At 47.0% G+C, this 272,986-nt stretch overlaps 2 protein-coding genes and 2 long non-coding RNA genes across 10 annotated transcripts; 3 read left to right on the top strand and 1 right to left on the bottom strand.

The window, feature by feature from the left end:
• Positions 1 to 8,074: 8,074 nt before the first annotated feature.
• On the bottom strand, positions 8,075 to 12,488 carry TEX55 (testis expressed 55). 2 transcript variants are annotated; one of them, XM_037390678.1, is made up of 4 exons: positions 12,415 to 12,488; positions 11,068 to 11,763; positions 10,749 to 10,811; positions 8,075 to 10,027 (listed from the first exon to the last, which is right to left on the bottom strand). In XM_037390678.1, exons 1-4 carry the CDS (start codon positions 12,430 to 12,432, stop codon positions 9,914 to 9,916), a joined length of 891 nt encoding a protein of 296 aa, XP_037246575.1. In that variant the 5' UTR covers positions 12,433 to 12,488; the 3' UTR covers positions 8,075 to 9,913. The 2 variants fall into 2 exon arrangements, with proteins under 2 accessions (XP_037246575.1, XP_037246576.1); XM_037390679.1 differs by lacking the exon at positions 10,749 to 10,811.
• Positions 12,489 to 49,108: 36,620 nt separating this feature from the next.
• IGSF11 (immunoglobulin superfamily member 11) lies at positions 49,109 to 158,240 on the top strand. Of its 2 annotated transcripts, XM_037390364.1 has the most exons (8): positions 49,303 to 49,350; positions 105,792 to 105,867; positions 151,123 to 151,286; positions 152,462 to 152,669; positions 153,466 to 153,621; positions 154,634 to 154,756; positions 154,988 to 155,138; positions 155,833 to 158,240. In XM_037390364.1, the coding sequence occupies exons 2-8, from the start codon at positions 105,825 to 105,827 to the stop codon at positions 156,281 to 156,283; spliced, it is 1,296 nt and encodes a 431-aa protein (XP_037246261.1). In that variant the 5' UTR covers positions 49,303 to 49,350; positions 105,792 to 105,824; the 3' UTR covers positions 156,284 to 158,240. The 2 variants fall into 2 exon arrangements, with proteins under 2 accessions (XP_037246259.1, XP_037246261.1); XM_037390362.1 differs by lacking the exon at positions 105,792 to 105,867 and having other exon boundaries at positions 49,109 to 49,350.
• Positions 158,241 to 158,816: 576 nt separating this feature from the next.
• On the top strand, positions 158,817 to 246,544 carry LOC119148711. 5 transcript variants are annotated; one of them, XR_005104465.1, is made up of 6 exons: positions 158,817 to 158,923; positions 164,495 to 164,608; positions 175,862 to 176,133; positions 176,346 to 178,716; positions 179,175 to 179,373; positions 246,068 to 246,544. It is a non-coding gene; the product is annotated as an uncharacterized LOC119148711 (long non-coding RNA). The 5 variants fall into 5 exon arrangements; XR_005104464.1 differs by lacking the exon at positions 176,346 to 178,716; XR_005104468.1 differs by lacking the exons at positions 175,862 to 176,133; positions 176,346 to 178,716.
• LOC119148712 lies at positions 179,380 to 199,797 on the top strand. The gene is made up of 3 exons (XR_005104469.1): positions 179,380 to 185,462; positions 186,383 to 186,556; positions 199,517 to 199,797. It is a non-coding gene; the product is annotated as an uncharacterized LOC119148712 (long non-coding RNA).
• Positions 246,545 to 272,986: the final 26,442 nt, after the last annotated feature.

Here is a 272,986-nt window from a genome sequence, read left to right as displayed (position 1 = left end):
TACTACCAGCGTGGTGCCTGCAGCTGCTGTAACCTCCCCTGCAGGTCTGCATCTGCGCTAGTTTACCTCAGATGAGCATAGGCCAACACCTCTACAGAGCCAGACCAGACATTTGTGCAAACTCTTGCACTTACAAAAGCTACAGACTCATCAGTGCACACACCTCCTCACAGAGCCATATGCACACATACAAATCCATATGGACATGGATTTTCCTCACGTGTATCCAGACTTAGGTCCACATACGTGCAGACTGCTGTTGTGTGGGGCTTGAAGGCAAAGTGTTGGCTTGGGAGTGAAAACACACTGTAATTTGGGGTTTCACCTGGAGGGACAGTCACATGCTGAGAACACAGCCCGGTCCATTTTCAGATGGAGGTGGAAAATAGAATTTCTCAGAAGACCTGTCACTTGACTATAGCAACGTGCTCTATGGGTGACAGGGCAATGTGAGAACACATCTGTCACAAAGTATGCTGTGTTTTTTCAAAATTGGCATGGTGGAGATGCTGCAGGATGCCCAGAGTGAGCACAAAGATGCTGAAAAGGGCTGATGAGATGCTGTGGGTAATTCCTTGTGGGCTGGCCCTGCTTTTAATCTCTAAGAATACTTTTTCACCTTCCTGCATCCTTTGAATTTCTTTTCTTCATAGCACAGAAATAATGATTTAAGAATGAAAGAACGTGAGAGGGAGGAATTAGGGATGGAGATAGCACACAGGGAGGAAAAGGAGGTTATGGCTAAAGCAGCAGGGTCCCAAGAGTAATTTCTGTGACTGCCTCATGCCAGCATCACAAAGGAGCCACTCCAGTCCATGAACAGGAGACTCGTAACTGCATTTGTGATGTGTTATGGGAAGATCAGAGCTCACGGTGATGAGGGCTTAGGAAATCCCACATCCCTAGCAGTGTGGCTGCAGCACTGGCCAAGGCCATGCACCTGTGCCCAGGTTCAGCTTGACGCACGCCATCTGTCCCAGTGAGGGGCACTTCTTTGGTGGTCGCCTCTCCAGCCCACAGCAGTGGTGGCAGCGCTGCCGGGGGTGAAGCTGAGCATCCCTGCTGCAGCATGCTGCAAAGGTGCCGCCGGGGAGCGGAGGGGCTGCTTCCCGGGAGGGCTGCAAACAGCTGCTTCCCAGCCTGCAGTTCCACCTTCCTTCTCTCGGTCAGATTTGGGTTTGAGGCTCGTGCCTGTCGCCCAAGCCCTCCGTGTGCCGTGGCCGGGAGCCAGGTCCTCCCCAGGGAAGGGAATTCCTCATGGCTGCCTCCTCTCCCTTCTCGGTGCATCTGCGCGGGGCGGGGGGCCAGGATGCAGGCTGTGGGGGACAGATGTCCACTGCCCCCCTTGGGTTTGTAGCCAGCTTGGCCTCACGCCAGCCTTGCCTCCTGCCTCCCCAGCCGGGTCACGGCTTTCGCTACAGCTGCCTCCCCGCTTTGTGCAACATTTTTGCCTTTTTGGTTTTTTTACATTTCTATACCTCTCCACCTCAAGAGAGAGGAATAACTGTTGGGTGCGGAGAATAAATAAATGAACACCACCTAGGGAGATCAGGGGGAGAGCAACTCTGTCCCTGAAATTGTTTACCAAACAGTGCTGAGTGTGGGGAGACAAATGGCATACCATCGGCAGCAACCGTGGGCTAATTATAGTGGGTTAGGATAAACCACCGGGGCTCTGGGCTAGCCACTCCAGCTAAGCCTGCAAACATATAGCCTGAAAAGCAGAACTGTATGTATATATTTAGTATAACGTGGAATGCAGTAAGTAACTTCTTTCTAAAACCTCAGAAATCTTGGTGAAGAGCAATACAGAAAAGCCAGATACAGGCATCTTTGACGCTGGTAATTCTGGTATTTTGCATTTGGCAGTGCACGATCCACCCATGAATATGGCATTGCACTCTTCTTCCCTAAGGAGAGCGCTACTCAGCACACTCTCAGGGATTCGTTTTCTTAATATTTGGGGAAGGAGAGGCATACGCTTTATTTTTCTAATTTTTTAGGGTAGTTTTATTCATGAGTATTATGGCTGTATTATGGTGTTGTTAAGACTTGGAATTTTGCATGTTTGCATAAAGCCCAAGCTACTGGAATCATGTGAATGCACGAAAATCTGTACTTTCAGCCTTTCAGAAACAACTGTTTCTTCTCCTTGTGACAAGCAAGCAAGCAGAACGGACAAACAACTAGGAGGAAGCTGTTCTGCCTGGTGAAGAAGTGGGTTCAGGCAGGGAACTGCTTCTCCAGGGAGATTTGGGCTAGTGCTCATAGTGAAATGTGCACATGCGGGTAGAGGCAGTAACAAATTAAATCTCGGTACCCCACTGCTAACAATTAGACCAGCTGCTGTGGCTCCCTTCCTCAGTGGTCTCAACCCAAAAGCTTATTGGAACAGTGGATGTTTAATCTCCGTTGGCTGCTCCTACTGTTAAAGAAGACCCTCAGGGTGCCTTCTTGTACACATGGAAAGAGATCTGGGCTCTAAATCTCCCCCTAAGGATGCCTCTTTTACTCTGCTGACTGCGAAGGAAACTCATAGGAGAGCCTCATCACAGGTCTGAGGCTAATTTCTGCAAAACAAAACCCAGACCAAACTATCTGCATCTTAGAGCTGCTGATCTCACCCAGATCTTTCAGCAACAGGTCACATTTTTGTAAGCACAGAGACCAGAAGATGCAAGGCGCATGGAGCCTGGGGGAGCCCTGCCCTGGCTCCCCTCCCTCCAGAAGTTCCTCCTGGCAGCCCAGGGAGCCAAGCCCTGCAAGCCTGACGTTCCTCAGCCAACACCCTTGATGGCGTAAAAGGGCCAGTGAATGGGATGTGAACCTCCTCTTCGGATGAAGGCAGGCCAGCTCGCTCTGACCACAGCCCGACCACAGGGCAGGCTCACAGGAGGCTGGAAACTTCCCTGTGCCGGGGCAAACCGGTACCTGGGATCCATTATATGACAGCAGAATAAAAGACTTTTGAGAAGACAGACATTTTCTACTTGTGTTTTTAGATATAAGCTTCTTTAAAAGGCTGTCAGTGTCCAGGTGAAGGTCTGCTAGAAGGTGTTTCTGTTTTGCTCTTGGTTGTGAATTTGAGGGCTTTCTGGTCTCTGAAAGACTGCATTTGTCAGTGGTGATAGAGCTGTTAGGATATGGTCCCAGGTCCCGAATGGCTTTGGCACTGTGATGGTCTTTTGGTGATGGTGGTTCAGTTGAGTTTCATCTAACAGACTGGGAACAAGCTGTTCTGCTTGGACCTAGTGACTGCATTGCTCTCCCTGATGGTTAAAAACCTCCCCTCCAAAATCCCGTGTGGAAGTCCCAAGCCACAACACGCTAAAAAGAAGAGATCTTGTTTGAGGACCTTTACTGCTTCTTTGGGAGGGGACAACAAAATATGTTCATATTGCATGTTCCAGCTCATTATTGAAGGGTGGGGATACCCCACTCCTCCCAAATCCACCCTGTTTGCTGCTCTGGGAGGCTGTGAGGGGCTGGCAGGGGAGCACTGCCATCTACACACAGTTGCCTGTCGCCGTCCAGTTTCCAGCACGCTTGCTGTAAGCCAAGTGCCACAAGCCTGTGTCTCATTTATCTCAGCATCTTCACCATCCACCTTGCCAGAGGGCTGGAGCACCCAAGAGGAAGAGGGAGGACAGTCAAATTAAGGTTGCATGGCAAGAGTCTCGGCTGCAGGAGGAAAGGGGAACAGCAGAGGGGTGTTGACTGGTGCGGTGCTTAGGAGCACTGGGATGGAAATAAATAGCATGAACGCCTTGGGCGCATTTATAGTGCTCCTGGGGTGACAGCCTCTTCCTTGGCAAGGGTGTGGTTGGTGTCTCACACCCACACTCGTTGCTTTGACAGAACTGTAGGCACTGTCCAATATTCTTCCTCTGACACTCTCTTTTGAGGTTTCAGTATAACAGGAAACTTCCCTGTGAAGCCTGTGAGACTCAGGCCGTGCCGTGCACCTGGGGTTTGACCCAATCAACCTGTACCCAGCTCTGGGTTTCAGTTTCAGGGGGTGATGGATGGAGCTGTGCTTTGAGCCATCCAGCCCTTTTACAGGGACCTTTTTTCTACTTGTAGCCACTCCACGGCTGGACATAAACCCTTGGGTTAAAAATCTCGGCGTCTCTTTAACAGTCTTTGGTGGAGGCTCAGCCGGTCTGTGCTGCCCTCTCATGGGTACACGTAGGAAAGGTTGTTTCACCCTTGGTTTTCTTCAAGATGCTTTTTAACCTGCTACTCGGGCGCTGTTTTTCAACACATGCTTTCTGAAAAGCCAGAAAGACTTATGAACAACTTCTAAGAGGTCTGTGAAAGATAGCTAACAAAAGTAATTTTACCTACGGCTGTGCTGGACCCTGCTCAGCTCTTCCCTTTCTAAAGGGCTTTGCTCTTCATTTGGAAATATTTGGGCATCCAATAGGGCAAAAAATAGGGAGCTGCTGCTCCCAACAACAGGCTGAGCTTCTCCCATATGCCATGTCAAACATGTATGAGCATGATGGCATCATACCATGGTCAAGGAGTCTACCATGAGAGCTGTGTTATGCTACCAAGGATTCAAACAGGGCCAAAAGCTGGGCTCTCCAGCGGGCAGTACTCGCTTTCAGCACTGTGGGGTTTCAGCAAACTGGCAACACTGCCCTTCCCTGAATCTCCTTGCGAAGAGGCAGGATATTATGCTAGACCCAAGGGGATGCTTAAACAATAGCGGACAGAGCCGGCATCACTCTGCTCTTCAAAGGGACTCCTGTGGTGTTCATGGAACTTTGAGTCCCTGTGAAAAATCTTTGGCTCTCTGAGCAGTTGCCTGCATTCAATACACACTTCTCCCTCATGTCTGCTCATCTGTCCAAACACGAAAAACTCCTCAAGATGAGAACTGTTTTTCTTCAGGGGCTGGTATGACATGCATTTTTCCCATTAACAAACAATTGTGCTACTCCACATGTCTTTACTCACCTCTGTTTCCTGTTTTATACTAGAAGATAAGCTGAGGGACAGGAAAGAGGAAGGACAGAGGTCACCTCTTGTTCTTACAAACTTCCTAACCCTAATATGGATCCTGCCTCCTAGTCTGTAAGAAAAAAATATAAGTGTTGGACAAGGTGATTCTGAATAAGATGTTTGCCTTAAAGGCGTGTAAATTTAGGGTGAAGTTTTCATGGCCAGTGTAAACTGGGTGTTGCACTTCCTTAGCTACGTCGCCTGCCTTTTTACTTTGCAAACTGTACTAGACAGCTGTGCATCTTCATAAGCCTGGCTCTTTGTGGCTCTGTTTTGGCTCTTTGTGGCTCTGTTTTCCTCCATCTCTTGCCACTTCAATAAGTAACAATGAACAAGAGGCAAATTTTGATCTCGAAGTAACAAGACAAAAAAGCAAGTCTCATAGTTTGTTCCAACTCTGATATTATTTCACTGCAGCTTATTAAACGGCACCAGCAGTTTCTCCTGTATTCTGCACTGGAAAGTAGTAAGTTTACCCCAGATTCCTGGATAAATATGCCATGGAGATGGCCTTCCTAGTGCGTGAAGGCAGCAAGGTCTGTGACAAAGGAGGCTGAGCTCTTCCTACCTTGAGCAGAGTTGCATGGCAAATTGAGGCAATAGCCTTGAGGAAGAAAGGAAGAGCCACTCCTTTCATTCATACCAGGCATTTCTAATACAGACCAACTACCGCAGTGCCTGCAGTCTTGCAGTTTCCAGTCTTGAATGATGTGTACAGAAATCTCTTGGGATTGGTTTGCCTAATTTTATCTGTTCTACAGTGACATTTCAGTCCAGCACCTTTCCTCAGAAGATGGCAAGTTCATCCAACCCGTGTCACCTCAACAACTCAAAGTTCCCCCTTTCATTTGTGTATGTTGAGGCATGGCCATGAACTTTTGGTGATGCTGCTACGCCGGTGTTGCCCATGAAGGCAGTCCCAAAAAGGGAATTCAGGCATGGATATTGATGCCTGACCTTAAGGGAATGTTTCTTCTCTTTCTTCTGCATTTCATCTGGCTAAAAGAATGGTCAAGAGAAGCTTTCCCTTGAATACAACCTCAAGGTGTGTCAGACAGAATTTGATCAATTTGCCCTCATATATTCCCTTTCTAAGCACTCTCACATTCTCCAGTCTTCAACTTGAGCTCTCTCTTGAGCTAAGCTCTTCGTTGGGCTTTACCCAGAAGTTAATTTCTTCCACTGCAGACATGCAAGCCTGAATAATTGCTGCTGCCTACTTCAAGTATCACATGACTGTGAAACTTTGAAATCAATGGCATTAAACCAGCCTAAGGTTGTTGTTACGTGGCAATGATTCATATCCAGTGAGTCACAATGAAATGTCTCATGCTATAAGTAGCTGCCCATTGAGGAGCTATCCTGCTTGTGCCCTCTGTCTAACTAAGCAGCAGAGCAGAGTCCATGTGAACTTTTTGTAGGACCTTTAGCCAGCAGTTACAACTATTTATTTTTTTTTCCATTGGTTGTTTAGAGGCAGTACGCAGGCAACTTTAGTATTGCTTGGGGCATCTGAGTCATTTTAAGTTCCATACACAGATGGCAGAAAAAGAAACTGATCTTTTGATCCAAGACACCTATTTCACAGAGACCACACTTTCCTTCTGGCTGGCCCCTCTGCATCCTGATTCTAGGGGAGTACAAGGTTCACAACAGAAACGGTCTGTACACCATAAGATCATGCTATTTGGCAGCTGAACTGGATGTCAGGCTTCTGTGTCAGTCCATGGATCAGCAAAAAATCTCGTCTGTGAAAATACTACACTTTCTCTCAGCTCAAACTGCAGAGGAAACACCCTTGAGAACTACAAAAGTACCTCCAGCCTCCCCACCTTCCACTCCATGACCTATCCCTGTCCATTAGAAGCACACAGCGATACACGGGTGTGGGTAAAGGGACAAAACACCCTTGTAAGAAGAATGCACTTCAGTGCACAGACATTTCCCTCGTGGAGAGAAGAAAGAACAAACAACAGATGTTAGTTACGTTGCTTAGCACACTACTGGAGGGCATTCAAATATACTGTGACTAGCGTGCTATAAGGACTTATATGGAATAGTTTCAGTTACACACAATGAACTGTTAATTCCTTCACAGCACCCAAGGCAAGAAATTTAATGACAGTTTAATGTCATATTGATAAATGTTCAGTTACGAAGAAGAAACATGGATCCAATGGTTTGGGAAAGAAATTATGTAAAAGGGACAGTCACTCTGGAACTAAGACTACAATAAATGTTTCCATTTAAAATGAATTTTTTCTGCTTTTCTTCACCACAGAAAGCCCTTCACACACACAAACAGCAGTGGCGCACAAGTGCCTTAATGTGAGGTAGAATTTTTCTAGAGCTAACATGTATTTTTCAGCAAAACTCTGAAGAAAATCAAAAGGACAGCTGTGTGGCACTAACTTAAACACAATAACCCGCACACCTTCTGGAAGATGCTTTTTTGTTTCCATAACACTAAGTTCCTGGACTTTTTTTCTTTCAAAATACAACCCAATCATCTGAGAGGCTTGAGGAGAAGAAAGTGACATTTCTTCTCAGCTCATGATGAGTTCCCCAACATTTCTGGTCAAAGCTCTTACTGAGAGCTGATCAACTCCCCCCTAAGTCTGTGAAAGCTGAAGGGTTGTCCTTGGCCTACTGCCTTCCAGAGTCTCTCGCCATCTACACATGCCAAATCCAGGCTCACACAGCTGTCCTGAGTGCAGCCTCATTCATTTCTATACAACTGCTGCTCCTTAAAGGAGAGGGACCTTGGTCCTGAGAAACAGGAAAGACAGCTGCTCTCTCTTATATGCACTGGGAAGGACTCCTTGCTACCACACAGCGTCTTTGTTAGCATGAGATAAGGTGGTTAGGCCACCCAAGGAAAATTTTGGCCCTGAGATTGCTGAGGAATAGTGGGTAGGGCTTCTCTTGCAAAACTTCTGTCATCTGTGAGAAGACTACTTTCCAGCTCACTTCAACTTATTTGGGAGAGAAATTAAGGATCTTTCCTTGCAGAACTCTGTTAATGTTGATGTGAAATTGAGGTCATACACCTATAGTCTGAGAAGGTGTTACAAGTCAGAAGTTTTTAATGAGTAAAAGGTAACAAAAAAATAAAACACACAAATGATAGAAGCACAAAGTTCACAGCTCAGGTGTACCCAAAAGCACCCTAATCCTGTTCTACAACAAAATTCAAAGACATTGCAACTTCTCCATCTCTTGGGAGAACATGCTGATGTGACCATAGTGACGAAAAGGCTTCAGCCGCTATCTTCATCTTCCATGCAATTCCTGTTCCACAGAGGTGCATTAGCACTTCTCTTACATTCACAGGGCGTGTACGTACAGGGCTGCTTATAAATTCTTGATCAACAATATATAAGGCTGAAAAAACATCAGTCACTCTGTTTCATTAAGTGTCCAATTCTTCCAGCTGCTGAAGTAGGGCTTTCAAAAGCATCTCACTGTTTCAGTGGGACCTAGATGTGTAAGACTACACCAAACCTCTTCTAAAACCCATGAAGATTTTATTTAAAACTTGAGCCATCTTTACGCTCACAATAACCTTGAAAACATTCCTGCCCTATGAATGAAAGGGATGCTTACCCACCTTTAACCTGGAAACAGATGAACTAGCTGATCTTTTTTGAGAACCTTAGATTGAAAGGCAATTCTTCTCAGCCACGAAATTTGTATATCAAATACTTGCCTCTGTTTTTCCCAGACTTTTTGGGCTCAAGCTTCGCTGTGGAGTATCACACAACCTAATCATCAGACTTTTAGCTGAAAATAGATAGATGGAATATAAGTTTCTATGGTGCTCTCTTCATAGCCATAGAGACAGTCATTTGGGAATACAGTACCATCCGTCATGAAATTAGAGCACTTGCCTAAAAAAGAGAAAATTCTGTAGTGACAAAAAACTTTCTGGCATCTACTGCACAGACACATTAAATGAAGCCAAAATAACAGTACGCTCTGTTGCATGTTTTCAATAATCTTCAGGCAAGAGAGAGGAAAAAGAAAGACAAAGTTTCTTTATAGGGTGGAAACAGACAGTTGGATGGTATGAAAATGAGAATTGTAAGTGCTTTGAGACTCGAAATCAGTTCAAATGACGTAGAAAGTGTACCTTGCGTCTGAATTTCCTGGGCTGCAAGTGTCTGGTTTTGGTTTGTTTAGTTTTGTTCACCTCCCACATTCCTGAGTGACAATGTCTTCTGAAGCCACAGAGGGTGTGTGCAACTGTTGCTTTACTGTTCTGGTTATCGAAAGATACACTGTACTTGCAATGATGCAGCTGGGCAACCCCAAAAAGCAGAGTGATCGGAACCCAGCAGGGATGGTGAAGGGTGAGACAGCTGTGTCCAGTGCGTGGAAGAGGCAGTGAGACAGCTTCTTGCATCAGAGGAGCTCGGGGGGCAGTGGGAAAGCCACAGACCCAGCTTCTCAAAGTATTAGACGGACACAGGCACTGCTGCATAGCTGGAGACGGTAAGTTACCAATGCAGCATGGAAAAAAAAAAGAGAGGACTATGGGTCATAGAGGGCTGCTTTTTAATTTTACTTGGTTTTGTGCTTGTATTGTCTGAGCTGTGAGGTTTCTCTGTATGGAAAAGCAGAGTCTAGGGGCAGCGTAACTGTAGGATTTATGCATTTGTATGCACAGACTGCACAGGAGTTCAGCAGACCTGCCTTTTCAAGGTGTGCTATATGTGCATGAGGTCTGTGCATGCTTTGATTTCAGTTTGTGCATCCAAACCAATACCTGGTTGCAGGATTTAAACCCAAGGGGAAGCACAAGCACACAGAACAGAAAAATCAGGAAACATACAAGCAGACCTATTCCAAGTTACAAAAGCACGGTGCTGTGAAGGCCCCATGCAATACCACAATAGCAAGGTCAGTAGGGGCCAAAAGGAGTGTACAGGACGTCTTCCAGAAACATCTCTGCATCTTCATTCTCCTCCAATATTCCCTCCATTTCAGCCTGCCTGGCATTTATCATAGACTGCACCTGGGCAAAAGGAAAAGGAAAAGGGTCATTTGGGAGACTGTTTCCTTACCACTAATGCCCAGAACTGACCTTGCCATTCCTCTGCCAGTTTTGCATTCAGTTCGGCATGAACCCAGCAGCAAATCACAAAGGTGGTGCTTCCCCTGACTGACTAGAGGGCAGTGAAGGAAAAGATTCTCGCTCTCTGTCTGCTCTCTTTCCTCTAACCTCCTTTCCCCAAGGAGCTCCCCACACTTCTAACTCACTCCCAAACGATCATCTCATTCCACTGACTTTTAATTTCCTGTGTTTTAATACCCTGCAGGATCAGCAGAGACAGCTCTCCTGAATAGGGGTGTGTGGCAGGAAAATGGTTCCCTCCCAGTATGGGATAGAGGAAGCTGGAGAAGGAGTCACAGGGCCCTATCTCTGTCCCTAAGCTTCCCTTACCTCTCAGGAACAGTCATCGAGGGCTCAACCACCCCATTCTGCTCTCAAACCTGGCTCTTCCACACACCCACCCTCTCACATCTCTCCTTCCCCTCCTTCTAGAGCGCATGTGGTCCCTTGCACCCTGGGCACTCTGCTCCTGTCACATGCTTCTCCTCCTCCCAAGTGAGCAGACAACACAGTGAGAGAAATAGTCATGGGCTGACACTTTTTCTGGTGTGCTCAGTGAAGCTGGCTTTCTGCTGTGGCCCTAACAGGACAGTCACTGTTAAGCCCCAGCAAGACACCATACCTGCAGCAATATGAACTGCAAGGGGTCATCGGGTTTCTGGTACACCAGTTTTTCTGTGATCTCCTGAGACAGACAGAAAAGAAGTATTGATCCTTGGGCAGATGGGTGGTTGCACTTTCTGCTTCAACACTAGCTGCATTTTAGAAAGGAAACATATCTTTCAATCCCCAAAGACGATCAAGGGTCCTTTTCTTAAGTGTAAACTTAAGAAAGCACAGGATAAGGAGGGACCTGGGGAAGGGATAATTTAGTCCAAGCTAACTTTAGCCCACGCTTCTCAAGCAAGCCTTTGGAGGGAGAAAGGAAAGCAAAATTTCACCTGAAATATCTGCAGAATATTGTGTTTCTCCATGTACTTAATGGAGACTTCAAAAGGGTCTTCATACACAATTGGCTGCTCCGTTATTTCATGTGTAGTCTCTGTTGGCTTGGCTACAGTTGCTGATGACTGAGCCCCAGGTGTTTTACCGCCAGTCTGTGCAGAGTCGGACATGTACATCTTGACCTTGAAACCTGGCTGCTTACCCACAGGTGATCTGATCTCATCCAAGTTTTCCCTGGATGTGAGAAATTCCACAACAGGTAACTGGTCCTCAGAACCTGGTGGTTTCTCAATGACCAGCTGGTCTGCAGATGCTGGCAGTTCCACTACAGATGGCTGATCTGCAGATGTGGGTGTTTTAACCCCAGCTAATTCATCCAGTGACAGTGGGCACTCAACTGTAGATGACTGGTCTGCAGATGCTGGTGGTTTAACACCAGTTAATTCATCCAGTGGCAGTGTGGACTCAACTATAGATGACTGGTCTGCAGATGATGATGTTTTAATGCCAGCTAATTCATCCAGTGACAGTGGGGACTCAACTGTAGACAGCTGGTCTGCAGATGATGGTGTTTTAACTCCATCCGGTGACAATGGTGACTGAACTATAGGTGTCTGGTCCTCAGACGATCCAGCAGCTGGCGGTATGCTAGATTCCTCCACTTCAGATTCTAAATGATCGTTAGACTCTTGCTAAGACATTTAACAAATAAAGAACAATTAAAGTTTTTTAACAGGTAGCCCTACAGACCAGATACATCACATTACTGCATCCTTCCGTAAGTGTGTTGCAGCCCCTCTTAGAGCAAGCACCAGTAGGCCTTAATTTCTGTGTCTGCCCCTCCCCCCCACCTGCTCATGGGCTCAGGGGCCCCATTTAAGCTCAAGCCCAAGCCTGCAGGCCTAGTCTGAGTTCTGCAGCGGGTGTACTTCGGCCTGGTCCTGACTTACTGACTGGCTGTCTTAGGGGGACTCTAGTATTATATATAACTCTATATTGTACACCCCCTGGGGCAGAGGAGGCGGGAGCCATGGCAGCCGCCAGCTGGATTTGGGGTTCCCAGTTGCGTGGCCTGAAGCCCGGGGGAGGCCAGGGTGTGTGTGGGGGGGGTGCGGGGTGGGGTGCTGGTGCACAGCCCACACGCTTCCCTGTAATTGGGAAGGGGGTGTTATGCCTGGGGAGCAGGGGGCGCGGTAGGCCGCGGGGATCAAGAGGCCTGGGGGCGCAGGGGGCCGGGACAGGGGCCAGCGAAGCCAGGCGGGGGGGGGGGGGGGCGCCCTCCGGGGCTGGGTGTGCGCGGGGAAGGGGTCTCCGGGCCCGGGGCCGCCACTGCCCGCCCTCACCTGCCCCCGGCTCTCCATGGCAGGGCAGGGCCGCGCTTCGCCTGCCCGCGCCGCCGGGCGCTGGTGCCGCTCGCCGTGCGCGGGGCGGGGCGGGGCGGGGCGGCGCGGGCAGACGCCGGAGCGGTTGCCGGGGAAACCGCCGCCCCCGCTCGCGGTACGCGGAGCCGCCGGGGTCACGTGGGCAGCGGGTGCCGCGCCGCCATCTTGGGTGGGGGCGGGAACGGCGGGCGGGCCGCGGGGAGGGACCCGGTGCTGCCGCGGGGCCTGGGCCGGTCCCGGGGGCCATCCCCTGCCGGCGCGGTGTGACCATCCCCTGCCGGCGCGGTGTGAGCCCGGCCGCAGGCCGCAGGTCGCCCTGGTGCGTGTCGGCAGGCAGCGCGCCGTCCGTGGGGGCCTGCGGCTGCTGTGGCCTGCTGGAAGCGAGGGAACCCTGGGTAGAGTGGAGGGCACGGGGGGCCCCCCAGCCCTGTCTGCCACTGGCCTTCGGCTTTGCAGGGAGCTGAGCCGCCTCACTGTGAACTGCAGCGGTGTTTTGGCCTTCCTGTATTCCTATAAAGAACGCAACAAATCGCCCAGGGTAGCAATTTGCTCTTGTTGGCCCTGCAACAAGTTAGTAACTTCCATGGTAGTGAGGAGGCTTGAGGGAGAAGGGCAGCGAAAAGCTGTACACGGAGGGTCAGGTAGAAAAGGACATGGCAAATAGCTTGTAAAGAAAAGCTGGGAAGCAAGAGGTAGGGTAGCAGCAGTGAGAGAAACGTTCACGCGTGCATTCATGTAAGAGGTACTTTCTCCTCTCAGTTTTACACAGATCCTGATAGTGTGCTGCGTGATGAACTTAATCAGAAAAAGCAAAGAAACAGATTGCCAGTTTTCCCCAAAGAGGACATGAAAGGAATAAAGATAAAAGCTGTGCTGGGTTACCACAGTAACCAGCTTCTCAACTACTCCAGTTCATGCTCCAGTGTGACAAGAGTTGGGATTGAAACGTGAGTGGCTGAAACTGCCAGTGGGCTGGGGTGGGGTGGGGGAGAGGTAAGAGGGAGGGAGATACAGAACTTCAAAACCTGTGCTAAGCTAACATGTCACTTCCATTCAGAGCAGGTCAGTTTGTGTGTGTTCTTCAGCTACGCTATTGACCTTTTAAGATAAACTCCCCCACTGCTCCAGTACCATGTTTATGACAGTGTTGTCCATATCCTCAGTCACACTGACCACACAGATCATCTTGCGCTAGAGCACTGCTTGTGCACTTATGGAATGCCAGGTCATCACCCAACTCCCCTGAGCCCGTCTTGCTTCTCCCACTTTACTATGTGTCTGTGATAGTTCTGGACAGTGTGGGACTGCTGGCTTTTTGAGTGTGGCATTTTTTGGGTCCGTGTTTGCTCGGAAAGATCTTGAAAGATGCTGCATAAAATCTATAAAATTGTTGCTTAGGCAGTTGGTGGGGTGGACTCTCAGGGAGATTTCAGGACCTGACTTCAGCCTCCACTGATGATCCTCATATGATGGAAAAGGGTATAGTATACTGCCTGGTGCTTGGGATTGTCAGTCCTTGATTTGTGGACTGACAGATTACCTCCAGGAGCTGTGGACCAATGAAGCTGCCTTAAGCAGGCTTAAGTAGGCAGGATATTCACTGGTTTGTCTTGTATGTCCCTTAGAAATACTCTGTTCATTCTGCAGTGATCTTTGCATGTTTAAACTCACATTTGCAACCCTTGTAGCTGTGAAGAAGTTTTTGCTGGATGAGGTCTTGCTGCCAGTCAGTCTGGAAACTGAGACAGCAATGTCCAGGAACAGCTGAGGTGGGAGTTAGATCTTCCTTGCCCTGCAGCTAGGTATTTCTGCACAGCTTTAATGCTCAAAGAGCTAGTTTATCAAGAGTCTGAAAGGAAAGCTGTAAATAGTTACATCCCAGTCATACTTCAGGGGGGCAGCGTTTGCTCTAGTAACTGCAGTTACAGTTTTAACTGAAGCAGGCATCTGCTTTTAGTTGTGTGTCTATGGGTAGTTGTGCGCTGAGCCATCTCAGTGCTGTTTCTCTGCAGGCTGACTCCCTGCAGAACTTCTTCCATGGGTTTCTCCTCTCCATCCTTTACAGGACAGGACTAAGCAGTTCTCAGCTGCGTGCTGGCTTCAAATAGCATCCTGCTGTGGGTAAGTCTTGAGCCCCATGTCTTCCTTTCATTGGTGCCTCATTGGTAAACAGCAGATCTCTCCATTTCCAACCCCACTGCCTACTACAGGGATCTGGCTGCTGGACCGGAAAGCTAGAATTTTGTACAAGGAAGTAAGATGAATGACTCCATTAAATAAACATCACTGCTTTGTTTATTCTTTCAAAAGAACAGATTACAAAAAGCAGAAGATGCATTTTAAATGCATTAAAATTTCTGAGCAAAATAATGTCTTAAATACAATGCTCATGTAACATAAATCACACGGCTTTTTTTTATTCAGGCACATGGAAAGCAAAAACGTATTATTATATCATTATTTATATGGCACCATATGCTAAATCTGGAAGTTAAAGACTTTGAAATAAATAAGAAAACACCAGCTGCAGATCAGCAATATGCTCCTTTATTGGGAGTCACTGTGTAACTGTGGCTATCATTCCTGCTGTTAAGTTAAAACTTAAATAAATTGTCAGAGAAATAAGATAGCCATTAGAGATTCAGTGTCTGTCTCCTGGGGACACTTTTTCTAACAGCTGTAACAAAGATCTGCTGCTGGTTTTGTCCTATCTATGTAGTAACTCATTGCATTTGTCCCTGCAGTATCACACAGTTGTTCAGTAGAGATGGTTGAGCTGCTCACTATAAATAATGTTGGTTAACAATGCAGCCCCTTTTGGGTTAATAAATTACGCTGAAACCACTCCTGAGCCTCTTTGATTGGTTTCTTGCAAGTCTGCGGTGAAGAGTTGGAACAAATCACTTTCCACAGTCTGTTTGCTTTGAATATTTCTTCTTATTTTATTGAGCTGTAAATATATATATATCTATAATAGACAAATGCTGAAAATACCCGTCTTAAACTCCTGTCACCTCATCCAGTACTTGCAAATCATGAGATGAAACACATCGCAAAATTAGACATCATTACTTAAAAGGGCAGAGGGCCCCAGTCAGCACCAGGCTGGGGAATTTGTCCCCCTCCTTTGTGCCAGAGATGCTGTCAGGGCTCAGGATTTCTCCCAGGCTGAGGTTGCTGGCCAGAGCCCTGAGCTCGCCTGCTATGCCGTCCACCAGGCTGCTGCAGCCCAGCGGTGGCCTCATGGCTCCCTGTGAGCTGTGGCTCTGAGACTGTCTGAGCTGTGGGTTTGCACAGTTGCAGCCAGATGTAGTTAAAGCCCTCCTGAGGTCTGGTGGGCAAAGAGCAGCTTTGTGGCACGGAGCAAGGATTAAAAAAACAGGCTGTGAGGAAGAGGCTGGGGTCCTTGGAGAGACACCTGCTCACCCACATAGCGACCTGTGACTCTGGGTGGGTCGCGTGGTTGCCCCACATGTTGGTTCCTGGGCTGTGTGGTGGGGTAATAGCTCTGCCCTCCATCCAGAGGGTTTTTGAGAAAGTAACTGCATTACAGGCTGGGAGGAAAGCAGGTGTGAGTGCAACAGAGCAGTGTGGAGAAAGCTAGCTGCTGCGTGAGGTAGAGAGGGGCTGGGATGCGAGGGCAAGGGAGGCAGCTGGGGCTGCTGACCTGCACCCAGACCGCTCCTACACCAGCAGCCTTTGATATGGGCCCGCTTCTGACAGCGATGTTGAGGAGGAGCCTGCACCCAGGTGTCTGCCTTTGCCCAGCCAGCTCTGAGTGTTTGTGTGCAGGGACCAAGCCAAGGGCACGTTGCCAAACCCAGCTCTTCCCCCAGCACGGCCTCTCGCTAGGGCTCTGCCTGCATTTCCCAGCAGAGAGCAGCAGAGCCTCGTAGCTGCTCGCAGGGGCTCCCAGTGCATCCTCCAAGACCTTCTGGCAGCGCTTGCCTCCACAAAACCCAGCGGTAAACCTTCACTGAGCTCGCAGGCACATGTCAGACCTGTCAAGAGCATTGGTGTGGGCAAACAGAAAACATGCTCGCAATCCTGAAGATGCAGTGCTTTCCTGGAAACCAAGGTGTTCACAGAAATCAGTGAGACGTTTATTGAAGGGATGCTCTCCAGGTTGTTTTTGTGCTCAGTGCCAAAAAGGAATGCCTCAAGTCTGGCTTCAGAAAGTGGGGAGGTACCTGTAGCCGGTTAAGCAAACATCTTTCACAGATGATTGGTGTGGACTCAGTATCCCATGAGGTCTCCTTGAGCCCCATCTTTGGCAGTGCAGGAAAGAAGTGTATTAGCTTCCGTGTTTGGAAATATTTGCTCTGGGAACCTGTTTAGCCTACATTGATTTAACGCTTTCTATTAAAAAGAAAGTTTCAGCTGTCTCTTTGTTGTTCCTGCACTTTATAATATTATCACAAATGTTACTGGCGATAAAGATGAATGAAAAATTTGCGATACTGCTTGTTTGCCAAGGTGTCAAAACTAATTAATCTATATCTTAATTTAGACAACATTCTTCAGAAAAACAAGACCTTGTCCCCTGTTTTGAAACTTACCTGATGTTTCCTGGGAGTTTAAATAAGCCAAATTTGGGACTATACTGGAAGCTCCTCAGCAGTATTAACTGGAACAGCCTCTGTCATTCCTTAATTGACCCATTCTAATTCCTGAAACTATTACGGTTTTATACAGTCCCCTGGAAGATAATCCTAGACCTTCTGGGAGGCCTGGTTCTTGTAAGGGAGAAGGCTTCAGTTTGGTCTCACCGTCACATGGCACAGGAGGAAGGGGATGCTCTGTTCTGACTGAGGTCCACAGTCAGCCTTCATCCAGTCCTCTCCCCATCAGCTGTGAAATCCCTGAAAGAGGGAAGAGCCCAGATGTGATGTTTACCTGAGGGAGTGGTGCCTATGGAGGATGCTGGGGATAATAGCAGCAGCTGGGTAGTGGGAAGGCACAGGTTTGCCTCTTCACCCTGCGAACGCTGCCTTATTGCTGTGCTCCCCTCTGCTGTGAACCCATCTTTTACCGTGGGACAGGGAGGCAGGCATGGTATGGGAAAGGCTTTTGGAAGGCAAATGTGTCAAGACCCTGGATAATGCTGTCAGTAGGTCCCTCTTGAAGAAGCTGTAATCCACAGATGGTTGTGAGTAGCTTTCTGCATTCCTCAAAGCCTTGTGGCTGGAGTGCCTCCTCCCTCCTCGCTTCCCGACACCCACTCATTTGGTCTGTCTGCCAAGCTAATTTAAAATGTGATGCAAACCACCTCAGCCCTGGGGTCGCTGAGCTGGTCTCCCCGACCTCCTGCCACTCCTGCTGCATAGGATCTGTCCTTCTTTATCGATGCAAATGATGCTTCATCTGTAAATTGTAGCTGTACATGGGAAAGGTGCAATGAGCTGCTGCAAGGAGCCGGGCCTGCCTGCCTTGCCTTGTTTAACAGAGACTTTAATTAAAGACCCCCTGATGCTAGAAAGCCACATTAATTATTCATCTGAAAACATTTACATAGAGTCCCCCGTTTCCCTTCTTCAATAAATTATCAACTTCACATCTCCATAATTCATCGAAACGACTAAAAATACATTGTCTCAGCCTCCTTCACCTCCCTCCTCACTCTGGCTTTGTCTGTTCCAACTGTGGTGAGTTCAGGATCTTAATGCGAAGGTCTCCTACTGCTCTCAAGTAAAAAAGGGGGATGGAGGGAAAGAGGAAAAGATTTGTCCCTGCACGGGATTCATGCAGATGGCAGTAATTTCTCACTTTTTCTTTCCCACACAACTGGCCCAGTCCTGAGGTTTGAAGAAGGAAGTTGAATATTTCTAATGAGGAAAAATGCTCTGAGGAGAAAAGAAAAGATGTTCCCAGGTGCAAAAGACACTTGGGTTTAGACAATTTCTATACTCAGCTGCAGATATTTTGTGTGACCTAGAGCCCAGCAGTTAATCTCCCTGGATCACCTCCATACCCCACCTGTAGATCAGGCCAGCAGTTCCCTATCTGCCTGGTAGAGGGATGCCGCTTTACTAATTATATCTGTTCCAATATAGATGTTTTAAAGAGGAAAACAGCCGACAAGCTTAGGCAGAGGGAGAAGTTCTTCAGCAATTCACAACAAAGATGTCACTGCAGGCACAACTGAGGGGAAATTCACTGCAAATAGTTTTCTCCAACACGTTTCACTTTGTGATAAAGTGAACTGTCACATGAGAGAGGAAAAAACCTAGTCCTCTGAGGGCTAGTTTACATGGGGAGTTAAGACAAATTAGTGTGGTGTGAGTTAATGCACAGAAGTCAAAGTGCATTAAACCTCACACCACCTCTGTGTGGGTGCTCTGATGCAGGAGGAAAGTGGCCTCAGTTCACTATGGTGACAACTAAACAAAAGCAAAGCAAAGTCGCTTTATCCCTGAATATCCATGCTGGGCTTAGTGTGCTTTAACTCATGTGCATTCATTTCACATCTTTGGCTCATTTACCTTAACTTTTGTGAATGTCTTAACCTGCAGGGCCTGAACAAGTGTGTGCTTCACCTGGCTCTGACTGTTCTCTGCAGAACCAGGAGTGGTCTGGTGCCTGCAGAAATCAGACCCAGTATGCCTTCCTGGGACCAGAGGAAGCCAGGGGCTACGAAGGGGTGATTCTTCTACAATGGTGGGTGGAAGAGGACAGGATGGACACTGGAAAGTTTCTTGGGTCGTGGTCAAAGAGGGCGTTAGAGAATGAACCAGGAAAAGAGAGCACTGACTCCAGAGGAGTTTGCCCACTGACCTTTAAATATGCGGGTTCGGTGTTTTCAGAAGGGCATAAAGAGGTTTCTGTGTTTGGACCTGAGCACATACAGGGCCTAGGTCTAAGACTAAAAATGGGGTTGAACTGATTACAAAGAGAGCGATATATTTACCTGAAGCATTACTCTATTGACTTCTGTGGTTTTTTCCCTTCCTTTGCCCTTGCTACTATTTTAGATGGGCTGTCTTGACTCAGCAGTGAATAGGATGGTGACAACCCTTGTCTGGCTGTGAAGATGTGCCTAAACCTTGGGCACTGCTGTCTTGGATCTGGGAGACTGGAAGCTCTTCCCACATCCAAATCCTGGAAGACAATCCGCTGGTGTCTTTGTAAATAGGAAGGTGCTAGCTCTGGTTCAAGTTGTTTCTTGCAAACTGGTGGAGGCTGGGGGGGGGGACGACGACACATAGGAGGGAAGTACAGTCATACCCTGTGCTTCACCAAATGTGTATTCCTGAAAGGTGTGAACAGTTCTACAGTCCTCACCGTAGAATTAATGTAATGGAGGAGAATGTGTGTGTGAACATATGAAATACACAAATTAAATACACAGGAGACTATTTGTGGCACAGAGGGCAGAGGCGGGGGAATAGAGTTGTCAGCTGAAGGGGCTGACTTTTGGAAAGTGATCACTGTTTGGAAGGTACCATCTGCTTCCCCGTGAATGGCATGGAGTAGTACACTAGTTTGTCAGCCCCAGCTCAGCTCTGGAATGAGTAGATTTTAGCTTGGTATGCTTTTAGCTCTGGGCGTAACCTCTTCCCACTGACCTTTTCCATGGAGACTGGAGGTACCATTTCAGAGGATGAGCTGGAAAAGAACACCAACAGAGGTCATTCTGCTACTCAGGATTATCTCTAGAGGATGCTAGGTAGCACTGAGCTCAGAGCTTTCTAGCATTCAAATGGAGTCATATACTTAGGATTAAATTTACTAAGACACAAATATTATCTAATGCTTATCAATTAAATTATAGTTCAGATTATGTTATTAAGAGGTCTGAATCAACATTGTTCTGCATGTAAGAGAAACACATCTTTGCAGGCATTAGGAAAAAGCTTCCATACTTCTCTTCCATCTGAGCAAATTGGATTAAAATTTTCCAGAGTGAAGTCTTTCAGCACTTTATACTGTCTGTGGAGACCCCTTAAAAATTGTCCAAGCTGTGGCTTCCATCCAGATGTACGTAAGTATCAGTATTTAGATACCTCATTCACAGTCCAGTGTTTACTGTTAAATTTGTATTGGTCTTAACATGTTTTGAAGTAATAATTGGTGCTATGCCTCCTGAGGGATAGGACAACATGTAATTGGCTTAAACAGAAGGAAGATCTGGTTAGACATTAAGAAGCCTTTAGTAATGGTGCAGTAATAAAGCACAGGAATAAATGGCTCGGGGCCTTCTGCCTGTAGAAAAGTTTGGATGAGCCCACTGAAATGATCTTGTCTTCTCCCGGAAGAAGAGCAGAGATCATTCTTTGCATTTTCTTTCAACTTTATTTTCTATGATTTTGCATATGCTGGCAAAGTTTTCTTGCCAGAAGTGGCAATAGCAGCATTTTCATTGCCACTGCATTGTCATTGAAAACACTACCCCATCAGTGCCCCAAAGGAAGAACAGGCTGGAATAACAGAATGCCAATGAGAGCATCCTTTCTTTCCAAGCTGGCAGGAGCAAGCCATTTTGGAAGGTGATGTACATCTCCCATAACCCATGCTCCAGCTTCCTTGGTTGAGCCAAATTGTCTTGCCAGCTTGTCAAATGGGAAAAGTGTTACCACTGTAATTAGAAACATTAAAGCAATCAAAATGAGCATACAAGCATAATTAAGGCGCTATTGGTTTATGTCCCCTGCAGGCATTCTTTTAGAATAAATTACTTTTTGGTTTAATTTAAACCTCTTCCCAAACATCACTAAAACAAAGGGGGAAAGGAATTTCTATCCATATATTCACCAGCAAAACTACTTAGTTTCCAATCTCATAACCTAGTTTGCACTGGTAAAGTTTCCCCACACTGACAAAAATCTGAAGGATATTGCTGAATAAACAGCATAACTTTAAAAGTATAAATTGGATCTGGACAACAAGAATCAAAGAGGAGCAAGAGAGATTTCCCTGGCTCTGGATCAAGCCCTTCATAAAAAAGGAATCAGGACTGCCGTGTCGGGCAAGGTGTTATGAAAGTGCCTTTTTTCCCTGTGAAGGAAAGGTACACAGAGTAATTAACAAGGCTGGAAAAATGTTTTCCAACCTGGGTGGGTGGAAAAAGGGGAGATGAAGATCAGGAACATCTAGTTGAATATGGGGGAGCTACAACTCTCCTGCCCCTCCTGATGACTTCAGTAGGGTTGCACCATGGAAGGCATTGAGCTCCATTTGTAGAGCTGACTGGGTTAAGCCTTGGAGAAGATTTTCAACTCTGAATTCCTGAGGCCGAGCTGTCTGCAGAAGGTAGCCACAGCCTTGTCTGCCTCGGGAAAACTGCTGTCAGCGCTGTGTGTACGTGTGTGGGTGGGTGATTTGGGTGGTGACAAAGCAGCACGCTTGCCACCCATTAGAAAAGTGCTGCTTCTTGGCTCCTCATTCTGCCAGAGGAGTACTTTTTCTGGTGAGCCTTGTAGTTGTGATGGCCAGTTGAACCCACGAAAAGATGCTCAGGGTTATGCATAGGTCAAGGGAGAGTTGCCACACGGTAAGTTAGCAAAGAGTGGGTATATGCACACCCTGAACTTGTGCCTATCTTCTGACCCAGCAGCCTTCAGCTCATGGGAAGGTTGAATGACTGGTGAAATAATAGATGGACCTCATTTGAGGTTAACAACCTCTGCACTGGTGGGAGGTCATGGTGTTGGCTGAATATTCCTAGTGGTCTGGGGAGAAGCCTCAAATTCCACCATCTCTACAGGGATTTGAGGCTACAGTATGTTCTCATATGACTTCCTTATGGCCAGTCTTCCCTTTTTTTAGGGAACTTAGGGTCTTTTCTTTATCCTCTGATGAGATGCCACACAAATCCTTGATCTAACTGGTATAGGTGAGAAACATACGGAGCCAGCTAATGGTGGTGCAGATGGGAGTATTGCCACTGCTTTGGAGAACTTGCCTTTCTAACAGGGCTAACGAGACTCCCGACAGCACTGTAGGGTCACTGGCCCACTCATGGCTATTCCAGATTCAGCTGTTTGCCCACGAGCCAGAAGAATGATAGCTCCACAGTCAGCATCTCCTACAATGGTTGCCCAGGCTTACTCAGCTGCTGTGAACTGCAGGCTGGGCTCATCGCACGTGTTCCTTCCCTCAGATAACACAGCAAGCAACAGGTACTGCTGGGTACTGCTGCAGCTTTCCTGGTCCTAGCACTGTCCTTGTGGGTGGGAAGTGCCGTCCATCAGGATCTGAATGTCCTTGGGCTGGACAGCTGAGAAAAGGTGGGCAGGCTAAGCCACAGGGGTAGATAGCAGACACCGACTCTGAGTTTTCATTGTAGTTCTTCATTCTAAAAGTGAGTCATGGTAAGAGTCAATGGGTGTACCCTTCCGCCCCAAAACTGACTCAGCAAGAGGTCTGGGGATGCAGGGGTAATTTTTTGGCTCGGATTCAAGCATGCACATGAAGGTGAGAACTGTGGAGATCACAGCTGCCTTTGCTGTCTCCAGCTCTGGCTAGGATCTGGAGCCCTAGAGTGACTGGGGGGAGCAGCTCCCTTATCCCAAAGCCTTGCCCTGTTAGTGAGGCTGCTGCTTCCCCCAGTTGCCTGGCTTAGGACTGCTGCAGCTCTTGGGCTGGGAAGGAAGCACAGGAGATGCGCTGTGCCTTATGCTGGAGGATCTCCTGCAGCACCTCTGCAGAGGGGCAGAAACACCACTCCTCTACCTCACTTCTGTTTTTGTCCCCTGTCCCCGTTGAGTGTTGCCACAGCTGATATGCCATCTGTACAGAACAGACTGGCGGCACTTTCCCTCACCCCACATCCTCTGCGGAGGCAAGGGGCTGGCGACTGGCTGCGACAGACGTGCAAAAGGACAAGGTGAACGTCACAGGCAGCACCAAGAAAATCTATCTGAAACCCTGCTCCATATGGGGAAGCACAGTTCCAGCTGTTCAGCCTTTGGAGTAAGCAGGCTCTGAAGCTGCTGCTACGCTGGCTTTAATGCTAGGCAAGCACAGACCCATCAGAGATGGTGGATAGGAGGAAAGCAGCAGGGGTAGCAACATCACGCTGGTGCAAGGAATCTCGTGATGCTATTGCTCCCCATGATTATGCTGTTAACAGCCAAGCAGGGTGGAGTTTAATGAGCAAAGGTAGATGAGAAAAGCAAAACAACTGAGACAAATTATGTTTAAATGTGATGGCTCATTAAACAAAAGCTCTCTGCTATGTTTCTTTCCTTGGTAGCAATGAAGGGGACAATGGACATAAGTAAGAGGCAACCCACTGGCAACAGGAAGGATTTATAGACAGTAACATACTTAATCTAGCAGCTCCAGCACCAACAAGCAGATATTTTGCATCAAGTAACTCAAGTGAAGGGGTTTGCAATATCTTTGCATGAGGCAGAGCTCCTTTCAACCCAAATCCTAGGAGCTTCTCACTGCTTGAATGTCAATGAACAGTCCTGCTTTCCTGCACATCCAGACTCCTGCTGTCTCCAGCAGATGTTTTAGAATGCAGAAGTCAGTGCAGTGGGGGCCGCAGGTCTCATACTAATGCATCCACGATCCTGTCTGGCCTGGCTTACTGATGCTTAATTGTGGGGCTTTGATCTTGACCAGATACTGTAGTTTCTACCCAACTGTAGGCTTTAACAGACTTGAAGAAGTTATCCTAATCAATCCCTCTCCAAAAGGCAGGAGCAGCTTTACCAAGTGTCCTTCCTGCCAACTGTATAACCTGTTCCCAAAGCATCTGAGTGGTAGAAGCTCAGCACCCCCAAACTGAGCAACTTTTCCAGCGTTTCATTGTCATTATCCACCTTCTCAGTATGTTGTCCTATCCAGCCAGGATATGGAGGACGATTCTTTCCTCCCTCTTTGCTGAAGCCTTATTATCGATTTTGTAATGGACTGCCTTTCAGCTTTCCAACAACATGTGAGAAAAGATCTCCATAACATTCATCTGTCTTACCAGGCAAATGGCTACTCTGCATTTGTATAAATCATGAAACTGGGTGTGATCTTCTGCCTGAAAAAAGAGAGGCAATCTATCATATTGAAGTTTCTGTTGTGTTATTTATGAGAATGGTAAAGGCAATAATCTTCAGACATAAAATATCTGATCTCCCAAGGAGATTCCACTGCTATGCTCTTGAGCTGAGGAGGTGGCCCTGCGATCCAGCAAGAGTGGAGGACAGGGCCCTGGATTTTTGCTAATTCAAATTTTGTCAGGAATGAGAAAGATGTTAGGACATCTTAGAAGGCAAGAGAATAATATCTTTACTGCTCTTTTCTTGTTTTCTGCATGGGCAGCCTAGCCTTATCAGAAATTACATTGTCCAGGATTGGAAAGTTTAGTCACTTGGATGCTGTAGAAAGCAAGCTGCTAGCCCTTTCCATAAGAAAAAAAATCTTAGGAGCAGATGCAGAGACATGAGATTTAAACACCCTATTCATTGGCCTTTTTGAAGGTCAGGCGCCAAGTAACTAACCCCGATTCTAGCATTCCTACTGAAATGGTGGTGCACAACAGCAGTGGTACAGGCCCTTTTGTTGGCTGCATTCTGCACGTGACTGCGCTGACTTCGTAAACCACGGTAAAGCGAATCACTTTATTCTAACTGCTGCAACAGAAGGTCTTCTGTCTCCCCAGCATCATTTGACCCAAGAGGGATTGAACTGACTTGAAAGCAGCTTCCATCAACACACTCTCTGTTCCAAGTGAGGAGCTTGCACTGCTGGAACTGCCTATTCACAAAGCTCAGGGGAAGACAGCCAGCAAAATACAGCGTCCATAGGGAAAGTGCTTATTGGTTAAGAGACAGCAACTCTGTGGACAGGAGAAATGCTGCTGAGAAAATTTGTCTACAGTGGGGAGTTTAAACATCCAGCTCCCACTTCTGTACCACTGTATCTCATGTTCAGTAGATGTCAAAACGTTGCAGTTGGGAAACATCTCATTTTGTGCATACAAATCAATGGTCTGATTGATTGCCCTCAGACTGATTTTTGTTCAAAACTGCTGAAGCCCCATTACCTGGATGACATGAGTCAGAGAAATTAAAGTCTCACTGATTATGATGTTATAAAGCAACCTGAGTCTGCAAATGAATAACCTACGTATTTAGTATCAGGGCACGCTGTGTTTGCAATTGACACCTTGAAGGCAGATACATTATGTTAGTCAGAGCGACCTACAAGAAAAAAAGGACACAATGGTAAGGCAAGGCCAACTGGACCTGCGGTGACTGAAGCGTGTTTCACCATGGCCTCTGGCAGTGAGTCAATTTCCAAAACTTCTTATTGACAGCAGGATTTAGCTCCAGCTCCATTGCTTAAATGGAGGTATGTGGAAAGCTGTATGACATTGCAGGCAGCAGAGGTTTGGTCAGTGCAGGTGGTACAGTTGGGAGATTTGTGCTGCTCTTGCTGAAGTAGACTCAGTTCATCGGCTGAATGGCTCTCCAGAGTCTGCAGCCTGCATGGGCTTGGTTTTTGTTGACTGTAAGCAGACATTTGGCCCCTAGTTCACATGTAGGTACCAACAGTCCGGACACTTCCATCTCCCACTGGCTGTAAGTGCACACAGTTTAACTTCACTCCTGAGCTGCAAACCTTGCCTTGGTGTGCGCCTTCGTCGGTCAATAACAGTAGCGAGGTGCTGTAAAAAGCAGTTACCAAAGCATAATCTCTGATTCCTTGGGAATATCAGCTTAGTATTTAAGACCAGTCCTTCCACTTAATTTCACACCATGAGGATGTAGAATGTATCCGGAAACTGAGTCGTGAGCTGGAATATGTTCTGAATGGTGTGTTCACAAAACATTCAGTCCGAGAAGTCAAGAATATATAGACATGTACTTCTCTCAAATCACCTTGCCTATCTTATAAATGAATTTTTCTTCTGTCTTTGCTGTGATGGATTTCCTAGAGCTTTCTTAATTCTTTCCAGGTGGCCTCTCTCCGGTTTCACATCTACTGATGACCACATTTTCTTCCTGTATATACTGAAAGCAGTAACCACTGTATCTGTTCCAAAACACCTCCCCACGGACAGACCCAGGGGGCTTCTGATGACAAACAACAGTTTGATGCTCATTCGCATTATGCTGACATGTAAACCCACCGAGGATGACCAGAACAAATGGGACCTGACTGTCTTCATAAATTTCCTCGAGTGCCTGGTGGGAGGCAGAACATGCTCTTGCCAACGACCTCTGAGACTGCAGTATAAAAATAACCTAAAGCATTTAAAAAGCAACAAGAGGGGAAGGATGCATTTTATGTCAATTCAGTCAAAAAGTCCTCAGAATTAGTTGCCTGAAGTGTTTGGGAAAGCTGACAGAGTATAATAGCACAGAGACTATTTTCTTGCTTCTCAGCAAAGACAGCATTAATCGTCTGGGCTTAATATAGCCTTCCACATGCCAACTGGGTGCAAAATTATGGCTGGTATTAGAAAACCACTTACCATGTGGACAGGCTTAAAGTGCAATAAGCTGTGGGGTGTGGATGCAGATGGAGTATGCCTAAGGACATACGGTGACCTTGAGAATTGTATGCCGTGTCTCTGGAGACGTAGTGCCTCTTCATTATGGAGCCTGACAGAGATGGAGCTCTTCATCAGTGGTGGGGCAAGGAAGGACTTGGATTTGGAATCAGGCTTGAATTTTGCGATCCAGGTATATCTAGAGGTGTCTGAGCACAGGAGATATACTGGAATTGGTTGTAAACATAATTATAATACCTGTATGCATAATACATAGGCTGATATACATCAGGGTTGTGCCAGGGAGAGAATCCATAGTGCTGGGTGTTTGCAAGACTATCATGTATAGTAAAAAACACAGACCTGTAAGCATTCTCCATCCTTTTCTGTACTGAGACTGGCTTGGTTGGGGCAACTTCTGCCAAATAGCTACACTTACTTTGATAGAAAGGGAGCAGAAATATGGCTGGGTATCTCACCTGATACTTTGACTTAGTGCTTGAAGAATGCAGAGTATGACAAATAGGGTCAAACCCTTTAACGCTGTATTGTAGCATCTGTACGACACAGCTTAGAGACTGTTGTTCTAGTATTACTACCTAGTAAAGTGGGCTCAAGTGCTCAGTGCTTATGTAATGCTTTTTTTCTGTACATGAATTGTGTCTCAGTCCTGTTTTTCTCCCAGTAGATTTTCTCAAAAATTATTAATAAGCAGTTTTGACTAACAAGTTACAGGTTTTGCAGTGAATTCTTTGCTGTTCTCTCTGTAGTTGGCCACCTTGGTTATGCAGTGATCTCTCTGTGATCTCTGATGAGAAGATTAATTTTAAGAGTATGATAATAAATATACTGTTGGTGAAGTCTTTTGCACAAATATAAATCTTTACTAAAATTAGAAGACATTCAGGCTCACATTTCCGTGGTTATCCAGATCCTGACATAAAACGACATCATGCAGAGTGAGTCAAGCAAAAGGCTGATTCATGGCTCAGGGTTTTTGATAATTAACCAACACTAGTGTTTAGGTAATTATGTCTGTACAGGATGTTATGACATGTCTATCCTACATGTAGTGCCAGTTACCAAGACAGCTTCTTCTTATTTCTAAAATATACCTTTCCTGCCTTAAAACATTATAACAATTGTGGGAATTTTTCCTATTACCGAGCCACCTGCAGCCCTGATGAAAGCGACAGGGCTCAGCTTCTGTGAATTAATGCTGAACCGGCAGCACGGAGGAGACTACCTATGGCTCCTCGTCTGACTGCTGGAAGGATGAAAGGTTTGGCAGCAGGGCTAGAATTGAGAGAAATAACTAAAAAGAAGAAGGGGAAGTGAGAACATCCTAAGCATTTCTAATGGTTATCTTCTGGTGTTAGTGACCAAGCTGAGTGCCACCAAGACCTGCTAAGCTGAGGGGCTGATCCATGTGTTTCACCTTCCAGCTGGGAAAGGGGCCCCAGGGAAATGGCTGGATCCTGTGCCACCACTTGGCTCTTGCAGCTCTCAGGAGGTATGAGCATCCTTTACTGCCGCACACGATCTTGTGCAAAACCCTCTTCTGGCCACAGTCAGGAGGGGAGAGTTGAATTCATGAAAAGCAGCTGCCATGGACTTAACATCTTGTGTTGTTGTCGCCGGCTGTGTTGGTTGTTAGTAATATTGGGGATCCACTTTCCTTCCCAGCCTGAGACTGGGAAGCATAGCTGTGCTCCTCAGCACTAGGCCTCTGTCTGGGCAGTTCATGGAGGGTCAGCCTCATCTCCAGGGCACAGACGTGGATTGATCTCTGACCCTATCACCGAGAATCTTCCAAGAAACTCTGTCCCGTGTTCAGATTTGGGGAGAATTGGCCTTAATTGCCTACTAGACCTTTAATGCATGCCTTGCGAAAACTACTGGAGCCTATATGAAGGGCTAAGTAGCAAGGTGTGAGACACTTGCTCTCAGGCTGGAGTGCTGTACCTGTGCTGGTGTTCATCTAAACCCTACTAGTTCAAGGCTGCTCACTGTGCTCCTTCCGCTGGAAGATGCCTCGCCGTTCCTGCTTCCTTCTCCCTCTTCCCCTCCTCATGCCAGGAGAAGCTCCTTGGCTTTTAGGTGGGGGCAGATCACGGCAGATGTGTGTTCTCCTTTGAGACTCACCCACTGTTTGGCTTAATTAATCCTGACATGTTGCAGTTGCTGTTATGGAAGAAATGTCAAGAGAAATTAGACCAGCTGGTAGCATGAAAACCAGGGAAGGCAGGACTGCGTGGTGCCTCACTTTCCTGGAGAAGTTTGATTTGCTTTCCTGGCAGGGGCAGTGGGGGACAGGGTGGCTGTGAACAGAAGAAGCTAACCTGTGCCACGTGCTCTTGGCACAGTCCCCTTGCACCAAGGTCTGCTGGGGGGACAGTGAGGAACCATTCCCCAGACAAGCCAGAGGTTTAGCCAGCAGCAACTGGCGTGGCTGGGCTTTCGTGAGAGCTTGGACAGCCCTGGGGTTTGGCTTGGCTTAGGGTCTTGGTTCCCTGAAGTGTAAGGCTGGGAGGAACTCTGGGTTTTAGTTGAGCTCCTTGGGGAGGAGAGAAGCACTGCCGAGTTGCTTGTTTATCTCCTTTTATTCTATGAGCACCTTCAGCTGCTGTTTCTTGCCACTTGCTTCACCTTTGTATCTATTGACTTGAATGATTTCATACACCAATCAATTTTGTTGGATTTATCTGCAGCTTTCATGCTTTTTTTCCTTAAAGCAAACAACTTTCATATTTTGATGTTCCATTAGACCATCACATCTGAGCTCTTCCCTTTCTGCAGTGATCTGATTTTATAAAATGAGAAACTAGTGTAATAATACACAGTGCAGCTGCACAACGTGGATGCATTGTAAATACATATTTCCCTCTATATGAACATCTCCTCTTCTCTGTTCTCCTGTGGGACATCTAGCTTGTAAGTCTGCAGATGCCACAAGCCTGGAATAGAATTGCACTTACAGAGAACTGACTTTGACACTTAAATACCGCCCAAAGTTCAGGAGTGTATTTTTTGCTGTTTATCTTGGGGATGCAAGCAAGTAAAATTTTGCTTCTGCTTGATGCATTGGCAAAAAAGTCTCTTTGTTCTACCGCAGACAGGCACTTACTTGCCAAAGGGGTGTTACTCATATTTAAATATTAAGAACAAGACCTTGCTATGGCATGGTATCTCTGGCTTGTGAAGCTCAGAAGTGAGTTTGGCTTCTAGCAGCATAGAAGGAATATATTTCTCCTGTATTGAACACACAGACAGCACGTTCTGTTGCAGACGTTGGAGGTCTCGCTGCTGATGTCTGCGCTGGGTTCAGTGCAGGAGTGCTTCTCTGGGACTCCTCAAGGGAGCGGACCACGAGCTGCATTGCACCAAGAAGCAGCAAAGAGACCGGGGACTTAAGAGAGGAGCATGGAGAGGAGGAAAAAGAAAGATGGTTTTGTGAGGGCCATGCCACTCCGCAGGGAACAAAGGCCAGTCTGCAGCAGAGGCACTGGCTTTGGTGGCTGTGATAGCAGTAGCTGCTCTGCACTGTCAGGTCTCTGCAGTGCACCATCAAGCTCCAGGGCCTGGGGCTGTTCAGGGTCTTGCTTGGTCTAGGCATGGGGTTACCCAGGGAAGGAGGTTATAGAAGGTAGCAAGATAGTCATGGTCTCTTGCCCACTAAACCTATGTGTGCAGAAGAAAGCTGGGCTATTGCTAGCCAGTGACAGCCCCTCTAATCTGCAGCAGTCGGTGCATCCTGTTCTCTATGTGTCAGCCAAAGCTTAGCCCTGTGGGAGCAGTCCCATGGTCTTGTGCACTGTCTCCCTCATCCCCATCCCACCTCACGTTCCTCCAAAGATCACAGCATCATTTATTCTCCCTCTGTTTTGGTCAAGGCGAAGAGATGCTCTGTTGTGCTGTAGAAGATCTGGTTTGTGGGGACAAACCCTCCTTTTTCACTTTGAGCTTGATATGAACCTTACTGCACACATCCAAGGTGCAAGGTGGCAAAGGGAATGGGATATGGCGGCTATAAGAAACATGTGTCAGATACCAGTTCTTGATCCTACACCCTTTCATTTCCCTCTTCACTCTGCTGAATGTCATCAGGCTGCACAAAATGCTGTCTGTGGTCACAGCAGGTCTGGCTGTTCTCTGGGTGATGAGTTTCCAATGAATTTATAGGAGACCTGAATGTGGTAGGCATCATTGCTCCCTGGATCCTAACACCCATTTCCTTGCCGGGAGCACTTCAGGAGCTGTGAGCGTGGGGAGCAGCCTCATAGCCCTGTGTGAAGGTGGTGTGTGTGTTTATGTGGTACTGATCATGCTGCGTGAGGTGGGGATGCACCTCGCCCATGTATCTCTGTACACATCAGGCCACTGCCCGAGTCTGGGCTTTCTGCTGCTCTGCCTGGGAGAGGTGCACACATCAGGGCTCCCACGCAGCACGGCTGCTTTGCTATTTTTTTGTGCACATCAGGTGTATATCACTGACCAAAACTGCCCACAACTTAGAAAGGAGCTGTGCTAGAGCAGAGCTGCCAATTTAAGGCATTTTAACACAAGTGCACACAGAGCCCCTTGATACTCTTGAACTGGGCTCTGTCTTGTGTATCAGAATATTTTCCATCCAAACAGATGAGATGCAGAAATCCTGGGAGCTTGGGAGCCTTCCTGTGCACTCAGAGCTATCTCAGGGCTTCTCATCCGTGTCTGCTTTGGGGCTGAAGGACTGAGGTTAGACCATGACTTTTGGGAAGAGCTGCCATTGGTGGACCATTAGAAGCGTTCCTCTTCTCATGTCCTGCATGTTTACAAGTCCATGTCTTACAAGTCCTCTGCCTGCTTGAGGACAGCAGTAGCCAGCCTGGCTCAATGGTTTGGCTTAGGTGAAGCGAAGCAGGCAGTGGGGTCACTGTCCCATACTTTGCACCCCTTGGTTTAGCCTACTTTGCTCAAGGCCCAGGCATTGCACCTGATGGAAGCCCTTCCCTTCACTGCGGTTGGGTTGGGCACAGCAGGCCACTGCCGCAAGTGGCGTGGGCTGCATTGGCATCCAAATGGGTTTTGATGGGGGGTGATGCCACTTGCCTGTACCCCAAGCCTCCACCAAAGCACTGTACCAAAGCAGCAGTAGCTGTACTGATGGAGAAGTTGGCTGCCCCAGCTCACTGGCACTGCCGCCTTGTTGGAAGCTGCCAGACCTGCACAATCTCCTGGGGAAACTGCAAATTTTGTTCCCTCATCCAAGTTGTACAAAATCCTCAGGCTTAACTCATGTCAACCATTTTGATGGCTTCAACTAGTCTGTTTGTTTATTCTGTGGCTTAGATTTGGGAAGGTTCCTGTGAACTGGTCTCCCATGGGAAGGTTCCTGTGAACTGGTCTCCCAGCAGTGCTGTGTAGGCTCTCCATCCTTGCAGGGGCAGCGAGAGCAAGCTGAGGTGCATCTGCTCTTCCGCTGGCATGGCTGAACCTGAGAGAAGGCACCTCTCCCATCGCCTGAGGCCTTTTCCATTCACAGCTTTTCCCTGGGTTAGTTAAAGCAGCGCAATCTCCTCCCTGAGCTCTTTCATGTCGGTGTAAAAGTGGCTTACATCTGCTTTTTAATTCATAATTTCCTTACAGACTTAACTTGGATCATCATAAATTGTTTCCAGTCCTACAGAGTGCAAGTGAAAGCGGGGGGCCTTCAACTAAATGCATGTAACACCAGCACAATTTTATGGGTGGGCAAGCTCCGAGGATGTGACTGAAGGCATGTGAATATTCACAGCCATTAAAGTCAAAATAAATACAGTGTGGATGGCCTAATAGGTTCAAACAGTGAACACAGTAGCAGGAACTACTGTCAGTGTCCATGAGCAAAGAGAGGCCAAGTTCATTCCAAGATTTAAAAAACTATATTTGCTTCACATTATTCACCCAACCACAGCTTCTCCTCAGGGAGACCAAGCTGTTAGTGGCTGGAATGGGCAAAGGCAAAGCAAAAAGTGCAATAAAAATGGCAACAGAAACCAAGCATTTTTTCATGTTTCACCTGTTGGGGTTAAACTATGAAATGTGTTTGCTCACGGTGGGAGGATGTGGTCTCTGTGGGACGTGGAGCCCTCAGGCAGGAACAGTGACACACAGCGATACCCTTGAGACTTTCCACATCGGCTCCGAAGGGTGTTCCAAAGACGGATTTTCACTGGACCTCCTCAAGGGCAGGAGAGAGCCCCCCACCCTTCACTGTGGGACTGTAAGGTAGTAGGAATGGAGGGGCTAGGACATTGCTGGGTCAGGAGGGAAGACCTACTGATGGTTCTCCTGTCCTTATACCCACGCTCTTGAATAAAGCACTAGAAGTTAGCTATCATTAGTGTCTCAACAAATTATGATAAGGCTTGGGGACCAGCTCCTCTGGGCGCTTTAGTAAACCTGGACTTTATTAGGCATCTTCCAGAAAGCCAGCAGAGTCTTTGCACATTTACTTCAATGTTATTAATTTACAAGGGTTACTCAATTAGGAGAGTCCGCTAACTTGTAAAACTTTACTTATTTACACTGTTTCTTGGAGAGGGATTTTCTAAAAGCGTGATGATGATAAGCTTAGGCATTACAAATCCTCTTGCTGCTTTTGTCAACAGGCAGCCTGAGAGCATTAATCAGAGACGCGCACGCTTCCCGGCAGTGGCTTTGCTCCAGCTCCCCGCTGCTGGGCATGGCCCTGTGAGGCACCGGCTTCTCCCCAAGTCTGGAGGAGCTCTGCACAGTGGCATTAACTTTTCCCAGAGCTGGAAACCCCATTTGAAAGGCAGCAGCAAATCGGGATGTTTCTCGTGATCCCTTTTTAGGCAACAGGCAAGACAAGGCTGTCTTTGCCTCAAAAGCAAAGCCCTTTCCCCAAAGCGTGCGTTTCAGCTCAAGGCAATTTTCTGGCACCACACATGTCTCTATCGCACGATGCTCCAGGAGGGCAAGATGTGGGGTATGCTTTGGCTTCAAAGCATGCTCCAAAGCACTTTCCAGACAAGTGAAAAATGGCAGTTCAAATTACTCCTGCAGAGAAGGGAAACTGGAGCACGGGGTGAGGACTGAGGGAGCGTTGTGACCTCCAAGCCCTTAAGACTGCCTTGATCACCTTGGGGGGTGTCCCAAATGCTCCTTGTTTGTCTTGAAGCCTCCAAGTGATTTCAATCCAAGGCAGTTCTGCAGCTCTGTGTTATTCACACAGCAAATGTGGTAGGTAAATGATGCTGATCTGCTTCTCCTGGGAGGTGCTGGTATACATTAATGGTACGAGGAACTTGGCGTGGTTTCTGCCCCACCCCAGCCAGGAGTGCTATTTTTCCCTGTGTCACTGCTGCAAGCGAGATTTAACTAAGAGGAGTTTCTCGTTCCTGATAGTTGCTGAGATTTTGCTCTGGGCACCTGGTGAATCCTCATTTCCCTGGTGTGCAGATGCTGTTGGTGCGTGAAACGTGAAGTTTGTACCCACCCAGTGGACTGGGACAAGTGCTTCCTCCATGATGAATTCACTGAGATGGAACTGGGGAAGGTGAACTCATCCACTACCTGGTTTGGGCAAGAAATCATTATCCCGGGCAGTGAGAAATAAGGGCAGCATCCAGCTGCCCGAACAGGTAGATATTAGACACATGCAGGGTTTGACACGGATTGTATAGAGGTGAATTATTGCTCCTTTTGGCCCTTCATCCAGTGTCTGCAGGTCTGGCTACTCAGACTTCTTTTTGCGTTATTCAGATCATTATTCTGTGTATTGACGTTTGCCTTCTTTGAAAGCTGCAGGGAGAGGATAACCCACTGCTTTCTTACATGGGAAATGCCAATAATGAAATCAGATGCAGTGGGTTCTCCCTTCAATAAGAAGAGCTTCATGGTTTCCTGAACGTGTCCTGAGCGTGTTGGTAGCCTTTGCTGCCTCGAAGGGGTTTGCTTCTTGAAGCAAACTGATATCCCCTCAGAGTCAACAGGAAAGCAAAGTTTTTCAACCATGGCTGTTCTACAGGTGCCTGTGCAAGGCCTAGTATGTGCACTAATGTGCATGCAAGGATGTTGCTAGGAAACTTGTGAGAGCTAAATGAGGAAATGCTGTTAATAGAGTGACAGGGCCTCAAAACTCTTCCTTTGCAGTCTTGCTGATGGTCATATTTATATAAACAGGGCCAACTGTGAATCTGGGTTGGGTCATCCCCTGGTGTCAGTGGGGCTGCTTAAGGAGCAGCAAAAAAGGACTTGGCTCAGCTCGGGTCTTGTGGTAGCGCTTTGATGTTGTTCCATCCCAGATAAGCTTCACTACACCATCTGCTTCTGGAAAGGGTGGGTAAATGCTTTCCCTCCGGATTAGCTGATGGGGATTCTGCTCTGCCTTATTTCACTGTACCTATCTGGCACTCACTGGTGACCAGTCTGAACCACCCTGTTGCAGACCCGTCTGAGCCCCAAGCTGGGGCAGTGCTTTCCCCGTCAACATGGAAATGTTTTGTGGTGTCTAGAGCACTTAAGGGAGGTGACTTTTTGCCACTGCCTTTGCCAGTCTCTAGTGGGTTTCTTAGAGTTTAATTCAGCTCAAAGGTGATCCCGAATGAGAGATTTTCCTCCCCTCTTTGTGGTGTAAGAGACCTATAGAGCCCAAGGGATGCAAAGTTGCCAGGGACTGCTAATATCTTACATTTGGAAGAGGCAAAAAGCTTTTGGCTCAGGTTGTCTGTGGGTACGCTTAATACACCATCTTCCCAAGTTAACTCCTCTTGCCTTCTCCTCCTAAAGGCATGTTATTTCTGTGACAAATGTTGCTCTTCCTGCCATTACTGACCCCAAGAAGCAACCCTTCTTGCTTCTCACAAAGGGCTAGGGAGTGCTGAGCTGGCCCTCTTTTGGAGAAGCATTAAATTCTGTATGTTATGTACTTTCCAACTGCTGTAGAAGTTAGGGCTGACAATCCTGGCTTGCTCCCAGCTGAACCTGTGACATTTTGCTACTTTAGCTTCTTTTCTAACTTCTTCAGTGCATAATACTTCCCATCATGTCATCACTTGTTGCATTTTTTTTTTCTTAAGAAAAAGCTAGGAAAAAAAAACCCAAAACCCAAACCCAACCAACCAAATTAACTAAACCCCAGCAGCGAAGGTTTTCTTTGGGTATAAGCATTTGTTTTCTCAGCTAGGAGTGACCTGCAGGTTCCTGCTGTCAGCTGGAGAGGGAGAGTCTTTGCTGTGGTGTGATGTGTGGATGGGAGCAAGTTGTGTGCCAGATGAGCTTTTTTGGAATGAGTTGGGGGTGGAGTTGTTCCTCATGTGTTCTGAAGTACAACTCATTTATGTGGCTCATCCTGAAGGAGCTCTGATAACTTTTTAGCCCATTGCATGCCAACCGCTACTGCAAAAAAAACCCCATTGGAGTAATTTAGTGAGCTTAAAATGTTATTTGGAAGAGTTCTCTCCTCCTTGGCTCCCTAGTGTTGAGATCCAGAGATTTATTTTTTTAATCTTGAAGGCTTTGTGTGCCTAAAAGATTGTCTGATTTTTTTTCCCTGTCTTTTAGCTGATCTAATAAAAATTAATTCCTTTCCCTATAAACTTTGTCTCAGCTACAGCCTAAAGCCTTCACAACTACAACAATACTGCTACTGTGAACAAAGTTGCCTCCATTTCAATGAATCCAACTGTGCAGAACTCAAAGGGAATTAGCTGTGCAACCATTTAAAAATGACTCAAATGCATTTCTATGCACAAAAAGTCATAGCATTAAAATCTTGAGTCTTTTCAGGACACGTGTCCCCTTTGTGCAGCTGGGAATTGCCCTTCCCTAATAGCATGAAGCTCCCATTTCTATCCCTTCATGACCACCGGGCATTAAAGATGAGAGGGTTTTTGTTGTACGGGGGTTTTATGCCTAGAAAAGCATCACTCGCCCAAGGCTGAATCTGAATCTTGTCTGTCCTGAGTGGGGATAGTTTGGGGAGAAATGCCTTTGAAACCGGTGAGTTATTTGTAACACTAGAATACATCTCAGTGAAGATGGATTAATGGGTAGAGTACAGCTGAGCTGGTGAAAGGTACATGATTAATTCAGTTTTGACAGGAATGTATAATTTATAGCCTGGATCACACCTCCAATTAGGCATATCACATTCTTTATTTCTACAGCTGTAGAGTCTAGGAATACCATACCCAAATGTCAGCCATAATGTGCTTGGTGCTGTACAAAGAGAAATAAAGATGCAATGTGAGAGAGCACACCTGGAAAATGTTTTGACAATTTTGGAAGGCAGTGCTGCTCACTAGTGAACTATTGGACTATTGAAGCTTTCATGGCTGATATCCTGACGATTTCCATAAATGTCCCAGTTTCTGTCTTTGCAGCCATTCCCCCGTGGAGGCCAAGTTTGATTCTAAGGAGAAATAAGCTGAGGAAGGCTGTGTAAGGGGGCAGGAGACGCACTGCAAAGGTGGATATCTGGTGACGCTGTAGATGATGTGGGGTTTGGGTTCCAGGGTCACCAAAGGTTGAAGTTTTGCTCATGAGTCATGTGGGGGTTCCTGCCTTCTGGTGGGCTGAAACTGTAACACAGGGCTATAGAAAAGAAAAGGGATTTGCTTGTAAAGGAAGAAATCTCTCCTGGGCAGGAACAGGTCGCTGCGCCTCATTATAGGCATGACCAAAGCGATGAAGAAGGCTAGCTAGGCTGGAGCTCCTGGTTCCTGTAAGGGTGTTAGCTGCCCTTTCTGTGGGCCCATCCCAACCAAGAGCAGCCTAGGGAAAGCAGGCTTAAACTGAACCGCTGCCCCTTTACCCCGTGGGGAAGGACCCCCTGCCAGATTGTGAAGTGGATGTTGGCCAAAACCCCATGTTGCTGTTACTGCACGGAAGACCTTGCTGTTATACCTCTACCTGTAGGACTTGGAAGGCTGTTGTAGGAGCTCTGCCACACACCTCCGTGTCGCACCTTGGGGTGACTGTTCACTGCACAGCTTGTGCCCCCCATGTTAGTCATTTTGGAAGTATTGCTGCTGAAATCGGTATGCAGGGAAATAACTTAGCATCTCTGCCAGGTGTCTGTTTTCCTGTAGCCTTCCGCAGTATTTCAGACTGGATGGGTAATGAGCAGAGAGCTATATTTGTGTGGAAGTGAGTTGCCAGCTCCTTAAGGATTCATTTATTGGGCTGCAGGCCAAGGCATATTCTGGCCCTTGATTTCATGTTACTTGCTGCATTTACTTAACCCAACGGGGAAGGTTTTAAATATTCAGTCCAACAACATGAATGCATCATTGCACAGTCCTCTGGTTTTCTTGCTAGCAACATGTGAGTGATGAGGAATGAATCAACAGTGTTGCTTGTCTGAGAAGGGTCAAGATCTGCTCTATGGTTCTGGGCTCCTGGTACAGGTAAGAGGACATCACAACATCAAGATCCATTTGATGAGATGCTTCTGAAAATTTTTGGTTTGTAGCTGCTTGCCTTTGCCTTCCTAGAGAAAGCCAGCTGCTTTGTTCTCTTTTGGGAGCATTCATCCTTGGAGATGACACCTCCTGGAAACCATTATAGAACATAGTATCCCTGGTAACTGGAGCTGATAGTTCTATACTCAGAAGAAATCTGTGCCATCTTAAACTGGGAGTTGAATGGGTGGGGGAGGATAACTTCAGAAAAAACTGCCCTGCACCACTGGGGGTGGGATGAGGAGTCCATGGGAGATGTCCAAAGGTAACATGCACAGGTATAAGCCCAGCCCCAAATTCAGTAGCACCTGCAACAGCTTTCAAACAGTGATATGTCCAGGGAAGTCACTTAGACTCCTGTCCTACATACATTTTAAATCGTTAGACTATGTTAGTGCAGGTACCACTCTGGGAAAACCGAAGCTGGTTAACATGCCCTGTAATCAGTATGAGCTTGCTGTCATTCTTTACTAATTGGATCGGGATCAGGTACTGTTGCAGTGATGTAGAGGCTTTGGTTTGCTATCACGTATGACGACAAGGAGAAGCTGAGGAAGCTGGTCTTTCTTCAGCCTGGAGAAGAGCAGGGTCGGAGGAACAAACACGTCTTCCAGTGCATATGTGGAAGTTGTCAAGAAGGTGGAGTCAGGCCCTTTGTGCTGAAGATAATTAATCACTGGAACAGGTAGCTCAGAGAAGTTGTAGAGTCTGTGTCCTTGAAGGTTTTGAAGAACTGGCTGATCAAAGCCCCAAGTAACCTAGTCTGAATTGAATGTTGATCTTGTTGAAGTTGTTGATTTGTTGTTTGGTTTTTTTTAAGTAAGAATTTTTTTTTAAATTACTTTTTGCTCAGCTTAGTTGCCTCATAGGCAACTACTTTTAATTCAAAGCTTTAAGAAAAAAACCTTCCAAACCTTTTCTGTGTTTGAGGAGCTCAAACCTGAATCTCTCAACAAAAAGATACAATATGAAGAAAAACACCTTTGATAAAATTTTAGTTGAAAAACTTGGATCTGGTCTATGCTCAGTTTTAGATGTGTCTAGACAGAGTGAATAACATGGAGGGTGGTAACTAGGACTTCTCAGATTTATTTAATATTCATATTCCAGTAGCACCCCAAGGGCCCACTGGTAATGAAGCCCCCCCTAGATTGGTCCAGTGCATGCCTTTGAAGAACATGCAGATGAAGTAAAAAGTGAATGTATTATTAAGGGCTTAATTTAGCTAAATTGAGTTGAATCTGTGCTACTAAACCGAAAACTCCAGTTGTTTTCCTAAATGTCTGCTCCTCCATAGTTCTCTAGCTGGGTTTGAAGAGTTACGTGTTCCCCCAGCAGACCATGCTCTCTCTGGCAAACCAACACCCAACTTCTACTCCTCGTGTCTTTTTGGGGAGCCCCCTGTTTTCAAAAGGACAGCCTCAGCGGAGGTCACATACTCCCTGCTCCTTGTACGGATGCCGTACAGAGGAATGCAGACATGGTGTGATAACAGAGGCCTTGCAAGAGGGGAGGGAGAACGCAGTGCAGGGGAGAACAGGCATGATGTGATGAGAAAAGAAGTGCAGGATACCAGTGTAGACCCCAGCTGTATACACAGCTCACCAGTGATCAGAGAAAGAAATGTGGACATGAGAGCTGGGTAAAAACATTATAAAGAGAAATAAGAACAAAATCTGGTATCTGTAAAAGTTCTCTATATGTAATAAATCTGGGTGCAGCATGGACTTGCAGACCAAGGAAGGAGGAGTGAAATGTAAAATATTGCTAGAAAATGTATAAACCCAGCTCCATGTGGACCTTGGATGGAGGAGGAAGAATACATCAGCATCATGCTCCTCCCTGCAAAGAGAAAGTTGAGGTGCCAGGAAGTGTGGAAAACAATTTCAACTGTATTATTACTCAGACTTTTTCCAGATAATAGTCTGTCTGTCTTTTTTCCTCTAATAATTAGCTCTAGGCAAATAATATTTCTTTGATTAGACTGTTAAGATTTCAATTACACTGACAGTAAATTTTTGGGTTTGCATGCAAGGTCTGTTTCTGTATTGTCTATAGCAAGAATTTGAGTGCAACGGCGGCACTCAGCAAGTGCGTGCTAGCCATGGAAAAATAAAAAAGAAACGATGCCCACAAGAAGTAATACCTTCCTCGGGCTCAGCTTTTTGGCCTCTGGCACAAACCGATCACAGGTCAGATGGCACTGTGGGAATATGTGAGTTGCAGTTTTTCTTCAAGGCTGGGGGCAAGTGGACTTTCAAATTACCGCCTCTGCTAGCCCAGTCCTGAGCTCAGGGCTCTATTTGCTGCATCTTCATTCCCTTTCTCTTAATGTCAGAGGGACCCTGTTAGGATTGCTGGAGACCTGGCTTATGCGTGCGGTGGCCACGCTCAGTCTCAGCTGTGCTGCAGCAACAGCTACAAAACCCAGCAATGCTTCTGTCGGTGTGACCCCTTCTGTCCCAGACGGTTTTGCTGACATCAGCAAAAAGTAAGGCAACTGGTGTAGGGGGGTTTGTAGTGCTGAGCGAGGCACCTTGCTGAGACCACTGCTCTCATTTCTCATACTGTAACCGTATTGTTGTTGAAAGCATTCATTGCCATTCACCTTTAGGAGTTTCATTTGCATAATCATTTTTCTTGCAAGGCTTCAGAACTGGCTGATCTGGACTCTGCACTTGAAAATATCTTAGCTGTGCTTTTCAATATGCACACAATGCTGTGCGCTAGAACAAAACGATCTTGTTGTGTTGCCATAGAGACATCCAGGGTCTAAGAAGGGTTCCTGCTTGAAATTGGACTGTTAAAGGGACAAGGGGCTGTTAAAATTTGATGGAGGGCTTAATCCTTGACCAGGCACTGGTATAAATCAGTGCCATCAGGGTGAAATGAACTGGCAGTCCCAATGTAGTGCTTTACAGACAGCGCTCTTCAGTCCAACTGGCCCAAAGGGGCTGTCGTCTCGGTAGATTCAGCAAAAAAAAGAAGAAAAAGAAAAAGAAAAAAAAAAAAAGAGAAGGGGAAAGGTCCAGGAAATACACTTGTAAATGTTAAATCACTTTACACTTTTCCTTCATTTTCCCCTCTTCTTTGATTTGATTGCTAATTAAGAGGCTTTCCTTTGCACTTAGACAATCCAGCTTTGCTTTTTAAGCATACATTTTTTAAGCGCTACTAAATGAAGGCAGGGGTGAGGGAAGGTGCAAGGCTGACAGCTCTGCTCTGGAGGCTGAAGTTCTGCGTTCACAATGAAAGGCATGTAGTGGGACTACAGCTGCGTTCCTGTGTTGACGTGGAGGAAACATGATTTGGACGGAGAGGACACTACCTTCTATGAGCCTGTTGAGTTTTTAGTCTTGGTGCTGTAATTGCCATCTATAATGACCGTTTTGTGCAACGGAGGGAGAAGAAAATGTCTTGCTATATACATAAAGGGAAGCAAAAATTGGTTGGGAATAGTTTCAGCAGCAAAACCTTCTGGCAGTTAGTATTGTCTTCGCTTGGGACTACAGTGTCTGGGCAACCTACGTGAGCATCAAAAGGGTGTTTACAAGTCCTACTTGCCAGGGTATTTAAAAGCCCTAGGGCAAAGTGGAGCAAGAGGCGGCACTCTGCCCCCTGTTAGTGAATTGTTGGGGACCCTGGGATTATAATCCCTAAATGAGCATTTGAAAGAGCATTAGTGAACACGTTTTGAAAATTCACCTTTTATCATTGCATGACAAGGAGGTACAAACCTGCCATGTGTTATACAGGGTTCCTCACCTCCCCCACAGTGGCTGCTGGACTCTTGAGACCTCCTGGCTCCAGACTCTGGTGAGGGCAGAGATTAATCCTTCCCGCTGTCCTTAAATCAGCCCTGATGACTTCTTCCTCTGGCTAAAATCCTGGCCCTGAGGACCTGGCATCCTCACTGTTCGTTATGTAGCGAGCATGGTAAGATCTCTTAAGAGAAGATAGTTCTGCTCTCTGTCTCTTTGCTGTGGAACAAACGCTTTCTAGCCCAGGCTAATGTGAATTATGCACACCCTGCCCTGCATAGGAAGCCATGGCATATCGTGCCAAAGCAGTATGTTCAGCAGAGCTAAATTTGCGCACGTCCAGGATACTATTAACTCCTAAGGCGCCAAGTACTCCGATAAATACCGTGTGGCCCATGGCTAACACTAAGCAACGGCAGGCAATACTGTCAATAATAGCTTGGAAATTTGCATTCCTGTCAGCGGTGATTTACAGGCTGGTTTAGACTCCTTCCAGAACAGGTGAAAGGAAGATCAGCTGGCATGGGCTCAGGGCAGCTTCCCAGCAGCACAGCAAATGCTGCTGCAAGGAGAGGTTTGAGCCTGAAGTGAAGCATGGACAGCTAGAAATGTTAACCAGCAGGTTGTGTCAAAGTGCAAGCTTATGTTTTGTTCTTATATTACTTTATTCTTATGTTGCTTCTAAATGGAAGACTTGTTGCCCCATGGCTGCCTAGGTTTTGGAGGAGTCACACATGGGATGTGGTTGGGTCCCTGTAATGGAGGATCACGCCAGACCCAGAAGATGCTGAACACTTGTTCCATGAAAGCACTGAAAGACAGGGGTGAGGTGCATACTCTCCAAAATGTGTGTAGCATCATGCCTTGTAGGTGGGAAACCTTGTCCAGATTGATCTTTAGGCCAGTGATACGTAAACCCCCATCACTGCACGGGCCATCTGTCTCATCCAGGGTACATTGCACAGTGGATACCAAAGATCTGAGCTCTCTCCTGCCACAGTCCAACAGAAACGTTTTGCGCAGCTGCACAGTAACATGGACAAGATCGTGGTCCCCAAGCCAGGCAACCCTTCTGAATTGGGAGCAGCCGTGAGGGTGCTACAGAGATACCCGCGTTGCTCTCTGGGCTTGGCAAAGTTGGTGTTTGCTGAATCTGGAAGTGTCTGCCCTGCGCTCTCCAAACTGTCCTGTATATTCCCAGGGTTTTCACCATTACCTGGGATATCTCTGGCTTTTCTAGATGACTTACTGGTTTAAAAGTCATTTTTAGAGGTTATTGATACAGGTAAAATTAGTGACACCAAGGTTGAGCAAAGTGGCCATATGTCCACTGGCAGAAGGATTTTAGCCTCTTGTTTTCCTGGCCTCTATTCATTTGTAATCCTCATAGGAAAAGCAAGTGGCTGAAAAACATTATGTGTGCTTCCTAGTTGCCAATGAACATCAAACAGTTAAGAAATGCAGAAAGCTGCAATATCTTTTATTAGACCAGTGGATGTAATAAGGAAAAAAAGGATGAGTTTTCAAGCATGGAAGCCCTTCTTCAGGTCAATGTGCCCAAAAGCGTGTTGATATTTTTCAGCTGCATCAGCTGGTCTAGTAAAAGTTATTGCTTCTCTGTAGAAGTTATTGCACCTCACATATCTTTAGACCCTCACAGCCATAGCAACACTGCTACTAAACAAGATTCTTGAAGACCCATTTTGTATCGCAGCTGCAGGAATATGTCCACATGACTCTTACCTTTAGTGTATTTCTTCTCAATTTTGTCATCTATTTATTTTCTGTCACGGCTGTGTGTAATAAATTCTTTCAGCAGTTCTGGGAAAAAAATGGAAGAGTGATTGATTTCCATTTTCTGAGCTTTATGGGGTGTGCTACTTAGAAGACTTGTCGTTACCACCATTTGCTGGTGTTTAGTGGAAGATTTAATTCACCTACTGTAATGATTTGGGAAAATCTGTCGATGTACCATTTAGAAAGTTATTATGTAAATGGCAGCATTATGAAATGCTTTTATGTGGTTGCAGCATCCACCGTTGGCTAACGGGGGTGGCAGCGTCCATCTGACAGGGTACAATGGGCAGTTGTTAACCACAGCAAGAACAGCATGTCTGAAGAAAAGATTTAGTTGAAGCCTTGGGGAGCAGTTTGTTCCAAACTTGTCTGCGTGGCCTGGGTTTGGGGGAGTGGGGTGAGAGGGATGAAGGATTTCAAAATATTGAATAAAAAGCTTTGATTTTATGGACATACACTGAAACACAGGGAGTCTCTGGGCAGGAGGAGGGGAGAGGATTTTGTAGCTGAGGAGGCTTGTTTTTACTGTGGGAGCAGTCAAGGAAAAATCAGAAGATGTAGAAAAGATGGAGAGACTTGACAAGATTGTGGATTAGCTCAAAGCGCATTGGGATGCTCCAGGGTGGTCAGAAGTCACAGGGGTGGGGTGCACAGGAACACATTTATTCCTCACGCCACTGAGGAAAGGGGCACCTTGCGGTGCACTAGGTGAAGTTGGTGTGTCACAGCTACTACATACCCGTGATGATGACACCAGACAAACCAGCGTGCCCACAAAGGTAGAAAGGTCTAGGGGAAAGCAGTGCCTCAGCCCAGCTCCTGGGTGCTTGTGAAGCTTGTCTGTGTGGCTCCCTTCCCGTGAAGTGGGGACAGGTGGAGAGAGACCACTTCCAAGGGGTGGGTCAAAGTGGCCTTGGAGAAAGAAACAGCGTGGTGGCCTACTTCAGTGCCGAGAAGTTTGAAAGTACGCCTAATCCACCCGGGTTTCCATGGACACATCCTCTCCTGCCATCTGGCATCGAAGGAGTGCTGAAATTTGCCTGTTCTTTCAAGCACGGGTTTCACTCGGATATTCCTGAGGTCTCGCTACATGGCCAGCATGCAGGCAGAGGCCATTGCTGTGGCAGGGATCAGGATGTCTTGACCGGCATGTGGGCAGCGCTTGCCCGACAGCCTACGTTGTCAGGGCATCGGGCTCATGGTGCAGCGTTGTTGGGCTGCACCTCTGGACGCTGAGGGCAGAGAGCAAACTAGTAAGTACCCACCTCTCCTGGGCCTGAGGCTCCGGTACGCAGACTTCTAAACCCTCAAACCTTTGCACTTGCGACAGTGTTCCCACATAACCGTCACTGTGGCCAGGAGAAAAAAAAAAAAAAATATCTCCTGGGATAGATGAGTTGACAGGAGTGTTGCTGTTTCTTCTTCTGGTTGGTGACATCTGTTTTGTATACACAGGTGTTGAGCAAAACAAATCTAGGGTTTTGTTTAAACTTTTTTTATTGAAAAGGTACAGAGATAGTTAATTGGGTGTATCTCTGAAGGTCTGTCATATTTCTTCTCGGGTAGGATTAAAACAGTTCAATCTGCAGACTCTATTTTCTCTGTCAAAAGGAGATAACCAATTCCACAGACTGAAGTTATTAATGATCAACTGAGTGAATTTTATCCATCTCTTTATATCTTGGAAGGACACTTCACTGAAGCTGATTTTGATCAATTTGTAAGCAATGTCACCTTCAATAAATTCCCATCTGACAATAGATAACCCAGTAACAAGCTGGGAGACAGCAAAGGTGATGTAAGACTTGGCACCTATTGCAGCTTTTGAACCCAACTGCGTCCCCACTGGTGTTTTTTTAGAGCCATGTTAAGGAAAAAGGAGAAGGAAAAAAAAAAAATAAAAAGAAAGAAAGCATTATCCCAGAAAAAAGCCACCTTTTCAAATTTGATTCAGAAAGATGTTTTTCCCTGAGACATGAGAACTGCATTACTTATCATAATTCTTTCAAAAGAAAAAAGCAGGTGGGAGTGGTTTCTTTCTGTCCTTGCCCAGCCTAGTGTGTAAAGCCTTGGCAAATACCTTGGCCATTCAGTTTAAGGATCCCATGTCCGTTCTTGTGAGCGATGTAACACAACTGAGTGCTGCAGTGGTCGCCTGCCAGCATTTGATGCTTGGGATGTTGCAAGCGATTCTCCTCTATCCACAACGTGCTATTCCATCAGTGACAAGGAAGAGGTGTAGACACTCACTGGTGGGAAAATAGACTGCTGGAGGAGCAAATATATGCCTGCTCCTAGCTCTAGCATCCAACCGGCTGGAGTGTGCTGTACTCACTGAATCAAAGGTTGGCATAAGCCTAATATTTTGGGGAAGGCTCAAGGGCAGCTCAAGTAGAAATTCAGAGTTCCAGGAACAATATCTCCTCGTCCACGTCCTTTCTGTACAATCTGAGAGCTATTTTTGGAAGTGGTGGTAAGGCGGAGAGGGAGCCAGGGTGAGAGGACTGACTGGTGCATCTGAAGATTATTATTCCCTGTGGCTGCTCCATCCTTCTGGAGCGTGGCCACAGACTGTTCTTTGCAATTGCTGCAAGAAGCAGCTAAAGTCACTTGCTGTGTCACTGTGGTTTGCAGGTAAGACATAGTATCTGCTGTGGTGACCAGATCCTAAAGGCGATTAAAATGCTCCCTGCTTCTGCCAGCTTGGGTCAGAAAGGAATCTTTTGGGTCTGTTTTGGGGAGGAATGCTTTCTCTGACCAGCAGGCTCTCGATTCACGGTACACTCACTGCGCTCTTTAGGAAGCACTTAATTCAGCCACTGTACAGGGCAAAATGATCTTCGCTGTTTACCTACCAGCTGATGCACAGCAGGATGCAAGGAACAGTCCAAGGCGAGCTGGGATGGCATTTGCAAAATGCAGTGTGTCCTTATACTAAAAATCACGCTTATTTCCATTAGGTCAAAAGAGCTTCCAAGTCTTGGCAGAGCAGGAAAGCAGTGCGGCAGTCCTAGGGAGAATATGCAATTTTTCTTGGTTTTACTTGATTTGTCTTTCCGTCTTTTCATCCCTGGAAGTTACCTGAAGGAGTAAGGGTAGTGGCAGACCACTGTGCCCAACATGCTGTATGCTCTTTGCCCTTGACTTTGGTGAAAGAGGTCATGTTTGGCAAGAAACATTCATGGGCTTTCATTGTGGTTAGGAGCGTGGACATCCCCATTGCATTCCTCTGGGTAGTCACTGTACGTACCCACAAGGACGGGAGCTTCCTGGAGGTGCTTCTGATCAATAAGAACACCACATTCCTCTGTCCTTTTTCTAGATGAAAAACTTCAGTCCCCATATTGCTGGAGAATGAGGGAAACAGCTGGGCTATGACTCTCCCTTCAGTGCTTTTCTGAAGTGTTATGCTTCAGCTGCTTGAGCCTTTGCCAAGAGCTGGCTCCTTAATGGAGCAGAACTGTTTCTTAGCCTGCCTGCCCATGGCAGGGCTGGAGTGGAGGGGGTTTTGCAAGAGTGCTGGGCCTGTAAGGCTGTCCACATTGTCAGGTTTGATGCCTGAGGATATGCAGCAGGCACCTGACAGACCTGGAAAGAGGCTGCGGCTACACCGCTTGACGGAGCCTTCTCACCCCATTGTACCACCAGTCACTAAATGAAACCCCAGCCCACACAGGAGTCAGCAGGAGTTTCACCACCAGATAAGGGCAGATCAACCATTGCTTCTCATAAATCAAGGTTTCTTTCCAGAACCAAGAAAATCAGTAAACCTGGACTGCTGGGGTGACATTTTTACCTAGCCCTCTGGTAGAAGGGTGCGAAAGCTTGATGCTGGGCAAGGCAGAGCTTAGCCTAGGCTGGTCAGATGGGACCTAGTTTCCCACTTACTGTTTCCACAGGCACCAGCTTACCTTTCTCATGTTGCTTTAAGTGATTTCTGTCCTGCTTTCCGCTACCCCAGATGCTTTTCTTGTCATCTTCACTCCCAGGTGCAGCTCTCCGCTTCTCAGCAGGAATGCAGCCACATAAAGGGTCAGTGCAGCTTCAGAGGCAACCCAGGGGGCAGAAACCTGAGAGGTGCTGAGCCACGGGGCAGGCTGGGCCTGGGGATGCTCCCAGGGCCTCTGGCTGGGAAGGAGGTAGCCAGAAGCTTCACAAGGTGGATTGGCTGCCTGCAGGCCAGGCTTTGGCGGGGAGGAAACTGTGTAGGGGAATGGAGCAATCGTACATTTGCAGAATTGTTAGAGGATTTTCCTAGCCACACTGCTTATGTTCACAGAGCAAAACTAACATGGTCAGACTTGGACAGGGAGCTGACCATGTGCAACGAGTTGGCCTGTGCGAGCTCTCTGCTCTGATCCTTTCATCAATCACCACCCTAAATTTGTAAAGGGCTCCTTTCCTCCCTCGGCACCCTTTATGCGCACGCTTGATGCCTAGTGCGCGGGGTTTTGATGGATTGGGTTTTCTGTGTAGCCTTAAGGACTGCGATTACTCAAGCTCATGACACAACTTGTTGGCAATTTTTGTGTTACATAGTACTGCGGGACCCAACTCCACGAGCTGCCTTACTCCCTTCAGAGGTGGCTTGGTCCGATTTCTAGGGATACTGAGCACTTGTGTCTCCTGCCCCAGCTCCACGAGCTGCCTTTACTCCTTGCAGAGGTGGCTTGGTCTGATTTTTAGGGGTATTGAACACTCGTGTCTCCCAGGCTTTTGAAGAGCAGCATTAGGGTGGCTCATACCTTTGACCAGCATTTACACCGTGTGCTGCAGCGGTGCCTGGTCCCATGCAGCACATCCCAAATAATTTGCTGTGTGCTGCCGCTTTTTTCTTCCGTGCAGCAGTAGCCCTGGAGAGAAGAACCCCCCACGCTGCCGCGATGATCCGGAGATGCGGGGGGGGGGGGGGGGGGGGGGGGGGGGGAGGGGGCGATCTCCCACCCGTGCTGGACCACGACTCGTCACCCGGGCCCGTGCAGCATCCCTACGGATGCAGCGGGTTGGCGGGGAAAGGGGGTGGGGGTGGTGTGGGGGGGCACCCCCCGTTCTCGCGGGGAGGGAGGGGGGGTGGGCTGTGCCGCCGGTTGCCGGGACGGGACGCACGGTGCGGTGCGGGGGGGGGGGTGCCAGCCGCAGCCCGGCGGGTTGCGGGGGCGGCTCGGGGCCGCCAGGCTGCGCTCTCGGGCCGGCGGCCGCACCCGCCGCCCTCCCCGGGCTCCCGGGGCTTGGGGCACGGCGGAGCCTCGCCGCGAGCGGGCGGTCCCGGGACGGCGCCGGTCCCACCATCATCATCATCATCACCAGCGGCACCTGCGGCTGCGGGGGGAAGGAAGGGCTCGGTGGCCCGAGCTAAGCCCCTCGCCCCGGCCCGGCATGACGCGGCGGCGCCCCGGAGGAGGCGGGAGGTGGGTGCCGGTAGCCCTGGCCGCTCTCCTGGCCCTGCGAGGTGAGTGCCGCACGGGTGGAGCGGGGACCGGTCCCCACGGACGGGGCATCGGCGTGGGGACGGTAGCGGGGATGGGGCGGGCCCGCCCCATCCCCGCTACCGTCCCCACGCCGATGCCCCGTCCACCGAGCCGGTGGGGAAGTTTTCGTTGCGGTCCCACCGGGGATGCTCGGAAATGCGGCGGCAGGCGAGTGCTTTTGCAGGCAGGCGTGGGGAAGGAGCGCTGCTCCGCTCGGCTCCTCTTGCTGCCTCCCCTGCACCATCCCCCTTACTATTATTATAAATATATATATATATTTATTTATTTGTTTTTCTTATGGTGCTGTCAAACTCGCTTTAAACCGGGCTTCACGTTAGGCTTGGCTGTCTGGGCCTAGCCCCTTGCTAAGCTCACCTGGGTGGAAAACTCTGGGCTATTCTTTAGGCCCTGAGGTAGCAGGGAACTTTCTGCAGAGATGCTGACAGGCTGCTCGGAGCCCTCCGTGTCCCCCTGGCCTCTTCCTCCCAGCCTCACAGCAGGCTCCTTCAGCTCTAAGTGCCTTTCCCTGGGGATATGGAGAGAGCCAAACCTCTCCATCACCTCCTGCCCCCAAAAGCCCTTCTGAAATAAGGTGTGTAGCCTGGCCCTCTCTGCGGAGAGGGAACAAACTGCATGTGACAGATGCTACTCACATCACTTTAGTGCATTGCTGGGGAGCACCAGGAGGTGCTGCGATAAGGGCAACAGAGGAAACTACAAAGTATGAGATGTTCAGACTCATCTGTTGATCAGGGGCTAATTACTTCTTTTAAGTAATGCCAAACTCCAGAGCAGGCCTGCTCAGCTGTGTTTTACTGAGGTCTACAAGGTAATTTTCTGAAGGTCTGCTCGCTTATGCAGAGGTCCACTAAGCAGCTCTGTGGAGGGTCTGCTCTGCAGTGAGCAGGGCACAGCTCTGCTGAGCCAGCTGGGCACTGCTGCGGACCACCTTCACTACTGGGAAGCTGGGAAACCTGCTGGGAATGATCCCCGAGGGAGTGGGAGGACAGTAAGAAATGACGGGATCTCCCACAAGAATACCTGAGATGTCTCAGCAAGGTCTGGATGAAACTTCCTCGCAGTCTGGATCTGGGATGGAGTCAGCTGCTTGGGTGGCTGTGCCTGGCTCTCGCTGTCCTGCCAGACGCAGCAGGCCATCCCCTGCGCCTCAGGACCCACTGAGAAACGAGTCTTGCGATGGACAGGATGAACTTTTCACAAACACTTCAGCCCCAAAAGCACCCTGAGTCCTCCTCTCAGAAAACATTTGGGAGCCTGAGTCGCATGCATTAACTGGAGATTGCACCTGCTGACTTCAGAGGGATGAATTATGGAAAAGAAAAAGAAGTTTATTAGCATTTAATTGAAAGAATTAATCTCAGCTGTTTCACACTTCATGCTGTTTGTTTACCTTTTGTAGTTTTCCTGGTTTGGAAATGAGTTCAATAATTTTCAGGTTCTCGATGCCATAATTTTTTGTCTGCAGGCATTGCAAAGGTGTAACTGCCTAGAAAGTTACTGTGCCTACTGCAGTTAGAGGCATGTAAGTGATGAAGTGTTTCTGTTGATGTGATATCTCTGTGAAAACACATAACAGTAATCAGATCTAAGGTTAAAATTAAAGGGGCATTTAATTATCTCTTTAGGCAAAAAGTTTGACTCCATATTTTCTTTTTTCAGTTGAGGGCATGTGGGGACGATGACAGTGGAGACAACTAGGCACAGAAACACACCTTTCCATGAAATATTTATCTGCTTTTTCTTGAACTTTCCTTTAAAGTTTAAAGATCACCTGTCTCTCAGGCCTGTTTTTGTTTTTGTTTTCTTTTTGCCTTAGGAAGAGTCTTTAGAAGGCGGTGGTAGATGAAAATAGCTGTGGCACATGGTTACTTCTGTGTTACACAGCATGGCCATGTTTTTGGTGGTTCTTGAATTTGAGAAGAAAACCCTGATAAAGTAAGGAACAGACATACCCTCATGAAAGCTGAAATAAAATCGGGAGAGTTTTTTCCTAAACAACATTTGCAGAGGATCACTAAATGTATTTCTGCTCTGGGTTGCCAAGTCTGGTTAGGAAGAGTGATTTTTTTTTTCTTCCTTTTTGAGGCTTTAGGTTTGGTTTAGAGGATAGATGAGAAAAATGATGGGGTCGTATGCAAAGTGATACTTAAATGAAAGGTGAAAGGTTTAAAAATGAAAGGATCAGAAACTGTAAGAGTGTATAATCAGAATAAATACTTAATGCTGAACAAATGAAAAGTGGTGGGGAGTAAATGTCCCTGGAGGTCATTCCATCATTCTCACACTTTATGCCTATGATAAAATACAGTCAGACTTCGTAGTGAGATGTCAATCAAATATTATAGTCACTTTTTCTTATGTTATTTTGAAATCTGTAGAATAGCAATGATTCTTTTTAACTGGAGCTAGATGACCGCTTTCTCTGGGCCTGTAATACCCATGTTTAATGCTGCTGGGGTGGGGGCATCATCTGTGTTTTCCCTCAAAAGTATTATAAACATAATAACTTTTGAGGAAATAATATTTTTCAGGCTCCCTAGAGAAGTTTAGGGAAAGATAGGAGGGAATTCTGTTTAGAGCTTTGAAACCAAACCTGTGATTGCAAACCAATCCTGCTACATAGCCAGAAATAGCATACTGCAAATTGTCAAATGTGTTAGAAATCGCACGTTGGGTATAGCTAAACTGCGGAACCAACTTCTTTTTTTTTTTTTTTTTTTTTTTTTAAACTGGATGGTGTTTGGATCCTGTGACATAGTATCGCAACAAGTGAGATGCTGGTGTGTTACAGTCTGTCGCTGCTGGATCTTGCGAGATCAGGGGAGGGGAGGGGTGTGTGCGTGCCTGGCAGTACTGCATCAATGCAACAGCAGGTCTGCAACTTTTCACACAACTTTTCTGGTCCTCACCCTCCTGCCAGTCTGAGGTTATCGCAGCTGCAACCGAGTGTTTAAGTTGTGGCCTTGCAGCATCCTCGTGCTAGCCCACCTAGCCCACCTGTCCTTCCCAGCCCTGCACCAGCTCTGCAGCCCTAGCAGGAAAGGACTGTGGCTGTCTCTTGCTCTTCCATGATTATGCATTAATTTATTTTTTGGAACAGATTGCCATTTGTGTCAAGCTGTGTGGTTTTGTGACGTGTAGATCATTTTGCTTGTGACCTGACCTTGGTCCCCGTGGTAGGCATGGATGCGTTAATCACTTTTTGCGTCTCTGAAGTGGGTGTGCTTCCCTTATTTTGGAAATGAATTCTTTATCTCTGTTTCTTCAGTGTTCCCCAAACCCCAATTTTTTTGTGTAAGATTCCCTTCTCTAAGGGATCTCAGAGTGCCTCGAGAACAGCTATATTTAGCTGCTCAGTAGTAATATGGATATACCAAGTATGGTATAAACAACTCATTAAGAAACTTCAAAATCATTTTTCCTGCCTTTGCTGGGGAGATGTGTTTTTATTATTATACCAATAGTACAGATGGAGAAAACGAGGCTCAGAGAGGTTTCGTGACCTGCTGAAGGTCAGCAGATGCTGGTAGTAGCCTTGAGTGTCTTGGTCCAAACTGTAACCTCAAGAGAATGCTTAACTTTATGCAGCAGGTTAAGCAATCTTGTAATGGTACTCTTTAGAGATGTTCACTACTAAACTGTGGTGAGTCATCTATATTTAGCAGGATGCTACTATCATTGTGCTTTTTAAGTAAAGTGCTTTTAACACAGTTTATTCTAAGGAGAAGTGCATGCACTGAAAATCTGTTCTTTGTAGTTTTCTCCTTGTGGAGCATTAATGCTGTCTTCCCTTTTGTAAATGTTCAGAGAGAAATTTAGCTCCTGGTTGTTTAACAGACAGTAGTGTAACAAAGACAGTTCCCTGGTTAATACTACCTTGTGTTTGCACAGTCATTTACGAGCATTAACTAATTGAGAGTCTCCAAACTTACTTTGTGAGGGCAGTCAGTTTGATTTATAGCGTGGAAAGCTGAAGTGTACAGAGGTGAAATGCTTTGCTTGCTGTCAGGTAGGGCATCTGCCCAGCCTCTCCTTTAGAGAAGCCACCGTTACAGGGCTCCTAGTCATATGCCACCCCACTTTTCTCTCACAAACATTTCATGTCTTACGCACCAGGGAGAAAGCACATTATTAATTATGCACGGTGAACTGTTGTGAGGGGTTTTTTTCCTTACATGCTTACATCTCTTTGGTTTTGGAGGTCGCTTGTGTCCATTCTGGCTTCTGCCTTTTTTGTTTATTGCTTGAGCTGGGCTGAGGACAAATGCTCTGTTTCATCAGGATTGAGGAATTTGGCTTCATTCTGAGTGGAAATAGAAGTGAAATGCTTTGATGGTTTTAAAAGGAAATTTTTGAGAGAAATTCCATCTTAGGACAACCAATACTTTGTTTCTTTGTGTTATTATAATGCAAGAAAATACCCTAAGCAAAAAGATATTTTCATGTGAAAAGTCAAAACTTTTCATCCCAAAGGTGCTTAAGTTGGATGCTCCTGTATTTCTGACAATTTTACCCTCTTTTTCTTTTGAAACACAGTTATGATCTTACAAAACATCCTGCATTTGATAGGGTTTGTTTTAGTGGATGTATCTACAGTGAAAGCCTTAGTGCTTGCTATTTTCTATTTCTACAGGACGTTTAAGAACAACAGTGATAAAAACCAACTTGCAGCAATTGGTGGTATCTGCGCACAGTCTCTATCTATTATTTTTGCCATCCTGACACATGTATGCAAACACCCTGTACACGTACGTGGCATTGTCTGTGTCCTTGAACGCTGTTTGCACCAACAGAACCAGATACGGCATGCGAACTAAGACAAGTTGCTATTTAAGAAATACAGCCCCTTTGTTAATCTGTGTTTTCCCTTCTGGAGCAGTCACTGGAGAAGTCAGAACAGGACTAGCAGATCGAGCTCTAGCTCTTATTGCTCGTGCATGTGCAGAGCCACAGCTCTCCTCCTGGCAGCACAGCAGTCCTTATGCATTTGCATATCTGCATTAAGTTAATTTGAAGTGTAATTTTGGTATTAGATTGATCAGATTGCTTACTTGAGGATAAAAACTCGTGTGTTTTTTCCTCACATCCTCACGAGTCAGCCTAGTGATGAGAACAGGAGCTAGATTGTGTTTCACAAGCATCAGCAGGAGAAAGCCGATGTCTGAACTCCACTTGGTTACGTCTGGGCTTCAGTTTTACTCAAAGTGCTGAAGGCAGGGCTGTCATTTTGGTGGGGGACATGACACACTGTTTACAACGTGTGTTGCATTTCTGCAGTGGCCAGTCTAAGCAGCGCTGGCTCAGGTCAGGCTGCTGGTCTGCAGTGGTGTGGCCAGCACTGGATGGCTTCAACGGGGGGTGCCAACCCCCCAACCCCCCCCCAGCGAGCAATTGGTACCAAATGTGAGTCTGGTGCCATGTCAGTGCTACAGGTTGCCCTAGGATGAGGTAGGTGTATGTATTGTTCTGGACTTCAAAGCCTCCTCAATCCAATTTTCTCATGATTTCTCTTAATGTCCACATTCCACTTCCTTGCTGTAAAATGAACTAAGTCGTACATACTCCTCCTACCAACGCACAGCAACTAAAATGTCCATTTTGCCCCCTTTCCCCAGGGAAGCCCCCTCCGCGTGCAAAGCAGCAGGCGCAGAACTTCCCCCCTTGCCAGGAGCGGGGTTGAGCTGGGGTAACCGAGCCCCCTTTTGCAGCCTCTTCAGTTATTGGGGGGGCTTGGTGTGAGCCCCGCTGGGCACCCAGACCTCCGCCTCCCAGCTGGCTCGGGCTGCAGGGGGGATGTCCAGGCACAGCTCATCCCCTGCCTGGCGCATTAACGGCATCTGCCAGGAGCAAGGGGGTTGGTATACCCTCTCTGCGTGCCCACTGGGGAGATTACTTCCTAATCCTCATTAATTAGAAGTTGGCTAATGCCTGGAAGCATGAGGGTGTAGTGCTGCTATGCTTTTTTTCTTTCCCTTTTATTATTATTTTTTTTTCATTCTACCTGACATCTCTGTGGATGTTCCCAGTATCCTTACACATGCACAGGCCTCTGATTTCTTCTGAGGTCTTGACTTTACGATAACACGGGCTAATCATTCCTAGCAATTAATTATGGTCTCTGTTTAGAATAAGCAGAAAATGTAAAAGCAGAAATGGAAAGGAAAATCATACTAGTTTCCTTATGTCCGGTCACGTTTCCCACTCTTCAGTTGTATCGAAAAACCTTTTGTCTTTCTCTTAAAAAACCAAACCAGAAACATAGAGACACCTGTTTCACTTCTCCATAGCCATTTGATAATTTCTTCCTACCTAACTCCTCTCCAAATTACATTGTCCCAGCTTTAACTGTGCTTGACCAGTAAGCGTTACAGACTGGTGAATAATGAAACCTTTCTGTGCCTTCTGTATTCTCAGGTGTGCCAGCCAGGAGTAACCACAGCCATTCTAGCTGAGGGTGCACTGTCAGTGTTCACAGTGGCATTTTAATACTTCCAGCATCCTTTTCAGCCTCTGCCTTTAAACATCCTAACAGCTTGCTTGCTTTTTTGACCACCGTTGTACGTTGAACAGATGTTTTCATTGAGCCGTTCACAGTGATACCAAGATATTTTCCTCAAGTGATTGCATTTGAATTAGAGCCCCATGGTATACAAGTGGTTCAGATTATTCTCTCAAGTTCTTATTACTGTACGTTTGGTAATGTTGAATTTCATCTTGCACTGTGCTGCCCACTTGCCGAGCTTTGTCAGATCCCTTGGAAGTCTCTCTCAATCTTCTTTTGTCTCAGCCAGTCCAAATCACTTTGCCAGCTCCCTGTCTCTCTTCCAGATATTAAGGAATAGATTAAACCACCCCAGAGCTGGTATGAAACCTGGGGGTAATCCCTTGTAATCGCGGCCAGAGCAAGAGCAGGGGGAGAGGGACACCCGCGCCTCCAAGCCTGGGCACCGAGTGGTGGGGCAGCAGCTCTGGACTCAGCCTGAACCCGAGTGGCACGAACCCCACGGGGGGGAGGCAAGGGGGGAGGTTTCCCACCCCGAGCAAGCAGGGGACAGGGCTGGCACCAAACTGGCATCCTACCCAGGACGGTTTAGCAGGTGCACTTTGAAGTGACTGAAAATTCATCACTTAATCCTGTCGTTTTCCTTCCAAAATCTGAGTGGATTGAAGGGCCACAGTTCCTCTGAGCAGAGGTTGAGCTGGTTTGTCTCCTGATGCGTGCTTGTAGGGGCTTAGGAAATTTGACCAGTTTAACCGATCCCTGCTGCAGCTTCCAGGTTAGCCTGTACCCTCCCTTCAGGAAAGCATGGCTACCTTCGAGCACCACCTGACTTAGCCAGAGCTTGCTTGTCTTTGCCAGCAAGCGCAGCCACTTGAGAAATGTCATTCTCCTGCTGCTTGGCACTTCTGGACTTGTCTTTTGAACATACTGAAATGATTGGGTTTTGACTTTTGCAATTTGGCCTTCAATTTTGTTCGCAGCCTTCCTAGCTACCATCTGTATGAAGCAACTGCTTAGACTGATTTCTTTTGTTTGACCATACAAAGTACTTTCTTGCTTCTCAGGAGTTTTTTGTTCAGGGGCACCAAGTACCTTTTCAGTGACCATGCTGAGATTGCTTCAACACACCACCATACAGAGTATAACAACTTTAATTCCCCTGACTTTGGAGTTAGGCTGTTTTGACTACTTTTGCTTGCAATTGTCTCTACCATTTAAGAGGCACGGTGCAAAGTTCTGGTGCTGTTTTTCTCACAAGGAAGTTGAATTTCATTATGTAGCGGTCAGCGTTACTTTGTGACTCAGGTTGCTCTTTGCATCAGTTGCAGTGTTTTAGCTTCTGAGTGCCCTGGGACTGGCTGTTCCAAGCCCTACCTACGCTCTTGAAGATGCTGCACATTTGTAACCTGCGGCGACACTTAGCTAATTCCTGCACGTGTTGCTGAAGTCACTACTTTTTGCTGTTTTCTTTGACTTTGTTGTTCCTTTGCTTTCACTCCACGCTGCGCAGTAGGTATTCCATTCCTGATCAGAAGGCCATTGGTAAATCCAGGTTGCTGCTATTAGTGAGATCTGATTTTTCAGTTAATTTTTCTCCCTTTTCAATCTCGGCTGTCTAGATGGGATCTGTGTGTGACTCGTCTTGCAGTCTGATGCCTCTGCCTTTTTGCTCACACTGGATTTCCAGGCAGGGCATTAGTCTGTGATGAGTTCCCATGGACTGTGAGATATGTTGGATGCTTCAGCTGTTGGTTAGCATGGCTATTTCATCCCTTTCCTGCACTATATAAAATGGTTATTGCATCATATTGTAGGAAATGGTTCACTGCAGGCTTCAGCATCAAACCTGAAGTGCTCCTTGGAGCCTTTTGCTCCAGCTTCACACTGCCTGCTCCGACTTGTGTTCCCGTGTCGCCTATCAGCCTCAGCTGCACCCTGCGAGAATTTCGGTTTTGCAGTGATATCTAAGAAAACACAGTCCTGCTTCTTGGTTGAAAGGTCCCTGGGTGCTCTTGCAGGGAAAGCTCTGGGTCCCCCTGGCACCTGGGCATCGCTCCCTCTGCCACCTCTCACTGCCTGTGCCAGGGAGGGAGCACTGAAGCTCCTTGAGACCCTGGGGGGGTGGGGGGCAGACTCTGTTGTTTTGCTGAAGCCCTGTGAGAGAGAGAAGGTCCTGGAGGGCTTCTGCAGGTTGATGCTGGGCTCGTGTGGCCGCTGGGCTGTTTCCATAGCTGACCGTGTGCTTGAACTTTGCTGTCTGATGGGGTTTGATGTCTGAATGCCTCCGTTGGTTGTGGAGCTGCTAGGCTGCAAGCCTGCTTTGGCTTTCTGGCTGTGTGTTGGGAGCTAGTGGCTCGGAGAGGTTGAGAGGACCTTGGCTGCTTGGCAGAGGGACAGAATAGCCTCAGTCTGTCTGCAGAATGGTCATGTCTTTGGCTTGTCAAGGGCAGCCCTTCCTTTTGCCCCTGAAACAGCTGGTGTGCCCTGGGCCCCTGTTCCGGGGCTCATCTGCACTCACCGCCTGCACTCAGCACCTCCCTCTCCTGCGCTGAAAATGCCTTGGACGCAGAGCATAGCCTTGTGTTTCTCAGCTGCATGGAGTTGCAGCAAGGCTGCGTTTTGCTTATTCTTTGGGGAATGATCCATTTTAGTTCTTCAGCAGCTTTTTTTTGCGTATTCTCATCGGTTCTTGCTGCTCTCGTCCCTCTTCCCACTGGCTGATTTTTTTTTTTCCTTTTTTTTTGGTAAAACTGCATTTTGGCTGCCACACTGACAACAGTTGTCTGTTTATCCACAGAATGAATAGGTACAATGCGGGCAGGCTTCCTCCACCCACCCTGGCCCCCCTCCTCCAGCCTTCTTGCACCCCCCACCCCCCACCCCGTCCCCTCATCACCCTCCCTGGGAGCTCCAGCCCTGAGCCAGAGGGCTGGAGGGGAGCGCTGCAGGTAAAGGGGGGGGGGGGGCACTGAAGCATCCCACTGCCACCGGCTTGTGTTGCATCCTAATTGCAAATAGCCTTTCCGGCATCAGCAGTTTGTGGGAATAATTGACAGGAGGTGCCGGCGAGGTGCTGAGTCAGAGCAAGGTGTGCTTGCCAAGTCACTGCAGCAGAAGGAGCCCGCTCGCCTTGCGTGGAGGGAAGCCAATGGACGGTGGGTTTCCCAGCTGCCTTTTGGGCCTCTTTCTTTCCTTCTGAGGCTGCAATTCATCAGCAGTGATGCTATGCATGTAAGGGAGAAACCAGGTGCTGCAGGGTGGGGGGAGTTCTTTTTTTTTTTTTTTTTTTTTTTTTTAAAGACTGTGAGCAGTGGGGATTAGGAGATGTGGGTTCCCTTCCCACCTGCTGCCACTGGGTCTCTGTGCTGCCATTTCCATGCTCTGAGCAGGCAGAAGGGCTAGAAAACACATGTTGGGTGTCAGGGACAAGTGAGTGGCTCTAGTGACAGATTATTGTTCCTTGGTTGGGGAAAAGGAGCACATGACACCACAGCCAGGCAAGGGAGATAGCTTAGCAAGCCAAAAAAGCTGCAAAATAAAATGACTTAAAAGGTGTTTTGTCTTGTCCTTCCTGAGGGTTGCTTCTGCTGCAGTGTCCTACCATTTGTTTAGGGGGTTGAAATGAGTTGTTTGACATGCAGGGAGATGAGTCCTTGTCCTATATGCATCTAAAACCTGATGGACCTCCAGGTCAGCCTTGTGAGAACTTTGCCATTTACTCCTGGCCTTCCTGGGTGTGGCTAGCATCAGTGTTTGTACCACAGCTGAATCTGTCCCAGAGATCTGCATCCTTTCCTTGCACCAGGGTGACTGCATCAGTCTTTGTCTTTCTCCCCCTCTCTAGCACAGGACACCATTTTCCTGCTTTGGACAGAAGTCTGTAATCATTTGCACAGTGATCTAAATATATGTGTGTCTGATGTGTGCTGCATTTTTAGGAAGGGTATATTATTTTTGCTTTGAGTAACCACTGTATAGAAGGAGGTAGGGAGCACAAAGAAGGAGGCCCACATACTTTTTAGAACCTTTCATATCTATGCTGCGCACCACCCCACCCACGTTTTTATGCTAATCTTTGTATAATCTTTCTCTTCACTGACTTAGGTAACAGCCACATTCTCTAGATCATCATGCAGCTGATGGGAAAACTGAGGTGCAGCGATGGGAAGTGCCTTGCTCACAGTCATGCAGGATTCCTGTGGCCAAGATGGGGCTAGAGCCTGCATCTCCAGATTGCCAGCCCGTGCCTCCTCCATGGGAGTGTGCTGCCTGCCCACTGATTTAGTCAGTGGCCTGCTGAATCCTTTCCCTCCTGAGTTTTCATGGCAGTGGCTCCTGGATGGTTATTGATTTTTGAGTCTTTAAAGAAAATCTGCAGTGACTAAATTGAATGTGGTTCTTCTCTCCTCCTTGCCTGGGCCACCTCCACAATGAAAGCCATGAACGGCACCCCCGGAGAGGTGGCCCTGGGGGCACAGGGCAGGGCATTGCGCGCGCACGCGCGTGTGTGTGTGTGTGTGATGTCTGTCCTTCTTGTCTCCAGCTTGCTGCCTGCTCACGTACTGGGTGCAGGCTGTGACGCTGGTGGCAACCTTCAACCATCTGTGGCTTGAGGCTGTGTTGGAGAAAGCCTTGCCCCGCCGGGTTCTGCTGCGAGGTCAGCCAGGGCTAGCTTAGTGCTCAGGCTCGGCTTGAGGGGCCCGCAACAGTCCACTGCATGGCTGCCCTGCCTTCGGTTTGTGTTCAGTTCCCCACATCTGTAAATCAAGGGTCTAGAGAGAAGCAGTGAAAAAAGATGTAGCAACAAAAATGCAAGGTGATTTCATAGTTGCTTCAAGTGTGGGTTTTGCCATGGATGGTGGAAATGTGCGAGCCAGGGCAGTGCTACAGAGAAGAGTGGATCTGGTCCTCCTGCGTTTTGAAGAATTGTCTTCATTGCTCAAGGGAACCTTAGCCTCCATCTGGCTGAGTGCTGCCCTCCCTCCCTGTCCCCTCTACCCTTGCTGCAGCTTCACTCTGGAAATAATAATAAAAAAATAATAGAGCATTGTCTGTTACAATTGGGATTTTATGAGGTACCTATGGGAATTAAACACTCAGTTCCCTCAGGCTTCCTTTAAACAGCCTAGCTGACATGAATTGATGTTGAAAATAAGCAAGGAGAGGAAGCGGTCCTGTCAGCAGTGCCGTAGCTTTCTCGGCGTGTTTGATGTAGCAACCACCGTGGTAAAGCTTATTTAGCTGTTAAGGTTTGTGGGTCAGGAGCTGGGACTGGAGCCTTCAAGAGGTCTCTGATGTGAGTGGACCTTATGCCCTTGCCTCCTCGGGCCCTGGGCTGAGGGTCTCTTAAAGCACTCAGAAGTACTGTGGAAATACCAGTGTGTAAACACTGCGCTGTGCTGGGGCTTGAAAAATGCACCTGATGTCTGCTGGGCCAAGGACTAACCCTGCTATGAGCCAGTCCAGGATGGCAAAGCTCTGCAAAACCAACTTTCCTTTCATTCCCAGAGAGTGAAAATGTGCATTGATGATGAGGTGTAGGATTTAATTGCAACCTGTTGCCAACAGCAGCGATAGCATTTGCTCTGGAGACAGCTGAGATTATTTTGACACATGCAAGAGCCCTTTCTCACTCTTTTCCTCCATCACCAAATAACCACAGTTGGCATCAGTTTTCCACCAAGAAATTCAGTGACAATCATCATCATTTTAATTAAAAGTAAGCAAATATGGTATAAAAAAATAAAACAACTGCTGAGAGACACCAAACAAGTAGCTGAGTATGGCTGTCACTTAGAACAAGCCAAGACACAAGCAAGATGAAAAAGCTGCCTTCATCCTCGATTATGAGTGAGAACCCTTTCTGGGATTTTGTTTTCATGGCTGAAAAGAGTTGTACACTGTATTTTAAGTCTCTTTCTGGAATGTTTTCCTCTGGCCCTATAGCCAGGGCACAGCTGGCAGCTTGTCCTGCAGCTGCAGGAGGGGAAAAGCGACTCAGATGGGGATGTTGCTGACCCTGTGAGCTGGTGCAGAGCCAGTGCATCCCAGAGAGCCACTGCCGTCCCCTGCCTGTGACCCGCTCCTAGCTCCCCCTCACCCCTTGGCTCTGTGGCACATGCCTCCTGCATCTCTCACCTTTATGAAAATGTTCGCTGTGTGGCTTGATGGACACACACACAAAAAAACCCCCAAAAACAAAACAAAAGAAAAGAAAAAAGTGCCTGCTCCTCACTGTGAATTTATGTGAAATGGACCCAAATTGTGGAAATCTCATTAAATTAGCCAACTGTGTAAGATTTCCATTCATTTTCATTTTGCTCAGAGAACAGCTTGGCTTCTTCTCTCTGATTCAAAGAGTTATTCAGCCTTGGAGCTCAAAATCAAATCACAATCTAAAATCAGACCGGGTCTCCTTAGCTCAGCTTTTAAAACAAAAACGTATTACACTCAAAGTACATTAAAGATAAAAGGCTGTCTTAATGCAATAATATAACTGGACAGTCAAAATAAAGCAGCACTGGGAAATGCATAAGTTAATGATGCCTTGTTATGTATCCTGTATCTTTTATGGCATGAATTTTATAGTCTAAGTGGTAGTAAGATTAGAGGTAGGTGAATAATTTATAGCAAATAATTTATTTAATGAATTCCTCTTCCATTTCTATTTGCAAATTGTTTGTGAACATCCTGTGGTTTCTTTGCATTTTACTTATTTGAAATTACTTACTGAATAGCTTCTACAAATAATATTTGACATACCGCATGCTTATGAGCAGGGTGTTTTTTTTCTGTTTCCTTTGCGGGGGAGCAGTATTTCAGCTCCAGGTTTGGTTGCTCGGCTCTGATACACAGCAAAAGTTCACGCCACAGTATTTCAGTGTCCCGACAGCTTAAAGTCATTGTTAGAATTAAACTGTTTCTGAAAGGTCTCAAGAATTAGCTATTACTTTTTTAATGATTATTCAGATTATTTATGTGAATTGGCGAGTTCAAATTTCACTTTTGCGAGCATGTGCTAAAATTGCTTCAAACGTGTTACTTCCTTGTACATTCGCGTCACTAAATTAGAATAGTTGCAGAAGTGAACAGGAAGACGTAAGGTCCGCAGTCAGCAGTGTGCCGGCATATGCTTGACTTCAGGCATATTCTTGAGTAGATGCATAAGTGGTAGAGTGGCAAAAGATGAATTTCAGCATATGTTTAAGTGGTTTGCTGAATTAGGGCCCAAAATATAGAACAAAGCAAAATTATCTTTCATGAAAGTGAACATATGAGATAATTTTGTTTCCTTATCTGTAGTTGTGGGGTAGTGCATTTTGCAGATCGAGGTGGGGGTGATATAAATGCTGCACCAGCCTGCAGTGTTTCTGATTTCATCACATACAAGACAGTTCATCTGAAATTTCCCACACATGTCATTCTCTGCTTTTTCCCCTTAAATATTGGGGGAAATAACATGAAGAACTGGAAAAAATCCCAGCCATTAGTTTTACTTACTACTTTATTTATATCTTAATCTTTCAAGATTTCCTATATTTTGGAATATTTTCCACGTGCTTTTATTGGCTACTCATCTCTCAAAAAAAAAGTTAATTTGGAAATATTAGATAATCCTTGAGAAACGTGACCCTCACAGAAAGGAGGGCTTTCTGTGGTTCTGTGGGGAATAGGTATGAGTTACTTTAGTATCTTAAAGGGCTGTTGTGACAATATCAACTGGGAAAGGTCTACATTGCTCTGTGCATCTTTTGGAGGCTACATGTTGTGGAAAGCAGCTTCTGAAATGATGTGGTGTACCCTTCAGTTCTGTAATGCAGGTGGTGTTGGGTTGGCCTGCCTGAAAACTATGGTTAGGTAATTAGTTTTGTGGGTTTGTGAACAAGTGAGACCTCATCTCCTTCCCATTTGTGCCTTCAGGCTGCCCTGTGCGGAGTCTTTTATGTCTAGTAGAGGGTTGAGCATGGCCTGGTCTTTCCCCCATATCAGTGAGTATCTCACCTGTACCTACCCACCTAACTTCAAGAACCTTATGGGAAGAGAAGTAACATCTTTGAGGACTTTTACTCTTCTGTCAAAGGAGGGATGGGTGCAGGGGCCTCGGGTCCTGGGGAAGCAACTGTTTGTGGGCCACCATGCCCATGGGCATATTGAGTGGAGTAGCCAGCAGAAGTCCACAGATGGCTCAGGCCAGTGTGGTCTGGAAAGAGAAAGAGCCATCTCTGGGTGGTGGGTGATGTGTGGGAGGCAGCTGCAGAAGTAGGCAGTGACTTTTGGGTGAGGAAGTGTGACTGTTCCTGCTGACTTGCAAGAGCTGAAATGACCTCTTTGGAGCAGAGATTCAAAGGAGTAAGATGACGTTTCTTACGCTGCAGTGATCAGAAATGCATCTGAGCCATGCACTGTACCAAACCCCAGACCAGATATATCACAAGGATAAGCCTGCAAAATGTGGTGATAGGTGTCCATCAACACTTTGTATGCAAGCAACTTACACAACGGACATGAGAAGAGGGCTTTTTCTAAAAGGGAAGGGTGTGGGCTTCTGGACGTATTTATTGCCCCTTAAGCGGTGGCCTAGATCCCAGTCTTGCACACATGGAAATCAGCGGGGCAGTTTCAGCTTTGTGGGGTTGGGAAGGTGAGGGAACATTTGTCAGACACAGGAAAGGAGGAATGTAGCCACGCTAGCAGTGTGTGCTGCAGGGGGGATGGGGGAGTCCCTGAACAGGTGTGTTTCCCCATCTATATTCCTATTTATCAATCTGTGCCCCTCACCCACTTCCCCTTCTTCATGTCCTGTCGTGTGATTTCAGCTCCAGGGTTGGAGAAGACCCTGCAAGGAAAAGCTGGCAGTGGAATTACGAATTTTGCACCAGTAGTCTTCTCTCCTCTTTGTAGGGCTTTCAGAACATTAATCGCATAAAATTTATCCAGGCTTACTGCTCATCCCCAGCACCTTTAATGACCCCAGCGATGAACATTGTGAAATTAAAAAGCAATCACCTATACCAAACAAGATAAACAGCAAATGGTCCCAGAAGTCTGCCACGTGTCCTTACACGCTACAGGGGTGCCTTTAGCAGCAAAATAAGTAGCACTGCATTAGGTTTACAGGGGCAATGATGCTATATCCTACAAGGGCTGTGGGCATTCGTATCTATGACAGGAACAGCATCAAGAGACTGCCTGAGGCAATTGCATCCTTGTTATTTTGGGACCAGAGCCTGGCCAGCTCAGGAAGGTGGGAGATCAAAGGCCACTTCTGAATTTAGCTTGGGCTCACTTTCCTAGAGCCTTGGGATGAAAATGGCAGAACAGGTTAGTCTGAAAAGAAGTGTGGCTATGTCTCCATCCAGTGGCTAGTGCCACTGATGACGAGTTGGCATCCCACAGAAATTCAGCTTTCTATGGGGAGATGTCCCAAAAGGAGGATGTGGCAGAGGGGAGGCTGCCTTCCTAAAACTGACTTTTACAGAGATCTAAGATGTGTCTTGTCTTCTGCATTTCGGTGTTGCTCTCTCTTCAGTGCTATAACAGATCTGTTAATAGTAGCAATATAATAATAATAATATAATAATTATTAACTGGTTTACGTTCCCTTGGGAAAGATCCTGGTTGTGCCAACTGGTTCTGCAGGGGCTGCTATGGGGTGGTGCACGGTTTCAGACCTAAATGGCTGTGGCCATACATCAGGCTCTTTGTGTGTCTGTCACAGTCAGCCAGGACAAGTCGAAACAGGCAAAAGGAAAGAAAACAGACAAATTTCTGCATCCACAGCAGCTGGAGTGAACGTCAAACAGATGGGCTCTTCCACCCCGATTATCCTAACCTCCTAAATATAGAAATACGGGCTTTTTTTTTTTTTTTTTTCTCTCCTTCTCCTCTATTTTTTTTTTATAAATTTAAATTACCCGAGGGGGTGGTGTTAGCACACGCTAGGGCAGTGCTAACGAGTGCAAATAGAAGTCATCTGCTGACAGAGTCAGATCACGGCTTGTGCTCATGACTCTTCCCCCCACCCTGCCCACACACCCTTTTTCCATTAGAGGTGTGGGGACTGATAGGGGCTGAAGCAGCCCTGCCTGTGGGGCAGGGGCGTATGTACATGTGCATGAACAGGTTTTTATTTCAGATCTAGTCCATGGTTATGCAGCTATGCAGAGTAAATAAGCACCAAAGAAAAGGGGTAAGAACTGCATGTCCTTGCCTCCTCCTGCAGATGGTTTGGTAAGTAGATGGGGCAGCTGTACTACAAGTCATGGAGGAGCTTGCAGCTCTTCTGGTTATCATTGCACAAGTACGCTGATAGGTGTGGGGTAGAAAGGTGTGGGGTCTGCTTTTATTGTGTCCCCACTCATGTTTTTATACAGTGTGCCTGAACACCCTCGTCCCTTTTGTCTTGCAGTGGCTGACTCTAGTAAGGCAGCATTTTGTGTGATTTTTGGATGACTTTGTACTGAGGACTTGGGTAGGGAGACTGCTGTTGTTTTTATTTTCCAGTGGGGAAACACAGCACCTTGCCAACACTGTGTTTTCCATTCACCTTCCAGATTTCTTTTGCTTTTTCTTGTCCTGGGACTGCATTTTGTAACTGTTCTCAGGCTTTTTCTCCCTGCCCAGCCACGGGAGCAGGAGGTGGGGGGAGGCAGGAGGAGCTGCTGCCTGAAGAACATGGTAGAGTGGAGTAGACACATGTCTCACCCCTGCACTCTTGGTTTCTTGCACCATGGTGGGTGCGTGCTCCTCGGCCTTGCTCTTACCACCTCTAGCAAGGGAATGACAGGGGCTGGTTTCAAAGGTGCTGGCAGAGAAAAACATTATATCGGTGCAATGTTACTATTACCACCATTATCATAACCTAAGACATGTAATGAGGATAAAGGTTTGCAGCAGAACTGCACTGACCTGGGGCCCAGCCAAGCAGAACTGTAATGTTTTTCCCTTGTCAGTAAGTACACGGGTGTGTTGTGCTCTGTGGATGTATCTGTGCTACCATCAGTGCAGATATACAAATAGACCATGAATAAGACTTCAGAGACTCCCTGAAACAGAGATTCTTTATCTTATGGGCTGCTCTCCACCTAAGGGTAGCGCATGGTTCATTAAAGCTCCCAGGGCTCATTTTGCTTGTGTGCTCATGCTCTCCTGCAGAAACTCAAACAGTGGCAACCTTAATCCCAGGTGCCAGAGTGCCATACATACCGTTGCCCTCTATAGGATCTGCATCTTCCTTGGAGGTCTCCTGGGTGCAGGAGGGGTCGGCAGCTGTTGGGAGGAGACTGGCTGGGGAAGGTGTGGGGCTTCCACTGTGGAAGAAGGCCTCGAAGAATAGATTCAGCCAGCAGCTGGCAGGGTGACAGAGCTGTAGGAAATCCTGCCTTGGGGCAGAAGGATGAAGCTGGTGGTTTCCTGAGGGTTGCTGCACAGGGAATTGTTACTCCTGGTCTTTTCAGGGTATGTTTGTTATGCCGAGGTGATGCAGAGTAGTGTTGTCTGGACCGTGAAGCACCCAAATGCTATAGGTACTGGGTAGAAGAGCAAAAGCAGATACATCTGGAAGGTCCCCTGGGAAGCAGCGTGTGCTTGGCATGGCGGGGGTCATTCCAGCAGTAATAAGCCTTACTAGGGCCATGCTCGTGTTTGCACTGTGTCCTCTAAGGGCCTGGGTCAGGAGATGGACTTGCAGCCTGGATGCAGCACCAGACCTGAGCTGGCTTCCATGTGTTTGCTTAGGACTGGGGGTAAGCCCTCCCAGACACCGTCTATAAGGGATGGCAGTGGAGAGACACCCAACCGGCTTTGCAGGAGAGGAGCTTTGGCGCCGTTCATCCACCCTGCTTCACCAGTGGCCGTATCGAACCTGGCTGGCACGGTGCAGGGTCACTCAAGCGTCTCTGTGCACTTGAGTACTCCGGACGGGCAGCAGCTCAGGGGGGCAGGCACACCCGTGTTGGCTCGGTGCGCTGCCTGCTTGGCAGGGATGCCTCTGCTCAGGCGTCGAGCCACTGTGCGCTTGATCTGTCTCTCGCAGCAGCTTCGCCTCATTCATGCTGTGCAGAGCCGGGGCTAGTCGGCCAGCCGGACCTGCCGCAACCCCACCGCCGTATTTCTGCACCAGTGGCACGGTTAAGCTGCAACCTGGTTAGATAGTCTCTGGAGATGATAATAATATTCTTAGGATTTAAAAAGAAATAATATGGCGATCAAGGAGGCTGGTTGTGGTGCTTGTGCTGCTTGTGTTTAAGGATGCCTGGTGTTTTCAGTTATACTACTCACCTTTTCTTGCCTCAGTTTCACTCTGGGTAAATGGGGTTAACAATCCCCTTGATTCCAATTGTTGCTCCCTGAGTAACTGTTATGGTCCTTATTGTTATCCTGTCTTTGCTTTGAGGCGCTTAACTGTCTTGCCATGTTTTAAAAAGATGGGCTGAAACTTTCTCATCCCTGAATTCAAGCTCAGACTGACTTTGCATGGAAAACTGTAGCCACCTGTGTCCTATTTGTGAGAATAAGATTAAGGGGAAAAATGGGTTTCTGTGTCTTTGAAAAGGAAATTTTTTTTCTTTTGGATGTTGCTTTTCCACCGTGTCATGCAGCTAGACCTTGAAACACGGCGGAAGGGTGGCCTGTGTGGCACAGGTGTGCTTTCTGCCACGCTTTAGAAAATCTACCTGAATCTGGCTAGGTAAAGAGCCTTTGGAAAATCAAATCTGTTTGTCCATGCGCTCTGCAGAGGCACTGCAGAATTTAGCAAGGGAAAAGCCCCCGAGTTTTCACCCCTTTGCAGCTGCTCTGGGGGGGGGGGGGGGGGGGGGGGGGCTGTGCCTTGTGCTCCCCCGCAGCATGCAGACCACGCTGAGCAGGAACTGGGACAAACCCAGCCCTCCCCTGCAGATGCCATGAGCTGGGCTAGGGCTGGTCTCCAGCAATGGGAGCGGGGTATGGGTCCATGTCTCCCTTACCTGCCCAGGGGACTATATCACACTTGGAGGTGGTGGAGGAGCAAGCCACTCTGCTGACGTTCAAGGAGAGAGGGAGCTGCTCAGGGAGGTGACCAAGGCGGGGGGTGTCTGTGGACAAAGCTGCATGGTGAGAGTGGGACTGCACTGAGGGATGGGGGAGAAGGGAGGACGTGGGGCCAAATGGGACTGGATGGAGATGGGGACTTGCTGGGGGCGAGTCATATTGATGGGGTGTCCCCCCAGGCCTTCTCTGCTTCAGGCCATCCCACTTCAGCCTCTCCTGTGGGAGGCAATGGTTGCACGGAGGGATTGAGGCTGGGAGTGGGGCTGTGCTTTGCGAGGGACCCTGTGGCCTGATGAGCCTTGGAGGAGAGGGGCAGGGCGAGTCTGGGACCAGCTGGGCAAGCAGACCAACATCCCACTCCAGAGGAACTGAAAAACTAGAAGAATTTACTTGTGAAGGGTGTGGGATGCTACACTGCTGAGCACCTAAAAACTTCCACAGGGACTCGTCAATTCTGTCTTCTGGCTGGGACTTGCACACATTTAAAGTCAGTGAAGCAGAGGATTAAATACGTGCTCGGTTTCTGTCTGTCAGGGAGTTGAAAGAAACAGAAACAAACAAAAGTATGTGATATTTTTGTTTGATTTAGTACATGGTCAGCTATAATGTAGCAGTGCCAGTGGATATGGGGCATGGTGCTGTTGCTTTTCTGGCAGCCTCTGGGCTGAATACCTGAGCTATGTTGGTACTTGAGTGGTTTGATGGTTTGCTTATAAACGGCTTTGGTGAAGCCTAGTCCTTGCACATCGAGGATTAAAAAGGAGGTGAATTATCATAATAATAAGGTAATAACTATTAACAATTGTTATATTAGTAACAATAAGCAACAAACAAATTTTACAAATCCAGAATGTTTAAATTTATCCAAAGTAGATCCCCCCCTTTCATTCTTTCCCTGCAGGTATATTATATTCCTGAAATTTTTTTCTGTCGCTTCTGTGCTGAGAACTCACTGGTGTGGTAGTCATCTGTTTGAGGTTTGCTGCTGTCCCATTTAACAGGAGGAGAGTTCTGGTGCATGGGCCATCCAGCAAAACATGTTGTGGAACTTCTGCAGTACAAGTATTTCATCTTCCGTGTTGGCAGTATGGGTAGAGTCTGTTTCTTCTTTCAGGAAGAAAAATGGAAAGGAAAAAGAGAGATATGACTGTAGTGTAAAGTAAATGGCTTCAGCTGATAATTGAGAATGTGGAGAAGCTGGTGGATGTGAAAGGGACGGGCACTGAATTTCCCCAGGAGCTGCAAGTGGTGTGCAGCATGTTCGTTACCCAAGTGGAGGAATTGCACCTGGGGACTCCAGCAGCAAGGACTGCCAAAAGGGGTGGGTGAGATCACGTGTGCCATGTTACCTGCACAACTACTCTCTCCCCCAGAGTCTCAGCATCTGGGGAGGAGGAGCCATCGAGTGAGGTGGGGATGCCACTTACCCTGGCAGCAGTCGAAAGATGCTCTTAAAGCATCAGTGCTCTTCCCTGCTTTTGTTTTTATTCAGAAGAGTGGAAATCGAGGACAAAACAGTCTCTTGGCTGGATGTGATGTGTGTTTGTGGAGGCTGCCTAACCCAGCCTTTTGCAACGGCAGACAGTGAAACTCCTGCCAGTTCAGTTAGGCCAAATAGACCACGCTTGGGTGCCTGAAGTTGGACACCTACCTTCATACTGAGGCACGGCAGGAACAGTCACCTCTTCTTCAATGTGGTGAGCTGCTTTCTTGGGAGGCTGAGTTTTAGTCCCAAAGCAGGTGCTGAAGATGTTTGGTCCTGCTTAAGACTAGACCTGGGGTCCCTTCCTTCATAACCTCAAAAACACGAAGGGGGTCTGATTCATATGGAAATCACTCCCACTACCTGAGCTGAGGTCCCCGCCATACACTAACTCGGCAGGCTTTTGCTCAGAAGCAAGACTGGTGGTGGGGTTTTTCAGGGCTTGGGCAGAGAGCAATTTGTACAAGGGAGCAAACAGGAGAGAGACCAAAGTTCCTGGAGCACCTTCCTCCTGCCTCACATGGGACCTGGGGCTGCAGCGGGTCAGTTGGAAGCAACAGGGGAAGCTGATCAAACATGGTCTGCTAACAGTTGCTGGCATGCCGTTCTCCCTCCTTCCCTGCTCCTGCTTTTCCATCATGGAGAAAAGGTGCCAAAGCCCGTGAAAATGATGCTGAGATCACCATACCGTATCAGCTGCAATGAGCTGGTCTCCTGCTGTTAAGTGGGGTTTGTAAATACTCCTTGTCGTGGGGGAAGCTGTGGGGTTTGGCTGTCCTCATCTGCTTGCTCCTAAGTCTTTGTGCAGGCAGGTTCAGTTGCAGAAGGGTTTGGAAGATGGCTGTTCGCTGCATGGGCGCTCCTGGGAGCAAGCAAGAAAATTTTCTATTTGGCTTTTCTGGTCCCTGGCTCTCAGATTGTGCCAAGACCCGGCACCCTGTGATCAGGGTTACCAGTCACATGAAGAGATGGTGCGGGCAGGCTCTGTCTCTCAAATGGAAAGGAGTTTGGTTTTTTTTTCCTTAAATCATTCACCAAGTGATTATGAATCTAGAGTGAATCATTTTCAAACTAATTGTGAACCTAGAGTAAGTAAATTTTTAAACCATGTGTTGTGAAGGAATCACAAGTAGTAAGAGGGCTAAAATGGGCAGAAGGCATTACCTGGAGAGTAACTGAGCCACTTTCTCCTACAAAAATCAATGGCAACAGGAGAGCATCCTCCTGGGCCCTCCGGTCTCCAGGTGTTTCAGCTGTGTGAGTCGCTATTGAAAGTATGAGGGGGACTGGTGCTGTGAGAAACCCACAGAGAGTGGCTCTTAATTCCTAGGGGTGATACGCATCTGGAGGGAGGTTTCATTGCTCTGCAGAACACATTAATCTTTCCCAATGTGGAAGTGCAGCTTTTTAATCAAAGCTATCTCCCTCCCACCTCAGTTAGCCTCGAAAAGATGTATTTCTGTTGTGTCTGTCCATGGCACTTTGTGCTTTATCTTAATGGTTTAGAGAAAGGCTTTCTTACCTGCCGGGGGAGTTTGGAGACTGCCAGGTTTCTGGGCAAATGGAGCCTTCCCTGTGTTGCTCCATAGTTTTATTTTCATGTATGTTCCTGTTGTCTATTAGATAGTTAAGAAACAGCAAATGAGGAATGTTGGGAGCAATTAAGAGTGAAGGCAGGTAGGACACGCATGGGTTTAATTTGTTCCTTCGATTCTTGCTTTCTACTCTTCCCTTTTGAATCTTTCCCGTGGATGACATGGGGTTCCTGGCAAGCCCAATTAAAGACCAGAGTTCAGTGTGTTATTTATTTTTTTTTCTTGTGGCCTGTGATCATGTCCTGTAATAGCTGAACTGAATTACTCTGAAACTGCCTCTCTGTTATCCTATTACCAACACCTAAGACAAAAAAAAAACAACAACCAAACGACAAAACCCCACCACCCCAACTTTGGTTTTGCTTCTGCCTGAGAACGTGCAAACCAAAGGTCAGTCTCCTGCCCAGAGAAACCAGGCATGGGAAATTGGTGCCATGGAGACAGGGGGAAGAGATGTTTCTCTGCCTGGTCAAGCTTGATCCAGGATGAAAACTGGGGTGAGGAGAGAGATCTGAACCTCGGTTGTTGGGCTCTGTAGGCAACAATGTCTCCCAGGCTGTAGTTGAGGTGGCTCAGCCTGGAGGAGAGAAGGTTGTGGAGACCTCACAGCAGCCTGCCAGGAGCTAAAGGGGGCCAACGAGAAAGCTGGAGAGGGGCTTCTTGCAAGGGCATGTAGTGATAGGACAAGGGGGATGGCTTTAAGCTGAAAGAGGGTAGATTTAGAGTAGATATTAGGAAGACATTCTTTACTGTGAGGGTGGTGAGGTGCTGGCACAGGTTACCCAGAGCAGCTGTGGATGCCCCATCCCTGGACATGTTCAAGGCCAGGTTGGACGGGGCTTGGAGCAACCTGCTCTAGTGGAAGGTGTCCCTGCCCAGGGCAGGGGGGTGGGACTAGCGGGTCTTTAAGGTCCCTTCCAACCCAAACCATTCTATGATTCTACCTAGAATTAATTTAGACTGATAGCACCACAGGGTAGCACAAGCACAGCTGTGAAATTAAAGCCACAGGTTGGCTTGTAGAATTTCCCGTGATTGAAGTCATAATGTCTCCTCTTAATTAATTTAATTCAGGTTTAATTTATTGAGGGTTTGCCTTGATTTATTCCACTGCTGAATTGCTCGCTCACACGACTAGTGTGAAGAGCTACTGTGTTATCTTGCAGCCTGGGAAGGCGTGTTATCATGTAATGATCCAGCACAAGTTACTGATGATACTACCCCCGTCTTCTCACCTTGTTCCACCCCTCCACCGAAGGGAGGGGGGGGGGAGCGGGGAGTGAGAAGGAAGGGATGGATTCACAGGTTCTGCTGTTTGAAGAAGAGAAATTTCTTGGGAGATGATAACAATTTTTGCACGGGGTTATCGGCACGTCTCTGCACCAGGCCTGCTACAAGTCGGTGGGCATGCAGCCTTATTCCTTGGTGCTGTTATTTCTCCATGTATTATGTGGGTCATTTGTGTTTGAGATGGCCTTTTGGGAGCACGAGCATGTTAGATGCCCAGCTTTACCGAATTTGCCTCTCCTGGGACAAGTGAGCCAAGCAATTCGGTTACACCCAGGGCCACCCTCGCCAGGGAGGCTGGATTCCCTTTATTCCCCCAAAGGCGATTCTTCTCTCCCCTTCCAGCACCCATTTGTGCACTGTGTGTGCCGGGGGGTATCTCCCCCTCCTTCATCCCCTTCCCCCCTATCCCCTCCCCCATCCAGAGTCTCCCAGCGACCTTGTTGTTGTTCGGGAGGAGCCAGCTATCCTCCTCCTCCTCCTGGCTGGGTGCAGAGTCCTGATTTCCATTTCAATAGCAGGCTTTCTGCTGAGGCTTCCCCACCGCCCAGGCGGGTGAACAAGGAGCCCACTGTTCGGGACGGGATGTTCAGCCAGCCCTGACGTCCCTGCTGTCCTCAATGCGGCTTTTCAGCCCCTCTGCTGAAGCCCGGGGCGCCAGGCTGGTGGGGGACAGGCTCCTGGCCCTGGGCAACATGCCATTTATTTTAAGAAGCCCCAGCCTGTCCCCGCTTAGGGCTTTATGGTCTATCAGGGGCTTGTTTGATTCACAGCTGGTTTTCATGTGGCGCCGAGGTAATGATGAAGGGAGGGATAAGTCAAACTGGAGTGGTAGCAAGGGATGGGGGATGAGAAGGGGTCCTTTGCCAAGGGCTTGGATGATGCACAGGGCTGAGCATGCATCACGCCCGGGGCTCCTGTCTCAGGAGTTCATGCTGATGCCTCAGGTCAAAGGCAGACCGGTGCCTCATCCCTGACGTTTTCTTCTTCTAAAAAACACATCCTGAACAGGCAGGTAGCTTTCCGTGTTGACATTTGTTTCCAGACGTGCCACTGTGTACCTACGCATTGCCAGGGTTTCAGGGTAAAGGTAGGACAGAGGAGCAACATCTAAACTCCTGCCTTGGGACCTCTGAGCCTGGGCAACCCAGACCCTCCTGCCCTGTCCCACCATGCTGAGCATGTCGCCAGGTGGGACCTTGCAGTGAGTCTGTTGGGTTTGAAGTACTGGAATCTCATCACTGCAGCCAGATGCAGATGAGGGCTGACTGCCCCATCTGCTAATTTTTTTTTTTTGGAGTTTGCCCTCCAGGTAATGCTGGTGAAGGTATCATGAAGGATTGGTCTCCACCATGGGGAAGCTCCGCTCCCCAGCAAGGTGTGGGATAACTTGGCTACTTCTCCTGCTGCTTTCAGTGTCCAGGATTTCCTGGTGGCATGAGGAGTCCCAGCTGGAAAGCCACGAAGGAGCTCCCGACGTTGTGGTGTGCCAGGGTGACCGCAGGCGCTGCTTTTCTAAAAGTTTTCCTTTTCTTTTTATTTTTTGTTGTTGTTGTTGTTGTGGGTAGAGGTAAGGGACTCCAGGTTTGTTTGCGTTTTTCCCCAAACAGTGTCACACCGATGACATTTAAATTCTGCAGAGCAGGCGCAGAAGGCGCAGCAAGCAGAGCAGGCTTCCCTCTCTGCTGCTGTAGGAAGAGCCAGCTGGAGCGTGGGGACAGTGATGAGGCCAGGCAGACCTCTGCCAAGGCTGGCAGCAAACAAAGCCCACTAAAACCGGTTACAATGTGTTAAATCCCTAGTTCACAGCAGACGAGAGTGAGGAACCTTTCTCTTCTGTCAGTATGGGTAAATTGCTGATAAGGAAAGGTAATGCTTGCTTCTGGTCACTGGAAGTTTTTAATTTAGCTGCACCTCTTTTTTCTCTTTCTTGGTTTTTCCACCGAGCACTTTTCACTTGTCCTCTGCTGACACCCTCTCGTGCACTGGGCTCCTGCAGTCCTGTTTTCCCCGCACTAATGGAGACATTAATTCAAGTGAGCTACACCCTGCCGCAGGATGCAAGTGGTGGAGTGTGTGCAGGGGCCTGGAGGTCGTGCCTTTGCCCCCCCCCCAGCTCTGGCAGCAGGGTAGGACTGCTGGTGTGAGGGGGGCAATGGGTCCTGCAGGCAGTGTGGGGCTCGTTCAGGATGGTGGAGAAGGTTTGGAGCAGATCAGCGGCTGCTTCTTGACTGCCAAGAGATGCACTGGGAATCCAGCACTTCCTATTCCCCAGGCTCTGGGGGTAGGGGCCCTGGGTGATGCTCCTGGGTCACCCCAGTGCTCTGCTGTGGAGCCAGCCCTGTGTGAAGGACAGGCTGCTGGGGCTCCCTGCCTCTACCCATGGGTAAAGGGGCAGAAGGGAGAGTAAGGGACAGACCTACAGAGGCATTGGATGCTCCTAGCTGCTGTCCCAGCATCCACCAACTTCATCAGGAATTGGGCACTGAAATATTCCCGGCACCTGGACATAAACAATTAGCCGAGACTTCAAGCAAATTGGTGGCAGCGCTGGGGACAGGTACCAAGTCACCGTCCCGGCTTGGTGGTATGACTGCGGGATGTTTCCTCCTCCTGCAAGCAGCCCTGCGACTGCCTGTATCAACACTGGAAATGTCATTCCACGCTCAGCTTTCTTACACCCGTGACTAGTAAGAAGGGCTTTCTTTTGGGGTTGAATTCTCCCAGGGCATTTCCAGTTGTTGATGTGAGGATGTTTCACATGTGCGTGTGTCTTTATGATGGAGTTGTTGACGTGGCGACGTTTCACGTGTGTGCGTGTGTCTTTGTGATGGAGTGGTATCGTGATGCTCTGAGAAGAAGGTGCTGTGGAGTTGTGAAGGATGTTGCCTTTATGTTGATCTTTTGGGAGGGGTTATTTGCAATATGAAAGGGTCAAAATCAAAGTATGTAGAAACCCAGTCATGTTTTCTGTATTAGAAGAGCTCTTCTTCCTCCCTGCCATGAGGAAGAAAAAAAAAAAAAAAAAGGAATAGAACACAAACTAAATAAAATTAGCGTCAGTGGCAGCACGTTTCGAGGAAGCTGAGCACTCGGTGCTGTTTGAGGCCATAGGGGCTGGTGCGCTCTTACACTCAGCCCTTCAGCGGAGCTGTGATAGCCCATAGCCCCTGTGGATGTGTCCAGCGAGTGCTGTGGATGCTCAGAGCCCAGCAGGATCAGACCTCTTGTTAACATTACCAACGGATGAAGTGCAAGGGGCCCAGAGGAGAAGAAGTTTCAGAGTCCCACACGAATTCTCGGGCTTCTGTGACAAATTTTGGTACGGAAACTTTAGGCAACTTTTCAACAACCTGTTAGCTGTGTTAAATCTTTGTACTTCCATGGGGTGTATAAACTTTGCAGGAGGGGACCTTCTTACCAGCTTTTTAAATGCTGCACTCCCTTTTACAGAATTTCTGCGGGTGAAGCCTGCAAAACTTGTTTGAGCTGAGCAGCTCTAGTTGTACGTAAGTGGTAATACATAACTGAGCTGATCCTTTTTTTTTTTTTTTTTTTAATAATGGAAGTTGTAGGGAATTCAAGGAGATAAAAATACAGATGCTTATGTTACTGTAACATTAATGCTTTAGATGAATAGGTTTCTAATTTATGATATCTGGGAAATGTTATCTTGTCTGTATTGTACTTGGAGAAGATTGTATTTTCAGTATATTTCTTTCTGTGTTTTTTTCAAAGACTATTTTGCTGGGTGTTCGGTATGTAAAAAGCTGAGATAACGTTACTATGAGAACCATCAGCATTTCATTTCCAGATGAGGAGTATTTAGCTGTGAGATTGTGATGATAGTTCAGCTTGTTGTATTTCAGTTTTATGAACCAGTCTGCACGTGGTTATCACCTGGATGACTCACAATTAAGTAAAAGGAAATGCAGAAGTTACCCCCAAAATACCTCATACCCCAAAGTAACTCTAAATACTCTATAAAACCTCCTAAACACAGCTGTAAATATGGTCCTGGAAACAGCTCGGTGTTCCTTCTGGCAGCTGCGTTCTGAATTCTTAGGACTTTGAATTTGTGCTTCCCTTGCTGGGAAGGGAGCATCCCTTTGCTAGTATCTCTGTGTAATGCAGCAGGACACATGCTAAGAAAGTAACCCCTTCCTGAGAGGAGCAGGCTCTTCAGCTGCCCAGTGGTACTTGGGCACTTGAACTCAGGTTAATTATTTTTCTCCCCTTTTTTCTTTTTTTTTCTTTTTGTTTTTTGGTGGGGTTTTTTTGTGTTTTGTTTTTTTTTTTTTTTACTTTTTGTGACATTTATATCTTACTTACTCTGTTCTTGGTTGGTTGGTTGGTTTGTGGGTTTTTTTGTCCCTTTTGGGCCCATAAAGAAAAAGGGTCCCAGAAACTGTTTGTTTGCCCTCTTTCACTTCCCCACGTGACCCGCAGTGACTACCATTGTGAGCAGGCGGCAAGGGGAGAAGAAACTGCTTACGCTTGTTAGGGCTTCGTGGTTTCGGTAACAGTGTGCCCCTTGTTTTAGACTCGCTGTGTTTGTCTGAACAGCCTGGGAAGGAGCGGTGGGTTCCCACCGGCACAGCAGGTGTATTTCTCCAGCAAACCCAGGACCCTGGCAGCAGATACAGTGGGCTGGCTCCTGGCTCGTGCTGCCTGCCATGCTGGAGGGGGAACCGGGAAGCTCCAGTGGACTGGCATTTCCAAGTATTCATCAGGGAAGTAAATTATTCCACTAGAAGCCATTTCCCTCCCCACGGCACCTTTCTGTCTCTTTTTGCAGACAGGATGCTGTGGCAGCAGCCACTGCTGCATCTCGGCAAGTCTGCGCAGATAACTCGCAGCAAGTCGCAGAGAAAATGTCTTCTTTCTGCAGGGGTTTAATTAGGCTGTGAATCACATTATCAGAGAGGGCATACTTACCGTGCCATACGGTGGACATCACTCAAGCTGGGCGTGAAAGGGCAGGCACCACAGGGTGTGCAGCAGAGACCAAGCCATCCTGAGTCTTCTCCCCGAGACTTGCAAAGGCTGAATAAAGCGCAACGCTCATAGTGGTGCAGTTTGTTTGAGCGTGGTTGCAGGATCCGTCGCCAGAATTGTGCAGGACCTCCAGAGATGTGAGTGCTCTGGCAGAGCATCCCTGCGGAGTGGGCTGTGGTTTGGGCAGTGTGTGTGTGCCTGTGATGCTGTGTGTACGTGTGTTGTGATCCTGCTGTCCTACTAGGTCAGGCAGTGTTTTAATGGTGCGTAAGGAAATGTGGTGTTGGAAAGCTTGCTTTGATGCTGTGAGTGGGCTCCACACTAAGCATTTTGTCATCTGTGCCTTAAACTGGCTCACGGGCAGGGCAATGGGGATGCTGCAGGGCAGAAATGGCGGGCATTGGCCAAGTGGGGTCTCAGGAAATATTTTCCAGTTCTTTCCTTTGTCATTCTTCACATGGACTTAAAATTGGATGATGAAGTAGGAAACAGATGCCCCCAAAACATGCCAGCCTCAAAACCAGTAGTGATTGGAATGAAGAGAGTATGCATAAAGTTAGTGTGTGCAGAGAAGGAAGGGGCTGGGCTGGTTTATTCTGTGCCTGACGCCTGAGGAAGCAGCTGGTGGGTGAAATAATAGAGACATGTGCACATATGTGCACACATACACACACACAAACACAGAGCTCTGCGTTTCTCAGGAACAGTGTAGTAGCATGGCCTCTGTGTGTGAAAGATCATGTCTGTGCTAAAGGGGCATCACCCAGGGAGAGTCATGTTTTCTCAGGGACTGTGAAGGAGAAAATCATTGATATGTATTGCTGAAAGGCCAAAAAGGTCGCAGAAGTAGAACTAACTGTGCTGTTTAGGCTTTTTTTTTTTTTTACATTTTTATTTATTAAAATGCTCTCGATGCAGAGTAGCTCTGCTCATTATTTATAAGTGTTGCTACCGCCTTGAAATGGAATCTTCAGGCACTTTGATAAATGTGGTGAAAGCTTGTCTGGTGTCACTGCCACTTCTCTAAAGTGCCTCCTGCATCCTCTGCTGAATTGCTGTTTCATCAGTTTGGACAGCAGCGCTCCTCAGCGAACTGCAGTGTAAGTCTAGTTCCATCATCCCATGCTAACGCAAACGGAGCAGGGGGGAGTGAGGGCCCTGGGTGTCCCGTGAGAGCCAGGCAGGGGCAGGAGGAAGGAGACAGCCCTGCTGAGCCCCACGCGCTCCTCCATCCTGGTGAGTTCGGTGGGATAAAGGCTTCTGTTCAGTACTGCTGTGAGCATGCTTTGCTTTTGCCCTGTGCTGACACCTTGGTAGGGCATTCTTGTTCTGCCAGAGTGCAGAAATGAAATCGTTCCAGCATCAGCCCCTTCTTTCTGCCATCCCTATGCCCATGGTGGGGACATGCAACTGATGGGCTGTACGTGGGGCTGTCCTGACAGCTGAGGGAGGGAGCTTTTAAAGGGCTTAAAAGAATGCAACTCCCCTGGGATCAGAGAAGACCTAAGTGTTGACTTTGAAAAATCAGGTGACCAAAACCTGGAGGGAGAAAGTTTGTTTCAAAGAAAAAAAACCAAACAACCCAAACCAACCAACCGAACACAAAAAACCCCAACACCAACAAAAAAAACCCACCCAAAAACCTCCAAAAACCAACGCCACAGCACAAACAAACCAACAAAAACCAGTCAACAGTAGCAACAACAACAAAAAAAAACAACCTCCCAAAACCTTGTTTCCTCCCTGGGGCAGAGGGAGGTGTTCTGAGCTGATCTTGCTAAGCAGAAGCTGCACTTGTGCTGAAGCAGATGCCTGTCAGGATGATGAGGCAATGGAAAGCTTGTCCTACTGGGGGAGATGAGGAGAGCTTGGACTGTTTAGCCTGAGGAATTATGGTAGAGGGAGTATGGGAGTGCTCTGTAAATATGTCAGCAGGTAAACAGTGTGATGGGGAAGAGCTTTTAAAGGCTAAGGGAAAGAGCTGGCAACAGTACAGGCTGCTGTAAATCAGTTGTGGTAATCTAGTCTGGGAATTAAAGCGGAATTTTGAACCATTTAGGGCAGGGAAGTTTGGGAAGAAGCTTCCAGGCAGAGTGACAGGAGCAAAACTCCCATACAGTCTCTAAGATGAGTCTTGATCTGTCTGTGAAAGGGATTATGTGCCGGGGGCTGGGCTCTGTGTCCTGATAGATTTTGTCCTGTGCTGCTTCCCATGTTCCTGATCCCACATTAACCACACAGGCTCTGTGTAAGAGAGGTGCTTAAATAGAAATCATAGATGAAAATTCAAGTCATTTGCAACTTTGAACTAATTTCTTGTGGGTTTGGTGGGTTTTTTCTTTTTTTTTCTTTTTTTTTTTTTTTTTACCGGCTCCTTTCAGGGTGTCCTTTTGACCTGAATATGCTGCAGCAGCATTTTACCTGGTGCCCAGGTTTCCCTTTCCCCCTGCTCGAGCCATCTCACTTGTGTGCAAGCTGCCTCCACCAGTGCATAGCGCAGCTCAGCACTTTTGGGGGCTGAAAGCTATTTACTAGTTAAGAGGGCAAGAGTACAAAACTATTTTCAGCGCCGTGACCCACCTCTGCCAATTGGATTGTGTCTGGCAATCCTATTTGGTGGAGATGGGGTCACGTAACCTGAAAGAGTCTCTGCTCTTTGCCTTCACCTCCAGCTCCTGTGCCTACACGGTGCCAGGGTTGCAGTGCCTTTGCTGTAATAGCTGACCTCCGGAGGGGAGAAGGGCAGTGTGGGGTTTGGGGCTGAAGCCCCCACTCCCCATCAGGAGGTTGCCCCTTTCTCCCTGCTGATGCCCCGTGCAGTGGTGTCCTTGTGCTATGGCATGAGGTTGCTTTCTGCCCCCCTGGAGTCAGACGTGGGTATGTCTAGCTCTGGCGTTCAGCTCGCTAAGCCTCTGTCCTTCGGGTTTTAGCCTTGCTGAAAATCAGCGGGGCTTGCAAAGTGCTGGAGTATTGATGAGTGGCTGCTGGGCCGCGTGGAGGGGTGGCGTGAGGCTCCACATGATGGGTTACCAGCCCTCCTGGAGCACTTGGGTGCTTTCCAAGGAATTGCTGATACTTTGATCCTGAATCCCAGCTCATCCTGCGCAGACCCCAGAATTGCAGTGGAAGAAGCTTAAGCATGCATGCTTTGTGTAGCCATCATGGGAGCTGATCCCCGGCTGTATGGTGGCTGCTGGGGTGATCCAGCACAATCCCAGTGTGACTGCGGAGGGGGAATGGGGTGAGGGCCACAGTTAGGAATGAGCCTGGTGGTGTGGGCTTGCTCAACAAAACAGCTGGTACTACAGCCCGAGCACCAGCCTCAGCCTAAACCTGGGCTTGTACCTAAGGTTTTGGTGGGGAGTGGTACCTTGGCACCACAGCGCTTCCAATCTTGCCTGCATTCCCACCTCCTAATGGTCATGTGTGTCTTGGGATGAGCAGGAAGGGCTGAGTTAAGTCAGGTAAAGAAAAGGGACAGCAATAATCTCTTATACAGTTCACTTCAAATGCTTAAGAGTCCTCAAAAATCTATTGCTGAAATGAAGCCAAGAATGGAAAGAACTGTTTAGCCCAAACTGCGTTTCAGACAGGCTTTGAGGCTCTTGAGGGTTTTCCTTGGTGCAGTAACTGAACAGTGCACTTGCAGGATCCATTTTTTGGCCCAGATTTACTGGGAGGGAAGGTCTGTGAAGTTGCACCATCTGCTTCACCCTTACAGCCAGTGAAACTGGTTGGCCAGTTTCAGCCCTGTTTGACAGGAGTCTCCAAAATGCTGCATTTGTCAGGATTCATCACAACATACAACCAGATTGAGAAAGGAAACCAGATTAATAAAGGCACTGAAGGAAAGGAGGTCTTTAATATGAACTTAGGTAGACTGTTAGGCATAAGAAAACCCAAGCCAGCAGACTGCAAGAATCTAAGCTTCAGTCTTGTTACTTGTGGATTCCTTGCGTACTTGGGATGGGTGTGTGTGTGAAGCTTAAGGTCTCTCTCTGAGCTTGTACAAGACTACAAAGCAGGAATGTTGCTGAGTTTTGTAGTTACCAGTTATAGCTCAGCTCAGCTGAGGCACTTTCTGGCCTCGATTACTGCAACTTTCAGTCCTTTGATTGACAGAGGGTGCCCTGTGCGCTGAGCTGGGCTCACATGCCTGCCTTCCGTCTCATCAAAGACGAACAACTGTGGGCTAATCCCCTGGGCAGCCCCCACAGCAATGAGACCCTCTGCCCTCCTTTGAGTGGTAAGATGAGATGCTCCCTCTGGCCCTGGCACAGGTCCTGCAGGTGCTGCTCAGTCCGTGCCACGGGTCAGTGCTGCTTCTGACTTGTGCCTGCGTGCAACGAAGCCATCCCATGTATTTCAAGGCACAAAACTGCATAGCAGATGCACGTTCTCTGGAGGAGTGGGAGGAACAAGAAGGCTGTCTGAGGATAAGGTGCGGTCTGCTATGAAAGATACTTGCGTTTCCCTAGCTAAAGCGTAAACCAGAGTTTGTGCTGTGTCACGAAAACCAGCATCAACTTGGGCACAGGGCTTTTGTTGCCATGGGTGCTGGCCTGGGCTGAGCCTGAGTCTCGCTGCTGTGTGTGCTGAGCCTTTGTCTGCCTTGCGATGCAGCAGAACAGTTGGCAAGTGTTGTCAGAAACTAGTGCATGCAGTACTTTCAGCTGCTTTTGACAGCGCTTTTCATCATGGGCCATTGCAGATGCTGAGTTAAGCCTGGCAAGAAACCCAGGAGGGAGGTCAAATATGCTACAAGCTAGAGCAAGCTGGGGGAGCGTGTGTAGTCACACTTGTGGAGCCATGGGGTGGGCAAAGCAGGGGCAGCCTGCTGGCAGCCTCCCTCTCTTTGCAGCCTTCAGGCTACCAGCTTTTATTGCATGTTGGCTTGGCCCCTCCAAGCTGCAGCTTCCTCCTCACCTGCCCCTCTGGCCCGTGCGGCAGCCGCTGCTTGGGAACAAAGCACTTCTCCTGCTATGCTTATATCCAGCGCTGCAAAATTAGGCTGAAGTTTCTCTCTTTCTCCCTCAACCCAATATCCTTGTTCCTCTGTATCTTCTGCAGGGATGTGGTGAGCTTTCCCAAAGGTATTCAGCAGTGGCACATGATTTATCGTGGTTTCTTTTTCCTCCCTTCTCACAAAGTAAAACCTCTTTCTTGTTTCAGTGTTGGCAAAAGTAGGGGCATTGGATTTGGATCCAGCATGAAGATGAGCAGCCAGCGTAAATCCTGGGTGGGTTTTTGGAGTAAATAATACACCCAATTCATCTCACGGTGTCATTTACACTAGATGTCTTGGAAGTCAAAGCCTCAGTTAGTCAGGAAAGCCTGCACCAACTGGAGTTGAAAGGATCTTTCCAGTCTGGGTGGGCACTGGCATCCCTGGAGGGATTTTCTTCTAGGCTTTCAGTTTACCTGGACCATACTCAGAAACTTTCTTGCAGATGCTTTAAGCTCATGTACCAGAATGTCTGTTGGTCATCTGTAGGGTCGGGAGGGCATTCCTCCCTCTGATCAGCGCAGCAGGATCTGCTGTGATTTGGTTGGGTTTTTTTCTCTTCCTCTGTACATGGGGACATGTGCCACTCTTAAATTTCTGGGCATTTTTGCCCAACAAATTCCTCCCAATGGTGAAGACACATGGCAGAGCCTTGCACGGCATCAGTGGAGCATTTTGTCTGCCCTCCTATTCCTGCTCGCTCTGTACTTACAGCTTTGGGTCTTCTACTATCAGGGACACAGGGCACGAGGAGGAGGGTGAAGTTACTCTGTGTGGGACTCTTCCATATCAAAACGCCTGTTGCCAGACTGCTAGCAACTGCATGGTGCTTCCAGTCCTTCCTCCCTAGTGACTGGGATGCGATTCATCCAAGGACTGGTGGGATGCTTACAGTCTGTGGTGGGGATCACACTTCCTTGGGGACTGCTGCCGTCTTTTCCTGCATCTTGCTCCAAGTGCAGCCTGTGTCCTAGTGCTGGTCAGATCTGAGTCCTGATGTGTTCCCTTTCCTTCCTCCTCTCCCCTCTGAATCTTTTTGGTCACATCATGTAGTTCTGAATTGCAACAGTCAGGGTATTTAAAAAAAAAATATTCTATCAATAATCTGGGTTTACAAACAAGCCTCTGGGGTGTTTAATTAAGCCCAGTGTGATGGAGGCAGCCAAAAGGCATGTATGGGGGTGTGTGTGTGTTTGTGTACAGAGAGCTGGCCGTGGGGGAGCAGCAAGTGTGTCCGTGTGGGTGAGAGAGGGAAGAAAAGATCTGGTTAAATAGATCCTTTCTATCCATGCTCCAAATATAATGTTCTTAAATGTGTAACCCACAAGAAAACAACAATCCCCTTATGAAATATATGGAGAGGCTTGTGCCAGCAAAAGGTCAGCAGCCCAGCTTCGCATGGCTAGCGCGGCCGTGCGCTGGGGTGGCAGAGGGTTTCGGCGGGGAAGAGATGTCCCAGCCAACCCTTTCCTGGCACAGGGGCTGGATTGTCCTGCCGGGATCAAGCTGGAAGGCTGACAACTCTCACCTAGTTTGAAAGAGAGACAAAAGGCAGGCTGGGAAGGGGATGTACGGGCTGTTCCTCTACAGCGAGGAGCGGGTCTGTTGGTTTGCCTGGGCACTGGATGCTGGCAGAGAGGAGTGGAAACAAAGCTCTGAGTTTCAGCTCCTGTTTTGTCCCTGGCATCCATAACCTCTATGCCACTTTCCTTCATGAGCCAGTTACCACCTGGATATCATAAGGAACTGATTCTATTTTCTTCCTGGGTTATTTTGGGGGAGAGGAAGAGGGAAACCTGGGTGTGCCAGGGAGAATAATTTGGTGCTAGTAGATGTGCCTTATCTTTTAATATCAAATTTCCTTCCATTACCTTCATGCTTTCTCTAGTTTTTCTGCTTGTTTTCTCTTTTTGACAAAAATATTTCGCTTCTGCTTCCCCTTCACGGCTGTGCAGAATCCCTCCTCATCTCCCTTCCTCTGCTGCCCCAAAAATGGGGAGGTGTGGGACCCTGGTGCCCAGCAGCTTTCTCCAGTGAGCAGGCAGGGTCCTTTGAGGATATTTTTCCTTTTCTGGGCAGCTGAGCATGTAAATGGGGTGTGTGCCTCCGTAGCTAAGTGCCGGCCACAGTGGGTCCCATGGTGAGCAGTTTTCGGCACGGGGCGCGGATGCTACAGCTGCGTGCAGAGCCAGCATCATTCTCGCGTGCCTGGCGCCCATTTGAAAACAAAGATGGGGGAGGAAAAAAAAAAAGGCTTTTTGTTTCCTTACTGAAACAGCTTCGACAAGTCCCAGACACCATCTTCATAAATACAACTGTTGTGTGTGGCCACGTGATGACCAGCTCTGTTGTGTGTGTCCCCACACGGCTGTCAGGGCCACGGGTTCCTCCGAGCAGGGGGTTGGTGAAAGCCAGAAGATGTGGTGGTGGAGAACAGGCAAAGGATGGTGATCCTTTGCAAATAACCTTGCAGCTGCAAGGATTGCAAAACACGAGGTGTAGTTGCTTCTGCTGAGCTTTTCGGCTGTACAAGAGCAGCAAGCCGTTGTTTTTTCAGCACTTGCTGAAATAAATGGGATATTGCAGAAAGGTGTTACCTGACGACGGTTGCTTTGCAGTTTCTGAAGCCTACAATCCTGTGTCTTCCCTGAAATACAGGATGGTGAAAAGGATTAGGGTGGAAGGGCCCACCTATCCCACCCGCAGGCAGAGTGGTGCAGCATGTACCTTTGCATTAAGGACTTTCAGCTGCTTTTTTGCCATCAGGCTTGGTGACTGCACCACCTTTCTCTTGCTTTCCAGCAGTCTCTTGACTGCCTGAATGCATGCAGAGCCAATACATGTGCTGGGCCATAGGTGGGGGGGGTGGCTGCTCTGTCAAGCTTCTGGTTCGAGCCTTCTACTAAAGTCACTGCTCCTCTGTGATGCCATTTTTGTGCCACAGCAGGTCATGCAGGTTCTCAGTGGCTCTAATTAACGCTCCTGGCAGTGATGACAAGTGGCCACCAGAAGTGTGAATCTAGTTTAGGGAGACTAAGAAGACAAAAAAAAAAAAAAAAAAGCCTTCTAATCTGATCATTATGCTCAGGCCAAGGGATCAGCAAAATGATCAAGCAAGGAAGAGAAACAACTTCTGGCTACTAGATTTTGCATCCCTATCCAGGCCAAGAGCTGAGGGTAACTATTAACGATCGTACCACAGTGAACATCAATCTTGTAACAAGCTTGGATAATACCCTCTGGTGAATTAACAAGGACCGCTGATATCTAAGTGCTTTTCAGCTGTGCATTGCCAGGAATAAGTCTCAGTGCTGGGGGGCCTGAGTCTCTCCTCAATCTGACTTTAATTCCCTCCCATCTGCTGTCTGCGTTTCCTGACGATCCTCGCCCAAGTAGGGCACACGTGTGTGTGTGTTGAGGGGAGCGGGGTTGCTCCGGGCTCTCGGTAGGCTGGAATTTCCCAGGGGGAGGATTTCTGTGGGGTGGGGATAGCCAGGGTCTGTTGTGGTTTTTGTGCCCCTGCATGTACAAACTCAGCATCCCGGGAGCATCCACAAAGGTGGCTTTGCTGGTAGAACAAAACTGCCCGAGCTGGTGCAGTCTGGAGCACAGGACAAAGGCGGTCTCATTCCCACCGTTGCCAGGAATAATGGGAATAATTATCTCATTATTCCTGCAGCCTCCACAGCTCCCAGAGAAAGAGTAACTGGTGTGCAACAATGCCTCTGCTGTAAATAACGCCCTCAGCACATTCCACTGAAGCAGAAGATGGAGGTAGAAAGCCCTGTCTGCCCTCAGACCATGCTCACATTCGCCACTTGGGTTTTGGTTCACTGAGCTTTAGAATTTTTTTTATTTTATTTTATTTAATGGGAGGGGAAGGCAGCACTGTGTGGGCTTTTTAAAGCTTTATTTATTTATTAAATCAAGGGCATGGGTGTATGTTCAATTTGCAACTGCTTGGAAGTGTGCAAGAAGCCTGTGCCAGCCCTGGCCTGGACGTGACTGGCAGCATCACAGAGTGGGCAGAAAGAGGAAACTGTGTCCTGGAGATGCCGGTGTAAAATTAGGGGGTGCCACTTATTCCTCCTGGACCTGTCAACATACATTTTCATCTGTAGGCCTCAAAAATGTCCCTGAGATACTTGTTTGGTGGGAGGCAAGACTAGGGGGTAGGAAAAAGAGAGGTTTTGCCAAGGTTTGTGCAGCCTGGAGGGAGGCAAGAGTAGAATAGAGTGCTATGACTCAGGTTTGTTCACTTTACCTTGTTTTAAAGGTGTCCCATAAAAAGAAAAATATACTGCTATTAGAAGCAGAGATGTTTCATTTGTCAGGCTTCTGCACATTTCACTGATCCATTGCTGGTTTGTGGAGGTTGCTGCAGTGCTGCTGCTGACTGTGCCGTTAGCCATGGGTGTCTGAAATCCCCCGGAGCGTGTTTGGGTTCTTTTCTCTACTTGTTATTCACATGAGAAATACCAGGAAGGTATCTCCCATGTTTTCCCGGAGGGCTTCTGGGAAGATTGGAAAGGTGTATGGTGAAGTTTCGTCATTCTTGTCTGAAAATTGCATTGGCTTTCAGGAAAACCTTTTTCTCACAAGTGTTTATCAGGCAACTGGTTTAAATAAGCGTTAACATAAAGCAGAGGGTAAGTTTTCGATGGTTCTTCCACTTTCCTGGCTCAGGCTTCAGTTCTGTTGCTGGTGATGGGACTATTTCATTAGCTCACTGGAGATGTCTTTGGCAAAAAATCGGAAGCTGAGACCTAATATTTCTAATGTGTCTTAAGAATTATAAAAGCAGATGTAAAAAAAACCCATCCATACATAAATTTTCATCTAAGCCCCAGACTATTGCAAACTCTCAAAACCAAAAAAACGAGGGCCAAAGCATGCTTCCCTTGCAGCCTGCTGGGAGCAAGGCTGGTGCTAAGCTGGCACAGGACCTTTCTTGGTGCCACCGCTGTGCCCAGCTGTGGTCACACGGGTGCAAGGGCTCCTGGAGGGGGGGGCAGAGCTCCAGGGAGCCAGGGCTGCCCCCATCACTTTGTCCCAAGCTTTGCCACTGACCTGCTGCAAAACTTCAGTGCCTTGTTTTCCAGCAGGTAAAACTGGGAAGGGTGATGGCTGTGGTGCGGGGAGGCAGCGTGCAAGTTAACGGGGGTTGTGCTCGTGCCTCTGCAGATTGCTGCATGGATGGAAAATATCCTTATTCCCTGTCTGGTCCCAAACCAAAAGCCCTGTGAGTCTGTGCGGAGGAGGGATCCCTCTTCCTTGCAGCCCATCTGCAAACCTTCCTGCCAGCAGCCTCTGCTCTTCCCACACTGAGCCAGCATCTCACTGGTATGGCGGGGCTGTCCGGTCCTGGGCGAGTGGCAGCTTACATGGAGGGTGGAGCTTTCTGAAATCCTGGCTGTAACCTTGGGAAGTACAGGCTGCAGCCAAGCAATAAGACTTCTCTGTCTTTGCAACACCATCTGTCCCCTCTAACTTTCTGTAATCCTTCAGCTGCTGGATTAGAAGTTATCACTGAGCAGTGCTGGACTGCATCTGAAGTAGGATTCCTCCTTCAAATGACTCTGGAGAGGAAAGCCTTGCTGAAATGTGATAAAACCTGCTCCTCCTCGAGATCCTACAGGGTCACCACCTACCCATCTTGGGGCATCCTGGAGTGGTAGAGTCGGATTCCTGCTTTGCATCTTGGGATCTTCTTCCCATGGCATGTTGAGGTGTAGAGGGGGTGGCACTGGGTGCGGAGCAGGGCCAGTACAGGAAGGGGAGCAAAACCACTTGGTTTTCCTCTGGCCTTGGCTTGCCAAAGAACACACTCGATGTTGGTGTGCATGTAGGAGAAGTTCTGGGTCCTGCACTTGCTAGTTATCAGTCTGACTCCCCAAAATCAAAGGAGAAATTGATCTTTCCAGTGCCTTTTTGCAAGACCAAATATGTTGAAGAGAGAGACAAATTGCTTCCTTCCCATGCACTGTTTCCAACATCCATGTTATCACTGTGGCATGCCTACCATTGTCAGCTGTTTCCTTGCTATGCAAATCATCTTTCCCCTTTTTCCAGCACTGGTGATGGGCTTTCTACAGGGGATGCAAAATGGGGCAGCGAGGCTCAGTGCAGAGCAGTTGGTGCACGGTGCTGCCGGTGTCGCCCAGTTGCCAGAGCAGACATAGTGCCTTTGTGCCACCAGCATGCACAGGTCTCTGAGATGCAAGAAGGGGCTTTTCTTGCTCTCACCTCACCGCTGGTAATGCTGGTTTTAGCAGGGTGAGTGCTGCTAGCTTTTCCTTGACGTTTGTTTCCTAGTTGAGTCTGGAAGTGGGTCTAAGGACCTGTGGCTTAAGTGTCTGCCAGTGGCACTGAGGTTATGACGCTTGCCTGCTCACAGGAGTGCTGCCGTGTCAGGGGGCACGGCACGTCCCTGGGATACCTCAGGCTGGAGAAGTCAGGATGCTGACTGGGATGGTGGGGAAGGAGGTGGTGACCCATCTTTGTTGGACAACCCAATGAGATGCCTGGTTCCTCACACTAAGGCATAACCCAGCAATGTTGTAAGGGGCTGGTGCTGCTGGTTATAGGTGTTATTTTAGGGTGTGTTTTATTAATGTTAAAATTTGAACCAGAAGAGGAACAGCTCAGTTTGTTATGCAGTACCAGCAGGAATAAGGAGCCATTAAAACGTACCTGGGTGAGCAGAGCTGGGCACACAGGCACGCACAGGGGCAGCAGGTCTCAGCAGCAAGAAGGGGTCCTTCAGTAACAGTTATTTTTCTGACAGAAGCTGCGCCTTTGCTGCTCCTGCGAGGTGCAGTGAGGAAAAGATGACTGCCCGGAGGGTGCTCCTGGGAGGTGAAGCCATGTGCAGTTTCCTTAGGGAAGCAGCAGATTCTTTTGTGAACCATCCCTCTTCATATGTGCCCATAGTGGTGGTGAGGTGCCCCTCGGTTGTCATCCACCCCCGCCTCCCAAAAGAACCTGCCCTACAGAAAGGGAACCGAGGGGAGAAGAAGGAAAGATGAGGCGCAGAAGATTCGTAGTCTTGCAGGGAGGTGACATGGGCAATGCCTACATGATACACTGCAGGCAGAAGTAAGCTCCCTTGACCTTCCATCCAAGCTGGTGGATGCAAGCTGGTGTTGGTCTGAAAGCCATGAGACTAATTCAGCACAGCACTCAGCAGGAGCTCATGCACCTTGTATCTCAGCATGCTAACCACAGCTATGCAGCTTTATCCACTCAAAGGATGGTCATGGCTTGCTTCTGCCTCCAAAATACCACATAAATGTACCTGTGGCTTTACTGATGCCATCTGCATATTGTGACACCTGCTTTTCCCAAAGTGCAGCTCACTTCCAAGTGTGTGTTTAAGGGAAGGCTGTCCAGGCTGTCCCCAAAATAAGTAAGATGGCTCTGATGTGCACCAGCTGGTCCCGTCTCCTTCAGGTATAATTAATGCATACGTTGCACGTTAGTCTCAGCTTGGCAACTCAACAGTTATGTTGCGGTTTGATACTGTGATGAGTTCACAGAGGGATCTCAAATACCACAATGCAACTTTGCAACATGACCATTAGTCTTAAACTTTTAAAATTATAGTTAATCTAAAGCTCCCAATTTCTCTGTCCCTGTAAGGTTGAATATTCCCATGCTGTGGATGCCTTTGGTGTCGTAGCAGATGGTCTGCAGAGTGCCAGTGTTTGGGAAGTCACTTGCTATGGTGGTTAGAGGATTAAGTTGGATGGAGCAGTTTTTCCCTGAGAAATGATGCCCAAAATGGGTAGTCTGGAGAGTCCCTTCTATACACTGCAGCTGTGTGCACACAAACCTGTATTCATCTGTTCTCCTGGGACTTGCTGTTTGTGTGGTGGGGAGCAGATGAAGACTCCTCTGCAATTTCAGTGGAAGCAAGGGAGCTCTTAGGCAGGCAGAGCAGTTCCTGACATCCCTGTCTCTCCACTGAAGAAATGGGACAACTGATAATGGAGATGTGATGTGTCACTGTCCCTTTTCATCCAAGGACCAAAAAGCACTTTACAGGCATTTAAGCTTTACAAAATCCCCCTGCAAGGTGTTGAAGGAATTCTTTGCAGATGGAGAAACAGAGACAAAATGCCTTGCTCCTGCTTGATCCATTATTCACTAAAAGAACTGGGAACAGAATTTGGGACACCTATTCCTAGCCCTCTGCACTGACCGCAGGGTCCTCCCTCCCTGTCACCTTGGGAAGGACATAGCCCACGCAGTAGTGCTCCTGGGAGGGCTTTCAGTGTCCGCTTGGGTCAGGAGACTACTTTGCAAATGCTTCTCTTCTGTTCGTGCAATGACACGTTGTGTCTGATCTTTATTTCTTGTGGCTATGTTGTTTAACCACCCCGTTCCAGCTGTGCCAGCCTGCACGACCCATCCCTGTGTGCTGCCCATTCCCCATCCCTCCCTGCTTCCAGTCTGTGCTGGTGCACTGATTACGTGAATCACAAAAAAAAAAACAACAACCACCTTGTCTGGGCTTTTTTTTAATCTCCTGGTGGCTCTGTGCTTCCCTTTACAGCCTGCCTTGCCAGCCATGGGTGCAAAGGAACGCTGTCCGTGGGGGGAGGGAGCAGGCTGGGAATGCCCACCCTCTCGGGGACATGTCTGGTGCTGCGTGTTGTGAATGGGAGCTGCTACGCCATCCTCTCTTCCTCTTCCCTGCAGTGAGCTGACCATCTGCTTACCTTAATGGACTAGAGATTAGCCCGAGGGTTAAGTTATCAACATAATTAACCTAGATTTCTCCTCTACGGCTAAGGCAATTTTTACTTATCTACTGCTCAGGTGATGTTGTGAAATTCGGGCGGCTCTCTAGGAACAACAGAAACTGGAGCAAGTGGAGGGGAAGACTTTCAAGGTTTGAAATTACCCCGAAGCCCCCAAGGCACAGAGAAGAGAGATGATGAAGCTTGCACAGGGTCACGTATGTTCTCAGTTATGAGAACGGTATTGCAGGGAAGTCTGATATATTATTAATACTGCCTGTTCCTTATGTGGAGGGTTTTTCAGCTCTGTGTCTCAAACCAGGCAAGACTCATTAGCTCCGTTTTATGGAAATTTGTTCCTGGAACATTTGCACAAAGCTAACAAATAGAAAATATATGATGTCCCTGCGTTTCTGCCCGGTGGACATAGTGCAGAAGACTACTGTAAGTCTACCTGTAGGATACTTCCCAACCTGTGCTTGGGATACAACCAGTTCAGTGACAGGCTGTCGTTTGGTACTGTGGTCACGTATCACCAGATACTCTTTTCATGCTGGCTTAGTATTCTAGAGCTAATGTGACTCTAAAGCCATGCGTGGGTGGGTGGCTTTTACGCTGCCTTTTCCTTGACAGTTAAAGATTGCAGTTGCCACTCCAGAGCATCCCGAGCTGCCTTTCCTGCCCTGGATTCTGGGTTTGTGGATAGTGCCGTTGGACGCGTGCACAGGCAGTGCTGGCAGGGTTGCGATGGCAAGGCGGTGCCCTATGTTGCGAAGGGCACCAAGTCCCTGTGTGCCACGGGTGTCCAGCCTGTGGCCGCGGCATTCACGCCATGCGTGCTTGCTCTGGGCTCGGCTTGCCAGGGGTGGGGATCGCTTCCAGAGCACTGGCTGACCCGTCCTTGTGGGCACTTCGCACGCCAGAGGACACATGCCACGCAGAACTGGAGGACGCCTGGCGTGCCGTCAGGCTTCAGAGGCGGCACTCAAACGATCATTGTAATTACCGTCCTGAAAGCTTTTAATCCCTTGGTTAAATAAAACCAACAAATGATAGTGGGAGTAGGAAACTGCAGACGGCTGGAGGACAGCCGCGCCAGGAGCAATGAGATGTGCGAATGAACAAACACCCGCGTCCTGCCAGAGACACCTAATTTTGCTAATGATGAAATTAGCATGCAGCTTTGGTCAGATCCCACCCCAACCTTGGTGCTCAGCTCCAGACATCCCATTGTCACAGAGGCAGGCAAGTTAGAAGGAGTTCAGAGTAACAACAACGATTAGGGTGCTGGAAGGGAGCTGAGGTATGAGGGGAGATTAAAGCAACTGAGTGTGTTTATCATGGGTAATTGGTGATTAAGAGGGGAAACCTAGCTGTTTTCCTCTAATTTGAAGGGTGTGAACTTCAGGGAGAGATGCCGCTCAGAAGGGTAGCGGGAGGTAGGTAAGCAGGGGTGATGTGATAAAGCTTGGGGAAAGAAATGTTGGTGGAATTTCAAGAAAAGCTCCTAAGAGATATTTTTTGGGTCTGGCTTGTGAGTGGCAATGTAAGAATGTCACTGGTTGGGGCACATATTATGGACAGGAAAACGCTGGAGGAAAGACCCCGTAGTGGTAAACTTTGCTGCACAGCCAGGGCTGGACTGCCTGGGCCCTCACATGTGTTTTGTGCCCTTCTCCACAATTTTTTTTCTTTTTTTTCATATGAAGACATGAACATCACCAGCGCTTCTTGTGACTTTCAGTGGAGACGTGTTGCAAATGTTACATTCTCCAGTAATGCTTTACCCCACGCTGTCACTGTTAAATCTGTCTGCTGTCAAACTGCAGTGGGGTGTCAATCCTCACATCTTGTTGATAAGGTCTGGGAAGGATTTGGTGGACGTTGGCGGCACCACCCCCTGGACTCTGCTGAGAGCAGCTGTCCTCAGTGAAATGGGGAGAGTCCTGGTGGTGCCGAGTTGCTTGGAGATAGAAAAGCCTCGGAATGTGCCCGTGTTGATTTTGTACATGCTGCTTGGTTTGCGCTGCCGAATCGGTGCACCCGTCGTGCTGCTGGGCTTGCGCTCTGCCTTTCAATAACTCTTACATACTTTTGGAATCCAGTCGTAGTGTAGGGAGGTTCTCCCATATCTTGGGCAGGAGGGATCCGAATTTTCTTATGAGGGATTTGTACACCCAGTCTGTGCTCTTGGGGGCGTTCAGGGGGTCCATAGGAGACAGTGACAGCTGCCTTATGCTTTAGACCTCTGCTGTCCCGCGGTTGTGCCCGTGCAGAAAAGGCAGTGTCACTCTCCTGACAGACAGATGAAGCATTTACTTGGGTGCTTCTAATGATTTCTGTGTCGCAGCCTTCTCACTCATTAAAAATACACCCCACCACCCCTCCCAGTGTTAAGCCTGCCTGTACACTACTGGGAACTGCTTCCCGTATACAGCTGATCCTCTCCATATGCTTTCACGGCTGCCTGCATGTTTTCCATAGAGTTTGCAGAGTTTTTGCTGGCAGAAAGCATTGCCTAGAACAGGTTCCCACTGCAAGCATCTCACCTCATTAATCTCCAAAACATAATGCCTTTACCAAGTTTACAGCTGCCCATGGGAACCTATCTGTAATGCACACAAATTCCTCACCTTGTACCTCATCTGTTCTGCTGCTTTCTGCCTTTCTCCCCAAACCTGCATGATGCTCCCCTGAATGTGTTCTTGTTTTGTGCACCAGCTGCCCGAAGGCCGTGGCACCAGGCACTAGCACGGCAAATGCTGTGATGTGGTGCCCACGCTCTGCCGCAGCTCTTACCTGGGGCGGCTGCTCCCCACCTTCATCATCCTAACACAGAGTGATTTGCCTTGAATGCCCCTGCAGTAACCTGCCTGGCCGTAAATTGGAGACCTTTACAGCTGAAGGTTTGCCTCGAACGTCTTTTTTTAGCTTGCCCAGTATAATTCTCTGCTCTGTGAGTGCTTGCAGATACCGTTGCAGGTTTTATTTCCAAAGCAGACTGCATTGTAATTAAGAGGCCCCAAAATGAACTCAGCCTAGCAATAACAAAACGTAATAAAGTGAGCTCCTAACAAGACTGATAGGAGAGCAGTCAAGCTGCGCTTGCCTGGGATGTTTCAGCATCCACATAGACATTTTCCCTGACGGAATAATGGCAAGTTTCTTTCAGCTGTTATGTTCACCTTCTCTGCTAGGGTCTGACAGCTGCTGCTGCCTCAGAAATCACCAGTGAAGGGGTGCATCCTTGTCTGTCCAGGGAGGTAACGGCACCAGCTAACTGATAGAAGCTTTCATCCTGGAACATTTTCAGACACCTCTAGAGAGGAAAATCCTGCCACTGGCACATGCTGACCATAGAACCAAATAATGCAACCAACATCAACTGCAGGTTCGATCCTTTGCTTCCTTCCCACAGGCAGGCAACTCTGTATAGCTGCAGTCTGTGAGAGAATGCAGAAAATCGGGGTCTGCAGCATGACGTTGATGCAGACATCCAAGTTTTGAGATCTGGTGTCTTGAGGTACTAAAGGCACCTTTCTCTCAAGTAGAAGCTGTTTCGCAGCCAATACCTACTGGCTAGACACTCTAATAGTTTGTTGACTTGCAGCTAGCCTGTTGGGCTGGGAGGCTGCTTCTCTGCATTACGGCCCATCTCTGGTGCAGTCTGGTCTTAGCTTGCTCTGGGATATGCGAGTGAGCTGCTAGCCCTGGCTCCAGCAGTGCTCCAGGAACCTCTTTGAGTGGTTCTTTAGTGTTCTGAATTTAAAATAGAACTTTAATGTTCTAAAGTGTTCAGAGTGGTTCATTACTGCATCTTGCCTTCCTTGTCTGGGAAGGTGTAGTGAAAAGCAGCTTGCTTGTCATCATGTCGTGGTCATCATGCGTCTGTGACAGAAGGTAGATAGTTGTCTAAAGGGCAAAGGATCCTGGCACCCCACAAGAGTCTAAAGTTCTTGTCCAGGCAAAGGTCAAAACCCTTCCTCAAAGGCATCCTAAACCCACAAGGTCTTGTGCGCTGCTTGTTGGCTGACAGATGGTACAGAACAAGAGTAGTCCCCTCTGTGTCCAAGCCCATGTCAACTGAGGGAGCCGTCGGCTGCTGCCTTTGGTGAGGCACGGTGGTGAGGACGTGCATGCTAGCAGGGACCACCCCAGGGCTGCCTCCGCACCTGGGAGCAAACCTGTGCACAGGGGCATCCCGCTCGCCCTTCCACCTGCTCCGTGCCAGGGGATGAGGCAACTCCTTGGCTGGGTCCTTGCAGGCAGCTTCAGTGGGAGGGAGCAGGCGGGTGGCCGGTGTCGTGCCGGAGGGAGGTGGCAGCGCTGGCGGGGGTGTGCGGCCAGGCGGGAGAGTTGTGTTGCAGGACAGTGCAGTTGTGTGAGTGGCTGTCAGTCTCCTGCTATCTCCAGTGGACTTGACAGCTGTGCAAATAGTGCAGGCAAACTTATCCGAGAGGAAGTGACAGTGAGGAAATGGAAAAGTCTGGAAGCGTACCAGGGAGCGAAGTCTCATCATAATATACCCCCAGGCCAGATCAGAATTACTTTAGTGCAATGATACATTTTTTTTTTTTCTTCTGCTTTCCTCTTAGGGAGGAGATGCTACAGATCTTGACTGGTATTGCTGGATATGTAAAATGTCATGTTGCACAGTTGAAAGAGATGCTGGCCAAGGGAAAGACAAGGCCTGCACAAGAGAGCTGGCTTGAATGCGCATTTTCAGGATAGCAGAGCCTTGGCTTTCTGGACTTAGCCTGTTTTAGAATTCTCTTATTTTTGCAAAAGGAGCCCAAGTCCTTCGGGGCTTCTGCTGGCCACCCACAAAGTCCAGGAAGGAGTTTCCCCTACACCCTCATATTCCCATACATATTTACATTCAATACTGGAGGGATGTGCGTTGTATTTTCAACAGGATCAGGTTTATTTTGGTGTAACAGGGCAGGATGTTGACCTCTCTTAATACAGCCCGGATGCTGTGGAGATGTGGTAGATCCTATGGTGACCATCTCTCTCTTCCTCTTAGAATCATAGAATTGTTTCGTTTGGGAAAGACCTTTAAGATTATCAAGTCCATCCATTAACCATTTTACCAGACTGCCAGAAAAACAGCATCTGGTTTTGATTTTCACCCTCCCTGGGAAGGGATGGGAGAAAACAGCACGCTGGGCAGCTGTGGTGGTACCACAACTATCATCAGGAAACCTTTGAGGCTGGTGGGTGTCTCTGGCTGGTGGGTCACGTCATGCTTGGGGACCGACATTTGCCTGCAGTGGGGCTGTGATGACCAAATGCTTTTCAGCTTTTTTTCCCTCTGCATCACGATCTAAATAAATCTCAGAGAGCGAAAGGCAGTTATGATCGTTTATCATTTGATGAGCTTCAGCTTTGTCTCTGGCAGATACTAATAGAGAAAACGTTGTCATCCAAACTGAAGCAGCCTTCAGCTGGAGTTAAATTACAGCACTGTTGAAAAGCGACAGATTTGGGAAGAGAAAATAATAACAGGTGGGCAGATTATTAAAATACAATGCAGACAATACCTGGAGGGTAAATATAATCAGCTTTGGATGGCAGTGAAATCTGAGGAGCGTTTTGAAAGCAGAGAAGGCTGATATACATGTGCCTTCACAGCAAGGACCCCTGGTTACACAGCTGGAGAGTTGATATCTTTATTTTAGCAACTTGTTTTCCATCGTACAGGAATGCTTCTTGTACCTGCTAACTCACAGGCTGCCTGGGTGCATCATACTTCATCATGTTTCACAGTGGGCTTCCCGCAGCATCCCAGAAAGCAGAAATATCTTGCTGCAAAAGGAAATGCTTTGGGAGGCGTTGGGTTCCACGGCTTGCCCTGGGTCCTGTGAACCACTGCACGGCTTTAAGCACAAGCAGCACCAGTGTTGCCCACCCTGATCCCAGAGGAGCAATCCCACAGTTTCTCTGGGTACAGGCGACATCCCTCTTCTGCTCAGGCATCTTCTCCACCTCGTGCACAGGCTCAGCTTCTCTCTCCCAGCCTCCTGCCCCATGTATCAGGTGAGCTTTTTGCTCTGCCTGTCCTGCATGCTTTCAGCTGTTTGTTCTACCATACGTTTACTTCAGAGGGCCGTCTGGGGAAGACATATTCACGCCAATAAAACTGATAAACTGCCAGAGAGTGAGATACAGTTTTAGTAACTGGCATAACAGTGAATTTGCTGACCTGGCACAGGGAGGGGAAAGGGAAAGGCTGGTGAATTAATTACAGTGCTGAAGCAATGCTGAGGAGAGCCTGGCTTATCTTGGAAGTGGTTCAGTTACTCAGATTGAGATATGCGTCCAACTGTTGTACACCTCAGGAGTTAACAAATGCATCAGGGCTGCTTAAGGTGTGGGTCTGGTCGGTGTAAGCTCTTTTGAGACCACGCTGCAACCCTCTGCCTGCCCATCCATGGCTCCCCCCCACCTCCCCTGTCCTCGCATTTGCAATTGCACCCCAGAACTGATTCTGTAGATAGCTGCACAGTCACTGAGGCTGACGTGAAGGATGCCATGGCAAGGTGTGGGCAAAGTCAGGGCGTCAGCAAAGCGTGATTTCAGCATGTTTTGATTCCTGTTCCGAGCTCAAATCCCGGTTCTAGCTCTGCTGCTGACCTGGGTGAAGGCAGGTCACCTTTCCGTGCCTCAGTGTGGTCACCTTGGCCCAGAAGTGCTGCTTTCCTCGTACAGCCATGTGGAGGCACCCAGGGCTGCTTGTGACCATCCTGGGGCAGGGGGAAAAGGTCCCACTGCTGCCGTGGTCAGAGGTGCCTGTCGCAGGTGGTATCCCCGGGTGCTTTCTAGTTGACTGCACAAACCTGGTTCCTGCCTTGTTTTTGCAAAGCTGAAGCTGTCTCTGGAGCACCCCAGCTATGTGTTGGTCCCCTGTCCCACTCGTGGGGCTAGAGGAGGAGCACTCGTCTCAGCACTGGTGCTTCATCTCCTGCGCCTCATCCCAGGCATCAGCTTGGGGAAAACAAATGGGAAGTTAGTATCTCTGGTGGAGCACCGAATGAGGTGGCTCCAGTGCCTCCCAGTTTTCTGAGAAATTTCGGAGTAATGCACAGACTTGCTACCCATAAGAGGCTTGGAGGCTCAGGGGCTTGGCAGTGGGTGCCAGTTAGAAGAGAAAGGCAATGCGTTGGACAAAATCTCCAGAGATTTCAGGTATACCATGACTCTAGAAGGAAGAGTGAAAGGTATATTCTGTCTAAAAGTCAAAAATAATTATTACTGTAGTGGCATGATACCGTTACCTCTCATGTTTACAAATCCTCATTGCCAAAGGAAAAAGAATTGAATACATTTTGAATACAAATGGTCTCCTTAGGGGTCATCTTATTTGTGATGTATGACTGATACCTTGGCCAGACAAAGGTTATTGCAAGAAATAGACTTGACCTTTTAAACATACAACAGAGATTTGCAGCAATAGTGTGCACTGCACTTTCTAAATGAATGTGTTAGCAGACAATGAAAACAGAGGAGTGCATCTAATTAAAAATGTATGTAAAAGAAAATAGATGGAATAAAAAAGGGTAAACAAATATTAGAGATGATAAACGTATTGTCACAACAGAAGTTGGAGCCAGCCAGCACGGAGAGGGAAGGGTCCTACATGGAACAAAAGCAGCCATTTTGAGAGCTGTGCTTAGCCCTAAATTGCAAAGAAATACAAAAATAAAATGCAATTATGACTATACAGCTGGAGGACAAAGCTATTATAATGATGGTGCAGAGCCATCGGTAACTGTATGATGAGAAAATGCAAAAATCTTTCTGCCATCTGGTCAAGTCTAGTATTTACGTAGTTCTCATTGTTAATGGTCCTCACATCAAGTATGTATTGTAAGGCTGCATCCTTAGCAATATTTTAAGGCTGGATCTATAGCAATAGGATGTATGATCAGGCGTGCAATCAAATGCACACAAATCTCTAAATTTCTCATCAGCTTTTTAGGAAAGCATTCTGCCTGGTAGACAGATAAAATACTTTTTTGCTTGTCTGCACTTGTCAAAGTCTCTTTGGCTTCAAATACCTCTGAACAGTCTCCCCTGAGCTTGGCTTCCTGTTTTTGCTGTCCCTCCTCTGTAAAATGAATGTAAGTTATTGAGCAAGTATTGGCTTGCTATTAGTCCATCCAGTCAGACCTGTGGAGGGGTGAGGGGTGATTAAAATAGGGAGCATGTAATCACCTGAGCTGGAATTTAGTCATGACACTGGGCTTATCACATTTAATCTTATAAAAGAAAGGACCACAGGATCTCTGATGGCTAGAAGTGGTCTGGTCCCCAGCTTTACCTCTGGACTGAAAGCTTGGGTGTCCAACAGCATGGCTCTCCTGGCCCGGGCTTGACAGAGAGAACAACCTGCTGTCAACACAACCTTGGGCAGCATTTTATTTTTTGACATTTTGCTATAGGTTTTTGCCTGTTCAGGCTCGGTGAGTGTGGGAGCAGAGCCAGTGGGAGGCCTGGCTGTAGCAGGGCTGTTAAGGAAGGGTGGCTACAGGTTTCTTCTGGGATGATTGCTTTTGAACGTCTCTTGGGGTGCCTCTCTAAGGAGGCCTGAAGGGAGAGGCGATGTCAGAGAAGAGGGGACCAAGTATGGGCTGGAGCGAAGCAGGTCTGTGAACTCGGAGGTGGGATCACCCTTGCTGCTGTCGTTAAGAGCTCTGGGGCAGAGCACGGGAGGATTTCAGCCGCTGCATTGCAGGCGTCTCACAGTGAGATGCCCATTCACAGAGACGCAGTTCCCCAGCCTGGTCTGACCTCTGTGTGCTCCACTGAAGAGGGCTGAGCGTGTGCAGCGGAGGGATGCTCTGGGCTGTGTAAGCACTTTTGATGCAAAGTGATGGATGCCCAGTGGTAGCTAGCACGGATGACTACCTGGCATCAAGCTCCCCGTGGAAAACACTCTCTGGCCACTGTGGGCCCAGCTGTCCCTGGGGGTGCTGTGGAAGCAGGGTGACTGAAGTCGTGCATTCGGTCCATGGGGACCTGCCCTTGGCCTCAGCAGGTGCAGCAGACCCCCAGGTATGGCAGGGGCACAGCCACTCCGAAAGGGTCGCTACCTTCCATCGCTGCACCGGCAGCTCTGCTGGCTGTGCACTGAGGACACAGGAGGAAGAACGAGCTAACAGTTTTCGTTGACAGGGCTGTCTTAATACCTGTGTAGATCTATAGGCAGAGTTGCCTGAGGAAAGATGAAAAATTAATGGGGACATTTTCACCCTGGCTGGCTCACATGCCATTTTAATCCTGCTGCCAACATGATGGGCGTTTCTGCCTGAGAAGAAGTGTTGAGTGAAATCCAAATCGTTTGACAAGGAGCAAAAACAGCTACTGATGGAGCCTGGGGCAATAAATCAGTTTGTAAACATTCTGCATTTTGAGGAAGGTCTGTACACAGATTTTGTTTCTAATGGTGGCTTGGGCAAAGGTCTAAGCACCTCTGAAGCGTAGACTATCTTCAGCAGGAGGCAGTTTCTTCTGCAAATGAGGAGAAATGGGGTGGCAGTGGGGAACAGGCATAGCATAGCAGGGAAGCTGGTTTTATTCTAGATGATGAAGGCTTGGCTTGTGTGTAGAGTAGCACCCATGTATCGCAAGGTAGGATTTGTGCAAAGTGTGCAAATCTTTTGTCAGTTCCTTTGGTGGAAAATTCGCACCTCAGTGCTTAGAAGGTAGGTGGCTTGCACGGTGACAGCTAATGTCAGGGGAAGTTTCGTAAAAGCAAGGGCTGCTGGATTTTGGATGGAAATGCTGAGCCGTGTGGTGAGCTCAAAACCTGGGATGAAATCGAGGATTACTTCTGGGGAGGTGGCAGTGGGATGTATAGGTGCAAGAAAGTTAGGGCAGGAATTGGGAAAAGAGTATTCAAGGTTTGCCCAGCCAAGTGGTTCTGGTTACAGCACCAGCTCCCGGGGACCGCTGCCTGGGAGCTGGGGGCACAGCAACCAGTGAGTGCACCCCAGGGCTCGGGATGAGCAGGGACACGCTGCTCTCCCTGTCAGCCTGCAGCAGCCACTGTGTTACCCCAACTCGTTCTTTGTCAGCCAGGCAAAAGGACTCATCCTCTTTCCAGAGAGATCAAGCCTGAAAAGTAAAAATAGTCCGATTTGGACTGGAGCTTAAACCTAAAGTGATTACATGACTTCTATTAAAGCAAAAAGCAAACAAACCAACCCTGTTTTCCGTTGGTGATTACATAACTCACAAATCAGATGAATGGGCAGTCTTCAAAGCCATTGCCAGGGGAAAGCACCTGGACAGCTCAAACCCAGCGGCCACGTGCTGTGGCAACTGGTGCTCCGGTGGAGGCTGAGCCTTGGAAACACAGCTCTCGCCCTGCCTGTAGTTTGCAGCTTGCTGCTCCTGCTTTGCAAGGGGATGTGTGCCTTTTCCCAGCTTTATTAGATGACCTTGTAACCTGTCCCTCAGCATTGTGCTGCTCTCTCTGTGCTGGAGGGTGTAGAGCAGCTCTGTTGGGCACTTGGGCTTCGGAGGACCGCTAGCCAACTGGTTTTGCCAGTGTCTGTGAAGCAGTGCAGGCAGCAGGGAAGCTGTGTTTTGTACTGGGAGAGAGCCCTGAGAGAACAGTAGAAGAGGTTACATTCCCAGATCCTACCTACATGCACAGTACAATGTAAATAGTCCTGAAGAGCCGCACGGACAGTCGGTGTGAATGGCAGACCAGGATTTCACTGCAAAAAGCTTCTGTGAAAACTTGTGTAAATCAGACCCTGCTGGGGTCCTGCCATGGAGATTTCCCATCGTAGTACAGGGAAGTTTACCTCAGTGAAGCTTACCCCAGGTGATGGTTTTCCTGAATCAACAACAGTTGAGAGATGGCTGCGTGTTGTGGCTCGTGCTCTGGGTGATTTCTCAGGTGCCTTTGTCCTCATTGCAGGTCACCAGTCAGTCTCTCAGCTGGAAGTTGCTGCTGAGTCTGCTACATGGTTTTGTAAACACTGAGGATGGATGAAGGATACGAAGGAAATGATGAAGGATATGATCTCTCATCTTTCTGATACATAGCTTGAGGGCTTTGGATTTTTCCTGGTCTGAAATCCTGCTGGAAACCTGGCTTCCACAAGGTCATCACATAGCAGCAGAGTTGAGTGCAAATCTCTGAACTCAAGGTCCTTTTGGCTGTAGGCTGGGGGTCCAGCAGGTCCCTGGCCCCGACACGTAGTAAGGTGGTGGTGGAAGAAGTGAATGATTCCCCATCACTTGGTTTGCCTGCTGCTCTGGAAGTGAAGTGTTGATGCAAGAGACAGCCAGCATGGCAAAATCTGGTCTTTAAAGGCTGTTCTGGGGAAGATAAGCTTGTAGGGGATAATGGATTTGTTGGGAGCATGTAGGTAAGGCATGAAGGTGTCATCTCAACGGAGTTATGGGCAGGACCAGGAGGACCCCTTGTCCACAGTGATGAGTGGGTAGGGGTTATCTGCAGGAGTGGAGCCAGCACTTGGGTTTTAACCTGCGCATCTAGCAAGGACTGAGCTCACGTGCCAGGTTCCAAACGTGTGTGTGTGGGGGTGAGCCAGGGCAACAGCCATGAAACAACTGAGGATAACCCTGCAGTGAAGGTACTCATCGGGGGGGAAGGAAGGAGCACTGAGCTGGGCTACTGAGCCTGAGGCACTGACAGGGGAAGCTGAGCAGTCCAGCATGTCGCCTTGCACGTTGGTGATGGTAAGAGCTCTTTGCCCTGTGCTGCTGTCCCTTTCTAGGGTCTCTTTCTTGCACTGCAGCCTCCTGGAGTCTTATCCTCGGGCTGTTTGCTTTGCACAATGGTTTCAATATTTCACTCCTGTCCCCTGTCCGGGGAGAGTTCACAGTCAGGACTGGGTAGAAACAGGAGCTTGTGCTCCTTTATGTGAGAGCATTGGCCATCCTGCTTCCAGCAAAACGGCCAGTGCCTGATACTTTGTAGGAAGACCCCACCACCAGCCCCACATGCCTACATGTCATGGGATAGACACAGGAGGGCAAAGCTTTCTTCATCCGCCTAGGAGCGGGTTTTGAAGCAGCCTAAGATAGGCAACAGTAAATTAGTAAGGAATTGCCTCCATATGTTTGTGTGCATGCATATATGTATGTGTTGATTTGTGGATGTCATCTATTTCTCCTCAGTAGTCCTCCCAGTTCGTTGCTGCACCAGTTCCCTGCTGAAGTCGGGTGATTATTCTGTGGCCAGAGTGGGCTGAAGGTGGAAATGATTTTATTTGGAGAAACTCCTTTACCAAATACAGCACTTCTGCACACCTTTTCCAGGAAATGTTTTTTTGTCTTCTTCTGTGAGCGTTCACCATCACCTGTGCAGATGAGATCTGTTACTATATTCTGCTTTGTGCTCTGTTTTGCTCCTCTATCTCCTCTCAGATCAGCTGTCTTCTTCCTTCTTCCCTTCCCATTAGGCTATTACCTGATCTCTCTCCTAGTACTGCTGCCATCCTTGACACTAGCTGCTGCCAGGCTTGCAGAATCCCAGCAATACTGACACATTTCAGCTTTTATTATTTTTTTTCCCTTCCTTTCAAGCACACTTCAGAGGCAGAGCTGGATGTTTGGGGATGGCTGGGGGGTTCCTGAGTTTGCAGCAGGTTTTCTGCAATGAGTTGCAGAAGGCATTTGCAATGGTTGCTCTCCGAGGGGTGAGCAGACCAGTTAGTCCAGAGACAGGTGACCTAAACCCAGAAATGTAACTGCTGGTGTGGTTAACTCCTTAGTCACTGAGCAATAATATCTGGCAAATGTGTGACTACCCAGCTTTTAACTGCCTCCAACATATCGCTGAAGTGCGAAGGGCCCTGTTGTCTCATGTGCAGCTGCTACAGCCTCCTGACAGCTCTTCTGCTTCAGAGACTTCTTGTAGAGTCATTGATAGTTATGGAGGTGGGGGGGAGGAATATAGGAAGGAAGGAGCTGAATTAAAGCACATTTTATGTAAAAGCAGTTAACGTAGATACTGCATCCCCAAGTGTAGGATTCACATTGCATTCAATTTGCTAAAAGCTTGCGTATAGGTGGCCCGGCTGCTGCCCCTGTCAGCATGTCAGTGCCTGGCGCTCAGTTGCTGCAGAGTACGCTGGGTCTGCCTGATCCACTTGGGGAGGGAAGCTGCCTGTGGAAAGCAGCTGTTGAAATACAGACATAATCCTGCTTCCAGTAAACCTATCTGGGAAAACGGCTGTGTTTCTCCAAGGTAAGGCAGTGCCAGCAAACCACGGTGCTCAATCTAGGCACTAAAATTTCTTGTTCCTGACGTATTTAAAGAATCCTGCATTATTGATCACGATATCCGTCAGTATCCGTTTCTCTAGGCAAGTTGATTGCTCCAGCAACCTGTATTGATTGCATTTATTGCCACATTATCGAAGGTTGGTGGCTTTTTTTCCCGAATGGCTCTTCCTAAATGTATACTTTCTTCTACCAAATGATGCATGTCTCATTCTGTGTGTCTCAGAGGTGCACTGCATGAATGGCACCCTTATGGTGGTGTTCCAGTTCACTGGCAGGCTTTGTCCTTCCCCTGTTACCCCGTATTTCTCGATCACTCTGTTACACATGTGAAAGTGCCTTCTGTTACGTTAGACCTGGACTGGCCACTGGGTAGTGAAGCAGATCCATTGCTCTGCTGAGTCTGGTATATCACACACAAATTATATCTAGAGTTACCTCCTTATAGCTTTATAGCTTTTTTTTTTTTTTTTTTTTCTCTGTTCACAGTCTCATCAGGTTTCTGCATCAGTGGTCTGTCCCATGGTAATGCAGAGCAGCTGGATCAAAAGGGCTGCAACCACAGGTGAGCTCTGTCTCTCGCAGAGCAGATGAAGCACAGAATTCTGGTCTGAACCGTGATGGGGCATAGCACCATACTCAGCTCCCTGTGAAAGGTGAAGCACCAAAGCCCAGATATGAGACTGAACTCCCCCAAGGCTCCTGAATTGAGGGGTCCAGCCCACCAAACCAGCCCTTTCACCAGCCCTCCCCAGTGTGTCGAGTCTGATTGATCTCATTGCCTCTGTAGTCCCGGCACCTTAGTGCTACCATCCTGCCCATGCCATGGGCCTTGCTCATCACGGTGCTCCAAGAGATGCACGTAGGGTAGCCCTCCGAGTTGTTCTGGTGTGCTCTGCACTAGAAATGCCTCATCTGCTAAGCGGAGGGTGGGTTTCTTTTTTTTCTAGTACATCATTGGTCTCATAAAAGACTAAGTGACTCAGTTCAGTGGTGCAGAAAAATGGAATCTGTGTTTTCTGTCTAGTGGCTGTTGCTGCTTTTTAGTTTGCTCTGAGACTCATTCCTCCCGTGTCCCCCGCTGTCTCCCAGTTCCTCCCACTCCAAAACGTGTATAGCCAGGGGCTCTTACCCTTGCTCCTATATTTCTCCTACAGCTTCTGTCCCTGCTCCTCTTTGGGCTTATGTGCAGACCTGCTGGTTGCTTGGTCATGGGACTTTGCCCAGTGTCTGGGGCAGGATGCTCGAGGACAATGGCTTCTTTTCCAGCTGTGTCTGAGAAGCCTGGCCATCTCCCAGGCTTCATCACATTCATCCACCAGCCCCGGGCTGCCCTTGCCTCCTCACCCTCTGTGAGCCCTGGACAGCTCTTCCCTCTTAGCAGTGGCTCCAGGGATGCTGTGCAGATACCCAGCCTCTGAGCGCACACAGACCTGGCAGAGCTTGTACACTCCATATCACTTTGCTTGTGATGTGGCACCAGTCTTACCCTTTGGGAGATGTGTTCCAGAAGTAACGCTGACCCTGCTGGCCAGGAACCCGAGAGGAGCCCCTGTGGCAGCTCCAGGCCACCCACCCCATGACCACACAGCAGGCAACACATGCAACGCGTGTGAGCGGTGCTGCCAGCCCTGCTGAAGGGCTCCTGGCATGCTTGGCCTGACTTCCATGTTGTAGTTGAGTCTGTATTTGCTGGGTCTCTTGAAACCTTTCAGGAAGAGCAGAATGAAATTTGTTGGGTTTGGCGGCCAGCTCCCTCAGCCCTTCCTTCTGCTCAGGGCAGGGGTGAAGTCTGTGTATTTTTATCTCCACTTGGGCGTCGAATTCCATGTCTTTATTTGGCTTGCAGCCTTCATCCCTCTGCCGGGATGCCTCTGGCCGTACCTGGTTATATCCAGCCCTTCGGCATGCGTGTGGGGATTCTTGCGAGAGTGGTGGCCACCCCCTCCTTCTCCACCTGTTATGAAGATCTGGGGATAGGGTGGGGATAAGGACTCAGGCGGCAGTTGCGCTTGGTGGATAGAGTTAATCCCCGGAGTCTTGAGCGTCTCCTGTTCTGCTGGCCTGCCAGTTTTCCTGCCTCCAGCCCCTGCCCCGGTGGGGTAGGGTTACTGAAGATGCAGGGGGGTGGGAGCCGTGGGGGGAGCATGGCTATTCTGAGGAGCCGGGTTTGGTTACGGCTCAGAACCCGTGGCGTGCCAGAGACGCTCGGGTATCGCTGGCACGGAGCCATGGGTACCCAAGCAGGGGGGCAGGAGCTACAAGATGGGAGCTTGAGAAGATGCTCAAGGACCTGCAAGACTGCGTGAGCCATTTATTTTTTTTTTTTTACCCAAACAATTACAGAGATAAAATATGCCAGTTCAAGACCAGGAAGTAGTGGCACTGAAAATGCATAGGGCAGTTCATCTAGTAACTTTCAATTATTCCTCCTCCTGAACTCCCCACTGCTGTGCCTCCTTGGCAGTCAGGGAGAGGATACAGATCTGGTTTTTGCGTGGATAGCCATGGTGAAGTGCCTTGTCTCAGGGTGCCAGGGGTTTGTGGAGCAGGGATAGCCAGGTAGACCTGTAATTTATCTGCTAGATGGTAATGCATGTTGCAGAGGTGGCTTGTAGATACTCAGTTGCTCTGAATATCTTTACAGATAATGATCAGGCGTCATTGAGATGCAAAGTGCTGTTCAACATGCTTTATAAGCCCCTGAGCATAGAAGCTTAGTTTGTCTCATAGACAAGAGACTTCATGACCTCAGGGACAGGGCAGGAGGCAGGGATGTGAGGATCAAGTGTGCTCAGCTCGGGCTCGGTTTGATTTCTCTGTGCTTGCTGGCAACGTTTTGGTGAATGAGGACAGTGCTGCACATATGTGTGTAGCTAACATCACTGTGCAGTGTGTGGGCATGCCTAAAATAAGCTTGCTTACATTGATTTGCATCCATACCTGCCTGGTACTTACCCCTCTTTTATGGACCTTTAAAGAAAATGGTATTTTCACCTGCTGACACATAAAGAAAAGCTCATTCGAGAATTTGGCTGCCTGCAGGCTCCTGTCCTACATCCTGAGCACTCCTGCAATGCTATCTTCTTTTGCTGACATCCCCAGGATCAAGCACCACAGCATTTGCAGAGAGTCCATGTGTTTTCAGGCACCCTGTGCCCTACCAAAGCTTTCTACCCTCCCCACCTCATCTAGTAACACTCAGCTCCTTCCTACATCTCTTGTAACCTTTGGAAATATACTTTCTCCTCTCCTTCCTATTTGCTTGGCCAGGTACTGCTTTGGCCAGTACTTGGCTCTGGCATCTATGTGTGCTGATTGACTGCCTGGCAGGCGAAACCAGGCAGCTGTCTGTTGAGTTGTTACAACAGTTTGTCACAACACAAATTTACTCATCCCCTCCATGTCACCAAACTTACAGGAGCCTAAATCTTGGAGGTGTCTACTGATTTGTTATATTTCTGACCAGCAGGTTTGAAAACTGTGTGGGTGACAAAATACTGACGTACACCCACACAAACTCACAGTGTGATCTCAATAAATGACATAAGTGTTGTATATATAGACAGTAATCATAGCTTTTTGGCTTAAAAGCAAGTCCACCTCTCTAACTTAATTACCAATCAAGTTTTCTCTCTCTTTTTTTTTTTTTTTTTTCCTTCTGAATTATCTGTGCAAACTCTCTTGGTCTTTTCTGAGCTTCTCTGTTGTGGGTATTTAGTGGGTGGTTATGCTTGGACCACAGCCCCAGGTCTCAGTGCTGCTGGGTCCTCTGCCTTGGAGAAGACCCCAGGCAGCATGTCTGTAGATAGCTAAAGGCCGCTGCCCATTTCCCAGAAACATACCCTGTGCGTGGATACTCTGAAGCCCATGGCAAAATATCTGTGCCTGCTTTCTTTGTTCCCTGCTTGGCACTGCGTGTGAAATTCCTCTTGGAGAGGGATGTGGGGGAGCCCTATGGGAAAGCATAGCACTGTTTCATGAATAAAAGGGTATTTACAAAACAACAGGGTTTGTTATAGCTACATGCAGACTTTATACCAGACAGCGATGCCAGCATTCCTAAGAATCAGCAAGCAGAAAGACTATTCACAGGCATAGTCAGCTGATTAATTTATTCACTGACAATGATTCTTATGGACAAGCATTCTGGAAAATAGTATTTAGGAAATAAAATCAATAGTCCTTTTTAAGAATTCCAGAGCTATTAGGGAAGTAAAGACACTTCATACTTTTCGTTATGTGATGCTTGATAAAGCACAGAGGAATCATCTTCTCTCAGTTTGAGTGTTTTTGCATATATTGCTACAGTAACCAGAACTACTGCCTGCTGTCTTACAGCTATTAATGATTGTGCTGCTTCAGCGGGTAGGTTCAGCTCTTACTACATCTTTGCCTGCAGTCTATCAGTTTCATATATTTTCCTCCAGATTTTCACCCATAACTCTATGTCTGTATCCTCCCTATAAGCTTTTTTTTCCTGCAGGATGCTCCTCTAGTGTCACCTGTTCTCTCAAACTTCTGTCCTTAGTTCTAAAACTTTCCTACTTTAGCCCCTCATTCATGCTTTTACCTTTTTGTCTTCTTTCCTCCAAGGCCCCCAGCAGCTCTTCACCCAAACAGTTTGTTACAGCCTCAGTCACCAGTTCTGCCCCTATATATCTCCCTTTACAGGTTCTTCTGTGCATGGTGGGTTTTCTTTTTAGTCCTGATAGAGCTGCTTCCTTGCCCTCTTTTTTTTTCCCGGGTCTGTGCTACAGTTTCTCACACCAACTTGTTGTGCCCCATTTTAGCATGTTTAAGACCTCCTTGGAATCATCTTTTACTCTTAACATTACCAAAAACAACAGCTCCCTGGGGTCTCTAAGCACTACTGTAGTACAAATACATATATAAAATTAATCATCTTGCTAGGGCACATTCCTGATGTCCTAACCTAGCAATTTCCTTGCTCTTAGTGTGTGGGTTTTTCAAACGATGTGATAGAGAAGTATATTGTAGTCACTTAGCAACCAGAGCTGCCTTTTGAAAGCAAAAATCCTGGTTTTGTTTCGTAATTTGGGTTTCTAGAACCTTAAAATTAATAATTGTGTGCTCAGGAAATCGATGAAGTGTTTGCAGGGTTGCAGAATTAAGATACCCTGTTGGTTTATTTGCTGGCATGCATGCACGTGTGTGTGCATGCTTGTTTGCTTGCTTGCTCTCCCTAGTCATAGGTGGCACGGAGTATTTTCTTGGCCTCTTCTGCTGCACCTGATTTTCAGGACTGTTGTTCAACTCCACTTAGAGTCAGCGTGAACTTTGGTGCTCGAAAATTTGGAAAAATCAGTTCCTCTGCTGCAGGCTGCCTCCGATGCATCCCCAGCTGTGAAAAGCTCCACCTGCCCTCTATTCAACAGCCAGCGCTTCCAGCTTCGTCCCCGGCAAACTCTGCAATGCAGCTCTGAGTGATCAATGCAAAAGTCTTTGGCATACGAAAACTAAAAGTGTGGGGACAGCACAAAATAAATTGAATTGCAAAAGAAAAGAGCGCAGGCAATTCTCCTGATTGCATTATTCAGCTTCACATTTATTTAATTAAAACCCAGCATTTTCTAATTAAAAAGCAGCCCCTGCAGAATTTCCCGGTTGCTGCCTGCGAGGGGGGATGCGGCAGGCGGGGCTCGCTGCAGCGGCTGGGGCGGGGGGGGTCCCTGGGGCGGAGATAGCTTAGCTATCTCCTAAAGGCTAGGGGATGCTGAGGGACAGCCGGGGGGACGCCTGGGGGGGGGGGGTGCCCGGGGGGGGGTGGGGGCAGGCATCCCGCTTTCAAGGCAGCGCGCTGCCCTCTAATGCTGCTCACCGGTAGCGGCGGGGGGAGCCCGGAGGGTGCCGGCTGGAGGACGGAGCCCCGTGGGCTCCCTGGCGAGGCTCCGGGGAGAAAAAGGGACATTTTCTGTCCCACCGGGGAGGGGGGGGTGTGTGCGTCACTGTCCGAGGGGATGCGGTGAGCCCAGCCCTGGTGCCAGACCCGTAGTTTCGCCTCTCCATCCCCTTGGTGTGCGTGGTGCTGCAGCCGTGGAGAGCCTTATGGAGTGGCTGCTGTGTTGCGTTCTGTACCTTGTGCTTTTCCTTCTGGGAGTAAACTTCTCCCAAAATTTGCGGTGAATGAGCTTCGGGCCAGGAATGTTGCCCCAGGGCTTTCTTTTTAGCTGTGACTTGCCTTAGGTGAGGCAGTGGCTTGAGCTGCTGCAGAGGCGACGCTGCCCTTTGCCAGCGCTGCCCTTTTTCCTTTCCCTGGGCTCCCGAGAGGCTTGGCCCAGCCGCCTATGGCAGCTACGCCAGAGATGTCCAAAATTACCATATCTTGCAGATCTTGGCGGGGGGAACCTCCATCTCCATCGCTTGAGCCTGTGTCGAGCAAGATTTGCTCCTTCTGCTTCCGAGAATTGAATGCCTGGAGCTGGATTAGCCCTCGTGTTCTTCGCCAGGGTGGCACTGGGAAAGCGCTCTGGCAGCCCTGGTGCTGGGATCCCCTTTTTTTAATCATAATTCACCATAAGGCAATCACCAAGCCAGAAAGTGCTGGTGCTTTAGACGCTGGCCTGTGGAAGCGGGGCAGAGGCTCGGTGCAGCCATGGTGCTGGCAAGCGAGGGCTGGAAGAAGGTGGTGGAGGTGGGTGGCTGCCGCATCTCCTGCGTGGGGTGACCTCTCCGTGGCCCAAGGAAGGAGACTGGTGCGGGGCGGAAAGCTTCTGCCCGATAATGGAGTTCACTGTTTTCCTGACCTGAGGGCAATTGGGTAGGAAGCTTGGCTGGGAATGGCTCATCATAAGACTGTCATCAGTTGGTTTAAGTCGATACCAATTACAGGGTTATTAATTAAAAAAATGTGACTGCTGTGAATAATGATTGTAACCCTTTATTTTCCGGGCGGTCACATTGCATACGTCTAGTATGAATTAGAGCTCTTTACATGTGTTAACTGGTGAAGGTTGTGCTCCCTTACACACATCTTTTAAGTGTCATAATAACATCTTTTTAAGTGTTAGGACTGATATTTTTTTCCCCCTCAGACCTGGCTTTCTCCTGCTTCAGGAGTATTCTCTGACCTGAGACTCTCCATTCATTCATCTCCTGCTGTCTGAGAAAACATTCAAAGTCTCAAACACAGCCCATCATGAAAGGGTAGATGTTCAATCAGGCATGGAAACCCGCCTGATGTCAACTCCTGTTCCCAAGAAGGCTTTCTGGCATTCCGCTAAATGTTCCCATGCTTTCATCTGTGGGAAAGAGATACTGGAGTGGTCACCATCCTTTGCTGGCACTGAGATATAAGAGCTTGGTTCTCATATTGTTGCATGTGAGTTGCCTTCTGCGGTTAGCCTCCTGCCGGTCCCGTTGCCATCCGGGAGCAGGGAGCTTGGGGCTGGCTGATCCACATGATGACAGGAGTGTTTGCTCAAGCAATTACTGTGTTAGTCTCGTGGCTCTGGTGGGTTTCCAGGGTGGGCTGGTGGGTCCCTTTCCATGAGCAAAGCAAGGTGGTGACAGGGCTACCTGTACCCTGTGGTTCACCTCGTGAAGCGTGGCTCTAATCTGGTGGTGCCTTTTTTCTGTTCTGCACCTGGGGCACAAAAGCAAAGAGCTGCCTGGCTTTGGTTCATGGTTCCCCAGCCAAACTGAGAGACAGCTCCCAAAGGAGTGTACCCCTCCAAACCTCCTGTTTCCCTATAGCTCTAAGGCAAACTCTAAGCCTTACAGTGCCGTTCAGCTGTGCCCAGAAAAACTGCGGTTCCCTCCTTGCTGACACACAACTCGATCAATCTGGGGGCATGAATCCTCCTCGGGGATGCACGTAGCCCCGGCTCCATCACCGCTGGGCAGGACAGATGTGAATCCACGTGCATCGATGACGCAGGCAAACTGGATTTGGCCAGCTGCCGGGGCTTTGAATGTTCATTTTGGGGGAGGGAGGGAAGGAGGACAGAAGAGGGGAAAACCTGCCCTCTGCCTGCTCCTGGTGCTGCGGTGCCTGGGGAGGTGGGGGGGCTGCCAGCGGAGGAGGAGCCGGGGCAGGGCTTCTGGCTGCTGTGCCAGGAGGTCCCTTCCCCGTTTGATGGCAGAGACATAACACCGTGGGGCCGAGGCACGGGAGCCCAGCTGGACCCGTTTGTCCTTTTGCTGCATCCGGTGGAGTTGCCTGTGCCTGCCTGTGTGTCTGTCGCTTTGTTTTTCCACCCTTTGTTTTTTAGTAATAATCCCCTCCAAGGTTACAGAGATATCGTTTGTCAGGCAAGCCGACAGAGCTCTTTCTTACTATGGGATTACATAAGAGAACACAGGCTTTATTACCATTTTAGGACGTATTAGCATTGTGGATTATTTCCATAGAGACTGAGCACAGCAGCAGCCTTCACTCCGGGCTCCCTTGTCCTTCCTCCCCCCGCCTCTTACTTTTTAAAAATAATATTCATTAGCAAACAAACAAGCAGGAAGCCTCCTGTGAAGCCTAGTCTATGATCAGTGGTGTATGTGGGGGGATGACACGAGTGCCAAGAGTACAGCACAAGACTGCAGACGGAAGGAGGGTTTTGAAAAGATGATGCAGGACACCAAGAAAGCAGGTGTGCCTTCTTTATTTCTACTCATCCATGTGCCTTCTTGGGAGGCTAGGGAGAGCCGCTGCTTCTGCCTTGGTCATTCATTGCCCGTGGGATCATGGCAGGTCAGGTCAATGCCTCATGTTCTCAATTAAACAGTCTGTAAAATGGGGAGTTTAATTATACCGGGGTATCCTCTCGGCCAGAGGAACGCAGGAGTCTGTGATCTATTCACAGCATCTTTTCTGTGACAAAGGCTGATCCTGAACCAGCTGTCTCATGCTGGCTGCGCATCTTTTGAGCTGCCGGTGGAGCTGGAAAGGAGTGTAGAGCATTGCTGTAAATAAAGGGAACTGCACGTGCTTCCCTTGGAAAAGCATCTTGCCATACTTTTACGTTCTGCATTTCTGATGTGCACTGTAAGCAGGCTGTGGAAGTATCTTCTCCCTGGATGGACCAGCAGGGAATATTTGAGGTCTTTCCCCTTTTCCATCAACACTTGCAGAGAGCAGAGATGTTCTTCCTCAGCAGGTCTAAGGGATCACTGAATGTAAAATCTGGAAACTGGTTTCCTCCTCTTGGTTGTGCATCTGCTACAGCACAACGTATTGGCATTTCTCACGGCCTGGTGGAAATGGTACAGGAAATTTTTTGCCTTCATCTGTGCTGTGGGTGTCTGTTATGTGAAATGGTTCATCGTGAGTCTCAAGCTGCATCACACAGAGCTGATAGTGGAGTTGATAGACATGACTGTCAAGGCTGATGCCAGTTCACTGGTCGATGACTCGTCCCCAGGTCTGGAACGGAGTCTTTTGTTTCTCCTCTTGCCTGGTCTTTTCAGGGCTCATAAGTCATCTAATTAGTGTTTCTTCTCCTGATGCTGCTCATATGTCACCTGTAACATGAAAGTTGTACTAGATCCTGAGTAACTCCCAGGTTAGGGAACACCTGCAATGTTTGTGCTGCAGTCATATGTCACAACTATCCCCCAGGGCCAATCTTACAAGAGAGCAATCAGGCAGCTAACCACAGGCAAGAAAGAGCCTGCTGCTCTGTTTCTTGAACGCTTCTGTTCAGGCCTTTGCCCTGACGGGACCTGCAGGCACACACCTCTCCCCTACCAGCGAAACCCACAGGCTCCAGGTAGCAAATATACTCCAGTGGCGATACAAGCCTCTGCGGAATGGATGCTTTCTACAGGAAGAGCAACAGCTAACCAAAAAGCCACCGAGGACCAGTCATTTATGAGTTGAAGAAAGTAATTTCTTGCTGAAGAAAGCCAGGGAACTCGTGGTTGCTGGAGATGGGTGGGAAGGTGCTATTCAGTTCTGCAACAGCTGTGGTGGGAACTTGCATGGGTTAGTGGACACCCGAGAAGCCACATACCAGACAGTTTTAGGAAATCAGGCTTCAGATATTCTGCTGCTCAAGAAGCTTTTTGTTCCCTTTGAAAGAGTAAGTTTAACCAGAGCACTGAGAAAGTAGCTGTCCTGTTGTGACCCTGGCAAATGCATTGTTCCTGTGACTTACCAGCACAATGTATGATCCTGAATAGCATCCTTTACCTGGGATGGTAAACTGAAGACCTTGAGCTTTACCGGTAGGCTAATTGCACCCAAGTTTTGGTGTATTTCTTGCCCATGAATATTCTCTTTGCTGTTCTAGACAAGTGGGTCCAAGAAAGGTAAAAAAAACCCCCAAAAGTGAAACTCTCACCTTTGTGACCTGTCTGGACTTACCACCTTTGTGTTCTTTCCTGTGCCAGTCTCACATTTTCTTAGTGGCAAAAAGGCATAAAAGCCTTTAAAGCTCTTGAGAGATTCTGGCTAAAGACTTGTGGCTGTGTCGGTAACAGAATACTTTGCTCACACATCCAGCGGTTTTGGATCTTTAAAGACTTGGAACTGGATTCCTCATCCAGTCCTAGGACACTGGTTGGCCAACAGAAAGTGCCCTATGATCTTTACTTTCCATAGGAGAGACCAGTAGTGATGCTTTAAAGACTCATCTCAGTCCTTAGAGAAGTCCATTTACAGAAGTTCTCCATAATCAGAGTTGTCTTATCCTAGCCAAAGTCTTATCCGGGCCCCAGTGACACGAACCTGTTTGTGGGAAACAGCCTAAGGAAAGGCTGGTCAGGCTGGAATAAAAATCCATATGCGATCGAACTACTGAGACCTATCTACAATGTCAGCAATGTATGTCCTATTGCCCCCCTGTTCTCTGCTGCTTGTGGAGTTAACATGGGAGGGATCCATGTATGTCAGACCGTGGAACCATCACTCCTGGTGGCTGGAAACCTTACCCAGAGATCTGACCTTCCCTCAGCTGAAAACAGGACAGCAAGGAAGAGCTTTCTTAGGTTCAGTTTGCTACAGCTCAAAAAAGACTTGGAGGATGTTTCTTATCAGCTTGCTGAAATCACTGGGGAATCCCTTAAACATCAGATCACAGACACACCGCTCTGCAAAGCTGGAGGGCACGCACTGTTCTTCCTGGCAGCTACATCAGCATCCGTACACCACACCACCTTGGTCTGTTTCTTGAAGATCTGGGGTAATTTCGGGTGGACTGCAAGCTTTTGTGCCTGGGACTGCTGGCTGAATGAGCAGATCTGCAGGCCTATGCAAGCGGGGCTGGCTGGGTTTCTCATGCAAACACACATAATGACCATTCTTCCAGGGGCCTCAGGGCAGGGCACGTGTCCTGAACCTTGGACCCTCTGTGGCAATGATTATCTATTTATCGCAGCTACTGTGAAGGCAGGGTAGCAGATCAATAAAATGGAGAAGGATTTTCTTTCCACCACATCAGTTCCAGGAGTGCCTTCACCTCGTACTTGCTCATTCATGTGGCACAAATCAATTTTTCTTGATGCTTAGCTGGATTGCATCTGCAGAACTATGCAGAGATGAGCAGGCATCGTTTCTGTCTCATGGTCCTCAAACCCCCCTTGAGTTAAGTTCTGTCTGCAGACTCCCTGGTGCCCACAGCTGCTGAAGATGCAGGAAGGCATCCATCTCAAACCTTACTACCTTGTGTCCGGCCCAAGGCATCTGCAGACTTCAGTGCAGCAGCAGCCCTGCAAAAATGTTTGATGGTGATGGAGGGTGACCAGCTGCAGGGGGACCCATTAACCTCTCTCAGAGCCTACCCTGCCCAAGAGCCCCGTGCACACAAGCTACTGCCTTGGGAGCCAAAGGTGTGACTTAATTCTTGCTTTTCTGTGTTTCTGTTTGAGAAATCCCTAGCCAGAGTAAGTGTGACTGAAGGCTTGGGATGCATCAGACCTGCTGCACTGGTGGCTGTTTCCTGTGTGGAAATAACACAGTAAAGCTGATGTGTCCTAGCTGCGGGCAATCTTGCACAGTGCGTGGACAAAATTGTTCTTTGTTAGATATTGTTTGTATATATTCCTGTACAGGGCTGATGAGGTTCTAAAATGACTATGGTAATAGCCAAATGTCTCCTTCTCTGCCCTCACAATTTTACTAGATGAAAAAAAGAGAATTTGTGGAGGGGCACCTGGTCATGCAACAGCTCTGTGAGTGTTTTGTTGGTGTGACCCCTGTGTGGCTGATGATATAGCCTGCAACCTGGGAGAAGCCTTGTCCAATATGAAATTCCTTATCTTCTTACTCTGTGTAGTCCTGCCTTCATCCACAGGGATGGGAGACCTCTCAGGGACCTTAATGGCCAGTCGTGGAGTGGTTTTGCACATCTGTTCCAAAGAACTGTGGTTGTGATACCAAACCCCTCATGCCTGCATTGTATTGAGACTCTGGTGTTCCTAAAAGTTGTCTTTGTGGATCACAAATCACCTCTCCGTACTTAGCGTAGGATTTGAACATTATATGTATGGTGTATTTATACTCACCGTACCTCTAAGAGTTGCTTTACTGTCAAAAGTGCTTGCGCTTCAGTCTGTGAAATGAAGATAATTACTCACTTCTGGGCAAATTACATGGTATTAGGTCGTCTGAATTTCCCTCTGCATGGGCTTGCCTCTGTGTCAAGATCCTCTGAGTTTGATGCTATGACTAGGCAACGTGGCTGCTCTTCCAGGTGACTTCCAGGTCACCCCTATTGCTTGTAGCAGAGAAAGGAGGAACCAGAAGCTGAGCCTTCAGAAAAGCACGCCCATTTCAGAGCTGTCCTCCCTTTCCAGGTACGCTGACACCAATATTTCCATTGTGGAACCCAGTTTGTCTTGCAGCAAGGAGAAGAACACCCTTTGACTTATAAATTGAGCACATTTAATGGGGAGCAGCACAGGAGGAGTCATTATTAATAATTATTTGCATAACAATAGCCTTTCTTCCATAGATCTTGCAAAGCTGGGCAAACATGAATTAATTCAACCTTAAACTACCCACATGGGAGGACGCAAAGTATCATTATCCACATGAACAGTTTCTCTGCACGATTTTACTAATTATAGTATAGCACTTAGGTGTTGTTGTATGTGCTGTAGAAGACAGTAAATAACATTTTACGGAGAGGAACAAAGGGCATTTCTTACCCAGTCAGACTCTCTTTCCAGTGCTGATGCTGCACCGTCCCCAGCAATGGGGAGAATTATTCCAGCAGAAGGTGGAGGAAATGGGCCAGCCATGGGCAGCACGGCCAGAGCTATAGATCGGTGAAATGCCTCGCCTAAAGCCTGCAGCAGTGGGCCTGTGGAAGACATGGATCTAGACAGTCACTCAAGTTGCCCACCCTCCACCATACCTGCACAGCTTTTGTCTTCCTCCGTTGCTCGGAGGAGTCCCCTTCCTGATCCTAGCAAGGCAGCGTAATGCAACCTTCCCAAAAAGGCTGAGCTGCTCCAGTAGCACTGCCTTAAGATGCTACCGGGTTGGCCCAACGAGGTGCGGGAGCACTGTCTGCTTCATGATGCTCTGAGCATTCGGGCAACAGCTACTGTCTCAGAGCCCTGGGGAAGGGGCACTGAAATACTTCCAGCCACCTGCGAGCCTGTGGGTACTCTCCTTCCTGGCACCTGAGACACCCAGCAAGGCCTTCACCACCCTTTTTCCCCTGCTAAGCTCATGGAAGAGAGCTGGCTCTAGGTTTTCCTGAGGACAGCCCAGCAACTGGGCATGGCGGTGTCTGAAATAAATATAGTTTTGGAGGAGAGTTCATTTCCCCTGAATTAATGCAGCCTGACACAGAGTGCAGGAGCATGTGCCATCTGGTCAGATCTGCCTTGATTTTGTGAACAAGGGGGAGGGTAACCGATACTTTTATGAACTGCAGTTGCTGCATAGACGAAAACAGTAATCCCCATGGTACTCAAAATGTGAGATGCTAATCTGAAATTAAAATAGGTAAACGCACACAGGCTCAGTAAGGTCATGAAGGTCAAAACCTTGTTCTCTAAGGAAATGAACCTTTTTATCTTGAGAAGCCTTGGGCACAGCCATGTAGTCCATCAATTTAATAGGAGGCGGTGGGGTAGCGTGCTGCTCTTTTATTTCAGAACCGAGCTTGTTCCCTGTACGTGTCGAGTGTAATGTAATTTCCTTCCTTCATCTCACGATGCATGTGTGCTCTCTGCAGAGATTTCACTCCTGTATTACCCATCCATGCCCTCTGCCCCACCTTGGGCTCTGTTTTGCCATTGCCTTCTGATGCTGCTGTATAAATTGGGCTGGGGGGTGTCCCTCTTCCTCCTCCCCAGCTGGAGAGCAGGCATCTAATTCCACTCTTGCCTGTAGTCCTGCCGAGCACGTAATGAAATGGCCAAATTTGGCCGATTCTCCCTGGGAGGGAGTCAGAAACCTTTCAGCGGTACGTCGTAATGCGAGCAGTGATGGTGGGGAACCTGGAGGAGATCCTCATCTCTTCCCTCGCGCTGCCCGTGTTGCGTGTTCCCGAGTGGCGGGCAAGGATTCTGCACAAGCTGCCAGAGTTCAAGACAGTCGCGTGTGCCCCACGGCGATGGCTAGGAAGTCATGGTTGGCCGTGACTTTGGTGCAGGACGGGCTCTTAAGGCCAGCCATGCTGGCCTTAATTTAGCAGATAATGGCTGAGTAACCCAGAGGCATGTGTAAGGCAGGAACAGAAAGTGTTTGCCTTGTTCTCCTAGCAAAATTGCTCTCTGGCCGCGTGCCTTCCAGATTTTCAGCCATCATCCTGTAGTGCAAAATAGCACTGAGGGCTCTGAAGTTGCTGTGCAGATCAGGGGAGGCACGCCTGCAGTGCCACCAGGAGCAAAAAAGCTGCTTTTCTATGCAGCAAAGCGGTGGGGGAATCTGTTGGGGTGCTGGGTGAGATGCAGGTAGGAAGTCAGAACCTCTTCTTACCTCCCTGAGGTTTGTAGTGCTGTGCTGGCTGGAGGTGAAATCCTTTCTGGGATGAGCCAGAGTTGTGGGCTAAGAGTGGAACAGCGTCGGGGTGCGGGAACAGCAGACACAGTCACTGCGTTTCTTCTAAGGGGTGTTTGCACGCACCCATGCCCAAAGCCTGTGTCATCCCCGAATTCCATTTCCCCAAAACACAGCCCTGGGCCTCCCACCTATGGGGGTAATTTGTCTCCTGCAATTAGGTGTTCCCTTGCTGTTGTGGGTAGCCCCTGGGTGGGCAGCACTCAGGCACACAGAGGCGGTGGGGGGAGCAGTGATTCACAGGGAGGGGGGGCTGCAGGGAGGGCTATGTTTTCTGTGCAGTTAGTTCAAGGAGAATTTTGCAGCTTTTCTGGCCAGGGAAGGTGCATGGGGATAGGATGTTTCACTGTGGTGGCTTGGTTGTCTGTTTTCCCTGAGGAAAAGCAGGAGCAGTACCTTAATGTGTTCTTCCCGTTCCTGGATGGAATAAAACTTGCCTGGCTTTTTGGGGGGTGGCACGTTACAGTGCTTGGGTGGAAGATGCTATAAAAGTGGGTGAAGGTTTATCTGGCCTGCAAAGCCCAGATAAAGGGGCAGGGTTTAGGTTTAATTCATGACAGAGAGATTCTGGCTCAGAAATTTCCATCAGTTCCAGGAGTGCTGAGCTCTGATATTTCTGCAAAGGGCACACTTCTGTAAAGATACTCTGTTGTTCCACTCCCCCCCGCCCCCCCAATCTTTTCACATGGAGAGGAAATATCTCTAGAACCAAGGATCTTTAAATACTTCTTCTCTTTTACCTTTTTTCTTTTGCCCCCAACCTTAGTTTTGTTTCTGGACCAAAATGCCCGATAAAATCACGCAAAGGTCTTTTATTTATGTTTGGCTAGGAGCTGACCAGATGCCCCAGCCTGTGAAATAATCACCATCTGTTGATTGTAATCGCAAGGCAAAAGCCAAAAGCCTGGAAGGTTTTTTCAGTGATGTATTCAAAGAACTGCAGCTTGACTTTTCTGAATAAAAACAAAAGCTTCTACTTTGGGTCAGACTTTTTTTTTTTTTTTTTTTAATACCTCCCCACATGCTGAATGCCTATGAATAGCTCTGCTACTCATTCCCTCCTTATCAGAAGTAATTTGGCTTTGCATTTTTTTTTCTTTTTTTTCTTTTTTTCTTTTTTTCTTTTTTTCTTTTTTCTTTTTTCTTTTTTCTTTTTTCTTTTTTCTTTTTTCTTTTTTTTCTCATTGATGTCTGAGAAGGTGGCACTGTGGCTGTGCCCTGGTGCATTGCATCCATCCTCTGCAGCTTGGCCCTTCAGTGGGGAGCAGGCTTGTCTGAGGTCCTGTACGCAATGAGGATCTTCTCCCCCTCTTTTTGTCTCTCTGACATCTTGCCATTCTCACATCAGTCAAAAAAGTCTCTGGGGAAGAAGGACAATGGTGAACACTGCAGGTGCAGTGAGAATCAATAATTCATTTAATCATAAATTAATAAATGATGCTGCTGCTTGGGGAGAAGGGGAGGAAAAGAAAGAACATTAATAAAGTGGTTTCAGATCAATTCCACAACTCGGACAGATGGAAGAAAGGCTCCAGAGGGCCTGAACTTGATAATTGTCAAGGTCTGTAGGATTCCCTTGCTACCATCATTGCTGCTTCTTGGGTTTAATTCAGTGATACGGCTGGTATTTGCCCCCTTCTCCTGTGGAACTTGGAGGCTGCAGACCCTGGGTGTTGCAGGATGCAGAGCAAAATGCCTCTGGGTGGGGCAAGTGAGCTGTACAGAAGTTTTTATGCTTGCGGGATAAAAAAGCATTGCAGGTCCTGAAGTGCTTCTGCCAGACACTGAGAGGAAGGCGGGTCCCCAGTCCTGGCCCCCAAACAGCTGAGCTTGCTTCTCTGGGACCGGGGGGTGCAACTGAGTATTCTTGCCACCGGGTGACCTGGGAACCCTTAACGCTGGGCTGCATCTGGCCCTGCCCAAAATACATGGTGAGGGGTGCACGATGCATCCCATCTGCTTGAGGCTACAGCATACGAAGGCAGGGCAAGCCAGGATTTAGCCGTCAGAATGTGAGGAATGAATATAATAAGGGTATTAAGTGTATTAACCTCCAGAAGACACCTCTCAGGCAGGCGACGCTTATTTACTTCAGTAGGTGGACAAAGGCTCTGACAGCGCCTGTCGCAGCACTCCTTCATCCTGTGGTACTGGGCATAACGGGTGGCCAAATTTGTCAGGAGTTACCACCAAGCAGAAGCGTTTTCCAGTACTTCCCAGTGGGCTCTGTCCTCCCCTGTGCCTGCAGGAGCACAGACCTTCCGCAGCAGCTTAGATGCAGGTCCTCAGGGCTGCTGAGCACTATTACTTTTGTTTTCTCCTTCATTGGCTCTTAAGTAACAGGCATGGACATCTCCTGACTTTTTCTTTTTGAAAATTTGTAAGACCCTGAGGATGTTCCTCCCTGGAATTAGTGCTTCGTGGGTGTATCTGCGGTTTGGGGTGACCTAAATTTCGAGGAGAGAGCAGGACGTTCACTTTGGTCATTGTCCAGGAGAAGAGGTCAGGTCTGTTTGTGCAGCATGGTAGTGCTGAAAGGAATTCCGAAATTCCCACTCCCAGCCCTTCTGGTGGCCAGCCGGCATCTGGAAACATGACCTCCCTAGGGACAGAGGTTTTTATTATGTATTTGTATGTCACTGTATTAATAATGGTAATGAGTAGTGGAATTAGAGCCTTAGTATCTCTTTTACGTAACCATGCATGTTGCTAATGGGCATAAGATTAGCCAGAGCTGCTGAAACACCCAGCAACGCCTCAGCAGTGGTTTGAATTCTGCCCAGTGCTCGTACTAGGTGAAGTGTCTGCTTTTCTTAGAAGGAAGGAACAAATCAATGCAACCAAGAGTGCTGCTGGAGCTTGGGAGCTGGGATCTCAGACGGGCAAAGACTGGGGGAGAGTGAAAGGATCTCCAAGATGCTCTCTCTGGATGCGCTCACAGCACCTGTTTTCTGTGCCCCTTCTTTCCTTTGTGTTATTTCTAATTTTCACTGATGCAGAGGCACAACCAAACCAACTTATTTCCTGATATAAGGTCCATTCTTTTTTTTTTTCCTTTTTTTAAAATTTTTTCTTTTTTTTTTCTAGTTTAATCTCGTCACTCCTAGCTGTTACCTCCTCCCACTGTGGAGTATTCACATACATCAAGTGTATTTTACAGTTTATTTCCTTGGGGTCGTTCCTTAATAAGCTGTACACATTTAACCCTTCATAGTCGTCCTTATAAATTCCTCCAGGTCTGTTTATCAATGGCCTCTAGTTTTTTTCTAGTTTGCTGCTCATTTATTGCTGTTGAGGAAAAACTGATGGAATGAATGAAATTGGATCCTTGCGCTGGTTGCATTCAAATGGTGCAGAAACTCCTTCCTCCCTCCCTTTGCTGTGATGGGATGCCCCTCTGTTCACCACCAAAAATTGCAAGAGCCTGTTTTGCTAATATGGCACATCAAGATTTTTTATTTGCTATTTTCTGTAACCTCAAGTTTCAGAGAACAAAACAGAATCTTGTGCTGTCTCCCTCCTGCTGAGTATCCATCTTTTGGATTATTGCTCTCAAGGGACATTACCTGCATTTTTCTATTTTGTTGGGTTCAGCTTGCGGCTTCAATGAGTCTAGATTCAATCATCCTCTGTCCCACTCATGCTACTCTATGCTTTAACTTTCGGACCATTGACCACACGTGCTTAATTTTAAGGAGCTCTGTGTTCGTTGAGGGCCTGTTTCTTTGTCTTCCATTATATTTGCAATTTCTCTGTAGGGCATCAGCTGCAAATTTCATGGGCAGTTAGTGCTGGTTGCCTGTGACACTGGTTTAATAAGACCAACATGGATGCAAACCCTTTGGCACATCATTTGTCACTTCCCTGTCCAGCAAAGCGTATTTTCTTTTGGTACCTGTGGCCAGTTTTTTGATCCGTAGGCTGTTGGTTCTAGTCAAAGTGATGCAGCAGGGCAATGTTAAATCCTTCAAATTCCTAAAGCTTCAAATTCCCTTTGCTACCTTTCCTCTGGATGCTAGTTGCGCACATGTATTAAAAAGCAAAAGACTCACCGTACTGCATGTGATTTTATTCTTTAGATTCTTAATGACCCTTCATATTTGTTTCATTATTTCACTAGGGATAGATATCGACTTGGAATTAAACATTGCCAGCTCTATTCCTTATTGAAAATCTTTATTATGTTTGCTTTTTGGTTGGTTTTGTGGAGCCTCCCTAGCTCAATGTAAATTGTCAGATTATTTGTCACTGGGATAATACGTTTGTCAATGCCTTGCCATAACAAATTAGGCTCCTGATCCTGCATACATTTATGCAGGTGCTTATATGTATAGATTGCTTAATGTTCAGCCCTGTATTAATTCTGTTGAAGTGAAAAATGCTTTTTAAAAATATCTCTGTCTTTTCTGGATTAAGTTCTAGGATGTCGTTTGCTTTATTTGTTTTGTGGACATACCATTCTTCAAGTTCTTTTTGTTTCTGCTTTTTTTAAACATTGGGGTTTTTTTCCTCTGTTCTAGTCCAAACTTCCTCTCGTTATTCTTCTGGTAAGGACAGATTTAAAAAAGCTGCTCAGCCATTTCTGGACCATTAATTTCATCCTCATCCTCATTTATTAATGAACCTACCTTCTTTCTGGTCTTTCTTCTCCTCCTGATGAATTTGTAAATCCCTTCTTATTCTCTTCAGTGCCTTAGGCAATATAAATTCATTTGCTTTTTTCCTCTTGCCCTTATCTTTTCCCTACAGCCTTAACTGACTGTATATTCTTGTTTAGTCACAATCTCTGCTTCCATTTTCAGCACAGGACTTTTCTTGTGATTTTCTTAATGAAAAGGCATCAGTAGGAAAACACCAGGCTGTACACTGCGGTAAGATCTGAAGTGTTTCATTTAGAAGTTGTGTGTGGTGGAGCTTTCTCAGGGACAATTTACACTGGGAACAGTCACTGTGTGGCAAAGCCAGTGTTTTAATTTTAGCATGCCTTTGGCTTAGTTTTTAAAACTCTCACGGTGACTTGCACCGGGCAAGGTGGGCAGCTGAGGGAATGGGAATTCCTCTTCTTCCTGAGTGGCTTCATCTACTGTGCTGCGTTGGTGGTTCGTTACGAGAGCTGCTCTCCTTCCCTGGTAGGAGATACAGAAAAACCTCCCTTTTTAAGGGGAATTCTTCTAACTGAGAGAGGGTGGGGGGCATGTCTATGAGTGTTTCAGTCGCTTGTGTCTCGGTTGAAGGCTGAGCACCAGGAGGAAACCTGGACTTAAAAAATGAGAGGCTATAAGAGCCGAGGTCTTTCCATCCTTCCGAGCTCCACTTCAAAATGGATTGGCAATGATGCCAGCAGACATGGTCTTTGAGCTCCATCAGTGTGTTACATAGGCAGACATCTCCTATGACCACGATAGCTGTTGCAGACATGGCAAACCTGCCTTTGGGAAGCAAGGATGGAGACTGTCTGGTGGAGGAGTTGCTTCATGAGGTCTGGAAACATGGAGGCTAAATTTGAAGGCTTATTAAAGACCTATTCAGCCAAGGCTGGTATCATGACCTGGAAAAATGCCTGTAACTCAGCTCATGTGGATGGGGCTGTGCTACTGACCTGCCCTGTGACCTCAGAGAAGTCTCTTCCATGTCCAGTTTCCCCATCTATGACATGGGGACAAGTGATACAGGGTTGTGGTCATTTGACCAACTACAGACTTCAAGGTGCTCCAAGAACCTGGCATGAAATGGCAATGTTTCTTTCTTGTAGGGAGTCAGAGTGAGGGTGTTGGTGGGGCAGGGCAGGAAGAAATGCATTGTGTTTAGTGGCTACCACCACCTCTTTTGGGGATGCTCTTACTCACCTTCCTCCCTCCCTCCCTTCTTCACTGTGTGGGTGCTGTGGAAAGCAGCTACAGAGAAGCAAAGTGTAACAAGATCATGAGTTCTCATGTGCCTCCGTGACCAGAATAGTACCAGCCATTGCTTCTTCATCTTCCCACATCACTCTTGGCATCCTTCCACGCTTTCTGAAGATGGACAAGTGAGTCCTGAGGAGGTGAAAGAAAAAGCACAAAATATGCTTAAAAATAGAGGTTACCTCCATAGACCCATACTTCCCCCCTTCTCCTGTGCCCCATAGTGTTGTGCTACATGAGGACAGGGAGTCGGCCAGAGCCCTGGTCAGTGTGTTGGCTGTTGCTCAGAGGAAATGTCTTTTTGTTTACATGGGGGAGAGAGAAGCTTAGAGAAGAAACCTGGCACAGAGCAGTTGTTGGGATTCAGTTAATCTGCTTAGAAATACATTAATCAGAGGATCAGATGCTGTCAACAATACTCTTTCCCCCTCTCTTCCCTCTTTCAGTACCTTGCTCATCACTGCTCCCACTGGGTCCTACCCTACACCCTTCTCTCCCCCGCTGTGGAAGTCAGGGGGTAATGAAGGACAAGGAGATTAAAGCAAAATTAACAAATAAAATATAAATCCTAGATCTAAATGAAAATTAAAAATGGATCTTCAGCTGTTTGTTTTCCTAAAAATAACCTTGTACCCCAGCCAGACTGAATGCAGCCAGGGTTTCCCTGGAAATTTCTGGGGAAAATAGGCAGGTCCCAAAAGATGAGCAGATAGAGGAAATAGTGATTGCCTGATCCCCCCCTCCCTGACTCCATCCATCCATCTCCCCCTGCTTCCACTGGAGCCTGCAGGAGAAGGTGTGGGGCCACACTGAGGCACGGCATTATCACAGCGACTGGAGAAAGGACCACTCCAAACCGCCAGCCCTCATTGCCTTCAGCAGGAACTGCAGGTACTTGGCTTCTGGCTAACATCTCTTGTCCAAAGACGGGCACCCCTAATTGTCAGCAGTCACAGTTTAGTGGGCGTGCTGATTAAAACTGGAGCCAGGCAGTTCAGTGGCTCTTTTGTGCAGCTGGGATAATAATGCGCACAAGGACGTTACCTGTATGGGGGGAGAAGCTCTGAAAGGAGGTGTCCCCATTTCTCAGCACCTTGTTGCTTTCCTCTCTGGCCGCTGGTGAATTGGTAAGGAGGCTCAAAGGTGACATCCCATGGCTACGTGGAGCTGAGGCTGAAGCTGAGTTTGCTTCTGTTGTAGAATAATTGTTGTCAGAGGAGCATTTGTTCTACACGCACTGTCGTCTTCTAACATTTTTGCTTTATTAATTTTTCAAGAAAAGCACAAGAACAAAAAAGCATTGTGATGCACACTGTATCAGGACCAACTGGGGGATAACGAAAGAGGTAGAGCGCTACTGCAATCTACCCTTACTGTTTGTTTGCACGCAGGGTGCTTTGTGTTCCTGGGTTTTGTTCTCAGATGTGCAGCACTTGGGTTCATTCTCTGTGTGAAGGTATCGTCATGGGCAGGGCAGGACGTGCGGTGTGGCTTACTTAATTTCAAGGGAAACCTTTAACTTCAAGCGATCCCCTGACCTTTGAGCCATTGTTTTGACAACATTACAGTTGCATTAATTTTGGAGATTTTGCAATCCCATGTTAATCCGAATTCCATTGAAGTCAGCACACAGACACCCATTGTCTTTAAGCTGGGGTTGGTTCAGGTCATTACTCTTCAAATTGTGCTGTGGTAAGGATGGGGATAAAGGGAAGGACGCAGCGGTATGTCAGAGCTCAGGTTCTTTTTGTGCTTTCATGAGTGAAGTGAGGGCTGGCCCAGAAAGAAATTGAGGTGGGTAAATGTTTTTACAGGATTTTTTTTGGTGAGGTAGTAGGAGGCATGAGGGGAAGACGAGGCTGCTGCCTGAGGGTGCAGCAGTACTTGCCCCAAAGGGGAACAACTGAGTGCTTGCTCAGTGCATCATCCCTTCCACGGGAAGATGTGTCCTTGTGCCAATTCCCCGCCTCTGCTCCCTCCTGCTGGACCACTGCACCAAGGAAAAAAAGAGAACCGACTTCTGGTTCTCCCCAGTCTGCTTTAGAGGACGATCCCGAGGAAACAGTGCCATTCCCCCGTTTATGCATATACATGAGCGGATGCAGTCAGCTATCTGAGGACATGTGGACCCTTTTAATGTTGGTGCACCCTGTCTCTGCTTGGCACGCCTCCTGTATTCCCACAGCCGCTGTGGTGCACCCAGCTGCCTGGTGTCTAAGTGTGGTGGCTGTGCCCTGCGGGTCCTTCGCAGGCCTCCTTCCCCTAATGAATTTGTAGCACTGAGCTTGTGACCTGTACTATCCTGTGAAGCCTTCAGCTCTAGGGCAACAGTTTCCAAAGAGATTTGCCCCTGCAACCAACAAGTGGTCACAAGACTTTCCAGAAGGCCGTGTCCAGACGTTGTGCCAGCAAGGCAGAAACGCTGATTTAGCAAGGTCACAAATTCCTGCATCTTGGCTTCCTCCCAGCAAATGGGAGGTAGAGAGCCAGCAAACCTCACGGAGACCTGTGCCTTTGACAGCAGCCCCATGTACAGGAGCTGCTCTGTTGCTCATGGCCTGGAGCTGGGGCTCTGGTACCTGCTGGACGAGGTGTTATTGAATCAGCACATTTGGCAATTTTGTGTGCCTGGGCAAAGGAGGGTGTGATGGCATTGCTGTATCCATTCTGTTCAGCTAAGCAAGAGTCAGAGGGAGGATGTGGTAGCACAGATCTTACTGTGAGCTGCTATCAGGAAAGTACACAGTGTCCTTTCCAGCATGGCATCCCTGCTGGTTTTAGCATGCTAGCTGGATTAAACCTGGTGTAGACACATGTACTCATGCTGTGTCTGAATTTTGCTGAGAACAAGTACTTGTGTGTTGGGGCTAGCCTGTATCTTAAAAATGTTGTGTGGAGCTGGTCCAGGTTTTTTCTTCAGCTGTATATGTTGATGAAATATGGCTTTTTTAATCAAAGACTGGTTTTCACAGAAGCTTCCATTACATTCTCTTCTTAATTTCTTTTTTTTTTTTTTTTTCTATGAAAAATGGTCAGGGTAGGAGGAAGAAGTGTGACAGGTGGTTTTCAATCTTTTCTAACACTACTTTCAATTTTCACTGTGGGGAAAAGGGAGGGAAAAGAGGAGTGGAAAGAAGTCAGGGGAGGAAAGGAAAATAAATGCTTTTTGTTGCTTTTTTTGTCCAGGTTTGGTGCCGGAAAACTCTTGCCTGCTTTTCTCCTTGTTTTCTTCTTCATCCCTTCATTTCTTGTGTTCCTTTCTCATAGTTTCCCTCATCACAGACAGGCCCTTCCCTGAGAACGTAAATAGCCACAAGTGCTGATGTGTGCATGGAAGGTAGGAAAGGAAACCTGCAGGAAAATGCAGTGACTCGGGTAGCAACGTGCCTTAGTGTCAGCCCTGCAAGCTCAGCTGGTGATCTCTTGAGCACTGAAGCTGGTGACCAGTCTGGCGAGCTGCTGAGCCACGAGCTGGTGCATGGGCTCTGTGTCGGTGTCAGCCTGGTAAGACAAAGCCAGAGAGAGCATCACCCCCCAGCTGCTCACACCTTCGTGTGGTGTGGGCAAGCTTGAGCAAGGAGAGCTGTCCTTCCTCTCCAGGAAAAAGCAGGAGATTTCCCCCTTTCTTTTCCTCGCTGCATGTGGAGGAAGATGGTCTTCCTTTTATCAGGTCTGCTGGCTTGAGAAGTAAGGATGATTTTAATTGGGAATGATGCCAAGCAGGGAGATTTAAGACCTCTTGTCGTGCTCCAGTGCTCCCGGCAGGAGGTGTCTTAGCCATGATTGTTCTCTGCCTGAGCTCAACCACTACTTTTTCCATTCTTAATAGCAGTGGCTTTGCTGGGCCTTAGCTCAGGCCTGTCTAGCCCCATAACTGGGCTACTGGTTAGAATTTGGATTGTGGCAGATATTCAGGGAAAGATGTTCAGGAAGAACACCTGTGCAGGTGTTTTCCCATGAACCTTCTCCCTGCAGTGTCATGAAGAGAGGGATGAAGGAAGAGTTGCTTGCCACCAACCTCTTCCCCTGCCCAGGGTGTTGCCATTGGCTTCCTTCCTCATAGCCAAGACCTAAAATGACACAATTCAAGCCTGATGTGCTTCAGCTCCAGGCTGTGTTGTATGTTGGTGTGGATGGTGGACAGTGGGTTATTGGACCAAGAAGGAGGGTTGGAAGAGGGAGATTGCTCCTCCTCGTGTGGGTACAGACAACACATGCACTATTGCTGAGCAAGCTGGGGATCCCTGGGGTGAAGTAGGCTTCCTACACCTCCTTTTTTTTCCTGTGGCCTCCTTCACATCTCCTGGAGCCTATCCTTACAGTGAAGCACATGCAAAGGTAGAGCTGCAGAAGCTGGAGAAGACCTTGGGGTGCCTTTTTAGGCCAGTGGTATGTGGACTGTGGTCTGGGAGACTGAGGTGAGCGCTGTGTAGGTACGCTGTATCAAATAGTAGCTTTTAGCAACTCAGTGCTAAATTTCGTGAAGCTGCTTTCCAAAAATCAGGTAGCGGATAGTTCAGGCATCACTGATCTGGTCTGTGTGCTGCTCAGGCAAGGTACGTGGTTAAGTCTCAGTCAGCCCTACACCCTGCCTTTAAAAACTGCCTGAGGTGGGGGGAGTTTTCACAGCCTCCCCGGAGCAGTTTGTTTCAGAGCTTTGCTGTTGTCATAGCTAGATAGCTAGTCTGAGATCTCGCTGCAAATTTTGTTGCTAATAAAGATGATCGGTGGGGAAAAGAGAACTATTTTTCTCATGCAAATTAAAAACATACTACATTTATCTTTTAGCATTTTCCTATCTATTTTTCTTCTGTTTCTTTTCTGTCCCTTTGATATATCTTCCTATCTCTATCTCATTTCCAACCTTCCTTCCTCCACGATGATCACTTTCTCCTTTCACAGGGGGCAGAAAGAAGCATCTGCCATGTTTTATGGGTTTTCACTTAGTTCTGGATCCCCCATTGTCAGGAGGCTCCTTCCCCTCTGGTACCTTTGTGTCTGGTACAGATGAGTGTGGCAGATCCCTGCAGAGGGTTCTGTGCTTTTGGGATGCTTCCCAGCCAGCCAGCCAGCGCCTCCGGCCGCATCTCCCTCCTCTCTCAACCCAAACAGCTCATGCTCAGATGCTAATGTTATCACTCATTTCTTCTAGCGTGATGATGCTCGGAGCTTTCCAATATGTTCATTAATTAAGCCTCCCGGGGTGTATTCCCCGCTGACCACTCTGTGTGTGTACATGGAGCTGGGGGAGAGGAGGAGAGGGGAGAGGGCATGCCTGGTGCTGGAGCATACGCTGTGCATCACAGGCTCGCTTTAACAGTTGGTCATTCCTTAAAGCCTCAGTCCCCTGCAGAAGCAGAGAGGGCCTGGGATGCCTCAGAGGGGCAAAGAGACACAATCGGATTTGACAGGATTTGCACCACAAATTAAGTGCTGAGTGTTAACGTTTGACACTCCAGCTCCACGGAGCTTTTGGGTAGCCCCTCGCAGAGAAATCTGTCAGAAACCCAAGCATCCAGAAAGCAGGGGGGAAACCACCCTGCCACCTCCTGTTTTTCGCTTCTTGGAGGATGCAAAACACTGAATCGGTGCTGCATGGCCTTGTCATCTCCAGCGAGCACCCGGACTCCACTGCCCTGGGGAGAAAGGTGCTGTCGTGGCAGGGAGCTTGTGTGCTGCCAACCCCCATCCCACCCCCCCATGTCTGGCGTCTTGTCAGCGCAGGGCTGGAGCTATAGCCTGCAAAGTGAACGCAGGTCCCAGGGAGTGCGGATCCATATGATGCCCTTCAACTCTGGGGCGTGATTTTTCCCCTCAGCCCCTCGCCGTGCTGCCGCCGTGGTGGGCACAACCGCACTGCTTCAAGCCACCTCCTCTTGGGCCTCGGTGGTGGGGGGCAATATTGGCATTGGAGGGATTTGTGAGGGTCATCGGCAGGGCTGCTGGAAAGAGGGGCGGTGAGCAGATGCCCAAGGCTCTTCTCTCTCTGCTAGGGAAGTGCTGAGCTGCTAGTCATCATTTTAGATGTAATGGGGGTGTGGAGGCAGCATCACCATTCCTCTCGATCAATTAAAAGAAAAACTAAGAACTAAACCCATTTAATTATGTTGAGCCAGGGATGTTCATGCCAAAAAACTAATGGAAGCTTGTTTTCATTTGTTAGACTTCTACTCTCCAAAGGTATCTGTATTTTCTTCATCTGCCCTCTGTGGTTATGGATTATTGCTGCATGTGCTGTCTGAAGCAATGCTGTCTTCCAGCCCAGCAGAATTGCTTTCCTCCACTGCTGTATCACTTCCTAGAGCGTGGAAAAGTCTTTAACATTTTGTGACTTGAGTGTAGAAATACATATCAGTAGGTCCTACTATAATGAGGGCTGGGCAAGCATTTATAAAAAGCTGTTCCTTTGATGAAAGTCGTCTCTGGATGGGCAGCAGCCTTGTGCCAGTCTCAGTACAGCCCAGCTCCCACAATACCACCTTGTCATTAATTCCTTCCCTGTGGCCTGTATTTACTGTGAACATAAATAGCATCCCTGTGGCAGCCTTAAAAGACAATTCCTTCTGAGATTCTGTTGTTGCAGGGGTGTAGTGCTGGTCTTTCTCAAACTCTTGGTTCCTCCCGCTCAGAGACTGTTCTCGTCCTGCTGTATTGTTCCTCAGCCACTCCACACCCTGCTTAGAGACAGAAGAAGTATCTGTGGAGGTAAGGGGCTCTTGCAGAGGCATCCAGTGGGCAGCCTGTCCGTCTGTCTCTGGGGGGGGCGGGTTGAAGCTATGCTGATTTAACTCCATGCTCTCTCTCCAGCCATCAAGTGTATGCCATTGAATATATTCCTCTCTGCTTTTCAATAAATGTTTTTTCCCAGGGTCATATCTACCTTGCAATCTATTGCTTTGAATATTTATTACTCTAAACCTGCATAGAGAGCTCAGGATATGGTTGCCGCTCCTTCCATCAGTCTCTCTGCTTGCTCACCCACCTGCCCTCAAATACCATGTGCCCAAGCAGCACAAAGTGCTGGTGGGGTGAGGGGACACTGCCCCAGTTCACAGCCAGGCAAATGGAGGTGGGGAGCAAGGCTGCAGTCAGAGGGCCTGCCCCAACTGCCGCTGAGGTGGCTGGAGAGGTCAGAGACTGTCCTTGCTCCCCTTCCCCTGCCAGAAGATGCCAGCAGGTTGCCAGCATGGCTGCCTGCATTCTTGCTCTTCAACCTGATCCTCTCAGCACAACCTATGGTAGAAAAAAAATTGGGTTTACCCACTAACAAGGATATTTTTTGCCACAGCCATGCGGAAGAGCCGTTACACCAGCGGTTATGCTGGCAGGTCTAGGGGGGGAGCCATGGGATGAGGAGCGTGACGTCTGGTTACCTGCACCCCTGGGAGCAACCAGCCAGAGGAGCACGTTTGGCCTCGGCATAAGTGACTACCTGTCTTCTCCCAGCAAGTTCAAACCACAGGGGCCAGGATTCAAACCCACATACAGATTTTTCAGTGACAGACCATACCTTGGTACAGTAAGTTTTAGCCTTCTGACTTTAAGCTTTTTTATTTTAGCTGGTTTTTACGGAGTCCGAGAAGTAGCCTCCAGTCCCTGCAAGGGCTGTGCACCAGAGGCTGGAAAACCCTCCTCCACCAACTGAAACCATCTTCACGTTTACATCAATGTGTGCAGCAGCCTCTCCCTCCTGCCATCATCTTCGAACAGGGGAGAGCTGGTGTGAGCACTTGCAGAAGGCAAGGAAACCAGGTCGGGTGAATACTATTGAAGCAAATTCAGGCTTATTATTCAAACAGATGTTCATGAATATATTTTGCCATACTTGCAGAGTCTTAATTGTAATCTAACTTGATGGGCACATGAGCTTAAAAGTAGAAGACTGAATTTATGGAAGAAGAGATGATCTGGGAGATGAACTATCAAGCTGGGCTCTGCAGAGTGAGGGTTTACATCCAGCTCTGCATGAGAATGGGCACGTCACCTGGGCTTATTGCTCCTTGCCTCCCATGCATCCCAGGGGTGCTCAGATCTCACTCAGGGAACACGTCTGCGTTCCTGAGCAGGGCTGTTTGTGTGCTGGATTGTGTGTTCATTCGTAATTGTTGCTTTCCTTACTTTCCACTCTTGGCAAATATGGTAGAGATTTGCCATCTTTTTTTCCCCTCCATCCTATCACTCCCCTGTCCCCGAGATGAGAACTCTCCCCACTCCTCTCTCTTTTCTCAGCTTCCATGGGAAGCTGTCAGAATCTTTCTTGGTGGGGCCCCTCCTGCAAAACCAGGTCACTGTGAAGTTTTGGTGATACAACTTCACTGCCTGATGAACAAGAGGAAAACCTGGGAAAGAAGCCAAAGTGTGATTCTACTACAGTGGCTATTATTATTGCCATTAGCAAATATGGCAGGAAAAGTTACGATAAACAAGGGAGCGATAAGTGTATTTTGTACGTGTTTAGTTTATTCTCTGTGGTTTTTCTTCTCTTTTTTTCCTCCCTGATGATAAGTACTGTTTAAAGCTAGGGACAGATTGCATCGTTTTCACCTGGAGTCTGGGGACATTGGGGTTGCCTATTGCATGGTGCAGCGCAGTGTGTTCGGTCTCACTCTGGACCTTTTGCACGGCAGGTAACAGTGTTGTCTGCAGGTGGAGAGGCCCTCTCCTCCGATGGCATCTGGGGGGGTCAGAGAGGCACCAGCACCTCCCCGAGCAGAGCACCCCCTCCAAGAGTTGTGCTCATTGCCCGTGCACCTTCCTCACCCAGGAGGTGCGAGGGCAGCGCTCACCTCGGCTGCCGCGGTGGTTCTTCTGGCGTGGACCCAGCTGGCTGCAGGTGAGGGCAGCCTGCTGGGGATGGTCTCAGGTGGAGGACTTGGAAGGGAACCAGCCTGCGAGTGCAGGAAAGGGGGTTGGAGAGAAGCTGCTTTGTGGTGGTAACCGCTAGAGCAACTGCGCTGAGATGGCTGTTAATAACATTGATGCTAAAAAAGGAAGTTTTACCCCTTACAGTAAACAATGTGGTACCACAAACCCTAGAGATGGAAACGTCCTGCTCAGCCTGCTGCAGCATTGTAAGACTGCAGCTGGTAAGAGACCAAATGGCTCCAAAACTATTTGTAAAAAATGCAACAGCTCTGCATGTGCTGCCCAATCCCTTGGTCCCCCATCCCCAGGCAAACAAAAAGAGAGTACAAAAAAGTAAGGAAAACTGAGGGCGCAGCCTCAGGCTCTGTGTTTCTAATTGAGAACTTTTGTGGCAAGGTGGCACAGGGCATTTTGGGAACAATTCTTCCTTCCAAGATGCAAAGTATTTTGGTGAGTCCTTTGAAAAAGGTCTGCCACAGCTCACTGTGGCAGCCTGGACCACAACGGGCACAGACTGTTCGGTCCTTGGGGATGTGCATCCCACTTTGTTAAAAGGGGGGTTATTTGTGTGCACCAGCAAGCTCAGCGCTGGGGCTGACCTGTCGAATTTGGTGCAAATCCTCCCCAGTATTGCCAGGACACTTGGGTGAAGGCTGAGGCCGGTGATGGTTTGGATGCCTGTGGATAGGATAGGTTTCAAAAAGGCACAAGCGGGCAGGTTGAGCCAAGCTGTGTCCTGGCACCACTGCTAACCCCTGCTGAACAGGGCACTGCTGTTTGGAAGTGTCCCGCTTGTTCCCACCAGCTCTGGATTTGCTCCCCAGGACCACAGAGTGGTCTGAAACCTCTGAAGCAGAACCTGGGGAACCCTGGTGTGAGCCTTTCCCAGCTCTTGGGAGCACAGCACGGCTTCTCTGAGCTTTAAGAATAACTGGGGAGAGCAGTGAGTACCTGCTCTTGGCTTCAAGGTAAAGGAAAGAGTTTGGAGAGACTTCCTTATGCAGAGTAGCACAGCTCTGAGCCTTTAATAATGCAATGGACTTGTAAGTGTTCCAAACTGTGAGATTTTTGAATGAATTTTTAATCCAGGGTTTAATATTAAAGATTAACATGTGTGTTTTGAATTTCAAAATGGAAATTTACCCCTGAAAGGCTAAGACTTCCTTCAGTGGCTTCTTATGGTTTTGTTCTATTTTACTTCCCCGCTCCTCCCTGGGTACATAAAAGTGGAAAAAAAAAAAACAAAACCCAAACCAAACAAAAGAAAGGGAAAACCCAGCATACAGGCTGTGCTTGGGGAGTTTACAACTTGTTGTTAAACCAGTGTCCGATTGGGCTCTTTCATATTAATGCTGCTCTGTGTGCTCTTCGACTTGGCAGGAGCAACAACATTTGTGTGAAAAGCTGAGCCAGTTGTGCAGACACAAAGTCTGGCTTAGTTCAGAGTGGCTGCGTACTTCGCTGCTTGGGCAGAAGCAGCTTCTTGCATCTGTTACAGGGAGAAAATTTGCATCGCATTTTCCTGAGACTCTAACTATAAAAGACAAGGGAAGCCTGTAGCAGCTTTATGCTTGTGAAAGTTAGCAGCTCTTGTAAAAGGGAATTTAGGGCATCAGGGGGAGGGAAGAAGAGAGGGCAAGTATGAAACTGGACAGCACTGTGAGGCTTGGTCACCCAGGGTTGACTCTCAGGACTCGGCATCACAAAAGATGATGGTAAGGAGGGACACACGTTGTCCATGTACAGTAACAGCAGCATCTGCATTCACAAAGCCTCTTTGCTGCATTTCAAGCATGTTATGATGACCTCCATGTTTTTTTTTAAAAGCTCCTTAAGTGGTTTGGAGCGTTTTGTGAGCATCTGACACTCCCTTGAGGGTGGTGCTGCGTCCCTCCCAGCCTGGAGTGCCTTGGGGCAGGGTGTCTTGCAGAAAGCATTTGCTCTTGCCATCATGTTGGCCTCCAACAGAGCTGAACACAGTGAACCTTCTTGGTTATTTTTTTTTCTCCTTGATAAGAAATGTGTGTGTTAATTTGAAATCAATACTCATACTCGGCACAGTGATGGAGAGTGTGATTAATAGGCAGAGCAAGGCCCATGAATCAGGTGCCAAAGTCCTGTTCTTGACTCGCCGTTGACCTGCTGCATGGTGCTTAGGTGAGTTATACCCTCTCTCCATCTTGGTTTTCCTCACTGCAAAATGGAGACTCTCGTGCTAGCATGTTTTAGAGCTACCGGTAGAGCTTTCTGCACCTGAGTTTTTCAGCATGATGCTGGATACCCAGTTAAGAGTACCCGAGGGCTGGCTGGCGCCTGCTGGAGGTGAGGATGCTCAGCATTTGTAAAAAAACCAGGTTTGATGATCTTAGCTGGGATGCTTAGAGCTGCAGATGCCTCAGCCCTGGCTGCTCTGTGAGCAGGGAGGACCTCCCAGCATTAGGACCTGTTCCCCTTTGTGCCCTGTGCTGGCACATACCCACATCTCAAAAGGGCACGCAGTGTGGCACTTTTGCATTAATCTGCCTGGGCACATTTTATTTCTTGGTCCTGCTTCCACCATGGAACGTTGGGAATGATTAGCCCAAATAGGTAGAGAATGGGGAATCGATTTATAGCCAGCAACACTCGCACCAAAGCTTTGGGTTTCGGGGCAGGGAGGTGGGGAAGGCAGCATTCCTTTGGGATGGGGAGCAGGGAGTGAGTCTCCTTCAGGGAAAGGACTGCAAAGCACTTAGAGCGATGTGTTCCTGTGGCTGGTGTGGAAGGCTGTGCCTGACACTGGCTGCCTGAGCAACATCAGGACCGAACTTCACCTGGAAATACCCTGCATCTCCTGAATTCCGGGTGTTCCCATGAGAAGACTGGGCTGGGGTGGTTTGTAGCTAAAGCTGGTAACGAAGCAGTCATCTATTCCAGGGAGTCCCAATGTGTCCTCTCTGTTCTGTCTCACATCACAGTGAGAGTCCAGATTTTTTAGTGGATGGAGCAAAAATCAGGAGAAATTTCCCTTGGGAAAACATACTGTTGATGTTGAAAGGCCGTGGTGTATTAAGTGTGTGTATAACACTGCGCTGTTACTGAATAGAATTATGCAAAGTCAGAATTTATGTAATATCTAAATATATGACCAAAGTTTAAATGGATTGAAATAAAGTGTTTTTACCTCATTGAACTGAAATGTGCCAATATTACCATAATTAAATGGGAAAGTCGAAGCAATTTATTTTGTCTTCACTCACTGAAAATGTCATCAAAGTTGATATTCTTACAACCTATTTTGATTTTAATGAAAACTCTTTTTCTCCCAGTGGAAAATTGTCCTTTTACAACCTCTTCCAGGCAGCTCAACTCATAATCAGAAACATTCAATTACTGACCTGACATTTGCCAGATCAAGAAGACAAATATGAGTTTTCCTTTCTCTTCAGTTTAAATGAAAAAGAGCCTGCCTTTTTTGTTTCTTTTCTGTTTGTTTGTTTTTAATAAGTTTAATAATTTTACATCCAAAGTAGTTTGGGATTAACACAGTTCAAGATACAGAAGTCTAACATCTTTGAACATCCCCATGAAAGCTAGTTTTGATCTGACTGCTTTCGGAGACTTTGACTGCTTTTATCAGGCTTGTTTTGAACATCATGTGCAAGACGAGGAAGTTTCGCTGTGATTGTGCATGTTCTCTCTTAAAGGCTCTCTCTTGTACCACAGGGCCACAAGAAAGTGGCTACCAAAATGGGTGCAAATGTGATTTGACCTTTAAGCCATAATTTGGCAAGGTACTTGGACACGTGCTTTATTTTTAAACATTGGGTGTATTTCCAGTGATTTAACTGCCTTTAGTGGAATTGGTAGGACATATCAAACCAACCTGGGCATCAGTGTCTGGCTGAGGGACCCCAGCTCCATGTGGGTGCTCCCCTGGCCACGCAGGCGGCAATGTGGGTGAAGTAGGGCTCACAGCTGAGTCACGGAGCAGGAGAAGTTTTAGGGGAGCTCAAAGGTACGGTGAACACCAAAGAACATCTGCCAACTAACCTTTTCCTTGCAAAGCTTGTGTACTCCATAGGATGAGAGCATTTCATACACAGGACAAACTGGGGTGGAAAGCAGATAGCCAACTTGTTGACGTTGCCTCAGCCAAAAGTTGTGGGTTGCTGGAGCAGATCCTTTAAGAATCTGATACTCTTCCTGGTGTCAGCCCTTCCTGACTTCAAGGAGAATGGCATCAGTCTAGAAATTAAAACTTTTCTTCTCAGAAATGGCTAGTTTCTGTCTCCTCAGGGTTGCTTTTATTTTAAATTACTTAATTTTATTTTGTTTTATCTTAGACACCCCTTTGTTGAGGGAGCAGCCCATCGTAACACCCCACAGGCCATCATAACCAACCATGGGGTGATGATGGTGCTGGAATATCCTGGTAATGGGGGAAGGCAGGTAAGGTAGGTACCCCAGAAGCACTGGGGGAGCTCCTCTGCATTTGGCTTGGAGACGTGGGGCCATTTCTTGGGGAGTTATTTCCTACCCCCAGGCTCCACTCTTCACGGTCCTCTGCACTTCCTTAACCCAAATCTCAGCTCCCAGGCTGCAAACGCAGCCCCACGTTACTCTCGCCCACCCTCTCCTTCCTCGTGCTGCCTCCAGCCCTTCTGCAGCCTGATCTATGCCTTCGCTCCCCACCTTGCAGGGAAGCTTTCTCACATAGGAGGTCTCAGCTCCTTGGAGTCCTTGTTGCTGACCCTAGCCCTGCTGTGGCCCGGTGGCTGTGTGCCATACGTGCACCCCGGCAGGCACGGGCGTACTCCTGTTTGTGGTGGAGCCCATCAACATCTGGGCGGGTGGGCAATGTTCCTGCTGTCTTGCTGCCTCGTCTTTCCTGGAAGAAGCAGCAGCAGCAAGGCCTGGGTTTCAGGTGGCCACCCAAGGTTTCTGGAGGGCTCCCAGAAGATGTCGGTGATGTCTGCAGGGAGGGAGCCACGCAGCAGCGTGTCCTTGCATCTTCACCCAGCCTGTGCATAATAGGGCAAGCACTGTCCCTTTTCTGTCCATCAGCCTCTGCTCTTCCTCTTTTTGGGGAAGATGGACATAACTCTTGGTGCTTTGGGTAAAAGTAGTTGAAATGTAGTTGGACTGTACGTTGGGACTATTTGCACCGGAGTTAGCCCTAAAGACAGTTGTGTCAGGGTAGGTGAGAAAGCCACTCAGGTACAAGTTTGCGGTCTGTGTTTTAATGGCATTTTCCTGTAATGGGGGCAGGGGGTGGAGGGACATCCAGAACGCATCTCTCTCCGTGCATTCTGTTTTAAAAGTGTTAAAAGTTGCTGACAGGCCGGTTGTCCTTCCATCATCCCCACCTCTTTCCCCATGCAGCTGCGCCCCAGTGCTCCTGCCTCTCCCACCGCACACAAGCTGTGTATTCCAGCCTGCCCACCCATGTTCCTTATGGGCTTTGTCCTTCCCACTCAATATACCATTGAACATATTTAAATTTTGAGTTGTTTTCCCTTATTAAGCAGTTTATCACTATGTTGCACATTTTATTATTTTTTTTTTTAACCAGGAGAGAAGGAAAAAAATTATTCTTTTGAGTATAAATCATTTACAAAGCTGCTGGGCTGTTAATGTATTTTTTATGGCTCAGCAAACAGAAAATAGGAGTGTGTGTCTTAGTATATCTTTGCCAGCCTGTTTTAATTCCAGCTTCCTCAGCCTGACTCTCTGTTGCCCAGTCTTGGGAGCAGTTACATTTCTTTTGCAGAGGCATGGGTGGATACCTTCTCCCAAAGGGGGCAGCTTTGCGGTGTCAGCAATGTCACATGCTGTTGCCAGCACTTGGCACTCATCCACAGTGTGACACATATCTGCTGACTGGGCTGTGCTGGGAGAATATTAGCAAAGAAATGGGATGGATGGGGCGGGCTGCCGGGGGCGGGGACGGGGACTTGAGCTTATTTTTGCTTTTAGATTCTGGGAAGAGCTCTAATTGGACTCCTGCTCTGGGGTAAGCAAGTTACATGCAGGTCTCATCTCATCCCATGCAGCCTCATCCTGTACTTTGCATGCGGTGGAAGCAGCTCGCCTCAGGTGCAGTTACGGATATCCATGGGGATGCTCGAAGATGCTTTCAGAGAGTGTGACTGGCCATGGTGGTGCTTCCCAAATATTAAGACTTGGCTCCTGTGAGGTTTTACAACCTGCTTCAGGAAAATGAAGCCAATGTATGCCTTCACTGCCCTCAGTCAACTCTGTGCCTTTTCTCTCTTTCAGGAAACGTAGATGCATGTTTGCTGTAAATGGTACTTTTTCCTTTCTGATGTGCTGTGATAAGCAGTGAAATAATTCAGAGGAGGGATGTGGGAGGTTTATGTTGGCATCTGAGCTAGATGAGTGGCAAGTCTGCAGCTATTAGCTGGTGTTGCAGGCTCTTTGCAAACTCAAGCTGAGCTTCCCACCTTAAATGTGCCTGCATGAACATCTGATAAGCTTTCATTCCCAAGTCACTTCAGCTAAAGTAACTGACCCTGCTCGTTTGAAATGTTCCACATACTCCCACCCCCCCCACCCCCCCACCCCCTGACATTCAGTACTGTTGGATGATGCCTCCACTGTAGCAGTGAGCAGAACAGGACAGCACACCTGCAATGCAGCTTTCTCCTCTCACAGCAAAGCAAGTTAACTTGTCCTGACACCTTCTTCAGCAGGTTATGCTAATTAATGCCTGGCTGTGAGGTGGAGGCACAGCTTCCTTTCTGTTTTTGCTGGGTTTGGGACAATAACCTTGTGATGAGTGACAAGGCAAACGGCAGAGGGTGACAACATCTTAAGTCACTGCAGCATGATTCCACAGAGCTGATCTACCACAGGACTAGGGGTGAAGGAGGAGGGACTCTGTTTTTCAGTCTCAGCTTTGTAGAAGACAAAGAACAGGTAGATAACTTTCTGTCCCCAGCTAAACTTTTAACTTTCCTCCTTGCGTGCACCTCTGCCTGTGATTTGGAAAATGGTGCTTCAGGCATCTCTGGAGGATCTTAGGAGGAAAAGAAATGACTGGCACTCTCTAGCAAGGACACACCACCCTGTTTATACCTTGAGTATGCTGCCTGATTGTGGCCTTCAGCCATCTTCTGTGGACAGATGGAATGCTCCTGATTTTCCCACTTGAGTCCTGGGGGGATGAGTCATTGATGACTCTGATGCTGGGCACAGCCAGGAATGGGCAAAGTTCACACCACATAGTCCCAAAGAGTGGGCTGAATGAGGCTTACCCAACCCTCCCCTCTTCCAGCTCAGGGGAGAAATGAGTGAGCACTTGCATGAGTTCCTGATCCCCTCTGGGTCCCCTCTGGTCTTGCTCATCTGCTAAAGCAAAAAATTCCTCCATCTCAGTAGTGCAGCTGCTCCTTGAGTCCTCTGTGAATGCTGTGAATTCAAGGACTGCCAGCTCGGGTCGCAGCAGTCGCTGTTTCCAGCCAGTGCTGCATGCATCGGAGGGAAGCATTAAACTTCCCATAATGTACCTAATTGTGCAACACTATACCATGGTGAGGGGATTAACGCATGCCCCAGAGAACAGCGATTGATTAGTTTTACCCTAGCTAATGTCATTGTAGATGCTATTTTTGTTCCTATCAATGGCCTTTCCTATTTTTGTAATCTTGCTATAGTACAATGCAGTTGTTTTTTTGTCTCGTAACTCACACGCATACTGCATCTGAGGCAGCAGAGATGCAAAGTAGCCGTCCTAGCCAGCAGGAGCTGCGAAGGCGGCGGCTCTCCTGGCAGCTCCAGCCAGGCAGGATAGAGACACAGAATAGAAACAAGTACTGGGAGCACAATGGGAGTCCAGAACTGGAACAGACCGTTTGGGTCATTGTGCCCCCGACCCTGCTATCACCAGGGCATCTGTAAACCAGATTTGGGTTCTTGTTCCCACTTTGTACTAACCCAAGCTGCTCTAACACTGTGCTCTTCTCACAGTTCAAAAATCTCTTGCATTTCAAGGCGGATTAATTAAGCTCAAGCATTAAGAGCTGTTGGAAGAGCACCACTAAGGTGACACAAGGGAGCTTAACATGTGAACCCTGCTACATGGAGGGCACAGCCCCTCTTCATTTCTTTAGCAGGTTTGAACGCTCCGCAGTTCAGCAAATCAAACCCTGGAGGTCTAAACCTGAGCAAATGAGGATCTCGCACTAATAGGGACCCTCTGAGGATGCCTGGAACTGGAACTGACTGATTTACTCAGCAAGTCAGACACCCAGGGAGTCTGTGCCAGAAGCGGGGAAGGAATCACATTCCTCAGCGTGTTAGGAGAACCCCCTTTTCTACCCCTGCAAGAGCTAGTTCAGCTCCTCTGACAAGGACATGGGAAGCAACTGACACCACTCTTGAAGTACGTATAGCTGAAAGCTTTCCTGCCTTTTTTTGGTTTTAAGGTCCACTTCTCCTCCGCATACAGCTGCAGGCTGAGGAGGTCAGGGGCAGGGAGATATGCTCCATGTCATCACAATCAGAGGGTTGTTTGAAATCCTTCTCCCAGTCGGCCCGCAGAGAAAGACCTATTGCTAAAAGGGAGGATGGCAGGGGTAGTAGTGACCACTACTCACCAGACCAAGAGCTGAAGCCAGAGCAGAGTGGGATGGCGAGAAGTTTCACTGTCAGCTTTCTGTCTAGTCCAGATGAGGTTATAAATGGTAAGGGAGGAGGGTTGGTGTTATCAAGCACAAATTTACAGGTAGACAATGTCCCTGATCAGCTGATGCAGCTCTGGCAAGAAACGCTACAGAGCTCAAGTTCAAGACCCTGATATTGTGTTTTCTCCCTGGATTAGTGTCTGCTAGCCCGCATACCTTATAGGGTGGGCAGCAATCCTGAGATTGCTTATACTGTGGTGAAATGGATCTATTTAATTGGGAAGCGCCGTGCTGGAGGGATGACTAGATACCACCAGTTGCACCTGATGATTTCTTCAGGGGTAAGCATGCTTAGAAGTTAACTTGGCTTTCAACATGCATTTAACAGGGAGTAGCACTGTATACACCTCAGAGGAAAAGTTAGGGTCAGTGTAGGTTTAACACCTGCATTACGGAGATCTTGCTCTAAAACCATGCTAGATGTGATAGTTTTCCTGCTGTTTGTTCCAGTCTGTCCTGCAGAGCCAGCAAAGATAAGAAGGAAAGAGTTGGGAATTTTTTTGCCTTGTACACTGTCAGGTTACTATCTCATTCCTGGATCTGTGAGCCAGAAAGAGCCAGCATGAGCCTTATTTTGCCATGTTGTCCCTGTTCAAATAAAGGGAATGTGCTTACTCCCAATAAATTCTCAGTCTGGTGTCTGAGATATTCAAAGTTTGATGCAGCTGTCTCAGAGAACAAAATGTCCAAACTCTGTCCAGTTGCAACTTCTCTTTTTAGCTCTGAGCTATGTACTTGCCCGTCATTGTGATGGGGATAGGGCAGAAAGAGCTGGACAGGGCGAGAGGAAGGGACAGGGTTGGCAAGTGTGACTTGCATGGCTGGGTTGCAGAGAGCCCAGAGGCACCACTGGTGAGAGCTCTGGGAACGAGGGGGAAGCAGGGGCTGCTGAGCATTAGGCCGGGCTGCTAAGCTGTGCTGCACAGTCCAGACGTTGTCTGGGGCTTTAAAGACTAAATTAGACAAACTTCAGTTGGGAGCGGCTTAGGCAGCGTTACTGTGTCTTGAGGAGGAGCTATGCTAGAAAGTCTCTGTCTCTCTGTTCTGACAGAAGCGTAACAATTTTTGGGTGTCCTCAGTATGCCCCACAGGCTCTCTGGGAAGGCTCCTGTAGCACCTGTATAACATGTGCCCACAAACCGGGGCACGGAGGCAGTCACCCTATGGATGCCCCTGGACCAGCGTTTGCCTTCTCCTTGCTATGAGCTTGCAAAAGGGCTATGGTGTGCTTGAGCCCTCCCCTCATCTCACCACTGATCCCAGCTCCCAGTATAATTGTTCCAAGGAGGTCTCTACCAAGCATCCTCCTCAGGAAAGTTTGTGCTAGGGCACATTGCCTCCAGGGTACAGTCTATTATGACAGCGTTGCAGCTATCCCAGAAGCCTGCCCTGCAGAGTGACTTTGGAGGCTGGAAGTTTTTCCATGGAAGAATTTCCTTAGTGAACTGGAAATAATTCAGCCTAGCTGGGCATTAAGTCAGATCTGTGCTCCATTGGAGAGCTTGGTGGTGCTGGTTCCACGAGCAGGGTGGAGTCCACTGCAAGCTTCCTCCAGATAGTAAGCTGGGTAAATCCTGCTTCTGGTTGGATAGAGTCTGAACTAGCAAGAGTAGCACATGTAGAATGACAGGAGGATACTCAGTCCCTGGGGAGAATGGGCAAGACCAGTATTCAGGCAGCTTGTTGAGCAGCCTGTTTGGATGTCATATCATGCTGGGTAACTTCAACATTATCAGTGCTTGCAACTGCAAGTCACGCTCCTTCAGGGGCTTTTGAATGATGGCTTCACTAGCAGGTCCTGTGGCAGAAGTACTCCCTGCATCTGTTGCTGCCTCCTCCAGCTGTGAGTCGCTTCTTCCCGGGCTGTAGGTTTTGATGCTGCTCGGTGTGTTGAGTTGGCAATGTACCTCAGCTCATTTGGAGTGGGAGACATTTCTTTAGCACAGAAGGCAGCTTTGGTCCCAGACTCAGAGATGTGAGGCAGGCCAAAAGCTCAGAGACTTGTGTTTTCCTTTCACCTCAGGAAAAATACTGCTCTGCAGTTTCTCCCTCCATTGCCTGCAGTTGTCAGATCGAACATTGTGTTCCTACCCTGTTCTTAAAACTTTTGAATTACCTCATCTTTGCCTCTCTAACGAGGGACCCAAAATGTCATACTGCCAAAGGCATCTTCCCCAGCACGTGGCAACAGGATTGCTAATTGCGCCGAGACGGGGGGAGCCGTTCCCTAGGTTTTGGATGCAAGCTGATACAGCTTGAAGCTTTGTTCTCCTTTTTTCCCCTAGCCACACATATTTCTGCATATTTTCCCTTGAGGTCTGGAGATGCAGAATGCACGCAGCTGAGTGTCTTTTCATGCTTTTCACACCTCCCTCCCTCCTTTCTCCCTTGGCCATTTGCTTCCCTGGCTTGCCAGCACTGCAGAGTGAACCTGTACCCTGGCATCTGTGTACGCAAAGTCATGCTAGCTCAGCCTCCTGTGCTGGTATCAGAAGGTTCCTGCTAGCAGGTGCCAAGTACTTCTGACTTGCCAACAGTTCTTGGGGGTACTTGCAAAGTAGAGAGTGTCCTCCAGAAGGCAAGGCAGGGCAGGAGCTTGACTTCCATGGTAGGAATGACCCTGTAAAGAAACATCTATTTTCCTGTGGTCCTGGGAGAGCAGTGCTCCTAAGCTACATACCGTGGGGGAAGACCCTCCCTGGGCGCTGTACTGCCACCCAGCCAGGGATACCCGGATATCTGGCTGAGCATGGGTGCCTTTGACAACCAGGTGCTGGGGATGATCCAGCAGTAGAGGAGGACATGTCCTTAGTACAACGTCAACAGCGTGACCACAGTGCTTCCTGAAAGCACAGCCTCTGAGGCCCCTGTGGTCTGTGACCATCTGTCATCATGGTCGTATGGACTGGTGACTGTGCATCAGCTGTTCATGTTATCATCTGGCCTGTTGATGTGAAGTGATGGTGGTGGATGTCCTCATTTCACTCGTGGGGCTGTCAGCCAAGGTAATTTGGTGATCTCTGGCAGAGAGGTGTGGTGATGAGCAGGAGCTGGGAGCATTTTCAGTCAACTTTGTATGAGTCAAAGTGTTAAGATGTGCCCATGTCTTTCAGCTTTGCTGCATCTGGTATGTTCTGAAGCCTCCCAGTCTTGCAAGCTTTGTAAGGCACCTAGCAAACATGTGGCAGCATCTGCCTCCTCCTTACACCCAGCAGGGATGAAAATGCTGGTTGTGGGACCGGTGCTGTATGAGCTGTCTACGTGGACTCTCATGGAGCCAGCAGGGGGGAGCTGGGTGTGCTACTTGGAAAAGCAGCAGTGAGCCGTCAAAAGTGAAATCACCGTGATCTGTTGCCAGAATAATTACTTGGTCCTGAAAGTACGAGGAAACTCTAAAAGAGCCTCTGTAGCCAAAAATGTTGTTCTGCTGGCTAGGTCCCTGACAGGGGACAAAAAAACGGAGCATCCGTTCTAATTAGCGATGGGAGCTTGCTGCATGGGGATCAAAGGAGAAAGCTGTTTGCTGAATCAAGCTAAGATCAAAGTGTCCTACGTACAGGAAGGGCCCGTTCCTCTTTCTGCTGACAGTGGTGTACCCCGCTCTTCCTCCAGGCATGCTGCTTACAGGGATGCTTAATTACTAAGTAAGGAGAAGACTGCACATACAAGAGAGGGTGTAATGGCCCTTGTAATCCAATTCTAAGAGACGAATTGGTGGCGATCGATTCTTGTTGTCTCTCACAAGTCATTAAACTTCTTTGAATGCTTAGAAAAGATCTGGATTGTGTACCTTTGCAAAAGAAGACCCGTTACAACATCTTTTGCTTGATTTTTCTGACCTCTTATGTGTAATTTGACTTAGTAGGCTGGGCTGTATGTGTGTGCATATATCTATATTTGCATTTATATCTGCCCAAGGGAATTCAAGTCCTCATTCCTTAGGCTGCATTGAAAAATCCTTATCCCAATAGATATGCTAAATTTGAAATCTCTTCCTCCCTCTCTCTGGTGTCTCCTTCCTTTTGCATTAATGCAAAGCCACATTTTTGCAACTCCTAATTTTGAAATGTTTAAACATGTATCGTTTGGTTGAGTTTTCTTACTAACTGTCTTCCTGGGTATACAGATTTATAAGTGTATGTGTCTTTGTGTGCATCCACCTGTGTTTTGGGTTATAAGTGTTGCTATGGAAGGATGCAGTCACATAGATACTTGCATACATGTGCAAGTGTGTTACATTTTCTAGTAGTCTGAGAGACAAAGAAAGACGCTGTAGCTTCTGGAGAGGATTAGATCTTTGCTCTTTCAGCTGTCTCCTTGGGAGAGGAGGCATGTTGTGGTAATGCTCCCCCAGTGCTGTGTTAACATACCAGCCTATCTCCCTGTTTATGCTGGTGGAAGGCGACTTTGCCTGCATTTGGTCTCCTGACTCTCCTGTCGCCTTGTTTAAGCTTACTTGTCAGAAGCAGTTGTGTGTGTTTTCCTCAGCTGTAGCCCTGCAGGTGCCACTTCACAAAATGAGTCCTTGTCTTTAAGTGCCACCTGCCTTGTACGCATCCCAGGCCAAAGAGCAGCTGACAGGCCCTGGGACACATGAGGCAAAGGCAAATCTGAGGAGCTGGCTTGCCTGGTGCTTTAACTGGACAGAGACAGGACAGCGTGGTGTGGGGAAGGTGCTCATCTTGCATGCCAGGTTCAAAGCAACTCCCCTTGGCAAGAGAAATAGATGGAGACCCCAGCTCTTCCCCCCCACCCCGCCCCAGACCCACCAGACACCACTGCATGGCATTCCCATTAAAAGGGATGCTGTGGTGCCTTGAAAGGGGGAGGAGATTCCAGGGACTGTGGGGTGCTGCAGGGTGAGAGGGGGGTACTGGCAAAGGAATTATCATGTGTTTTATTTCCTTTGATAAATTGTTCATAAGTAGATTGGGAAATTTTCAAATGTATTGAAAATTATTTTTACAGTGAAGAATGTATGCATGTTCTATTTTAGAGTTCTAATTATTCTGCAGGATGTTTATAATCAACTAATAGTAAATATTAGGAGTAGCAAGAGGGTGTTATGAAATCACATCATCTTGATGACTGAGTGATTGATGTAACTAACCCGGCAGTGCAAACTGTAAACTCTTAACTTTTCCAGTAAATTTGCTATTACTGAATACTCACACTTAAACATTACTTCTTCTGAATGAGAAGAATTTGAATATGTGGGTTTTTCTTGGAGGGGAAAGTTGGTGGAGATAAGGGATGGGGCTGAAGAACACACGTAGCTCTTCCAGATCAGATGGTAGTTGGTTTTCCTCTCATGGAAAGCATCTCATTACGCTGAACATGGCAGAAAAGCTTTCTGCACTTTGTTGGAGAGGGAAGTTAATCCAATAATTGTCCAAATTATTGGGACTCCCTGCACACTGTTTAGCACATGGACGATGCAAGACGGGATGAGTACTCATGGCAAAGCAGCCTTCAAATTCAGACCTGCAGAAGAGACAACCCCTTGTCGGGGTTGTGTTCAGTAAGAGCCATCTCCAAAGTTGACGCAGATCACTTCTGGGTTTGGGGCTCTTGCCACGGCCTGGCCAGCCGTAAGGAAGTGAGGAGTCCAAAAGCATTCCCAGTCTGTTGACCACAGATGCAACTGGAAGGCAGATGGCTTGTAATAAAGGTGATGCTCATTACTGGTTCTTCAAATTATTTACTTCCACTTGCTGTTGACAGCCTTGCATAGGAGATTGATGGATTGAGCTTTCACCAGCTGTTCCTCATCCAGGCACCTAATTCTCTGAGATGTTACCACCAGAGATGAACTCTTTCCCTGGGAATTTCTAAAATGTTCAATATTTTAAAATATGCTCCAAGCTGTGAGGGAAGTCAGACTTGGATTTTTTTCCTGCAAAGTAAGAAACTAATTAATTTCGCTTGGAGAGATTAAAATGGCATTTGTCTGGCTCTGTTCTGAAGCACTTCTGAGCCTCCCTGAACTCCCTGGGGCTTTGGAGGTGGGAGATATGGAGGAGGGAATGGAAGTCTGGGGGAGGTTGCTGAGGATTTGCAAGGTGCTGGGGTGTTGCAGCTCCAGAGCAGTCAGTCCAAACACAGGACATCATCACGGGCTCTTCAAGTGCTAAAAACTTTGTATCTGTAGTACCTGAAGCTCAGCACTTCCAGGCTCAGTGCCCCATCTCTCCATTAGGTAGACTGGGAAGGATCCCAGCAGACAAGCGTGTGGGAGACCACTCACCTTTTTCTCAGAAATTAGCCTGTTCAGTTTTTTTATAGTTCAGATAGAAAGCTGTTCTCACATGAAGCATTTCACCTTTAGCAAACCAGCGTCTCTTGGCAGAAAACAGAAACTTTGCTGGCAGCCCTTCCTGGAGTCAGCAAGAGAATGGGGTGGTCCACAGATTACATGTGGGAGCTAGCAACATTCTGATACTGCCTTGGAGCTTGAAAACGCCTTGCCTTCTCCTCCGGGAGCCTTCCACATGCTTTTGAACAAAGAAGATAGTGAGTTGTCATATAGATATTTTTTGTAGTCCACATTTTGATTTTGTGGGGGAAAATGGTCTAAAGAATTTTAGTGCTACTCAAATTGGTGGTGGTGACTCCTTAGTTAGTTTCATTTGACAAGATTTTGGCAGTAGGAATGGACCTATTTCCCTGTGTGACTTGAGTCTAAAAACTGCAGAGCTGCTGCACTGGGAAGCTGGGGCTTCTCAGGCTTTGAGCCCTGTCCAGCCTGTGCGGAATGCAAAGAGGCGAGTGGTGAAGATGCTGGAAAATAAATGAGATTTTATGAGATCCTCCATTACCAGTACTCATTTTTTACCAGCTAGATAGTAATACCTGGACTAGAAAAGATTTAGATTTGTAATCCTTTAAATTAAAAGTAGCACTAAAATGTTTCTGCTCATGCTGGACTTTATGAGTCATAGAAGTGGAGGGGGAACTGTGTTCCTCTCTTCTTACCCCTTGGTGAAGACTTTCAGAATACGGTTTCCTTTTCTGTTTCAGGGAAGCTGGGTATCATTGAGACTGATGGATTTGGAAACACATTTCATTATCCCTTAGACACAGCTTGGCTGCTCTTAAAGCTCTTTCCCTGACACCGAACCAAAACCTGTTGTTTTCAAAAGCTCTGCAACTCGAGTGCTCTCACTCAAAAAGGGCCACCAATCTGCATCTGCCCGTGCAAAAAGTCTGCATGAGAGCAGCCTGATCTGTTGAGGGAGGAATACAATTCTTTTTTAGCCTAAAGTAATTGGTAAGGTACAGTTGTGTAACAACAGGATGTTGCTGTCATGACCTGCAAGTGTATGGGGCCACCTGCAGTGCTTGAACTGAGTGTCCTTCTCCTGAAATGCTTGAACTGGGTGTCCTTCTCTTTCCAGGTCTGGTGTGTCCTCTGGAGGTGTCAGTCAGTTCAGGGAGTATCCAGGTTGCCCGAGGCCAGACAGCAGTACTGCCCTGCACCTTCACCACTAACGCTGCTCTCACTAACCTTAATGTCATCTGGATGGTCATTCCTCTTTCTAACGCCAACCAGCCTCAACAGGTAAGTCCTCTCTTACTGGAGCATCTATTTCTTTGGGGCTTTCCTTTTCCTCCTCCTTTTCACATTGATCTGGATGTAGACGCTTTAGAATGAGTCTCTGGTTGTCCCAGAACTTCATTGTCCCTTCATCGCTGAACATCCCTCTGGATCTTACATGAATCTGATTTCTTCAATGCTTTGTTAACTGATGCACATTGTGTCCTTGGCTACCTTGGCTGGATGTGCAGTTGGGGCAGGTGTATGTGATACTGTGTTGCTGCCCTGGACCTCTGCTGGTTTGTGTGTTCAAAAGAGCACAAGAGGTGTAATCCAGGTTTTGGTGCACTGGATATGGGATTTGGAGGTCCTGGGAGCATCTGCAGACATAAACCTGTGAAATCCACGTAAACGGGGCCATAACACGTGGTCTGTCATAGACTCATCTCCCCTTTCATTTCCCTTACTTTTTCACTGTCTGTTGCTTATGCAAGTCCGTTCTTACGAACATCAGCAAATGAGAGTCTGTTGTGGTGGGAACCAGAGATGTGCTGGGCTGGTTTTTGCCCACATACCATCACATTTGGTGTCCCCATCACGTTTGGTCTTCAGTTGTGAGAACCTGCACTGAAGACTACTTGCTCCTTAGGGACTTGGTCTAAGTACGGGTGGCTATATAAGCCATCTGACTGGTGGAGGTTGTGCAGGTCCAAGGGCTGCATTGCCTGTCATGCAGTGCATCTCAATGATCTTCAGTAAGCAACATCAAATCATAGCAGGATCTTACTGGCTGAGACTCAGACTGATACTGGCTACCAGGCAGATGCTCTCCAGCAAAGTTCTCACTGGCCCTTACAGTCTCTGCTTTTTTACACTGATCCTGCCCAGATGGGTAATAACTATTATATGAAGCAGGGTGGTATTTCCAATCCAGCTGGGCCAGAAGACTTGGGTATCTATCTGGTCTGTTATCTTTGTGGATATTTTTATTAAAATAAAACAGGCTACAAAGCGTGTTCCTCTTTTAAACACCTTTGCTGGGATGGGTCTGCCTGGGACAACTGTATACTGAGGTCTGGTTATTTAGTGATGCTTTAGGAACTGATCCTTTCGGCTTTGGAAGCCCATGTTTTGCTTGCTGTTCTTCCTCCTTGCTCAGCTCCTGCAGAGCGTTATTTGAGCCTTCCTTTCTTTTCCAGGTTATTCTCTACCAAGGGGGTCAGATCTTTGGTGGTGCACCCCAGTTCTATGGGCGAGTGGGGTTTGCTGTGACAATGCCAACCACCAGTGCCTCCATCTTCATCAACAACACTCAGCTATCGGATACTGGCACATACCAGTGCCTGGTCAACAATCTTCCCGACCGAGGCGTCAGGAATATTGGAGTCATTGGACTTACTGTCTTGGGTGTGTTTATTGGTATTATGGGGGAGAGGGGAGGAACAGGAACTAGGGGCTCCTCTGTGCATGACAGTGCATCACAGCAAAGCAATATGTAGTGTGTGCATTGGAGCCCATGGACATCGCGTGGTGAGGGATGGGCTGCCTTGTGGGTGTTGTGGGAGTTCGTAGGGCACATAGCTTTCACATGCAGGTAGCATATAATGGAGTTTTAAAATATAGTGGAGATAAAGCTTCTGTGGCAGCATTGTGATGTGGAGTTGCAAAGAAGCATGAATAAAGAACGAGGGCATCCTGAAGAGCTGGGAGGACCATAAAGAGTTTTGTGCATAGCAACAGGAGAAGAAAATCAGTTTAGTTTTTTGCTTCCTTTTCATGAAAGCAATTAGTCTTGGATGCTCCCTAGGATGTCAGATATGCCAGTGTGTGCCATTATAGGGATACAAAAGCAAAATGCAACCACAGCAAATTCTGTCTGCAGCTCTGCTAGCTCTCACCACCCTTGCTGTCTCAAAGACAGAAATGTTCACCTTCTTTTTCTCCAGGGAGGGATCTAAGAGAACTGGGTCCTGTGAAAGTCAGCAGTAGTCTGTAACCTTGATGGTCTGGTGGGCCAGGAATCTTTGTGAATTGTCACCCCCCAAACCTTGATGGTTTCTTGTCTGCTGCTTCCCTCTTGTCCCCTTGTCAGCTCATGCCGGTGTCCTTGCTTTCCCCAGCAGTGCGTGTCCAGAAAGAGCCTGCACTCCACTGTTTGGTCATATTTCCTGATCTGCTGTCACCTTCCCCTCTTCTCTCGCAGTTCCTCCTTCTGCCCCACTTTGCAGAATCCAGGGGTCCCTGGACGTGGGCAGCGATATCACACTGACCTGCAGCTCGGAAGAAGGAATCCCCCGACCAACATACCTCTGGGAGAAACTGGACAATGTTCCCAAGTTGCCCCCGACTGCCACACAAGGTGCTCGTTATGTTGATTATCCTCTTATTTATTTCCCAGGTGACAGCCTGGGCTTTCCTTTGTCTGAGCTGCCAGAAGTGGCACGGCTCATTGAGTGTCTGCCGTCACTTGCGGGATCACTTTATTGGAACGAAGATTCCTAGAGCCCATGGTGGACTAGGTACCCTCCAGTGGCCACTTAAATGTTCAGGTTTTTTTGGTACGGGAACCTATTCCCCATTGAGGAACAAGGGTCTGGTTGAATGGGAGAGAGAGAACATGGTGGCCAGATGGTGGCATCTGGCTGGACATTTCAGCTGCCAATTGACCCACATTTTAAACCAAATGAAAGGCTCATAGACTGGAAATGGGGAGAAGGGAGGCAGAATCACCCTGGAGAAATACTTCCAGCTTCTCACACTGAGGTCACTATTCTCCTGTAAGTTACTGCCAGAGCTGCCTTTCAGACGTGTGTAAAAGCAAGGCTCTGATCAGCCTGGGTATTGCCCAGCCCCAAGGCCCATCCATAAGATTTCTTAGCCTAGGTGTCCTGACCAAGTAATGATAGCTATACTTTTGCCCTTTATCCTGCTGTATTTTAAGAATATGCAAGCATTTCAGTCTTACATAGTTCAGGAATGAGGAAAATTGACAGAGCAGGAGGTGGGATGGGAGAGCAGGGGTTCTGCAGGGCAGGACTGAATTTAACAAGTAGATCTGGGTATAGGTAATTGCACGTCTCTTCTTTCCTCCCTTTTCTCACACGATGCTGAGAGTCCCAAGCTTTCATTTGCAGAAACTAATCTAGAAGAAGAAAAAGAACCGTCTAGTGTAAGCTCCTTAAGATCTAATCTTGTGTGTGTGTGTGTGTGTGTGTACGCACGTGCACAGTGCTTCCATCTCAAGGTTATTTCCTAATTTATTTCTCTCGTAAGAGTCTCACACCAAAATTCTCTATTTGCTGACTTTGCCTTTGCATGATTTTCCTCAAGGGGGGGGGAGGGATTTAAATCCTTCTTTTCTTTCTGACTAGACCAAGTCCAGGGCACTGTCACTCTCCGAAATATCAGCACTGTGTCCTCAGGTCTTTACCAATGCGTGGCTTCAAATGCCATTGGAACCAGCACTTGCCTTCTGGACCTGCAAGTCATTGCACGTAAGTATTTTGCTAAGGGAGGCTTGGCCACCTGCTTCTGTCTTGTGACATTAAAGTGCGTAACTGCGTGTGCTGTGAGCCACCATGTGCCTCTCTATCGGAAGATCCTTGTGCCTTGGAATGGGGACGTTGCCTTTCCCCACTCCCAAGCCACGGTAGCTTCAAATGCTCACGAACAACCACAGCCCAGCCCTGATTTCTTCTCCGTTCTCTGTTCAATCCTCCCCACAGCCCACCCCCGGAGTATCGGCCTGATTGCAGGAGCGGTGGCCACAGGTGCTGTTGTGCTCGTTGTTTGCATTGTATTGGTGGCCATGGCACTGTTTTACTGGAAAAATAAACACAAAGAAGAAGAAGAGGAGGAAATTCCCAATGAGATAAGGTAAGGATCACGGAAAGCTGGTGTCAAGGGACCTCTGATTGCCCAGCCAAAGCAGCAGCTGGCAGGAAGGCAATCAGAAATCTCATTCTTGCTAATGCTGCGTGTGTTCTACTGGGCCAGGGAAGATGTCCATATATATCCAGAAAATGGAGGGAGCAATGAAGAAGGGTAAAACCAGATTTTACTTTCAGTATTGCCTTTATTGAGAGCTTTGACCTCATGTTGCTAGCTCCATATGAGAGTGATGTGGTGGGAATCCTGACCCACAATACCAGACAGTGATAGCTGAAAAGCTGTTGAGGTACAGCTGTCACCTTCTCTGGTGTTACAGCCACAGTCTTTCCCTCTGGTAGCTTCCTGCAGCTCCCCTGAGGATCAGCTTCGTTGGTTGTACAGTCATACTGACTGCCTGCAAAGTACAGTGGCTGTCACAGCCACTGGTTTTACCTCCCTAGACACATCAGCATTGAGTCCCGGCCTCAGTGATAGGCACATGGAGCAATTAATGTGCACAGAGGTGGGTCTTGCAAAAGGGATGAGCAAATGAGCCCATGAGCAACGCTGGTTCATGTTGGTGCTGTCCTTCATCTTGAGTTAATGGTGTTGACCCCCACAGGGGCTGGTGGTGATGGTGGTGGTGGTGGTGTGTTGCGGGCAGCATCCTCTGTGTGCCTTCACATGCTCTCCTTCCCAGGGAGGACGACCTGCCGCCCAAATGCTCCTCCACCGCAAAGACATTCCATGCCGATGCATCCTCATCAGAGAACGACACCCTCACCTCCTCCAACACCTACAACAGCCGCTACTGGAACGACCCCAAAGCCAACCATGCCACGGACTCCTTCACCCGCTTCAGCAACAGCAATGATGCCCACCAGCCCCCCTTCTCCCGCTCAGGGAGCACAAGCACCCGTCCCGTCTATGCCAATGGTGGCCACCCATCCCCAGCTCCCACTAAGACGCTGGTGGTGACGGCCAACACGGCGCCGTCCCCTCAGGAGGTGATCCGGAGCAACGGCTCGGTCAGCAGGAAGCCACGGCTGCCGCACACCCGCTCCTACGCCGTCAGCCAGGCCACGCTGGAGCGGATCGGGGCTGTCCCCGTCATGGTGCCCGCCCAGAGCCGAGCTGGCTCCCTTGTGTAGGGCCACGCGGCGGCTGAGAGCCAAGCAAGGGGCCTCTCCCACCCGGTGGGACAAAGAGACCCTATTCCTTCCTGAATGGCAGTGAGGTGACGGGGGGGGACACACTTGCCTCTCCCCCCTGCCCTCCCCTCCCCAGGCCGCTGCCGGCCGGTGGGACAGCCCCGGCCGTGCCGCATCCCCCTTGGCTGTCGGAGCTTCTCGCGTCGGTGGACGCCACAGATGTGCCAAGGCTGGAGGAGCAGGGAGGTCAGGACGTGCTCCCCGGCCGCTGAGCCCCGGCCAAGATGTGCACCCAGCCCTGACCTCGGGGGGGGACTTCTGCTTTTATTTCCCGTTGGTTTTGCTGGGGATTGATTCCATCCATTTGGGTCTTTCAGGGAGGTTTGGGGAGATATATATATATATTATTTTTTTCTGTTGTTGTTGCTGTTTTATTTCCAAGAGGATGACAGCCTGTCTCGGGGCAGGGGGGGCTGAGCAGGGAGGTGTGCTGAGGCAGGGTATGCCTCAACGTGGCGGCCCCAGCCCCCTCCCCACAGCCCTGGCCCTGCAGCCAGATGAGGGAGGGCGTGAGGGGGCATGGGCCAGGCTGGAGGGGTGAGATGAAGGCACAGCCACCAGCCTGGCCAAGGGGATGGCTGGGCAAGGATGCAGGCTGGGGAGCTTTTGTCTTTATTTTTTGCAGTTCTTCCCCCACTCCGACATGGACACACACACAGATGCAGACACACACAGGACCTCCTCAGACTGGGTGTTTTTCCTGCACCAGCTTGGGGTGCCACCAGAGCCCTGCTCATGGCTGTGGAGGACGCAGCTGTCTGAGCATCCTTCCCTGAGTGAAGGGGGGAGGGTGCGTCGCTGCTGCTGTAGGGCTCACTTCTTTTTTTTTTTTTTTTATTTTTGGGGGGGGTGGTGGAGGCTGTTGCTGGGGTTATTCAAGAGGCAGAGAGGAGCAGGGTGGTGTGGCAGAGCAGCAGGCACATCCAGAGGTACCTGCTGCCCCTGGGCTGCTCTGATTTGGGGCAAGTGGGGTCAAACCCTCACAGCTTTGGTGTTTGCATGGTGGGTTTTCCTTATCGGGCTATCCAGGGCTGGCCGGTGTGGCAGGGCCCGTGTTGTGCTTGGGGCCCTCACACAGAGGTATCACAGTTTTCGTTCCTGCTCTCCCATGCGCACAGAATTCCCAGATGCTGGGGCTGGCAGGATTCATTTTCAAATCCCTTTCCTTAGAAAGAGTGGAAGTAGCAGCTTGATGGAGGGGGTGACCCTGTGGAAGCCCACGTGCTATCTCTCTGCCCCCCCTACTTCCCTCAGTGTCCCAGGGTTGGGTACTGGTGGCATCTTCCAGTGGCTCTGCCATCTCCTTGCAGCCAGGGGGGTGGTTGTGGCCGGCACCTATCCTTTTTCTATTGCAACTACATAGCCTTAATCAAAGCCAAGAGTTGAAGCTGCTGAAGGAACCTGGTGCCATTTGGAGGGCTGAACGGAGGGCTGGGATTTACCCTCCTAGGGAGCAGTGGCTCAAAGGGGCTGTACCTGGGTGGGTGTCTCAGCTCTCCTGCATAACAGCAACCCTTGCACATGTAAAGGCAGCGGTCACCTCCAAAAGCACCAGAGCCCTCCCAGGTCTGCTCTTGGAAAAGCAATGCGGAGAGTCACAGGTGACTTTCCATGGCTCTCACATGGGAAAAAGGGTCTGTTTAAGCCAACAGACTCTTCCTCACCCCCACTTCCCTTGTTCCGGCACGGCTTTACTTTCCCTAGCAGTGCACAGACCTTGGGCAGGGCCTCCTGCCTGAGCGCTACCTTTCAGATGCAAGCACAGACTCTGAGGAAGAGGGTGGAGAGGTGAGGGCTGGGTTCCCACATGAACACGCTGGCTTTTGGGGAGATTGGGGCTCCCACGCAGCACTAGGTTTGAAGCTTGGCTGAGATTTTGTGCCTTCTTTGCTTAAAACAAAAAGGAAAAGAAAAGGAGAGAAAAAGTCCAACCTTCCATCCTTCCCCCTCTACCTGACTCCATCCAGAATGGGTGCAAACCCTGGGGGTGGTGCAGGGGGGTGGTTGCTCCGTCTGTGTGTACACGCGTTTCCCTGGAGCAGTCCCCTTCCTGCCTGTGGATTGATGGGGGAAGAAGGGTGGCTTTAGAAACCCTAATGTGGGAGGAACAAAAGAAACAATCCAAGAAAAGCCCAGACACATTCTCTCTGCTTTTGTAACAACCCCTGTGTGACATTTACAGGAGCACTGCCCTCAGCCAGCCCCCTCCTCTACTGGGAAAGCTCTTCTGGTTCCTACCCTCCATGAGACTGTTTGCTCCTCTTTCTTTGTTCTTTCTAATTGTCTAAAATTCAATAAAACTTTATTCATATATAAAAAAAGGACTTATTACTGCCTGCTCCCCACCCACCCCACCCCCAATTCTGTGGCTACAATGAATTTGGCTGTTAATCCTCATCCTTGATATGACTGACAGTAAGCAGTGACCGTGCGACCAGGACCTGTGCGTCATTGCATCAGCCAGTTTGGTAGTGAACCCTGGTACTACAGCCTTGTTTTTCTCATTTGTAATAGCCTGACACATTGCCCTTGAAGGTCCAGTTTCCCAGGCTTGCAAGGTCTCTACTTCTCTAGACAAAGGTGAGTTTTATTTTCTGTCCTTTGGTTGGGGAGATCTTTTGCTGCTGTTAGTGATGTGGGAAAATGTTTTCTAAAATTGCCTAACTTTGCTCATGTGTCGGTTTTGCAATCTGAAACATGGCATGTTCAGCCCAGATTCAGTATCTAAGGCAGTCACCAGGAAGGTCCTCACTGACTTTCCGGGGATTTTCAAGAAGTTTGATGGGGGAAACTGTCAGGAAGGTAACAGAAGTGCGGATCCCCATAGACAGAGCATGGGAAATTCCAGTGTCTGAGCATTCATGCTCCCAGGGCATAAGGGGACTGGGAAGTACATGCTGCTTAGTTTGTATCAACAGCTGCTAGCAGAAGGTTGTTATTAGTTAGGGCAACCTGATGTTTTGCCAAAAATTTTGCATTTTTCTCCCTGTGTTTCATTTTCCCTGCTTCTTTAAAATCCCCTGGATTTTCTTAGAGTGATTATTAAACCCAGAAACCTACTGATCCAACAGCAGTCGTAATTCAGCCCTGCTGCATATGCATCATGTTCTCATTCCTCGGTATTTTTCAACACCTAGTTTAAAATACTCCTGTAAATGTATTTTCAGCTATAGGCCTTACGGTAAATGAGATGACTGCATTGCCATTTTCAGAAAGTTGTAGTAGGGATCTTGATGTTTGCATTTTTCATTTTTTGATTGTGTGACCTTGATGTGACATTAATAGCATCTTTGCATTTTATTCTCATGATGGCCCTGTCAGTATTCTGCTCCAGTATCCATTCCTTGCCACTGCCTTGCCCCTTATGTTACCTGCACATTTCTATTGATCTAGAGCCGGAATTCCCAAGATACAGGGTAGTGTGCTGGGTTTGTGCAGCCCCTGGTGTGCTGGAGTTGTAGCCTGTAAATTGTACCTAGTGAGGCATTGCTGCCGTACAGACACCTAGCCAAAAGCAGTGCCAGCTACACGACTTGATAGAGCTCCAGAGTGACTGTTTTATCGATAAAAGCAAAGGTTCAGGCCAGTTTAATTGTAAGTGAAAGTCACTACTGAAATGCTTGAGTTTGCTGACAGCCTTCAACCTCAGCTGTGTCGTGGAGGTTGCCCACCGCAGTGGGTGCCATGGATGTTATTTTAAATGTCAGTACCTATCGGGTTTATTACCTTCCACCAAAGAATATCAGAAGGAAACTTGTTCTAGCACAAGTATTAACTCTACATTTGAGTGCCGAGACAGAGATATATCTATGAGAAGATGCTTCACACTTTAGAATTGGACATCTCTTTAGAGGCTGGTGTAGATGAGAGCTTGATTTAAAACATTCAGGAAATCTGGTCTGTAGACTGCCAGAAGTTTTTTCAACTTCCACAGCTTTTGGACTGGAATCTGCTGATTCATCTGAACTAAAAAAAACCACCTAAAATTACCCAGACACATGCACTTCAACAAACTCTTGCCAGAACACAGATGAGTTTCCAGCAGAAGCCAGTCTAACAGATGGTGTCCCGTCCAAGGCTGCTTGTCTTCCCCATGAGGACCTGGGATGCTCAGGAGATCAGTCCTCCTTATATCATGGTTTAGGTCCTCATGAAGAGTATCTCAAATCAGGGTAGCCTCAGATGGCACCAGGACTGAGGTGACTGGGAGATCAATTTGGTACTGGGCAGAGGAAATCAAACTGAGGGTTTTTTTTATCCTCTCCCCCTTTCAAAAAGGGAAAATATCAGGGGAATTTTCGTACTATATTTCTGGTTTCGTCGAACGCATTGGTAAATTTTTGTAGGTTACTGGATTTTTCTGGGAAGCGACATTTTGCATCCCAGCTTCATCTACTGTAGGCGTGCAAGTGCCTTTGTGTGTCCGCTCGCTAACTGGGCTTCTCCCAGCCATGGCGCTGCTGGTTCGCGAGCAAGTGGATGGGTCTGGGCATGTGTGTGCCAACAGCAAGTGCACCCAAAATGGTTCTTGTCTTAAGAGGGTTTCGAACACTTATAAGGCAGAGGGCAGGGAAAACGGAGGAAGCGGATCTCTTTCACATGGCCGCTTCAGAGCAAACCCAGCAGGTCCCTGTTGTTCATACAGCCTCTGTTAAAGGGGCGCCTGGGGCCGAGCTGGTGTGAGTATTGATGACTGAGTTGCCCTTCTCTCTGTGCTTTTTCCAAGTGCTGCTGATTGTCCTGCCGGCGGCTTGTTCTCCTGATGCCAGCAAAGCAGGGCTTCCCCACGGTGCCCTTGCTGCAGCTCTGCTGTAACACTCTGCTCTACACATCTGCCCTTGTTACAGATGTGCTGATGAGGGTCAGGAATATGGGTGTTGAGAGAGGGAATTCAGCATCACTGAGCTACATCTCTCCTCACGTGGGGAGCGGATGAACATCAGGGACAAAGCAAGCCTTGAAAGCCGGGACAGTGAAAGGCTGTGGCTCTTTTTTCTCAGATTATTTTCTTCTGTGTCTGCCTCTGCACATTGCAAGTGCTGGGACAATGTGACTGAGAGGTCTGTGACCTCCTGAGCACGGGAAAGCCCATGCAAGGCATTTCCTGAGCCTGGCACTGGCCCAGAGCTCCCGTTGCCACTGGTGGGCAGTGCAGAAAGTTTCATCAGGTCTCCTACAGAGCGCGGAGGGGGAGTGGGGAGTAAAATGTGGCAAGGGCTTTGGGCACAGGTTGGTGAATGTATTTTTGGGGGGAGGAGAAACGTGGTAGCCTTGGGCCTTCCCGACTCTAGGGCTCTGGCATATTTTCTCTGATGAGTTTCCATAGAAAACGACAGCTAAAACCCACTATTCCTTTCCCCGTGGTACAGCCTGCCCTGCTTTATAGAGCACAGCTGATGTGTAGGAACGGGACAGTGTGCGTGGCTGAAGATCAGACCCTTCACTAAGCCTTCTAATGCCATTTTCTGCTCGTTGTTTTTTCCCTGATTCCCTCCTTCCTCCCACTTCCTCTGTAACATGTTTGAATGAGAAAGTGGATTGGCAGGAAAGTTAATCTATCCATGTAAAAAAAAAATAAAAAAATCAACAAACAATACCACCCCCCAAAACAAATAGCAGCAAAGAGAGGAGATTAAGACGCACGGCTGGCTGGCAAGTGATTCTTTAGCACTGGATGTAGTCTGGGTCAGCTCCTGGATTTGGACTTATTAAATCATACTTGGGGGAGGGATGATGACTTGCTTCCAGCTGATACGCTTTAATGGGAAAACCGACGTGGTGCATGCGCACAGAGAAGCGTTGGCTGAGGGACCTGATGGAGTAAAGCCCAGAGGCTCTGCAGTTCAGCTTCTTGCATTGAAACCCACTGTGTTTGGGGGCTGAGCCCCACAGCCTGCCTGCCAGCTTCCTGGGTACTATTAATAAGAGCAGAATTTCTCAGGTAGTTGGTTGTGGGTTTTTTTTTTTGGGGGGGTGGGGGTGTTGGTTTTGTTTTTTTTAAGGATCTCAGGACACTTTGGCAAGCTATGTATGGCAATCACCAGGTCATTGTCCATGTGGGTATTTGAGATGGGGAGGGGCGTGATGTAGGTTACACCAGCAGTACTTTTAAGCTGTGGAGTTTCTAAGGTTGCACAGTAGCCTAGAGACTTTTTTTAATGCTCTACATCACTGTACAGCATTTCCACTCGTGATCCTCTTCTGTCTTCTCGAGCTGAGGCTTGTGGTGAAGGCACACGTGTGCCCCTGTGTCCCACATGAAGGACCAAGGGCAGCAGAGGCTAAAATTAGAAAAAGTAGAAAAGCCAGTGTGGCTTTAAACTCTTAAAAGTTAAGATGTACCATGAGGGATAGAAACTATCGCAGAAATGTGCCATGAACACCCATTAGTGCTTCTTCCTTTCGGCTGTGGTTTGGTGCTGGCACAAATACACGTAAAACCAAGGACCACCTTTTCGTGACGCAAACCACAGAAATGGGTGAAAAGGGTGAGCAAGCACGTGGACCTCCCACCAGCTCTTCCCTGGTTTGCTCCATGGCTGCAGAAGGCAGCCTGTTCCTGCTGTCTGTGAACACAGTCTCCACAGTCACACTTTTCCTTGCCCATCTGGTGGGTGGGCGCATCCTCCACTCACCCATCCATGCTCAGGGCCACCAAAAGAGGTTGAACGCGGGCACGTAAGGTGTGCGGACACCCAGTGCCTTCACTCCCCCAGCCACCCAGAGCACTCATCGCAGTTGTTTTCCAGGCTAACCTGTTGCACATCTCTCAGATCACGGTGGGTTTTGCTGCGTCTGTCCTTCCACAAGTTGCACGCTGGTCTAGGGAAAGTTGGTTACTTCTGGGGGGGTGGTGGTGGTGGCGGTGTGTGTAAACAGGGGGGTCGGGGGCTCCTGCCCTCAGAGCAGCTGAGCACTGGGCATACTCGCTCGCTCCGCATTTGGGTCACCAAGCTCGGCTCTGTTTGGTGGCTCTACGGTGACATCCTCCGGAGGGATGAAGAACCACAGCAGCTGGCCAGCTCGCCTGCACCAGGCTGCACCTCCGGAGTAGCTCCTAGGTTGGTTTTCCTTCTGGTCCTGCAAAGAATTCAGTGCTCTGCGCCCTGGCTATCAACACCTCTTCCTTTTTTTCCATCCCCAAGATTGTTACTTAGGGTCTGCCCTCACAACTGTGGTGTGTGCTGTGCTGTGGTGGGAAGGCTTGAGTGCTTTGTGTGAGTCCCACAAGCAAATGGTTTTCACCTGCCTTCCCATTCCTCCTCATGTTATGATGGTCTGGGATTCAAAAACACGGGGAATGGGCTGGTACATGTGCCATGCTAGGGAAGAGATGGGACAGAAACAGTGTAAGGAGCTGCTGCTTCCTTATTTAACTCTATCCACCGGAGCAACTGACTCCTGATGGGCTCACAGCTGACTTAAATTTGTCCTGCCTTGCTGTTGAGGTTGGGAGGAGCTGCCTGGTTGAGTTTGCTTCTCCTTGCTGAGGCAATGCTTCAGAGCTTGGGGGAGCCCCCAGGGTGAGAGCCGCTGCAAATGAGATCTTACGTGCCTGCCAAGCAGCTCTGGGGTTTAAGGCTCCTTGTGAAACCAGTGCCCATGTCCACGCTCAGTAATGGGCCCAGTTAGTTGCAACATCAAGGACATCCAGAGTTTGCATTCAGATATGAAAGAACTTGCTCAGGCACGTTTGGTGGGGCTCTGGTTCAAAGGGCAAGCTGATTTTTTTTTATTCATTGTATGCAAACCTCCCAAGTTTGATTTTCTTTTCAGCTACATGTGGGTGGGAAATAGGAAACATGACCTTAAGAGATTTTAGATGTCACCAGACTCCAAAGCTTTTCGTTTTGCAGAGAACCCTCTCCAGCCCCAGGCAGTGGGCTCCTGAGATATTCGAAATCAGAGCTTGGTTCCATATCTGTGTTTACCAAAAGCTGGTCTGTGAAATGTCCAAACCAACTGTGGTGTTAAGCCCAGCTATTCGACAAATAATGTTTGCCTTTGGAATACAGCTTATACTAGGGATTTCTGTGTCGTGCCCTCATTTCTATTTTTGTCGGTCAAGTCAAGAGCTTACAGCCCACGGGGCTTTTCTGGTAGCCTTTCAGCTGGGCTTCCATATAAACATTGTGCCCCATCTCTCCCCAGCACACACCACACAGTACATCGAACCTTTCATTCAACTGAAGTTCCTTGTCTGCTGCCTGCGAGGGAGCTGCGGTGCCTGATGGCCGTGTCCTATTTCTAGGCATGGAGTCCAAGGTCTGTATTACAATTGATCAAATCAGTTTCTGAAAGTTTAAAATATTTTTTTATTATTATTATTTTTGGCCACAAAGGATTCTTGGGCTGTAGATTTTTGTTTTGCTTTCTTTTACAAAGATTTTGGGAAGTTATTGGTGACTGTCTGTTTTGTAGATGGAATGGCCATGCATCTTTGCATTGTATTTCGGTTCTCGTAAGCGTAAGTCGCAGCATTAGACTTGTGTCACTCAGATCTGTTGCAAATCCGCTGCTTGTTAAAGAGAAACACAGAGGGAACAGCCCTCAGAAGTGCAACAGCTACACAGGGTAGGAGTGGGAGAGAACAGATACTAGGTGCAAGGCTGTTTAGAGCATGGTCACTATGATTCTTCCCAATGTATTAATTTATTTTAGGTCCTTTTTGCTGCTCATTTAAAGCTTCTGGTGATGTTTCTGCTGCAAAGCTATACTTCACAAACAGGAAGAGTATCCTGTTTCATACCAACAGGTTACCTTTAACACTTGCTACTATCAATGCTATTGAAGTCACTGGGAATGGCTCCACTCCTGCATTTCCTCCCCAGTCTTTATCAGAAATAGGATCGGGGACAAAATGAAATTGTGGTGTGACTTAGAGAAGAGAAACCTCTGTTCCCTTGTTCCAGCTGAGTGGCGTGCAATGAAATGAAGCTGTTAAACTGAAGGAGTTAACTTGGGGCAAAGGCTGATGTGTGCATGTGTGCATTGGGGGCTGAGAGCAGCGTAGTTCGTTAGTTCGTAGTTCGATTTAGGTGAAATGAATGCAGGCAGTGTTAAGTTAACTCGAGGCAAGGGTATTCACCCACAGGAGCACCCCAGTGTACTGAACACTGGTTTGCAGGCCAGCGAGTATTGAAGCCATAAAACATCTTCATATAGTGAAGCCAAGTTATATTCACCAGCCAGTCAAATCTCAGCCACCAGGGAGTTAAATTCAAACTCCTTTCTGAGCTTAAATATAAATGTTCTTTGAATAATTCTTTACTTTGTAGGTGTGTGATTTATATCCTGTAAGGGAAGGAAATTACTCAAGAGGCTAGAAAAAAAAAGCATGTTAAATGAAGACAAATACATGGGGCACTTGTGGTCCAGCAAACTGGCTGCTGAGGAACTAGTCAGATCTGCGTTTCACTCTCAGCTTGTCATTGACTTGCTGCATGACCTGAGGGATGTAGGAATTCAGACACCCATCCTGGGGGGCCACAGCTGGATATTAGAGTGCGTGTCGGTGGCAGACCCCTTGGTTAATCCGAACATCGGAGTCTGAGCCTGAAAATGTTAGCTTTAGTCTCTCTGAAACTTTTGTTCCCCACCTGGAAAACTGATATCATTGTAAAGAACAAGCTTGAGAATGCCTTCAAAAATATCATCTAATCTACACACACCTGCACGTGCACACATGCCCAAGCAACCCCATGGGGTCCAACCTAAGAGGTTGAACTATATTTAATTGCTTGCTGATAGATGGTTAACCTGCTTTTAAAGATCTCTGCTCAGAGAGTCCACAGTTTTACTAGGCACAGGGATAAAAGGGAATGCTTCCAATATTGGTTCTGACTGACCACCTTATAAAAGTTTTATTTTTTAAGGATAATCTACATATTTCTTCATATGTGCATTGCCAGCCCTGGGGATGCTGCAGAGGGGGTATGCTAGGAATACACAGATCTCTGTACTTATCATTCATTTACTTGCAACCAGAGACTAGGGTTTTCCTTAGTGCTAACCTGTCTTCAGGACTGCCTCGTTCCTTCGCTCTCCTCTGTCGGGGCTGCAGCTGCTCGAGGTAGATGACCAGCCACACTCAGAGTAGCTCTTCAGAAATGCAAGAAGGGATTTAATTCCATTCCAGTCACCTTTGGCAAGCCTGGTGGCTTCATCCTGTGGATGAGAAAGCCATGGGGGGCCGGTTTTAGCTAGCATCTAGCAAACTCAATGCTGGGAGTGTTCATTAAGCACAGGAGAGCCGGGTATGACCTCCACAGGCAGAGCTGCGGTCAGCGTACAGCTGGCTAGCAGTCCCATCCCCCAGCTATGGCTGGGAGCTGGGGGCACCCAGCTAACCCCCGAGCCCTCCACAGACCTGGATGGAAAGACAAATGTTTTGCTACTTGGAGAAAAAGAGGGAGCGATGGGTTTCATGTTTCTGGTGCTTCTTGTACGAAGTGGAGAGCTTTGCTGATCGTGTCACATGGCCTTGAAAGAGGGACCAGCTGCTGGGTTTGGGGAGCAGCGGGTGGTTTAGGACTTGCTGCACTGGCTGGAGGAACATTGCTGAGCTACGGAGTGGCACAAAAGCCAGTCTGCTCTGTGAACTGGTGTCAGGACTTGGCCACTGCTGCACTGTGTGGTGGTTCCTCTTGCTGTCCGGGTACCAGGTAGAAGCATCGGCTCTGTTGCCCTGGCTGCTCCCAACGGGATGGCTGCAGCATTAACAGCTTCCCAGCAGGTTGGTAACTTGTAGTCAGGGAGTGTGCTCAGAGGTGAGCTGGGGAAAACAGCCATTTGTTGAGAAGATGTTGAGAACCTTCACAGTCAATACAGTTCCTTTGCACGGTGACAGCCACCGCACAGACAGGGGCGGCTGCATCTTTCTCTGTGCTGTCCCTCCTCATCCACCTTATCCCCAAGGCAGCTGTTCTTCCAAGCCAGTGTCCTATTCCCTCAGCCTCCTGCTCTCAGACGTAGGCCCCTCTGGCTTTCTCCATCTTTCCTCTCTTCCATCCATATATCCTCTCCAGGCTATTCCCTCCCTTGGTGTTTGCCTCAGAGAGGACTTATCTCTTGTCACCCGCCTCTGCTTTGCCTCTCCTACTGCTGACAAGTCTGTTCCCTCTTTGTGGACTCTGCCATTCCTTCTCTTCCAGTCCCTCTCCCTGTCTTTTCCCTGTCCCCTACCCTCTTCAGTCCTGGCCCCCCAGTCCATGAGGCTGAAGCCTCTCCTCCAGTTCCCCTCACTCTCTGGCTTTCAGGTCTAAGGCCTTTCCCCCATCCTTCCTTCCTCTGCTCATCCATCTTCTGCCTCCTCCCAAATGCCTTCATCTCTCTCAATTTTCCCAGTTTTGTGGTGAGGGCCATTTAGCCCTAGTGTGGGTCTCTGAGGGAATTCAGGAGCCTGGCTATACAGTGAGGCCCATCATTCCACCAGTACCCAAAGACTTCGTTCTACCACCTCTTAAAAGAACAACTTAGTCCTGCCCACTCCTCCATAAATCCGTGGTGAGGCAGCACACCTCGCCATGAAAAGGGTGCCCGTGCGATGGGCAGCTGCCTATCTCGGTGTTTGCCCTGCCTCCGAGGCGCAGAGCTTCTGTGGGAATGCTGGTACCAACCCCTGGCGTCCCAAATGATGCGAGAATCTAGATCCACATTCCCCCACCCCTCCTCTAAGAGAGATGTAAATGGAGATATAAAGCAGCGTTCACGTCACCTGTCACTCATCAAGGATAGCAAATAAAATGTGTCATGAAAGCAGCCAGCCCTGTTCCTGAGCTCTCCTGCCAGCAAGGCTTAGCAAGGAGGCCAGGCAGGCCATGGAGATGAGTTGTGGCTGGGCAAAGTGTGGGCTGAGCGAGCAGGAGCCAATGCTTGGAAGAAGCTTGCCCCGATACGATGCGGGCAGATTATCCTGTGTGGATATCTTGTGGACTTTGGTCTGGGGGGATGCCAAGGTAGCAGCCCCAGCTATCAACGTGTACCCTTACTGCAAGGTGTCAGAACCAGAGCTGGATGTTCAGTTGCCAGGTGGAGCCTGTAGTTTGGAGAAAAAAGGAAAAAAAGAAAAGAACAAAAGAAAAAAAAAAAAAGAAAAGAAAAAGAAGGGAGGGAAAGGAGAAAACAAAAGGAAAAAGAGAGAAAAAGGGGGGGGAAAGGAAAAAAGAAAGAAAAAAAAGGAAAAAAGAAAAAAGGAAAAAAGAAAAAGAAAAAAAGGAAAAAGAAAGAGAAAAGAAAAAAAGAAAAAAGAAAAAAGAAAAAGAAAGAAAAAAGGAAGGGAAAAAAGTAAAATAGAAAAAAAGTAACACAGAGGAAAAAGGAAAAAAGGAAAAAAAGAGACTTTGGACAGCAAATAAATCTCAGTGACAGGGAATAAAATAGAGAGCACCGAGTTGTCATTTTTAATAGACTTTTTTCCTCTAGACCATGACTGCACTTAAACCCTTCGAAAACGACGCTTTCTTTCAGGGTCACCTCTGCAGGCCCGCCCTGCCCTGGCCCGGCTGCTGTCACCCCCGGCCCCCGGCGCTGGGCTGAGCCCCCCCGCGCCGCGCCCAGCCGCGCCGAGCCGAGCCGAGCCGAGCCGGGGCCGCCGGCGGCTGGCGGGGAGGGACCGTCGGGGGGCAGCAGCATCCAGCGCTTCGGATCCTGCGCTCCAGGATCCCTCCCGGCTCGCTCCCGACCGCCGGGGCTTTGCGCCGCAGCTTCAGGACCCGGCTCCTTTCCAAACCCCGGGCTTCCAATTTCTCCCCTTCTAGCCCAATAGCTTTGTAATCAATCTGCTGCGTGGGGAAGGAGCTGGCACCCTTCATTCGTGTCACCTTGGGTGCAACCTTCATGTATGTCAGAAAGGAAAAATCCTCTGCGTTTCCTGGGAAGGGGCGAGGGAGACAGTGGCACTTCTAGCTGGGATCTGTCACCCTCCCGCTTTTGCAGGGGAAGGGTCTGCCTGGGTGAGGGGCTGTGCCGAGCTGCTCCGAGGCGGGGGTGGCAGCAGGCAACACACAGTGGGAAGCAGTCGGATTTTAAATGCACAATTTCTTGCAAATTAGTGAAAAATATCATGTGTTTTGTTTGCAGATTAGTTCGGTTTGGGGTTTTTTTTTGCAAGACTCACAGCTATGACACCCTACCACTCCCACCCCAAGGTGTCCCGCAAGTAAAAACCATGACATTTGATTAAATTTTACAGTTAGATAGGTAAATTATTTCACCTCCATAAATTCCTACCAAAGTGGTTTTAAGCAGCTACAGGCTTTTCCCTCTCATTCTTCCCTGCTGTGATGCAGCTTTGCTGTTCACTGTTTAACAGCTGCTGCTGCAAACCAGAAACAGGTTTCATCTCCGTCCTAGGTGAAATGCTGCTTATTTTTTTTTCTTTGTTGGTTCTTTGTTTGTTTGTTTGTTTATTTGTTATCATGATAAAAGTGGTAGGAGCTTTTAAAGATAGGAAAAGGCCATGGCAGTTGTTCCAAGGAGTTTAGAGTCTGCTCTCCTGAAGGATGCAAGAAGACTGACAGTAAGATGAATGAGCAGGCATGCTTCACGTGTGCCTTTGTAGTTTCCTACTCAGCAATGTCTGTGCGGTTGGAGGAGCAAAGGAACGCTGGATTTGCTCGCAGGTACTTGAAAGAAAACCTTGAAAATCCAAACCTCATGGAGGGAGAGGTGTGGAGAATGGCAAAAACAGCTTTGCAGAAGGGGTCGGGGGCGCATCTTTGGCCACAGGACCCTTTGGGAAGAGGTGAAAGGGCGACTGCTCAAGAGGCTTCAGCAGAGGTGCTGCTAGAAAGCTGATGGAAGAAACAGGTGGGTGGAGGATGAGTTGTCAAGATGAGGGCAAAACGCTTCAAATGGACTGCAAAGGGGAAAGAGAACTGGTCAAGAGAGGGCCTGGAGGTGTTTGAGCAAAAGGTGTTGGAGAGGGTAATGGCAGCAGTGTCTTGAATAGACTGAGGCTCAACAGGTTTTGTGGTCAAAGCTCAAGGTAATGCAGGTCTAGAGAAGGTTTTGTTATTTTGTATACATTCTGAAGGTTCTGTAATGGGGCTTTTCTTGTACAAAGAATACAAATATACCTTTCAAATGGCAGCTTGGAGACACGTAGAGCTGTTATTCAGCCTGTACTAGACCTCCTTCAAAACTCTCTGGCAAAAAAAAGGAAGACAGTAAAAAGTTCATATGAAATTTCCATGCAATATTTTCATAGTAAACATATGCTTTTCAAGGGAAGGAACAGAAATGTTTTTCATCATGAAATGGTGAGGTTTGGCAGTTGTTTACTGGGTTTGGGTATTTTTTCCTTTTTCCTCCCTCTACCCACCACCATCTTCTGTCTTTGAGTTTTTCAATATAAAATCAGCATTTTCTCCAGCTGGGGTCATTTACTATTCTCTCCTAGCTGCCAATGTGTTTATCTGAAATCCCAGCCGAGAAGGGCTTCGGATTTGCCTCTCTGTCATGAAATGGCTACACAGAGCAATGCAAACCTCAGAACTAAGAAAAGAAACCTTACAATTAAAAATGGTGCATCAGCCTGTGAAATCTCTTCCTAAGGGCACACCAGTGGTGCTGAGACACACACATAGTCCCTGTTGTTACCCTCCTGAGATGTTTTAGGGTGTTACTGCCCTGGCATGCTGCTGATGGAGAAGCAGGACCAGCAGTGTTCAGAGCCCCCGTGTGAGGAGCAGCTGGATTTGGCAGTGCTGGCAGCAGCACTCAGTAACACAGTGATCTGATGTGAAGAACATCTGCTGGAGACAGATAACTGGGTGAGAGAAGCCTGCAGACTTTTTGAATGGTAACTCAAACTTCAAACTAGTGTTTGCAACACAATGTTCTACTTCATCTACTTCCTTCTCTAGAGAGACGAAGGATGCTTACAAACACCCTGGAAACATGCTGAATGGATTAACCCACTGGAAAGCGGCTGGCAAGAGGGAGCTAGGTCTGGCTGTGACTCAAAATTCACCCATGTTTCTTCTTTATGAGAATATTAAGTAAGGAGAAAGCATCCATCTTTCTCGGGATAGAATATATATCCTTGTGCTACACAAGGCGATGCCGCACTGTAGATGCAGCCATCTTCCCAGTCATTTCTGGTGGTCAGCCTTCAGGGAAGAGTGAGGACACCAGCCCTGACACTTCATGGTATTCCCATCCCACCTTGATACAGAACAACTTCAACTGGACGTCGCTCTGTTCCTTTTCCAGCCTGTTGTGCTGAGGGGGACAGCTTAACCCACCCGGTTAGATTGAATAGGTTGATTCCTACCAGGCTGAGTGACCAGAGGGGGAAATTCACTGTGAATATTGGTTCATATTTGAAAGTGAATTTTCATTCAGAACAGAGACACATCCACATGACTGCAGCAGCTAAACCAACCAAGCATTGAATTGAGGCTATTCATAACAAACTGTCCATGAATGGCCTGCAGGGCAAAAACTATCTGCAGGAGAAATTCATGGGCAATTCTGACTAATGAATGAATTTGGGAATTTGGCTTTCAGTTTGCAGACAGTTCCCAAAGAGGGAAAAAAAACCCCACCACCATATGAAACTTATTGAATAAATGATTTACAGTGAAATATTTGTTCAGCTCTAATCTCTGTAACGTGTATACTTTATGGTGTTAGAAAGCACTTCAGGATTAGCTGTGGGAGCTATATGTCAATGAATAGTCTGTGAAAAAAACATTCCTTTCTGAACAACGGTATGGAGAAGGGTTATTGTCACCTGCTGCAGAGGGAGCCTGGGAAAGGGCTTGTGCTTGGGAAAGGGCTGCTGGATTCCAGCAGTGCTCCTGGGCTCTGCAAAGCAGAAGTAAAGGCTTGAAATCCACCATCCTCAAGGACTGCAGCAGCCGAGGGCAAGAGGGGTGACACTAGGGCGTGTGCATGGGAAGGTTTGGCAGCCGTTGGAGAGAGTCATTGCACTTCTGCAATGATATCCACGGAGAGGCTGAGCTGTGATCGATTTTCACCAAGACTGTAAGAAACATAACTCAAACCTTGTTATATAACAAGGGTATTTATATATTCGAGGTGCTAAATGTTCATCTGCCTGGAAGCGCCTCGCAGCTAGGCACAGCATGCCTTTATGCCTTTACTCCATAGCGTTTTACACGGTGCTACTACTAACAAGTCCTCCTGGGAAAACAGTAACTACACCTTGAGTGAATATGCTTTCAGGTTCACGTGGAGATGTTGCTAACTATCCCCTATTTGGTGCTCATCTAGATGCTGTTCTGCACTGCATTGCCCCATTTTAAGACCAGCTTGCCCCTTCTGTGCATACCTTGTCCTGCTGCAGGGACCTTCTGGCTGGCTCCTACCCATCTATCCAAATGCTGTGAGCAGCCCTGTGTGCCTGTTTCCCCTGGTGAGCAGTATGCAGAGAGCAGCTCCGTGCTTCTACTTGGCACAGGCAACAGAAACTGCTCCCTACCACTTCTTTGCAGCAGCAGGAACTGGCTTTGCTTTGGCAAAGCTGGAAGTGGAACTGACTTCCGAAGCTCGTCTGACACCGAATCCAAGGAAAGGAGCCAACGCTGAATCCAAGGTAATTAAAAAAAAAAAAAAAAAGAAACTGAAATTGTTCCTGTTCTGCGCTGGAAGCCCTGGACAGCACTTCTGCAAGAACCTTGAAGTGGGGCAATGAAGGGCTTTTTGCAAAGCCCACCCTGCTCTTGCTCTTTTCCCCCAAATGCATTGAAAGCTTCTAAGCTGAGCCCAGCTGGGAGGAGACGTGCTGCATGTGGTCCTTGTGTGAAGGAAAGCTCTACAGGAGCAGCTTCTGGGAGTGCATGAAGGAAAGCTGTATAGGAGCAGCTTGCCTGGGAGTGCCGTGGAGATTAATAACAAATATGATGTGGCATCTCATTACAAGTGTCTACAGGGAGCAAAAGGCGTTGGCTACTGGTTTGTGCTGCTCCTCTCTTTCTCACAATGTTGTTAAAATTGGAGCTCAGCCTTCCTTCCCTTACACTCATTGGCCACGGTTGTCTCCATGTCCCAGTTCTGTGACTGCTCCCTGTTCACTCTTCCACCCCTTCATCTACCCCCTATGGGTATCACCTGTTGGTAATGAAATAATAATAATATATTACCCCCTTGGCTCACTTGCCATATTTCCTCCCTGGCCAGCTCCAGATGCCAGCTTCATGTGGGGGTTAACGAATCCAGTGTGTTCCACACCAGGCCGGTTTATAATAGCAGCAGAAATAAAAACAGAGACAGCAAGAGCAAAGGTGCATTGGCTCATACTCTTGGTCATGTTTGCTTTTAGTAACGTTGACGTTTCAGGAAATAACGGCCCAGATTGGATGATGAAGACATTTCCAAACACATAAAGGTTTTAGAGCATTACAAAGCATTAGACTTTATAACAATTACTGGTGAATTGTATTAATTTTGTGGCATGTTTCAGATGTTAAAAAAAGAGAACTTGGAGCAATGATAGTACTCTATTTTGGTACAAACAATGGAGGCAAAGCAACTTTCCTGGAAGTGCCTGTCTTGCAAACCTTTTGCTTCCAATTCTGATTCATCTGGAGGGATAGGGACTGGAGAAAACAATCCTGAAATCACAACGTAGAATTCTTAAGTTAAATGTGATCGTAATACCATTGTTCTATCTTTTTACTACTCACTTTCATTATTGCAAATCCTTGTATGTAAGTGAGCATATTCTTTTATCCTTAAATCTCACCTGGTGACAAAGCAAATTTCTGAATAATGGGACCCAAATGTAGACACTGCAATCTTTTAGGGCTGCTTTGCCATTATTTGAGCTTGGGCTGACAAACCTTTGTTTCATCTACTGCCCAGTGTGCGGCACTGCAACGTCATGGGGAAGTCCACTTTTGTGCTACAAGCCGCCAGGCCTAGGCAGGCAGTGCGGGCTGTTGTGTTGGGAAGAGCCAGGAACTATCATGAATGTCTTTGGGAAGCAACAAAAGAATGACAGAAGAGAAATTAAGAGAAAATAATCCAATGAAAACATGGTGCTGACTTAGGATCAGTAGAAATGCAGTGAACCCAAACACCCATTCGCAGAAGTATGTGGGCATGCCTTTTTAATTTTCTTTTTCCCCCACCACTACTCTTAAAGAAAGCAGGAGCCTGAGCAGAAAGTCCAGAGAGTAGTAATGAGAATAATCAGTGTTCTGGCAAATATGACCTATGAAAAAAAGATTGAGTGGATTTGGGTTTATTAGCCTACAGAAAAGAAGGCTGAAGGGGGAAGGTGGTAACGGTCTTCCAGTATATAAAAATCCGCTGCAAGGAAAAAGACCATAAAGTGTTCTTCTCATCCATGGTGGACAGGGCAAAAAATGATGGGCTTAAATTGCAGCAAGGAAGATTTTCAGGCTAGAAATAATATGGCTGTAGTAGTGAAAGGCCAAAATGGGTTGCCTGGGGAGAGTGTGGAGACTCCACTGGAAAGCTTTTTAAGGGCAGATTAGGTGGCTATTCGCCAGGCGTGGTTTACTTCTAGTTGGTCTTACCTCATGGCAAGGGTTAAGCTAGATGAGGTTCCTGAGGTTTCTCCATGCCTTTTTCCTTTGGGGTTCAGATGTGCCTGGGATTCAATCAGCTCTATCCATGGGCTGGGGCACTGGTGTCACAGGCAAGAATGATGATGCCATCACACAGGGTGTGATAAGGAAGATGGATTCAGTGCTCCCTGAGGCTGTGCTAAGCAATGCCTTCAAATTCCTGCTGGAAATACACTCTAATGGGTTCTCTTCCAGTTTGGGTGGGAGCTGGGTGTTAGGGGGAGGACTGGAAGCATGGAGGGTTGAAACAGGAGGTGTCCTCTGTGACAAGAGATGTCCTATCATGTTTAATATGCAGGAATAGATGGAAAGAGTTCAAGATAGTTTGGTCAAACTAAGGTGTTACAATCAGTGCTCAGGCTTCAAACTCTTTCAGATTTCATTGTTTAAATGTTCTTTGTCCTGATCCCTGTTGCTGTTGTAGTAATTCCTGGAAGCTCTTTTCCCCATGCCAGTTTCTGCTGTTCCTCATCTTCTTCCTTTTAACCCCAGAGGAATTAACCTACTAGTCCATCTGAAAGCCACACAATTCCTCCTCCTCTCTCACCTGCCCTCAGTCCTTTCAGCCTGCCACACAGAGACCACACAATTCTTAACGCTGTCAAATACTGACAAAACCAAAGAGAATAAATACTCTCTGGTTACTGTGCATCCCTGCCCCGGCCGTTGCCTTTCCCCTCCGAGGAGGTGGACTGGGCATCTCTGACTGTTTCTTTGACCATATGGTGACACCATCTCTGTCTTTGTCAATTCATAATGTTCAGAAAACATTCACGTTCTGCTCCTTCCCAGCCCCTAAGGTCTCTCCCGTGCTGTCCCAGATGTTATGCAAAATACAGCAGGCATTTATCACACTAGGCATGTTTAGATGATTTATAAGGCAGTACCACCTGCCCTTCAGTCTCCAAGAAACATGTGCTGCTGACATCCTACAAGGAAACGCTTGTTCTTCCAGGCTGAAGGCCGGGTGACAGGCTCTGCAAACCAGGTGGGCTGACTTTCCTGCACTCCAAGGAAGAATGGGAAGAGAGGGAAAGACGGAAGCAAGTAGTTTGCTGGAGCTTGTTACAGCAGACCGGCTGCTGTTCCCAACGTTCCTGAAATCATGAGCTTCCATTTCCAGAACTTGTCACGCTGAGGCACAGATCACACAAACTTTCCCAGCTGCTGCTGTGCTGGGCGAAGGGCGCACTGACTCCAGCTTTCTGCCATTGCCCCTCTGCCTCGGTAAGTTTCTTTTCATACCTACCTCCTGGCTTTTGTTTAATATTTTTTTTTATCAGGATCCCAACAAGATGTTTTAGCCATCTGAACTGGCTTAGCAATGACCTGTTATTAAAGCTAAGACAGCTCCTTCTGCCTGAAATGGGGATGAGATTGCTTACAGGAGCATCTTGGTCAGCAGACTTGACTAAGCAATGATGTCTTCTTGGCTACAGCTGGAAGAGGACATGACATCCTGATATTTGTGACTGTGGGTATGTCACCAAACCCACACAGAGTGAGCTACGAGGCCTTATACTATTGTAAGTAAGTCTAGTATGGCTAATGTGCGAGGGACAGAAAATAAGGACAGAGAACCACTAGATCTCTACACAGTCTGGGAATGTCTTCTGTGCAAAGCTGTAACAGCCTGGGTGAGGTGTTCCGCAGTTCTTCCCACAGGGAACTCGGAAGGGAAATTTCGGCTGGCCTCCTGGAGGCAGGGCTGTCACCCCTGCCCTGCAGAGCTCTCTTATCGCGACAGTCACAAATGTTTCAGGGGAGAAGCAGCGTTCTGCCAAGCAAAGCCGATCCCAGGTAGTGTCTAACAGAAGCAAATGGTTAAGTCCTTCTTCTCACTCATACTGCTGTGGTATCAAAACCCTAATGAAAACCTAAATCCAAGTCTTCTCGCTTCGTGGTTTCTCATACTTTTGTTCCATCACAGCCATATTTCGCCTCTTCTGATCACAGCATCTACCTGCGTGACCTCTATTTTATCAAACAATGTTTTGGAAATGGTGCTGGACACATTTGTCATGTCATAGGAGATGAAAACTGGAAGTTTTTTAGTTCAATCCCTGCTCCAGTCCCACATTTCTTGTGTTGCCTGATGTGAAACACAGTATATATTAGACCCAGGAGTGCAGAGCAGAGCAAAGCAGAATCTTGTACCATGGTGTATTCCCTTAAAATGCTTGCAGGTTAGCAGGCATGCGCTTCAGGTCAGGATATTTTAGTTAAAGCAAATGGATAACAGATATGGCCTTAGGGTAGGTTTTCTCTGAGTATGAGAACAAGCCCGAAAGGCGAGGAAAGCAGGTGTAGAAAACAGGTAACGCTCTCCCAAAACCATTGTGTTCCTTTGTCTTGGTGCTAGGCAGAGGAGACTGAAGGTTAGAAACAGGTGGAAAAATAGTTTCTCCCAGTAGAAGACCGTGAGCAGTTCAGAGGAGACAGCAGGTTATAATGACAACCCTTGCCAATGCATGCAGAAAATACTCTGGGTTTGGGGAGATGGGAAAAGGTACAGACCCCATCCTGCAAGTGTGGGGCGCAAGATACTCTGAGGACTGGAGATCCATGAAGAACGCCCTGCACAAAGGTGGTCTCAGTGATGCCTTTGGCCCCTGCTCTCTGCCTGTTCCCTACAGACGCTTCCTTTCACATTGTAGACAGGCAGTTTTTGTCCAACACTCTGTATCCTTACTGCATAAATCAATGAATGTTCAAGGGATGGGCCATCTTCCACTGCCTGAGGTAGGTGGATGCAGTGCCCTTGGTTCCCTTAGGTGCCAAGCCCAGACTGCTTGATCTCATTGTGTTCAGCAGCAGGCAGTGGCGTGCGAGGCACTGGGTGGGCTAAGCCTTTGCTCACCACCTCTGTGTAGTGAAGCCTCCTTTCTGCACCGCAACAGCCTCTTCTCACAACTGCTATATTTTTTCCTGCTTTCAGATCGCGTGATTCTGTGCTCTGCCATCGTGATGTTTTACAGCAAACACCCATCTGCAATATCTCCTTAATGATAAGAAAAGCTAGATTTCAGTCCCTCAGTTTTCTGACAAGGATAACAATGCCTCTTCCTCTAGAGTGAAGGGCTGGAGGCATTGTCTATTATCACCGTAGCTTTGTGTCTCTGGAGGTGGATGTTTGGTTAGACTCTCCAGTGATACAGATTTGCCAGGTATCCCTTAGCTGTCATCGGAATTTATAAAACAAAAACCCACCTGACCCCTGGTGACAGGCTACTGAGACAGGAAACCTCTGTTAGTCCACAGAAACCAAGTAAATAGGGCTGGGAAAACCTCCAGAGCCCACTGCCGTACCAGAGAATGATTGTCTCCCAGACAGCTCCACATGAGCGAAGCAACAGGCTTTCCTCAGGGAGACAGGTCAGCATCTCCATTATCGAGTGAGCCCATCAGAGGCTAAATCTCTATCCTTTTAATTTCACCCTATTCTTCATAGCTGTAAGACCTTTATTCCTCCTAGGACAATTATTCTTCCATCAAATACTTGTAGCAGGTTAAGTATGCTCCTCTGGGTATAGCTGGGCAGCTATACATATTTAGCTCTCTTTCCCTCCCCAGGAATCAATTTCCCCAGCCCTTTAATCATGTTTACTGCTCTTCTCTGAATCTGTGGAGTTGCCGGTATTTTGCATGGGTTCACATCCATCTCTGGGCTTTTTGATGAGCTGTGAGGCTTCATCTTCACCTTTTTTTTACAAAAAGCGAGGCAATCTGGTGAAGCAGTTAACGCTCTGAGCTCCTGGCCTCCCGTGACTGTGATCCTCTGCCTCCCTAAACTGCTGGGTGATGCTGGAGGTCAGTCGCTTGTTGCAGTCTTTCTCGTTGGGTGAACGGAGACAACAACGGTTCCCTCTCCGGTGAGGTGCTTGGAGACTCGTGTGTGCAACCATGATAGAAACACTGAAGTGTAGGGCTGTTCCGGCTGCCTGGAGTGGCTGGCATTGGGAAAGGATGCCAGGTTCTCCGGCAGAGCCATGACCAGGCTCCCTCACACCCCCACACGCTCCTAGGGATGTGTTTGTGTTTGCTGGCATCTACCTCTGCTGTGCAGTTCACATCTCTGAGCTGTGAAAGTCCCAAAGGAAAGCGAACAGCTTGAACTTGAGCTGGGAGCAATAATACTGCTTAACAATTTCACCTCCCTCTGATTCTTCCTTGTCAATGAGGGACCAGGACATTAACTCTCAATAAATTAAGTAATTATATTGGGGTTTAATCTATCTGTAATATTTCACTGTTGACTTTTCTAACAGCATCAAGACACTTCTTGGCAGCTTTTTCTTCTTATTTGCCCTGGTATTTGACCCCTACGGGAGCGGTTTGGTTTCTCCCAGGATCTTGGATGCCAGTGAGCTCTGCTCACCTTTCTTCCCTGCCATCTGCCATCCTGGCATTTCTTGGCCTTGGAACAGCGGATCAGATTTCACCTTGATCAAGCTGCAAAACATGAAGGTAAGAGCCTGGAGCTCTGGGCGCCGGGGCTTGGACGGAGGTGAGACACCACCGTGGGAAGGAGGTACCCTACTCCTGCCAACGAGGCTCCTGGTGCCAGTGCAGAGAGCGTGGGTACTTCCCGGGCAGGATCTGGAGGAAAAGGCAAAGCAGCGGAGAGCTGGGTGATCCTGCTTTGCCCGGTGTGTTCAGCAAACTCTGCTGCCTGCCCAGCTGCAGGGAGGTGACTCCAAGCCTACTTACTGCAGGCATCCGATCAAGGCTGATATGTGCCTGCCTGGCTGGAGAGGCACCGTCAGCCGGTGGCAGAGACAGGGGAAGTCTGTGCCAATGGATGTGAGGCTGGAAAATGTGTCAGGCTGAATCCTACAAACATCTTTCTGTGTCAAGGGAGATGAAAGGTTTCTTCAGTGGGCCGTTCAGGCACGTGTTACCGTCCGCATTATTTGATGCCCTGAGCAGGGCTAAGGTGAAATTTGGGTCTGTCATTCAGGATATAGTCACTCCCCCATGTAGCCAAAGCTACTGTCCAACTCTTGCAGCTGCTATGACACATAGGTTACTCCATTTTTATTTATTCTGAAGCTTCCCAGATGCCTATAAACATGCTGGGCTGCATGCAAATACTCACAGCCTGATGGCTCAGGCAAAGAGGTGAGCACCACCTGCCTCAGCAGTGCTGCCACCCGAACAGGAGGAGCATCCTCACTTCTGGTCCTCTGCAGCTGCTCCCCTGCATGGTCTGCGGCTGATGCCTGCTGTTCCCCACAGCAGGTTGCTGAGAGGTGAAGTGGCCGCACAGTGCCTCTGCCTGAGACACACAAGCAGTGGGGCACATGAAATTACGGCGGGCAAGCACAAGGGCATGGGTGATGGAGAGCCAGGCTTGAGAGGAGAAGGTGTATTTACAGGTAACATCAAGAAAATCTGGCAGGGAAGTAGGGAAGTTTGGAATAGAGCTAAGGAGTAGGAAGGTCACTGGGGAGCAGTTTGGCTATGAGACTCAGCAATAATGTTTCTGTACTCCTACAGCTTTCAGCCAGACAGGCAAAAGAAGAGCAGAAGCCTTGAGATCTGGTCCCATCCCCAGCCACGCACCCTTGGGCCAGGCCTTAGCTTCATGTGGGTTTTGGCTGGAACTGTGGTTAAATAGCATTGCCAACTGGATTACTTTTGCCTAGGCAGAGATGGAGGAGGTGGGTGCAAGGAGGAAGAAAAGTCAGTAAAAGATGAAGCAAAAAGTGAGGCACCCCAGGGGATCAGTGGAGAGGCTCAGCGTTTCTTCAGTTGTTTCCCAGGCCTGGAGAACCACTGAGGGGGTTTTGTGATAAAGAACACACCCCACTATACATGTTTATGGCTGCTCTTGGTACAGAACTGTTTTGAGGAAGCAGCAAGGAGAAAAGAGAGAAGAGGATCAAGGTGGCAATAAGAACAACAGCTTGCTCTGAGAAAGGTGACCAGGTGAAGGGAGGCTGCAGAAACATGAACAGACTTCAGATTTGAGTCAAAAGTGATGTGCAGTATCAGCAAATACATTTTACACAAGAGCTGTTTGCACATGACCCTCACTGTGATGTGGCTGTCAGGACACTGTGCTGTTGAAAATGTGGCTGTTCTACAGGATTCTGTGTCTGGGAAGTATGACCACTTTGTTTTTTAGAAACTTAGACCCTTTTCTGTCAAAAGAAGGTACAGTTTGGAAGGCAGAGAGGGCACAATGGACAAGTGTAGCAAAAGGCAGAGATACGGTGCTGCTATGGGACAAGGAGGGGTGACTTCAATGGCATGTGCACTGGTGACTGATCTTCAGTGCTCACACCTCTGAGTTTTTTCCCTCCCAAAGTTCTGAAAAAGGGATACGGCACATGTGTCCCTTTTCCACAGTGTGTGCTGGCCCCCTTCCCGCTGCATGAGCACACACTCCTCTCCGTGGTCTCCTCATGGCTCCTTGACTAAGCAGGCACGTGATGTTTAGACGTGCAGTGTCATGGTACAGCCAGACCAGTGGAGCTGCTTAAGTGACACAGAGATATGTGAAAGGAGCTGTGGACTGTATGCCATTTTTCTGCCTTTAAGTATATACATCATGGTCTACGACTTCAGGATCATTTTGTTTCAGGGACAGTCTCCGTCCTTCAAGGTTGCTATGTACAATGTTCATTTTTTTTCTTTGCTCAGTGTCACAGTTGTTTTGGAAGACATTTTACATGCCACATTCTCCAGTTATACTGCAAAGGGCAAATCTAGGCACTCGCATGAACATTTTGGATTGTCACTTGGCGCAGGAAGGAAAGGTGAGGTGTTGCAGTAATTAAATCCTTGGCTGGCACTAGTTGCATGTGACAAAGCTGGTAGTGAAAACACGAGTATGTGTCTTTGGCAGACCCAGCTGGAGCCAAGCGAAAGGCGACAATTCCTTGGGCAGGCTTAGATTAGTGGTTTTAGGTCTCAGCTGTGAGGGCAGTCCTCACATACAAAGGGCCGCAACAAACAGCAGGAACCACCATCCTCTCAAACTACGTCGGCTCAACCTGTAGAAAGATGCTAGTGTGGCAGTAAAAGAGGAACCGTTTGCGGATGTACCACAAATCTGAATTTGCGATCACTTGGCTTCTGTGCTGTGACAATGTTCAGAATCGCTGCCCCTGGGCACTGTAGGGGGGTACACACAGGCAGTTTGCAGTTGACCACTCCAGACAGGTTGGGAGAGAGGCAGGAACTGTTCTATCATCCTGTTTAACAAAAGAAGGCATGATTTTCTGTTGTCTGAATCTCTAAAATCCCCACTGAAGGAAAGGTACCATAGCTAAATGGCTGTTGAATGTCACATCCAGGCTGCCCCTGGGGGCTGCCAGTTGGTATGGCCATGGTGATGCTGCTTCATGCAGGTGAGGTCCTCACTCTGCTCCTTCACAAGAAAGATGTTTGCCCTTGCTTAAATGTTTCCTCAAGGTAAGAGTAACAAGGACTGGAAGGTGCGGGCAGCTACTACTTGAGCAGAGAGGCTATTCTGAAGTAAAAAGCTGCTCAGAAAACTGCCAGGAATAGAAAATCTGAAGACACCACAATGTGTTAGTGCACTGTACCATAGCTGAGAGTGTGCTGGACCATGGGAGACACTGTTCCCTCAAGGATACCAGCCTACTGGGAAACTGAGGAGCATAACCCTTACAAACAACTTCGAGGAGGCAATGAATCACTGTTGGAAAAGGTACGTGGTTCAGCTGGTTATCTGCTGTAAACTTATGAAGGGAGCTATACCTTCCCCCAGTACCTCACTTGAAATGTCTCCAACATTACTGACTTGAAGTGAGGCCGTAGTACTCATTAGTAGCACTTATACAGCCGGAGGCTATATAAGAGAGAGGCAAGGAGCACAGCAAGTTCGCAGGGGTTACAGCCCCGCAGGTACCAGTCACACAATCTATCTGATCTCATCTGAGAGAAGGGGCACAGGGGAGACAGATGTTTGACAACAAACTTTATACGAAGTGGTAAGGTGATGTTTACAAAGGGGTGCTTTTTAAAAAGGGGACTCCAGATATTTTCTTTTGTTCAGCACAGGCTACGTCCCTTTGCCAGGGAATGCAGAAGCTGCTTAACTAGAGAGATGAGCGACTCAGGGAAAAAATCATCACTTGCTTTGCTATTTAAGCAAAGATGCTTTCTCGTAATGATAACCAAAGCAGGAGGCAGCATCTCTTGGCAAACAAAGTGACATTAAAAGCATTTGCTGGAAATGCTTTCCACTTTGTTTCTGAAAAATGTTTGGAGTGTGTTGATAGAGTAGTTGAGGACTCAGTTGTGCAGCAGGGGCCCAGCTACTGTAATTTGAAGTTTGGGAGGGAAAGGACCAGAGGGGTGGTGAAGACCCTCTAGAGGGACCTAGGACTTTCCCCCTCCAGGAAGCTTCTTATATTAAATCCACTAATCACTTGATGCCATCTGGCATAATCCAAAGACAGAAAACATGCTCTTCCAAAGCATGTTTAGAAGCTACTGGGATACGTCATCTCTGGCGGGGGGATGATTCACCAGCATTGGAGAAGAAAACCACTGGGGAAATCATCCCTAGCATACAGATGAATCCGGGAATAGAGCCCAGCAATGTTCCTTTGAACACATCATTGCTCTGGACCCATGGGATAAAGGCAGCAGCACGGGCTGACACAGGCCACGTCTATTCCTCAGTGAAAACGAGCTGTGCAAAGCAGCACAAATGCTTTCTTTGCATTCTGCCTGGCTTCAGGCTCTGTGGCTCCTTCGCAGTCAACCCATGGGACTGCTTTAGAGCCTGTGCCTGGCACCAAGGTGTCACATTGAGTATACATGGACTCCTGTGGTCCCAAACATGGTGGGAACCATGGTTCCACCGTGCCTGAGGCAACACTCATGGTCTGCAGGGTGGAAGCTAGGCAAGGCTAATCCCAGGGCTGTCCCCTAAGGCATCAGTGGCTGAAGGTGCTGGGACGCACACTGCTGGGCAGGAGTCACTGACTCCCAGGCCCAAGTTCCTATGTGAAGGAAGCAGACGCTTTGCAGGAGCTGGTCTGAGATGAACTGAACTCCCACAGGAGCTTAGGCTTGTCTGTCACCCCACAGATCTCTCCTCAAAGTGCAACTGGTCCTCCTCACAAAAAACACCAATGCATTAGACCTTCAGATACAAGCCCCAAACCCTGTTGAAACAGGGAAAGAATAAACCAGAAGTGAATCTACTGCTGCAGCTACTCCTTGGAAAGCTATCAGCTATGATAGTACTTAGGGCAACTGAAAAAACAGTGTAAGAGTCAAGCCGGCTAACTTTGCCCACTGCCTGCCCATCACCCCAGCTCGCTTGCGCCCATTGAGTCTCACAGGAATTTATAAAATCAGAAAAGCTTCCTTGGCCTTGTGGGTATCTTACAGAGCCTCAGCACAGTGAAGGAAAGGCTTACATGCAAATGGGACGCCACACTAATCATTTATGTATCAAGGCCTTGAGTGCACCTGTGTGGTTTAACGACCCTGAGCAGCCTCACCTGGACCCACCACCAATGCACCCACCACCATTGCTCCAGGAACTGCATTTAGGCTCCAGCCCAGGCTCTCAATCTTGGTCTGAGCTGTGTTGCAGGTAGTCTTATTTTTAGCTTCCCTCAACTGAGTAGATCCCCTGCATGAGCTCAGGACCTGGCTCTTGTCATTGCATCCATCGCTGGACTGTCAGCAGCACCTGCTCCTGCCCTGAGCACTGTTTGGATGCCATAGGGCTGTGCCCTCTGGTCTGAGAGGACGCTGTGGTTATTCTCATCTTCCTTTGTGGTGCCTCCTGATGCCAGGTGAGTGACCTCAACCTCCAGGAAGAAGGGTGGGAAAAGTGGAGTGTTTTGTTGGTTTCCTCAGTAGCTGCTGACCCCCCCCCAAATTATCTGCATTATTGCTTCTGTTATGGAAATAAAGGGATTCAGAGTAAGAGATTGCTAAAAGGAAATGACAGATAGATTTCCAATTTGTCCCATGTGGAAAAGAAATGCCAGGCTTTCTTCTTCACTTGCTTTTTTTCTACTCTGTCTGGTGCCAATAGCTTAAACAAGTCTGCCTTACAAATCAGGAGCTAGAATTATACTTCTTAAAGAAAGAAGCTGAAATGAAGAATATATATGAGTATTAGAATGTGCAGGGAATCTGCATTACCTTCTAAGAGCAAAAGCCAGGTATGTTTTACTGTGCCGCTAACATGTGGAACTCACTGCCTTGTGATAACTTTGGGGTCAGAAGCTCAGCAGAATTCAGAAGGGATGTTGAAACAGCCAGTGAGGGCACACAGAATGACATGAGGTTAAAAATGCAGAAGGGATGCAAATCTTCATGCTTGAAGGTATCTGCTCGCTAATAACTGGTGGAATTAAGGAGGAATCTTCCCCTGTTGGCAGGTTGCTCTTCTGCAGCTTCTCATGGCGATCATGGTGGGAGCCAGGACCCTGCACTGCGTGACCTGCAGATGTGACCCGCTCTAGCAGTAGTTTTGCTTGTTTCCTCATTCTGTGAGACACCCAGAGACTAATGGCAGGGGAGGCATTGAGAACATAGTGAGGTGGCAGCAGGTTAGTAGAAGGTGAAATTATCTGTACAGTGACGTGTTGATGGATGTGTGAATTGTACACAAACGATATACGAAGCTGTGCAGCAAAAAAAAAAAAAGCGGCACGTGCTTCTAAGCAGGGTCTTCTTTGCTGTGGAGTTCTCACTCCTGCTGCTTATCTTCCACCTCCAGTCTTACCAACAATACTGAGCAATCTGTAAAGTGCTGTGAGGTTGCAAACCTGCTGGTTCCTTAGGGCTGCTGCAGGATGGTGCTGTAGAAGGGAACGGGGCCTGTGGCTGTGAGCCACTGGACAGTACTCTGGGCTGTGTGAGGCAGGTATGCCTCACAGATGTGATGAAGAACAGAAGTGAGAACTTGAGGGACAAGTATTCAGTCACTGTCAGAGCCAGGACAAGAAATTGGGCTCTCTGTCCCCTTACACATGCCCAGCTGTTTGCCAAGGCTGCTGAACTTGTATGAGACCTTTGTGCTGGGAGACCTAGAGGAGTGTAAATGAAAGGAGCAGGAGGATTATCTCTGTGGGGACAAAGAAACAAGTTTCCTCCTATCTTTCCTTTCTAGGTTAAAAGAATGATGGAGGAAAATGTTTAGGGGCTTACTAGAATTTTGTTTCAGACAGTGGCAAGTCCTAAAAATAATATTGCTGTAACTGTTCTACTCTTCTGTTGTGGCAACAGACTGTCCCCATAATGCCCCATTTTGTCTCTATTTGTATTGTACTCACATTTCCCAGCCATGTCTCAAATGGGATACAAAGAAGGAAAGTAGAACTTGCCCTGAAAGTGTCACCCCTAATTAATATCCTCCAAGGCAGCTCCCTAATTAGTATGCAGATCCAGTTTCAGTGCAGCTTGTTAATGGGCTCACTCCTCAGAGAATGGTAATTAGGTATGACACTGATATACTATGGTGTTACAGGAACCTGCCACCAGGCTGGATCCACTCGGCAAGTGGCTGCCACCATAGCAGGAGAACAGGTCCTGCTTGGGCAAATCCATTTTGGCTGAGAACAGAGTGAAACAAGAAGGGGTGATCTGACATGGTGGAAGAAAGAAGCCCGAGGTGCGATCACAGATCTGGTCGGCAAACAGGGTGAGCAAAAGAACCTCACTAGCTCATGTCCTGTATTCTCCACACCTATGACTGCTCATGCCCATCATTCATGTGCTACAGCACCTCTTCCTTGCAGAAGTGTTCTGAAGTTGCTCTGTCCAGCTCTGAAAAAGCATATCGCTTCTGTCCTTTAGTACTCCTGTAGTATCCTGTTTCTTATCTTCCAATAACCAAAAAGTGTATATGTTTGTTAATAGTTTTGTGACAGCGGCAGTAAGGGACAGAATCATTTTGCAGAAGCAAAATCTGATTCCTATGGAAACATTATTTGCAAAACCTTTGTCTGTCTCTGACCTCTTCTGCTTGGACATCATTTGGAATGCTGGAGATGGGGGGGTGGGGGGATAAACCAGCATAAATCCTCCAAGGCCTCCCACCATACTAGGCTCGTGGAGCAAGAGGAGACAAGCTGAAAAAAAAAAGGTCAGGCCAAAATGCTTGATTCCAACATGCTGAGCCATCAAGTGACTAAAATCGAGCCTCTTTGAATAGGTGAGTCAACGCTGACTTGAACAAATCTTTTCATTTGGGCTTCTTCAGCTTCCTGGAGTTGTTTGCAGGTGCAGCTTCTGTATCGGTGGCACCAAGGAGTCTGCCAGACCCCCCTCTTGCAGCAGTTGCCCATGAGCCCAGATGTACAGTATTTTGTTCTCAGTGATTACTATGATCCTCTGAGCGTACGGGCACCCTTGCCTTCTCTGTGTACTCTTATAACCCTCTTTCCTTTGCCCCACAAGGCCAGTTCAGCAGGAAGAAGGCTCCCCTCTGTCCTATGGCCAGGACCCAGGACCACCAGCTTCGGGCCAGAGAAATCCTTGGTGTGAGCTGCTGGTTCCCACAGACAAGCCTTGCAGTTTGTCAGGTGTGGGTTTTCTGTGAAGCCAGATACTTGTGCATGAAGTGATAGTGATTTGCCATGGCAGCTGATAGCAATATAGCTCTTATCAAAGGAATGTGAGGGAAGGAGGGAGCCAGTGTGTAGCATGAAGGCTCCATTGATAAAGACCTGGATTTTTTCCCTAGTACCATTTTCCATGTAGTCATGAACTGAGCATGTCTCCCCGCCCCCCCCATTAGTCAAACCTTTCTGAGCAGCAAATGAGAGGAGCTTCTGGAACCTGAATGTCTTCTAGGTAGAAATAATCCTTTGTTACAAGCCTAAGGCTTAGAGTTTAAGAGATTTTTAGAAAACAGTCAATGAAAGGTCTGAGCTCAGGAAAGTTAGGAATTGAAAAGAGGCGGCATTAGGGAGTGAGCTTTACAAATCATGTGTTTATTGCCTTTAAAGCTGAGGCAAGTCAAGGCCAAACAACATGGAGCTGAGTAGGTGAGCCTTCCGTACCCCTTGGGGTATCCTGATGGGAGTCATCTCTTTAGGGGTACCTGCACAAGGGGTTTGGTTTGCTTGTACACAAATTCCCTTTGTCTCCTGAAAGATACACAGTAAAACTCTGGGGGTTTTCTGCTCTTTAAGATCTACTTCAAAAATATCAGGACTGTTAAGGCTGAGCTTTCCTAAACTTGCTGAAGGATTCACTGTTGAACTAACTAAAAGGTCCCTTTCCACACTTAAGAGTCTTAGCAAAGGTCTCCTACCCCTCTTGCTGAACGAGGCACTAGAGTAAGGTAAGTTTCTGAAGTGTGGAGATGTTGAACTCTGCTACAGCAAACAAGGTAGATTTGTTTTCACGTCCCAAACAACTGGCTGGATTCTAACATCCCGAGCTGCTTACCATCCCTGATGCTTAGGGAAGCGTTGAGCACAGCCAAAGCAGTAGCTCTGTAGCATCTGAATCCTATTCTTGTCAATATGCCTTGGAGTGAATGAGTGCAGAGCAGTTAAGACTCCAGTCCCTCCCTGGCACCTCTGAAACAAGTAACATTAAGAGATGCTTGGTCTAAGTGCACAGCATTTGCTTTTCACCAAGGAATGGATAGTCATCACAGCACTTCTCAAGCTCGGTGCTTTGTAGCCAAGAGGACTTGTGATCTTACTTAACCTGGATGGGACAGGATCAGATACTTGTGTTTGTCCCCTCATGTCCTCTGATTATGTCCTTGAACTGTGCCAGCTCTAAAACCTTTTCCCGTGTCTCCTGTACGGATCACTGGAGGAATTTGAAATGCTAACCTGACCTTTTGTCCCCTTAACACATTGTCCCAAGACAATTAGGTGGAAGAGACATTTCAGTTGCCCTCGGATATTTCATAACTTTAAATATTTTATAACAAATTAAATGTTAATTGTGTGCTGTCCAGGGGAGAAAATCATTGTAGTATTCAATTAACATTTAATATATTAGCCATCAAATATTTAAATAGCTCCTTTCCAATGGATGTATTTCTTCTGCATTTTCTGTGTGGGTCCCTGACGTAGCTTTCCAGAAAACTTTTCACCAAGATGCTACAGCAGAATAACTTTACAAGGGTAGAAAAAAGATCACGTTTCTCCCTCTGTTTTCTTGCTTTTGAAGTTTTCCAGCACAATATAGAAGCTCTGGATACTAGCATGGGGAAAAATCAACAAGCTGATGGCCCCTGCAGTATTGCTTTGCTCTTCTGCTAGCTCACCCTGACTAAAAGTCGTGACATCTCTGAGAAGGTGCCTAGATAGCTCTTAATTATACAGTTGCCCCCTGAAGTCCCTTTAGTGCCTCTTCGTTGCACTGTGCATCAAAATCCGCTTCTGTTCTCAGGGCCCTACATCTCATGGCTCCTGCTTATGCTTCTGATTTTATGGCTTCTCCCCTTAATCTGTCCTCAGCGATCACTTCTTTCAACTTTTCCACTGACATGCTTGTCATCTCTCCTGTCACCCTTGTGTGCCTTTAATACCTTCCTGTAAGGTCTGTTCATCAAGCTGCTTTTTTTTTTTTTCTGCAACTAGCACACCTTCTTCCCATCCCTTAAAAAGAAACGGGAAAGTTCACTTGTTACAATAACAAAACAGATGTGTCTGTGAGGAAGAGATAACATCACTGCATACTTGCACGTAACAGAGGTTGCATGTTAACTAACAGCAGGGTGAGGTGATTCCATAGAGCAATGTGTGTTAGTAAGCAAGATGTACATTAATCCTGTGAAGTCGCATCATAAAATAGAGGCTGTGGGGCAGGCATTGGCTGGGGGAAGTCTCTTGTGCTGGACTGACTTGGTAAATGACTTTACGGTTCTAATATTAATGGGCTGAACACGAGTACTTGGGACATTGTTCAGGGACAGATTAGGAGACACAGGTTTGCCTCATATCTTCTATTTTGAGAGGTGCTTTGTCTCAGTGGGCAGATAGCCATGCTTGCAGATGTTGACCTCTGCACTCTGGCAGCACAGCAGTCTGCTTGCGAACTGCTGCTGGTGATTGCAGGGAGCTGGGTTACAGCAGAACTGTTGTAGAACCCTTCAAATAGAAAATCCTGCCTGGATCCTGAGGACAAGTAGTTTGTGTGGTCCTCGCCAAGATCCCAGACATATTCCCCCCATTTGTTGGAGAAATCGATTATCAGGTTTTCAGTCTCTCTCTGTTCCAAGGTGTGATGTTTGCATGTTTCCTGGCTGGCCTGGCAGAATGTGGCACATGGCTCCTTGCTACAGAGCCCTCGGTGAAATGGATTAAGTGGATGTATATTGGTGTACTTGTTCCAGGTCCTGTTTCAGTCTTGGGGTGGACACATCAAAAACTGAAAATGGCAGAGTGAAGTGCAAGAAAAAAAAAAATCAGGATTGGGAATATTCTCATCTGCAGGGAAGGCATTGATGTTTCTGTCTATTTAGCTTATCGAAGTGAAGGGTCTTGATATGGAATAAAACCAACAGGGGAAGGATTTGTCTGATCTAAGACAGCTCTCTAAAATAATACTCAAAGATGCGAAGAGATCTGAGAAGTGGAGAAGGAAGCTAGACAAATGGGGGTGGAAATAAGGCACAGCAGTAATGAACTGTTGGAAGAGCTCTGTCAGAAGCTGGGGAATTCACTAGCACTCAGCCTTCAGCCCAGCTCTGGCAGCCTCCCACATATGGTGTGAGCCAGGAGTTAGTGTGGTGCAGGAACAGTTGGTGGAGGCTATGTCCTGTGCTCTGCAGGAGGTTACAGCAGCCCTGGTAGCTCTTACTGTCTGTATTTGGATAATAAAAGATGATAGTCATGGTTCTGTGGCCTGCCTCTTCTGCTCCTTCATGGTACGTTATCTTCAGGGCATGGAAGGGATTTTGGAGGCCATGGACCTTGGCATTTCTGAGATATTCCCATACTCGGTATATTTGCATTTCCCAGCTTTCTTGCAGGTCAGCTGTGCCAAGATGCTGTAGCCAAAAGCTACCTAATTTAGGCCATTTCCATGTGGTCATGCCTATAGGCGGCTATGCTTCGCCCTGTGGCACCCAGTGCTAGAAACTTGTGCCTGAATGGTGGCATCCATGCTACAGGGCAGTGTTCTCTGTGCTTACCCTGGCCCTGTCACGGCTGTGAGGCTGGCTCTCCTGACTTTACTGCTGTGCCTACCTTCTCTCCCAGGGGAAAGCAGGGTGCTGGGCAAGCAGGAGAGAGCAGCGTGGTCTCATTCCAAGAGCCCACAGTGTAAGACTGTTGTGTAAACGCTGCTAATCTGAGGTTAACTCCCATTGCCCCTCCTCCTCTTACCTCTACAATAAATTGCCCACATATCTTCTTGATGGCCTGTTTAAAGTAGAACAGATCAATTATATAGAAATATACATGTAGTACTCTAAAATAACAAGCCCTTAGAAACACCACACAGAGCCTGCGATGCAGTTTGCAGAACATGGAGCTAATTGGTGTGAAACTGCTATTTACAGTTTATCTCCTTGCCTGTAGGTTTCTGGGAGGGAAGGAATAGGGATGTCTGAAAGAGGAGGGATGCTCTTTGCAAAAAGTGCTGTTTCTGTGAGAAATAGAATGTCAGTGGCTATTTCTCTGGCTTTCATGCAGTCAGGGATGCTTCTGCTCTGGAGTCCTAACTCTTTTCCCAATCAGTGCGGTACTCTGTTTTTCCATTTCCTTGAGGGCCAGTACTTTAACTGTATGTGTGGAGAAACTTTAGGGTGGCTTTTAGGAGCTGAAGGACTTCTTAAGGGTTTGGATAAATGTAACTTTAGTGTTTCATGTCTCCCTCCCTTCTGTGGTGGGAGCTGCTTGGGACTGTCTCTCTCATCCCTTCGAGGGTAAAGCAGGAGAAGAGGTGGGAGGGAGGATGGAAGGTCATAGCATGTGCTTAGTACTCTTTCCCACCAGGAATGGGGGAGCAAGATTTGAGATTTAGTTGGTAATCATAGAACTGAGAAGCATGAAACGTTATTGGGAAGCTTGCTTGTTTGAGAAGGTACCTGTGTGTGTGGGCACTTTACAAGGAGCGCTGGCTGCCAGCTTGCCAAATATCATCTCTGAAGCTGGAGGAAATATTTGACATTGCTTTGGGGTAGAGTTCCAGGGGATGGGACCAACTTGCTTAAGGAGCAGACATGAGAACTGCTGTAAGTAATGAGTGCGTATTGCTTCTGCATGCATTTGTGTGTTGGAAGCTGTGCGGGACACTTCCTGGTAACGGAGCAAATCTTTGGTCCTTTCATGGGCCACTGCCAGAATTTGGCTTCCTTGGTCCCTTTGGTCCTTGGCTCTGCTCTCAGCAGTTCCTTCTCCAACTGTGGAAAGCAGACTGGGAGAGCCTGCGGTCTGTCCTCAGTGGGGAAACGTCCAGTTCCCCTAAGCATATTTAGAGTACACTTTCTTACCTTGTGATTAAAGAGCCAAGATCTCTTTTAATATTCACAGCCTTGAAATAAAAGTCTGGCTGTAAAAACCTCATCTGCTTTTCTGAGATTTGAGGGATATGAGGAGGAGTGCTTCATGGGTAGACCATACATCTATGCGGGTGGGGGTGGGTGTTGGAAAGGTGTCAGTTCCTCCAGAGTGAACTACGCTATAGCTAGAAGGAAGACTAAGTAGCACATCCCTATCTCTTGCAGGGATGCTAGCAAGAGAGGTAGAACTGCAGCCCGGGGGCAGGGCAGTAAAGCTGCTGTCCCCAGTGCTGGCACCTTTTGGGCTGCACGTGCTTCCTCAGTCTCGTCTGTGATCCTCTGAGGCTGCTATTGTCTTTGCTGCTTTTCCTCATACATTTTCAGGCCGGCTGCCAACTTGAGCACCCCCTCGTTGTCCTCTTGCCTTTGTGGTGGTGGTTCCAACCTTTTATTTCGGTTTGGTGCCTTCACTCCTGAGGAAGGGGCACTCTCCTCATATGTGCCACCGCTCCCTTTGCTGGAGCCATGGCCATCTAAGACAGGCAATGGTTTGGCTCCTGCCCTGCTTCCCAATGGCCTTGTGCCACCTCTTTTCCTTAAAAATCCTACAGAATCAGCACAGCCTTCCCATGCTGTCAGGAAACCCACTCTTCCTTTTACCAGGAGAAGGGGCCTGCCTATTTTCGTCCCTCAACCTAGTTTCACAGCTGCACCCATACCCTAAGCCTAACCATATGCTCTGAGGACACTTGGTCCCATCTTTGCTTTGTCTTTTAGACTGTCTGCTCCACAGGAGGAGAACTGTGCCTTCCCACTCTGTGCAGCATCTGGCAAACTGAAGGCACCTGGCATACTGTCAGTACTTAACAGAAATTAAATAGTAATAATACAAAGATACCTAGAGAGATTAGAGACTTGGTACAAAAACAAATGAAGATTCAACACGGCAAAAATGAAAGTTAATGCATCTGGCAGTGATGGAGATGTGGAGAAATGTAGCCCTCTATGAATATTTGAAGTGTGTAAACACCAAGCGGAGAAGGAATTAGTTAATGTGCGTTGGGCAGAGCTAGCAGTGATGGGAAGAAATAAGAATGAGAAAACCCTTATGGTGAAGTTCATTGAGCTATTAAATAATTTCCAAAAGGAAAAGCTAGAAATTACTTTGCCTGAGATGCAATAAAAATGCTATAACACACTGACTGAAATTCTGGGACCACTCAAGTCAGTGAGGAAATTTGTTCTGACACCACCGAAGCCAAGATTCCCTCCCCAGATAAAAGTGAAAGTGAATTGGCAGAAAAATTGACCTGTGATTGAGTGTTCGCTGTTTTCAAAGCTGTTTTGATCGTTTCCTACCAATGCAATATATAAAGGTGGCTTATGAGGAAAATATAAACATAAAATACCAAGTATGGCATTGTATATAAATAAGACCAATCTTTTACAGATTCAAGGCACCATTATTCTACATAATCACAGCATGTAAACATCTGCAGAGCATGCAATTAATGTATGGAGGTATTTAGTATCCGCACCATATAGGTTCTTGGGGAGCTGGTAGAGAACAGTAGCTTTCAATCTCTGTCAGTCTGCAAATCCCTACAAAATTTCCTGAGACTGAGGACCCCCTGTATGGTGAATCAACATAAGTCTTCCATAAAAATAAAGAAGAAAACTGTAGATATATCTCATGGATCTCTAAGGGACCAGAAGCAGAATGGGAAAGCTCTGGCAGGAAGATGACCAGGTTCTATTTAGGTGTGATAGATGTTTGTAAGGCGGTTATACTTAGCTGTATTTTGATGTAATTACTATTTTGTGGGTTTTCAAATGCAGCATTTTCATTGTTGGAAAGCCTTGGCTGGTACGGAGGGCTCAGTGCATAGAGCGCAACCTGCATGCGCTTGCATTTCTTTACATACTCCATGTTGTAAATGCATGCATACTTCTTTACATACTCCATGCATACTTTGAAGTCAACCTAGAACTTACCTGCAGCTGAGGAGTTAAATGGAAGCAGCAGTCAGTCCTGGATGAAGGTTAGTGATCCCAGCTGCTCATCACCAGAAGTTACCACCCTCTGGCACAGCTACAATTCTTGACAAAACTGATAGGTGGCCTAAATAGCTAGGGGTTGATTATTCATGTGTCTCTCAGGAGATCAGAGATGACAATAAATTGCAGCAGTGAAGAAGTAGTTGGCCTTGGTAACTTTTTACTCCCCAGCTGCAGCCCATGTAAGCTGTGTGGGCACAGTCCCAGCTGAAGAAAGCTTTTTGTTGGGTGGTGGTTTTATTTTTTTTCCCCCTTCTGCTTGCTGAAAGTCTTTGACATGTGGTGGTCTGGAGTGAATTCTTCCTTCCCGTGTGAAAGAGGGAATAACAGGTAGGAAGTAGCAATCAAAAGCTCCTGACCTGGAGAGATGAGAGCAGTATGGTCTGCAGCTTTTGAGGGACGTTGTGACAGCTGGCAACAGAAATGGAAATTTTGTCCTGAAGGCAGTTCTGACATTTCAAAATTCTATGTTTTCAAACTGGGATGAAAGCCCCAGTTGGGCTACTGACTTAATTTGTGAAACACACATAAAGTATTTTTAGTTTAATTGCAACATAAATATTTTAAAGATATCTGAAATAATTTGTGAAATATGTATTTACACTCAAAGGTGTTTTGATAAGTGATTCATTTTATACAGTCAATATATTCATGGATATGCTACACAGCTCGGTTCTGTCAGATCACCGTCTGCTGACAGAAGACTATAGTGTTTTTAAAGATTTCAGCTAAGGAATATAAAGCTCCTGTTCCCCTGAGAAGAGGAATACCAATCATGGTTACAAAAGGAGAGGATTTTGTATGCCAACATCATACTTACACTCATTTTGAGCTGGTATTTTAATGTTTCTTTTTAATGCCAACCTATTCTTAATTTTTCATGTCATTCTACGGCCTCAAAGTGTGGGTGTCCCTAAATTTAGAGGGGCAAAGTCCTAAGAAATGCTAAAAGCTTCATACTGAAGTAAAAAAAAAAAAAACCACCACTGGAAATGGGAGGCAATTTTTTTTTTACACTGGCAATTCATCTGCCATGGAAGCTTACTGAGGAGACTGGTTAACTCGTCCTCCTCTGGAATCTTTCTGTTGAGCCTGGGTCTTTCCAAGAGATTTGTTTTTTAACATGTCCTCAAGTATTGAACCTGATGGTATTTGCATGGGGTGGTAGAGGAAAGTAAAGACCCCTTACCACCACTGTCTGAAATTCGCATGGCTGTGTCTGTAGGAAGCCCGTACCAAGGCATAGTGACCCAGTGTCCCATTGTGACGGCTATCAGCTGGATATAAATGATTAACTGCTCTGATGCATCCTCAAGGAGGCATGTGGTAGAGTGAGGTTACCAGGAGAGCTTTTATGGTCAAAATGACTTACTGTTGTAGAATTAATCTTAAGCTTGGAGTTGTTATGGCTGTTTTCTGTGCAGAGCACAAAATAAGGTGGGGGGCGGAAGGGGTTTTCTAGGCTGGCTGCCTATATTTCTTTACAGCTGGAAGACCTGCATTGGAGGTCTTATCTTGTAGTGGGAGTGATGGCAGCTCAGCTATTCAAGCTCTTAGATTTCTTAATCATTACAGCACAAGATCGCATAAGTCTTTGAATTTTGCCAACCTAACAGAATATATTCTCCCTCTCTCCTGGAGAAGGTCAGAGAGCTACTTGGCCTTATCTCCTTGAGATGACCTTCAGACTGAAACTGTATTACAAATTTCCACTGTTCTATCTTTTCAACAATTCAAAATTACGTTACTCTCACAAATTAACTGAGTCTCTGCCCCTGTCCTTGCCCTCGGCTCCTGATGGATTTTATCATTTAATGAAGCCTGATTCATTTTTTCCCCAAGTTTTATCATTTATTATTAATTTTAAACTTTTTTTGGGTTCAGAGAGATCATGAGGTTGCACAGTAAGGCCATGCTGTATTTATAAACCTGCTAAAAACTTACAAACAGGAGATAATGTGCATATCCCTGTGGTACTAAGTCATTACATTAGGGAATCGGGAGACACAAACAGCACTACTAAACCATTGTGTTGTGGATTATGAAATCGCAATATCAACTTTTTAGCTGGGAATAGAAAGACAGTTCCCTTTGTACTAATCATTGCTGTTGTTTGCATTGTAGTTGAGCTCAAAACACGAGTTGGACTTGAGCCCCATTAGATGAGGTGTTGTGTAAATTGTGCAGAGGGAGAAGACTGCTGATGTGTTTTACTCCCAGGAAGTGCTGATGAATTGCAATCATGGAGACTAATTAAAGCATCTGGATGGATAGATAAAATGGACATAAAACAGATTTAATTGACGGAGAGCAGGGGAAGGTTTGACAGTTAATTAATGTTTTTAATCAGTTGTGGATTTACAGGAGGAAAGGGGAAGGAGGAGGCTGATGGGGTCTTAGCCCTTGCTGATGGCAATGCCTTGTGTATGGGAGTGCCTGGGGTCACATGAAGCTAGAGTGTTCAGCCACCCATCTTTTTTCCTTTCTGCTCTAATCATGGATGCATTTGACCTCAAAAAATGCTTTTTATGTACAGATTTTCCCCACCTATCAATTTGCTGATCCCTTATACTTTTGAAGAGGTGTGCAGACACCTCAAGGAAATTCCCATGTGCAGATCCTTGCAATGCACATCGGAGACAGAAATAGACTGAGGCCATAGAGGTCTGCAGACCGCAGCTTGAAAACCATTCATCTGGAAAATGGGAAGTATTACACATACACTAGATATAGCCCTTAATGTTGTTCTGCCATTTATGTGTTATGAGTAAGTCCTAAAGATGTGTCCCTAGACTGAAGTCTGTTAAGGTGAAGGATACAGTGAGCAAGAATACACGTGGACTCCAGGCTTCCAGTGAAAACATGGTTACTAATACTCATGACCAGTGTGACTAGGGAGCTCTGAGTGGACTTTTCAAAAATGGCAATTAATCTTCCCAGCCTCCAACAGGGAGAAGGGGGAAACCATTGCAGTGGGTGCTAATGTGAGAGAATTTAATCTTATCCTTTCAAACCTCATAAACCCGAACAGATCTTATAGAGGCTAAAATAACGCTGCCATTGCCAACATGGTTTTCTGGAGATATATGTGTACTTGAGAGCTCTTCCCATTGTTTGTCATATTCAAAAGAATACTAATTTCAGTGGAGAAAGCTCAGTATCAATTCCAAAGAGTACGTATATCCAATAGCAACTGCAATATGGCAATTACATGCACGGTTTCAAGTCCTGGTACTGACATGGCCCTGAAGTGCTTGCCTTCATGGGGTTCTACAGTACTGCCATGCTGTGGGGACTGATGGAGGGATAAAAGAGGGAAATGACTCACCCAAAGCTGCTCTTAAACGCAGGCTGGGAGGAGGGACAAGATCCAAACAATAGCAAGTGGAATGCACTGTGCATTTTAGAAAATCCCTGCTATTCAAACTTAGTATAGCCTGAGCCTTCATGGCTCCTCTGAGATGTGCAAGAGAGCAGTGCAGGGATGCTTGAGTGGGTACTAATCAAATTATCTCTGGACTGGGAAATAATGAGTCTTGCTGATGCAGGCTTTACTGTGGGTCCTGTTGTAGCAACTGCACGACACGGTATCATTCAAGTATCAGGATTCAACTTGGTACAAAGTATCATATCAGCTGGAGAGAGCTCGGGGAAGTCTGACTTACGTGCAGAGAATAAGTGTAAGAGATACCATTAGATGCTTAAAGCCTATCCTATGACAATCAGCCTTTATTATTAAGGGAGACCTATGTATGGGTGGCACTTTACCCAGGAATTGTAATATTTTTATCTTTTAATATCTGCAGCTTTGTAATAAAGACTAATCTTGTGCCTGTTCTTGCTGCAGAAGTCGCTTTGATTGTATGTTTGGGAGTGAACCAGTGACTCCAGCATCTTGCTCTGTAATTGGACACTGCTCAGAGGTGATATAAATGATGCTGTATGTTACCTGGCAGCAACTTAGTGTAACTTACAAGAGCGTACAGTCAGGAAATAAATGATGCAGGAGCAAAGGCAGCTCAGTGAAAGGTATAAGACAAAGTGAGAGTGGGAGGTTCTTTATCTTAATTCTACTTGGTAGTTGCTTTTCTATCTACCCAGTTCTATTGGCCTGTAAATTACAACTACTTATCAACCAGAGGTAAAATGCAATATCATTTCAGTCACTTTGAGTTTGACCCAAAGTGTTTATATCCATGAAAAAAAGAATGATTGCCACTTATTTATTTATTTTTACAAAAATGATAGGCCATTATGCAGGAGAAATCAGCCTCAGCTGACATTCACAGCTGTTCTTTTATGTGGGAGGCAAGCAAAGTGAAAACAGTATGACACACATGTCTCTGCTGGACAGTATTTTGGAATCTGCAGTTAATCTGCTCAAGGGGGAAAAAAACATGGGGAGAATGCACTGCTTAGCAATAAAATACATCAATACACCCAACATCACCGCATCAATAAACAGTGATTAAATTTATAGCTCTAGCTTCACAGTTGTTGTGCCTGAAAACCCCCAGGGTGGCCTCAAAGTCCTCTGCTTCCAATCCAAACTGGTGAAGCTGCAGTGCTGCTGTCATCCAAGAAAATTTGCTTTGTATGATTCCAGATCTCTTACATATCAAAGTTAAATACAGAAAAATTAGGATTCTTTCTGGGAAAGGCTTGATTAGAGAGGGTCTCCCATCACTTAGTGACCATCTAAGAAAAGGATGACATTGGTTACAATGAGTAGCATCAAAGCTGGAGAGAGGCAGGAGGAGCAGCTATTCTCTGCCTGTTGAGGCTTCCTCACTTCACCTACTGGGACGTTAGTACCTGCTTCAGAGACTGCAACCAAGGCTTTCAGCAAAGGCTCCTGATTTTCAGATACCCTCAGTTTCTGGCTGTGCTGGCTGAGGCACATGATAGCTACATGCAGGCCAGCTGTTAAAATGTTTAAAATGAACAGATGTGCCTGATATTGGGGGAATTAAGGTTTTTTTTTAAAAGGGCAGTGGATCAACAAATGGACTAAATCTTTTTCAGGACTACCAAAGTCTGGCTTACAATATTGTCCCTGGATGAGTCACATGCCTCAGTGCTCCAAATTTTTCTTCTGGTATGACTGTTTCTCTCCCTTGACTGCAGATGGAGCCTGGGTCTGACAGCTCTGTATCCTAGGCAGTCCGAGATTCACATTGGCTTCTTGAATTTAAATGCCATAAATGAGTGAAGTCACTGCAGCCTCTGGCACGTAGCTGGGCATTCAAAATCAGGTTAGTATATAAAAAAAAACCAAACCAACCACCAGAAACCCTGAGATTTCACAGGGAGGAACATGTGTCAACGTGACAGTTCAAAAGCATTTGGACTGTAGCTGAAATTGCGAGGGAAAGTAAGGCAGTGTGTGAATTACCTGTACAGACTGACTGGGATGATAAATCTGCCCTGTGGAGGGAGAGCTCTAGAACTCCATCCTCCACCTCTGCACACTACCCATTAAGTCTATGCTAGAACAGCCCTTTACAGGGAATGTGTGAGTTACCTAATCCATGTCATGGCTTTCTCATCATGGTCTCCAGTTCAGGGCTACGCCAAGTGTTCTTGAAGTATCAGAACAGAAGATCATACAGGGGTCTTTAAAAAAAAAAAAAAAAAAAATTAAACGTTTTTAAATCAGTGTAGTGAAAAAGGAGTTTTGTGCCTGTCATATAAGAAAAGAAATAATTGATATATCTTCTGATCAAAGAGGAGCATGCCATAAATGGATTACAGCTGATTTTATCTATATTGACTTTTACAAAGCACCCACCACTGTAGAATCTAAGCAAGGGAAGATCTGATCTATAGATATACAATCATGCATTATTAAAAAAATTAAATACAAGCCAAAATAGATGTTCTGTGAGGCAGAGGCAAATTTTCTGCTTGAAAGCAGCAATGAGCTTATTGTTTACTAAATATTTGTACTGGATTTTCAGCATACAGAGAGATCACAAGCAAGAGATACAAGCACAAAACAAACAAGAAAGTGAGAGCATACAACAGAAAGCAAAGCAAATCAGCGCATTACAGGATTTTCCAAAGCACAAATGATTTTCATGTAAAAAGCAAGTCTTATGCTGTATGAGATAAAGAAATGTTTAGCATAAACATGCATCACTGACACTGATAGCAGAAATGGATATTAGAATGAGCTGACCAGATTTTTCTGCCTTTTTTCCACCCCTGGAAATTTTCCAGTAAACTGTTAGTTTGCCGTTTTGTAATTCTAAAGCAGTTTTAGTTGGGTGATGACTTATCAACCTTCTTGATGACACTGAGCCAAGGTATGAGCTGGCACTCTCCCCAGGTGGTTTAAGAGGTCTGTGTGGGAGGTGAGTGAAGTCTCCCTTCCCTCGGTGCTCTGTGCAGCCTTGTAGCTGTGCCATTTGAGGTGCACTCCTTGGCATTGGCTGCTTGTCTTACAATGCTTGATAGTCGTCGTCCAGGCTGTGCATCAGTGGCTCTGCAGATTACCAGGCTTTACGAAAATGGACTTGAAAACAGTGTGTTCCTCAGATTACTGTATATATATGACTAACTGTACCCAGCACACATGACTTCAATACCCTCAGCTGTCCTTTCTGTTCCTTTGCTGGAGATGACTGGAGAGTTGGCAGAATGAGACATATGCCTGTGCTCCAGTGGCTGCAGCTTTCCTCTGATGTATTAGTGCAAACCCACCCTTTGCTGGCAGTTTATGCAAATGCACCAGCCTGAGCTGGAGCATTCAAGGTGCAGGCACATGTTTCTTCTGCTTTACCTGCTGTTGGGGCAGTAACTTCTGGCAGAGGGACAGGCCAGACAGCTGTGGAGGGGTAACATCTTAAATCACATCAGCTAGGCTCTTTGGAGCTCATCTGTCAAATACCTTCATATGCTCAGAATGGGTGTAAATTGACTATTTTGCCTGGGACCATCAGTCATGCTAAGGAGGATGGCTTGGAACAAGGGCATGGAGCTTCATTGTAGAGTATGCCTGCTCCCATGTTGTACCTCTGTGTTATCCCTCACCATCTTTCTGGCTACTCAGAGAGGATGATGTACCTAGGCTTGGTGATTTTCCACGTCCCTGCTAACCGGTGAGAGAAGGCTGGGATGCAGAGCCAAGCACTGGCCCACAGTAGTCCTACTGCTTACCTGCTAACATGTTCCCTGCCACCGCTTCGGGCTATGTCATCTAGCGCTCCCACTGGCAATGCCTGGATGTGATGTAGGAGGCTGCAAACTCAAACCACGTAATATGCTCCTCAAGGACTTGTTTCAGCCTGATGGCTGAGCAAAGGGGCTGTAGTGGGAGCTGCCTCTGAAAAGCGGGCATCGCTATCCCATCACCTCTCCTACCAATAGCACAGGGTCTGGGAACAGGGAGGCTGGGGTTCAGACGTGGCTGGTAAGATCACTTCTCTTGTCTTCAGTTTTCAAAATGCTTTCCTGATGGCATCTCACACCAACTTGTGCCGTAGCTTCCTAGATAAATTCATGCTCAATTCTATCTCTGCAATTTCCATATCATGTTTATTCAGAATAAGTTGTTTTTGCTTCTCAGCCCTGCGGGGTTAACCTGCCTTATGAAATTCAAATGTCCTCTTGCTTTCTGTCTTGTAACACTTCTTTCTCTTCCTCCCAGCTCTTTGTTGGCTTCATGGACTGTGCTAAGCTTGCAGGAGGTACCAGAGTGTTGAGAGGGAAACTTGCTGCCCGAGCCAGCCCCAAGCCCTTCATATGGGCTGTGTTCTGGTGCAGTACTTTCGAGGGTGAACGTTACACAGCTGAACACTCATTATTGCAGAACCATTTTTTTCTCCAGTTCCACTCTGAGGGATAGTACAGCAGTGGGCCAAAGATCTAATACAAAAAGCATTAAGAAGATAGGAATTTCTCCATCAGCTCAGCAATTTTCAGGCTCTCACTAGAGGAAGCTTCCTATTTTAGGGAATATTTTATCTCTGTGTTAATGCCTAATGTGTTGAACTGTTATACAGGGTTTTGCTATTGCAAAATAAGATGATAATGACAATTCCTGCCTGTGTAGCCAATGATTCTTTGTGCTACTTACAGCTTCTTTCATTGAAGGATCTCAAAGCTCTTTATGCCTTAGCTCTTCAAAGGACCCTATTTGCTCAGACACCCAAATCCCACTGAACTGAGTGCTTAACTCATAGAAGATATTGTAAAATATTAAGTATTTTAAAAATTCTAGCCTATATCTATTAACAAATAAGTTAAAAATTGCATTATTCCCCCTTGTAACAGCATGGGTGCTTAATAACACATGAAGAATCAGAGTTCCAGAATGTACTTGTGCTGATCTGCAAAGGGAAAGATCCTGAATTGGGAGTTTTTTTCCATGCTACATGGAACTTTGCGTGTTAGAGGAGTGTGAAGTGTCCTGCAGGAAGCAAGTGTGCACTCACGAGCTACCGTGCACGGTGGGGGAGGTGGGCCAGCCAAGGAGTGTGACCTAGTGGGGAAAACAGTGACCTTGAACCCCAGCAGCTGCACAGCACTTGTCAGAAATGTTGTGTTTGCTTCAGGCTTGGCTTGGAAGAAAATATTTTGGGGTTTTCTTTTGTTAAACAGCCTTCCCCCCCCGCCCGCCCCCTGCCCCGGACTGGAATTTCTTCTTGCTGGTAACATTGGTGTTTTCACTTTTCCTGGGCTGAAAGCAGGAAAAAGTTTTCTTTGCAGGAGTGGACACGCTGCCTCTTGCTCAGCTCCTGTTGCAGGCTCACTGGTGTGGTGTGGGCATGTAACATGCAAATGTTTTAAAAATGAAGAGGTAGGAAACTGGAGAGATAAGACTGAGTGTCTTAGCAAAATCGTTCAAGTTCTTTGTCTCTTTTCCAGTGTGGAGAAGCCTTGGCATAAGGCAAAACACAGCTGAACTTAGCTGCAAGTAGTTGTAGTCCATGGTGCATCTAAGGAACCAGAATATTCCAAGCTTAAGCAGGGAGGTTTATTGCTTTATTTACAGTCACACATAGCACACAGATCCTCATTTACACAAGCAGCGTGCTGAAGGCAGCCTTTCCCTGTGCAGCGCAGGGCTGCGACCTTGCCAGATGCCGAGGTCAGCCAGCTGCTCTAGGAGGTATTTAGCAGCCTACGAGGTTAAGTTTGACAATTCCACCTCCTGCCCTGCTGTCGGAGCGCTCCTGCATGCTGCACTCGCCTGCCTCCACAGATAAACCTCATCTTCCCTGATAGTGAGATTTAAGTTTGTACCTGAAAAAGACCAAAGGTTAATGTGGTAACAAAGCAGCATGGTTATTATTTGGAGTAGATAACAAATAGTTCTGTGCCCTCTGGTGCATAGCTTTAAAACTCTACAGTGGAGGGGAGATGGTGAAATGGTATTCCATAGGAATGCAGTTGGAGCAGCACAGGAGTTATGTTTCAGTGGTTCGCCTTAACTGGAATTTTTACATTTCTGATGTGTTTTTTTATATTCTGGCTTCTTAAAGAAGCAAGGGACAGGCCATCATTCTGTCTGCCTGTGTGTCAACCTGTCAGTCCTGCTCTTCTCTGGTATCAGTCGACTGACTTCCACCAAATTTTCTAACAGGACAGGCAATTCAAAAAATGTGAAGCTCCTGTAAGCACAAGGAAAATTGGAGGTTGGGCCAGGGAGACAGACTTAAATGAGTGCCCTCACTGGGAGAAAAGACGATGGTGAGAGCTGAAGTGTGACTTGCCCAGTGTGGCCTGTCAGCTGGCTGATGAGCTTGTGCATAGCTTAGAGCAAACGCAGCGTGTGCTGCCCCGTGTCCTAGCCTCCGTTAGCTGACCACGGGGATGCTGCATAGGTGTACACGCAGGGAGACAGGGCTGTTGCCGCTTAAGACCAAATGATACTGCAGAGACTAAATGGACTTAGACACCAGAACACTTTAATCGCAGATATATGCATTTTTATGAATTGTACAACTTCTCTGTTCAGTGGGAGAGGTGAAGCAGCCCGGAAGAGAAGTTGGATGGGTCAGTGTAGCAGCTCCAGCTGTGCCACGTGTAGTCCCACTGCTGGGTGGTGGGGTCCCACGGGGTCTCTCCACAAGTGACTCCAGGTGCTGTCAGATATAGGTTTTGGTAGAGATTACTCAATGCTCAATTAGCCCACTATAATTCCCTCATTGCCCAACAACTGTCTGTTACCACCCTCAGCTTGCTCATTTGGACAAGTGGCACCTGACGTGCTCTTGCTTAAGTTATTCTTCTGTTCTTAAATCTAAGCTATTCCCTTATCCATAACCTTAACTAGAGTGTCTAAGCTGACATTGTCAATAGGCCTAACTTATTCTAATTGCTACAAGGGAACACAGGGAGATGATACAGGTATGTCCGCTGGAGAAATAAGAAAATAGCTAAAGCAAAACCCTCTGATGTAGGTCTGCGTGGGACGTAGGGCAGAAATACGTAAGAAATGAGAGTTGTGTTGTGCTGTTCCTTGCGAACAACTTGTAAACTCCAACGTTCTTGAGAGGCAATATGCACTCAAACAACTGATATGTGCCTGCAACCTTAAAGTCACCTTAGCAAAGTTTTTTCTGTGTGCATTGGTTATTTATTACTGCTAGAGCACTGTGGATGCCCAGGGGATTTCAGCAGCATGGGGATATGATTACACTCAATAATAAAAATAATGGGCTGTAATAAATCTGTCATTTAGGGTAGAAAATATTGACTGTTAATAATATTACCTGTAGTATGGACTAAATTATTTTAGTACTACTAAAAACTTCCAATTGCTGGTTTCATGGAGACATGATTCTTTCGGTGGGTGCAGGAGCTGATGGGTGGGTGGAATAAAGGAAGAGGACTGGAGAAAGGTAGATGATGGCAAGGCAGGGCCTGAAACAGTCACAGGGGAATCACAGGAAACTGCAGGGACTATGTAGCAGAGATAAAAGGTTATATTCATGGTGGGGAGAATAATCATTAATTTTAGGAGGGCAGTGGTTGAATCTGGGCGAACTCCCAGGCATATAGAGCATCCTTGGACTAGGACCATTCTTACAGTGTAAGACCATCTTTAGTCTCCATAGAGTTCCTTCACTGACAGGGAACAGGGGAATGGAGAATGTAAAGCCTTGGTGGCTCTAACCTATTAGAGCAGAGTCTTGTGGCGAGAGACCTTACAGGAGAGTAAACCAAACAAGCAAACCAGAGGCATGGTGCGGGGCTGGGTGGGAAAAGGATTTGGTGAGGACGTGACCAAAGGAAGAGGGAATGAAGGAAATTGCAGCTGGACTTGATGATCTTGAAGGTTTTTTCCAACATAAATGATTCTGAACCTGCAATTCTGACTAAGTCCCAGGAGCTTCAGCTGCTACCATTTCTAATGCGTAAGTTGCACACATATGACTAATGTTGCAGTTCAATAAAAAATATACTCATTTGCTTTGCAAATAACAGTACTTACGATGTTAGAATATATTGGGACATGAGTAAATGGCAGGAGGCTGCATCAGAGGAAGTTCAGGTTGGATGTTGGGAAAACTTTCTTTGCTGGGAGGGTGGGTGGTTGGTCACTGGGATGGGGTCCCCAGGGGAGTGGTCACAGCACCAAGCCTGTCAGAGTTCAAGGAGCATCTGCGCAATGCTCTTAGTTACATGATTAAGTTTTAAGGAGCCCTACAAGGAGCAGGGAGTTGGATTCAATGATCCTTACGGGTCCCTTCCAACTTGAGACGTTCTGTGATTCTACTTGGAGGTTTGCGTGCTGCTTTCTGTTCCTGGGGTCTGGTGTTGCCAGAGAAGGGAAGGGGATGTGGAAGTCCTGTTGCCATCCCTGCTGAGAACACCGGGGTGGCTGACTGGAGAACAGATGTAGGAGAGCCGTCTAGCATGAGAACTGGATTGGGGCAGAAGGTCACTGGTGATTTCTCAGTGGTGAAGACTGAACAATATGGTTCTTAGGGACTGAACAGAGTTGCAGTCAGGCATAAAGCATACTAATTGCTATTGAAGAAGCACCTAAAGGTGAGCAGAGGTATGGTCTAGCTATGTCTCTAGGTTTGTCTAGGACTAAGAAAAAGGTAATTCAACCAAAAAAACCATCAGTGAGGTTAAAGGGTGTGAAAGAAAACGGACAAAACTCTCTCTTCAATGTCTCAACACAAGAAATGAGGGAAATGACTAAGCAGGAACAGTGAGAAGTTCTCATGCATGAAAACAAAGATTTAGTCTGTTACAAAAACCGGGTGGGTAATGCATGTGACTAGAATACCAATAAAAGAACATATGATCAACAGTAGAGGGGAAAAAAGCCCTAACAAAACTAGGGCAGAAGAAAATGAGGCTGCATAAAATAATGGATCAAAAAGGTAATTCAAAATTTTTTTTGAGCTGAATTTTTCCCCTTGTGTAGAACTTCTGACCTGAGATTCCCATGTGAATCAGGTCCACTATATTTTAAGAGAAAAAGCCAGGCTGTAAAAAGAATTCATGGTTTGCTTTTTTTTAAAAAAAACCTTTTTAAGTGATCTTGTAAGTATGATCTCATAGTTACAGCGTGATGAACAGAGGGTCAACATGGTTCCAGCAGATACAGGGCAAAAAATTTGTGATGTCTTTCAAAGCAGTGAGATGGGGCTCCCCTCTAACCTCTTAAAACAAGCAGAATAGGGCAAATTGCCAAGCTTAGCCCTTGCTGCGCAGGCTGATCTGGGAGCGGGTAGGTATCGGGGTACTCGCTTGGCTGCCTTTCCACCTGTGCCACCAACTGACTGTGGGAGCCTGGGCACATCACTGCCGCTTTTTTCATTGATTGAATGGTTCAAATAAAGCTGAGCAGCTTCACTGTAGGCTATGAGGATTCATTAGTAAATGTTTTGAAAATGCTTTGACATCCTGCAATGATCATAGCTAGACAGACATGTCAAAACTTTACCTGACCTCTTTTAATAGCGTGTGTGTTATGAGGCCAATTCCCATGTCCAGAGAGCTTGGACCTTGAATTATTGAGGGATTAGAGATCCAAGCATTGAAACAGATTTTAATTCAGAATGTTCTCTGTACCAAACAGAAACATAACAGTGGTTAAAATGTTAAAGATTTTGTAAATGGCAAGACAGTCCTGTCTTTTTGTTGTTGTTGTCTTTTTGGGGGAAAAAAAAAAGGAAAAAAATATTGGAGGAATAAAAAAAGACTAGAGGTATTCTTCCATCTAACTTCTCTCTGGGCATCACCACAGAGAGGCTGGCTCACCTAGAGTAAGGGATGTAGAGCTTTTATTTTCATTAGCACCCTGAGGGCTGAAAATAGCTGTAGAGGCAGAAGCTGGACTCTTCTCACTTCTGTGTAAAAGCATCAAAACAAAAGGCACTCAGCTTCACTGACAGGTCCCAACCTATGATTCCACATCTGATGCTCAAAGTAAATCTCTTTAGACATACCCACACAATGAGTTAGGTTTGGATTTATTGAGAAACTAAAGTGCTGTTTTTGAGACAATGACACTATGTACTCTGGTTTACCCCCGCTGGAGTACATTGGAGTTAAATAAGGCAAAGAAACAGGCCACTGTGACATGAATATAATAATTGCACCTGCAACAAACAATGAACATCCAGTACTGAAGTGTGGCAAAAAATAAGGAAATGTTTTATATAGTGAACACACATACTGGAAAAAAAAAAAAAAAAGTTGAAAACTGAGAGAAGCCGGATCAAACTGTTAGGAAATAATGTGAAAGCTTTCAGGTATTTTAGAATCAAAGCATGAGGGGCTTATTTATTATTATTATCAGAACTTTCATTGGGGAAAAGATGCTGCTGGCAAAAAAAATGTTTCATCAGAGATGCTAATACATTGAGTAACCAGCAATTTTCTTTTGCAAGAGATTTTTTTAAAAAGAACACTGTGAGCTGGTGGTCAGCTGGATGTAAGAAGGGTTGGGGGGGCAGCTTCGGTGGTGGGTAGAAAGTAGGGATTGAAATTTACTTTGTCAGGCAATCGCTGTCCATGTAACCCAAGTCCACTTTTCAGGAGAGTGAGCTTCTGGAGGTATTGCCATATCCAAATGTACATCCCAGTCCACTTAATGTTGCCAGTCCCAAAGCAGAACCTGAATAGCCAAGTACGGATCTGGAAGCATTTCTGCTGTCTGGCTTTTCAGTTCAGCTTGTTATAGAAGGGAGGCCAACCCCTTCGTTTCAAACAGGTTTTTGGATGCAGGGGCTTCAATTTGCCCTTGCAGCTGATAAATGACTCTCATTGCCTTGGTAGTTCTTCACTTGCTATTGCTGGGGAATCAGGCCCATGGTATTGGTTCTGACATATCTCTAATAAGGATGCTAAAACTTTCTGCAAACCAATTATGGAGTTGATAGAAGGGAATGCAAAGCTGTCCTCTAGTATGAGCTGGAGATGGGGCATAGAGAGGATGGGAAAGTATTAAAAACACAGTCTCGTAAGCCTAAAGGCTAACAATATCAAGACAACTTAAAATACAAGGTAGATTAAAAAAATCCATTTGGCTGAAGGGAGGGTGTGTAAAGGAATTGTATAGAAAATGAACAAGCGGGGAGATGGAATTGAACAGATAGCCACCAGTGCACACCTCAAACCAGGGAGGGGAGGAAAGAGAAGCCAAATCAAATCACACTTGCTTGGGGCAGGAAAGAAACAAGGAAAGGCCTTATCAAAACATCCAGAGAGAGTGAGGCATCTGAGAGACTTTCCAAATGAGAAAGTGAGGTAGGGGGAAGGATGGGAGAGTGGCGGAGATTTTCAAATACTTTTTTCCCCTCAATTTTCTTTGTTCAAGATGACATAATTAATCCTCCTGCAGGGATATTTTACAATATTGTTGAGCGCTTAAGGCATATGCATACACACCCCCAGTCTCCTCTCCCTATGACCAGTGGAAAGCATCCTATGGATCAGCCTCTCCTGAGAGAGTGCCCCGTTCGCGCCATACAGTATTCGCTGTTTTTTGGAAGCAGCAGTCATAAAGGAAAGTGCCAGAAGGATGAAGCTGTCATCTGTAAGTATCCCTTGTGGCAGTCCTCTGTAGGTTATACCATTCCCCTGGGATCCAAACAGACCTTAAAGGATCAGCAGGGCTTCTGGGCAGGTTCCCTTATTTCCTCTGTCAGCAGGGGGACAGAGAAGGGGACAGGTACTACATGTCTTCATTAGGAATATAGAGGAAACTCCCCTTTGGAGCGCTTTCCTCTGCCCTTGTTCCCTCTCTATGTATTTTATAATAATTTTTTTCAACAGAGACAGCAAATGAGCATTTATGTCCCCTTGCTGAGCAAGGGTCTTAAGACTATCCCTCTAACTTTCAGTGCCTGACCTCTGTGAGACAATTCGGATGAGCCTGGTGGCATTACCTTGCTGAATCAGAGCCTCAGATAAAAGCGAGTGCAGGAGATCTGTTATGCTTCGATTTCAGTGAGGCAGCTGAGATAATGCTGCATAATAGAAAGAAACGAGATGAATTCCTGGCTGATAAAACATGCCATCAGAGGGATTAGGTATGGTTTGACATTTGAGAAGCAGAATGACATTAATGGGTTAAAGTAGAATGAGAAACACTTTTACAAACAGATCAGAGGAAAAAGTAGCAGTAGGGAGAAAGTAGGTCTATTAGTAAATGAGGATGGGGAAAGAAATTAATGATGGCTCAGAAATGGCTGAGATTGTGAATTTGGCTTTCCCTCCCCCCAAAACATCTTGAACAAGATTAAAAAAATTAGTTTGAAAATGAAAAGGACAAACTGTAAAATAGCTGTTAAAGAGCAGGTGTGGGAGGCTTGCAATAAGATGTGCGGTAGGTCGGCTTCTCTGGGCAAGATAATACACCAGGACGGTTTGGCCCTTCAGGACCCATCCAGCCCTAGTCAGACCCAGCTGGGATCATCCAGCAGCTTCTATAAAAGGCTCAAACAGAGCCAGCAGGTGACTGCAGGAGATGACCCGTTTTTTGCAGGAATGACAGACCCCAAGGGATTTGAGAGGAGGGGGAGGTAAGCAGGAGCAGGAGCAGAATGGTTTGGGCTATAAAGGAGAAGAGACGAGTGTGCTGTGGCAGAGCGGAGTTCATCAGCAGGTCCTCGCAGGACTGGAGGGACTGACCAGCTGCCTTTCAGGCAAACAGCTGTGCACACATGTGTGCTAGGGTACTTCAAGTTGTGAACTTTGCTGCAGTGCTGGCAATTATTTCTGAAAAAGCTGGGAGATCTGAGGAGATACTGAAAGCTTTAAGGAAAGTGAGTGACCTTCAGAAAATAAGTGATCCCATAAGTAACCATCTTTTTCAGTCTAATTTGTCTTCAGCAAAATAATAGATAGAATATTTGGAAAAAAAAATCACTAAAAAGCTCCCAGATAACGGAGCCGTAAGCAATAGCAGGTCTACAGAGAAACCCCATGGCCACACTAAGGCAAGTGTTTTTTGTATTGCAGGAGTATAAATTTGGAAGGCAAAGGGCACGTATAGCACATGTGGGTTGTAGCAAAATATTGGATAGCTTTATATTCCATATTAGCTCAAGTGAATTTTGAGAGGAATATTGGAAAGTAGATTGAAAGCTGTCCTTGGGAGCTTGAAGCCAAGGCTTTTCTAAACTGACAGATCATGCGGCTTCAAGGGAGTTATCCTTTTCCTGGCCTGGCAACAGCTTCAGGGAATCCTGTCTCTGCCCAAGATAGGAAGGGAAACCTGGGGCTTGATGCTTTGGAAGATCACCAGTGTTACCTGACAATTTTCCTCCTCTGTTCCACTTCCAGAAAAGTAGCACTGGAAGGTCACTGGAGAGGTCACAAAGTCCACGTTCCCCACTATTTCAGTGTTGCTGTCGGCGTGCTTCTCTGGAGCAGGCTCGCGTAATACGTGCTGTGCTGTGCTCTGGAGGCTGGTCCCATATGGGGATTTTGAATGTGCCTGTGAGACTCTTTCAAAAGTCTTGATTTTCTTTCACAGTCTTGACCCATAAGCCACAGATGTTCCATGCAAAGCATGGCTGGCTGTGGCCACAGTCCCTGGGTTGGTTTGCAGACAGTGCATCTGGCACTCGGATCAGGATGATAGCACTAATGAACATAGTGAACTAAAAAGAGTTATCTCCTTTCTCTCTCCCTGCCTGGACAGAAATGTTTTTCAGTTGAACTTGTCTTTATAAATAATGCACTATTACACACAAATTCTATCCATCATTTTAATTTGTTTCCTTTCACCTCTCCTCCCCCCGCCCAACATGTTCCCCTCTCTGTGGACATTTCTGTTCACTTTCTCTCTTTCCCTCTCTAGTGTCTTCTCTCTAAAAAAAGAAAAGGAGGAAAAAAAGGTTCAGCTGAAAGGCTGAAGTTATATTTTGTTTATCTGCAAGCTGTCTGCCTGCTGTCCAGATATGTTGCAATTTTGTCCCGAAGGGACAAAATAAATCTTTGTGGTGAAAGTCCAAAGCTATTGGAGCTGGGCAAAGCCATAAGTCCCTTGTCATGAAGGTGGAGCCTGGCAAAAGCCTTGCTGGCTGGGGAAATCTCTCAGGGGCTCAGGCTCACGTAAACACCCTGATGGACAACTGCAAGGGACTGCTGGAGGAGAGGCTTGCTGAGATTTGTCTTCCTCAAAACCTGAGCTTCAACAAAAGAGAGGACAGGAGAGGGTTTGCTCTTCCCTTGATTCTGGTGCCAACAGTAGTTTCTAGTTATCTCTTTGGCCCCCTGGCGTATGAAACAGAAAACCAGTTAGCTTTTTAATGAGTAGCGGCTCATTAATGTCTGGAGTTTCCTAGAAAACCAGTTTAGGGAAAATAATCTAACCTGATTAGAAGAAACGCTGCTCTGCCGTTCAGGTAAGGTAAGGAACGTGTCCAACTCTTCCATGAGCATCCCAAAAGACCTTGAGTACCTGATTAAGAATCCCAGAACCTCAGCTGCTCATCTATAGAATTAAATTAATAATACCAAATACTTGCATCTCTGTCTTTAATGGCTCAGGACTGCCTCTGTGTGCACTTATCCCATGCTTGGCACAACAGATCTGTGAGCATTGATGAATAATTACAGAGAAGCGTTCTAGTAAAAGTAGGTTGGGGTGGTGTGCAAGAATTTATGGTGGTTACAGAGCCCTAGATAAAACTTGATCTATGGAAATATAAATAAGTTTCAGACAAGATAGCTCAGTTCTGCCAGGGTGGAGGGAATGAATGCTAATATTTGCAGCTTGTGCGGGCGGTCACTTCTTCTCTCTCCCTAAAAGAAGCAAGGTAATGCTGTCAGAAATTTGGTCACTTGAGTCTTAGTTGCTCCCCAAAGCCAGAAAGCATTTTTAAGTGCCTTGATGTGTTGGTTAAGCCCGAAGATAATGTTGCAACCAGGGAAAACCTTCCATGACTTAGGCTGGAGCAGCACTAAAACCTGGCATGTGTGGCAGGACCTGTTTGAAAATCTTCATAAGGAAACTTTTGTCCATTCAGGAAACTGTGGATCGTTGGAACTGAAATGTTCTGCAGTGGGGTATGAGGTCTGCTGAAGCTTGCAGCAGGAAGAATGACAGTGATGCTGCCTGGTCAGTGTGGCTCAAGGCATTGATGTTGTCAGTCTCCCTAATAACTTCTCTTTTCATTAGGGGTCTTCTGCTGAGCTGGGTGCTTTCAGCTTTCCAGGCCCGGCTGAACTGAGACTTTCAAGTCTTCATAGTTAGATTTCTCTCTCAGCTCTCTGCTTTGCAAGGTCAGCAGCCCTTCAAACTTTTCAGCTGCCCAAAATCTCTTCTCTGCAAACTACCCAGCTAATCTTATATTCCTGAGCAGATGGATAGCCCAGCGTAAAGTACACCCATCCGAGTCATGTGTAGCCAGTTTTTTCCAGGAGGATGCTGTGGGACACAGTGTCAAAGGCTCTACTAACTTCCAGGTAGACAACATCCACAGCCTTTCCCTCATCAACTACATGTGTCATCTTGTAGAAGGAGATCAGGTTTGTCAAGCAGGACCTGCCTTTCATTTTATGTAAGTATCTATGCCATGAGCAACTGGTCCAGTCAAATGCCACTTCCAACTACAGAAGCCCAGCCACCTTTTTGGAAGGGGACTACTGGTTAGGGAGTCCTTAGAGTTGCTTGAAGTGAAGCACAGAAGGTGCTAGGGGAGAACATGGTAAAACAACCCCCTCATTGCCTTCCTGTTGAAACCCCAGTGCAAAATATCCTCTCTGTGCCTGGCATTGTTGGGGTTGGGAGCTATGTGGCATCCAACCCAGGGAAGAGTTGCTTAGCAACTGTGTCCTGCCCTCAGGCTGCCCGTAGCTGCCTGTGATGTTCTGCTTTGATGATAGAAATTCTTCCATCTTGTGTTCTGGGGTCTCTGTGTACCCTGCTGGGTATATGTTGTGTGCATAGATGTTTGGGGGTTTTTTTGATCAAACTTGTATGATCTTACCAGCTTAGATGCCACACTCACCTGCTCTTGCAGCTTGAACTCTTTGCTAATTAAAGGCAAGGGTTGTTTTTCTATCACCTGGTTTGCACAAGGAGCTTAGACCAGTTCAGTGCAAGTGATTTGCAGGCTGCTTGGATAAACTGGTTCTTTCCCTTTTTTTATGGAAACTGCTTTGTCATGTACTCTTGCTGTACCTTCCCATTAGAGGGCCAAGTGAGGTAGCCTGCACAAAACAAGGGAATTGCCTCAAGTCAACTCAGAGATAGCTAAAGCAATTACCAAAAAAATTGTTTAAATGACTCATGCTAACAGGCTCACTCAATGTGAAGTGATCAGGTTATTGCTGTGACACTTGTTTCAGTGAACACGTTTTGCTTGGCAGGTGGGCTGAGGGCACAGAGCGATGGATGGTTCTGCAAACAGCTGAGTTGGTAGAAGATACTGCAGTTGCTGATTGCTGCCCTCATAGTGCCATCCCTCAAAAACCTGCCAGCTGAGCTGCTTGTTTCATCGCTCCCCTCTGTTTCAGTCTAAAGGAGCTGGTTTGACTCAGAGCTAAAATAGCAAGTCCCAAAGCTGGCGGAGTGGACTGGGCAGGAACCTCTGGCAGAGGGAAGCCCGCAGCAGGATCCCCTTTCCTTGACTTACTGGATACAGCAGAAGATCCGATACGTGGTCTTAATCTTGTGTTTGAGCAGCTGCTGTGTTAATGTTTGGTTACTCATCGAGCCTCAAAAACTTAAATGCTTTGGAGGATGGTACCGTATTCCTCTGGTACAAATCACCTATGAGTTGTTCAGAACAAAACGACTCTGTAAGAGTGCAGAGTTGGTCAAAACTGGGGATGGATTTAGTAAAAAAAACCACGTCTCCCTTGTGTGCTGCCTCTGCTGACAGCTCTTTGGAGAGGTAGCAAGCAAAGGTGCTGAAGATCAGAGTGGAAAATGGAGATAGACAACCCTAGCTGTGTTTAGGTGAGGACTTGTTTGCTTCCCGTGGTGCTTTCTCAAGATCGCTGTCAGAGTCTCCACAGGAAGAATTTTTCCCCTGTTCCTACCATCTCTGGGGAACTGTTTGATAGGCACAGTGGATTTGCTTGCAAGCACTTTAAATAATTTCCAGGGCTTTAAGTCCCAGAGGGGGTCTAACTCTAAGCTGAAGCTGCTCAGTGGTTCGGGTCAGACCCCTGGAGACAGCCTATCTGATGAACAGGTTCACCCCACAGGGCAGGGGATGCCTCAAGTACCTTAGAGGATAGTGTTATGTTATTTGTAAACACATGTTAAAATAGTTTGCCTGCATTATGTTATTACCATAATCATTACTTCTACTACTGCTCTGCAGGTTCTGCCTAACAGTTCTCATTTATACATCTTGAGGCCACTTCTGCTTGAAGAAGTTGTGAGATAAGAGAACAACAGAGATAGAGAGTGGGGAATGAAGTGACTTGTCCTGGCGCATCCAGCAGGCTGGTGGCAGCACCCACAGCTGCTCTCAGCTAGAATCCTCAACCCCGCTCCCTGGGACTGCACCCCACTTCTAGTGAGACTTTCCTCTGAAGAGATGGAAATTGCTGAGCTTACAGCACTGTTAAACCGTGGCTCTTTTTCCTTCCAGTAAGTTAGATATAGCTGTATGTTTTCTTCTTATGTACAATGTCTGTTTTAACTCCAGAATCCCTTGTTCTCTCTATTGGGAAAGGTAAGGGTATGGATAATGAAAGCAGTGAGCAAAGAGTTTGCATCACAAGAAACCCAGGAGACTGGTGTAGTAAGAAAGAAGAGTTAGGAAGCAGCTGGGTGAAAGGAAGTTATTGTGGAAAGCATTCTGGTTGTTCTCTTCCAGCAGTACTTAAAAATCTGTATTTCCCTCATAAAGGATTTGCTGCCACAGAGAGAGGCCCATGTCCAGTCCTACCCACGCTATGGAGGGTGCCTGCATGGCACATGTTACTGTAATGTTTAAGGGCAGACAGTCAAATAGCAACCAAAAAACCAAGAAAGACTGCAAAACTATCTAGTCCTAATTGGAAAATCACTATTTCTAGGCCATGCAAGATAGGCAGCAGTCTTCAGTCTTGGCAATGCAAGTTAGTGAAAGGAGGAAAAAGAACGGGTGAAGCATGATGGGTGTGGGAAAAGCATCAGAAAAGGACTGAAATTGAGAGAGAAGGATGTTACATAAAATAAGAAAGGTAGTTTGTAGGCAGAGGCAAATTCTTTTGTCAGACCAAATGATACAGCTGGAGAAAAAGGTGTAGGGTTTTTGGCACAACAGCCAAAAACCTGATGTGGTCCCTGATGGAGAACATGGGAGAATGTGGCTACCACATCACCACGGCTCTGGGCTCTTTTCAGGCTTCTCTAATGCTGGTTCCCACCGGTGACTGTTCAGGGCTTGGAACAGGACGTATTCCCACTTGCCACATTCTGCATGGGGAAATGTCTCTGGTGCTGTGGGGAATCCCGAGCTCTCAGGAGCTGCTCTGTGCAGATTCATGGGGGCAAAAATGCTGGAACGTCCCAGCTGTAAGGCAGGAGTGGAGGTGGGTCATCTGCTGGAGAGACTTAAATCATTATAATTCATTGGTTTGATACTGAAACCTCTCGGGTGATAGGGTCACTGCACGCTAGCAACCCTACTCCTTACACACATACACCCCCCCCCCCCCCCCCCCCACTTCTCAGCTTTAAATACTTCCAGGTGCTAGAGCAACTATCCAGATGAAGCTATTGAGTTTGTCCAGACAGTGTAACCACAGTGGGAACTTGAAAGCCAAGGGACCTGAAAGCTATGCAGCGGATGGAAAAGTCTGGCATAAGCATGAATAAGTATCTAGAGCCGCGAGCTCGTTTTTATTCCTTGCGGCAGGCTCCATGTTCACCACAGCTACTCAGCTGTCTGAATGTGTATGTAAAGCAGTATTATAAATCTGTGGTGCTACATGCACGTTTTTATTCCTATTACACTATATACATATTTTATTATGTTTATCATTAATATTCAGCATGGGGCATTAGCAGAAGTCAGAAGCAGTCAGTTCTGCTATGGTTCCTCCAATGCGCTCTCAAAAGGGGTTTCTGAAAGCTGAGACCTCTTCATTTCTGCCTTGCCTCATATGAGCTCCCTGTAATGCTCATGAGAACGTGCTGCATTTCCTCATCCCTTCCCATCCCTCATCCCTTCCCATCCCATTAGCTTTAGATAGCATCAGGAGCAAGCCCGTAACCTTTTGGCATAAACCCAGACTTTGCGCAGCAGGATGAAAAGTGACTAGGATTATAATTAGTGTTTGTTTGGGTGTTTTGGTTGCAAATCTGAAAGTTGGGCCCCCTCAACCTTTTCCTTTTAATAATAATTAATTATTAATCAGCCCAACAGAAGAGGAGGGAAAGGAGAATTACTGGTACTGTGTGGAATGCACATGATGGGAAGAGGTAGAAAATTTTCTGGTAGGAAGTTGAGGCTCTGGAATCTGATTTGAGGAAATATTTGCCTCGTTAATTATTGCATTTTAAACAGGCTCTGAAGCCCACCAGAGGAAGACTTTTTCGCCCTCCTTTGCCTGCCATGTGCAAGCACATGCTGGAAATCTCTATTTGCTCCCCTTCCCAACTTCAGCACTGAGGCAGCTGGAAGCTACAAAGATGTTCTGGTTAATGAGACAAGCAAAAAGTTCTTTGTGTCCCACAGTGCTTCAGAGGTCTGCATCATCCCGCAGGGCACCACGGTGGAACTCTTCCATGGCTGAGATGTCAGAGCTCCCCTGTGGCTTTGATTCTCCTTTGCCAAAGTAAGGGATAGTCCCAAAGGCAGGGTCTAGGAAGAGACATATCTGTATGGGAGTCATCTGAAGAAAAAAGCTTTTGTTTAAAACAACACACACACATAAAATAACAAACTCCAACAAAAACACCGCAGTGAATTTAAGGTGCCCACGAATTTAAGGCAAGGTGTCAGGGTCTTTCTGGAAGCTCGTACTTCACTGAGGTGGCTGTGCTTAGTGCTCATTTGAGTTAAGTCTTGCCCAGCAGAAAGCAGTGTCTTCTAAAGATTATACTGGTGCTTTAGTAAGAGGCTGTCCATTTATTTTTTTTCCTTCTTGTAAGAAGAAACCTGTCCCCCATCCCCCTTATTTTCTGTGACTTCTCCATGGTTCTCAGAGCTATTGATCAAGGCAGTCTTCCGGGGGTGCTCTCTCTCTCTTTTACTTCCCAGTGTGAATTGTGCTTCACCAGCTGCTGCTCTTCCGCTGCTGTTTGAGCCCTCTTTCCTCTTCTCTCTGCCTTTCAGGCAAGTCCCATCATTAGCACTGCTACCTTTTCCCCTGCCAGTGCTGGCTGTAAGGCAGGTGTTGTCACTCCTGTGTGAGCCACACTCAGCTCTCACATCTCCTTGAGCTTACCCTTTAATCTCTCTTGTTTGTCTGCCTGGACTCTACAGAATCTAGGCTCTGCTGTAACTTCCCAGCTTGCAGGCTTCACACAAGGACCTGTCTGTCCCTGGGTGAAATTCTTTTCTTCCTCCTTGTGTGGAGGCAGCATTGACCATTTTGCAGGGTACTCATCACAGAACCCAAGGCATTGACATTATGCTTCTTGGACAAATTACTTGTTTATCCATGTCTCTGTTTTTCAAGGTGTAAAAATAAAAGAGATGCTGATTTACCTTTTTAAAAGATTTTGAGATCTATGAGTGAAAACTGGCAGATAAGTGTGAGGGACAGTTGTCCGTATGCTTTGTCCACTGTCACCTTTTACTGAGATCTCACACTTACACGAGTCACTATTTCCTTACCAATATCTTCTCCATCAGGTTCATGCTCCAGCACCCCAGGCACATGCACACACAAGCTGCTTTTGCCACATCTGCTCCTTCATTAAAATCCATCATCATTGACTCATCGCACTCTGACCTGTTTGCAATTATCCCTTACGTTATTCTTCCCAAAGCCATGCTGGGCATAGCACCAGCAGTCAGGAATATTGCGGTTTGAGAGGAGGATGATCAGTGTTGAGGGGAGGTAATTCCAGAGGTGCCCAGATCTGGTTGCTTTTCTGACCTTTCCCAAGCCCTCTGTGAAGACCTGTGACATGTGTGTGACTACATTGGTTTCAATCCATGACACCCCCCAAACTGCTGCTTCATCCCACCTCACTGCCACACTTGACCCCAGGCACCCCCTGATTGTTCCTTCCTCCTTCATTCCCTACTACTATCACTTCCCTGCTCCACCGCTGCCCCTTGTTTCCTCTCTGGGTCATTCCCACCCTGTTGCCCCCAGCTCTCTACCTACAAGCAGAAGACCCATCGATGTGCTGGGTGGAGGACACTGTAGCTGGCTGTGTAAGCCCTTTATCTGTTCTTTGACTCTCCTCTGTCACGAGATGCGGGGCTCTGGATGAAGGATGCTACGCGGAAATAAATTGTCCTGGGTAGTTTTCCATTACGCGAAGGGACTGCGCCCAAAGCCAGCCCCTCGGATGCTTTGCTAGCGCCTTCCCTGCGCCACTTGATGGTGCTCTTGGACCCAGCAATTCCGTGCCGTGCTGCAGGGAGGGCCGGCGCAGCCAGCATCTCAGCAACTGGTCGCTAGCTCGGAGGGGTTTGATTATCCCAGAACTCAGTCCTAATCAAAACTAAGTTCAAACTAATCTCTAAACAAGGCGCTATTTTTTTTTTTTTTAATTGTGAAATGTCGGAAGCAGCATCCTACATTCTTCACTGTTAGGGTAAAAGCCTGCTTGCTTCTTTTTCTGTTCCCTTTTCTCTTGATTGCCTTATTTTCTCCCTATTTGGTCAAACTCTTTTCTTCCGTTTCCTACTTTCTTTCTTTTTTTGTCACACATTTCAGACTGTTTCCCTCATGCTGCTTTCATCTATCCTTTCCCCCTAACATCTCTCCCATGTCTCCCAAACGTATCTTCCTGCTTCTGTCAGCTTTTCGCTGCTTTCCCTTCCTCCCCTTTTCTCCTGCGGTGCACTCTCTAGAGTTTACAACCTTGGGTGTAGAGTCCAGTAAATCATAACAGAGCCTCAACATAATTTTGTACCTCTTGCCTCTGAAATTCTCAGATCTTGCCTCTCTCTGCTTCTGCTGAACTCTCAGTCACCTTGCATTAAAGAAACCTAAACAATTCCATCCTCATCCTCTTTTCTGCATCCTTCCTCCCGTGACTGACTTTCTGCTTCTGTTGTTGGGAGGAAAAGCATGCTCTGTAAGTTAACAGAGGACCCTCAGTACAGACCACCTCAAAGAAATTCTCTGGGCATCTGCCAGAGCCATGGAGAGAAACATTTGAACTGCAGTGAAGAAATTCTACTCAGAAGGTTCACGATTTGAGTGCAGCATTCATGTTATTAGGTATATGATCTCAGATGCAGAGTCCCATGTAGCTTTGGCCCCTGCTGTTAGGGCTTGAGGATCACCAGTGCCATTGTATCTTGAGCTACATTTCATTTATCACTTTAGATTAATGGTTAAACTCTCCTGTGAAACGATAACAAGCGGCTATCCAAGCCAGAGGCCATGCGAGCATTTTAGCCACTCAGGAAAGACAATTTCAGTGGACAGCAAAAAAAATAGGGAGGGTGTGTATGTATGTGAAAGAGAGAGAGAATGAAACTTCAACACAAGTATGGAGAAAGAAGGGAGTTGAAACACAGCCTGTTTAAGCAGCTGGTAGCCTGACCCTAAGGAAAAGCTTAGAGAGTTTGATGCTGTAAGCAAAGAAACTGTCTAGCCTGTTTGATTTCTCCTGCATGGAAGAAAATATGACTCCATGCATTCTTTGCAAATAAAAAAGATGTCATAAAAGAAAGACTTCTTTCCAACTCCTGATTCCCCTGGAATAACCCACAGAACCCTGAATTTTGGTTAGCGAAAAGGGGGGCAGGAGGGAGAATGATGCTATGAATTTTTTAACAAAGAAGCAGAGCTCTAGAAAATGTGTTTTATCTGAGAATCTCAAAGCAACGTATAAAGTAGGGTTGTTTTCTTCTCCCTGTTTTATGGAGATGAATACTGACGTCACCCACCGACATGAGTGTTTTGACAAGGGACCTCTCATAACTCTCAGAAATTAAATTCTTAACTCCCTATCCCTCCCTACAGCTATGTACCATGTTGCCTCATGCATTGTTAGCATGTCCAAAACCACAGAGAGGGAATGGTTGTCTGCTGGTTGAAGGTGAGGGCTCTGACCAGTTTCACTGATACGACTGTGCAATCCGTAACAAGTGGCTTGGATTTTGTTGTCATTTGCAGTGATGTCAATGGGGAGTTCTACCTTAAGGTGTGACGCCCTGGGTTGGCTCCCAAGTCCTCATGTGAAAGAGCCCCAGAAGCATGCCTAGAATTGCAAAATGTCTCCTGTGAGACAGGATCTGTGATGTAAAGCATCATGAAGGCAATGGAGCTGTACGTGGCCAGGTTGGACCGCCACAAGGCAGCATTACAGTCCTCTAATCCTGTCACTTGTGGTCCTTCTAGTTCATTTTTTGTAGTAGAAGCTTCCAACCTACGATGTTCCCATAGCTCTGAAATGCAAGAGACAGCCCTTTAACTGGGATATGGTGGTGTGGCTGAATCCACGTGAGTGAGATCAGTCAGTCTCTCAGCATTTATGAAAAAATTATAATAATATTGACTTAGTGGGGCATTGTGACAATTAGTGAAGGACTGTAATATATTTTGAAACCTGCAGATGACAGTGGGAGAGCATAATGATCATTTTCCTCCTTTAGTTCTTCTGTATATGGATCCCAAAGTACCCCATTAACGTTATTAAACTCCAGCATTCTGTGTGAGGGCGTTAAGTAACTCAATGAATCCATGGTCATAGGAATAATTCTTGGTTGTCTCTACACTACATCATGGTGACTTCCATCTTCCTTGCATCACCAGTGATATAACTCAGGTCCTCTCGTTCCGAAGGAATGGATACCTGCCACTTAAAAAAATACTTAGTGTCTCAATTATGATCAGCATGGGGACTCTGCATCCTGTATAGCAAATACTGAGTGCAACCAATAGGTAGGATGCGACAGTTTGCCAGTGCAGCCAGTGCTGATAGTCTGCAGTGTCCCCTGGCATCTCCCACGCAGCTCGGTGAGGGAAGCCTTGCCTTACCTCCAAAGCAGCCCTGTGTGGGACAGAGAGAGATTTCTTGTTCCCTGGAAGAGGGTCGAGGGCTCTTTGGGTCTGGCTTCTCTTAAGCAAGCAAGGCAAAACCAGAGGTGTCTTTCAAATGTGACCTTTTGGGTTGCGCTTGCTATTAGTGAGTTACAAAACATTCATGCCATCACCTCAGGGGTCCTGAATTCCCTTCTGGAGGCACCAGCTTCTTTCCTGTAATGAAAGAGAGAGAGTAGACTCCTGTGTTTGGTCCTCTGAATCACATCCATGCTAGATGCTCTATTAAGACCATGTGACTATCTCCCTAATGTCCCACTTGGCAACCCATCCCAGTCTGAGACTCTCCCTAACCCCCTGCCTCCCCTCAGCTTAGATCCAGTTTCTCCAGAGCTTTTCTGCTAGAGCTGCCCAACCTCTGCACTGGGATTGCCTTCAAAAGGACACCATCAAATCGTATCAACGCCCACATTGTGAGCACGGCGTAGGCTCAGCTGCTTGCTCTTGTCAGCCTGAATGTAGTTATATCCCTCACAGACTATGAGGAGAACAATGGCATAAAGGTAAATTGAGGGGACGTTCCTTCCACTCCCTTTTTCCCATGAACAGGCACGTCTGTGAGTTCAAGTGCAATCAGAAAAAACTCTCTGAACTGGTTGGATCTGAGCTAGCAACCATCATTTCTGTGCAAGTGGGGCACCAAGCGTGAGATAATGTTTTAATGTGTCTGGAGGACTGCTGGCTCCTGCCAGAGCAGGCGCAGGGAGCATGTGGCCCTCAATATGCTGATCTTACCACGCTTGACGGTGCTGATGTTTGAGTAATCATGTTGGGGTGTTAAGCAGAAGACCTTTCTTGGGTGACAGTAGTAATTCTTTCTTCTCAGGGCTGCTTCTCACTTTTCTCTGGAAAGTCACATAAACATGTATTTCTGCATCTGTTACGCTCCTGCTAGTCACAACTGCTTGAAATAATATGCATATATATATACACACATATATATGTGTGTGTATATATATATATGCATGTGCATAAATAACACATACAGCTTTATAAAACAGGTGTGACTGTGGGATGAGAAAACAGTTCTGTAGAGGTGCAGAGTGAATGCCAAGAGCTTACTGTATGACGAAAGTTTCCAGTCTGGGCCTCAGAAATGTATTTTCTTGATTTCAGCAAGAGTCATGTACTTCTCTAGCGCAGCAGTTGCATTGTGCGGTGCTAGAGCAACAGGGGAGGAAGGAGGAAATTTTCTCTCGTTTTGCTGTATACCTTTGCAAATGACGACCAGTAGGCCAGTAGTAGGGCTGTTTGAGCTATGAGGTCTCATCCAGGCTGCTGAGATTTATCCACACACACTCAGAACCGTTCTGAGTGAGCGGAAAGTGTTGCTGCTTGTCTTGCTGTGATCACTGCCTGGCTCAGCGCACCTCTCACATCCCTCAGCGCTCCTGACAGTTCAGACCAGGGGAGGGGAGCACTGCAACCGAACAAGGCGAGATGAAATGAGTAGGGACCCCTAAACGATCATGAGAGCTTGTAGCTAATCCCAGCTCTTCCACTGGTGCTCTGTGAGGGCCCAAGCATATAACTTCCTTTTGCTGTGCCTCAGTTTCCCTGTTAATTAAATGAAGATAATAATACACCTCTCACAGGAGCAACGTGGTGAGAGATCAGTCAATATCTTTAAAGTGCAGTGAGATCCACAGATAAAAGGTGCTGAGGAAGAGCATTGTTAAAAGTCCGCAGCGAAACCCCAGAAACCCTCCTGAACTGAGCCCTCTTGTCAACCTGGATATTTTCACTGCACCTTTGAAGATGAAACTCTGCTGCTTACACTACTTTGCTCCAATTCAGTAGGTTTTAAGAGGCCACAGGGGGACCTGTTAGAGTTAAAATGGATTGAAATTGTCTTTGAGCCTCTAGAATAATGAGTATTTCCCTTTCTTTACATTTTTGGATCCAGATGAGATGCCGTTCAGCTGCTGTCATTCTGCCAACATATGCCTTTCCATTGCATTGAAACCTGAACTCCTAGGGTCAGGCATTTGCAAGCAGATGAACGTTTTTTGGAAGTACATTAAGCAAAAGAAACTTAGGTAGGAAATTTTAATTACTTTTAAACTCTAAGCTACATCTTGTTCTCTCTATTATAAACCATTTTGATTCTGCATTACGCAGATGCTGGCTATTCCTATTATCTGAATTAAGGTGATGATCTTCCTAGTGTCTGGGCACATTTCATGATTATTATTATTTCATATCTCAGCAGTGCCAAAAGGAGAGGAGAGAACATTAAGATGCTCGACTAAGGCCTGGTTCCCGAGCCTGGCACAGACTTTCTGCGTGAACTTTGGCACGCCGCTATGCGGCCTGTCTTTCTGCTTCATTTTCTCATCTCTGCAATGACACCTCCCTGCTTTACGGGGTCAGCGCATTCATCGGCGCAGGTTGGGTCTTACAAACACTGTACGAAGGGGAAGGCTCTGATTCATGCCCGGTTGCGTTAGATGATGTACAGGTGTCCGTGAGGCTGTGTCCCTGCCTTGCAGGGCTCACGAAGGAACGTGATGGTAACGTACCAGAGGTGCACGAAGAAGAGGGAAAGATGCCATTCCATTCTACCCTGGGAGGTGAAACTAAGTTAAAACGCTGGGGAAGTGTTACAGAAGGAGAGTGAAGCACTGGAAAAAGGCTGCTAAGGAGGCGCCACGGGGTGTCTCTCACCACAGGACTTGAAGGACAATTTCTACCTGAGCTGCTGTATTTGCAGGGGGTTCTGCTCCTGGATGGGGGGAAGAGACTAGATCTCTTCCTGAGGGCCTTTCAGCTCCCTTCGTAATGCCCAATGACTATGGGGATTCCCTCTAGAAGCAGAACAAGTGAGAATGTTTTTTCAATCTCTTTTCATTTGTGGAATACTAGAATATTTTAGGGAGAGGTGTGAGATCCTTTAGGAACCACGTGTCTGGCAGGCTGCCCAGCAGCATAAGTAAACCTTCTGCAGAAAGGTGACCTTTGGGTGGGCCTTTGGAAATAGCTGGTGATCTCTCCTGCCTCTGCTGTGTGTCATGGTCCACTCAGTGGACTTGTGATGGTTTGTTTACTATGACCTCGAAGCACAAAAATCAAGGTGACCATGCCTAGGGGTTATGCTTTAATCAAACAGCACAACTTTATTGTTTGCCCGTAAAGCAGCGTGCAATAGGTAGAAAGACAGAAAGTGAAGGAAAAAAAATAAAAAAGTAAAAAGAAAAGGAAAGAGGATTGTATTTACCACCATGGGTCCAAGGCGTCCCTATGGTCCCAGGTCCAGGCAGCGTCCCGCCAGTCGTTCCGATCGTCGTGATCCTTGGTGGGGGAGATCTCCTAAAATTCGGTTGCTAAAGAGTCTTCTTTTATACAGAGCAATACACGTTGCTCCTCCTCTGGCCCATGGATTGTTGTCAGTCTCTGCCTTCTCGAGCAAGGTTATCACGCATGTTCTGATTCGTTGTTACGACAACAGTTGTTGTGCGACCTTATCGTAGTTGTTCCTTCCAGTGCCAGGTACCAGGGAGCGGCATAGTACTCCTCGTACCATGCAGTTCTCCTTCAGGGTCACTGGGTCTCGGTGTCTGTGAGGACCACATTCCATCTCCAGGTCTCTGTTAGCAATGTTGAGACAATATCTTTCTCTTTAGACCGACTCTTACACTGTGTTGGTAGGTGATCTAAGCTGGCCCTGCTTTGTGAAGTGTGTGGTACCAAATAACCAGCAGCGATCCCTTCCATCCCAAGTTATTCTGTGAGCCTATGATTCACTTTGCTGCTGGGAAGTCTGTGGGATGATACAGACCCAGCCCTGCCTCTTGTGTTTATACAGACAACCAGATCAAGGAGGCTGTATCTGTGCTACATAGCTGTGGAAAGGCTGATTGGAAGGCACCTCTGGAGATCATGTAATCCAGCTTCCCCGGGACACTAAATCAGGTCAGCCACGACTTTGTTGAGCTGAGTCTTGAAAACATCGTGGAACGGAGATCCCACACCTGATCCAATCCGTAACCTGGTTGCTGGAAGAAGGCTTGCCAAAAGTCACTAAACAACCCCCCTTTTTGACGTTTAACATGAACAAACTCCACTGCTGGGACCCTTCTCTTAGCCAAAATCCCTCCTTCCTGCAACCTCCCTGTGACGTCCCAGTCTAAATCTAAGATTAGCCTTGATAATCCACGCTGAAGGGAATTATTGCCTGCTGGTGATAGTAAGAGAAGCTTGTTTAAGACAGCTAGGCTCTTGCTCCCCTTGGGCTTGGACAAGCCTGGCCAAAATGACAAAAAAAAAAAAAAAAAATGTGCTGCAGTTTTTTGTGATGGTTTTGATTTTCTCCTGCTTGCCCAAACGTCCAGTTTGTGTATGAGCAAGCCAGTGCGTGTTGCCACCGGAGAAGGCAGACACTGATATTTTCTGCCAGCCAAGCCTTCCTGCTGCAGTCTCATGAAACATGCCCTCGTTGGCAGCAGGTTACAGGCTTCCACCTGCGAGCCGAGGGCTCATGGCAGATGGGTCTGAACTGCAAAGTTTGGTTTTGGATTCAGTTCTGGAGCTGAACACTTTGAGCTGGAGTCAAAAGCAGGGGGGGTTTATTGGATCTTTCCTTTTCTCTTCTGCTACAGTTTCAACTGAACTTGGGCTAATTTAGAGCTAAGCTCCCTGTTGGCCAGGTCTCTGGGAGAAATTTTGCAGGAGGTGGCACAAATTTGGGGGAAAAGAATTTCCAAACCAAATCAAAGTGGGATGTAGCTGAGTAGCTCCCAGGTGAAGCTACCGAGAGCCTAAAGGAGATTCAGTTCCGACATACGCGAGCAGGTGAAATGCTAAGCTTGCCTTTCTCAAGGAGGAATCTTGAGTCTGTGCTTAAGCTTACAAAGGGCTGAGGAACCTCATTGTACTGGAAACCCAGAACTTACATCCTTACACTGTGAAACATGCCATGGTTCATACCGTTCCTCTCCATTCTTTCCAGCTTCTGAGCATGTATGGCGCTTTTTTTCTTTTTTTTTTTTCAAGGCACAGGAGAAAACACAGGCAAATTCTGCAAAATCTATTTCAAGTCAGTAATTTGCTAAGTGCTCAGAGCTTGTCTTTTTTTTTCTATGTTAAGTAATTTATAAATAAAAATAAATTCACACTCACTCTAATATTTGCTTGTACTTGAATTCTATTGGCGAGATGTGTGAAAATTGCCTGATGGTTGCGATCACCAGCAAAAGCAAAGTTACAGGGAGTAATTACGGATAGTATTATAGAACAGAAGGATAATTTGATCTAAAAATTCGATCTAATGCTCTCGTGCAGGGACATATTTCTCAGGGAGAGGAGTTTGTAAAACAAAAGAGGAGAAAATAGTATGGATGTGAGGTGGGGAAAAGCAATTATTCTCTCATAATACGGGAACAGAGTGTGCCTGGCTCAGGAGAGGTATGAAATACAGAAGGCAGAAGGGGCTGCAAGGAACCTTTATGCATCCCAGCAGGGTTACTCAGGAAGGTTATTCAAATGTGCTGGGAAGACACAAGGTCCTGAACCCCGAGGGGCAAGAAAGATGTGAGAGGAAGGACATACAGCACTGGGGGGGAGGGGGGGGGGCGAGGGGAAGTGTGTTGATGTTTTAATAGTGAACGTGAAGGAGGTCTAGGATGCATCAGGCCTGCTTGAGGTCTCTGCCCTGTCCACAGTACAGATCAGAGGGGCAAGAAGTTGCTAGGGGTGTGAGGCAGGGGCCAAGAACATCTGCCTTACTGCATCCCTCAAGGCTCCCTGCAGGCTTTTGAAAGGAATGCAGAGGAGCAGAATTTCCTAGCTTTGGTCTTCTAAGCACTTCTCTGGGATGCAGAAATGCTATCAGAGGATATGTCTTTCATTTAGAGCCTCCGTCACCCTCTTGAGATTTACCAAGGATGGGCGAAGACCTCATGCTTTTTTCCACAAGCTGACTGCGATTCCCTCCCCTTTCAGTGTGTGGCCCCAACGTCACAGCAAGGCTGACTATGGTCTATGGAGAAAGCATCTCCTATCACCTGCCCTTGTCTTGGTTTCACACCTCAGGCTCAAAGACAGCAATCTCGTGCTAGGTCTTGTCCCGTAAAAACAGATGTGTGCAAGATATTGCATAATGTGTGCATGTGAATTATTGTTGCCGGTAGATACGTACCACCCTCCTGCCCAACCTCTGGTGCTGAGGTCCCAGAGGGCAGCAGCTGTCCTGCTGCACATCTGTGTGCTAAACACCCAGCCAAGTGCCCGTTCCCCACAGGCACTCACCAGGTTAATGGCAATACCCAGCTCTGCTCGCAGCTAACAAGATTTATACACAGCCTAATGACTGCATGTTTTCACTTTAATCAACACACAAATCGCCCTTTTATTATTATGGGGTTTTTTTTTTAAACTCCAATTTAATTCATAATTGAATTATGCTCCAGGCTGTAATTGTTGATATAATCCACATCTTGAATTCTGTGTTTGCTTTGTGCTTCACCCTAACCTTTCGGCGAGGGGGCTGAGTCGCGTAGTGAGTGACTCCGTGCACGGCACTGGGTTCAACTCTTGCTCTGAGCGCCAGAGACACTTGTTTGATGGCCTCAGGCCAATCTTCCTGTGAAACCTGTGCCATTTCCACAGGCTCCTTTTTCCATGCCCCACACTACAAATCACATGCCGGGAAGGGAAAAGATCATAGAATCATTTAGGTTGGAAAAAACTTTTAAGATCACAAGCTTTGGAGAATCCAATTTGGTAGCTGAACACTCTAAGCACCACCTTCCTCCTGTCTTAATTTTGTTCCCCTCATTAAATGTCACCATCCTGACAGCCAAGCTCTGGCAGGAGACTACTGTGTGAGCTCTCCTGACCCTGCTCTGTGCAAAATAAGTTAGCTAAGCTTACATTACTTTTCAACATAGAGGGCAAAATACAGAAGTAGGTGGACTCCTAAGACTTTGTTTGCCCGTGCCTTGACGTTCAGATTGCTCAGAGGCCTGTGGATCTCTACCTCCTCCTGAAGTCCGTTGAAACTGGACTTCAGCTGTAACTAACAGGTTCTCAAAGGCAGCGTTCCCTTCAACATACGTACAGGCAGTGATGTTTCGGAGTGTGATGCTTTGTCAAGGCCCCTTCGTGTTAGTCATGAGTAGCTGAAGTGCTGGAATATAATTTTTGTGTATGAGGCATTCAGTGATACTTGAACATCACATTAGTGAAAATGTGTAAAGTAATGAGGCTTTGAGGATATTTTTTACCAGTAGAGGCATAGCTAAGGCCAGCTCTGGGTGTGACTGATTTAACGTTTTTAGCAAGAAATGCAGAACTGGTGCGGGGAGACCCGGGGGGCTACAAGGCAGGGGCGGGGGCAGGGCTGGCTGGGGGCAGCCCAGGTCCTGGGTAACATCCTGATGTCTGGAATGTTCAGGCTTCCCAAATGGCAGGCCATTCCAATTTTGAACCAGGAGTAAATTTTACCCAGATTGTTGCCAAGGGTTTAAGAGTGCCACTTTTGGGAGGACCCCAGATTTCTTACTGTACTCAGACCCATCCTTTGTCGTCGGTGGGGACACGGGCAGCAGCTCCCTGGCAGAGCTGGGGCTGGCACACGACTCTCTGCGGAGCATACCTTGATCTAATTGTCTAGCAGACTGTGGTAGAAATCAGCTGAGGAGCATTTGTAGCACATTTCTGTTCTTTAGGTAAAACCAGCACATGTGAATACTCTTTAACTCTCTCAGTCTGTAAATTCATACAGAGAAAAATATAAAGTGGAATCAAAGAGAATGACAGACTCCCTGGGAAGTCTCCTAGCCAGGAGATCACTTCCCTTGCTCCCTGCAAGCGATTGCTTTATGGGGGACATTGAAGTCTGATCAAGAGCTCTTGGCTGATACAAACTGATGCTGGGTACAAATGCTGTATTAATGTCTGACAAGAGAAGTGAACAGAAACTGCCCTAAGTATAGCCCTTGGCTGTATTTGTGTGATGTTGGCTGCTCGATCCTTCTGGGGTACCAGGACAGATACAAAGCCCTACCTTCATTGAGCTGGCTGGTCAGCTGCTCGGGGAGGGGGGCTGAAATGCATTCTGCATCCTGATGCAGGGTTAGGAGGAATAGTTTTGGTGGTGCACATCTCCTGGTGACGTATCCTCATTCCAGCTTCAGATTCCTCTCTCCACAAGGTCCCATAACTTGTTTCAAAACCCAGACCACGAGGACCAATGGGCCTGGAAATATCTCCTACCCTGGGAAAACGTAAGGAATTATTCCACTAGAGTTATTCCAGCCTTGGGACCTGCTGGACTTCCCTGGGGGTGCCACTGGGGGAGTAGTTAGTGGTAGATTTTTGCCTCGCTAGTTACTTCCCTATGCTCCCTTATGAATACTCCTAGTGCACCTTAATGCACAATAGTTTATTCCACTTTCAAACCTGCCTCACCTAAAGGCACTCGTGTTTTCTGGCAGGGTATCCATTAGGGAATGAATGAAGGGTAGTTAGTGTGCTATAAAAAATCACACCCTTGCTTATTGCTCACTAACTTCACTTTATACGCAGAATATTCCAGAATGAAGAGTGTTTTCACTTTAATCAATGCACAAACTGCCATTTTATTATTATGGTTTATTTTTTTCTGATGTAATTTATGATTGAATTATGCTCCAGACTGGAGCATAAAAAATACTTTTATTCCAGTGTAACTACTCCCCCTTGGAAGCAGAGTCATTATAATGGAATAAAGTCCATTTTATTCCAGAACAATGTAGTGCTCTCTACCGCCAGCAAAGGCCTGAATGTTGTAATTTATAAAGAGGGAAAAGTAAGGGTGAGAACAGGGGGAAAATTAAAGCAAGGATAGTTAACTGATAAAGGTCTTGAGAATATCATGCACGTGAGGACTGAATGTAGCCCATAGTGAGGAACACTAAACATCCACAAACTAAATAAAAATAATAAAAATGCCTCCCGCCTTCCCCTCATACATCTTATGAGGTGGTAGAAGGGGCTGTGGAGAAAGGATTGATGTCTCTTGCTGGGAAGTGAATTATTCAAACTCCTGGCTGCAGGGAGCTCCTACAGTTATGAATCCTAGTCGTCTTTGTGGTGTTGCCAAGGCAAAGGTAGCCTCCGGTTTTCCACGGGAAAAGGGCACCCCTGGCGATGTGTTCCCCCTTGATGCTGAAAGCCAGCTCCCTGTCTGCCTGCTCCTTGTCCCCTGGGTCTGGGTGCCACCCCAGCCAGCTGCTGCAGAGGCTCCCTGAGGCTGAGAGCTGCACGGCTGCTCAGGCTGGGCGGTACGGGCGTAGGGGATGTGTGTATCCCTCAAGCATCAATGTGCAAGCTGTCTCCTGGGCAGTCACGGATTCTGTGCTCCTCTCTGTAGGATCTGCTTTGGTCAATGTATTTAATATTTGTAATGGCAACTCAAAATCCCTCCTCCGTGACTACCAAGATGCAATCGGGTCCAAGCAGCCGGCTGAAGACGCAGGTTTAACAGGACGTAAACACGTGCTTTTTACCCTTTAAAGCAGAGAAACATTATTTTAACCAGAGGGCAGTTATAGTTTGCTAAATTCAGCTACAAAAAGGAAATGCAATCACCTTCAATGTGCTTGTTTGTTAGTAATGGGCCAAACTGTCACATCTGTCACACCATTGCCGTGATTTTGCACTTCTTGGATAAGGGCTTGGTGAGCTTTTAGGATGCAGCAATAGGAGAGAGGTGGTTTTTTTCTCTCCTGTCAATAATTCCCCATGTGGCAATCAATTTGATCTTGCTGAGGGCCAGGACCTATCTTTCAGAGATTTCACATTATGATGAAAAGAAGTGAAAAATGTTTTTTCTCCATTATACTGTGAGGATGGCATCCTTATCTCATACCCATTCCCCATACCTGCTGCAGAATCAGAGTGCGTAAGACCACACTGATCCCAGCCACATGGCTCTGCTGTGATGCTGGGCTTGCCTGGAGGGAGGACAGAGAGCTGCTGGCTGGGGAAATATGAGGCAAAACACAGAAATACAACTTGCCTTTACACTGTCCCATTTTGAAACAGAGTTGGCCCTGGGGTGGGCTGGGAGGGGAGAGCAGCTGGAGAGTCAGGATCGTGCGTTAGACTAGTATCATGATGCTGTACTGAGACTGTACCCGGCATTTTTGGTAAACTCTGGCGTGTCTCTCGAGTGGACGTGCTGGTGGGCTGCGAGCATACCTCCTGCCACCGCTGCACACACAGCCTGCAGAGGAGCCCAAGCAGGCTGCAGTGCCAAGACATCCCACCTCACAGGCTGTCCTCTAGCTGACCACGCGGCTCCCTCGCTGACCCCACACATCTTCCAGAGGTGTGGGAAAGTCTGTCAAGATCGTGCATATCCTATTCTGGTGGTGCTACTAACGCTGAGGCCGAAGCAGTGCGATCATCTGACAACAACCTGACTTGTTTCAACTCAGCTTTTACTTCCAACACGGGCATCCCGCACAGGCAGCATACGTGCGGAGGGGTAAGGGCCTTTGGAGGAACCCCAGAGAGATGTGGGCTGATGTTCACCGCACAGTGACTGTATAACTAGAGGTGGGCACCAGCGTGGCAAAGAGAATTTATACTCTATGTCAGCTAGATACAATATCCTTCAAAATATATTGTCTGTTTCTTGAGCAGGGGTTAGCGTGTGTCATAAAATTTTTGGCTACACATAAGGAAAATAAGTATTAAAAGATTTAGGTATAAATTCTGGCAGGATCATATAAATCCGTCTGCTTCTGACAGGTAGGCTCCACTGTGTTTGGGGAAGAGGGGTCTGTGGGATGATCCTTAACAGACCTTTCTCTGTACCGTGAGCATATTAAAAGTGGTGACTCCAGCGGTGACCTGCTCCCCAGGCTGGGGGGGTCTGACCTACTGCCTGCCCGCTCTGCTCCACCCCAGAGGTGACAGCATCTGGTGATCACACGACCTTGCAGGCTGGGCAGACAGTGTCATTCTCAGATGAAATCTCCTTCCCAGGAACGTGTGGCAGCTTTGGAAAGCCAGGGAAGCTCCCGCCTGGCTGCAGGCACTGCTTCTGCTCCTTGAGTCCAAGTGGGAAAGACCCTGCCAGTTTTGTCTGCTTTTGAGCACTCCTCTTTGGCTATTGTTGCTCATATTTTCCTTACAAATCTATTAGCTTTACTGGGTCCATTAAATGGCTATTAGGCTGCCCATTAGCAGATGCTGCTCATGGTTTCACACAGAGGTCTCAGCATGGGCTCCTTCTTTGTAAAAGGCAAAGAGAGAGAAGTGGGGTTAGGGAGCCTGGACCAGGACTGCAGTGTGGGAGAAAAAGGGGAAGGAGAAAAGCCACTGCCACTAACAACTGCCCTTCCCACAACAGGGAGAGGGCTCTTGCGGGGTATGTGTGCGGGGTAAGGTAATTGGAAATAAGGCTGAACTAAACTGGGTAAATCCTGCGTCAGGGCTGGTTGCTCACACAGCAGCGGAAGGACCAGAGTCCCCCACCTAACAGCTGCCATCAGGTTCTCCGCATCACTTTGGCACCAACAGCACCTCAGAAATGCAACTGAAAAAAAAAAAAAAAAAAAAGTAAACCAGAATAACCGTTTGCATTATTGGAAGCTCCTGGAGAAAGCAAGAGAAGCGTCTAAAAGCTGGTACTCCAGATCGCAGGCTCTACCCCCCTGCCAGGCAAGGGGCTCGACAGCTGCAGTGCCATGCTGGGCTCTTTGCAGCACTGGGACCAGTCCAAGCACGGCCCAGCCCAGGCTGGTGTCAGAACAGCTTTCATTATGAGCCCAAATCATGCAATTACCCCAGCCTCCATCCGCTCTTTCACATTTCAGATCACCTGGATTCAGCTGGGTCCTCCCTGCAGGCGTCCTGGGAGGCAGAGCAAGCCCTCCTTCCTTACAGCCCAGCGGCAAGGCAGGGCCCTCCATTGCCCAGGGGTGGAGATGCAGGCTCGGGTGGGCTTCTGAGGGTGCAGCAGCAGTGTCCGCAAGGGGGGAAGTAACAATGATGCTTCAAAAAAAGGCAGAAATGGGGTTGTAAAAGCAGTAGTGCTGCACAGATACTCATGTATGACTGAGAAAATACTGAGTGGATTTATATCACGAAGCTCTGCCAATACCCCTGATTCTACCCTGCAGTGTCCTCTCCGATTCCAGTTCTTCTTGTCTTTCCCTAATATGCATATGTGCGCGCACACACACACACAGAGTTTTGCCAAAGCACCCTCTGTCCTGACCCTCTTCTCTGGCAGCTATAGCGGTTCTGGGTATCCCCGAAGTCTGAGCAGAGTGAGGCAATCATGCTGAATTGTGTTTAGTGGAGCCAGGTTATTGTGATGCTGAAAAATGAGGACAAGATTGAGGCCATCAAGCTCATTTTTATTGTTCGTTGGAACTCCAGATGTGAAAGCTAATGGATTTGGATTGGTTGCTAGCAGCAAAGCCTCATCAAAGATCTTTTTTTTTTTTTTTTTTTTCCTAAGGGCATTCAGTGCAATTCACTGATTGATTGGAGGCTTCAGACAGTTTGAATGTGGATCTGTGTTTGGGCTGGATCAGGCGTTCAAGAGGAAATCCAGCCTGCTGCCTTCAGGCTTGCACAGGAACACTGCAGCCTCAGCTCTTAGCAGGCTGGGAAGCTCTTGATGGAGAGACTTTCACAGAATTGCTTTGTTACCTTGCTGGGTTTGGGCAATGGGGGGGGGAGAGGGAGACAGCCGAATCTCAGGACTCGCCTGAAGGGCTTTCCCAACAGAAGCTCGTCTTCTGAGGCAAAGGTAAAAAAATGGTCTTATGCAGGGGGATGGCACGGGCTTTGAGGGGAGGAGTACAGAAAGATGCAGGGAACTGTCTCCTGCTGGGAAGGTGGAGGTGGCACTGAGGAGGAGATGCTGAGGGCTCTGCGGAGGAAACATAAAGGTTTAGGCAGGTCAGATGGGCCAGAGATCAGTGTTAAGACAGGTTCTGTATGTGAGATGACAATGGTTTGCAGGGGCCACAAAAGATCTGTGACTCAGGCAAAACATATGCTACGAGAGTTTCTGATTATAGTTTTACAACTTTTACTAAAAATCCTTCACTCTCCATCAGGAAGCCAGATGAGTTACAGATCTGCCTGTGCCTGTCAGGTGCCTGCTGCTGCCATGCCAGCTTGTCTTCTGTTGGCATTCATGTGGGTAGTTTGCTTCTTTGTCTGCAGCACAAGTAGTTAATCACATGGAGAACCTAATTAGGTGGTAACGAACCCAGGTGTCTTACTTCTCTCAGTGTAATAGGACATCTGCCACTGCTCCAAGAGCACTTTACAATGACTGACTAACAATGGCTGTAATGTATGGTCATGAAGAGAGAACAGCTTCCTTCAGTGCCTCCGCTAGGACGGGGTTAGCTGGGAAAGCCTGAATTCCCAGTCCCCTCACCCTGTGCAGAGAACTGCAGGTGCCTGGCTGCCAGGCAAGGGGGGCCCGATCCTGAACGGTGCGGGTGAGAGAGACGCGAGGAGCCACGGGGGAGCACAGGGTCTCTCACGGGACAGGACAAGACTGATGAGCACTGGCTGAGCACAAACTTAACTTGTCAAAATGCTTTGGACAAATGTGTTCCATCAGAGTGAACTTAGGCCAGCTCAGTAGTTCTGACATGGCTGCAGAGCCTTTGATCCAGTCCTGGCAGCCCCAGGATCAGATTCACTGCCTAGTCCGACCGTAAGCTACGACTCCCAGGGGCACAAAATGGTTTGTTTTTTTCTGCCTGGCACCCAGGTGGGCTGCTGTGGCTGCCACCAGATTCTGGCCTGCTGCTTGCATAGGGCTGCTGGATGCTGTCTGGTCCCGTGTTGTGGCCAAATCTTGCTATATGTACTGTACTCTCAGCAAGATTGAGCAAATCATTCACAGCTAATAATCTGGCAGATGCATTTCACTTCTCCCTCTGTCTGAGGAAGGAGATTATAATTTTCTCAAAGCAGTGCCTTCAGCTTTTATCTGCAAATGCATTAGTTCTCCAGCCTGCTGTTTAAATCGAGCTGTGTCACCGTGTTGTGGCTGGGTGACAGTCACATTAGCTCGCCTCCGCTCTGACCTTCCATCTCCCTCCCCACTCAAGTGGAGGAGCTCAAGTCTGGCTTCCAGGGTAAGTGCTCACAGGAAGAAAATCAACAGTTCCATTTTGCATTTATTTTTCCCTGCATTAAGGTCCCTCCGTACCCCCAGGGCAGTTCTGGGAGCTGAACCTTCCCTTGTGTGGCCACAAGAAGCCCCGTGTCCTCCCCCAGCAAAAAGCCCAAGCTAGCGGGTGAGAAGGAGACATCGATTCTAATTGTGCGGTGTTACACCATGACAAGGTGTAGGATGTTTCTTCCTGACCCAAGCTGCTGATTGGCAAACGCCCTGAAGCATGAGGATTAACATCTACCAACATCTCTCTTAACCAGCGTAATTGAGAAAGCTGTTCCTATTCGTACTACTGTCTACTTCCTTCTTTTTTGGAATGTGCTGAACCATATCACTCTAACCGAACAGGATACAAATCCGTTTAGCAAATCCATAGCTCCTTCCCTAACCACATGCAAATACTTTCTCCTTATCTTGCTGACAAAAGTGCTGTGGAAGGAGAAGTACAATGGGGTGTACTCAGTATGTGTACCTCCCCCAGGCAAGGAAGGAATTTTGCAACATGCTTCAATGAGATGTTTGAAATCCCTCTTGTTTAAATTGTCCCAAATTTGTTGGTGCTTAATCAAAGTTAAGCCACATTCTAGGCTTTTCTCCTTCCTTTTCAGCAACTAAGGAAATTTCATGCTCATGAAGCTCAGTGACTAATAGCAGTTAATAGCGTAGCAGCAGATGGCATACGAGCTCTGTTAGCTTCTATGTTGGCTGCGCCAGTGCCCCCCACAAAGCAGTCCTGCTGTTTCCATCCAGAGCCCCACACCCAGCTCTTCCAGTGCCCCCTCCCGCCTCGCAGCCCCACAGTATCTCCCCATCCAGAGCTCCCCATGCCAACGCTGCCGGTGCCCGCTCGGGTCCCCCAGCCCCTGTAGCTCTCCCAACCCCGGGGGTCCCCAGACCAGCTCTGCCAGTGCCCCCCTCCTGCCCTGCAGCACCCCTTGCTAATCTCCCTTTGTTTTCCTTAGCTCGCTCACTACTTGCCAAGACACCTCCGTTGTGTACATTGTGATTATACTGAAGATACCGGCAAAGGCCCCTCATCAGCTATTCTGGCTTTGTGACTACAGAACCAGCAAATGATAAGGTCTCTCCTATTTCATAAACATAAATGTCACGGGTCTTACTCTGCAGCTCTTCTGAACTCCGCACTTACTTTGAAACCAATGGGAGCTCTGCACACAAAGCAGCTCCCGAATAATCAGGGTCTGTCAGCTCTATAATGTCACAAAATATTCCATGTGTGCAAATATTTGGATTATTATTTATTGGGTGTCAACAAAGTGCAAATATCAACCTGCCCCAGAGATACATTATAACTTTCCAGGGTGGGAGGATGGGGGAGAGCACTGCATGCTCATAAAATAGCCACGCGCCTGATACCAGTGCTGAACGCTTGTGATAATACCCGCCGCTTTTCAAGTCCCTGCCATTAAAGGATTTAAAACCGTTCATGAATTAAGGCTGACATTTTCATTGAGAGGTAGCAGGTGGGTGGAGGCAGTACATCTCTAATTTGAGGTGCTCTGGATCTGATTTCCAGAAAAGTTGCTCTCCATAGTTTCTGTTCGCAATTGGAAACCTTGGGCAAAAATAAGAAGATAATTCACCAAGCCACTTCCTTGAGACCTGCAGGGGCTTGTGCCCTACCCAGTTTGCTGTTCCTCCTGTCTCTTTTGTTGACCTGTGCTGTTTAACCACACCTTTCCAGAAGGTTATAAAAAGGCACCGAAGTTTGGGCTGTGTATTGCTTGATGGACTTGGATGCTGAAGCCACCTGAAGCTGTTGGTTCTGCTTCCTACAATAGTATTTGCCTCATGAGCTTTCTAAGCATTACTGGTCCTGTCTCTGAGTTTGAACACTCACGACATTGCGAGAGAAGGTGATTTACAAGTCAGTGACAGATGCAGTTGGGCAACTCAGTTGTCTTGGCTCACAGACTCGGACTCCCATCCCAGAGCCTTCTTTCATGGCAGGTGACGCTTGTTGATCCATGAGACTAGTTTTTTCACTTCTTATTCTTGATGTGAGGCAATGAGATGTGAATATGAAAGCGAATACCAGCTATGCTGAGAAGAACTTGACCTTTCTGTTCTTATCAGTTGCAAGTTGATTTTGAGATTGCTCTCTTTCTTTCTTTTTTTAAACTTCTGGCACTTTCTGTATCCAGAAGGATATATTTTATTAGAAAGATTAGTGTCTTGGACGCTTTGTGGCACCCTCCGGCCAACAACAAAGCACACCACAAATTAAAAATGGAGAGGACACCCCCGGGGAACAAAGAAATGGAACCAGTGGGATTTTTTTTTAACTTCTTCAGGGTCTGTATGCTTTTTCAATGTCTGGACTGTTAGCAGTTCTTATAGCTCTATGTCTTCAGGCCCTGCTGTCTGTCATGTGTAATGCACATCATACACTGCTGGTGAGCAAACAGCTTCGGTTAATATTGGAAGCTCCCACAGACTTTTTTTCTAAACTTATAGCATCACAAGACTCAGAACTACTCAGCTGAATGTCCAGGCATTTCAGAGGTGAGAGGAAGACCTCTAATGTACTCACCCTGGAAGGTCAGAGATACAACAACTTGCAGCTGTTATGTAGAGTTTATGCAGCAGAGCTCGTGTGCGCTCCTTACCTGTTTCAGTGCAAAGTCAGGCGGCTTAAACAAAGCTTCTTCTGTGCACGATTTGGAGCAGGGAACACCAATGACCAGTTCCCATGTCCCAGCTGAGGGGACTCTATCCTCTACTAAAAAGTAGTAACAGAGCTAAATCTGGGAACTTGAACCACTCTGCTAGATTTCATAGTGGATATTTGTACCTCCAGTACCACCTTATGTCCTCTTCACATCAGGCCAAAACTAAACCCATCGCTGTCAACTTCATGGTGCAGGGCAATGAAAAAATGGAATTAATGGAGGGAAAAAAGGAAAGCTTGCCATAGCCTCCTGCATGTCCTTCAGGTTGATGGCCCAGTGAGTAAAGAGGTGAAAAATAATTCAGTGCAGCTTGGAGTTTGCCCAGACAGACAGACAGACAGAAGACCCGAGTAGATAATTGCACTGGGAGTTACCAGAAGAAGAGATTTCCATGACTGGCTTTACTACCTCTCGCATCATGAGTCATGGTAAGTTTCCCCCTATCCCATCTTGTCTCATGGAGACGGAAAAAGGATTTTCACTGTGCGTAAAATGTGCAGCATGACAAGTTTTGGATTTCAGTGGCGACTGAAAGGTAGTGCTATTATGTAAGCAGTCATAATAATAATAATTAGTATTATTATTCTGAGAGAAGAATAATTTTTTCTCAGCAGGAGGCAAGTCAACCAAGCTAAATTCAGTCTCTCCTGAGAGATTCCAGGAAATTGCCTCAAATTCCTTCACTCTTGCTTCCGTTTTTATATTGAACACTGCTCAGGAAGTTCCCGATTGTAGCCGTGCCTGTATTTTTAACCCTTAGACTTAGAGGATGGCACACCATATTCAGGGACAGGGCAAAGCCGTCTTGCCTTCCTATGTTATTTCACTGCCTGCCCTCCCTCTGGCCACACTCTCCAGCTGCTCCATCCCTTTCTTTACACCTCCTGTGCCCTGTTGTGGCTGGTAGATGGACCCCTCTTTCTGTCCAAGCTTTCGCAATGATTGTTTTTATAGCTTGAAGGACTGTAGCATTGCAGATCTATTTATTAGTGAAACACCCACGTGGCCCTGCCTATAAGCTCTGCTGGGAATGTTTCGCTGTGAAATCTGCTCCTTGCTCTTGTAGGCAACCTGGCTGCCTTCTCCTCGAGGCTGCAGTGGGAAGGCATCAGAGATCTGGAGCAAGTCTTCATTGCACCTCGGCTACAGCCAGCCTCAAAGCTGAGAATGAAATGGACACAAGGGGAAATGAAAAATGGGGCTTAGGGAAGCATGTGTCTGTACGTGTACAATGCTCTTTGGAAGCTGGTACCATCTCTACAAACTTTAAAGCTGTTATCCCCTGGGAATGTCACTGGGTACATTGTTGTGACTTGATCCAGGTATTTGAGGAAGCCATGAAAGAGAATGATGCCATTATTTTTGAGCCAAAACTAATCTATCAATAAAACAGAGATTGTTGAGGAAACTTCTTTTCAAGGAGCAACGATGATCATTCCTTTAGGTACAACTAAGGAACTGAAATAGAACAATTTGAAACATGACATCTTAAAATAAAATAAAATATCTTTAAACAGAAAAAAAACCCCCAACAAACCAAACAACCCCAGATAAATAAGCCAGTAGCCAGTACCAGGCTTTTCCAGGAAGCATATGAAAAACAAGGCAGTATAGAGAAATTATTTCTTTGGGATTTGCTTCTAGCCTCCAGGGGTCGACAATTTATGGGCTACCTGCATCAGACATTGTTCAGCCCGCTGAACGGATACTCCATATTGTTTAGCTCTACTTGAAGAGTTTGTCTAATCCCTTTTATGGTGGCTTTTCTACCCAACACAGGATAAGATCCTTCCTCTACAGCATCACACTTTTCAATTTATTTGTTGTGGCTAGTTGACAGATCCTGGGTGTCTCAAGAGCCTTGGGAAACAGACAAAACCAGAATGTATTGTTTTTCTCCAATGAAATGTAAACTTGATTAGCATTCTGAAAATCCAAGTTGGGGATTTTTTTATTATCCCCAGCCTCTGTTACATGTGCCAGACACCTCTGGGGATGTTGCTGGACAGCACTCTATTCTTTCACTGGGCTATTGACTACATGCCAAATAAGATTTCTCTCCAATCGAACACTTCTGAAGATTTAGTCACTGTCTCTATCACAATTGGTGGTGTCTAGTAAAACAACTCAGTTCATTTGCTACACCTTGCCTGGGTCACTGGGGAAGTCAACTTCGTGGGACTATTAACACCCCATAAAAGTACTTTCTTGGCTTTAAAGCACTCTGCACTGAAGCGTCAGCAGCACCACAGTGTTGGGCTGCCTGAAGGCTGCTGTTGTGAGCATAGCGTACTGCTGACCCTTCACAAAACAAAAAGAGACAGTGCCTAAGCAGCAAAGCTGCAGGGCAGTACTGGGAATCTGTTGTGGAGGCATGAGGAGCACAGTTCCCACGGCCCTGACAAACCACAGACTCACAAGCTACACCTGCACTTGGAGAGAGTAACATGCTAAGCTCATCACCTCCTAAATTTTATGTCCTAATTTGTCAAGTTTTATGACAACAAAGATGATTATTTGCATAATAACGTGGCCTGTAGAAATGAAGTCATTCTCTACTGTAGGATGATACTCTTCCTACATGCTTTTCAATACGAATTTGGCTTTGTTTCTCCAGCACAGGTTGGGTTTGGGCTGCAAATAATGTAACTTGTTTGAGTGCAGTGGAGCTTTGCTGAATTAAGTGACGTGGGCATCAGTTCCCAAGGCCATGAGAACATGCACTGGTCTACCTGAAAGTTGGAGGTTACTGTGCCTCCGCAGACATCTGACACCTGCATGGTTAGCTCTGCTTTTTACCAAACTGGTTTTGGTGCCAGCAGCCATGGTACAGCATAGCTTTCAGCGCTGCCATCTAAACACCTGGGTATTTGTGGGGCTGCTTGGCTCCCAGTGAGCTCCGTGTTGCACCAGCTTCGTTGTTTGTTGAAAGCTCATGTGGATGTGTCTGTATGTGCTGTTATTACACCTTCAATGATGCAATAATGAAGAAATCACACCTGCAAGGGATTGTAGTTAAACCAGCTACTGTGGGTGGGGATTTTTCCATCTTTTCATACCTGGTGTGGGCTAGCTATGTGAATTAGCCAAAGGCCAAATCACCATTTCTGTGCAAGCTGGGCTCTAAGCTGCAAGGTTGGGAAAGTGTATAGATCGTAATGACCAGTGAACCAATTGTATTTTGCTGAAGCATGTAACGTTCATAGAGGTGGGAACCATCACTGCTGTGTTTGGTCTAATAGTATCACTCATGAAGGTGGGAGCCATGTTCCTTTGATTCTTTCCAAACTCAGAAATTGAAACGGTATGTTTCTGAGTGCGACAGGAAGCCTTTATTGGTACAGCTTGGAAGTCACCCTGTGTTGGACACTTCTGCTGGGTTCTAGGAGATGCTGCTTCTGTGGACGCTGATGGTGGTGGGAGGGGGATCTTTTTTTCATTTCTGTTCTGACTACTGGAAGACTGCTGAGATGTCAGCTCAAGAGCCTTCACCTGACCTGTGTTACCTGATGAGTTCCAGCAGCAGAATAATGGACCCAGAAGGTGTAGGAAAGGCAGAGGAGAGAGAGCACAGGCATTTTAGGCTCCCTGTTTCAGCTTTTCATCAGTACTTCCTCCATTTGCATCATTCGCACCGCAAAAGCATGCAAGGTGGTTAGGAGTTGTTTCTTGCTATGTGCTAGTTAACACACGGTACTTACTTTTTCCATAGTCTAATATAAACAATACATGAACGTGTGCTCCTGTGTCAAATATTTGCTGTCAGTTGCACTTACATGACCAGCTGTGATTGAGTCCTGTCTATGCTACAGTTGGCAATCTTGCTCCTTTAATGCGTGCCAACAAACGCTGGTGAAAATAGCCTCCACAATCTGAAAGCTGCTGCACAACCAAAGGCAACCGTCCTCTCCTTGTCCCATTGACAAGGACAAAAAATAGCAAATTTTTATTACAAGTGATTCACTGGGATAGATTCTCCAACAGTAGAGACTCCCTGGAGGGAGGGAGTGGTCTCCACCACTGGTGTTCTCTTAACATAGTTAGACAAGTATGATTAGAACAGTTAGGGCATCGGAAAGGACTATGATCTTGTGACATCCCTTTCAGCTTCATTATCCATGGCTTTGTACCTACGTGTACCTACATGACTATGTAGCGCTTCATCCCACTTCTCTGTTTATTCCTATTCTTTTTTCTTTTCTTTTTTTTTTTCTTCCTTCTATTGCTTCGTCTCTGTTCAGCCTGAGTCTGGCCAGCCCTGAAAATGGAGTTATTTCCTGGGCTGAAGCCACGTTAGCAGCAAACTGTCCTTGTAATCAGAGAGAGCCAGTGGGAAGGAGCAAGAGCGAGGAAGCCAGATGTTGTCTCAAGCCAGTGGCATGAGCCAATATCCACTGGCGGAGAGCGTGAGCTGTCCATGTGTCCTGCCTGCAGCATCAGGCAGAAGCTTCTGTTGTCTTCCACCCCCTTGGGCATGCTCGCCACGGCTGTCAGAAATCCAGTACAAATCTTAACACATGCCATGGTACAGCGGCTGTTCCAGACCAAACTGCCTCTTCTGTCCCCCTCCCGTGGCTGTTTTGGGGGTGCGTTCTCAGCTCCACTCTACACCAGCTGTGGGTTTTTCTCTCAAGGGCAGTTACCAATAAACCTGGAAGGCTGGTGCTTTTTCTGCTGGGGGAGATGAAAATGGACTCAGCACATGGAAACCAGCTGGTTTGAGCGCAGAATTGGCCCAGAGAGCTCTGGCTGAAAAGAGGCAGCAGCATGGAGAGAAAGTGGTGGGAGGGAGCAGAAGAGGGAAGGAGAACTGGAGAGGGGAGATAGTCGTGTACATAGAAGAGTAAGGAATGAGCATCAGCTCCATCTCCTTTTTCTGAGCGATTTTGACAGCGAGGTGCCGTGGCCTTCAGTGACCTCAGCTCTTATCGTCCTGAGGTTGATGTGACCTTCCTACTCCCTGGTTTAAAACAGGGTTTTTTGTTCTATCAGTAGCCCATTCCTTCTCCCCACCCCCAGCTCATTTTTCCTCTTACAGCATGTTAATGAGCAAAGTGCTTATGCAAATGAGAGGCAGAAACAATTGCTTTGAATAAGGAAGGAAATTGTCAGGGTAGAGATGGAATCCAACTTCAGTCTGATGAGTGTCTCTCTACTTTGGCTCTCGTGATGGCCCCATTGCTTTACACTACACCTGAAACCGGAACAATATTTTTTTATTTATGTGCCTTAATATTAACACTAATATCTAACTTTTCCGTAATACTTTTATACCACTTCATGTGCCTATAGAATTATATAAGCATTAGCACCAATTTCCATTTTCTTGCTATACAAAGATAACCCAAAGGGGAGAAGGATTTCATCTCTCCCTAGCTTGCTATCTTTATGCAAATTTTGTGTCCATTTCTAATTGTTCATTTAGAAAAGTGATTTTATGCTGTTTTATCAGCCACCCTTAGTATGGATGCAGTCACACTAACGTAAAAGTGCTGGAAAGCTGTGTAGCTTAGTCAAACTGGACTATTGCTTGAATGCAAATAGAAATGAGCCTGCCTTAAGGGGCTGTTCTGTTTTTTCCAGCATTAAAGCCATGTATGCACTACTGTGAGCAAATATTCAGAAATGTCAGGTGTTCTGGCTAGTATTGCTCCATTTCAGGAGAGAAAAACCTTGAGGATGTTTACCGTAAGCATTGCAGGATACAGATGTGAATTCTTTAAGAAAGGTTTCCCTGTCACCAAGACGATGTTAACTAGCACCTGAAATTAAATGTGATTTTGTCGTACTTGTTTAGGAAAAAGGGCGGGTCAAGAAACTAAGATGTTTGTATGAAGTGAGAAGAACTAGCAGGGTAGTGTTTAGGTAAATCAAGGTCCATATGTTTTCATTTGACTCCAGGAGTTAGCCATATAGCTCACAGCATGGATACAGGGACATTTCTTTCTTTCAGCAGTAGGGTCTCTCAAGGACCTCCTGGCTATGTGGAGGACAGAAACAGGCTGAAGCTGGGGGGTAAGAACTGGCTTTACTTCAGGTCAAGAGAAATGTCTGTGTCATGAAGGCTGTAGTCTGGAGACCAAACTTATGGAAACTTCTTCAGCACTTTCCCATCCAATATCTCGACAGCAAAATCTGGGGCAAACCAATGCATCTTTTATATGAGGGCTTGTGAAAAAAAATTAATGTCTGCCATGTAGCTCCTGTCCTCCCTGTCCTATAGCATTCAACACAGAGCTATACCTATAGATGGGTATAAAAGGGCAGAAGTAATGACTTGGGGTTCATTCAGAGTCTCACCCCTGCCCAAAAATTCGTTCTTTATTGCTGTCATTTGAATTTTGCTTTATTGTCTCATATAAAAATGTAATTCATCCACTTCTTCAGCTTTCCAGGGCAGATGAGACCTGAATGTCTAATGTAAACCTTAGTTCTGTGAAATGAAGAAGCTTAGTCTCCTGCAGATTTGTGTCTCAAGACTGAGCCCCTGTGTAGGTCTTCCAGTGTTTGCTAAGTGGCAAGCACACACCACAGCTGTTCTGTCCATAAAGACATTAAAAGACCCTTCTTTACCTGTCTGCCTTTTTGCACAAAATAGTTCAGAGCTCAATATCTTTGAAACTTGTGCTCCTCAGCCAGACTGGGTTGAATATGGCCAGTTGGCTCAATGGTTACTGGGAGAGACTTACAGATAGCAGATAGAATAATCCAAAGAAAATCAGGATAAGATTCAGCAGAAATAGATGCTGTTTGCAGATGAACAGGATCATTTTTCATCAGTCACCTCTTCTGGTGGGGAGTGCCTTAGGGTATTTGGGATGGCAGCACAGTGAGAGGTTGTGCTGGTAGGACACACAGGAGTGCAGGCGTTACTCTGCAGGTTTGCCTTGCAGTCCTCATTGCCCAGGAGAATGTAGCCTCACACATGAAGTAGGTGTTCACCAGTGGGTGATGCACACTGGATCTTGCTTGGAATTTAGGGCTTGTTTGTTTAATTAATGTATGGGAGCACTAGTTTTAGGGCTAAGCTGTTTCATTCTGTTGCTTCCTACCTGGCCATGGACACTTGGTTTTTGTTGCCTGTTCACCTCTGTGTTGTCCAGCTGATTTTACGTGTCTCCAGGGGCAGCTACAATTATAAACATTTTCCTTTGGCTAGCTTAATGAGGTTGTTGAAAAGGGTTGGTAAAGCTTCCGATAAGCCTCTTGATTTTTATTTTTATTTTCCAGGCCTTATGTGAATCATCCCTTTTGAATTCAGCCACCAGCACCTGGAAAGAGGCCACCAGCACTTGGGGGTTGACAACATTATTAATGCAAGTCATTATTTGTGCGAACACGTTCCTGGCTCATATGAAGCATGTGGATTCCCGCTGTTTCAAAGGAGATGGAAATACCTGCTGTATGCAGATAACCCACCCCCCTCCGCCCTTTCCTAACCATCACTGCCCACCCCTCGGACCTGGCCCTCTCCAGCATCCCTTTGGATGAGCAATGTGTATCTGCTTTGGGCCCCTTTGTGAAACTCCTGAAGGTTTTACAGCGGTGTCAGACTAACAATGTGTAGCATAATTTAGAGAGGAATGGGAAATTATTCATTCAGGTTGAATCACAATAAGAATTTCTCAGGTTTGAGGGGGTGGGAAGCAGGGGTGAAACAATAACACAAAAAAACCCAAACCCAAAATAAAGAGAAAAATACCCTGATTCAGCTTGAAGCTCTTTTTTTTTCATCTGCTTACAGTTATTTGGTGCTTCTAAATTTTTCTCTTTTTTAACAGTGTGAAGGTGTCTATATCTGTATAGGCCCATTTTTAAAAGAACCAAAGGAATTAGTGAAAGTAAAAATAATTACAGGCGGGGATGAAAGCGGGCTGAATGCAGTCCAGGTTTCCCGAAGCAGAGCCATTGCAAACTAACCAGGTACTTTCCTTGGGGAGGAGAATGAACTTTCTAGAGAGAAAAAAAACCTGTGTCACATCTCATTTATTTTGGACTTCAGGAAGGTGATACCACATGGGAAATTACTACTGAGGGCTGGAGAAGACAGGGATTAGGAATAAAATTGCAAAGAAGGAGCGTGCTGATGAAATTAGCTGATGAAACAAAACTGAGGGACTTTCAAGACAAAAGAGATATCGTGAAGGAAGCATTGGGTGACCTTGAGGATAATAGAAACAAGATGAAATTAGATAGCACAGAGTGAAAGGTTACATTCCTGGGATTAACATGAGAATTTCTGCTATGTGCCAGAATAAATAAATTCATAAATTGGAAATGACAGAAGGGGGGGAAAGGACCAAGATATTAGACATCCTGTGATCAGCTAGTACGACCGTGAGCCACCTCTGGGATGCAGGTGAGAAACAAGCAAATACAATTTTAGGATGAGAAGGATTTCTGAGACAGACAGGGAAATTTTAATGTCATTGTACAAGGCTTTGCTGAGGTGTTATCTGGAACATTGTCTTCAGTACCAGTCAGTCACGTGGCTAGCTGGGCTCCAGCAGGAATGGGTGATGAAGAAGGCTGTGGGGGTGTCCAGGCAAATGGAGAGCCTGTCATATGTGAGGAGACTACAAAAGTGCTCCACTTGTCTAACAAAACAAAGGCTGAGAAGGGATATGATTATTCTCTATAAACATGTTAAGGGGATATACATCAAGGCGGGAGAAGAGCTATTTAAGCTAAAAGACAATGTTGGCACAAGAGCAAATGAGAATGAACTGGCCATGAATAAAAATAGCCAGAAAATAAGAGGAGATGACTCACCACCAGAGGAACGGGGCTCTAGAGCAGCCTAGACAACTGGTATGGATGCGACATACATTTGCAAAGGTGGAAGGAGGCATGAGGAGTGCCTATGCTCCCTGTTAGTGATGGGCGACCACTCCCACAGCTTGAGGCGGTGCTTGAGACTTCTTGTGCTTAGACAGCTTGAGACTTCTCCCTCCTTCTGCCCCCACCATGTTACGATTAGGGCTTGACTTATCTTGCTGCAGTGGAGGCAAATGCTCTAACTGCATTTGGGATGGTGTTTGATCAGTTGAGAAAGATGTTTATCTTTCATGGTGCCTGCAGTGGGAGAGGAGTGGCTTCTGTACTTCTGTAGCATGACGTTCTGAAGTCTTTTCCATCTCCAGGATGGAAATTAATCCATGTTTCTCTTTTAGTACTACACTGCAACTTCGTTACAGCAAATGTGAAGTTGCATGAGAAAAGTAACTGTTTTGGAAGGGATGTATTTACTTCTATGCTTCCTCATTTTCCCCCTGTTTACCCCTGAGCTGGATTTAATCTTTTTTGTTTGTTTGTTTTTTGGACAATGGGGAGAACAACTCTTCCACTTAACAGATTTCTTGAGAGAGCTGTAGCTTCTTCATGGGGAAAGGAGGGTTGGGAGACAGGGGTGGTAAGAAAAAGGGCGGGTGAATTGTTCCTTCTTATCTGCTGCTGACTCACTGGTCCCTGTGTTGTGCTTGTGACATGGCTGAATCACCAGGGGAATCTATGCCGGGCTCCTCTGACCTCATTTAGGCTAACTCAAATTAGGAAGAGAAGCAGAAAGAGAACAGGAAGACTGAGAGGAATTCAACTGTCACAGCAGATTCCAGGTACATTCCTTGTAGTAAATAATCCCAGGTAAGGTGAGTCAAGTGGATCAAAAAGGCATACAGCATACATCTTCATTTCAGTCTGAGAGACGGAGATCAAGATACTGCATACTCATAAGCAGAGTATTGCTGAACTCTTAAGAATTGCTTTGACTAGTTCAGGCTCTATCTATCACATCTGACATTCACTAACACATTGGATTTTTTCAGCTTTCACGCCTCTCAACCACCAACCCCATTAAAGTGTTGAATATTGCCTTCACTCTTCACTGTGAGGTAAGACCCTGTTTGTGAACATCTGTTGTCTTTGTGGTAGCAATGGAGCAATAGAAGAAGGGAAGGAGCATGAAAGCTGCTCGAGCTTCAGGCTTTGAGTATGAGGACAGTACCGATGGGGAGCACAGAGTGGTGAAATCAGCCTCCAACATTAGACTCGTCTTTTGCTTGTGTTATCATACATGTATTCCAGTGCCCCAAACAAGATTTGAGAAGCAGACTGATATGACTATTTTAAAATGCAGGTACAGGGAGGAGAGCAGATACAAAGTCCCAGTGTGCTGCTATTTGGCCCTGTGTTGTGAGTGTAGCACATGTAAAATACAGTTCAAAGTATCACTTTGGTTTAACAGTACGTATGAGCTCATCCAGGCCTTAAAAAGGTCCCTTGATTAATTATTTTATTTCATCTGAAGACGTCATTTGCCAACCCAGGTTGCGCCTCCCCTTGGATGGTGTGAATACAAACATTAAAAATGCAGGAAAAAATCTTTGAAAAGTGCTGACAAACCTGATAATGGTGGTGGCACTGGCTTAAAGAGAGACTGGGGAAATAGCTATCTGGAGCATATGTGAGTTGGCTGAAGCCTACCTAATGTAGGGTAGGCTAATCTAATTTTAATTGAGATATGGCTGTAACTCCTACAGCTGTACCTGAATTAGATATGCATTTGCCGGCTCACATACCGCTAGCTTGTAGTCGCTGCAACACAGAGGTCAGGCCAGGCTGCAAAAGCTACCCATGAAACTGCACACGTTCAGCTCTGAACTGCCACAACTCTGCTACAGACAGTAGAGACAGAATTCAATCCACTTTGCAGGCTGCATCAAATACTCAAGGGAATTTAGACTATAAAGAGTTTTTAGCATTTCTGTCACTTAGTCATGGCAGAGTGTTTTGGTTTGGTTTTTTTGTTGGGTTTTTTTTGTTTGGTTTTTTTTTTTTTTCTGGAGAACTAACTGCTTGCATCTTGCCTACACTTCTCTATCCACAGCATCACAGAGTTAGGGCCAGAACGGACCATTGTGGTCCATCTCATCTCGCTAGGTTCAAAAATCGGCAGCCTTAAACCCTACCACCTCTCCCCTCAATCATTTAAAGTAGTATGCAACTCTTAGAAAAATAACCAGTTTCATGACATGATAGCTGCACATGAAGAGTCTGCTATACCTTCTAAGTAATATATTAGTATAGTATGTGCCAGTGTTTGGCCCTGGGCTTTTCTAGCTTTGCTTAACACGTCTTTTTTTAATCATGCGCTCCTTCAAGGCTTTCCTACATACCCGCGGTCACCTGCGAAGAAAATATATTGTGCAGAGGCAGGGTAATCGGGAATGAGAGAAGAGCTTTATAAAACTAGGAGGCTTGGAACAATTAAATTCAACCGACTGACAGAGCAGGCGAGATGAGTTGACAGTAGAAAGATAACCTGTTTGTAAATGCAGCCCTATTTTATCTTCCCACCAATTAAATTAAGTTCTCTTTGGCCTTCAGATAAAAAACCCCAAACTAAATAAACACTGTTATGCTGCATACATCTTAATACTTCTAATCTTCTGACTAGCAGAGCAAAAAATTAATATCTTCCTGCCTTAGTAAGAGGGAAAACAGATGCCATGGGGAGGAGGAAATGGGAGACTATGAGCAACCCTAGCTTTAGGTTTGTGTGTCTACACGCGCCTGCACACAGACACATGGAGTCAAAAATAGCTTTGTGAAAGGATTTTTAAGCCTCATTGTAATAATGCGAATGAGTATGCCGAAAGGAAAGCAATGAAAATACAGCACTTGCACTTCACGTCAGCAACCCCAGGCAAAAGCATCAGTCCAGCTTCAACAGGTTTGTCCTGTTGCAAAACTAAAGTCTCTGCCCTTGCTGTGCTTAAACTGGGAGGATAAAACATCCACGTTGGCAGCCCCAAGGGAAATGTATGCCTGCCTTTCTCCATGAACACGTGGAGCAAATTAGTTGAGAGCTATCTCCTTTCATACCACTGCTGCCACCAGTCTCAGGCAGCTGGAGAAAAGTCCTGAACGATTCCAGTGGTGCCAGCAGAGCCGTCCAGGGCAACGCTGCACGCCCATGGTCTGCGCCCAGCTGCAGTAAAGCCAGGGAAGCAGCCCATGCGATGCACCGGGCACGAGGCCATGGAGGAGAGATGCTCCAGGAGTCTCAATGAAGAAGGCGATCCCGTGCCCTTCAAATGAAGAATGCTGTCAAAGTTTGGGCTTTTCCCCCATCCCCTCAGTTTTTGTCTCCCTTTCATATGCTACTGAGCGAGTGCTCAGCAGGGCTCGGGGCTGGAGGACGCTGGAGGACCGTGTGATCACCCTGCTGCAGGTGGAGCCTGACATCCCCACGGGCACAAGGGGGAAGGAAGGGGATTGAATATTGCACGATCAGAGGGAGGGAGAGAGACGGGCAGTGGCCTCCCAATGGAGAGGCACACACACACACGCCCATCAGTAAATGTCCCTCTGCCCTCTTTCCCCCACTCCTGATCCCTTACAGCATGTCTCAATGCTCTGCACTGCTGACCACAGCTCACCGGACACCAAGGCACTCAGGTATTTCTTTTTGGGTGTCAAGAAATCTTTCCTGCTTTTCCCCTGCATTCATAGCTGGGCTTAGACCTCCAGTGGGATGTCACAGCGCTCTCCAAACTAGCCAGCTGCAACAAGGTCTTTAACCATCTCATACCAGCATACTCTTTATACAGTCCCTCTACTATTATTATCAATGCTAATTAATCCAGCTTCATTCCTCTACAGTGGGAGACATAAGTTGTGTTGCCAGCTCGTCCACTTTGCCTCAGAGGTGCCTTATTCCAACGCAGAGCCTGTATCACAAGGACACGTTGCCCAACGAGCAGCGGTGCCGTGGCTGGGCTGGGTCGCTGCTGTGGATGCGCAGAACGGTGTGTCGGGCTTGTATGGCTGGGTCTCTGCTGCCCCGGACCTGTGTGGTCAGAGCAGTAGGGGCTTTTCCTTGTCCCGCATTGATGCTGATGTCAAGTGCAACTCGCTGTCACACCACAGCCCCTCGCACGGCTCAGGCAGCATAAGGAGAGCTTACAACGAGACAGAGCCACCCCCTCAGGATGCTGCATGTGCAAACAGAGCTGGGGGGGTATGGGGCAGGAGCACACTGCAACACTGCTGAGTTCCTCTTCTCAGGCACAAGGCTGGAAATCACTTTATCCTGTCCTTACCTCTCCCCCACCGTGTCAGGCACAGGAATGCAGCAATTAAAAATCAGTACCCCAGTACCAGTCCATCCATGCAAGTCTAACAGGACCAAATATCCTGCTCATCACTGGGAGCAGAAAAAAAGTTGTAGACTTGGGATCTAGTTTAGACTGCTGGACACATAATTTCACTTTTCTGTACCAGCTTTCTCAGACATACAATAAGGAATTTACCGTCATTCATAATACACCTTTATTTCGTGCTGCTGAGCATTGTATTGCCTCTGCAAGCTGCTGGCACAATTTAAAGCAACTCTGAGGCTCCTGCACACCGCAGCGGGTTGTTTGGTGATGCAGAATTGTAACTACAGATAATAAATGTTGTGCCACTCTTTTTGGATTCAACTGTCAAGATGGACAGAACTGTGTTTGGTTTAATCCCTTCTGTAAAAAAAAAGCTAGCTTACAAATATCAGTGAGGGACAGTTTGCCTTCATTTAGACTAAGTATCTTCTGGTTTCATTTTATCCTATTATCCTTTACCAGTCTGTCTTAGATCAGACTATTGCTACTTTAGCTTTTCATACAGACACTTGCTACGGTTCTGAAAAAAAACTTTTAATTTCTTTTTCATTTATGTACATTTCCTCTGTGTTTTTTTCTCTTTGAGATGCATTTTCAACACAGACCTGTACCACAAAAGTTCCTTTTTTGTCCCAAATTCCTAAGCATCTCAGCATGTTTGGTACATGCATGTTCACAGGTACAAATCATCAGAAGTGGAATTTTATGTGTGGGAAGGTGATTTTTAGAAGTGCTCTAGATCAGCTTTCTTTTCCTTTCATTGCCATTGATGTTAAAATGCTGCTTCTTGACTTCAGGGGGAAACAGGACTGAGTTAAAGTGTTTTGAAAGTCCCTCTCACCATGCAAAAAAAAATCTTAGTAGTAGATCCCCAAGGTGAAGATTTTATTCACACAAGACAGACAGTTCAGACACAAAATGAACTATTGAAATAAATAAAAGATTTCTCAGATAACTAAAACTAGAAAGCTTTTTTGAAAAGCTAATTCCCACTGTTTCCTATCTGTCATTTATTTATTTGCTGTATTTCCCTCCTTCGGACAATATAACTAAACTACTGATATTTATTTTTTTTTTACTTTTCTATGCCCTTTCAATCTAAAATGTTTCTGTTTTACATTAAAAAAAGAAGAAAAAAAAAGAAAAAAGGTCTCAGTTGAAGAGATCAAAACATCTGCACCCTCCGTGACACCTACATGGCTCTGCCTGACACAATGACTGCAGTTCTGTAGGAAGAGAGATACCTTGAAAAACCAAAACATACCAGGAGCAAGACAATTTTGTAAGTTGGCTGTATAAGCAAGCATCTTCTGATATTTCCAATTCTCGCATCTAGTTGAGCCGGTGATGGAGTATGTCAGTAGGAATTAACCGCTGTGTGTTAAGCTACGCTGTGGATTTGCTGTGTGGCAGCTGCTCTGTGGCAGCTTTTTTTGTCCTTGCACTTACATTATTGTAGATGTGATCCTGAAACTGAGGTCAGGGTGTGCACTTGGGCAGCTACCACAGATTAGCTACAGCAGTATTGATCTACTCCAGGTAGCTAGACCAGCTACCCATTGGATGGGAAGGGGTTGAGAAGCAAGGTAACTTCTTCAGGGATGAAGGCAATGTTTATAGGCTGGGATCTTCTGCTTTTAGTCTCTTTCGCTTCCTCAAGCTTCTGTGTTATCTCAGGCTTTCTCTGTTCTAGCTGGGTCTTTTTTGCATGGGACTGTTTTAATCTGCTGCTCCACTGCTGTCTCAAAGTGAAGACATCCAAAGTCCCAGCATGGTAACCACCTCCCTTTCTGTGCACCTTTTTGACCCTGGAGCCACAGGGGCTTGGAGGGGCCGTCGGCGTTTGCCCCTGTGGTTGTGGTAGTGGAGTTACTTCCCAAATTCTTAAAATGAATGCATCTTATTTCCTTATGCATTATGCTTCATGCTTATGTCTATGTATTCACACGCACGCTGCAGTAAGTTCTTTTTGAGATGTGATCACTAATTGTTATGTTTACATGGAAGCCTAAAAATGTTGCACATATGTGCATGTGAGGTTATAGGAAGCATTTGCATTATTTGTGAAGTAGTATGATTTATTGCTCAGTGCTGTATGAGCAGGCCATAAAAAGTTTGCCCTTTGCATGATTCAGACTTTTCCCTTCCTTCTGCAGACATTCATCTATGATTTTTTGTTTGTTTGTTTGTTTGTTTTGAGGAGGACATAACATTCAATATTTTTCTCACCCAGTAATGGCACTGGAGAGTATTTCTCAGATGCTGCCTCTTCCATTTCCATTCTGAAATCTGATTATTTTTCTTTAGGAAATAGCGATGGGTTTAGCAAACTGATTTCAGAACAAATAAAAGTGGATAATGTGGGGTAGGTGCTGACAATTTAAGCAGGGAGGAGCAGCTGCAAGGTGCAAATAGTTTTTCTCACTGCCTGTCCCGGGGAGGATGTAGCAGCCTTACCTGAAGTGGGGAGGACATAAGCCTTAGTTCTCTCCAATTATAGCTCAATTAAGAGTATGAAAGTGTTCTCCTGTAAGCAGGTGGAGTTTTTTATGAACTGTTGAGCAGCAAGAACAGGATGGAGCTAGCAAAGTGGAAAGGAACTCCTTTGGGGAGTACGTTTGGGATGCTCTGGTGCTTCTTTTCTTTGGTCCTAGGGGCTCCTAATAGCTTTAGAGATGTGATTAAGCTGGGAGACCATCGCTTCCTTTGCTGCTGCTGGAAAAGCATGCCTCTCACCCTTCCCACAAACAGCATTTCAATGATTTCCCTTCTGAGTGCTGTGGGTAAGTGAATTACATGGAATGATATTTCTTCTTGTCTCTAGATAAAGCTGGGTGACCGAGTGTAAAATTGAGAGAACTTTGCTTTCCCTCCCTTACTCCTCTCTGTTGCATACCTGTGGGGCCTCATTCACTGCAGTTTAAGGCGGTGTGAAGGCAGTGTACAAGAGAGACTGTTAGCTCCTTTGTGTGAATTGTCTGTCCCTCCGAGATGGCTGTTGCTTGCTAAAGCTGTGCTCCAAAGGGCTGCAAGTTTTTTCTGCCCTTGTTATTCTTTCTGTTTCATCGGTGCAGCAGGTCTCATAGTGCTTTCTCGGAGGGGAAAGCTGAGCCCATAATGCACACAGACAAAGCTGCAAAGCGCCTGCCTCCTTCTGCAAGGTCCAAGCACTCTCAGTACCTGCTTCACAGCTGCATTCAGACTCCATGTCGGTAAACAGCCCCTCTCTGGTTAAAGCAGCTAAGCTTCTGATTGCTGTAAGCTCCTCTAAGACCTGATCCTACCTGCTCTTACGGTCTGATCCTTCTCCTAAGAGAAGGGCAATTGGTGGGATGTACATCACATTAGCAGCTAGGAGTAAAAGCTGGTTATCTCTCGCCCAGTTATTCTAGAGGTCATTGAACCAGCATTAGGAATGGATGAGCTAAAGCTTATAAGGGAAGTGCCAATGATTGCTGTATGGCTGAAGGGAGGAGTAAACATACAGGAGCACTGGGCTCTGGAGTAGTGTGCCAGCTTCCTAAACTAAGCCCCTGCTTCTATAGTAGGCAAGTGGAGGTTTGTAACATGTTTCTATGTTAGAGAGGCTTCAACAGCAAAACCAGCCTAACCATGGGGGTCAGAAAAATGTCGTCTTTCCAACCCAGGACTGTAATACGGTCTTTAGTCCGCCTGTAAAAACTCTCCTGAAACAGTCCTTACATCCTCACCCCAGAGATCAGTTTCGGAGCAGTGTATGAGCAGTTTGAACTGCCATGGTGGGGGCAGCAGCTTGTGACCTTTCTGGGTGAAAGGAAGAAAGGTCTGGGACAAGCACAAGCTTCCAAAACCATCCTGGCTGTCTTGACTGCACAGACTTTGTGCAGGCTTTGGGATTCTTCTGCAGGTATCTCTTCTGAGCTTACACAGTGGAAATGATAAAACTGAAGCCTGCAGTCGGTGGTGAAGAACCTGCCCTCTGCATACAGCTAGCTGATTGTAAAAACCTGAGTGAGAAACAGTAATTGCTTTCTAAAAAGATTATTAGATATATGAAGTGGCTTTATAAGTGCTCCCCTTGGAAAAGGGATGGGAAGGTCGTTAACTTCGCTGTTGGCTTGCAGTTATCACCCAGGAGTCTGAGGCATTGTAACTGTGGCTTCTCTGCCTGGATGTTCTAGGGCAGCCCCATCCTCTGTGTCATGCTGCCGGTGGTGGTCTGATCTCAGCAGCAGGAGGACTGTGATAGTTGTTGTTCCCCTTCCTACATGTGAAGTGGCCTAGAAGGCAGACCTTTGCACGCTAAGAGACCTTCTGCAACTGCCTAGTGTGACGTGACACACTACTTATTAGGTATTAGACTGTGAGATAGAGAGGGGGCAGCTTCTGAAACCGAAGCAAAGCTTCAAACTTCTCTCAAAGTGTTTTCATCTTTCCTGCTTTTCAAGCTAGAGAAAATTACCACCTTTTCCTCATGACTACCAGGCTTTTACATTTAACTATGTCAAATGCTATGAAGCCATTGCTGGATGACAGCGTTTGGCAATGCTGACTTGAATTGTCCATGCTGCTTTGCCTTCCTCCGGGCATTGGGTGGAAGGAGAAGCGATCGAGGGATGGTGCACAGGAGCTGCTTAGGCTAGTCTTGCTGGTGCCCATTGCCTCTTCCTAAAGCATTTGGATTAAAAAAAGACACAATTCAAGCCCTTTAAGGTATAGAGAAAATAGGTGTTGGGTCTTCTTTGTGGGTCTAGCTCTTAAACTTTTGGCTGACTGTATTGCTTGGTCACAGTTTAACTCCAGGCTCATTTACATTGAAAATGAAAGCCTGTAAAGCATGGGATGATGGCTTTGGCTGTGTCTCTTTTTGCCTTGGAAACATGATGCATATTATCAAATAATGTCGCCTGGATAGTGAGGCTCTTGAGAATTGAAAGAGGGGGAAAAAAAAGGCTGTCTCAGCTGCTGTTAAGTAACTCATTGTTTCTCTGACGATAAGAACTCAATAGCCCAGGGTGAGGAGACAGAAACCAGCTGTGGTCACTGGGAGCCAAAAGAGCTATGTATACCCCTGTCCTGGAGGAATGGAATTGATGGCAGCAATAAAAAGTGTTTGGCAGCTCCCTGGTCAGCACAAATACTTGTAGCAAGTAATTCTAGCCTTTCCTGTGCTCCCTGTTCTGGAAGAACAGAACTGCTGCTTCCTCCGTTGAGATGTGGAGATCAGCATGATAGCAGCGTGACTGACTAGCTTCAGTGGGATTCTTGGTGTGTGAAGACAAGGTACTACCTCAGAGAAAAGCTGCCAGCTCCTAAAGTGAAAAGAAGGCTGTGACGGTTCATGCAAGGGGAAAGCTTTGATGGAAAAACGTACCTTCTTTGGGTTTAAATGGAGGTGGGTGGGGATACCTAGGCAACGTATGTCTCCAAAGCAGGTAAAGGGTGGTAAAGGACTCTTAAAACTTGAGAAATGTTGTCATTGTTGACAACAGCAGTATTCTTTAAGAAACAAGGTGAGGGTTAGGCAGGGCACACAGTTGCCTTGACTTAGGTTTTTGTCTCTTCTCTGGAACATCTTACAATAACTTTTTGGATCAAGGGAAAAGATGTCTTTCCTTGAAGAGGAACTGAAATGCTTTCTGAGCTTACCATGCGCTGTGTCAGCTAGAACATCTGTAGCAGAGAAACAATTGCAAATGTTGTGAGGGACTTCTTAGGAGATCTCCTTTGCACTTGAAACAAAACATGTAGAAGCTTCTCCTGGTAAGGATGGTAAAAACCAGGATGGTCTATAGCTCTCTGCAAACCACAAGCATGCTTCATAGTGGAAATCAAGCTGGTGTAACTCCTTGTTGCTGCTTTCTGCCTGTAGATGCTGCAAAGAGCAGCCTAGGCAGTGCTGTCCTGCCCCCGACACGCTGCCTTGCGGTACGTTGATTTTCCTTTTGGGTAGGATGTAAAGGAAGGAATTCTGGTATGATCCCAGGGACTGGCTTTCTCTGGGTCACTATAGAAACACAGGTGGCTTGGAATGACAATAGTAAGGACTGTCAGTAATGGGGGAAAACTGAACAAGTTTCATAATTAACTGTTCATACAGTCCTGTGGAGCATGATACCAAGGCCTTATCGTAAGAAAGCTTCGGGTTTTGAAATAGTTCTACAGACATCTTTATGTTGAGCTAGTGTCATTTCAAGTGGAACATCTGGAGGTAACATTTGTGCCTAATTTAGTAGCTTGTGCTATAAAAATATGATGTCATTTATTCAAAAAGCCATTCAGCGTCTGCATTCTTCAGCATGAGGAGATGGCTCCTAGATAGCTCTAGAACACCCCTAAAGGTTTCATGACTTAAAGTGACCTGTTTGTACCATTTCTGTGGTACAAGAAATCTTTTCTTTAAGACAACTGTGTGGCCCTTGTGGTAGCTGCAGCTAGACAGTGTTCATAACCAACTTTAAAAAAACCCAGCCTACAGCTACTCATATGTGCTTTCCCCTCCTGCTCTAAGCAGGTTTGCAATTAGGATTTGAAATGCAGAGACCTCCTTCCCCGTGAACTTCATGTTGATTCAGGAAGTAGCTGGTTCGATATCCTCCTGGGGGGGAGGCAGTATTAAATGTAATATCTAGTGACTGGAACTGTGCAAGAAAGCACTCTCCTATTCCCACAACTTGAGTGGAGTAATTTCAAGTCTCTAAAATGTGAAAGTAATAGAATAAACCTCTGGTTAAAAAAAAAAAAAACAAACAAAAAACCCAAACAAAAAAAAAGACCCCAAACCAACCCTGTACTTAAGTCACCTGCTGGTTATGGCCATTTCCAGAAAGGTCAGATAAGCAGCTGAGTTGCTCCCCTCATGTTGACTGTGTCATGAAACAGCCCGACAGAAGACCTCTGGGCTTGCCTTTGCCATAAGGCAATGCTGCCTTGCTGACTGTGTTAGCCTCGATGCCTTAGTTCTGAGCTTGGTAGAGCAGGGGCACTTAACTACAATACACCAAGTGCAATCCCTGGGATGCTGGTTATTCTGGTGCGGCCCTCCCCCATGTCCCTCTCCTGCCTCCTAAACCACAGAAATATTCTCCTGTCAAAACAGATGTATATCAATCACATATGTAATTCAATTTTCCATTTTTTTTGGCAAAATTCTTCGTCATCTTTCTGACAGCTTTCCAGCCCTTACTCCAGGATGTCATTAAGTGAGACAATTTCATCAGAACCAGCTGTGGTAATCCTGATATCACCTTACCCTTTGCTACTGGGCATTGGCAGCACCTGCAGACTTCATGGATGATGAGCAAGAGAGTTCTTTAACATGTGCCAGACTTGGCAGGCTCACTATGCTGTTGGCTACAGCTGCTAGTTAAACTCTTGGTCCTATGTTGTATAACTTATCCTAATAGAACATAATTTGTGTCCTGAAGAGCTGCAGGCAATTAACACATCCTCTCTTGAAACCTGATAGAGGAATGTAGCCTGATTGCTTGTTGGCTAGTAGTAGTAAACTCCAAATTGTCTGAGGGGAAGGGGCATATGTGTAAAACAGGTCCTTGAGAAAGAGGGAAGGCAAGAGCTGGCTCTGCTCTCTTTCCTGACCAAAAGGAACTGAGTGGTGGACAGATGGCAGCTTTCAAATGACAACTTACAAGGACTGCCTACTGTCCTGTGGCAATCCAGTGTACCCGTGATGGTCACTTCCCTGTGGCCTCTAGAGGGATGAATGTGCCACCACTAACCCGGACTCCTCGCGTCTAGCCAGGAGGCACAGTGAAAGCTGCTGACCAGCCATCAAAGGTAACGCCTTGTTTGGTAACAATTCCCACTCTCTGCTGGTGGAACCGTATTCTGGGTAGGAAGGGATTGGCAAAGGATTTTCTATAAAATCTTTACTCTTATACTCAAGGTAATCTAGAATTGGGGTAAGTAATGTAAAATGAGATCAGCCCCCCCTTGAGAAAGGCACTAAAATAGATTCTTGCCTCATTCAGATATTTAAGATAAAAATCAGAGGAGTGAAAGACATGCAGTAGAATCACCTTTATCTTTTGCAGCTGTACTTTTTAACTTAAATGGAAATGAATTTTTTTCCTTAAGTCTGTAGCTTGGACTCCTCTGGTGAGACTGTCATGAAAGTGTCCCCTTTCATCTTTCTTCACATACCCTCCCCATGTCACTAGACATTCAGGGATGGATGCTCATGACGGGTTGAATTGCCATCTGAAGTCATGCTTTTTGACACTTCTGTAATGCTTATTTCTGCTTCCTCCTGTGCAGGAGGCTGGAGACCACAGGATATGAGAATCAGGTGATGGCAGACACCAATGTGAGAAGCCAGAACATTGGGACTGTTGCACAGCATAGCATTTTCGGATAACTTATTGGAAGACTTGTACAGGAAAGGCATCAAGGATAGATGATCATGTCCTTCTGGGGATGTAAAGAATATGAATGATTTGACAAATTCTTTGCAAGTTGCTTCTGAAAAGTGCTTAATTGTTAGCACTTTGGCTTTTGTGGATTCTACCTTCCAGCAGGCTCATAATGGATTGATAAACTTAATCTAGTCTGAAGCTCTTCTACTACCTGCATAAGCCTTGTTGCTCCAGTTGTGAAGAAAACCCATGCAGAAACTGAGGGTGTTTAACAGAACCACTCTGATATTTCTGTAGTAGCACTTTTTTCTTTGGGGTTGCTTTTTTTCCCTAGGGGAAGTGACACAGCTCTAGATGTAAGCTCTACACTTTTATGTCACTTTTCTGATATCATGGAGGCAAACTAAACTCCTCTGCAAAAATCCTGTGGAGCTCTGGGTTAAAAACAGCCTGAGGTAGTTCCTGATTTTAAAATTGGATCTTTAAGACTATCCTTGAACTTCTATCTATTGATCCAGACCTTGTTTTCGTGTCAGTGTTCCAAATAGCTAAAACCATCCTAGCTACCCCCATAGTTTTAGTTCCTTCTGAGTTATCTGCTAAAGGTTAGGGCTCATCTGAGCTTTGGCAAATGATGAAATAATATGCTATTTAAGTGTTAATGTGGGGCTAATAGCCCATGTGGTTTCACTTCAGTTCCTTCTGCTTCTTTCCTCCTAGGTTTACTCTCACTGTAGTGCACCATCCTGTGTCGCAGATGCTATGAAATCCTACATACCTCACTAACCTCCTGAGAAGTAAAAGTTTTTTGGTTTTGGGTTTTGTTTTTTTTTTGTTGTTGTTTTTTAATGAGGCAGTATGAAAATAGGAGGCACCAACACTTTTTTCTGTACTGAAGGTGTGGCTTCAAACGCCTTCTGCCCTGAAATTTAGGATACCAGCTCAGACTGTGGATGTAGGTAAATCTGTGCAGGGATTTCTTAAGCCATACAGTGCCAAAAGCTGAAGGTTATCTCTGTATCTGTGTGCTTGTCCTAGTCTTTGAGGAAGTTTCTTTGAATTTTCTGGATCGTCTATGATTGAAGACTAGATGTGCAGTTGTACTGAATTTTAGGCAACCACTGTATCCTTTGAGCATGCAATGGCATTGAAGGCCATTCAGTCTAAAATGTGAGATGACATGGAAAACCATAAGCATTTGCAAACAGGAAAGCTTAACTGATTGGTGGGTTTAGTTGGTTCATTTTGAGGATAGGTGCTCCTAACCTCTGGAAGGAGAAGGAATGGCTGAGCCCATCTATATTCTGCTTTCTATTTCACATCAGGGTCCAAGTCCATCTTAGTGAAGCTCTGGCCTATCCTATCACTCAACACAGGATCACTTAGTGATGTCCCAAATTTCTTGTATTCTTCCTGAAGCTGTAGCTAGCTGTGGAGTTTGAAAAGCATTATAACTGGGACTAACTTGCAAGTTCCTCATTATAAGTCTGCATGGGCTGTTATTACAAGAGCTGTCCCTCTGTAAAGTGAGTTGAGTAAACAGAAGTTGTCTCATGGTAGAGCGTCTGCCTTATATTGACTTCAGGGTGGATATCTACAAAGGGCTGACCTTGAGACAGCAACCACTGCTTGTAACGTCAGTGCCATGCTGAGGAGCAGAAGCATGATCCTCTGTCCCCTGTTGCAGTTCTGGCCTTCATTAGAAGGCTTCTGATACCAGCTCTCACGGTGGCTTATGTTGCTCAAGAGTTAAGCATTGCTTAAACATTGCTGTGCTTCTGGATTATCTGAAGTGATGGCTTTAGTTCCAACACCTGTGGTGCCTGGATCCCTGTCTCTGAATTACCAAAGCTCTGGCAATCTTTGAATTGCTCTTGCTACTTTGTATGTGAAGTTTTTAAAAGTGTTTAGAACATTTAAAATACTTATAGAGGAAATGATGATTCTGTAGACAAGTATGTTCATCTAACCTGTATGAACAGAAAAAAAAAAAAAATGGTGTTTTTCTCTTTCTGCATCTCCTGTACCCAGATATTTTTGGCCCTGATTCTCTAGCCTCTCTCCTCTCTTCCCTGTGTTTCAAAACTCCTTCACTTCTACATCCTCTAAAGTGCATTTTCATTCTACAGAGACTCTACCCTCGTCTGCTCTGACAGCCTAAGATCCTTGCTGGTCTATTAATTTAATAATTGTGAATATAAGCAGAAAGGGCTCCAGTCTTTTACTACCAACCTGTTCCTTGGTGAGGACAAGGGGTAAAGTCTTGCCTGCTGTGAACATTAAGTATTTCTTTTAAGGCCTGGTTAAGTCCATAACAACTCAACTGTCTGCAGGACATGACACCATTTACTTGTGTCCGGGGATTTGAGCATCGGCGTGAAGCATATTTACACACTTTGAATATTGATTCCTTTTTGTAAGATAGAACACAGTTTTTATGAAGTTTTTTCAGGAAAATTAATCTCTTCTTCTTCCGTTTCACTCTTCCTCCCTCCAGTCCTGCGTCTTGGAGGATCACCTCAAAATGTAGCCTGGAAACAAGCACTGAAAAATGGAAAGGCTCCAGGTAACAACCTGGAACTTGAAGTCAAATGCAGGCTGGGAGGACAGTGTTATTTCCTGACGTATAAGTCAAGGTACTTAGTAGGTGCAGCTGAGTTTGAACGGTTCCCTGTGTTATTGTAAAGGTATGGAATATACTATAGACACAGAAGGAGGCTTTAGCTGGAGCATTGTATTGGGTTTCTGCGGTAAGGTCTTGGTGGTGGGGGAGCAGGGGAGCCACAAGGGTGGTTTCTGTGAAAAGATGCTAGAAGCTTCCCCCATGTCTGATGGAGCCAGTGCCAGCCGGCTCCAAGATGGACCCACCACCGGCCAAGGCTGAGCCCATCAGCGATGGTGGTAGCACCTCTGGGATAACAGATTTCAGAAGCGGGGTGGGGGGGAACAAAGCCTGCACAATTCCATCTGGGAGAGAGGAGTGGGAACATGTGGGAGGAACAGCCCTGAAGCCCCCAGGCCAGGGCAGGAGGGGCTGGGGGGGCTCCAGGTGCCAGAGCAGAGGCTCCCCACCAGCCCGTGGTGGAGCTGGTGATTAATCAGATCATGACTACTTCATTTGACCTCAAGAGAAGATATTCTTAATTTCTGCATCAAAACTGCCATTCAAGAAAAATGAGTAGTGGCTTTGGGACCTTCCTGTGCCAGTTCCTCATTTATTCCTATTTGCAAGTTGTGTTCTCTGGGTAGGGACCATACTGTTGCCGTGGTGCCAAGACTGTCCTCCAGGGTGCTAGTATTGGAGATATATCCAGAATTTACAGTCTCTGCCCAGCTATTTGCTTGTCTCCAGGATCAATGTAACTCAAACTTACTTGTAGGACTCCCATTCAGAGTCACGGTTCAAGAGTCATCTGCTTTCTGAACTCTACCCTACTCTGTTATTCTGTGTTTTTATCTTGGAAGAGTTGTTAGGCAGTGGATACTGCAGACACTCACTGACAAACTACGAGCTAGTAAAACACTGACCTGAGAGACAGCTAGCAACTGAGGCTGGGATATGAAAGTAGAAAATCCTGTAAACTACGGTTGTAAATGCACTGCAGATGAAATGGCCTGCATTGCTGCAGCAAGACTAGGGACTTTATCAAAGGTAGCTTACAGGATATGTCAATCTTGTGTACAGCTGCAGTTAAAGAAAAGACAGGCCTTAATAAATCTCTTCACTGAAATATGCGTCCCTTCCCTCTCACCTTTGCTGTCAATGGCTTGCTTTTGGTTACCTTTCTAAAAGGAGTGGTTGTATGTGCAGAAGAATTGCAAGATTATTTTCCTGCCTTTCCTCTTTCCTTTAGTAACTTGCTCAATCTTTCACTCTGTGCCTCGACAAAGGCTGTTTTCCCAGAGAAACTGGGCGGTAGCCAAAAGGCCACAGTAGTTCAATGAAAGTATTGAGTGGCTGAATTGAAGTGTTTGGGGTAATGCTTCAGAAATGTCCGGGTTGGAGGGAAAGGCATTGTCCAAGCGATGGAAGCTGCGAATCACGTTTTTTCCTGTGGTTATGTGAGGCCTGGGAGCATGATATACCATCGTGTACAGCTCTCTTGGAGCAGGTAGACATCCTTGTTCCAGTGAATATCGAGGTAATGTGAGTAACCTTCTGGAACTTCACAATGGGTTTGATGGACAAAGTCTAAGAAAGACATGGAGTGTAAATAAAAAGTACCTTGACTAGTGGCTAATGCAGATGAGGAATCGGAGAACACAAGTCCAGAGCTGTCAGTCACTCGATACCATCTCAAATCTGTATCTTCATTTCTCCATTGCACCAGAAAGGAGTGAAGAGAGGCAGAAGGTCTCGCCGAGACAACAAAAAATTCTGCAGGATACAGTCTTCTCCTTTGTAAAATGATCTTTCTGAATATCCTGGGCAACTTTTATTTGCAGTGTCAAATATTGGCTGTAGCTGTTCTGGAGGTGATCTCCAGCTACTGCTCTGGCGAATGAGGTCCCAGGGACCTGTGGTCTGAGGGTCCTTCATACAGCAAGCACCAGGAGCAAACACGTAACAGGGAGCTTCTTGCTCCCTTGAGCAGGGAGTGGAGCAGCTGAACGGGATAACTCACTCAGAATTCTAGTGAAGTACTCTTGTAGTACCTATAAGATTATTTTTTTCAAAATACTTCTGTATTCTGTTTTAATACCATGCTGCTAATTATAACAGCCACGTGCTGTGAAATTTGTTCAAGATGCTCAGTAAAACATCTGCTGACGCTTTCAATCTTGTGCTCTTCCTGTGTGGCTCAAGACTATTGCCCTGTTACCCAGGTGTCCAGAAAGTTTGTCCTATAGCTGCCCAAGGGTGGGGTAAAGGAGGGTGGTGGTAACATTACAAGTGCTAGTAGTTTGTAGTCTGGGTAGTTACTGGCTAGCAGCTACAGCTAATGCTGTGACCATGGGGGACTGTGACAAAAGGTACTTACTGTTTTTCCTTAAATGTATAGTGATAATATCCAGTTGCTGATATGACTGCCTAAGGAGATCTTGGTGCTTTCTAATATAACGTTAAGCCTTCTTCATGTACATCTTGCTGCATTCTAATGTGTCTCGCGAATGCTTCAGTGGGCAGATACTACAGTGAAAAGGTATCGTATTCTGTTAATGCTAGTATCTCGGTAACAACCCATGTGAGATGCTTAGTCAGGCTGCAGCTGTCATGCTGAACATCTTCCCCATTGCAGGCATTAATTTCATGCTAGGTAGATACAACAGGGCTGTCCTCCTACCTGAGGAGAAACACTGGGGGAAATGCACGCGCACACATGCCTTACACTTGGCTAATGAAATATCTTAAAACGCTTAAGCTTTTTTATTACTGTGCATAGATAATTCACCCCCTTCTGGTGCAATGGAGAAATGAAGATACAGATTTGAGATGATATCAAGTGACTGACAGCTCTGGGCTTGTGTTCTCTAATTCCTCATCTGCGTTAGCCACTAGTCAAGGTACTTTTTCTTTACACTCTGTGTCTTTCTTAGAATTTGTCCATCAAACCCATTGTGACACTCCAGAATTATTTTTACCAGTGGTAGACTACCAACAGGCAGTAGGTGATCTTTCAGACCTAATGGAAAGTGTGGTGTAGCAGAAATTAAGGAAATCCAGCATTTGGCTGATCAGCTGCCTTCTACTTACTTTTGTCACCAGATTCTCACCTGTGACTTGATATACCTCAAAAACTCTTAGTTACCACTGCTTGTGTAATTTGGGGCAGTTAGAGACCTCAATCTGTGTCAAATGTCTTCCATAGATGGACCTGTAAGGACTTTAAATATGCTCTGCTGTCATCTGAAAAGCCCTTTGACTGATCAGAAGCCAGAAAGATTTCTGTCCATGTCCGAATGCCAAAATTCAAAACAGCCCCACTCCCGAGCTCTTGGGGTTCAGCTGAGGCATTTGATACTGGATTACTTTGAATGGAAAACCTCAGACTTGCTGCTAATCTTTTCCAAGTCAAATGTATCAAACCATACAGTAACACCTTTTTAAGATGCAAGTGCAATAAGGTGAAAGCCTTATAACTACAACTGATTTAATGAAACCCCTTTAATCTCATTAGTCAGCGGAGCACTATGAGAGCCCCTCTGTCAAACCTGTGCTTCAGACATGCTGTGGCCTCAGGCTATGGTTTGGAATTGAAGTTTTAGCTTTCTGAATCCCAACCTGCTTGGCAATTTAAGTGTAGTCATTGGAGTGGCAATTTTGAGCCTCCCTCCATACGCGGGCACTGTGGATATGTTCCTTTCAGAGGTGGTAGAGATCCCGGTATGGTGAATTGGGCCCCACTGGTAATAAACTTAATTCTCAACGTCACCTTTTTCAGATTTTCCCAGTTTACACCAGAGCTCCAAGGATCAAGCTGCAAAGTACTGTTAGACTATAGGCGAAGGCGATATCTGGTCTTTCCACTCTGCCTTTCCCATCGGGGTGTTAAAGCTCTGTGGCAAACGGATCCATTCACTGTGCTGTGGATTGCTTTGATGTTTGTATGTCCCCTTGTGCCAGGCTTATCTCTCTTAGGCAGAAATGCAGCTTCGTGATTATTTACCTGTCCCAAATCCAGCTACATCTCTCAACCTTTGAACACATCTCTTCATAGAGAGCAGGTCGGTAAATCTCGCCACAGAGCCATGCGTGCTGATGCTGCTCTGTGTCCATACTGCCTGCTTTGTCCAGGAGCAAGGCTTCACGCCCCGATCCACCGCACGCCCACCCAGCTACGCATGTGAGAGTGGCATCCCTCATGGTTTGCTATTCACAGACTTGCTTCAGCCAGCCCTCTTTGAAGGAAAATACCCTCTGTAGCTCTTCAGCGCTAGTGTTATTAAACTAGAAGCAATGGTGTGAAAATGCCTTTGGGCCCTGAGGTGTTGCAGACGATTAATGTTAGGAGAGAGACTCTTAGACTGGTACGTTGCTTTCTTCTCTACCTGAGGAATGGGCTCCTCGCTGCTTTCTGGGGAATTAACAGCCTATTCCTAACAATGACACTTGCCTCATATGTCCTTACTATGGACTTCCCTAGGTATTTTGAGGGAACCAGGGGAGACTGGAAAAAGGAAGGCTCATAATGTGCATTTCTTCTGTTAGAACGGGAGGAGCTACAATAAAGATGCATTAAAGGTAACATCATTGAAAAGGATGGAAGAGAACTAACAGATATGCCAAAACTGGTATGAGTTAAGAAGTAATGGGAAGGTTTGCATGTGGAAGGACCAGAATTACCAGGAGAAGATGGGCTGTAAGGGGCCATGCGGTATTGGCACCTGGAGCAGCAGGCCAGTCAGATCCCAGCCCATCTAATTCCAGCTTCTCAGGGTGCCTAGGTGAAGGGAATCCAAAAAGGAAAAACCTCAAATTATGAAGGGATGGTGGCAGGAAGGTGAGTGGACAAACTAAGTCCTGTGTTGGTAGGACAGACCACTTCTACTCACATACCTTAGTACTCTGTGGACAGGTAGCAAAGGCAGTGTGAGTAAAATGAGTTTTGGTTTTGAAACAGACATTCTGTTCTCTGAGGTGTCGTGTCATGCCCATGATGTGGCAACTTCATTTGTTACCCCACCATTCTCAAAGGCTGAGTCAACACTACACTGTGCGGACTTACATCCTCAGTACCACCTCTAGCTAAGCAGCTTCGGTCCCCATCTATCCTTCTGGCAACAGAGCTTTTCCTAATGTTTAAATCACATCTCTTTTACTGCAATTATATCCTGGAGGATCTTGCTTGTTCTACCACAGACATACAGAACATTTAAAAACTCAACTTCTTAATGAAGTTTTACATGTCCTCTTGCCCCTGTCTCCTTTGCTGAATGAGCCCAACCCTTGACCTTTATTCATAGTTATATTTTGTAGACCTCCAGTCAAGCCTGTTCTCCGCTGGAATAGTTGTAACTGGTGTGTGTCTGTCTTGAGGCAGGATGTTCACCAAACTAGGTGTGGTACTGCAAATACCCATTTCAGAGCACTGAATATAGTGGAAAAGTTAGTATAAACTCACTAATGAGGAGCTAGATCATTAGAGAAAACAGAAACTAGTGAGATGACATTTAATTGGTAAATACAAGCCATTGTAATTGATTAAGGCTGGATACAGAACTAGTTTAAGGCTGGATACAGAACTAGGTCTGCGAAAAGTCTGTGCTTTTCTTTAAATAAATTCTTGGTCTTTTCAGATAAGCTGATGAAAACTTCAGGGGGTTTTTGGGCAATCACATTCTTTAGTTCTAAGTGAAATTATTTGTTTTGCTTTTAAAGTTCTGAAAAAGTTTAGAAGCATTCTAAGTAAAATGTTGTTTTGAAGTACATTATTCTGCTTTTAATACATTGAAAGGAGATATGGTGAAATTTGGAAGTACTTTTTAACTACTACACTTGGGTGAGCTGGACATAAGTTCCAGAAATGTTCTGCTCCAAATCAGTTCTTTTCAAAGGTAGCAGGAGTACAAGAATATATATATATTCATGTGTATATATGTATTTATATTTATATATGCATGCATAGGTGTATGTAACATGTTTATATAAAGTTTACTTATCCCATTCAAAACATGCATTTACTTCGCACAAAGCAAAAAAGCAGCAGCTGGAGATGCTGAAAGCAGCTATTGGAGATGCTGAAAGCAGCTATTGGAGCTGCTAAGCTGAGGGTAAATCAGAGAGTGTTCCAGTCTGGGTCTTTGTGTGAAAGTGTCGTGGCATGGAGGTGGAAGGAACATTCCCTTTATGTAGCTCTAGTGCAACCCCTTTTAAAATGTAACATTGCAGTTCAGACACCTGACTTCCAGAACATCCAACAGGTTGAATGGAGTGTGGAGCAAGAATGTAATCAAGGATTGCAGTGACCTTATTTTCAAGGACAAATTTAAATATGTACAGTTTGGCTAAATTATGAAGAATTTGCAGTAATTATCTAGGTAATTGGAATAAAGTCTGGGAAGCCCAGGCCTGATGAAGGTATCTTAATAACCACCTAAGCTAAAATTTCACAATGGCTGTCAGAAAACTGCACAATTGTGAGATGTCTTAACTTGCCAGTTGGCCTCCTTGGTGAGACAGAAGGCATCCTGTGGCGTGGGGCTTTTGTAATGTGCCTGAAAAAAGGCAGCAGCAAATGCTGGTACACACTCTCCTGACCAAGGGTTCCAAGGGAGCCAATATTTCTTTTTCAAGAAACATGCTGCATAACAGCAGAGCATAAGCAGAGCAAGCTGAGTCACTTTTCTGTTACAAGATGTTCGAAGAGAAGCTGTGGTTAAAGGGGTGAGTCTTGATGATTTCTTCAACTTGGAATCGTTCTGAATTTGTGGAGACATCTCATTTTTAGGTTAAAAGAAAAATTCTGGATTCCTAGTTCTCATCAAACTGTTTTGAAGTTTCCTGAAGTGTGGGAGGTGTTTAGAGAACCTCCAGTCACAGAACTATTCAGGCTGGAAGGAGATTGCCCCATCTAACTCCCCTATTGAATGCAAGATCAAGTACAGCATGTGGCTTAAGCCTGTGTCTGGATGGGTTTTGAATAGCTGCCAGGCTAGAGACTCCACAGGCTCTCTGGGCAACTTGTGTTTGACCACATTCACTGTAAAAAGGTTAGATTTTCCTGATGTTTAAAAGGAATTTCCTGAATTTCAGTTTGCACCTGCTGCCTCTTGCTCTTTAGTTGGATACCACTAACTAGAGTCTGACCCTGTCTTCTTTACTGCCTGCCATCAGGTATTTGTGTTGGTAAGATTCACCTTAAGCCACCTCTTCTTGAGGCTAGACAACCCCAGCTCTGCCAGTCTCTCATACATCAGATGCTCCAACTCATTAATCACCTCAGTTGCCCATTGCTGGACTCACTCCAGCATGTCCATGTCTTTATTGCATTGGGGAGCCCAGACCAAGGCACAGCACCCCAGACATTCTACCTCCAGTGCTGAGTAGAAGGGAAGGATCACCTCCCTTCACTGCTGTCAAGGATTTTCTTCACGGGAGGCTGCTGACTGCCTTTGCCCCAAGGGCGTGTTGCTGGCTCCTTCAATGCTTGCTGTTCAACAGGAGTCCAAGAGCCTCTCCTGCAGAGCTGCTTTCCAGCCAGCCGGACCCTGGCATGTACTGGTGCATGAGGTTATTTCTCCCCTGGGTGCAGGACTCTGCATTTCCTTTTGAACTTCTTGAGATTCCCATTGTTTCGATTCTTTAGCCTGGCAAAGTCCCTCTGATGCACCCAACTTTCTGGTGCATCAACTGCTCCTTCCAGTTTTGTATCTTCTGCAAATTTTTTGAGAGTGCTTTCTGCCCGGTGTTGTTCAGGTTATTAATGATGTTAAATGGTATTGGACCACCTAGGGTATACTGCTAGTGACCAGCCTCCAGCTGGGCTTTGTGCCACCGATCACAACCCTTTAAGCCCAGCACTTCAGCCAGATTTCAGCCTCACTCTCCCCTTACCTAGTCCGGTAGTTCATCAGTTTGCCATTGAGAATGTTAGGAACAACAGTTTTGAAATCCTTGCTAAAGTCAAGATAAACAGTATCTATTGCCTTTCCCTCACCTTCTGAACTAGTCCTTTTATTGTAAAAGGCTATCAGGCTGGTCAGGCATGGTTTCTACTTCATTAATCCGTGCTAACTACTCCCAGTTACTCTTTTTATCCTTAATATGCTTGGAAATGGTTTCCAGAAGCATTTGTTTCAACACCTTCCCAGGTATCAAGATAAGGCTGATGGGCCTGTAATTGCCCAAATCTCCTTCTTGCACTTCTTAAAGATAGGAGTGGTGTTTGCTGATCTGGAAATTATCAGTGAAATCCAAGTACATCGATACACTTCCCTTTTTTTACTTGGTTTGGGAAAAAAATGTGTTTTACCTGGAAACAATATTAAAAGTTTTAAAGCAGTTTCTTGGGCTGGCAGAAACATTTCGGTAGCGAACCTTGGGCAAGCATAGGGAAGTCAGAGCGCGGAGTCAGATCCTGCAAGCTGTAGTTGGGAGAAGATGAAGCTTGTGCTGAAGAGCTTGACACTGAAGGAAGAGTGTTGTACTACTTCTTCCTTAAGAAGAGTATGGCACTACTTCTTCCCTAAGAAGTGTTGAACTACTTCTTCCCTAAGAAAGGTGTTGTACTACTTCTTCTCTTTATCGTGCCAAAGGCAATTATCACCGAGTAACTGGCCACCACAGCTGTCTGTGCATCTGGAGGTCACTGCCTGGCAGTGACACCAAAGGGGTCCCTCTTTCAAACTGCTGGGCAGGAGGGGGGACCACAGGACCAGCCTTTCCTCTCCTTGTTCTCCCTGCTGCTTTTGTTCTCTGCCTTAATTCCCTTTTGAAGGGCTGATATTTTATTCAGCAGCCCCTGCTGTGCTGGAGCCCGTGACAGAAGTTTCTCAAAAGCACTCCATCGACAAAATGCTAACAGCTGGTCTTTGAAACTCTAGGAGTGCAAGCGGGAGAGGTGAGGGTGGCATGGAGCAATGCGGAGGGGGAGAAGGGAGAGGGCCCAGGAAATCCACTATTTGTTAGGAATAATGAGGCAAAAATATGACAGGGGATTTTATTGCAAATAATAGACAGTGAACTTCAAACAACAGCGGAGAGTCATTAAAAAACCACAGCAACAGAGTTAAATAAATGCATAATTAGCCAGCGCCATGAAGGTGGAATTTACTGCTCTAGAGATTCTTAAGGGAGAGTCAATAAATTCACAGCTGGTTTGGGTTTGGTTTGGTTTGGTTTTTTTCCTCCTCCTTCTTTCCCCTCAGGAACAGAGGAAAATGTGAATGAGCCCAGGGCTCCAGATTTGGCGGGATTCTCTCCTCGTTGGCACCACCAGCAGCCTTGGCTCAGTGGGACCAGGGCAGCCAGATCCACTTTCCTGAGGGAGACGGGATGATCTGTGAGGGGCAGGACCAAACGCTATCTGTGCTTGGGTTAAACTGATGACTAAGCATGTCTGGTTCTAGGGCAATTCCAAGAAAATTCTCTATGCCTACCTGAAAGGAGCCTCTAGGCAGGTGGGAGCTGGTCTCTTCTCCCAGCTAACAAGCAATAGGACAAGATGAATCAGCCTCAGTTTATACCAGGTGAGGTTTAGATTGGATATTAAGAAAAATATCTTCCCTGAAAGGGTTGTTAAGCATTGCAACAGGCTTCCCAGAGAGGTGGTGGGAATTACCGTCCCTGGGAATGTTTAAAAAACCTGTGGATGCAGTGTTCAGGGACGTGGTGCAGCGGTGGTCTTGGCAGTCCTGGGTTAATAGTTGGACTTGGTGATCTTAAAGGTTTTTTCCAACCTAAATGATTCTATGAAAATATAGGAAAAATTGTTGCAAATCCTGCACGTGCCTTAGCATGGGGACGTTTAAGACTATGTACGTGTGTATAGGCTATCAGGGTACATTACTCCTGTTCTTGGTCCTTGCATAGGTGTCTGAATCCTGCAGGTTTCTCTGGGTTGTGCGTTTGTGCTACCGCACTGCCAGCTCTGACCCACGCGTGCAGGTAGGAGCAGGCTGCTGCCTGCAGATCCCTCTACAAGAGGTAGCATGTGGGTCCACCCTGCCACGTGTGGGGGCAGAGGGGGGCT

This window comes from Falco rusticolus, chromosome 5, assembly GCF_015220075.1.
Source record: "Falco rusticolus isolate bFalRus1 chromosome 5, bFalRus1.pri, whole genome shotgun sequence".
In the NCBI taxonomy this organism is placed as follows: Eukaryota; Metazoa; Chordata; class Aves; order Falconiformes; family Falconidae; genus Falco; species Falco rusticolus.
The sequence above is the reverse complement of the archived record's forward strand: the minus strand, read 5'-3'. Positions and strand labels throughout refer to the sequence as shown.

Bases quoted from the DNA above. Each gene is read 5' to 3' on its own strand.
- IGSF11 (XM_037390362.1), top strand. From the start codon at position 49,278: ATGACGCGGCGGCGCCCCGGAGGAGGCGGGAGGTGGGTGCCGGTAGCC. The intron at 152,670-153,465 runs GTGTGTTTATTG...CTTCTCTCGCAG, and splicing joins CATTGGACTTACTGTCTTGG to TTCCTCCTTCTGCCCCACTT. The intron at 155,139-155,832 runs GTAAGGATCACG...TCTCCTTCCCAG, and splicing joins GAAATTCCCAATGAGATAAG to GGAGGACGACCTGCCGCCCA.
- TEX55 (XM_037390678.1), bottom strand. The intron at 10,812-11,067 runs GTGAAATTTTGC...TGTCTGTCTCAG, and splicing joins ATATTCTGCAGATATTTCAG to GAGATCACAGAAAAACTGGT. The intron at 10,028-10,748 runs GTATGGTGTCTT...CCTTTTGCCCAG, and splicing joins TGCAGTTCATATTGCTGCAG to GTGCAGTCTATGATAAATGC.